Genomic DNA, 244,378 nt, shown 5'->3' on the forward strand with positions numbered 1-244,378 from the left:
TTGGAAAGCAAACATTTTTCCTATTTAATTTGCATTACACTATAGTTCAGATTTATATGGCAAATCAGTTTAATAAGGTGTAATTACATTCTTAACTATATCATCATGCATAATTGTGTGTATATTCTGTAAGACAACAGAAAATTACTATACACCCTTAAGGTATCTTGTGCTTGAGTGTCTCTCATTAACATCTGCAGGGGCAGCTGAACATGAGCCCTTCTGGAAAAAAAGGAGGCAGAGCCAAGAGCAGCAAAGTGGAGAAAACTCACAGCAAAAGCAGACTGCTGATGGAAGAATGCAGTAGTCAGCACGGTGTGCGATGGCACCAAACTGCACACCAGCATGTACCACCTCGCTGAAACCAGTGGGTTATGCCATCTTGGGGTGCCAGTGCAAACCAGATTGGCAGCTACAGCCTCGGTTCTTCCATGGGTAGAACCTAATATGTCAAATGTTCTACAAAAAGGAGGTCTTTGGGGCAGAGAGTGAGTACGAATGCACCCAACCACTTCTTGCAAGTCCTAATTCAAGGTACACATCTACCTCTCTTTTCCACTTGTCCTCTACAAGTGAGCTCAGTCCCTGCCCCAAGGACACCTGAGGATGCCGAGGATGGTGCAAATTCTCTGGGACACCATTTCAGCTAATCACAGTGGAAGGACATAGGTGCAGCTCATTTGCACAAACTCCCATAAAGACAGTACTACCAGCTCCTCTCTGGCAGGTGTCTCTCCTGTTCACTCCAGATGTTTATCTCAAACAGAAATATCGCTGATAATGCAGAAGTCAGGTCTGAGATATTTCAAGAGAGAGTGCAGCACGTCATGACTGACAAACTATAAAACCAGCACAGTTAAATGGATAATTGCTTTTTTTCAATTCCCTTTTTAACATTTCCTTGTTTTCAAATTTAGGCACAGGTAAATTAATTTTTCATTGTGGATTAATTTGAAAAATAGGAATAATTTATCAGAAAGAGATTTATTAGACTCTAATATAAGATGATCATAGCAGCAAAATTTCATATCCAAAGATCAGTTAAAAAAATATGATAATCACTTTGCCATGAGCAAAGTGCCATTTGATTTGAAAGTGTGAGTTGTCTAAGAGACATGACTGTAACTTGAAGACGTCAGTGAACCCTCAGAAATAAAATATAGGGTACCAGAGGCTAAAGACATAATGATGTTCAAACTTTTCCTATGACTGACTGGAATGACAATGAAGGCTGTACTGGCCATCACACAATGCCTTTACTAAGAAGCAAATACTGCACAACAAAAGCTGAAATTTTAGGGAAGGTGAGTTTAAATTAGCACACTAACTTCACCAAATCACACAAATTGACATCATTCAAGAATCACACCTCAGTTTTCTCTGATGTCTCCAGAGGAAATCAACATTAATTTTGACAACAATGGTAATTTGATGAAGAATAAAGAAAAGCTGAAGTCCAAAGATGCAGAGAGGTTGTTTAGGGGCTTGAGCAACTCTTAACCTAAGATGGAAGTGTATGAAACATTTTCTTTTTTATTAAGCTAATGGTAGTATATGGAACACTAGTAAAGCCTACATCTGGCTGAAAGCATTAGGCAGTAAGAATATTCTCTGTTCCAGAGAAAGATATTTTTAAAAATTAAGTTAAATTGTGAACTATCAAGAAGCTGTTCTGTTCTGCCTTTTCTCAGCACACCAGCTATGCAGACTATGTTATTCTTCTGAGTTTGCAGCCATGCCTCGCCTGGTATTTTGCCTATAAGCCTTTTTCAGTCACGGACAGTTACATCACTTGTCCCCACATCACTGAGGGATGTGGAGGATAGGATCACCAAAGCCGCCCACCTTATCGTCACTGGCAGCCTTGATAGGAGTGCTTCAGCAAGGGTGATCCACAGCAGATCCACCTTCTGTGTCCCCGTGCATGACCGCTTTTGAAGCACTCCCCAACCCCTCCAGTGAACCTACGACCTAATACCGAAAGCCACCAACTATGACGTGCAAGGAAAAGAGCAGGCAAGATTGAAAGCAGAGACAGTGCAATCCATCCAACATCAGGGGATAATTAGGTGATGTTAGTGAATGCTGGTGGGAAAGGGCAGCACATCCTGCACTATGAGTAAAGGCAAAAAATACACTGTGGTCCCTGTCTGTCTTGGAGAATATACCTGCCCAACACTGAATATGGGGATTGGTTTAGTCTATAGATGCTCCAAGAGATTTTAATGGCATTTGAAGCACCAATATATCCCAAGAGCATGGATTAAGCCACAGCTAGAACCAGGGGATTTTTAATTCTCCCAACCCATCTTGCCTGTACACACTCCTGGGATGGAAATTCAGACTCCTGAGGAGCTAGAGGTGACTGATGACGTGGTGCCAGGACACATGCCATAGATTACTCTTATATAAGCATAAACTCTCACTGAACCCCTCAGAGGCATTTTTGCCCATGCCCACAACATCTGTAACTGTTGCAAAAGTAGCGACATGGGCTGACCCATAGCAAGTCCCCATCAAGCCCCCAGCACAGGCTGCAGCTCTTCTCTTGGTCTGTCACAGGTTGACTTCACCAGACAGCAACCAGGGCTCACAGTTCCTTTCTTCTTTTTTTTTTTTTTTCCAGGAATTCTGATGCTTTTAGGGAAGGTGAGATTTCTTTTCTTTGTGCTTTCCACTTAAGACAAATTCTTCTTCTTCTTTCTAATCTTCATAACAAAGATGTGTTTTCTGTTTCTCTTTCTCATGTTTTTCTTCATTCAGCAAAACATGATATTCTGAAGTTTTCTGGGCTGGAGAAGTAAAACTGCTTTTTGCCAGTGAATCAATTTCATTCTCCATCAAAATAAATTTCTCAGCTTCTTGACAGACAACAAAGCTACTTTGCACTACCCAGAACAAACTAGATTCAACAGTGGAGGTAAGCAAAAGCTATAAAATTAAATGCCATTAGGCATATTGCTTTTGTTCAATATGCTACCTATATGCTCACTGTGGTTTCCTGATGGACCCACAGGAAGGAGGCAGGGAGGCAGAAAGCAACTTTAAAGTTAATATTCCATTAATATGAATGTGAGCTGTTCACCACTGCAGTGCTCTCAGTGTGGGGATTTTGCACTGTAAGGCACAGGGTGCCTTCCAAGAGTGATTCTTTTTGTTCTCTTATAGACACTATACCTGGGATATTTGTGATGTAGTATATGAGAGACATGGGAAAACTGAGAACTAAAACTTTCCCATTGAAGATAATAGGGGTTTTGCCAAAAACTTCAATTCTGCCTGGAGAATCTAAAGGTAAATACTAATCTAGTAGTCAGAAAATCTGAATTAAGCTACTTAGTTTGCTCTTGTTTTCTGGCTTAATCCTAGTATGTCACTTAATGCTTTATTTTAAAGGCAGATTTTTTTCTCAGTAGTTTTTAAATAGCCCTGCCCCTTTGTTCAGGTCCATAAGAGAGAATCTGCAGTCTTCTGAAAATCCAGACACTAATCTCTGCCCTCTAGTCCTTCATCTTTCATAACTCTTCTGATTCCCACATTTTAAATGACCTGTCTCTTCAGATAACAGAACTTTTTTGTTCTTTGTCTCTGTTATGATGCGAGAACTATATTGAACATTTTTTCAGTGTCTCACCATACCAGGCCCAAGTTTTGACTTCTAGAGTAGAGAGCAATGCAAACAGTAAATAATGATAAAGATTATATTTGATTTTTGTGAAGCCAGTGAATACAGCAGCTTCCAATTACTCAGAGTACCTGCAGACATCAGTGTAACAACTGAAAATGAAAAAGCAATACCCAACATAAAGTCCTATGACAAAATAAGAGGTGATAACAGAGATACAGTCCAAGGAACTTCTCCAGAAACTAATGAAACAGACATGCATGTATCTGTACCTGTGTAGGTGTATTGTGCTTGAGTGGCAGGGTGCTGCTAGCGGGGAGGCTGCAGAGGTGGTTTCTGTGAGAAGATGACAGAAGCTTCCCCTGTGTCCGACAGAGCCAATGCCAGCCGGCTCCAAGACGGACCGGCTGTTGACAAAGGCCGAACCCATCACAGATGGTGGTGATAACATACTAAAGAAAGTGTAAAAAATGATGCACATCACTAGCTGGAGAGAGGAGTGAGACTGTGTGAGAGAAACAACTCTGCAGAAACCAAGGTCACTGAAGAAGGAGGGTGAGGAGGTGCTCCAGGTGCCGGAGCAGAGGCTCCCCTGCAGCCCATGGAGCAGACCATGGTGGGGCAGGCTGTGCCCCTGCAGCCCATGGAGGTCCATGGTGGAGCAGATCTCCACCTGCAGCCTGGGGAGGACCCCACACTGGAGCAGGTGGGTGTCCAAAGGGGGCTGTGACCCCTTGGGGAGCCCTGCACTGGAGCAGGCTCCTGGCGGGACCTGCGGACCCATGGAGAGAGAAGCCCATGCTGGAGCAGGTTTGCTGGCAGGTCTTGTGACCCTGTGGGGGGACCCACGCTGGAGCAGCCTGTTCCTGAAGGGCTGCACCCTGTAGAAGGGACCCACACTGGAGCAGTTCCTGAAGGACTGCAGCCCGTGGGAAGGACCCACGCTGGAGCAGTTCATGGAGAACTGTCTCCCATGAGAGGAACCTTCATGCTAGAGCAGGGGCAGAGCATGAGGAGTCCTCCCCCTGAGGAGGAAGGAGCAGCAGAGACAACGTGTGATGAACAGACCGCAACCCCCACTCCCCATTCCCCTGTGCCGCTTGGGGGGAGAAGGGAGAGAAATGGGAGTGAAGTTGAGCCCAGGAAGAAGGGAGGGGTGAGGGGTAGGTGCTTGAAGATTTATCCTTATTTCTCATTATCCTACTCTCTTACTAATTAGCATAAATTAAATTAGTTTCCGCAAGTCGAGTCTGTTTTTGCCTGTGATGGTAATTGGTGAGTGATCTCTCCCTGTCCTTATCTCGATCCATGAGCCTTGCATTGTATTTTCTCCCCTGTCCAGCTGATGAAAGGGAGCGATAGAGCAGTTTGGTGGGCACCTGGCGGCCAGCCAGGGTCAACCCATAGTAGTAGGAAAAAAAAGATAGACAATATAGAAATAGAAACAAAGAAAGAAGACAAAAGAAAAAGACAAGAAGAAAGCAACCAGAAAAAGTACAGTGAATTCAGGACTAAGAGAGAAAAAGCTCCTAGGGAAAATCTAGTTGAAACAACAGTTGGGACTTTAAGAAAAGGAAATGTTTTCTCTTGTTTCAGTCTTGAATATTCTGGGAAACAGCGGTATGAACACTCCTGGCTAAGAAATAAGGTTGAAGTGATTAAATATTTTCTTTCAGTAACAGTTCTACCTCCTCACCCATGGGACTCTGAACAATGAGCAAAAGGGACAAATAAAGGCATGAAAAATACATCACCAGCTTTAAGCATTTACCCTGTGCTGTCACTCTAACAAGAAGCTCTGTGGAAGCAAAGATTTTCTCATTTGTTTAAATGGCTTTCTGTTGGTTGCTAAATTTTCCCTTGAAGCTCTAGAAAAAAAATGACCTTTTCTTCGTTCCTAGAGGGGAAAATCTTATTAAGGGTTCATCTCCAAGGAGCAAGGCTTGCAAAAAAATTTTTATGAGTATATTCATTAGAATAATGACACAGAAAGAGCATAGTGTCCAGCTCTGTGATTAAAAACCAGCCACTGTAAACATAAACAAATGGAAGAACCCCAATAACCTAAACAAAACAAATGGACCCCCAAACCAGCTTTTCCCAGGGCTGTCTTAGGAGAGTGAGCAGTCAGATTTGGCAACTTCTAAAAAACAGTATAACAAAAGTAAGTCTTAAAATTAGGAATATCATTACAGAAGATAAAATCTGATTGACCTACAGGCAGCAAGGGCAGACCAGAGGTAATCAGCTTTTCAGATAGCCACAGTTATAGATTATTAATGTGGTGCCTGTAACAGTTCATAGAATTGTAGAACCACAGACTCACAGAATCATAGACTAGTTGTGTTTGGAAGGGACTTTTAAAGGTCATCTAGTCCAAGCCCCCTGCAATGAGCAGGGATTTCTTATGTATCTCCTGCTGTCTTAACTACCTAACAGGGGATACAGAGAAGACAGATCCAGACTTTTTAGAAGGTGCACAGCGATAAAACAAAACAACAAGTTGGAGTATGAGAAATTCCAGATAGATAACAGGAAAAAAAAGTTCCCGTGAGGATGGTCAGATGCTGGAACAGAGGCCCATACAGGCTGTGAAGTCTTTGTCCTTGGAGATATCTAAAACTCCACCTGGCAAGGTAATCTGCCTGAAGATTGTCCCTGCTTTGACAACTACAAAACCTCTGAAGGTCCCTTCCAATATATGTGACTCTATAGATGAGTAGGATTTCAGAGGATGAGATCCAAGCACAGGACAGGAGTTGCAGTAACCCTTCAAGTACCCAGCCAGCTACTAAAATACCAACACTGCTGAGGGAGTGCTGGTATTTTGTTCAACAATTCACACCTACATAAGGATCATGGGAGGCTCAGGGTTGGATGGATTATGACCAGCTAGTTCAGCTAAGTGTAATCATCCCTCCTACTCTCTGTACACCACGTTGCTTTCTTCTATCAGCCTCTCAGCACTTGTCAGCCACTTAGCTGTTCACATATTCGCAGGGCCTGTCTAAAAGCACCTTTTCTTTGACTACAGCGTTTAACCGCTACTGCAGTGTAAATGTCACCATTCTGAATGCTACCCGAAGTACTACCCACTGCTGAGCCTCCTGCTGCTTTTGTCCTCTGCTTCAGGCTCTGGACCAATTCCTTCCTTAAAACTGCTTTTGAAAGGTTCAGGTTGAGAGCACTATTCATTTAACTACTGACCAGGTTCATACCTTCAAAAGCACTGCTGCAGAGTGCAGAAACTCACTAATTTTCCTTGACAAAATGCCTCACAGTTTTTAATATCACTCAAGGAAAATATTGTCTTGGCTCTTTTTCTCCTCTCTCCCCAGTGATTCAGCCAGACAAATATGTAGCTAGATGTGTGAAAAGCCATTCTGTAAATAAAATAATTTAAGCAAATTGAAACCTGTTTCTTTGGTTTTGTACAAGTCCTGTGCCAATGGTCTGGGATCGGTTGAATTTAATCCTGGAGTAAGCTTGCATGAATAAAAACAACCCTTATTTTGTAACCAGAGTGATAGAATCAGTTGACCATAAACATGAACAATGCTGCTATGTCCCTTGTACAGCCCTACCCATCTGGACATTAGGACTGGAAACAGAGGGTCTAGTCTCTAGGTAACCATTAATGTTAAACAATAGTAGTGAAGGTGATTTATAACAGAAATAGCATTACCTAATAGTTGCAGGTACATTTATAGTACCTGTCTATTGTGTAAATTAACTGAAGCAGAGAGTCTTGCATCTCCATACAAAGCGGTTAGTTCTTGATAGGGGCTGGAAGTCGCCTAGAATCGGTCAAGACAACCCCACTGTGTGGATGGGAGCCAGAAGAGAACTGAGTTTGTGCAGAAACTGTGATGAAGAGGATGAGCCTTCATCTTGGACCCCCGACGACCACCACTAGGAGGCACTGCGCAAGCGCAGCTGGGAAGAGTATGTGAAAAAGACTTCTTGGAACTGATTTTAATATGAAAGGCATAGATTATGCAACCTAATGAATATGTATATTTTGATCTATATAAACTACACGGAAAAAGTATGAGGTATGCACGTTCGGTGGAATTATCCCCCGTGCATCCAGCGCTGCAATAAAGAATGCCTGCCTTTTAACACTGCATTGGTGTTACGAGGTTTTATTCCCGGATTTTCGGTGACAATTTGCTGTCTGAGATGCTGCCATGAACTCTGTGGAAGAATGGTACCCTTGAATGTGCAACATGAGCTGACATGCAGCATGTATCATCAACAGAGAAGCTTTCAGAGGAAGATGTACAGGAGCTGGAAGGATGCAACCATGTGTGCAAAACATTCAAGAATTGAATTGATTGCCTCAAAATTAATTGGGACAGAGAAAGGAGATAACAGGCTAGCAACTGAACACGCCTTGGAGGATACAAATTTCACAAAAAGGTTGGAGTACAGTGCAAGATAATTGATAACAGTGAGACAACCTGTTCCACTGGACTGCAGAATTGAAAGAGCTGAAGGAGGGTCTGAAAACTTAATGCAATGAGTTCTTGATAGCTCAGAAAGACTCATAATGAAAGAAAAGAGCCAGCAACTAGTTTTAGTCAAAAAATCAGATTCTTGTGATCATCTTCACATTGAAAAAACCCTTGTTCACAAATATTGCCACCATGGCTCTAAGTCAGAGCTGTATGTGGAAGGGTGAGAAGGATTTTGGAAGCCTTTTTTGACATCTCTTTTCAGGGCATGATTGACTCATGATTGGTGTCACACCCAGTGTGACTTGGCTCCAGCCAAAATGAGCAAAAAAAAAAACCTCTGATAATTTGCTTTAAGTTTTTCCTTCCCTTATCCCCCTGTGAAGCAGCATAAAGTAACACAACCTAATAACTAAGCAAAGGTACCACCTCCCTGTTTCAGAGTGTGTATGGGCTGATGTAATGGATGTAATTGTAACTCTTGTTCCCCTCCAGCAGAAGGATCTTGGAGGGTCGATTTAGAGTTGATATAAGGAAAAAATTTTTTACAACAAGGGTGGTGAAACACTGGAACTGATAGCCCAGAGAAGTAGTGAAGGCCCCATCCCTGGAAACATTCAAGGCCAGGTAGGACGGGGCTCTGAGCAACCTCGTCTTGTTGAAGATGTCCCTGCTCACTGCAGGAGGATTGGGCTAGATGACTTCCAAAAGTCCCTTCTGACCCAAACTATTCTATGATTCTATGATCTTCCAGTGAATGGTTTCCTATCCGCTTGTATCACCTACAGGGGAAATAAAGTTTGGAACTAGACCCAGCTTCTGCCTGACAGACTGCAACGCCATCTCCTCCAAGAGAAGGAGGTCCTCCTGGTGAAGAGGGGACTTAACCTAAGGTGAGAAAGCAGGTTTAGAATAATTCAAACCTTCAGGAAAGGAGACAGTCACTGTTTCTGGAGGCTGCTTCTCTCCCAACAGATATATAAAAGTACCAGACTTTTTAGCATGAATCAATGGCCTCTGCATTGGGTGGCTAGAGAACCTTGTACTGCTGCCTGTTCATTAGCAGTGCAGAAGCGAAAAGCCCTCTCATCAGTGATTGCAGACTTTTCAATAGAGGGAAAAACAGTTTATGTGCTTTAAAGTTGCCTATTCCTGAAGCATTTCTCATTACAAAAAGGCTGCAGAGCAAATTACAATTCTGTTAATTTTTTTTTCACCCTGTGAGCAGAAAATGAAATGATTCTGTTAATGCACTAACGTGCAAAGCAATGTGAGATATGATCTGGGACAAAACCAATGCCACCTAAAAAATCTGTGAAACTCTGATGAGGAAATTGGATGGACTAGTAAAAAAAAAGTAATTTGGTTCAGATATTAGAGCTAAGGTGATGTGATTTTTATTTCTCTTTTCTTTCTCCTCTTTCTCCCTCCAGGGAACAGTTTATTCATCATAAAATGGGGTTTTGCCAGGACCAGGTGTTATTAAGTAAAAATCCCTCATGTCTGGGTAAGTGTTTTACTCACTAAGTTATTACACAAAAAGTTGGTAGTGCAAATGCTACTGACTTTCCTGAAAGGAAAGAAATGGTGTTCTACACACATTTGAAAGGACGATAGTTGCCTAGACCCAGAGACATTACAGGACTCATTCAGTCTCGCTGAGATACAGTGATACATTCAAGAAACCAAATAATCAGGGTGTAAGTGGGATTGCAAGCACACTTTTCTCCTCTGCATTGCACCTCCCTCAGCCGTGTGACTTCATTCCGGGGTCAGAGAGGCTCAGAGGTGTGGGAACACTCCAGACCAGCCTATGCAGATCTGGCTCAGACAAGACACCCAAGGTCATAGAGAAAGCCAGATTCCTCATCTGTAAGAAGCACTTCAGAAGTACCAAACCAGACTTGTTAAGATGCTAAGAAGCAGGAGTCACTTTCAGCCTCTTTCAGATCCACAACTGTTTGAAACGAAGTTCTCATGTCTCCTTGTCTTCCTCCCTTCACCAGAGCCACATTAGGGATGTTTGCAGTGCTACAGTCACCAGAATTAAGGATCCATTTAAACTCTGTGCTAGGAACCTAGTGCCTAAAGTCTTTAATAGTCTAAGCTCTTTAATAGTATACATGCAAGAGAAGCCACCAACTTTGGTAGCAACTTCTTGGAAGGCAGGTTTAAAAACCTACCTTTCTACCAGGGCAGGGAACACTTCAGTGTAGTAGGGCATGGGCTATGATACTTTCATTTTAGGGTATTATAGGCTGGTTTTCCTGTGAGTCTTGCCTCTTTTCCAGGTGAAAATGATGCTTGCCATTGGTGCTTGGGCACAGCCTGGCTCTCAGAATGACCAGGATTCACCAACTCTTGCAGAAGTTTGCAGTGACTCTGGGACAGGACTCAGGTTTCTGTCATATTTTAAATTAAGGTGTTAGGAGATGCAAATAGCAGCATCATGCCTTCTGCTGGCTATGCAAGAATCGGTGACCGTTAACACTACTGATTGCACAAGATGGTTTAAAAAAGTCTGTCAACTGCCCCCTTTTCCTAAAACTCTAATTGCTGCGGTCCCCTCACTGCTGCCACTTTGAAAGCAGTCAGCAGCCTGTTAACACAGATATAAGCTGCAGAAAACGTGCTGAAAATATCACTTACTTTTTAACAGCACAGTACTCCTTACCCAAACAGATATTTTCATTTATATGTTCAACAGTTTCTGCTATCTGTCTGTAGTTTCTGTATTTGAAGTCAGGCAATAAATTACAAACATACCTTCAGATACATAATGCATTGCCCACCCAATACGATCTGACAGAGACTCTCCAGATGTAGTTTGATGGCTGCCTGCAGTTATGCCTATTGGTTTTGTCCACCCTTAGAAAAGCAAAGTGATATGGACAGCTAACCTAGGAAAGACACAAGCCAGCAAGTCCACAGGCACACAGTGTCATGAAAACCCAGAGCAAAGTAGGGTGCAGATCAGATGAGAGTTCATCTTGTGCTGTGCTGAAGACAGCAAACCCTAGTTCTCAGCCACACGACACCAGTTTATCTGTCCCATGTGATCTAAGTCAGGGTTTTCTTGACCCAGGCTTCCCCACAATACCAGCTTCAAGGTCAACATGGACCAAGTGGTGGGGTCTGCTTGCAGCCTTTGCCTTGCTGACACACTTTGGAAACGGCCAAGGGGCTTTCCAATCTACTGCTGTCAGAGGTCCGTCTCCCTCCAGCAGATCTATCTCCAGATTTACAGAAGAGAACAGGGAACAGAAGCCAACACCCTGATCTCATAAAAGAATTACAGAAAAGCAGAATGGGAAGAAAGCAACTCCCTCTTCCTCAACATTTGCTAAAGAAATTGGACTGTTTCTCACCTAAATGTTTCCCAAAGTCCTCTATGAAGTGCCAGCAGTCCTATGAGCCCAAGAGAAGTCAGTCAAACAGAGCTCTGCACTTAACGGAAAAGCCATTTTGACTGAAAAAGTGTATTTCCATTAAAAAAAAAATCTATTACAGAAAATGATTGTAGTCCTCATCTTTGGACACATAAGTAAAAAGGAAAGAAAGAATGTAAGTCAGTCATCATTTGTTTACAGATGCAGCATCCTCAGAGGTCTAATTGTGCTTTAATGATAACAAATAAATATTAGGCAATGGCTTATTTACACTGCCTCGCAGAAGGTAGCAGTGACTAACAATCCTTTAACAAAATGTCACACAGAGCTTCTCCTTCAAAGCATGTCAGCACCTGCTGAAGTCAGGGCAGTGAAGTTTATCTTGCCTAAATAAAAAAAGGTCAAAGTCAAAGTCTTGCAGAGATGAGCTGGGAGCTCCTGCAGTAGTAGGAGCCAGCAAGGATGCTTCCATGAAACACTCAAAGGAAATAAGGGGTGTTTCTCTATGAAGGTGACACGGCCAACAGCCCAGATAAAGTGTCTCTACATGAACGCACGCAGCATGGGAAACAAACAGAAAGAGCTGGAGGCTACTGTGCTGCTAGAAAGTTACGATCTGATTGCCCTTACTGAAACTTGGTGGGATGAATCCCATGACTGGAGTGTGGCTATCGACAGCTACAGGCTGTTCAGAAGGGACAGGTGGGGAATGACAGGTGGAGGCATAGACCTCTACATCAAGAAATCAATACAGTATGAAGAGCTGTCCCTGAAGAATAGTCATGAGCAGGTCAAAAGCCTATGGGGAAGAATCAGAGACAGAGGCAACAGAGGCAACCTGATTGTGAGTGTTTACTGCAGGCTGCCTGATCAAGGGGAGCCTACTGAAAAAGCCTTCTTCTTCCAGCTCCAGGAGGCTTCATGCTCTTAGTCTCTCGTCCTGCTGGGGGACTTCAACCACCCCGACATCTGCTGGAAAGGTAGCAGGGCGAGCTGTAGGCAATCCAGGAGATTCCTAGAACGCATTGAAGATAACTTCTTAAACCAGGTAATTGACACCGCTACCCGAGGGGATGCAAGACTGGACCTGATGCTCACCAGTGCAAGTGAACTCATCAGTGACATCAAGACTGGAGGCAGCCTGGGCTGCAGTGGTCATGCACTGGTGGAGTTCACAGACCTGAGAGACATGGGAAAGGCGAGAAGTATCGTCAGGACCCTCAATTTTAGGAAAGGCAACTTCCAGATCTTCAAGGAGTTAGTCAGTAGGACCCCCTGGGAAACGGTCCTCAGGGACAGGGGGGCAGAACAGAGGTGGCAGATCCTTAAGGACAATTCCATAGAATCACAGAATCATAGAATCATAGAATCATAGAATCATAGAATCATAGAATCATAGAATCATAGGTTGGAAAAGACTTCTAAGATCATCGAATCCAACCATCAACCCAAAACCACCATGCCCACTAAACCATATCCCAAAGTACCACATCTACATGTTTTTCAAACACCTCCAGGGATGAAGACTCAACCACTTCCCTGGGCAGCCTGTTCCAATGCCTGAGCACTCTCTCAGTAGAGAAATTTTTCCTAATATCCATTCTAAACCTCCCCTGATGCAACTTGAGGCCATTGCCTCTCGTCCTATCGCTGGTTACTTGGGAGAAGAGACCAACACCTGCCTCACTACAACCTCCTTTCAGGTAGTTGTAAAGAGCAACAAGGTCCCCCCTCAGCCTCCTCTTGTCCAGAGTAAACAGTCCCAGCTCCCTCACACGCTCCTTATAAGACTTGTTCCAGCCTTCACTCTGCCCTGCTCTGGACATGCTCCAGCAACTCAGTGTCCTTCTTGTAGTGAGGGGCCCAAAACTGAACACAATACTCGAGGCACGGCCTCACCAGTGCCGAGTGTAGGGGCACCATCACCTCTCTGCTCCTGCTGGGCACACTATTCCTGATACAACACAGGATGCCGTTGGCCTTCTTGGCCACCTGGGCACACTGCTGGCTCATGTTCAGCTGGCCGTCGACCGATACCCCAAGGTCCTTTTCCGCCGGGCAGCTTCCCAGCCATTCCTCCCCAAGCCTGTAGCGTTGCATGTCCAGATCGGTCCAGATCCCTCTGCAGAGCCTTCCTACCATCGAGCAGATTGACACTCCCGCCCAGCTTGGTGTCATCTGCAAACTTACTGAGGGAGCACTCAATCCCTTCATCCAGGTCATTGATAAAGATTTTAAACAAGACCAGACCCAAAACTGAGCCCTGGGGAACACCACTCGTGACCATCCACCAGCTGGATTTAACTCCATTCACCACCATTCTCTGCGCTCAGCCTTTCAGACAGTTCTTTATCCAGCAAAGAGTACACCATCCAAACCATGGGCATCTAGTTTCTCCAGGAGGATGCTGTGGGGAACCGTGTCAAAGGGCTTAATAAAGTCCAGGTAGACAACATGCACAGTCTTTCCGTCATCCACTAGGTGGGTCACCTGGGGATAGAAGGAGATCAGGTTGGTCAAGCAGGACACGCCTTTCATGAACCCTTGCTGGCTGGGCCTGATCCCCTTGTTGTCCTTCACATGCCCGGTGAGCACACTCAAGATGAAATAAAATTTATATGTTATCTTGTGGAAGATTATGGAGCGGTTCATCTTTCCAGAAAGTGCAGGAGCTCTCAGTCCCCAGGTGTAAGAAGTCAGGCAAGGAAGGGAAGAGACCAGCATGGCTGAATCGAGACCTGCTGCTCAAACTAAAGAGCAAAAGGGAACTGCACAGGCAGTGGAAGTGAGGACAGGCATCTTGGGAAGAGTCCAGGGATGATGTCCGGTTGTGTAGGGGTGAGGTCGAGGGTGCAGCTGGAGCTGAATTTGACAAGGAATGCTAAGAATACCAACAAGGGCTTCTACAGGTATGTCAACCACAAAAGCAAGGTTAAAGAAAGCATACCCCCCCGATGAACAAGAATGACGACCTCCTGTCAACAGATGAGGAGAAGGATGAGGTACTCAGCAACATTTTTGCCACAGTTTTCACTGGCAATCTCTCTCCTCACCCCTCCCCAGGCAATGGACTGCAAGATGGGGACCAGAGGGGCAAAGCCCCTGCCACTGTAAGGGAAGACCAGGTTCGGGACCACCTGAGGAACCTGAACATACATAAGTCTATGGGACCTGATGAGATCCATCCACCAGAGTCCTGAGATCCATCCCAGGGTCTTAAGGGAATTGGCTGATGTCATTGCCAAGCCACGTTCCATGATATGTATCACGGAGATATGTATGATATGTATCACTCTATGATTCTATGATTCTATGATATTTGAAAGGTCATGGAAGTCAGGCAAAGTCCTTGGTGATTGAAAGAAGGGAAACATTGCACCCATTTTTAAAAAGGGTAGGAAGGAAGACCCTGGGAACCACCAAACTGTCAGCCTCACCTCTGTGCCTGGGAAGATCATGGAACAGATCCTCCTAGAAGCTATGCTAAGGCACACGGAGGACAGGGAGGTGACTGGAGACAGCCAGTATGGTTTCACCGAGGGCAAGTCCTGCCTGACCAAACTAGTGGCCTTCTGTGATGGCATGACTGCATCAGTGGACAAGGGAAGAGCTATGGATGTGATCTATCTGGACTTCTGTAAAGACTCTGACACAGTCCTTCATAATATCCTGCTCTCTAAATTGGAGAGATATGGATTTGACGGGTGGACTGTTTGGTGGATAAAGAATTGGTTGGAAGTTCGCAGCCAAAGGGTAGTGGTCAATGGCTCAATGTCCAAATGGGTTCCAGTCACGAGTTGTCCCTCAGGGGTCCACACTGGGACTGGTGCTGTTTGACATTGTCATCAATGACCTAGACAGCGAGATCAAGTGCACCCTCAACAAGTATGCAGGTGATGCCAAGCTGAGTGGTGCAGCTGACACAGCAGAAGGATGGGATGCCATGTAGAGGGACCTGGACAAGCTCGAGAAGTGGGCCTGTGTGAACGTCACGAGGTTCAACCAGGGCAAGTACAAGGTCCTGCACCTGGGTCAGGGCAACCCCCGCTATCAATACAGGCTGGGGGATGAAGGGCTTGAGATCAGCCCTGCCAAGAAGGACTTGGGGGTGCTGGTGGATGAAAAGCTGGACATGAGCCACCAATGTGTGCTCATAGCCCAGAAGGCTAACCGTATTCTGGGCTGCATCAAGAGAAGCGTGGCCAGCAGGTCAAGGGAGGTGATTCTGCCACTCTCATCTGCTCTCTCTCTGGAGTCCTGCATTCAGCTCTGGAGCACCCAGCACAAGAACAACATGGAGCTGTTGGAGCGGGTCCAGAGGAGGCCACAAAAATGATCCGAGGGCTGGAGCACCTTGTTTAGTTTCTCTCCCTGTTAAATGAATAGCGATTCAACTGAAGAACCATCCTCAAAAATAGCTTTTCAGTCTTCAGCGTCCTACATATCAGCCCTAAACACAACTAATTAAAGTCCATCTGGCATCCTAATTGTTCCTTACATCTTATCTAATGCTTGCAAAGCAACTGCAAGGCTTTGTAAAACTTGGAAATATGTTTCATCTCCAATGGGGTTAAAAAAAATTACTGGTTTTCTGTATGCTGTACAGAATGCAGGACAAGATTGTTCCCAGCTAATTAAAGCTTGGGATTTGGACGCGGGGACTCTGGGGAGCTCTCCACCCCACGCACTGGAGAAGATCCCCAAGCTAATTTCAGAAAGGTGCACAAATGAGTCAGCAGAGCTCTACTGCTTCTGGGACAAAGGCATATGCGGTGCTCTGCCATGGAGGTGTGGGAGCCCACTCAGTGGCAGCTCAGCTCTCTCTAACCAGTGAGATGCACTGCGTGCTGTATAACACAGCCCTAAGCTGCGGCCTCTGTGCCGCTGTGATAAGAGCAGAGAGCTTCATACGTTTCCTGCAGCTGGATGTCTGTCAAACACTGGCTTAAGTATTTTCTAAAATGTTTAAACAATATCTCAAGAGGTTTTTTTAGGTCATTGCTAAAGAGGATCTAGGGCCTCATTATCATCTGTGCATTTACGTACTTGGAGCCCGACACAGAAAAGCACTGAAGTGCTTGCATTCCGCACTGAGCATCTGACAAAACACTCCCTCAGCAACTTACTTCTCCTGCTGCTGGCTACCGCCTCCTTCAGCTCATTTTCAGTGTATGGACATGCAAAAACTGAGATAAATACTGAGAACCTTCAGCTCATATAAGCCCAAGCTCCCACCCCAGACCAGAAATGCTGTTTAGACCTCTTACCCAGGGGACTCTCTCCTTGTGGACATTCTCCAAGCACACCTACTCAGCTAATCCCACCCCCCCTCATCCAAAACCCTCCAGGAGAGATCTCTTCATTTCATGCAACTGCCCAGTAGCAGGGCAGTGAGCTGGCAAGAGCAAGGCTTGCTCATGTATCTCCTACCTGATTTTTAACACAGCCCTTGAGCCACCCTTCACCTCACTACCCATGCAATCTACGTTGAGAGTACTTTGAGGTCAGACCCTGAGTGCTTGCTGCTGTTGCTAGTCTGCTTCATCTAGAACTCTGGTGTTTGGCCACAGCCCTGGCAGAACACATGCAAGTTAGGTATGAGGAAGAATATTTTTATGGTGAGGGTGGTGAAACACTGGCACATGTTGTGCAGAGAGGTGGTAGATGCCCTAATCCTGGAAACATTCAAGGTCGGGTTGGATGGGGCTCTGGGCAACCTGATCTAGTTGAGGATGTCCCTGCTCATTGCAGGGAGGTTGGACTAGATGACCTCTTAAGGTCCCTTCCAACCCAAACAATTCACTCTATAATTCTATGAACACAGCCTGCAAATCACCAGGTACCAGAACAGCAAGCTGTTTGCCACTGGTGTAAGAAATAGCACGATTAGAGGGGAGGGAAGCAAGAAAAACCACTTCCATGGTCATCAGCATCTGCCTATTGCCTTATTTGTTCAGCATTGCCCAAGCTTTAACTGGAATCCTATTGCTCCAGGACACTGGGAGTTTGAACAGTAAAAAAACCCTCAGTCACTGACCCAAAGCATTGAGATACTTCCTTTAACCCTTGACAAAACATAGACAGGTACCTAAATTGAAGGAGACAGTCTTAAAAATCTGTGTCAAATTTTAACCAACGCATTTCCTTAGAAGCTGTAAGTTCCCACTGACAGCCTTGAATCCCTCACAAAGCATGGCAGTATTGCAGAATACCTTGTGTTAAAAAATATGATGAAGAGAAGCCTTCTGTAATACCATAGCATAAAGACTTGAACACTGCTGGAAGCAGGACTAGTGGATTTCAGCCTTCTTTGGCCTCAAAAGGCTCAGGCTATCTTCTTCTGCCTTCCAGTGGGACTCATAAAAGCTTCCAGGCAAGTCCGCAGCTGTGGGTTATTCTTCTCCTTGGAAGAGTCACTGCATCCTAGTTCAACAATGCCTAGGCCACCCCTGACATATAACTGTCCAAATCCAACTGTGCCTAGGTTACCCCTGACATTGTCTGAAGATTTTCTAAAATATTTCAACAAATTTTTTCGATTATGCCAACTAAATGAAGCCAGTATTTCCCCATATAACTTGTGCTGATGTTTCAGTCCCCTTATGGTTAGAAATCTTTCCCTAATATTTCACCTCATTTTATTCCACTGCACATTGAACCAATTCTTTCTTACTTTGTCCCACAGTGGGCATGGAAAACAAGTGACCATTGCCTTCCTTATAACAAACTTAATTGCATGTCATTGTCACGTCTTGTCTTTTCTGGAATCAGCAGGGCAAACTGCTCAGCCTTCACTTCTGCTTTCCACACTCGTCATTATTGTTATCACTTTCCTACTGACTTTTGGTTATGATTATGTTTCTTTCTATGCACATCAGTACATTAAAAACATGATGTCAGACGAGACCACAATGCCTGAGGCCAGACCAGCCTGGGTAAAAATAAGAAAAAGAAAAGACTGATCAGTTGAAGGCGTTATATATGGTGTCCAAGGAGAGCACATGCCTCCTCTGAAAACTGTCCCATCTGCTACTCACATTAAGCTGTGTCCCGCTGCCCCCAGATCCTTTTCTTCTGCTTTAGGGCTTCACTGCTTTTCCAATTCTTTTCTGTGTGTTTTAATTCCTATTTGTGCATGTACTTCCTTGAATATTCTCTTTTATAATTTAATTTTGTAACTTTGATTTCAGACCATTTTTCTAATTAAAAGCCCTGGGAATACTAGCCCTGTTCCCAACAGTGCCTACAGCCATTCCTGGGCAAATGTCATCTGCAAATTCAAATTATCTCCTTACGCCATTGCAAAAGGTGATTAAAATTATGAATGTATTTCTGTTTCTTGCTGGACTTAGAATCGTAGAATCATAGGTTGGAAAAGACCTCTAAGATCATCAAGTCCAGCCATCCACCCAGCACCACCATGCCTACTAAACCATACCCCAAAGTACCACATCTACACGTTTTTCAATCACCTCCAGGGATGAAGACTCAACCACTTCCCTGGGCAGCCTGTTCCAATGTCTGACCACTCTCTCAGTAGAGAAATTTTTCCTAATATGTAATCTAAACCTCCCCTGATGCAACTTGTGGCCATTGCCTTGTGTCCTATTGTTGGTTACTTGGGAGAAGAGACCCAACACCTGCCTCACTACAGCCTCCTTCCAGTTAGTTGTAGAGAGCAATAAGGCTTCCCCTCAGCCTCCTCTTCTCCAGAGTAATCAACCCCAGTTCCGTCAGCCGATCCTCATAAGACTTGTTCTCCAGACCCCTCACCAGCCTCATTGCCCTTCCTTGGACACGCTCCAGCAACTCAGTGTCTTTCTTGTAGTGAGGGACCCAAAATTGAACACAGTGCTCCAGGTGTGGCCTCACCAGTGCCCAGTACAGGGGCACGATCACCTCCCTACTCCTGCTGGTCACACTGTTCCTGATCCAAGCCAGGATGCCGTTGGCCTTCTTGGCCACCCGGGCACACTGCTGGCTCATGTTCAGCCGGCTGTCAACCAACACCCCAAGGTCCTTTTCTGCCGGGCAGCTTCCCAGCCATTCCTCCCCAAGCCTGTAGTGTTGCATGGGGCTGTTGTGACCCAAGTGCAGGACCTGGCACTTGGCCTTGTTGAACCTCATACAGTTGGCCTCGGCTCATTGATCCAACCTGTCCAGATCCCTCTGCAGAGCCTTCCTACCTTCAAGCAGATCAACATTCTCACCCAACTTGCTGTCATCTGCAAACTTACTGAAATAAGGCTGACTGGGTCATTATTGCCCAGATCCTCTTTTATTTTTCATTTTTTTAAAGACTAGAGGTATGTTTACCTTTCTCCAGTCCTCATCTGTCCTCCATAACATCTCAAAGGTAATCAGTAAAGGTTCTCAGATTGTTTCAACAATCAGCAAACAACAGATTTTACCCAATCAATTTGTCTAGCGTATTATACAGATAAATTTAGTATGTGTAACCTGTCTCATTACAATTGGTCCTGCTCTTTTGCTGGTTTGGGCTCTGTTCTGAACTTCACTTTGTTGATGCTGTATTAAAGATTTAGTTGCAATTCATTCTTTTCCTGAAAAGTGAAGCAAACAAGGTCTTGAACATTTCAACCTCCATTGTGTTTTTTCACATTTGTGTCACCGATTTAAATCTAGTGAGCCTCTTCAGCAATCACCCCTGCTTTTGACCCCTCCTGTCAGTCTTATTTCTAATTTGCCTTATTTGGTTAAAGACTTTAAGGGAAAGTGATGACTGAATCACAGCAACAGCAGCATCAGCTATTTATTATAAGGTGCCATTTGATATTCAATCTCTCATCGCCAATCAGGCACTGTATTTGTGTTTGTATCCTCACTGGAGCTAAGGTCATTTGTCAACACCTCCATCCAGGGCCAGGGGTAAAGCGTACCTCGGCAATCGCTTTACAACAGGTCTTTAAAGTATGGAGAGATGAATGGATGGAGAGACAGATTTAAAAATTCTGTCTTTTGGTCTGCAAGTGAGTTCAGTATCCCATTGGAAGAAGCTGCTTAACGTTAAAGTAATAGCTTCACATATTTCAGCGTTTCACAGCAAAATGTTGCGGTGTCACCAGTGCTAATATATTGCTGAGATGTTCGGATTCCCCAAAAGACACACATGATGTAAAAAGCTGCGACAAATGGTAAAAGTACTGCATACCCTTTTCAAGGAAAAAATGGGCTGCTTTCTCTCCTCAGGGAAATGGTTGCCCAGAGTGAGAAGTCATTGCTCATCAGAAATAAATAATTTAGAAATTTTCTCTATATATAGCTTTTGTTAAATTTATTTATAAAGATCAGAAATGTTTCCAGCACATCAATAGGCTACAATTAAGAATGAAGAATTAAGAATTAAGAATTAAGATAGTATCAGAGAGAAGATAAATTATGTAGCCGAAGTAGCATTCTGTATTCAGTCTGCGAGCCACAACCTGGGTTCTTCTGAAAATTATTCAGAGCAATAAATAAAAGTAATTTTGCTTGCAGCACCTGCTGCTGTACTTTGGAGGGAGAATCTGCATATTCCAGCAGCAGATGGCACTTCCACAGCTTCATAGTTTCTTGGTGAACCTTTGACCTTTCTGAAGATGTTTCAATAACCTAATTAAGTCTGAAGGAGAAGAAAGCTAAGGCTTATGAAGGAGTTTAATCTCTATAACTCAGTCTGACATTTACAGTCCTGCTGTTGTTCTTATTTTCAATAATAAGGTAGAAATCTTTTGCCATCCAGCGTCATTTTTGCTTCCAAGGACTTCACAGGAGCACCATTACCAGTGCTCATTTGCTGCAAAGGACCTGAATTACAAGCGTGCTGGAGCTACTCTTCTTTCTCACCCATGTAATGTATGTTCTTGAGTGCTGATCTATCTGGTATGGTTCCACAAGCCATTGTTGGCTTTTCTCGGAGTGCTGCTTCCTCTGCCAGACTAGTCCTCTCCTCCAGAGAGAAAAAATTCAGCTGGTTTTGAAGATAGTCATCTTCAAGTCAGTGAAAACAGTCTAAACCAGGAATGTAGCACCTCTTTCCTTCCCCTACTTGCCAAATAAGAGAAAACAAGTGGGAAAAGACTTTTGGAGGGCATCTCCTTATATCCTAAAACATGAGGGCTAAGATAGGCGAGTTGAATTCTTCATGTCCCGTGCCTTTATCTTCCCTTACATGCTGTAAAATGGGCCTTGGCATCTTGCTCAAACCTGATAGTTCTTTTCAGATAGCCAAAGTTAGGTGGGGTGAATGCCAAACAAGTGCCAGCAATCACCAAAGTAAATAGCAGTCTTTCCGTTGACTTCTGCTAACAACTGATTGGCCAAACCTTGCAAGAATTTGATGTTTTCTGAAGAAAGTTTATGAGCAGTGGTAAGAACTGTGGCAGTAGTTAGGATAAGTCATGTACCACTGGAGCTGGTCAGTCCCTTGCAGGAATGGCTCTGCACAAGGGTGCAGCAATAACAGGGGAAGGCAACTGTTGACTTGCTCTTCTGACTTGATTGTTCTTCCACTTTTTTCTCTTAGTACAAGTCTTGGAATCATAAATTTAAATGTATTTGTTTCTTCATTTTTACACCAAATAATTAAAAATTCCTTTCTGACGCATCATTGAAGGCATTCAGTCTAAGGCATACACGTGATAAAATTATATCACTCTAGGCGTTTGACTATTGTGTAAAAAGCTTTTCACTGCAAGTTGTGTGTACTTCCCGGCCCTCCCTCTCTCCCACCAGCATGGGTTAAAAGGGAAAAGTCATGGGGATAGTACTCCCCTCTGAGCTGCTGGAGCACACAAGTTCATTCAGTTAGTCCAGCTAATGTACAGCATTTTTTTAAACTGGCTACAAGATGAGCTCTGCTCTCTGTCAGAACCGAGGGTCTAGAAATTCTCATTGACATTTCTCAGTTTTGTAGAGTGAAAAGTAGAATTGCTCTTGCCTAATTTTGTGCATATAGTTACAATTTTATGCACTCTTCTTTACTGCATGGAAGGAAACAGGCACCTCCACAGGGCTGTCTTTCCCATGTCATGTTTTGCTTTCTGAGGTGCCTGTGTCTCTCCACTGACGACAAAGGGAGACTCGTGATTTATTTTTAGAGGATTGCCATTAAATGAGCTGAAATTAGCCCATATGTGGCTTCCCTGTTCCCTTTACAACAGCTTCACATTGTCAGACTTTACTGAACATATCTCAACTAACTTGTCCTGGTGACAATTCCAGTCTGCTGCACCTCCATGCTCCATGGAACATCCCTTGCCTGTCCCAAACTGAGGAGAAAGCTGACAACGTATGTGCCATGTCAACTGGTGTGCCTTCTCAGGCTGCTCCTACTCCATGGCCAACAATCCCACTGCAAAGCAGGACTGATCTTTACCTTGCAAAGGGCACACACATGGAATCTACTTTTACTAACGTTGGATTAAAGGAAAGGGCATATCTGAGATCCTGCTCAAGTTATGAGAAACTAAATGTCTGATCTTACATTTTTCACAAATTGAACATTACATTTCATAAGGGAAAAATCAGGATGAGTTGATCAGAGAACAGTTAGCACCAGAGTCTTATTAATAGTAACTACAGTACAAAAGCAGCAGTTTCCAGCTCTTACACAGCATTACAATTTATTGATGTAGATAAAGAGAAATTATTCATGAGACAATGGAAAAAAAGATGTAGGAGGGTGAATCACGTTGGAAGAATAGGAAAAAATGAAAGTGAGGGCAAAGTTTCTTGAGCATGCTGTGTCATCACCAATGAAAATCACTTTAATTTGCTGTATCAGTGGAATACTATTAACTCCTGCTTGGTTGGATAAAACGCACAGTGGAGGAGGGAACATCTCCATCAAACTGAATGACAGTAATTTTTGGAGAAAGAGAATGGCTCTCCTTAATTATTTTCCAGAAGGGAACTCACTGACATCTTTGCATCTAATTCTGATTTGCAGCCAATTAACATGCAGTTGCACAACTGGAGCCAAACTCCTCTTGCCGTTAGCACTACACAGCCCAGCTGCCAAAGACTGCAAATAAGTGAACACAGGGAAAGCGTAAATTCTCTGGAGAACACAATTAGAAACTTTTAGTGAACACATAGTTTATTTGTTAGTATTGTAGTTAATGATATGTATTTTCCTTTTTTCTCCCAAAGTCTTATGATTACGTTATCCATATTACTGTTGCTTTGAAACGGGAATAAGTAATGCTCTAGAAAAAGCTCTACTTCAGGGATACCAGCCTTTGCTAAATAAGATTTAACTAATCTAGGATTCCTGATTTATAAGAGGGGGTTTGGTTGTGTACATTACACACGACTGACTGTCACACTGGGTTTTTATGCAGGCTTAGAGCTGAAAGAAACCTGCCTGGGTCACCCAGTCTTACCTTCATCTTTTCAGGATTACGTCCTCCCTCTCTCTAGGGAGACAATCTATTCTGCATGCAGAGATTACAAAACGTATTTATTCATGTCAAAGCCAGTGGAAAAAAATAAAAGTTTAACATTGTGTCATAGCAGCCAAAGTTAAGGGCTGAACTCAGACAGGAAAAGTGATGCTACGCACAGGCACACTCCAGTTTTCATGTGCTGTTTCTTTCCCCTTCGGGCTGCTGGTGTATCTGCCTCTGCCTGCTGCTCTGCACCAGAGAGGACAGTGACCTGGGCTCTCCGTGCTCCTTCAGATTGACTCATCTGCTGTTCTTTACTGAAACCTTTCCTAGCACCTGATCTGAATCAATATACAAAACTGGGTGGCACATTGCAAAATCTACAATGATCCTGTGAAATCTTTCAGGATTTATTTCTCATTTGTACTATTGTGGGGCACAAAGTAGTCATGTGGCATAACTCAAAAAAAAAATCCCCAAATTGTCCAGTTTTCTCAGTACTATATGGATCTGGGCTATGTAACCCATGTCTATGCCGAAATTCAGGTATGTAAATCTCAGAGGATGCCCCAGGCATATTTCCCTTTACACCAGGCTGGGTCTCCAAGAGCAGTGCTGAGAGCAGCACCCAGGCTGAGCGTTCCCACCATAAGGCGAGGTCCAGGTTCCCACTTCTTGTTTCCCCTCCTGATCCTTGCTGCTCAGTGCAGTATTTTCACAGCAGATCACTTTTTCACTTCATTGTGACAATCTGAAGGACATCCAAACTTCTTTGTACCAATATTGGGAGTGGAGTTTAATGGGAAAAATATTTCTGACAAATCCTCCACACTCTCCAGTTGAGAACTTGTGCCCTTTGTTCATCCCCACCATTTATGTTACAGAGCTCAGTACAGAGCAGGTCACTCCAACTAACCGACGTGTTTCAAAGTGATCCATTTCTTTTTGTTAGTCTCTGCTCACCCTCTGCTCCTCCTGTCGCTAGAGCTGTCGCAGTGCCGCATCCCAGGGTGCAGTCTGGGAAAGAGATGAAATCTTTGTTGTGTCACAGGAAAACATGCTGCCCTGGAGAAAGCTGGTCTCAATTTAGGCTCAAGTCTGTGACTTGGGAGATCCTGCCACAAACTGCCCCTTGAATGCATCATACATCTCGTTGTATTTCACATCTTCTGACGGGTCTGGGGAGATTTGCCGAGATGTTAGTACTCAAGTACACAGTACTTCTTTCAGGATAACACCTAAGATATTTTATGCACAAGTACTTTTGCAATAACAAGAAGAAAACACTTCTGTCTGAACCTTGATTTCACATGAAAATATAGATCTTAGTGGGTCTCAAGTAGATCAATGCATCGTGTACATATAGATACAACAGAGATAAAACACTTTGCATCAGCTGAGCATAAGGTCCACAGAGCCTTTGGCTTACAGGATGTGAGCTTATGCACGATGCTGCAAGTGTGTCCGAAAAAGAGGCCTAGAGCTCCGTTTTGGTATGGGGAAAGGTGTAGGCAATACAGGGAGGAATGGGTCTGATTGGCTGATCTTGCTTCTCCCTGCTACAATGAAAATCACACTTGAGACAGAGACATACCAAAACATGAGGAGAGAAGGGAAATTATTAATTATTATAGTTAAAAGAAATTACTTGGTCACAAGCCTCTAGGTAATACAGAATTACCATTTATTAGCTAATGAGAAATTACACCTATACAACATCTGAATGAGAATGCAGACCACTGAAAGAAATTCTTCAAGAAAAGATGCCAGAACAACTTAGGAAATGGACATCACTGGACCACATTGCTGCCAAAAGAGCAGCTCTGCTCAGAAACCGCCAGAACTGGGTTTACAGCAGCCCAAACTCATCCCAGCTCCAATCGTGGGAGGTGCTGTGTGTGTCTAATGGTGCTTTTCCAGAGGCAAGGCAGGGCTTTCTTGGTTGTTTTTTTTCCACTAACTAGCAATTATTCCAAGATCTAGCTAAATCTAAGTTTATTAAAGAGCTGTATTCAGGTCCAACAGGATGAGAGGTCCCAAATCTGTGTTATTTCTCAAAGATTTTAAGTCAAAACTCATTGCAGACACAGGGGCACTCCACTGTGCAAAGGTAGCCTAACCAGTTTCTGTCTGCATCAGAGAATGACACTGGTGTAAGAGCCAGGCCACATCAAGCAGGGAAATTAGGAGCCCTTTGCAAAACATCCCTCTAAGCAATTATTACTTTTTTGAAGAATTTGAGGATGCTTTGAATGTAAGAGAGAAAATTCTGAAAGTAATGAAGTTAAAATTTTAAGGGCCAAAAAGAAGGAAAACAAAAAGGAAGAAATCAAAGAAATAAGGAGGAAGAAGGGAGGAAAGCTTACAACAGCCTTTAAGGGGATTTTATGAGAACGCTGGTCTCTCACAGAACAGTACAGGGCAGCTTGGGGTGTGTGCATGTGTGTTTATTAATTCCAAAAGACAGAGGAAATGTATAAACTTGAGAGTGGCTGCACATGGTCTTCTGTTCTAGCTGGCTACAAAAGGTCTCCATCTTCGGTCTACTGTTCATCTAACCCTAACACTGACCATAGATTTAATAGCAGAATGAAATATTCATCCCAGGCTGCTCAGCTCACATACACAAGGAGTGGAGCAAAGGCAGCCATGCTGGGTGATTTCTCACTTTTATTTCACTTTCTTTTTTTGCAAGTGATTCAGGAGAAGATTGTAAAAGGATCAAATGTATTTACTGTTACAAATAATGTACTCATTTCTGGTAAAGTATTTCATCCCTCCAGAAGGCACTCTGCAGTTTTGGGGGTGATTGTTTTGTGTTTCCCCTTCAGAACTTGGTGTGCACAAGGGGACACTTTGTTTCTTCGTTCCTGTATTCAGCTCACAGATCATGAACACATTCAGAGATGACAGCTCAGAATTCCTGCAGGAAAGAGCTCATATTTAAAATTCCCTTATGCAAATATTAATTTTATTAAGATCTGTCAAAAAAAAAGGAGCACTGAGAGCAAATGGGAAAGATTCACAATTGATTAGTATCTTAAACTATCATTTGAGCTGGGACTTTATTTTTAAAAAGTTCCTGCTCCGCAATTATCTGAGGAGCATGAACAGCCTGCTAAAAGTTCTACATCTTATCCTATATGTCTTTAATAGAGTGCCGGGTCTTTTGAGATACTGCCTTTTAATCCCTGGATACTTACCTTTCCCTACAAATTCAAAAGAAACTCCAGTACTCCCTAAATTTTTATTTTCCCAATGGATTTTCCCAAAACACTGAAACTTGCTACTTTATGCCTCAAGTATACTCAAGAGCTTCTCCAGTCTGGCAGAGAGATGACCTCTGCTTCAGTAGCAGCTCTACAGCCGACCTCCTTGCAAATGTAAGCAAAATATTTCCACTTTTTGTCACTCTAGTTCCATTCTTTGTGTTTTCTGTGTATTTTAGCAGCTAGATTTGGAGGGCAGGGACCAGTCTTTCATTGCCTAACTTCTCACAACAGTTAGGGGAGCCCTGACTCATGGACTATGTCAGCCCCAAACTGCCCCAAACCACCTCACATTGACTTTTTAATGTTCAGTAGATTTTGTTTCCATAGTTTGGGTTTCTCCCTTTCCTCCTCCTCCACAATACGTCCCTAGTTTTACTTCTGCTCTCACTCCCATCTCCAACATCTCTGTCTTTGCCCAACTCCTCTCAGGGTAGGACATTCAACTGCATTAACACACCTTCTTCTTTTCCTTCTGCATCATTACTGAAGAAATTACTTAACAACAGAAATTACAAAGAGCTTTGGCTTACCACCTCGCTCTGCCAAAAACGTTACCTTTAGTCCTAACCTTATACATCCTTCATTTCATTTTCAGTCCCAGGAGAGCTCATATTCAGGCTTCTCTGAATTCTTTCCAAGTGTGAGTTTTTCCAGAGACTGTATTTCATGCTCACTGCTTAATGAAAAGATGTGCTATAATCCAGTAGCATAATAAACTAGATCAATTGCTTTTCTTTCAATAACCGTCTCAGCAGTTCTATGAAAAAAAATCTGGCAAGATTTATTCTTTATAAACATACTCATTTTTTCCCTCATGCTTCTGAAGATCAAATCTTATTCTGTTAGGCTGGCATACCTCCATAAAAGCATATAACATTATGCCAACTTTGCATTAGGCATTTTATCGAAGTTTCTTGCTCTTCTTTCTAGCCAAGAACTGGATACTGACCTTAATCAGTATTTTCCAAAAGAACTTATTGACTTTTTCTTGGTTTGGAGTTTGGCTACTCATTTTGAGAAATCTTGGATCTCTTTTGTAAGTACACTGACACCTTTATCTGTTAGACACACAGAAGTACTAGCAAATTTTAAAAAATGCAAACTTTCTTCCTCTCACACTGTCCGTGAAATACAAATACAGCTTCGCTATCTTGCAGGCATATTACGAGTCAAAATATGTTACTGTATCTTAGGATCTCAGATACTGGGCTAGTGAAACACAACAGGTAGACAGCTCTATAGACATAATCTAATTCTTCCTCCCTTCCCTTCCTCTACTGAAAATTATTACACTTCAGCTGTGGTTATATTACTTGTGCTAACACATAAAATATAATTTTCCATCTTTCTGTGCTTTGTACTTCACAGACCCAGTATGGGTTTTTGAACCAGAGGAGACTGCTGAAATCAGCAACATGAGAAAGATTGGGTTTATGCAACACAAACCTGACTCGAAACACAGCCTATACTTCTGTGCCATGTAGACCATGTAGGAGGGCAAAATATACACTGTAATAGCTGTGACTTTTAGCTTATACTCATGAGGATAAGAAGCTAATATTATATCTGGTGCTTTTTCTTCCATTTTAACCAGCCATCATGGGTCTTCTGAATCCTCCTCCTCAAATTGTGAATGGCACTTAGACTCAAAAAAAGTCTTACAAAAGTCTTCCAAACTTGAATCAAATCCAGATGAGAGCTGTTTCAGTAAATGAAAGTATACTTGCTTTCATGCAAGACACGTCTTTTGGGAGCTGCACTTTAATCTCAGAACAAAAGCTCTATTCTTTATCCAATTTTGCATAATTACTTCAAAAGGTGGCTGGACATATGACCATTTTATAAGCTAAATCAACTTATAAACTGCTAAAACATAGAGTTAAAAAAAAAAATTTTGTCTCTAAAAATACTTATGCCACAAGGTTTACATCTATGAGTTGATACTTCTGGCCATCAAGTCACTATGTGGAATATACCTTATTTCCACTTCTCATTTGAAAAATACCCCTAATTCTCAGAAAACCAGTCAGTTAGCATGAAGACTGCTCCATAACAAGCTAACCATAAGTCTTGGAGACCTGCTGGTCTCTGGCCTTCTCATCAAGGGGAACATTTCAAAGGTGTTCCAGCACTTTGAGCTGCAAACATCACCACTCCTGAAGAAAAGCTTTCTGGACTTTACACCAACCAGCAGGAGAAAGACCATCAATGCTCTGTTCTGCCTGTGTGAAACTAGTGGCATAAACCAATTATTTTTACTTTGCATCTACAGCCCAGAGGGTTCTTTGTCAGCTTTCTCCACATTTCTCTGCTGGTTTTGTGGCAATAAGATCAAAGGCCCCCTTGAAGGGACTTTATCAACACAAATAGTCCTTTTATTTTCAAAACCAAGTTGGAAACAATGCAGCACCATATACACCTGCACTTTTAGCCTTTTTTTGTTCTCTGCAAATACTTTTTTCAATTTCATAGCCTATCTATTCCCTCTCTTTCCATATGAAAGACTATATATGCAAACAGATTCTGGAGTGAGGCCCAAGAACAATAAAAAACACAAAGTAAACTAACTTCATCCACCTCATTCCACCAGTTATCAAAGCTGGTGCTGACTATGTAAACAGGTTCGCCCATGAAGAACAAATCTAATGAAGCCTGATATCACACAGATCTGTGTTTAACAATGCTTGAAGCCTCTTGATTCCTTGCCTCCTTTAGCAAAACTTCCCATCCATCTCCTAGAAACTGATAGGGCAAAAGTTGGTGCAAGCTGTGGTTGCTTCCAAGATCTGGGAGCGCTGCCGCTGGGCCAGCACACTCGGCAGGCAAGCGCGACAGTCAGAGCAGACAACAGTCACACAGGGTTCATTTGAATGCCCTTCCCAGTCACAGTATTGACAAAACTTTCCAGAGTATCTTAGGCAAAATTTTCAAGGTGATTGATAACTATGCCCTCTGCCACACTGGTGAACTGGCCAGACTGTGATGAGGTCAGTAAAAGGTGATAGGACAGGCAAAGATGCACATACACAACTTTATAATTCATTGCCTTGGCACATCAGGCTACAAATCTCAAATTTTCCAGAAGATAATGTCACCAGGGTGAAAATAGTGCAGTCCATATGCAATCATCTACTTCACAGAGAGAGAACGGAAACTTGACATACTTATCTATCAAAGAGAAAAGTCAGCAAAAATTCAGGTGTGATTGTTTCACGCCTCCTTGAGGAATGGATGCAAAGGATTCCCTCTGTGATAGATTAATGCTGTAACAGGGCACAAAGATTATAGACTGAAGCTAGGACTGTAAGGCTGGAAATAAAATGCAGTTATTAAGTGAGGGAAAGCTTAAGACCAGAAATTGGTGTGGCAATCAGAGTCGATGCAATGCTAAGAAGGCAAAGTCTCTATCATAGCTTTAAAACAATATTAAGTACTATTAATTACAAAGATACCTCATATTCCACCCCAAAGACAACTGCAGGAATTATTGGATATTCAAGACCTTCTGTGTTATGCTTAACAGTTCATTTTGACTATCATAAGGCTATATTTTGGCCTTAGCATCTAGAAATATACAAACCAGAAATACATAGTACTTCCCTCAAGAAGCTGATATCCACAAGGGATTCAATGCCATCGCGTGTGTCCATGCCAACACTCAGGGCTTAAAATGGGGCCAGCACAATGCTGAGTCACCCTAGTTTGACCTTGCAGTGGTTCAAAATCACCTGCAGTGGCCACAGTCTAACGATTTCCACCAGAGAGGGTAAATACCCTCTTATTTCTCCTACCAGGGGACCTCAGGCACAAGGGATGTAGGGAAATCACCCAAAGTCACCCAGTACATCAGTAGTGGAGTTGAGGGCTGAACCACACCCTCAGGACTTCTTCTCTGGTATCTTGTTGCTGGAAAGCCTTTAAGCCTTCTGTCCCTGATGTGAGACCGCTAAACAACATAGTGTGTTGATACAGTCTGGGTCCATGCAGCAATGCAGCCTGGTTTCTGGCAGCAATATTGTCCAGCAACACTGCCGCAGGGCTGCCTCTCGCTGGCATCTTCACAGGCACAGCAAGTGTCTCCCGGCCTGGAACCTTCATCCAGACCATTCAGAGCTGCTCACTGCCTTGTCAACCTGAAAATGTCACAGCTAGGGATCAATAACAGACCTGATGCTATGCAAAATTTTCATCAATGAACTCGAAGTAAATACAAAATCGCTGCAGATAATTTTTGTAAAGCTGATGCCGGAAAAACAGCAGAGTGGAAAACAGTAACAGAGACAGGGCATCATTCAGAGCAAGCTGGTGTTGAGGAAGTGATTTCATTGAAATAAGTGCAAATTTCTGTTTCTGGGAAAAAGAAATGCAATAGTTATGCAGTGAGCAGAAACAGTAAAATCTGTAAGGGTTATACTGGATAGGCAGTTCAATGTGAGCACACGCTGCAGACCTGTCTTGAAAGACTACAAAAATAAAAGATCACAAAAGGTTATTCATCAGCGAAACACTTAAATGTTCAACCTGTTTTCAAAGATAATCAATAAGTTATCTCATTCAAATGCTGGAATACCTTTATGGGAGAAAACACAGTGTTCCAAGTCCTGAATGGGGCTTTAATCTGGTGGGGAAGAAAAAAAAATATTTAAAAGCTGCCTGGAAGCGTAAAGGAAACAAATATAAATTAGAAACCACAAACAGAATTCTAGCAGTGAGGGAGACTAAAATCTTCAGCAAAATACCAGAGGACGTGTTGGATTTTCAGCCTCTTGCTGTTCTCGCGGAATGACCTGATGCCTTTCTGTTTAAGGGCGGAGGTTTCTGGATGTCAAGTAACCATCTGCAATGCACCAGGCTCAGGTTTGGTGATCTCCTGACACCTTTTTCGTCGTTAAGCTCTATGCAGATGTGAATATTGTTGCCTTTACACTTTCACAGCTGCCTCTTTTCTCGTTTCAGTCTCCAGCCAGATTGAGAAGGAATCCAACACTTCTTGCCTAGCCTTAGTAAAAGCAGTCCATGTTTTATTAATACATATCCATTTCTGCTCCAACAGTTGAATTATCCAGTAATGGACAAAATCAGAGGTCTTAGTGCCCTATTTGTACTGCTGGGCTATGTATCTTTTCAGATTTTTTGCAAATGCCACTTAAACTCTATGAAGTATGAAGTGAAACCAGCAAAGTAGAAGTGCATCTTGCAAAATATATTCTGCAGATTTTTTCTTATACTGCCTGGGAGCCTTTTCAGCAGCATTTCATTATCCCAAACTGCAGTTTTTCTTGTAGATATTTATTGTGTCTCTGTATGTATTAAAAGTTGAATAAAACCTGATTTAATAGAAAAGTTAAAAAAAATGCTCAGATCTGCGAGTGTATTTTGTGATCCTGTGGGAAATTCACGAGGAAAGAGGGGGCAAGAAGCTTCAGCTCAAAAGAGAAATGTATTCCCCAATGAACAGCTCAATCAGAATCTGCTTAATCAGGATCTTAATCAGGATCTGCTGACAGAAAGAGGTATTGGGCTGGATAAGGGCTTCCAAACTTCCAACTTCCAGATATTTACAACTAAACTAGGCAAAGCAGGGGTAGATATAATTTCAAGCAACAGTTAACTGCTGGCAGGGATGAGCTAGATGCCTTATGTATCTTCTGTTTCTGTTTTCAAACTACAATTGGATACACATCAATAAGCTCATCAAACTCATCCTGAGCATGGAGTTTCCATCCCAACCCTGGGCAAACCTGCCAAAGGCACGAGCCAGCGGAGCTGCTGCTGTAGGAGGGAGAGGGAAAACAGCACAACACTTCCAGAAGAGCCTGCAGTGGGAGGTGTGATGGAGGATCACATCAATAGTCTGTTTGGTGAAAACAGGGAAAGAGCAGACCAGAGCAGGAGGAAAATCCAGCATCTCAGGAGCAGAGCTGTGCCGATCTTGTTGGAGACACTGGACTGTGTAGGGTCATAGGCTCACCTCCAGTATTCTCCACAGCTGGGGCAGGAAAAAACTTCTCAAAAGGCTCTCAAAGTTTCTCCAAAGTGATAAGCAGAATCCAGAAAAATGACCGAGCTAAACAGAAAAGATATCTCCATAGTGAAGAAAGGTGAGTTTTTGCCAAAACAAAATTCACTGACATGCTGTGCCCCAAAACAGCCTGTGTTCTTACTGTGTAAGTATTGAGCCCTAAAAATAAGATTTAATACATGTTTAGGCTTTGCATTTGGTCTGAGACAGGAGGAAACGCTGTGTACATGGAGAAAACAGAAGAACTCCAGGTGTCTGGAGAGCACACAGCACAGATGAAGGACAGCATAGCAGCCACACCATCAGGCTTCTGTACCCAAGCCTGATATTCACCTGCATGATCCATGCACAGTGACTGCACTTCTTGGGTACCCTGTTTCTTCCACCACCATTTACTTGTCCTCTATTTGTTTTCCGAGCAGGAAAATGAAATACAGAAAATAAAAGGGGCCTCAGTGTGTAATGGGAGCTGCCTGTCTGCTAAGGAATTTGCAACAGCCTGTCTAGAGACTCAGCCGAAAACGCCGCAGTTCTGAAGCAGCCCTGTCCCAAAGAGCTGCAGGGAAACACAAAGGTGTTGGTTTCTCGCCAGGAGCAGCCTCTGGAAAGCCAGCCTTTGAGAACGCAGAGAGTGCATTTACATAGCTATTACTCATGGACAGCTGCAAAATAAATGAAAATTAAACTCACCACTAGGTAATAAATTTACCTTTCTCGAAATTGATAGCTTAGGAGTCTATACATATTTATGAGAAAGGAGGACAAAAAGTAGAAAAAAAAGCCAGGTAAAACTCAGAAATTGTTCCTTCGGAGTATTGAATAACAGGCATTACAACTGACTAACTATGAAATTTAGTCTTTTCTATCTTTAGATATTATCTTTCAGTTCCAGAGTCTTCTCTCCATGTCTCCCCAGAACAGAAAGCTCAGGAAATTAGAAATTACAAAGTCTAGAAAATTTTTTAGTCTTCCAGCATTTGGCCAGTACTTCAGGATATGGAGTGTCCTGCAGTACGCTGCAGGAGAACTTTCTTGGTTTAAGATGTTTTGAAGCACACATGCTCTAAAGAAAGTACCTAACTATGCATGTACCCATAGCTAGCAAGAAGTAGATATCTTGTTCCGTTAGCTTCGCTCACTGCAACAAAACAAGGATAAAAGTTCTGAGACCCTTAGCTGGGGTTACAAAAAGCAACAAAGCCAGTGGAAAGGGATGGTTGAGACAAGCAAACATTAGGTGATGGTTCCTCAAGATGATCTGGCAGAAAGATTTGTTTCTTAAAGTGTGTATTATTTGCACCCGCCATGTGTTCTGTGGATCAGCAGGAAGCAAGAGGAAAGGCCAGGCCAGGCTCTGCGGGTGTCTGTGCAACGCATGCCAAGGGCTGTGCTTGGAGCCCCTTGTGCTGTGTTGCACTGGTTTTGCAGTACAAGTCTAAGCGTTCTTAGATATTTCAAAACTGTTGTTCAACCAACAGCTCCTCACACGGCTGCAGAGCAGTAATTATTCATGAACTAAGCAAATGAAGAGTGCAGCTACACTTACAGATCAGGTATTCGAAGAAGCATAGAAGCTTTAGATGCACATTACCCTTTGCTAGTTATAAAGCCCTCATACCGGTAACGACAATGTGACCCCCCATCACTAACAGCTTAGGAAAAATCTTACCAAAAGTTTCTATGACGTTCTAACTTTCTGTGGGGGGAAAAAAGGAAGATACAAATAAACGCTAGGGAGGTATTTTGTAACACACAGCAATGATGTCTGTTCATTACACGGGTGACGCAAACAGAGAATGATGTTGCCTGCCAAAGTATGATGGAGGTAATCGAACACGGGATGACGATACCCCCGTAACTGCTCAGGCACTATTTTACAGGGGAGAACCTATTGTGTGGGGAAGGCAAAAGCTAATAAATACCTGTAGCTTGCAGCAAACATTGCCTGAAGTGAGCCATCCATATACACATTTATGTATGCAGAGCACTTAATACCTGCCATAATTAGCTCATGGACAGTCCCTTCCTAATTATAACTGTGTCAGTGTGAGCCAAGATTTTCATAAGTAGCTAGGAGACCTGGGGATCTCACTTGTGTGCCTGACTCCAGATAATGCAAAAAAAGAGCCTTTCTTTTAGACAGTTCTCAGTAATTGCCCCTCTAGGTTTGATGTTTTGATAGGAATTCATTGTGTTATTGCTCTTGAAGTGTCTTCCTTCAGCAACAAAGGAGAAAGGAAATAAGAAGAAAAGAAAGGTATTATTTATTCTCACCTGCTTAATTGCCACGGTAAACCAAATCCTTGCTGCAGCTGATAACAAATCAGAGTTATTCCCTCAAAGCATAGCACACTGGACATCTATACTGCAGAGGTGCTTTCAAAACAACTCACAGTGACCTGAAGCTGTTTATAAGTGAGAACACTGAGGGCTTTGGAGGACGTACGCTCTTGAGGGAAATGGATTTATTTGCGGTATTGGCCTATCGAGCCTAGCACCTTGTCTCTGTGCTAGTAAGAGCTTTGCTTTACTTGCTGTTTGATTTCACAATACCATGACGGCTTGATATCTTTTTATCTTTTGATTCATATGTTTTTATTGAACATTACTACTTCTCTTGCCTTACCATCTCAACTAACTCTAATGCAACATGGAGCGGGAGAGGCAACCTATACAGTCCCAACCAAAAAAAAAAAAGAAAATTTCTCTTACAAATACTGAGAGATGTGACAGTAAAGGCTGAAATACAGCTGTCAACAACCACTGCAAAACCAGAAGCTGCAGAGTTTGAAGGGAAAGTCCCTAGGCAAGTCAGAGCCTGGTTTGCTGCCACAGGGTAGTTCACCTCACCGCAGCACAAACTGCAAACTTCTTCGTCTAAGCCCCAAAAGAAATAAACTGCTCTGGGAAAACACCATTATCTCAACAGAATTTTCTGGCATTGTCATGTCTGTAAGGGATCATTTCTCTTTGCGCTGAACGATGTGACTGTGGTGGGAACACTGTGATGCCAGCCTGGCCTCCGGCAGTCCCGAGATTCAGAACCCTGTTCTATACCAAAAATTAAGCGCATCATCATTCAGGACATTGAGAAGGGTCACCCTGGTATATTTTCATTAAGAAATGTAGCACAACATTTTAACATAGGTTCCATACTATGGACAAAATATCTCCAAGGTGGAGGCCCAGGACCATAATTAAAATGTTTGACAAGCTTCTTACAAACTGCAGCATTGCCTCCTAAACAAGAAAGTGCCAACATTTACAGGACAAAATCATAGAAGCTGTAAACAGCAACCGGCACTGCATGCGATAGTGCATGGCGAGGCATGCTACAGAAATAAAATGTAACATGGCAGAAACGCATTTGTAGAGAGGGAAGATAATCAGCTGAGCTGGCTGGAACTGATGGAAACAGCAGCTGTGTGCTGAACAGAGAGGTTGGGAAGTCTCAGGAAGAACAAGACCTTGACTGTCTGACACAGATTTTTGTGATAAAAGCAAGATCCAGCATACCTATATAGTCTGAGTCTGCAAAAAATAGGTGGGGAAGATGGGGAGTCCAGAACCAGCTTGTAAAGGCCTCAGGGATGAGTTGGGGCCACTGCTTGTTGCTGTGGGATTTTCTCAGCAGCGGATCAGGTCTAGCGAGGTACAATGTCCATGGGTTGTCCCCACACACTTGGGCTACATCCTGAAAGGCTTTCCAGCTTCCAGTCTGGATCTTCATCTCAGCTTTTTCAGCTACATTTCAGCTGAGACGTGGTCCATGCTGTTCCTGCTCTCCTCCTGCCTTCCCAGCCCAAACGGGGGATTTTCCAGGAGAGAGGCACGGCACACTCTGGCCAGGTCTTTGACCGGGGTGACTGGAGAATCAGACCCCAGTACACCTATAGATATTTGAGATACAGCCTGAGTGCCCCGGCGAACAACCTTTGGGGATTACCTGACGGAGCACAATGAAGCAAGCCTTCCTCTGATGTGCAGTGCCACAGTCACGAGAGCACTGGTATTTTATGATTTTATCAAGGGTGCGCCTGAGAGGCTGCTCTCACGGAGTCCTCATCTGAAGAGCTCCAGGGTTTCTAAGCCAAACGTTCTCTTAGTGTCTCAGGTTATTTCAGGGCATGCCAGATCATCTTTTCTGTCCAGTGCCTTGAGCAACTTTGTAGGTCTTTGGTAGGACATTTAGTGCCTGTGTTGAAGGCAAAAATAGCTTAAAATGTGAATGCTAAGAGGCAGCAGATAATTAGATGTATATGTGTGCTGGGGGATAAATGTCCAAAACTGAGCTTTTGAACTCTGAAGTAGAAGGCTGCTTCCTGCAATTGGTATGGGCTGGTTGTTAAATTTTGGTAGCACCTGGACTAAACAAAAGTGGCAAATACTGAATCCTTCATTTAATAAAGAAATCTGAGACAGAACCACCAGGCAGGAGGTTGATCATGTACTATGCTTCTGCGCATAGGCTGTTCAGATGGTGAAAACTAGGGAGTAGAGGTGGAAAAGAAGGCTTCCTGAAAAGTGGTCTTGGAAAGAAGAGGACCAGGGAAATTGTGGATGCACCATCATTAGAAGTGTTCAAGGTCAGGTTGGATGGAGCTTTGAGCAACCTGATCTAGTGAAAGATGTCCCTGACGATCTAGACAATCTTTAAAGGTCCCTTTCAACCCAAACCATTTCATGATTTAATGATACTGTGAAGCAGAAGGTGAAGATCCTGGCAGGAGAAAGAATCCTGGAAGTGGGGAAGATCCTGGAGATGGAGGAGATACATGGAGACAAATGCTGGGGGATGCCCAGAAACCCCAGTCGGTAATGCCCAGGACTGGTAACTGTGAGCACCGACTAACATGACCTTGTGCCTGACCTTCCTGCTGGGAGGGGAAGTCAGGACCTGACGAACATAGCACTGGGGGGGAGCAAGAGAACGAACATCAGAGTAGGGTAAAAGCCCTCATCTCGCTGGCAAATAAAACCCCATAACATGTCCACTATGAGCTGTCGCTCACAACCATTGTGCTTGTGGGCAGCAGGCACATGGTCTCAAGGTCAGTTGAGTCTTTCAAGCCAGTGGGTACTTCCCCAGGGATTGATTGTGCCCGCAACCACCACAACTGTGTTCAGAAAGCAGCCAGTTCCACCAGCTGGCCGGGGACTACTGTGCTGCTCTTGCACATGATCTTTGCAACACCATTGCTAGTGTGATCTTAGGCACTGCACAACAGAAAGGGTACACGCGACTCAGGAAGCCTGCCAAGGAATATTCCTGCTTCTCATCTAAAGTAACAACCACCACAAATGTACCTTGTTTCATTTCCGAGACAACTTCACGGAAGACCTGCATGGTTAAACAAGGAGCTTCTAGCGGAGATCAGGCAGAAGAGAAAGGTCCATGGAATGTGGAAAGAGGGGCAGGCCACTTGGGAAGAGTACAGAAACGTGGTGAGAGCATGCAGGGATGCGACGAGGAAGGCCAAGGCTCACCTGGAATTGAAGCTGGCAAGGGATGTCAAAAACAACAAGACGGGCTTCTTCAACTACATCAGCAGCAAAAGGAAGGCTAGGGACAACGTGGGGCCACTGCTGAATGAGGCGGGTGTCCTGGTGACGGAGGATGCGGAGAAGGCAGACCTACTGAATGACTTCTTTTCTTCAGTCTTCAGTGCTAAGACTGGCCCTCAGGAATCCCAGACCCCGGAGGTAAGAGAAGAAGCCTACAAAGAGGACGACTTTCCCTTGGTCGAGGAGGACTGTGTGAGGGATCGCTTAAGTGATCTGGATGTCCACAAATCCATGGGCCTCGATGGAATGCACCCACAAGTGCTGAGGGAGCTGGAGGATGTCATTGCTGAGCCACTCTCCATCATCTTTGAGAGGTCCTGGAGGACAGGAGAGGTGCCCGAGGACTGGAGAAAGGCCAATGTCACTCCAATCTTCAAAAAGGGCAAGAAGGAGGACCCAGGGAACTACAGGCCGGTCAGCCTCACCTCCATCCCGGGAAAGGTGATGGAGCAGCTTATCCTGGAGGCCATCATCAAGCAAATGGAAGAAAAGAAGGTTATCAGGAGTAGTCAGCATGGATTCACTAAGGGGAAATCATGCCTGACCAATCTGATAGCTTTCTACGATGACATGACTGGCTGGGTAGACGAAGGGAGAGCCGTGGATGTTGTCTACCTTGACTTCAGCAAGGCTTTCGACACAGTCTCCCATGATATCCTCCTAGGGAAGCTGAGGAAGTGTGGGCTGGATGAGTGGTCGGTGAAGTGGATTGAGAACTGGCTGAATGGCAGAGCTCAGAGGGTTGTCATCAGCGGCGCTGAGTCTAGTTGGAGGCTGGTAACAAGTGGTGTCCCCCAGGGGTCAGTACTGGGCCCAGTCTTGTTTAACTTCTTCATCAATGACCTGGATGAAGAGTTAGAATGTACCCTCAGCAAGTTTGCTGACGACACCAAACCGGGAGGTGTGGTAGATACACCAGAAGGCTGTGCTGCCATTCAGCGTGACCTGGATAGGCTGGAAAGCTGGGCAGAGAGGAACCTGATGAGGTTCAACAAAGGCAAATGCAGGGTCCTGCACCTGGGGAGGAACAACCTCATGCACCAGTACAGGCTTGGGGTGGACCTGCTGGAGAGCAGCTCTGCGGAGAGGGACCTGGGCGTCCTGGTGGACGACAGGTTAACCATGAGCCAGCAGTGTGCCCTGGCTGACAAGAAAGCCAATAGGATCCTGGGGTGCATCAAGAAGAGTGTGGCCAGCAGGACGAGGGAGGTTGTCCTTCCCCTCTACACTGCCCTGGTGAGGCCCCATCTGGAGTACTGTGTCCAGTTCTGGGCTCCCCACTTCAAGAAAGATGAAGAGCCACTGGAGAGAGTCCAGTGGAGGGCTACGAGGATGATGAGGGGACTCAAACATCTCCCCTACGAGGAGAGGTTGAGGGAACTGGGCTTGTTCAGCCTGAAGAAGAGAAGGCTGCAAGGGGACCTTATAAATGCTTACAAATATCTGAAGGGTGGGTGTCAGGAGGATGGAGCCAAGCTCTTTTCAGTGGTTCCCAGTGACAGGACAAGGGGCAATGGGCACAAACTGAGGCACAGGAAGTTCCGTCTGAACATGAGGAAGAACTTCTTCCCTCTGAGGGTGACGGAGCACTGGAATAGGCTGCCCAGGGAGGTTGTGGAGTCTCCTTCTCTGGAGATATTCAAGACCCGCCTGGACAAGGTCCTGTGCAGCCTGCTGTAGGTGACCCTGCTTCGGCAGGAGGGTTGGACTAGATGATCCCACAGAGGTCCCTTCCAACCCCTACTATTCTGTGATTCTGTGATTCTGTGAACGCGGGCACACTTCTTTATTGACACCACTGCCTGCTGAGTCCGTAAACTCCCCTCTGACTCCCATCTTTCAAAATCAGCTGTGCCAACAGCATTCAACAAAACAAGCAGAAATTTGAGACTCTGGAATATAGATATGCATTTATGATATACAGGTGTTTTGAATGAACAAAGCAGAGCACAAATAACAGCCCACAGCATGATGACAAGTAGCATGACTTACTCGAAAATTGAGAGCTGGGGACAGAGCAAGCCTTGCGTTCTGAGCCAGGAAAGATCCCTGGTTGCAAGACATAGCAGTGACTTGCAAGAAAATTGCTTACACAGGAAGAGAACAGGTAATTTTAATAAATGTATATGAAATATATTTATTTATATATAAAAAATAAGAATCTTTCACCCCAGCTGACACAAGTTCAGCATTTATAATAGCAATATAGAACAAATCGCAGATGGATGTCTAGGTGCTCTCATCCATCTCAAATGGCACCAGTTCCTGCATTTAACCAACTTATCTGTGCCCCAGATTCTTTCTAAAAGTTCATACTGAGATTTTCTGAGACCATGACTCAGGTACCTAACCACAGCTGCCTACTGCTGTTTCAAATGCTCTTCAGTATATAGGACATACGTAATTACAGAAGAGGACAACATGACGCAGGATCTACAGGAAGCCCAAGCCTTTTCTGGGCAACAGCAAGTGAATGTCATGCAGGATATCCCACAGTGACTAAAATGACAAGATGTGCTGATGTGTGAGCAACATATCCTATGCCTGAATATTCTACTACGTCTTAAGTCCAGTCCGACAACCGTTCACTGTTCTGTCTATATGAATCAAGCTCTTTGCAAGATCAGGGATTGAAACTGGAGAAGAATGAAAATTATTCAATGATCTTACTTGTTTCTGATTGCTGCTTCATTCACATGCAACCAATTCTCTCACAGAGGCTTTTGATATCTTGGAAATTAATTTCCCTGCCATATGCTACAATTTGTAAGTAGTCATTATCAGCCTAATAAATATGAGTGTTTGAAAAATTCTTGCATTCATTTTGTGTTTTACACTTGTGAAATAGCAGTTTTGTCTCGCAGACATCCAAGGTATACAGAATAATCTAAAATGTGAAGTGTTGGCTATAACGTGCGTTTCTGTCTAATGCTTTAGAAATTACTTCTTCTCCACATATTAGAGGAGAATAACTGAATTTAGTGTTCCCAATAACTAGCCACCTAGGGCCAATTTTTAAAATAAACAAACAGATTTAAAGGCCTCACAAAATTTAGGAACTGAAAACTCAGGTTAAAAGGACCTGGACTTTCAGGAGTAGGAGCACTCCTGGAAGTCAGCTTGTAAAAGTACACGTCCCTAACAGCTACGTCCAAGAGGGAATTTGGCCTTATGTGCGATTTCACTCATCTTTTAGGGAGATATGGACTCAAATTCTTGACTCCCAGGAGACTGAAATCCACCTTTCCCGTCCAAGTGCTGTTGTTAGAGGACTTTCAGACCATTCTAGGTTTCTTATAAAACAGTTTTTTGGTGGATGACTCTCAAGGACATCTGTATACTACTTCTGTCTAAACTGTATTTAAACAGGCAACTCTGTAATGGGTTGGGTGTTTCTGGAGGCCTCGCTGAGCACACCTTCAAAGGGCTTTGTATTAAAATGGGGAATACAAGAACATTTGTAAAATTGGTATCCGATAATTGGCGAGTACATGAAGACTTATGCTGCCACTGTTGTTTCCAACTAGTAATTTTTCAAATTTAGATAGAAAGTACAGAACTTTCATATCAATTTCTTCCATATCTAATTATCCAACATTCCATATGTAAACATAAGGCCAAGTCCATAACAAGTATGTAAGGGTTTGTCCAATTTAAAAAAGTCAGGCTTTTTCTTTCCAGTTTTCCAAAACGGAACTGGAATTTCAGTGGGAATTCCTGGCTGCCCTTGTACATTTAGAAATTAACTAACTCATTTACTAAAGCACCTCTAAAACAATGCAGCAGCCTAAATTCAAGTGTGCCCTCATGAAAAATCTTGGAGTGGAGGTGGGATTTTTCAGGAATGCCTATCTGACTTTGACGTGAGATTTATTATCAATTAAAAGTCAGCTCTTGAGCATGTCTGACAGTCTGAAGTCACTCGCTTGCCACTGCTTGGATAACTTCAACAGAAAAACACAGGTCATATTGGCATTAAGACAGCTCTTTCTTCTAGTGATGCAGCAGTGGTGACAGGCAGGATAACAAGGACAACAGTGAGTTAGCAGGATAACATTCTGTAGTCTTTATTGATACAGAAGATTTAAGTTACAGAACACTAGGCAAACTCACCTTCTTACTTGCCCAATATTTGAGGATGAACAGGTACAGACAAAAAAATGATCCAGTTACTTATAGTGCAGCTAATAATTACATTAAAACTATTAACAGTATTATGTTGTAAAATATAAGTGCATGTACAGTATATAAATACAATAGCTTTCTGCCCCTTGTCAGGAACATAAGCCAATCTCATACATACTTCTGTTTAACTTAGCTTGTGCTAAAGTACATTTCAATCTTCAATATATATTAATGTAAACCATATCTATTAAATCTCTCAGTTTCACTCCCTGCGTCTTAACTTGCAATTTATAATACAGTACTTTAAAAGCTGAATGAACATTCTTCTTATTCAGAAGAAGTTTCCATCAGAATTTCCTATCTTTTAAGTCTTTGGTCATGTTTCACAGGAACACTCTTATTATTCAGACTTCGTAGGTTTTTTTTACGTGACATTTTAGTCTCATCCAAAGCAACACACTCTGATTCCTGACTCTTTTCTATTTGAAAGAGCAGGCCACACAAATGCACTGTATGAGTGTTAAAATGACAAAAATCCTACACTGTAGGAAAAAAATCGACATTGTGCAAAATATATTAATGAACATTTTAAAGATTTAAAAGATACAATATTGTTAGACTTAGCAACACTGGCCCACTGCATAAACACGCTACTTCACACCTGCTCAGTCAGCGGCAACACAGCGGTCTGACAATCTGCTCCTTGACAGGCTGTTCCCGGTCAGACATGGCAGTAAGATGCGTAAGGGTTTGTCTCTGGGCCAGGTTATCCAAACGTTGGTGGCTAAGCTTAGATTCCTCAAACCTATTAAGTTTCTAAACAGGTCTCCTAACTTTCAAAAAGATATGCTGTGCTCATCGGGGTACCGAGGCCACCTATTTAGGTTCTAGGTACCCAGCTCAGCAAATCTGCATTGATAGTACTATGTCAGTGTTCACTGGCACTGGCCAAAAATCACCACCAAACCCTGAACTGGTCAAGTCCCTCTGCACCCTGGCAGAAGCACCTTCTCCAAGTTGCTCACTGGGACACAATCGATGCAGAACAGATGATACAAATGGACTTGACAGTCCTTTATTCTCCTAACACACATGGGCAGAAAGATTCAAAACTAACAGGAAAAAAATCTTTAATTTAAATCCTATCAGTCTTACTAAAAATGTTTCATGTAGAAGTCTTTAATGTCAAGTAAAATATGCTGCACAGAAATACATTCTACCAGCGTGCAGTGTGAGGTTTAGGTAAACAATAGATTCATTATGAAATGATGGAAACACCTAGATTCAATGTCTTCCAAAAAAGCTTAAAGGCTAAAAAACCTTTAAGAGGAACAGCTGCAGATACCTTTTGCCTCTCTGCTAACGACCTGTGTTTGCTCCTCTGTGGCACTTTCACATGAAAGGTTAATTCTATAGTATCGTCCCCGCAGAGCCTCTCTCCTTTAACATGTCCACCAAGTAATTCACTTTGTCCATGCTAAAATGAGAATAAGAGCACCGCTCAGAACTATTGCTTGAACAAATCCATGCAGTTTGACCTACACGCTATAAGCAAAACCTATCAGAAATGCCCTCATCAACACGGAGATAAAGGTGCTTAAATACAGTCACCATACGGTAGATGACTGGGGAAATATTCTGAAGAGAAAATATTAATATAGACATATCTAGCACAATATTATTTTAGGATATGTAATGTCAAATGGTACATTACCAAATGGTAGACTTCTGAGGAATATACTGAAGACAAGCAAAATATTACTTGTCTATGAATACAGTAAAGAAGTTTTGGCATACTATATTTCTTGGGGGAATGTTATAATTAAAAATATCCCTTAAAAAAGGAGTTTATCCATAACAGGAATGAGTACGATAAATGCAGTTTTATATATATATATATATATATATATGTATATTGTACAAAATATAGAGTGCTTTTAGAAAACAAGACCAAAAACATAGCTTTAGCATTTGGACTGAAAATCATCTATGAAGTGTGAGCCAGAAAGCCAAATATGAACACTGAAAATCAGAGGTCTGGCTGTGGACTCAGTGTGCAGGCTTGCTGAACAAAACTAATTTCTACTCAATTATCAACTTATCAACTTGTTCTTTTTTTTCTTTCAAAATGGACAAAAGAAGCAAAAATCAGTAAAGGGCATGTTAGGTCCTATTTAAGGCAGAAGATAAGAATGCAAAAATAATTATTGTATGTTCCAGGAAAAATACAGATAAGCAGTCTACATAATTCTAGCAACAGGTGAAAAAAAATACAGTATTTCATACATTTGTGTAGTTGAAATTAAGGATAATGAAATAGTGTAAAAAATGGATCAGGACAGCAGTTACCAAAATGTACAAAAATAAACTTCTTATCATTTGTGGTGTTGAATGGCTTTGCATCATTAAAGAAAGTAATATTGCTCTGATAAACAACATCCTGTAACTTCCCATTCAAAACTCAAAGGGGATATATAATTACTTTCTAAAAAAAATCATATTTTCACATGTATACCCTATGTCTCATATAAACTGTACGTCTCTAAACAGTACCAGTAGTTGAAAGCAAGTCCTGAGATCACCCCCTTCTTCAGACAACCTGCAGGCAGGCGGTGCCCCGTAGAGAGAACGGGCTGCAAACCGGACATCCCTGGTGCCCCCAGCTCGCAGCACTGGGGAATCACAAGTTCTTTCACAAATAACCCACAGCTTATACGTGTGAAAGCAAGGCACAAGCTCCGCTCTAGAAAGCAGTGTCTCGTCCTTTCCTCTCTCATACAGAAATTAACATCATGAATTTTTAAGCTGCTCTGGATAGTCTGACCTCTGTGGCTCTCCTGAGCATCGCAGTTGCCATTTCCTTGGAGCAGGGGGTCTGGCCATGCTGAACAGCTCATGGGACAGGAACACATAGTAACAGATCATGTAAGATGGCAAGAACGCTAACTAGCTACCTTTTGGTCTAATAAAAGATCCAGCCTTTACCTCTAAACCTACCTTACAGTATTGTCCATTCTTCAGCTTAAATGGTTGGCATGGAAAAAAAAAAAAAACCCTTTAAGCTTACTGTTGCGTGACTCACCACCAGCAGTGGTCTGCTGTACTAACCAGGGAGGGCTTGGTCCTTCCTACTGCTTGAAAAACTCCCCCTGAAGCCAATGTGAAAAGACTGAACAAGAGCCACAGTCACTCTGCCACAGTGCGCTCTGATTCCAGGCACACAGACTCCCAGGAACCAGAGCCAGGCAATGGCAACTACCCCAAAGCTTTTCCACAGCGAACATTCAAGTTCCCAGAATGGAAATGAAAGGGAAATGAAAAACACAGCTGCTCTTTCCTAAAATCATAGTGTCTCTGGTGTCTGGGGTGCAACCCACCCCATCAAGAGATAGCCAAGAGAAGGTCTATGCACCACTGAGCTTCCACTCCAACCCTTACAACGGAGCTGGACTGAAAACAGTGGAGCCTAGATACAATGAACGGACTGACTTCTAGCTTTTCTGAAGAGGAAGGCATCTTGACTTCCTTATAAAAGTTCTTTTTTTCTTGCAAATGACCTAAAATTGTATTTCTTATATTCACGTACATATTTCAAATCCTGACATCAGTTCAGTTTTCCACTAGATAAGCAGCAGTAGAGAGCGAAGGGGTTAATTCAGGTTAGCAGATGGGAAGATGAAGGGAAGAACAAACAACAGAGTGAGAAAGGGTTGCATGCTATTTTTCAAAAATTCATTTGGAAATGGAATTTCTCCCACACATACGTCTGCCATCCATCTAGGATTTCTTCTTCAGGAACAAAATAGTTCACAGTGCCTGGTTATTACTTTAAACCAACCACCAAGTTTGTAGCATTTAAATCCACAGAGATGCTCTCTGTTGCATTAGCGAGAACTGTGGATGCAGGATAAATGATTTCTTCAACTGTCACGTATGTCCCCGTTAAAAATCCAACAACTCCAATGACAGCTATAAAAATGTCTTTAAATACCATCCATAAACTTAAGTTTTCCCTGTAGAAAGTGAGGATTTCAACCAGAGGCGGCAGAATCAGTGCCAGTGTGCTGCTGCTGACAGCTCCGACAAAAGAAATCACCAGGTCTAGGCGAGGGATCAAAATTGCTACAGCACCTGAAACACAAGAGTAACAGTGGCTTCAGACTCAGCATCCTCACAAATAACAGAACTGAGACAAACACATAACCCAGTGGTTCACGTTTCTTAGAAAGTTCACTACAATTCACTACTTCTCCAGCTACAAGTGGTGTAGGACATATAGATCAATGCGTGTATTTGCAAAGATACATCTTTATGTTCATGTGAGATACTCGGTTTCAATTCTGAATTTCTGCACAAGTTGGCAGAGCTTCAAGTTAAAGTTTTCTTGTACTTGGAGGGTAAATAAATTTTGCCCTGAAAATCATAAAGAAATGAGAAATATGAAATTGTATGGAGACGTTTCACTTTTTTGGTCGTTGTTGGGTTTTTAAAGATGAAAGAATAAAGTTCAGGAAGAGCAGGGGAAGTGGCTGTTGCACGCTGCCCAGGAGACCGTGGGCAAAAATATATTACTACTAATTATTATATGTTACTAATGATCTAAAAGTGACATAAATGAACCAAACTCACCAGCCACTTGACAGTCTCACAATCATTTAAGTCACTTTTACCTACAAACTTACCTCTTGAAACATCCTGACCTATACAACTGCATTCAGTTTGTAAAATGCCACTCTAATAGTTACCCAGTTAACTAAACAAGAACTTAGTTCTGCCAAGAGACAAGTCTGAACATAAGGCCCACTAAGCACGGCATGACTGGTCTCACCTTCTGAAACCATACCAAACATAGAAACAGAATCCATCACGTTGGACCAGAATTGTTTCTGGTTTTAATCCCTTTGGCCGGCAAGCTTTGGCAAGGTACCCTTGTATTACAGAATCACAGAATGGTAGGAGCTGGAAGGGACCTCTGTTGGTCATCTAGTCCAAACCCCCTGCCAAAGCAGGGTCACCTACAGCAGGCTGCACAGGACCTTGTCCAGGCAGACAGAGAAGGAGACTCCACAACCTCCCTGGGCAGTCTGATCCAGTGCTCTGTCACCCTCAGAGGGAAGTTCTTCCTCATGTTCAGATGCAACTTCCTATGCTTCAGTTTGTGCCCATTGCCCTTTGTCCTGTCACTGGGAACCACTGAAAAGAGTCTGCCCCCGTCCTCCTGACACCCACCCTTCAGATATTTATAGGCATTTATAAGGTCCCCTCTCAGCCTTCTCTTCTTCAGGCTGAACAAGCCCAGCTCCCTCACCCTTTCCTCGTAGGACAGATGTTCCAGTCCCCTCATCATCTTTGTTGCCCTCCACTGGACTCTTTCCAGTAGCTCCTCATCTTTCTTGAACTGGGGAGCCCAGAACTGGACACAGTACTCCAGATGGGGCCTCACCAGGGCAGTGTAGAGGGGAAGGACAACCTCCCTCGACCTGCTGGCCACACTCCTCCTAATGCACCCCAGGATCGCATTGGACTTCTTGGCAGCCAGGGCACACTGCTGGCTCATGGTCAACCTGTTGTCCACCAGGACACCCAGGTCCCTCTCCACAGAGCTCCTCTCCAGCAGGTCCGCCCCAAGCCTGTACTGGTGCATGGGGTTGTTCCTCCCCAGGGGCAGGACCCTGCATTTGCCTTTGTTGAACCTCATCAGGTTCCTCTCTGCCCAACTCTCCAGCCTGTCCAGGTGCAGTGCAGTTCTACGGAGGTAAGAGAGGCACCGTCTGGCCAAAGGAAGCTTGGGCAGAGACAGAGGTGTCCTTCAGGAAACCTCAGGAACACCTTGACACTCAAAAATAGACAGGACAAGTTTCTTTTCCCACTGTTATGACAGACCTACTCAATGTTAAAAAACCTGTTTCTTCCATTGTATGAATACAACATTTAAAGACTGGAAATGCCAAATGTTTATGTATTATGTAGGACAAAGCTGAATGAAATGAGAAAGGAATTAAGCCAAAGTTAATAAAAGCCACAAAGTACCCACCTCTATAATTTCTGCAGCCAGAATCCCATTAAACCCATAAACGTAGGCACTGGGAGTGCTCAAATAATACAGGATGAGCACGGAGAGCAGACTGACTGGCAAGCACGCTCAATGCTTGCACAGCAACACACAGTTATTGAAAAATGAAGCTAAAGTATATTTGCAATGACTGGTAAAACTCTCAGCTAATGAATATATTAAATGTGTTCTTCTGAAGTAAAAGAGAGGGCTGCACATTTATTATCTTGCCAGTTTAATAGATGTAGTGGGTGTATTCATTAAATATAGATTTTCAACTTCTGTAATACAACTCTTTTGATTCTACATGTGTCCAGAATTTAGAAGGTACTCATTAATTTATAGTTCACAGTTTCATTTGAAACATTCTGCTTTATTACATATAATGAGAATATTTTTCATATTTTTTTAATTAGAAAAAATAAAACTACAGTTTATAATTGCTTCAGGTTACAGAAAACCAAAATGCTGCATGTTGGTTTGGATCTCATCAAATGTTTGTCTGGCTCATACGAATCTGTGTGAATCTGGATATTGCTGTGGGACAAAGTTTGGAAGCGTGTTTCAAGGTTTTAATTAGTGTCTCATTCTCTAACAACCCAAGAGAAATATAATTCATGTTTATTACCTACCAAAGAATGTCCTCAAGAGTTAAGAAAGGGGTCTAGTTTCCAAGAGAAGTAAGCAAGAGGCATTCCTACAGGCAGGGACTCTGATTTTCCCAGCCATGTATAGGCTTTACAAACACAACATCAAGAAGAAAATCTGAACCTTTATCAACAGTAATGAAACTTTCCGGTTTGGAAGCTCCGTAAATCTCAGCTGAAGAAATAAGTCCTACAATTTTAATATGACACTTATTTTTTGGCCAACTGTTAAAACTGTCTCCAGGCTCAAATAAAAGAGCAAGGGCCATACGAACACAGAATCCCACAGAGATAACAAGAGACAGCATCATATGGCTTCTACCTTGAACTCTGCAGTCTAAGATCAAAAACTACTAATAATGGATTCTCCAGCATCTCTCAGCTAGGTAGTCACCCATTTGTGTCAGCTGGGGCTTTTTTAGGGGGAAAAATACTGTATTTCTGTTTTCTTAAGGGACATATCACCCCAGTGGAAAGATAACCTTAATTTTATTCTGTTTATTTTATAATGCTGCTTCTTTTATAGCTTTTTCTCCTTGTTATGGGATCAGGACATTATCAGCCAAACTTGTTCGCTTCAATGAGATCGCTGGGGAAAAAAAAAAAGTTTTGCCATCTTTACTACTAGCCAACCTAAGTGCATTATAACTGCAGATGAAGTCCAACGTGTGATTACTCTATTCCAATATTTCCTCTAGTAATCAAATATTGAGCTACTTTATTTCTGTCAAAAAGCAATGCATATGCCATGCTAAATCCTTGAGCAAGATGGGCACTGCCATAACTAGGATCTACGGATCTAAGTAAACATTGAAATGTAAATTTGGTCCTGTCCACACACAGATCAAAAGCAAAACATATTATGACTTCATCAGATTTTATAGTAGGACTTAATCTATTCATAAGCATCTTACATAAAGCCAAAAAGCAATTTTGAAATTTAGAGGGCTAATAAAACTGATAATTTCTACTAAATTTTCCTGTAGCCCAATAATAAAGCTGTTTAATATTTCTTTACTAAAATAAAAAGAAATTACTTTCGAGATATTACCAGATTTTATATTTTATTTAAGTATTCAAACATAATTCTGACAAATAACAGGTCAGCAGTATTTATACATGAGCATCTGAAGAAAAGTAATACACACCTTACAAGATCAGTAGTACGGCCCAAGCAAAATGTCATAAAAGCAGGTTTTACAAATATACATGGTCAAAAAGACTGAGGGCTTCTTAAGCATAAGAATCACAGAACACACAGAATGGTAGGGGTTGGAAAGGACCTCTGTGGGTCATCTAGTCCAACCCCCCTGCCGAAGCAAGGTCACCTACAGCAGGCTGCAGAGGACCTCATCCAGGCAGGTTTTGATTATCTCCAGAGAAGGAGACTCCACAACCCCTGTGGGCAGCCTGTTCCAGGGTTCTGACACCCTCATAGGGAAGAAGTTCTTCCTCATGTTCAGATGGAACTTCCTGTGCTTCAGTTTGTGCCTGTTGCCCCTTGTCCTGTCGCTGGGAACCACTGAAAAGAGTCTGGCCCCATTCTCCCGTCACCCACCCTTCAGTTTATAAGATCCCATCTCAGTCTTCTCTTCTTCAACCTAAACAAACCCAGCTCCCTCAGCCTTTCCTTGTAGGAGAGATATTCCAGTCACCTCATCATCCTCGTAGCCCTCCACTGGACTCTCTCCAGTAGCTCTCCATCTTTCTTGAAGTGGGGAGCCCAGAACTGGACAGAGTACTCCAGATGGGGCCTCACCAGGGCAGACTAGAGGGGGAGGAGAACCTCCCTCAACCTGCTGGCCACACTCCTCTTGATGCACCCCAGGATCCCACTGGCCTTCTTGGCAACCAGGGCACACTGCTGGTTCATGGTCAACCTGTTGTCCACCAGGACACCCAGGTCCCTCTCCACAGAGCTCCTCTCCAGCAGGTCCGCCCCAAGCCTGTACTGATGCATGGGGTTGTTCTTCCCCAGGTGCAGGACCCTGCACTTGCCCTTTTTGAACTTCATCAGGTTCCTCTCTGCCCAACTTTCCAGCCTATCCAGGTCACGCTGAATGGCAGCACAGCCTTCTGGTGTATCCACCACTCCTCCCAGGTTCATATCGTCAGTAAACTTTCTGAGGGTACACTCTAACTCTTCATCCAGGGCATTGATGAAGAATTTGAACAAGACTGGTCCAAGTACTGACCCCTTGGGGACACCACTAGTTACCGGTCTCCAACTAGACTCAGCACTGCTGACAAGAACCCTCTGAGTTCTGCCATTCAGCCAGTTCTCAATCCACCTCACTGACCACTCATCCAGCCCACAATTCCTGAGCTTCCCTAGGAGGATGTTATGGGAGACTGTGTCGAAAGCCTTGCTGACGTCGAGGTAGACAACATCCACTGCTCTCCCCCCATGTATTCAGCAGCCATGCCATCACAGAAGGCTATCAGATTGTTCAACATGATTTCCCCTTGGTGAATCCATGCTGACTACTCCTGATAACCTTCTTTTCCTCCACTTGCTTAGAGATGACATCCAGAATGAGCTGTTCCATCACCTTTCCAGGGACGGAGGTGAGGCTGACTGGCCTGTAGTTCCCTAGGTCCTCCTTCTTGCCCTTTGTGGAGACTGGAGTAACATTGTCTTTCCTCCAGTCCTCAGGCACTTCTCCTGTTCTCCAGGACCTTTCTCAGTCCAATGTTGGATATTATTATGGAGTGGTAACTTCACAGAACAGAAGAGAAAAATAATTGTCTCAAGCGATAGTACAACCAGTTTTCTTCAAAGGCAGTGACAGTGCTGAAGAGGTCCCTGTTCTGCAGGAACCACTTTTCCAGGACCTAAGCATAAGACTGGAGCACTGATGTATTAAAGTTGGGTGTCTGACATACATACGACTTCCCAAAAGCACAAAAAAAAAAAAAAAATTGTATTTTTAACAGACAGACGCCTACAATACAGCAAAGAAAGAGTCCCAGCCAGGAATAAAAAAATGCCTAAAATTAAACCATTTCCAAAGAATTCTTTTATGCTTTTAAATACCAGCTCAATCTCAAAACCAAAACTAAACAGAAAAAGGAACAAAGCAGAAGATAAATTGCAGTTATACTACAAGGTGACAAGTTCTACTTTCACACTGGAGAGAAAAAGAGATATAGCTTGCAGCAGAACAACCACATGCATCTTGCGGCTTGGCTTTATTCCCTTTGGAATGAAAAACTCTTTCATCATTATCTTCTTGCAACATACAGTATGCAGAGACAGAAAATACTTCACATCATTTGCCCTCACTCTACAACTCACTGTTTATGATTGCTCTGCCCTATGTTAGTAGGAAAGACTATACTCATACAGGAGAAGATGGTTTAAATATCCTTACCATTCACAGTGAGAGGCAATCCAGGACACTGCCCTGACACGCAGCAGAGTCCTAATAACCTGTTCTGGGACTGGGCAGACCCAAGCCTTCCCCAGAGCCCTCCACATCAGTTTCTCAAAGACGTGTAAGTAAATTCATTTTCCATAGCAATTTGCATCAGAGATTTCAAAGCTGTTTACAAAAGGTTTTATATTTATATTCTTCTTATTCCTTATGCAGAAAGAAGCATAAGGAAAGGCATCAGACCAAACAGTGACGTAACAGAGGCATCAAGTCCACAGGGGTTTTTACCAGATTATCTAAAATACCTACACCCAAGATAGGAATGGCACATACCACTGGTACAACAGCCCCTCTCCAGTACAATGTTCCCTCCATGCTCCACTACCAAAATTTCTCCCCCCTAGTTGCCTGTCCTTTATACAACCCCAAAATTCAGATAGTGTAATTCGTTCAGACTTCAGTTTCCAGGATCTGCACCCATTTTAAGCAAAATTCGGTGTCACAACAACCTTACGCAGAGGAGGCTGCACGAGCAGGTACATACTTCCAGGGACAGAGCAGCAGTGACACAGCTGTGAGGCAATTCTTCCCCCTGCTCACTCCTCAGGACCACGCAGAGCGACTTGCTCACTCCCTCACAGTCAAATGTCGGAGCGGTAATTAACAAACTGCTTGGCCTCTCCACCCTGTTCTGTCTAGCCCTCATCAGATCTTCACAATTAATGTCTTTTGACTAAGCACCCCTCTTGGATGGCAACATATAAAGCAAACCAGGCAGCAAGACATTAAGGAAGCTCCTCATGCTGCAGGTTGCATGGAACTGCAACACCAACTGATCTCCTCAAAACCAGCAAGCACAGGTGCTTGGCAGAGCACACACTGGATTATGTGCAAATGTATTTCATCATTTAATTAACTACAATCCATGGGCTCACACACCACATCTGGTTAGACCTTTACATTTGAAACATTGTAGTTATTCATATGTCTCTGCAGTAAATTTATTTGAGTTTTGCTACCAATACTTTATCATACAAATCTTTTTAGACATACTCCAGTGAATAAGGTAAAGAACTGCTATATGTAGCTAGATTAACAAATTATTGTAAAGCATGCAGCAAAACTCATTAACAATGAGCTCTAAATGGATGATCCTATACCATCACACTACTGACACTGTTCCCACTGCCAATCACTCTCCTTCAGACATCTGATTCCATGCATCCATCAGAAATGAGTCTGCAATTAAACTTCTGTCTCTTTGTCTCAGTCTCTTAAAATAAATTGTGACTCTGAGACAGCTGAAGGGCTCCCAACAGCACAAGCAAAAATTAATGTTTGCTTAACCAAGGACAAGATTGTTTTTCGCTACGGGGAGCAGAGGTGAAGAAAAGAGTTGAGAGCAGCAGCTAAGCCTTGAAGAGCCAGCCATGCTGCTCCCGATGCTGCTGGAAAGTCGTATTTCCCTCCGTTTGCCACCATCGCTCCATACTCACCCATCTGTTGCCTTTGTTGGCGTGGCGACCTGGTTCAGGAACGGCACGGCGACCAACCCCAGGCCGCTCGGGCCATCAGCTCGCAGACACCAATGTGGTGGACAGCAAATGGCGTTTATTGATGGGTAGCACAGTATTATATAGCTTAGGTTTACAGCGTCACTTCCGTCTGCTTACACCTTGGGCTAAACGCTACTGGTTATCAGGAGAGGAGGGGGGGGGGCCTACCTTTCCGTACAGCACGACATCTTCCGACCGCCAGGCCCTAAATATCCACACCCATCTTCTTCTTGGATGCACCATGTACAACAAGCTACGCTACAGGAAACGTGGCAAGGATCCATGGCTACTTTGCCATCTCGTGCCAAAAGCAAGACACAGGCAACAAAAAGCTAAAAACATTTTATATAAAAAAAGTTTGTCTTGTCTTCACCTTTGAAGATAAAAATTTCACTACATACCTTTTGATTACTACACAAAGTGAGCCAAAAATAATGTAATTAAGATTAAATTGAACATATCTAGCTTTAACCTTAAGCTAATATACTTGGCTCCATAAATACTAAACATGTACATATGAAGGAGAAACACTGCCAAAGACACCTTTAGGAATATTTCAAAGTACTTGTATTTATCAGACAGGTTTCTTGTCATAGTTCATAATCAAATTTCACACTTCTTTATTAAATATTATTAAAGGAATAGCTGATTAAGATGACAAAAAATATATGTTACTGTAGAAGCCTTTTGTCAGAACAGAATCCGTCAGGATACCATAAATCATAGTAGTTGTGTCAGAAAAATTAACTTCTCTAATTACCATCTAAGGACTAAAAAATTTATTAAATAACAGATTGTTAGCGCTCCCTCCTCCCCCAAGTATTAAATAAATTACAGAACAAGGAGATTCTGTTCTGGATAACTGTAATAAAACTTCTGAGCTAAGAGTCTCTAACCTGTGTTTTGGGGTGTTGCATGTGCTGCAGCTTCCCTTAGCAGGAATACATTAACTTGCACATTTCCAAACAAGATGACTTATCAGGAGACCAGCTTGCCTAAGGAGGGAACTGATGACTCTAAAAAGACAGCATATAGAAGATGGAAGCAGGGACAAGCTACAAGGGAGAAATTTAGAAACATCATATGGGTATGTCTGGATGGTCTCAGAAAAGCCAAAACTCAGCTGAAGCCAAGACATTCAAGGGACACCACGAGCAATAAGAAGAGCTTTTACAACCACCTTGGTAATAAAAGGCTGGAGAAGGAGAGTGTGAGCCTGCTGCTGAACAGGGTGTGGGATTTCATGACAATACACACAGGTAAGGCTGAGGTACTCCGTGTTGCCTTTGCCTCAGCTGGGCTCCAAGCCCCTGTGTGATCAGTGAAAGAGCTCAACGAGAAGAACTATCATCAGTGGATGAGGATGGAGTCAGGGATTACTTGAGAGAATTCAAACCATAAAGGTATACAGGACACTATGGGTTGCATCCAAGAACATTGAACAGAACTGGCCAATGTTCTTCTAACACCACTCTCTACTGTCTTTGGAAGGTCATGGAAATTGGGGGAGAACCCTAGTGACTGGGAAAAAGTAAATGTCATCAAGAAAGGTCAAAAGAATAACCCAGGGAAATACAGGCAAGTCAGCTTCACTTTGGTCCCTCGAAAAATTATGGAGAAAGTCATCTTGAAGCACTTTTCTGGTCACATGAAGGAGTAAAAGGTGACTGGGAACAGAAAATGTATTTCTCTAGTGTAAATCATGCCTGACCAGCCTGATTGCCTTCACTGGTACAATGACTGGATTTACAAATGAGAGGAGAGCAGATGTCATTTACATCAACTTCAGAAAGGTCTTTGACACTGTCTCCCACAATATTCTTGCATCTGGATGGAGGGAAACCAGATGGGTAAAAAATTCATTGGAGAAAAGAATAGTGGTTAATGGGTCGTACTCTGCCCGGAGGTTGGTAAAAATCCTACAGCTAGTAGGGAAAGTAAAAGCTTCCTGTAACTGATAAAAACACGAAATGATCACTTAAGATGACATGAATGATGTTCTTTAAGCCTAGAAAAGGATAACACGCTCACCACAATACTAATTTCTCACAAAAATGTCCCTCTAGCACAAAGTAGCAGTGCTGAAAGTGGGCTGACATCATATTTAAGTCCAAATTCATTTAAATCACTGCTTTTTAATCATGATTCAAAGCTGGATTAAAACTTGTATTTTGATAGTGACACTTCACAGGGTTTTTTTTTTAAGTAAAATGGCTTAAAGAGATATTCATTCTTGCTTATTTGTAACTTCAGATGACAGGTCATATTATTTAAATAATAGCAGTGCAAAGTATCTGACAAACTAAATACTTTAGCCCCCAGAGAAATGTTAGCCACTTTCAAATGGGAAGCCACACTCTGATTTCCACAACGTTAAAAATTTTCATGAAAAGCAAATACTTGGATGCTCATGTAGTTTTTAAAGTATCTGAATTGGCCTGCTTATTTTGGGCTGAAAATGCAGAGGATTGTGGTATGACCAGCAGCTACTGCATATGGCACATACTGTATTATTACTGACAGGCTAATTACCTTGTGAATTTGCTGCAACATATCAAAAGTAAATTAAAAAATAATGCCCATAAAAAGACAACAATCATACTGCACTGGCATGACCAATGCATTTCCAAAACAATGATGCTTTGCAACAGCTGGTGTCACAGGCACGAGTTAGTTAAAGCCTGCCGTGTTGATTGATGACATGGAAAAAACAAGCTGCCAAGTGCCTTGGCTTCCCGGAGAGAATCACGTGCAGTAGCTAGTTGAAGTTCAGCTCCCTGTGTTGACAGGCTTAGGCAGATTAAGTACTGAATTACGGCCTGAAGTCCAAATCCATCAAAAAATGCAGTCATCTGCAGATGTTTTTGATCTTAATTTGTTGGCATTTCACCTCGCAAAGCAAAGTTTGGCAAGAGCAGCTTGCCTCATTATGTAGGAAAACTCGACTGCCAAATGCACAGTTGCCTACCGCTCAGCATGGGGAAATCCAGGCGCAGCGTGTGCCTGAAGCACCGTCCTCTCCCAGCAGCAAGGCAGCCATGCTTGCCGCAGGCTGGGGCTTACTGCATGGCTCACTCGTTGCCAGCTATCTGGAAACACAGAATCACAGAATGGTAGGGGTTGGAAGGGACCTCTGTGGGTCATTCAGTCCAGCCCCCCTGCCAAAGCAGGGTCACCTACAGCAGGCTGCACAGGACCTCGTCCAGGTGGGTCTTGAATATCTCCAGAGAAGGAGAACCCACAACCTCCCTGGGCAGCCTGTTCCAGTGCTCCGTCACCCTCAGAAGGAAGAAGTTCTTCCTCACGTTCAGGCGGAACTTCCTGTGCTTCAGTTTGTGTCCATTGCCCCTTGTCCTGTTGCTGGGCACCACTGAAAAGAGTCTGGCCCCATCCTCCTGACATCCACCCTTCAGATATTTATAAGCATTTCTAAAGTCCCCTCTCAGCCTTCTCTTCTTCAGGCTGAACAAGCCCAGCTCCCTCAGCCTTTCCTCATAGGAGAGATGGTCCAGACCCCTAACCAGCCTTGTAGCCCTTCGCTGGACTCTCTCCAGTAGCTCCTCAAAAACACCCCCTGTACGCTATATGTATGTCCCAGAGAAGGGGTGACCCCCCCTTAGTATTCTTTCTTCATTTTTTGTGACTCCAGTAAACCAATACCCAACACAATTATGTGACCGCTTATCATAAGCCTGTACCGCTATATACTATCCTTTAGCTATAATTTTTGAAGTGCTCACCATTCCCTTTTCAATTTGATGGGAGAGGGAAAATAGTAACTCATGCTTACAGCGGTGACACAGGAACAGCGGGACTTGGGTTTGGTGCTCTCCGCAAGGAGCTGAGGTTTAAATCCCACTTTGAGTGTCCCAGACATTGAGTTGATAGTTGTCACATACAAAATTACCTTTCAACTCTTTTTTTTTTTCCTAAACATAACACTGTTAATTAAATCACCCAAAGAAGTTTGTCAGAAATCTAGTTCTACTCCTGAGTCCTAAGACTATTCAAGCCATATCTTTTTGTTTTTAAAGATCCCTAAACTGCTGATTCACTGAAGTTTTGTCAGAGGAATTCTCAGATATTCTGTAGGGATTTTAAAATCCAGCTCCATTTTGACATTTCTAAAGGAAAGAAAACATTTTAAAGCCTGTGTGTGTTATCACACACAAATGATCTAGCTGTCAAAGTCTCATTATGACTTCTGAGAAAGGAGTTATCAGAAATAAACATGTTTTCTACTGTTCCCAAGTTTAGCAAACTTAAGGTTACGTTTCAGATCAGCTTTTTACTTAAGAATGAAGCAGTTCAGTTTCCTGTCCTATAACAGTCAACATAAAACAGCAGGCAGTCTTCACAGCAAGAAATTTTCTGTTAAAAACAGTACTCGTCAGGGCCAGGGATCTGACGGATCAGCACAGGACGTGATCACAGGATGCAGGTTGCTCAGAAACGGCAACGCACCAAACACACACCGATCTGAGAAGGAAAGACAGCAAAGAAGCAGAAAGCATCTGGATGGACTACAGACTAGAAAATTAACATTTTTGAAGTCTATCAGGAGACAAGCAGTGCAGCTGGTCTAAAGAAATGGTCAATGAAAGTGATTTTCAACACTGTACAAGTACCAGCAGAAGACGATCTCTCAAACAGCTTACAAATCGCCCACGGTTGTAACGTCTGAGATTGTACCTCCTGTAATTTTGTATCTCTTTCCATAAGCAAAGGGAAGGCACTGTATCCTTCGAAATTAAGCTTTTAATCTGTGCATAGGAAACCTGTTGTCAGCGTGTTTCACTCACACTGGTCTGTTTGGTAGCTTTAGGCATATCACTTCCCCTCCCCATGCCTCGGTTTCTGTATCTGCAAGGTGGCAACACTGCGTTCCTTCGTAAGGCACTTTGACAGTGATAAATAAAAACAAGACGAAAATAACAAACTGTAGTATCATTGCAGTACCTGTTGGAGATTTAATAATTATGCTGGAACTCTGATATCAAAGATCATTACTCTTAACTGTCCATGTGCCTGCATGATAAATGGTAAATAAGGAACTGAGCTGGTGTTACGTGATCAGACACCTTTTTTCGGCTATCCTCAAATGCTTTGCCTTCTGTTTTAGGGATGGTTTTCTTCCTGTACCAAACTCTCTATTGTCCTTTTAGTGGACAGTGAAATGATTCTATGTAAATACGCTTTATAAAGCAGTATGGACTCCCACAAGCTAAAAGGCAGTAATAAATACCAAGCACTAGATCTGACTGTACTATAACGCCATTTTTTAATTAGCAGGCATTACAACCACCGCTGTCAATGTCCTTGAAAGTTTCAGTTACCCAAAGTAAAAATGGTGCCTGCTGGTAGAGTTCCAAATAAAGATTCAGAAACCTGGCAAGTCAAGCAAGTACACTTCCAGTTATAGCTCATCCGAGATGAGAGTGAAGCATGGTGCTGATGTCTATCCTACAGCTCTTTAGATAATCATTACCTAACTTTCCACAGGAAAAAAACTCAACAACTTTTTTTTTCCCAACAGTTACTGTTAATATTTAAACTCAATCTCCCTTTCGTTCTCAAAAAAAAGTGTCTAAAAAAGGGAATATTTCAGATAAAAGTCACTAAATAAACTTTAAAATAGGCATTAGGTTTTTACTTGCCAGCATAATTAAACAATAAACAGTTAAAGACAATGGGACTGTCTTTTTCATGATATAAAATACTCTGTTACCCCGAAGTTCAATGTCAACATAAAAGGATGTGTGAAAGGAGACACAGAACATAGGCATTGACTTCAGTTTAGCTATTTCAGCACGGGCTCGTATTAGATACGGCTTTCAGAGAACACTCTCCCTTGAACTCTCAAGAAAAAATACTGCAGGAGGAAAGGTTTTATGAGAAAACCCCATCCCCCTGAAGAACATTAGCCAATTCTGGAAGTCCATGAAAACCACCATGCTTCTCTTTTCAACTAGCACTATCCACATGGTGGTGACACCATGGGACAGCATCACTCTGGGAACACCTGGTCAGCTGGGACAAAGGCCCAAAGAAGGAGCTGGTCTTCTGCTGCACACATTTACATGTGCTGTCCCAGTAAATAACCTAGCACCTAAAATCTCACTTCCTGAGACCCTTGGGATCCTGAATTTCCATAATCTCCGTATTTATACCCCTTTCAGACCCTGAAATAAAGATCTGTTTTGATGGTGCTTGGTATTTTTCCTGTAGTGCTGAGTCTCAGAAAAGTCAAGCTTGTCAGCCCATTCCCCAGGACAGGGCCAAGCATCAGGCCAGACAACAGTCTGGGAAGTAAGTATCACCTGCCCTCTTTTCAAACCTGTGTCAGAGAAAATATGGAATAGAAAGGGCACAGGATCAAAACCATTCCCCAGCTGAGTCTCCTGATGTCCTAGACTACATGCTAGTAATTGAAATTTCACTGACAGATGCAACGCAAATGAAATTACACTACATATCCATTTACACACATTGTAAGTGTATAGGCCTCCACTTTATCACCTAAAACTTAAGAGAGTCCCTTACAGAACTGAATACCATCCTTAGAAAGAAGGTACCCTACCTCCATAGGTGAGCTACCTCTGTGGCCAAGTACCCTCACCACTGGAAGTCTGCGCATTCCAATATTCTAATACGAACTTGTGTGATGTCAGCCTTCAGAGAAGTAACCTTTGCTATCTGTTTTTGATGATTAAACCTCTACCCACTATCAGAAGTCACTTAACTATTTCTTGGGTATAGATAATAAGCTGAACTTTGTAATCCTCCTTCAATCAAGCATATTTTCTATCAAGCACATTTTCCATGATATTTTTTGGTTTTTTATTGTTATTGTTATTAATATACAATACTTTTTTATTGTTATTAATATACGATACTTCTCTGTCTAAAAACCATTAGTACGATGTCGGTTCCTCAGACACAACATGGTACTTTGAGCTCAGGTTCGACTAGTTAATTACCTTACTATTCCTCCTTTCTTCTCAGAATGTCATCTTCCCAAAGCTGTATAAAACAGTATTCAAAATGCCTGTGTGCTATAAATTCTTCCTTATTTGTGTGTTGCTCTTTGAATTGTCTGTAGGTTCTATCAGCTTTAAGTCTAATTTTCAGATGATGGGCAGAAGCACCAACTAGTGTCACATCTAGCACTGATTCCACCAGATACCCTCTGAAAATAGTCTGAGTTCTGTATCTGGCCTCAATGACAGCTTCTTTATGAGATATCCAATTACCACTATTTAATTCATTTTAAATGGTTACTTTACAGTGATAAATTACCATAACTTTGTGTGATGAAAATCTAAATTTACACGTCTCTATAAATTATTATAAATTTGGTAATCCCACAGAAACAAAAAAAATCAGATTTATTTGGCAAGATCAATTTTATGAAAAAACTCTTTTGATTGCCAGCAATCCTATATTCATCTTTTTCTTATGGGAGACCTCTCAAATAGTATGTCTGTTTTGCATGACTGTTAACACTTGTCACTTCGTAATAGCAATAAATAAATTTCATTGTCGCATCATTGCTAAGATTTATTTTACTTCTGATAAGCCCAAAATTAGCCATCTTAATTAGATCAACTAATAAAGCCAACAAAAAAATCATCAGAGTATGTAACACCATTTCCATACTTTTATACAAATATTTGCATTAATTAAAATGTTATTGGAATATTCTTGTGGAAATTACTATGTACATCTGTTCTCTACGGTCTTCCTATTATTAAAAATAGCATAAACTGACACAAAAAAAGTGAATTATGGTATGTTTGAAATTCATCAAACCTCTAACTTTTTATTGTCAAAAAAATTGGTGCAATGACTGCATCATTAGCTCTGGATCACACTACATTTAGAATGTATTATTCAAATTTAGAGTACTTTTGTTAATCAAAATTCACCTTGTGGGGTAAGTGTAGGAAAGATCTTACACTGTTTGTTGTTCCCAAGACACTGCACTGGATGTTGGAGCACAGTTTACTACCAGCCTAAACAGAGGCAGCAGTTTACTCCTTGCCAAGAGCGTTACAAATATTGATTCAAAGACGTAATTATAACCATGGAGTTAGAATATTGATCAACCCACTGTCAGTATAAGAATCAATTTAGAAAACAAGTGAATTATTAAGAACACAAAACTGCCACAAGTTTTGTCAATTAGAAGAGATGATACTGTTGTTTATAGATCAGATGGGGAACAACTTCCTCTCCTTAGTTTTCCTCAAAAGAAAAAGCCATGAAAGAAAAAAGGAACTATGAAAATACTCACAGGAGAGGGGTAAAATATCAGACTGTATCAGAATGGACTAATAGGATTTTCCAACATAAGTAAAAGGACAAAAAGTTATAGTAGATAGTGGATTTAAGTAGAAAGGGCTTATGGTAAGGTAGATCAGTATTGGCTGTTGCTTTTCAGGACAAACAAAAACTGACAGTTGGATCAATCTTGAATGTAAACAGTACATCACAGAAAATCATATTTTATAGGTTGGGCATGGCTGAACACCACAGAGCACTGTGGAGGACTGTTAACATGGTCAGAAATCACAGCAGCTCAAAACTGTGCTCTCAGTCCCACCAGCGAATATCCATACCTCAGTGGTATTTGTGTAAATGAAAGTTTAGTGCCCCCATGGACTGAATTACCCAGTAATTTTATTAGGTAATTATACTTAACTATCTAAATATTTTATTTATCCATTTTATAGAATGTATTTTATATAATTTGCATAAATTCTATAATACTGGTTATAGTTAATTATAAACATCATACTTAATATCATTTACTGCATGAAAAGTAAAAGGGTATAGTAAAAAAAATATAAAATGTACTCAGTTGTACTGAATGTGGACAGATTAGGCACACATTCAGGACTGGATTGCTCTTCCAGACCTGATGTCAGTGAGGTCTGTGAAATCCTCTCCCAAAGACCTTGAAGGATCTATTACAAATCAAACGAAGAACAGTTTCTGTACTAAGGAATGCTCATATTTTATCCCTCCCTTTTGTTATCACAAGATCTCTTACACATTCTCCAGATAAGTGATTCTTTCTGGATGAGACAAAGCACTCAAGAACAGAAGTGTAAAAAAGCAAGCCCTTCAACGAGGAGGAAGAGTAAGCACCAAGGCCTTATGCATCCCTTAGCAAGTACACCCACAGGGGCAGGTCACGCAGCCACTCACAGGCAGCTGCCTCCTCAGAGTGAGCTGCACTATTTCTGTAAGGCAGGGAAAGGAAAACCACATAAAAAGAAAATAAAACAGCAATGTGAAAAGTCAACACTGCAAGGATGTAATTCATTTAAATATGCTACACGTTTTTTCTTAATTTTGCTCTGACATTTTCAGGCTGTGTGGCTTTACCACGAGAAGCGAGCTTTGAAGTCCTAACCTGCAGCAGGCTGGTGAAGTCATTATAACGAAATCATAGAGGACTTCATTCTCATACAGTTCCACCTGTATCTCAAGACTTAAAGCTACCTTTGCTGCCCACTAAGCATGGTAAGGGTAGAGGAAACAAAACAACATAAAATTTTAAAAATTGCTGATTTTGACCAACGGCAGTTCAGGAGACATAAGAAGCTGCTAGCAGCCAGCAATTCCTCCCGATCCTTTATAACACAAGAAAGGCATTTGAGAGCCTGTGGTGAGGATCAGCTTATCAAGCCACTAATCATGAATAGCACTAAGACATCATTAATATTTTAGCTTTTGTGCTTATTTGAAGAACTAGCAAAGAAAATGCCTCGAGTGACTAATTGCAGCTATGAAGCAATTTTTAAAGAAACAATTTAAAACTAAGCAATGTTTCACTTTTATCGAAAAGAAAAAGAAGCACTAGGATGCTGGTATACAAACTGTCAGAAAAGTTATACTTTCATGGCCCTGAGTATTTTCATAACTGCTAATTCTTCTCAATGTACAGTGAAAAAATCTCAAATATTTTCAAGAAACGCTTTTGCTACCTTTATCCTTTGCAAACTTCAAAACGCTTACCTGCAATCTGCCTACCATTTCTAGCATCTTGCAAGAAAAACTCTTCACATTTGGCTCTCTGCACAACGATCTATCTATGCATGAGGAAAAATGGGTTTTCTCATCTATAAATTAGGAAACGATTTTGAAACTAAAGGGCTTTTCTGATTAGAAGTCTGCATTCAGGACCTCCTGCTGGTGGCAACCCAATCTTAGCAGCAGATGTCCTGGTGGGGCTCAATTCAAGAGACCTGTAATCAATTTCTGATTTTTTTTTTCACTCAGTGTATATTAAATATAGTATTTCACTATTCAAATTTTAAACGATCTCTCACGCTAACCTGCTGTACAGATGGGTACGAGCAGTTTTCACCCATTTTTACATGAGCTCACACAAGGCTGCAATCCATCGTTGACTGCATTTCCCCTGCCTTCCCTGGGAAAGCAGAGTTTGCTCTCTACCAAGCAGTGCTGCTAAAGGAACGCGATCACTTTGACTGCTTGTCGCTCCTAAATTTGGATAAGATCTTACCTAAATGCCCTTTGTCGGTTGAGTGACACCCAGAGTGCCGCCCACACGTAACGCACAGAAGCGTGTGTCAGCTCTCCAGTGAACTCTCTGCATGGACAGTGCCCGTGGCAGGGAATTCACTGCACCACAGTTTGCCTCTACTAGAAACAGCTGAGTATCTTGCTGGTCTACTGTTAAATCAGAAAAATAATTACCACTACAAAATTAAACCAAAATGTCAACAATTTGTAAATCAAAACCGTACCCAGATATGTTTAGCTGAGTCATTTCCTTCTTGCCCAGCAGTCATTTTTTTCCACGTGCTTCATTTGTGGCTAAGACATTAAAACATGTGCACATCCCTGCTCGGAACATTCTCCTGATCCGTTAGCGGTGCTAGTTAGACCATTTTCTTCTACAAGCTTATTGTGAGGACAGCATATCCAAGAGAAACAAAATCCCACAGACCACAGCTGGGTTATGGTTCTCTTTTCGTCCTGTCTCCTCGTTTGAGTTAGAAAGCAATACTCCAAAGGGGAAATGGCCTCTGCATGTAAGTTGCAAAGACTGATAACAACATCTCGATGTATTTTGCTCCATATTTTACACACATTCCTGAAGGGAAACAAACAATTTCAATGATCTTGACAATAATCTTCTGTTTCCTTTCCTCACAGAATTACTTTGCTCCCCGGCTGTATTCATTCCCTTGCTTAGCAGCATGCCTGATAGGTCTCTCTTACAGCATGTGTCTGAAAACAACTTGGAATTGTATCTACATGACTTTCAAAAGCATATTAAATAACATCATAAGTCTTCTCATTAAATACTTCATAGACTTCATTGTCAATCAGTCAGAGGCATTTATTTGAGCAAATACTTTGCTGGTTTTGCAGATTTTTTTTTTGTACTTACTTTTTCCCCAAAGTTGAACTACTCCTAGCTAAAATATTTATTTTTACTGAGCTAGCTCCTCAGCAGGAGACGAAAGTATTCAGCATCTTCCAATTTACTTAGCCTGCATGTCTCTACTGGCTACGTAAATGTCCTGTCTGCAAAAAGGAAAATTAATGAAGGGATTCACTGGCTATGCCACCCTTCTTCCAAGCCAGAGCCACAGGGAAGACCACTTGACCACACACTCACATTGCTCCAGGATGACTGGATAGCACTGAAGATACAGACACAACTTTGTACGAAAGGGAAAATAATTTGTGATAAATCCCAGTGGAATGAGGGAGAAGTAAGAAAGCTGGGTTTCCGTTTCCTTACGCCATGTTCAAAGGGGATTCTGCAATAAATACAGATCAATTCAGCAGCACAACGGCGAGACAGAGTAAAGATGTACGAGATAAACCAGCCCAAGGCAGAATTCTTATGCCTAAAATTCCTGGGACTTTACCAAGCAACTTCTTCAGACTTCATTTTCTCCTATGCAGAGAAATATAAATAAACAAACAGAAACATCAGAAACGTATGTTGTCTATAACAAGACAGCTTAAAAAAGTAGACTTACTTCATTCAGTGTTCTAAAACAGAGAAGTTATCCTGTGGGTAACAGACTCATTTGCTCTTTTGCTGTATACTGGCTTCCAGAAAGAGACAGGCACATTTGGTGAAAATCTGTTTTCAATTATAAAAGTAAATAAGTTTTTAAGAATTTCTGAAATGTAAGCTGTAACCTACCACAGAAAGGACAATGAAACAGCAGTACACTGAGAATTAGTAACAAGGCAAAACCAAACCAAACCTGAAGAGCAGCTTCAGCCATGACAAAAGCAATCATTTCAGCTGGCTGCTCAAACACTAAGAGAAAGATTACTAAAAGATTACTACGTAAGGTGAGAGCCCACTGGGAGTCCTGCGTCCAGCTCTGGAGTCCTCAGCACACAAAAGACATGAACCTGTTGGAGCAGGTCCAGGGAAGGCCACAAAAATGATCCAAGGGCTGGAACACCTCTCCTGTGATATGAGGAAAGGCTGAGAGAGTTGGGACTGTTCAGCCTGGAGAAGAGAAGGCTTCAGGGAGACCTTATAGCAGCCTTTCAGTACCTGAAGAGGCCTACCAGAAAGCTGGAGAGGGACTTTTAACAAGGGCATGTAGTGATAGGACAAGGGGTAATGGCTTCAAGATGAAAGGGTAGATTTAGATTAGATAAAAGGAAGAAATTCTTCACCATGAGGGTGGTGAGGCCCTGGCACAGGTTGCCCAGAGAAGCTGGGGCTGTCCCCTCCCTGGCAGTGTTCAAGGCCAGGTTGGATGGGGCTTTGAGCAACCTGGTCTGGTGGAAGGTGTCCCTGCCCATGGCGGGGGGTTGGAACGAGATGATCTTTAAAATTCCCTTCCAACCCAAACCATTCTATGATTCTAAGTTATACTACAACTGATATTTTTATCTTCAGAAAATAGTTCTCTTTTTCTTTTATTGGCTCTTTCTTCCATTATTATGGTGATTTTATCCTTCCTCATGCTAGTTTAATTTTCTTCAAATATTAGCCCTTAAAAACCTTCTTCAAAACCTCTCCATTGGAAAACTGAAGTCTTTTGTTTTCAACTTTAACTGCCGTACTAAAACGAGTTCAGCACCACTTCCTCGGGAGCTACGTGCTGTAGCTCTGCTAAACACCACAAAAAAAGGTTTTGCCCCAGAATGGCTTTAACCTCTGCTACAATGTTTAAGATGTTTTCTCTAATTAATGACAACTTATTGTTGTACAATTACCAACTTGTAACTCTGGTAGACTTAAAAAAACCCAAACAAAATCCCAAAAGAACACAAACCAAGAGATTCTGTACAGTTTTCCCCACTTGGTCTTTAGAAAACCCAAAACTTTCTAGAAAAGCACAAGTATTGAACACTAAGACCCCCCCCTTCTTCTTTAACTAGAAGAGAAGCCTCAGCACTGGAATGCTGGCACAAGCGACAGAACATTTCGTGGTGCAGGAGAGCAGCAACCATGAGAAGTACCTACAAAGCTGAGCAAGCAATCTGCGAGCAAGCCCCAGTAACACTATGGCAAAAGGGTTACTACACTCATTGGAGATACAGACAAAATTGTCAGTCAGGACAGAAAAAATACATTATTTCTGAACACAACATAACTAAAACTAGGAAAGGGGGAAGTGTGCACAAAAGATTAAATCTGGTATAAGCAAAACCAACAGCAAGAAGCCAAGGCCAGATATATCTGGAAAATAGTTTACAGTACAATATTTCCATCTTATCTTCAGTTCAAGACTGCATGTTAGTCTAAGAAATATAGTGGAGTGTAACACAGATTGCTAAATCTGGAAAAAAAGCCCCCACAATTCATCAGCCAGTGTTACTGATGAATTCAAACTAACATTTTCTTCTGGTGTAATGTCGAGGGACAATGCAAAGAAGTCACTGATATCAAGGGATGAAAATAAGTCAGAACTTGAGGTTTTAAGAGAAAAAGATCAGTATCTACCATGAATAAAGAAAATCAGATAAAATATCACAGAAATAAAATTTCATCTTTTTTAAGCCATTAACTTTTTACTTTCCTGAGTTATGAGTTCTCATATCTGCAGCCAGATATTTCCTAAAATAAAGGAAACTTTGTGGTAAAAGCAGTATTTTTTATTAGACTAGTTGATGCAGTTGGAGAAAGTAGTAAAGTCTGTAGGATCAGAATCCCTCTGCCAAGGGACAAATGAAGACAAAGTCCAATTTGGAACTCCAGCTACATAACTGAGAAATGGAAAACCTTTAAAGAATTTATTCCTAGAAGCTTCAGTTTATTTTTCTACATAACTAAAAGCATTAAAGTTTGAGTCTCCCCCTTATCTTACACCAGCGAGTTCAGCTAAACAGATCATGCTAGAACTTCTGTTGCAACAGTAGCATGTTTATGCTTTTTTCCTGGCCCAATTAAGGAGTTCAGCAACTCCGAAGGACAATATGCTGATGATCATTCAGAAGAGATGTTTCTATTCTTCATCACCGAGATGAAGGGTGGCTTTCACCCACACAGCATTTCAGAAGGAATCATAGGAGGTTCTTACTCAGCTCCTCTACAAGTTAGTAGATGGTTGAAGAAGTGATTATTGTAGCTCTGCAGAAACACTGCAGTCCTATCAAATTTGTCCACAAGCTGTGACCTAATGGCCCAGGCTTCAATGAAAGGACTAAGGGTGCAATGGGCACAAACTGAAGCACAGGAAGTTCCACCTGAACATGAGGAAGAACTTCTTCCCTCTGAGGGTGACGGAGCACTGGAACAGGCTGCCCAGGGTTGTGGAGTCTCCTTCTCTGGAGATATTCAAGACCCGCCTTGACAAGGTCCTCTGCAGCCTACTGTAGGTGACCCTGCTTCAGCAGGAGGGTTGGACTAGAATACCCACAGAGGTCCCTTCCAACCCCTACCATTCTGTGATTCTGTGGGCACACAATTACTCAAAAGCTGTGTCATAGTCAGACTTTAAAGTTTCTTAATAGAAAGGACTGGGGTCCCAAGCAGGAATCTTAAAAGAAATCCACATTAGCTACTTATTCAAAGCGATTTGGCATCTTATTCTTAGTTGTCACACTGCAAACATAATTACAACTTTTCAACAGAAATTGTAGATAAAATATACCTATTGTTACAGACTCAATCATCAGTACCTTAATCTTTAAATAGGATACAAAAGTTGCACTAGGATTCTAACATAGCAGCCTAATTTCCAAAGAGAGATACATCCACTCAAGGTACAGGTGGGCAACATATCTTTGCAGGCTGCTATAAAAAACAAAAAATAAAAGAAATGCATTACTGCAAGGTGCAAACTAGCACTGTGGACAAAGTTTTCTATATAAAGCACAATTTCTGCCTGTAATTTAAAAATATATGAAGCAACATACAATTAGGGAATGGAACAAAACTCACTGTCAAAGACATTCTGATAAACAGAGCTTAAGACTCTTAATTATGTCTTACGGGCTGTATTATTCCATCTAGAATCCATTCTACGATGTCAAAATGAAGTAAGTAAATTCCAGCTTTTCTTACAATCTTATGACTGAATTTACTAAATAAAATAAAAAACAATTTTTATTCTAACTTTCCCCTTGCGGGTGGTTAATAAATTACATTTTAAAAACATCTTTAACAAGTCAGCTTAAATTTTCAAAAGAAAATTTAAGGTAATGCGATGAAAACACATGGATTAATTTCCTCCCTAGGTAATATGCAATCAAAAGAAGCAGAAGGAGAAGGCATCTGAGGAGGGGTTGCAGAGGCAGCAAGATGATGCACCCAGAGAGCCTGTCAAGAGCACTGTGTCACGCAGTTCTATTGCAGTTTAAATGCCTTTCTGCGCGCATTTTCACAATGCTGGTAAAGAGAAAGCTATTTCACTTTTTGATGTGAATAGACACGACTTTTACTACTGGCAGATTTGTCACTCTGAGTTCAATGTACCGAGTGTCACAGTTATGAAGCAGCATTAGTCTGAGTAGCTCAAAAACAACAGTGCAGCGACTGACTCGGGTTCTTGCTTTTCTGGAAGCCCTGACTAAGCCGTAGAGAAAGAAATGGAGATGGAAAGAGGCGAAACAGAAGAGAAAGTAATGACTCTCAAGGAAAGAAAATATCAGAGTGATAATTAAGGCAATAATAAGGTAAAACTGTGATGATCAATATTTCGATATGTGTAACACCACTATGGCAGGAGTTCACTGTGCTAAATCCCCTATAAAAACACTATCAATTTTATTTCATACAGCTCTATTTCTTTCCAGAAAAGCTTTCATGCCTTCAGGAGAACGAGGATGTCACTTTTGACTTCAGCACAATTTTCTTGTGTACAGACAGCAACAGAGAAATATTGAAAGACTGCAAGAAAGAGGCAATTTGATTTTTAATCCTATCACAGAATAAAATTGATGCAGAATCGTGATAATTTTTGCACATCAGGACAAAAACAGCCTACTTCAACGCTAAAGGTTTTTATGTTTTGTTAAACTTGTATTATAGTGTCAGAAATAAAAAGGTAGTCTACTCTACATTATCATTCAACTGCCCATAAAATTGTACACTAAAAATGAAACCTCTCAGAACTGACGCTGAAAAGGATCCAAAACAATTTAATTTCCTCGTTCAAGAAAACGAAAATCAATTTCAAGAACATCTTTTCCTGTCTAATACTATAGTTTAAAATGGCATAAAATAGAAACTTCTGAAATTTAGTGGTGTTGCTGGAGACCCATACTTTTACAAAATATCTACTGCAGTTAAGTACAGAGGAGCAGCCTGCAATGCCTGACAAGCTGTAATCAACATCGCAGCACCGCTTAGTTCTGTCTTAACTATTCAATGTGTGATGTAGCAGCTGCAGAATTGTGACAATCAAACACTACCCAAATAAGTACACTTTATTTAAGTGCTGGCACAGTAACACTTTGTAAAAATAGTACAGTAGGACTTGGAAGTTCTGGCCATTACTCAAGCTTCTACCAGATTAAAGACAGAAAAAAAAAAAATTACCACTATCAATGTAAAGCTCAAGAAGTTTATTTGATTTTCTTCTAAACTTTAATTCAATATTTAGCTATCAGCTTGAGAATTACCTTAGGGATGAGACTTACCCTGCTTCTTCTGCTCCTTCGTTGACTACATGGAATTTCAACCCAAGTAACTATCCAGCTTGCACCCTAAAAGAAGTCTGCCTGAGCACCATTGCCAATGTACTTAAGTACACCCACATCCAACAGAAATTTGCTTCTGCACATTAAAGGATGAAATAAAATCTTTTTCTTTTCTCAACAGGTACATATTCAGAAGTCCTACAAGCATTGTAACTGTTTTTATTAAATACTTTCACCTACGTTAAATGAATAAATAAAAATAATGCAAACAAATATAAAGGCCACGGCCCTCCATAATCACTTATCTATGTTATATTTTATGGATGTTCTGGAATTAAATAAATATTTATGGTACTGGATATTAAATACTCTAAATTTTAATAAGCTTCATGTTACCTCACCACATTCTTGTACAGACTGGACTATTTCTGGCTGACCTCACTCAGTTCTGCTAACAAAAACAAGCAAAATATGGGATGAAATCCAAAGCAACATAGTATGACCTTAGAACACACAGCACTTTGCATTGATAGCTGTTTGAATGGATAATTTAAATTAAAAAAATTTACATACCACGGACTTTTGAACAAATCAGAGTAAAATTCCTGCTTCACAGTTGGCCCAGACATATACTGAACTGCAGAAAGACTAACTGAAATCAATGCAAAACGACTTCATCCTACATATCTGCTGTGGCCAAGTTTTCAAACTCAGGTCCTCAAAAATAGTCGTATTAAATCTCCCCAATATCGTACCTCTACACTCTGGTATCTAAATAAGCAGATTGCTTTCCTCACAGCCCGATCACCTGCAGTTGTGTAAAACTAATGAAGTAAATCTTACTGGTACACTACACAAAAATATCAGCTGTTTAAACCTGAACATCAGAGTGTTTTCATACAGTCACAGCTAAATACCCCTTACGCACCTCATCAAATCATAATTTGCTTCCTACAGTGGAACTGAAATTTAAAATGGCTTACATGTATTAGCACAAGGATAATTGAAGACAAGTCTCTGAGTGACAGTATTTAACCTAAGTGTCAGACACAGAGCAGTGTGACTTCAAGAATAAAAATAAATTCTCGGGGATTTGGAATACCCTAGGATAGCAATAAAAAAGCATCAGGAAAACCCTGTCTCATAAGCATCTAAACTTTTTCAAATGTAAATGCTTTTCGTACTTAAAATTTTTAGATCTGGACTACTAACAGAGATAAAATTTCATTTTATATTTTCCCAGTTCTACAGAGTTGAACTTTTGGCTGCCAAGAAGCGAACAGGTCCATGAAGAAACTTTAACCTTTTATTCAGCATTAATGAAGTCAACACTTGAATGCTAAAGTAGAGATGGTGAATATTGGAACAATACAGTTTATTAACATGCAGATCAGAAGGAAAAACAGGTGACGGGAACAATATGAAAACTGATCTGACTAGTCTGTACCAGAAGAAAAGAAAATGTAGAAATACAATTAGATTTTGTGGAGGATGGCGTTTCAAAAATTCAACGACTAGATGCCAGACAAAACTGGACAGGAAGTGAAAAATAAAGCTTGACAAACCTATTTATTTTGGTTCACAAGCCTTTTCTTAAAAGAATATTGCATTTTACTCCAACAGACTTTCATGCCTTTGATTTGGGTTAAGGTATCAACCTCATTCAATGAAACATTTTTCAGTAAATGTGAAATACTCTTTCAGCAGACAAAAATCCTACCTATGTTAGCTGTACCAGCAACAGATGAACAGACCCTAAACTGCAGAAGTTCAAAATAAAGCAAGGAGTATTTTCTGCATTGCATTCCATTAGGCATGATAATTCTGCAACTGACCCACGGAAATCCTGACAGTTCATCAAACAAAATTAAGACCTGAAGCCCAGAAAAAATGGCAAATTGTGCTTAGAAACAAACTTTCAGACTGAGAAATGCTATCCATGATGCCACAATCCTCTTCTCTGCATCACGATTGTCTGCTTGCCTCCAGAAAGAAAGTCAGGACTACTGCTAACTGCAGCCAGGGACTGCCACTTCATAAAGCCAGTTTCCTTTCTCCTTTTTTATTTTCTTAATCTAGTCATCACAAACAGCAGTCAATGCACTACATGTCCTCTTAAGGTCCATCAAGATAATACCATAGTTGTATTTCATTTCTAAGGGCCACAGGTAAATTATCTTCTGAACTTAATTACATACATTGGAGAGCTGCTCCCACCAAACCCTGCCCCCGCCAACAAACTTTGTCCCACACAATTTCAAAGTGATCAGCACCAGCAACGCATAAAAATCCTTCACAGGTCAACCAGATATTTGAAATAGGTTTTAACTTCCATGAGTGGATAGAGAACTGGCTGAATGGCAGAACTCAGAGGGTTGTCATCAGGGGCGCTGAGTCTAGTTGGAGGCTGGTGACAAGTGGTGTCCCTCAGGGGTCAGTACTGGGCCCAGTCTTGTTTAACTTCTTCATCAACGACCTGGATGAAGAGTTAGAATGTACCCTCAGCAAGTTTGCTGACGACACCAAACTGGGAGGTGTGGTAGATACACCGGAAGGCTGTGCTGCCATTCAGCGTGACCTGGATAGGCTGGAGAGCTAGGCAGAGAGGAACCTGATGAGGTTCAACAAGGGCAAGTGCAGGGTCCTGCACCTGGGGAGGAACAACCTCATGCACCAGTACAGGCTTGGGGTGGACCTGCTGGAGAGCAGCTCTGCGGAGAGGGACCTGGGTGTCCTGGTGGACGACAGGTTAACCATGAGCCAGCAGTGTGCCCTGGCTGCCAAGAAGGCCAATGGGATCCTGGGGTGCATCAAGAAGAGTGTGGCCAGCAGGACAAGGGAGGTTCTCCTTCCCCTCTACACTACCCTGGTGAGGCCTCATCTGGAGTACTGTGTCCAGTTCTGGGCTCCCCAGTTCAAGAAGGATGAAGAGCTACTGGAGAGAGTCCAGCGGAGGGCTACAAGGATGGTGAGGGGACTGGAGCATCTCCACTACGAGGAGAGGTTGAGGGAACTGGGCTTGTTCAGCCTGAAGAAGAGAAGGCTGCGAGGGGACCTTATAAATGCCTACAAATATCTGAAGGGTGGGTGTCAGGAGGATGGGGCCAAGCTCTTTTCAGTGGTGCCCAGTGACAGGACAAGGGGTAATGGGCACAAACTGACACAGGAAGTTCCGTCTGAACATGAGGAGGAACTTCTTCTCTCTGAGGGTGACGGAGCACTGGAACAGGCTGCCCAGGGAGGTTGTGGAGTCTCCTTCTCTGGAGATATTCAAGACCCGCCTGGACAAGGTCCTGTGCAGCCTGCTGTAGGTGACCCTGCTTCGGCGGGGGGGTTGGACTAGATGACCCACAGAGGTCCCTTCCAACCCCTACTATTCTGTGATTCTGTGATTCTGTGAGTACCTTGAGAAGCCAATGCTGAGGGCAACCAGGGATTCTCTGCTGGTCCGAGTGTAAGAGGAAGGAAGTTTCTACCACATTTTCCAGTGTAAATGGAAGCCTCCTGAAGAACTCAATTTAGGTCAATGCAGTGATAATTAACATGCAACTGATACACATCTGTTCCCTCACAATGTCACAATTCTGTTTTGTTTTTTTTCCTCAATAGGAATGTGCTGGATATGAAGCATACTGATCTATTTCTACTCATCACCATCTCCCACAAAAGCAAACCAAGAAGCATCTCTGTTTTCAGAAGCATTTCTATTGGCAAGGACTAATTTAGATACACATCACAAGTGTCTCTTTCACCCCTTTATTTGCTCCTTTCAACTACCAACTCATGGAATCAGTTTTCTTTGCTGTTAGAGGAGCAGGAGAAGGTATGAAAGTTATTTTGGTTTGAATTTTTTCTTTTTTTGTGCAGAAAACTTGGCCGTGATTTCTTCAAGGTCACAGGTGTCCTCCTTTATCGGATAAAGTAGCTATGTTTAAGCATCATGACTGATTAAGAAATTCCTGGGGAAGATTTTCAGCTTTACTTACTGGTTTATGCCTGAACTCCAGAAATGCAGCAATGATGCCATGGCTTTAAGGTACACAATATTTTTCCTGGTACAGTCATTTCTAACGAGTGCAATGAAACAGCTCACAAATACTCTTCAATGAGAAATGTGTTTTCCAACTTGTGCATGGCATAGGTGATGCCAATGAAAATTTTCATGACTCTGAGAAAGAAAAATCACAATACTATGAAAATATTAAAACACTTTTTAGGCAATAACTTTCTGAAGAAATGCGAAGTGTCTACTTCTCTCAACAGTTACATAAAATTGCTGAGAAACTCTCCCCCGAGAACTCTGCTCCCCTTGATAACCCATTCTGCTGCTGAACCTCGCAGTACAGCTCTGCTCCAGCACACCACTAGACATCTCGTCTCTCTTCTTCCCCCTCTTCTTTGGGTTCTTAAAAATTGAACAATGAGATATAATCAGAATTTTTGTGGTAAGTTTTGTTTTCCTACCTTCCAAATAACTTGCTGCAAGTTATTTTAATTCCTTGGCTGAAACAAATTGTTCCCTCTGCAGAGAGTTCACATATCACACTTTTTTGTCCTTTCCTCTAGATAAATTTGCAGTATATAATTCACATGTATTTTCATTATATCATTACTGTATTTAATCCTAGTATTCTTGTCAGATACATCTATGAATGTGGATGCAAAACAAATGGTTTAGCACAGCATGACATTTTAGAGCAATTTTGTGGTAATTGAGCAATCAACATCATTATGTATTTCAACTATTTTCTGAGGGCAGTCTAACCTGCAAGACCAATAGTATTTTACGAACGCTTTATCTACCATAAGAGTGATGATTACCTAGCTAATGTTTGCAAGGCACTCTACAGCATGATGCACGTATGTGAAGCACTAGTATTGATTTTCCACATTGGAAAAGCCTTTGGAAAATAATTGCATCACACCAGTGCAGAAATAATCACAGAGAACTCTGTGATCTGTGACTGAGGCATTCCAACACATGCCACCTTAGCAAGACGAACTATTCTCTTGTTGTGTTTTTGTCAGGATCATCTGACAAAACCCAGTAATTTTAAAACTAATTATAATGGGAGCACTTTATTAAAAAAGAGAAAATAGCAGAATTGAGTCTTCATGTAATGAAAAGTGGACAACAGTAAGCTCTGGTTACACTACGAAACAAGCTTAAGATGAAAGGAAAGAAGCTTTCACATGCCTGATAATACATTCCTGTACCAAGTTTAACTGGGCTGAATTTGGAAGATTGAATCGGCCTCAAAAATACATACTATCTGCCTCATCATGAGATATTTCAAAAACATGAGACACGCTTATACAGACAAAACAACCTTGGGAATGTTTCAGATGTATTTTTAAAATGAACTATTTTTCTCTCTGCAGTCATGTATTTCACTTTACTAATTATTAGCTGTTTCTCAAACTTTTTGCTGCAGCCACTACTTTGCATGAGTACACACAAGAGACCACAGCCCTCGAAGCAGAAACGAGCCCCTCTCTGATCTGAAGCTGCATTCATCCCCTTCAAAGGAAGCTGACAGCACTGATGCTCCTCATTTTAGCCTGAGAGGTGTCTAGTGTTGAGCTGAATGAGCCTGGTCTTGTGATTTAAACTGGATAGGGTAGATCTGTGTGACTGAAAAAAATAAACTAAAGTGTTTTGCAGTTCTGAAAAGACACCCAAAACAGCAGATTTTGAAAAGTTCTCAAGTCTGAAATTTTGAGTCTTCCCTGACTGATAACAGGCACCTCATCAGGAAGTTGTAACCTTTTCGGAAGTAAAAAGATTCCCAGTTCACTCTTGCAACACCAGTCCCATTGCCTGCATAAACAAGAACTAACGGATTCAGCTCTAGGACATATTTTTGCCTATCCAGGACTCAAGGCAACAGGAGCCAGCAGTTAAAGGAAAAAAAGAAATGCTGTGGGAAGGGGAAAGCCTTACCCTCCTCAACAGGATGGGAGTAACAGCAAGAGCAGCCTAGAGCAGAGCAGGACACTGGAGCTCCAGGTCCTGTGTAATGGACAAGAACATACAGACAGCATATACCCACCCCTCACTGCTAGGAACTACTCAGAAACTCCAAGTATATGTAAAACATGATAGACTTGAGTCCAACAGCTGCAACCAGTCCGTAAGAGCTAAGTCCTCTTCTCACCTCTGCTGTTCAGTGCATCTATTGATTTTAAAAACATTTCCAAATGACTACAAAGCTGAAGGATTACATCTACCTTGTTGGCTAAGGGTGGATGCTTGAATTTTGCTGAATAACCTCACATTAATAACAACAAAAAAAAAGAATAAAGAAAGACATTTTCTCCTTCCTCTCTGCAGATACCAGGAACTAAGCTATGAAATCCATATTCAAATATTTGCTGGATGTCAGAAATGCCCGTCACCACCACACCACAACGACCACATTTCTTCATTTACATTTGTTAGGTGGCTCAGCACTGCAGAAAATCAGGTAACTGTCTAGATATAGGCTGTATTAACTGTAGGCTTTCATCCCTTAAAACTAAACTTATAACAATATAACTTATAGATATACACATCTTATAAACCTAGACAATAAATACAGAAATACAAAAGAGAATTTATAATTTAGACAGATTCTACCATGTTAAATGCTTACTGTTTGGCTGGCCATAAGCATCAAAACTTTTTATATTTCTATGATAATTTCACCATTATAATGGAAAAAGAGTTTCAGGAACTGGCTACCTCACGTCCCAGACCTTTCTCAGTAATCAAAGTGTCATTTCTAAGGGCTCATACGTTGACTTATATATCCACCATTCCACTGGGTTGTGGCTCATAGTCTTACATAGGAAATACTGAGATTTAAAAATATACTCCTTTTTCAGCTAAGTCTCATGTTTATCCTTTTGACCTTATCTTCTTAGGCGTTTTCTTTAAATGTCTCAGAGTGTTAGGCTGAATTCTCAAAGTGCTAAAGTAGTTTTGAGAACAAGTAGTACCGGAATCTAAAGAAAATTTGCTCTTAAAACACTTAAATGCATTTCAAAACTGTACTTTTAGATCCAAAGGCTGTTCATCTGCATAGCTCACAAACGTGCTGTTGCGCGTTTGGCAAATGGCCACAAAGATGGCTAAGGGACTGGAGCATTTTTCACGACAGGAGAGGCTGAGAGAGCTGAGAGCAGGGATGTTTAGCCTGGAGAAGAGATGTCGCAGGGGATCTTGTCAATGTGTACAGATACCTGATGGGAGGAAGCAAAGAATATGGAGCGGAGTCTTCACAGTGCTGCTGAGTGACAAGACGAGAGGCAGCACGCACAAACCGAAATACAAGAATTTCTTTTTGAACACGAGGAAAAACACCTTCACTGCGAGGGTGGTCAAACACCTGAACAGGTCACCCAGAGAGACTGTGCAGTCTCTGTCCCTGGAGGTATTCAAAGCCCACCTGGACACGGCCCGGAGCAGCCTGTCCTTGCTGGCCCCACTCCGAGCAGGGGATCAGGGCTGACAATCTCCACTGCTGCCTTCCTACCTTCACTGTCCTGCGATTCCAGATTTGCTTTCATGTTTAGGAAGACTAGTTTGTTGTCTATTCGTATAATGGAACTGCTTATATACAGGTGCTACATCTCTCAGTTTTTCCAGATTTTTCCTTTTATTTTTTTTCTCTTGTTGGAAATAATGTCTGGAAAGGGGCATGAAATAACATACACGCTGTATACACATATATATGAACACTTGGAAGATCAGTATTTTCAGAAGCAAAAAAACAGTATCAGCTTAGAATAAAAATAATCTGGCTGTATGAAGTACATAGAGTTGCACGGACACATCAGAAGAACGCAAGTGATTTAAATGGTAATACTGAAAACAAAGGAAGACACAAGGTTAGCTTCATCAAGTCGAAACTCAAGAGCACAAGAAGTACTTGCATTAACTCAGTAATACAAGCATTTACCTTTTTCAGTGCGACATTATAGCTAATGAAGGCTTAATGGAGTGCATGTTTTTGCTAGTCTGATTTTTGTACACTTCTAAACTGAAAGGAATTTACCATATTGGAATCGTGACTTTTACACTACATTAGATGAATTCAAAAACTTCTGTGGTTGTAACACATGTGCAATTCTGAAAGGCAGGCACTGTGAATACCAGCATTATTATTTTATACTACAGTAGACACCTTGTGTCTGATTATCTCAATACAGCGATTCTTTGTAAATGACCTAAGTGTTCTTTTGTCTCTAGAGCCTGAACCATTCAGCTAGCAACAGGGGAAAGGGAGATCAACTGCACTGTAAGAACATCCAGCAAAGCCAGAGTATTTGTAATGAGTCATGTGCATGCTAAATGGCACTAATTCTCTAGAACTCCAAAGTACTTAACAATTAGGGTATCTCTTCAGAGCACCTGGACAAATAAGTAGGTGGCAAGAACGTAAGATGGTAACAGAGGAATATCTAATTCTCCCAGTATGTATATGCATCGCCAGCTCAGTAGCCATCCCCTACAGAGCAGATATGGCACAATGAAGACAGTATAAGTACCGTGTTTTACATCTCCACTGGACAAAAACATACACGCTAACATTGCTACTTCACGGAGCAAAGATGTTATTGATGTAGAAGAGGGAAAACAGAAATAACTGTTTGTCCACATTAAAAAAAAAATTAAAATGAGATTTAACACTTATGAAGCCTCAAAACTAACATTTGGTTTCCAGCAGTGGAATGTAAAGTTCAGTTCTTCCATGAATATGTCATATTCCAACAGAATACTGTAATATGAGAACATGGGAGAACATTTTACAAGTCAGGAAATGACAAAGTGAAGGTTTCTCATCCAGGCAAAGAGACGATTCTGTTGCTACAAGAAGATGGTACAGAACTGTGTGGAGAATAAACAGAAGTATTTAGCCTTTAACATCTCCGACACATTTAAAGTAACTTTTTTCAACAGTTTTGCATGCAATTAGTTAGCACCCATAATGATATTTTAAAATATAATATAATTAAACATGTAAGCCATTAAATATGATATTTCTACTACCAGAAAATGTCCATAGGCTTTGTACACACCTAACTTGTGTGTGCAAGGTCTCTGGACCTGTATTAGTCTGAGCTGATTTTAGCCTATTTTAACTGTGAGAGCAATTCTCCAGCCACCAAACAGTCAAATTGACTTTTGCCTAACTTGTTCTAGCTTAGTTCTGTGAATACAACATATGTCACCAATCTAGCAAACTCATGTACCTACTGAGTAACCCTACCTTGTGTATAACAATTTCACACTTTGTATAGCTTTTCTGTAATAACTCGTTTGGACTATGAGTGTTAGTATCACTGTAACTGGACTAGTAACAACTGCACTGTATTTTAATTATACTCATAAAATATTACTTAGACTTAATTAATAAATCCTTGCCTCTGTGTATAATGTGTTCTGTCTTAGCCCATAATAAAACTTTGAATGCCAAAAAGAATGAAATTTCAGAATAAGTTCTGAGACTGGAGCCAACCATATGTATCATTATGTGCTCTGATACTGTATCACAATAAAGAAGGTATTACTGATGACAGAACTTCAGTCTTAATACACCGTATGTTGGTTTTACAATGTTAAACCACTGACAGTTTCAGACTTCAGATACTTCAATTCAGATTAAAGCATTCTGCCATTTGCACTAGTCTACGTCCACACTTGTAGCTGTTAAATATTCTTCTTTCTGACAAACCTTCCCCCACGCACTATGACTCTTGTACCTTCATAACAACAAATATCTTTCTCTTCTCTACAACGAGGATTCATCTTTTCCTATTCCTCCCCAGGAAACTGCTACAGTTCCCAGATTTATTCACCCATCTTATGCCTCAGGATCTATAAAAAACACACATGCAGGCTCAGTCCCAAACCCCTCATTCAGCTCATTGCCTTGGGATCAGGCCAATAGCTAGGAAGATTAAACTTTGCTAAACAACTAATTAAAATTTTAATTTATTTCTTTTAAGGTTTTTTACTATCTATTGATAAGCATCAGCATTTATAGAAGAGAAAAACCCTACAATTACATTATAGTTCTCAGCTTTCTCATACACAAAGATGACTGGAATGAGATGGAAACTGAAAGATAGTTGCAATTCAATCTGTAAGACATAATTACTATTTGATTATACAGCATTTCAGTATAAATACAGGGTAATTAAACAAGACTTAATTCCAACGTTGCAGCAACTCTGCCACTGCCAGCACTGCGCAGAGTACCCTGGTCCTGGCTGTTTTTCCTGCCTTCACTTCTGTAGTGTGAAGGCACTGTCGTTAAAAGAACTGTGTATTTTATACTGAAATATACTTTTTTCAGACAATTGATCTTCTTACCATTTCAAAAAATATTCTCACGTGTCCTGGACTGTAGTAGTACCTGACCACTACTAGACAAACTTCAGGAGAGAGCACAGCCCTGCACTGAAAAGCCGCAGATGCAGACAGTACTGTTGAGGACCACACGGCTGGGAGTCAATGGAGACTTGTGCCCTGGTCCAGGTGCTCCTCATGTATTCTTTTTACAGGTTGGGAGTCATTCACCAGAAGTATATGGAATGTTTTTTGTACAACACTACTACAGCGCTTGACATTTCAGAATAAAAGCTGAAAACCACCATAGATACCTACCCTTTGAACAACCTGGAATGGATGGGACTTACCGGCTCTGATAGCATAAGGCCTGAAACGAATGCACAAAACCGTAGAAAGTTGGAAGATTAAAAAAAAAAAAATTAAGAAAAAAAAATTAATTGGACTAATGTCTGCATTACACACATTGCAAAGAAATTCTAGTACATGAAATCTAATCACATTCCCAACACATTCACGAGCAGTGAAAAAATCAATTCAAATGCCTATTACAAGGAAAAGCATTGCTTAGTTTTGAATCCTCTGCTGCCTCTTAGAAGGATTAAGAAGCTACTGCCTGTATCTGTAAAACAAGTTATTTGAAAAGAGCAACTGATCACAGAGGTTTAACCATCACTTTACGCCTCTTTAGAACGTTTATTTCACACTTAAGGAAAGTGCAGAGCCTGAAGCCTACACTTTTAAATGAGATATCCAATTGCACAATGTAAGGTCCAAATTTGTTTGTCCTCAAAAGCTTTAAGTACAACATTGAAGTAGAGTGTGCAATTTGTCTCTTAATTTCCAAATAAACATAGCAGATAATGCAATTAAATTTTGGAATGCAGAAGCACAAAAAAAAATAGTAATTTTCGTTCAGAACAACAAAATATTTGAACTTGTAAAGAAAGAAGCTAAATCCAACTGAGATAATTAGTTCATGCATTGACCATCTTAGCACATAAAATACTAACACTTATATTAAGCTGCTTTAGTATACACACAGATGGAGAGACAAGTTGATTACAAGGGAAGAGCATTCACTGGGATCAGAAAGCAACATCTCTGGCAGCATCAGCACATCCCTACTCCTGGAGGTAACAGGTCTCCAGGAAAAAATGAAGGTACCATCTTTCTCCTGCCATTCAGCTCTTTGGCCCCACTTCTCTGTGCATAGTCTTTCCTTGTAACATGTTCCTTCCCTGCCTGGGCTCCAGAAACTCCCAAATCCCCAACGGACTGCTTTAAGCTTTGCCATCATCTCTTCTCTCTGAGTTGGAGGTCAGGCAAATACATCCCCTCCTCTGCAGCTCTCTGCAGTGCTGCTGCAGTCGATACCGGCACCCACTCTTAGAGAGCAAATAAAATTACCAGCATTTCTTCAGAATTTTGCTCCTTTGCATTATGGTTTGCTCCATCACAGCTCTATACTGATTATGAAGGTTGTGATCAAAACCAAAGGTTAATCTTCTGAAAAGGCTATGGAATTATGAAATTAAAGGAACTAAAATTATATACTCAATTCCTCAGTTTCGTTATTTAAAAAAGCTTTTGTGTGGTAAGAAGCTCAATTCTAAATTACAAGCTGTAGCAAACTACTTCCTTGAATGTTCTAGATCAATTTAAGGTCAAACTGATTTACATTTTAAGTAACTAACTGGTTTTTCACTTTAAACAATCCATAAGATTCTGGTGCAACCTTAGATTTCAAACAGCCTCTAAACAGACTAATGCAAAAATACCCCAATACAAGACTAAATCAACCCAAAAGGACTTCTGTCAAAATGGAGAAAACTAAAAGAGAATTAAGCTTAGCTTTGTAAACTCACAGGTACTAAAGACGGAAGAAAGAACTGTTTAGACACAGAAGCTGAAAGTGATGTCTGTTTTTATAAATTCTCATGCTCTCAGAATACCTTCTTACTACCAATGATCCAGCCCCAATGTTTTTGCAAGCAAATCACCTATAAATATTAAAACAGTGTCTCTCCTTCAAAATTGTTTTTTCCACACTTTGCTATTTTAACACTCTTTATGGTGGAATTTTTTAGAAAACATTGAATTTTTATATTAGGAAACTGAAATTAGATAACCACTTACGTGGAACTCCAATTTTCCATGGCTCCACACACACGAAAGAAATGAAGGAAGATTTTAAACTCTTGTGCTGTGTAGGAATTTCAAACAAATGAACTTCGTGACCAGAAAAAGAAAGGCAGAGGAAGCAAAAATTTGATAAATGAAAGACGTCTTGAAAGGACATACAAGCACAATCTTTTCCAAGCCATCCCAATACATTCAAGTAGGCAGCGAAAATACTTAATAGCCTGGGCAACACCAGAGATCACAGCACGAGTTCCAAGGAGAGGACAACAAAAGTGCAACACTTGCTCTTTTGAAAGAGTTGTTTTCACACAGAGAAGAACAGTAATAGTAAAAATCTTCCTTTTCTTTTCCTGTAGCCCAGTGAATTGCATGAAAGTACAGATTATACTTTCGTAACGTTAAGTGTACCTATGCAGGAGTTACTCTTTCATAGTCAAAGATGACGTAAGTGATTCTTGAAGCAATTATTGACATCTCACGTGCATTATCCAACTCTCTAAAATATGCTGACTAAACTCTATCCTTCTTTGGTTGTATTGTCAGCCACCGGTTTCTGTAAAGTCTCTTCAAAGCCCTCAAACTTCGGAGCTACTTGGAGCGCATACACACGAAACAGCATCGGGACTTTCAATGACACCTGATTCTCCCAAGGAATCACCACCACCGAGGGACACGTTTCTCACGAGCCTGTCTGCGCACAAGTAGAGATTTCTGGTTCTGCTAATTTTTTTAAAGCAAATTTTACAATTTTACTTTAACCTCCTACACCACCTTGGCAGCAGCTCTGTCACTAGCCACTGGCCTGCCACTGAGCTGCCCTCTGAACTGCAAAGGCTGAGGAAGCAGAACATACCCTTCTCAACCCACTTTCCTGAAAGTACTTTTTGCATCACCTGCATACACAACAGCTGGAAATTTCTCAATAAACCGACTCTGTTAACAGTACACAGAGAAATGCCAGCCTTTGATGAACAACTTGTTTGTTTTCTATTGAGACCAAAGGTCTTTATTGACCTGGATACCTATGTTGTTCTCTGTGCATAAAGCATACAGTCCATTCATGCACAGATCACCATTGATAGTGGCACATGCTTTGCCCTTCTTCACACTTTCCAGCTTAACATACCCACCAACTCTGGCCGCATCTTTCAAAAGGTACAAATCCCCAATTATTAATATACAGTATTAACTCCTTTGTGCCATCATTTTATCATTTACAAATTTTTCTTTAACTTACAGTATCCAACTTTTCCAGTACCCACTGTCCAATATCCACTAATGTTGTACCATTTTTAAGTACAATGAATTTGTGAAAGGAGAGAGGTACCATAAACAGCCTTTGGTTGAAGAAAGGAAAAGCTATGGGTATTCCTTTAGATGACAATGATGAAAACGAACTTACATGCTGGGTTTCTTCATTACTCCAAATACGTGCCAGATGTCTTTGCTCCCTATTATCTAACTTTATATTTTTTATACATATATTTATAAAAATATATGCACCATCCAAATTCTTCAGTATCAGATAAAAACATTGTTATTGGTACTTCAGCAAGCAGTTTTGCTGAAATTTATTAGCATAAATAGTATAGATACTCTAAGGAGGTAACGGAAAAGTGCTCTGAAGGTAGGAGGAAGACATTTACTGGAAGAAAAATGCATAAACGTCCTTGATATTTTTGTGCATGAAATGCTGCTACGCAAGCATACCACCAGTCAGGGGAAAAGGTTAACTATAAGTTTAGCTATTATGTGTGATTTTGATATCAGCCACTATTTTGGTGATTTACAGTCTTAGTCCATACACTATAGACTACAGCATAAGAAATACTCACCTACTCTCTACTGTTGTGAGGGACTCAATGAGCCTGGCTTTATACACGAGTGGTTAGAGTCTGCTTCATTTATTTTTTCCCTCACTAATGTTTTGTGGTCTGCATGAGAAATATATAGATGTGTACCTGAATATATGCAACAAAACAAACTATTACATAATGTATTTTGCAATTTATTTCACTGTGACACTACTAGAGAAAATTATTTCGATTCTCAGCTTGTGGGATAACTTCACAGTTGCACATAAACCAGCAGGCAGCTTTATGGAAATGCTAACCCTTTTCAAAATCTCCTGTTTCAGAATAGCAAATGTTAATGATATCCTAAATACAAACTCCTTCTCCAGTTTTCTTTGAAGCATCAAAGAGATTCAGCATGTCTAATATTTGCTAACACAACACAGAAAATTAGCCTGAGATGAACTATGCAGAATATAACCTATAACCACACCAGTTTTCTAGGACTTTGCATTCGCAAAGTGTAGCTATTCCAAGTGGCACGGCTGAAGAAATATCTTACAAAATTTAGCCATAACTTCTCTCTGTTCCCTTTTATTTAAGAAAGGACCTTCAAACACCAAATAGAAACATTAACATGCCTGCATGCCTAAGGATATAATTTGTTATTATGTTCCATATCCTGGCAAGGAAGATGGACAATACTCAGCATCATGAATTGATCTGAACTTGCTCCACGAATGCTGCTAGGTTCATGGTTTTTTAGAGTCAAGTTGCAACACCAAGAACCACAGGACCCAAGATCCTTTTGAGAAAACCTATCACGCTCTTTTTTGATTATACACAGCCCTTTGCTACAAAGAACTTGGAGACCGACCACCTTTAGTGAATTTAAAATGCTACCCTCCACTGGGTACCAAATGAGTAATAATGTATTCTTGCTTTATTTTGCTATCAAGCACTTCGTTCATATGTAATCATAGCAATTATTTCTATTGTGCTCACCCCCTGTAATTCTATGTTATATAGAATGACAGTTATTTGAGCTAAAACAATTGCTCACAATAATTTGTATGTTTATTTTTATTGTGATTATTGTCATTCCAGCCCTCTCATTGCAAGAGTAGAGCACTCGGTTATGCACATAGAGGCCATTAAATATCTAAGCTGTTCTTTTCCTTGGGGTTCAACAACCTACTAAAGAAAAACAAAAAAAACACCCACTATGCAAAAAATGAAAAAGTAAATGTAAATAATAAGTTATCTGCTTATCCCTCTGATAATTGCCAATAAAAATTGTAATAGCAACATGAAAAAATAGCTATGTTCATTATTTCTGCATTGAACTATCAGATGTTTTTTGCCAAGGAACGGCTTTTAAAGATAGATATATTTACCAGCATGTATTAATAAGAAACTGAATCCCACAGAGCTGAACCCTGCCTGAAGTCAGAAAACACCTGCTTTTTTACATCTGCTCGCTCTCTCACCCCGGTAGACCCTTGTCAAAATGCAGAGATCAGAGCTGTACCAATACTTCAAACCGTGGGAAGCCAAGTTTTGTACAGCAGCAAAATGATGCCCTGTGTCCTCTGACAGTTTCATTGGCCTTTTTGTTGCCAGCAGATACTGAGCTGATGGTTCCAGAAACCTCTGGACAACGGCTCCAAGATCCCTTCCCAAGCTTTAACAGGTACTTCTAAGCCAAGCACTATTGTAAGCACAATTTAAATCACTTTCCCCTTGATGTGTTACCTAACAATTTACCTAAAATGTATTTCATCTGCCAGCTATTTGCAAGCTTCTCATCTTTGCAAGCTCATTCAAGAGCTCCTCACCATTGGCATGGCGTTCTACTACCCACAAGGTCTGATTATCATCTCCATCCTCACTAGACCCTTTTTTTTTTTTTTTTTTTTTTTTAAATACACCAAAATTACATTGATAGCCTGCCAGCCCTATGGCACAAGGGCTGTTTGTAATATTAGTTTACATACAGTTTTGCATTTTAGTACTAAGTTCCTTCAGGACTCTCAGGTGAATACAGTTAATAGAGAAAAATAGGAACATAGAAAGAAGCTACTTCACCTCGTGCCATAGAGGAAATCTACACAAATATCAAACAGTAGAACTGAACACTTCTCACCTAAATCTGGGTGCCTACAGACAAGCTAGTTGTGTAGATACGATTATATTAGGTTAAGATCTAGTAAAATAAATTAAATCATAATTGCAAATCAAATTTTGGGTCTAATTCACCTAACCAAATATTAAATTCTTCTTCAGAAAGCAAGACATCACACCCTTACACTCCACTGATCACATGGACTAAAACTTATTTCACGGTAGAAGGAGCCGACGCAACCAATTTATATGTAAACACATGTAGAGATACGCAAGACAAATTCCATTCCTAGATACATAATCTTGCAGTAGCTAAAACTGGTTAAGAAGACTTCTGTGCTTTATGACTGAATTTATTTATGACAACTTTATGCTTTATGACTGACTTACAGATATTGATACTTAAAACCATGAAGGATTTCTGTCACTAAAAGCATGAAAGTACATGTTAAGTCTAATGAGGCTCAAGAGGACCCAACTAGACCATGACACACCACCTTGTGAGTTTAAGCTCGTTCTTAATACATACGAGAACAAGTATTGCACGTATGCATCAGATAAGCTGTACGTGAGAATCTGGATACCAAACACAACAAAAGCACTTTCAGGGAAAGGAGGGGAGAAGTGCAGAGCACTTGCAGATGCACCTGATGGCAACAAAATCTATGTTGAACCCACATGAAGAGCTGTACTACATTACATAATGCCAAGCATTCTAAAAAAACATATTCCAAATTTTTCAATTGAGAACTTGTAACAAAAGAACACAGCTGACCTTAGTTTTTCCATCTTAACTCTCACCTTTCAGTTTACCTGTAGAAATTCTGAAAATATATTTGTGCTTATAATGCATTTAAAAACTAGGGAAAAGAATCATAGAATCATAGGTTGCAAAAGACCTCTAAGATCATCAAGTCCAACCATCCACCCAACACCACCATGCCTAATAAACCATGTCCTGAAGTGCCACATCTACACATTTTTTGAACACCTCCAGGGATGGGGACTCCACCACCTCCCTGGGCAGCCTGGTCCAATGTCTGACCACTATTTCAGTAAAGAAATTTTTCCTGATACCCAATCTAAATCTCCCCTGACACAACTTGAGGCCATTGCCTCTTGTCCTATTGCTAGTTACCTGGGAGAGGAGACCAACACCCGCTTCATTACACCCTCCTTTCAGGTAGTTGTAGAGAGCAATAAGGTGCCCCCTCAGCCTCCTCTTCTCCAGACTGAACAGTCCGAGCTCCCTCAGCCGCTCCTCGTAAGACTTGTTCTCTAGACCCTCCACCAGCCTCGTTGGCCGTCACTGGACACGCTCCAGAAAGGCCTTGGAAATTATTCAACATCCTGACAAGATTTGAAGGGTAAGTGGATAATGATCTGCAGTTCGTTAATAAAGCACCATCTATACTATGCCCTAAATGAGGGAAATATTCTGTAGAAAATCTACAGTCTCAAAATTCCAAGCACGATAACTACGGTTGAGTCTTACAGGACATCAGAAGTAGCTATGATAAATAGAGTATCTATGTAGAATCAGAGATGACTGAGGCTACTCCTGCAAAAGAAATAAAATATTAACCCAGATCCCCCTACCAGAAAGACGATGGAAGTCTGTCACAGTGCATGGCTTTCACTAACTCACTCACTAAAACCTAAAGGAGACAGCTTGAGTTGAAAGACATAGAAACAAGCAGTACATTATCTTCTCCAGATTCTGTGAATATTAAATGCGTCATAAACAAAAGGAACAAAATTGGAGTAAACAAATACTATTTTTTAAAACACAATAGTGTTATTCTTCCCTAATATCTCAAACAATTGAGCTGTACAATAGGCCTTTATGAAAGAAATTATTATTTAAATATATTAGAAGTCAGAGCAGAGATGCCATATCTAATTTACATTTTCCTGGGGAAGCATCAAGCCTGTTTGGAGCATCTGACAGGACAAAAGAGACTTGATGTGCATGTTAAACAACAGTACAGCAGAGCTACAATCAGGCCAAATTAGAGTTACCAGTAAGTCTGACTGACAAAATAAAATTTCCTGAAAGTAATAACACATCTGAACTCGGTACTAATTGTCTTTTGTCCTACAAATAAGTAACCATACAGGATTTTCTTCAGTATTTGTCACCAACAGATGTTCAACAGGAATGGTTTGCATCATTGAGTAATTAAGACATGTTCACAACTGGATTATTTGAGAATATAACTGCAATGTTACATGCATAAGGAAGTGGTTTATTCTCTGCTGAGACCATGGTGAGTTACATGCACAGTTCTCACCCACATTTGCAGGAGATACACCTCAGCTTGGTGTTCCTGAAAAACAGGACTGTTCTGGGCTAACGATACAATTTAATCACTGTATGTAGAATCAATAAGCTAGCTAAGCAGCTCTATGAGACTTAAAAATAAAATACTGATATTCAAAGAATTATTTAGATTAAAAAATGTGGTTTTAATTTCTTTAATATTTTATCGTATAGTGAAACTTGGGATGAATAAGCCAAAATGCCGAGGTTTTGAGTTTTCAAATTCTGTGCATGATTTAACTTTCCATGACATGAGTGAATGTCCAATAGATGTAATTCTCACAATTAGTGATCACTGTTCCTATAGTGCCATAGATCTGCACACATTTCACATTCAGAGCAACAAAATGGAGTATTAGCTTGAGAAAAGATGAAATGCCACATAGAAAAGTGATCCAAAGATCAGACCTGGAATTCAATATCCAAGTTTAGTCATTCTTGGCACAAGACAGACTTTTATATGAACTGGCGCAAGATCTCGGGAGGGCCACCAAGGTGGCTGAGGGGCTGGAGCAGCAGCCCTCTGAGGAGGGACCAGCTGGAGCAGCTACCCGATGAGGATTTCCTAACTGGAAACTGCGGCATTCAAAAAGAAATAATTCCATTTTATGCCTTATTTTGACAAAAACATAAAAATAAAAACTGATCCCTGAACTACTCCTTAGTGATCAGCTGGTGATCGTATCTTCCTTGCTAATTACTGAACAGCTCTCTCCAACGAAAGTCAGTTCTTAAACCTCAGCCATCTGACACTTCTATCCTGAAACAGGGGAAAAAATGTTTACTGTCAGAGCTGCCAATCACAGCAGGAAATGGGAAACAAAAGAAAGCCACCCTGACACTTGAGGAACGGGGCACAGGATCTAGCCCCCGGACTCCTAGTCTAGAACGACAGACTTTGCTTTCCCGTCTTGGGAACCGCAGCAGCTACCCAGGTGAACGTGAGTCTGATACCAAAGAGTACACCAACTAGAAATTAATTACAGCCTGCTTGCATTATCATGTTGAACAAAAAATGTGGTAAGAAAGGATCCTTAAATCTAGCAGACAAAAGATAGGCAAGCACAGTAGCTAAAAGTTGAAGATAAATGCAACACAGAAAAAGGAAAATTTTTAAATACAGAAACAAAACAGCAAGGGTAGTAAGTCACTAGATTCATCTTCATAATCATATGGATATGCCTGACACTTTAAGCCTTTTTCTCCACTTCGAAGCAGACACAACCGGAGTTACATGGGATGGCAGCTCCTTCCAGCAATTAAAAAAAGCTACGGAGGCATTTCTAAAACACTGCCTCGTGGAAAGGTGCCCGGCAAGACCCAAAACACAAAGGGTTCTGGTCTCCTTTCTTCTACTGAACAAACGTTAACGTTGCCAAGCAATTCAGTTTCTCACAATACCACAATCAGATTGTTGTACCCTCAGGAGGCAGGTTAATTTATCACCACTCCACAGTTTATTTGGCACAAAGCTGAATAAGAATTATCGAGCTGAACAGAGCCGCAAAAATGAATTATTTTCATTTTTATCCATGATAATTTAACCTTTCCTTAACCTTGGCTAGCTGCCTTGCAATTTCTTTCTAGTTCATTAAACATTATTTCGGATTGAATTTGTTAAAAAATTATAAAAAATTACTTCATTGTACAGACAGGGCTTTAATTTAAGCAATGATATCCAAATTCATTAACCTGTTTTCTGAAAAGTGGCAAATCTACAATATATGCTTCTGCAATCAAAACTCATTCAGGTCTCTGAGGTGCATATTAATTCTACTGGACATTTCCACAAAATATGTAACTTCTAGATGGAAACCTTGAAACAAGATTAAAATTTTAAATCAAACTCCACATACATTTAGACTGTATCCTTTTACATTTAACCAAATACTAAATTCTTTCAGCCAAGTCTAACATGAGGAGGAACTTCTTCCCTCTGAGGGTGACGGAGCACTGGAACAGGCTGCCCAGGGAGGTTGTGGAGTCTCCTTCTCTGGAGATATTCAAGACCCGCCTGGACGGGGTCCTGTGCGGCCTGCTGTAGGTGACCCTGCTTCGGCAGGGGCGTTGGACTAGATGACCCACAGAGGTCCCTTCCAACCCCTACTATTCTGTGATTCTGTGAAGTCTAGACGTCTAAGCACCTGGTCTTAAAATTAAATTCTTACCATATTCTCAGTGGTGCACTTTGCAGCAACTATTTGCAATCATTTTGCCTCCATATTCCAGTAAGAAATATTGCCTGTAACTATCAGATAGGGATAATTAAAGGAAACATAAACCACGTAATTGCAGCTCTCTTAGCCAAACCACTTAAGAGTTCAGATCTGGAATACATTGTGCCAAGCCGATTACTTGTCATGTAATAATATCGCCTCTTTCCATGCATTTATACTAATAACTACCCGTCTCCTTCTCTGATGTTACAGACTAATTGTTTCAGACAATTAAAGCATAAAACAAAGGGAAAGGCATATAAATAAAGCTGAAAAAATAAAATAATATTTATTATTTATTGAAAAAGTTACAAAACAAGAGGTTTCTGGATACTGGATAAACAGTGGACCAAGACAGAACAAAAGCTTGAGTGGCTTTTCCAACAAATAGTAAAAATGGAGATAGAGGTCTGAAAGGTCAAGGAGGATGCCATTAGCAAGACCATGGGCAGGTACCAGTAGAGTGAAAAAGCAGTACTTCACAGAAACAGAGCTGAACTGTGCAGAACAAAAATGTGGCATCTGATCTTCATCCAGCAAAGACAGAGGGATCTAGCAAAGGCTACAAAGGAAGAAGCCTGACAAGAAGACAGGAATTCTGCTCACCCAGAGGAAGACAAGCAGCACTGGGAGCCAGGGAAGAGCACATCAGAGCTGGCAGTGTGAGACCACGATACAAGAGAACTGGATTTATGCTTAACAAAGAAGGCAGTCTGACTTTTTGCGATATATCAAAAATCATGTCAATAGTAAACGAGGGACTGAAAGCTGCCAATGGGAGAACATCTCAATACCTACCACATCCCATATGGTAAAGCATACATACGCTAGTTAAGCTATTGCAGAGTATGACTTGTTGACAATCATTCTGTGTATGGTTATATTATATATTATAATATGCATGTTTCTACACATATTTAAGAAAAAATCATAGCATGTAACTGTTAAAAATATGCCTAGTAACTCCCAGCCGCATAAGCCGCACTCCTACTAGAAGGCCTGTCAACAGATTGTAGAGATAGAAGAGCAACCCAAAAGGTAATGACTAGCTCTGTATATTTAGCCAGCACTCCTGATCTGCCACACTCACAAAAGTGTTACAAACGCAAAAAGATGCACAGAGATTCCCAGTTTTCCCTGTTCTCAGAAATGGCAGCCTCCAATAAGTGGCTCAGATGCAGTATTTCTCTGTTACTGAGGCACAAGCTAACTCTGTGCAGACACCACGATTCAGAATTCAGTATAATCAATCACACAAATAACACTTATCTCCCCTCTCTCCCACGCTTCTTCCCCCCACCGCAGGCATGAGCCAGATTCTGAAGTCAAATCCACCATTCCAGGGTCTTTGGATACAGCAAGTTATTCAACCCTATGAAACGTTTTCCCTTTTTAAGATATTTTTGTTCAACTATAATTTTCTCATTGATTTATTTGATATTGGAATGCATCCATTTCATAGAAAGATTTGCACAGGAGGCATGTTGGGGTTGATGTAGCTTGAGAGTTAGCATGACTAGGCCGCTTAAGCAAAACAGCATAACTGAACAGGCCGCTGGAAAAGACAGCTAAGAATAACAATTGAGAAAGTTCTGATAGTGCACATGGTGTGGGTTAGCAAAAACAAGATGTGTTCAAGGACGTGGAGGCGGTCTGTTGCTATTGGCGTTAGTGCATAGTTACCAATCATAAGGGAATGTGGGGCATATGAACAGCATGTGATTTATGTCTGTAGCCTTATCCGAATAAGCGTAATCGCGTGTACAGATATGGAAAATGTACATAACCACGCAAGCGGAATAATAAAGGGAACCAACTGTACATTGCATCAATGTGTGTGAGAGTCGTTCCTGTCCTTGCACGGATGCTGAAACTTGGCAGAGGCAGTGTTAGGACTTTTTGTTGTTGAGTCTAATAACACGGTGCAGCATGCTTACAGCAACTTTCAACAGGCTTCCTGAAAGCAACGCATAGACATTCCTCCTTAACTTGTAAAGTAGGGGCTGAGTTTTCCATATATGCACGAATAGCCCAAAATAAAATGTACTATCTCAGTATTCTCCTCGAAGGAGATTCTGCTACTCTTGCCACTCAGCTTTCTCCTGGAAATTGCCTCCCTCGATTTCTCTTCCACCTCTCCCTGCTGCCCTCCCAACAGGCATTATACTTTACCAGTAGTCCAGAGTTGAGCATTCAGGCTGAACATCTAATGCTGAACAGAACACACAATATTAAATTCTACCCATCTTTCCAGCAGTGGAAACACCTGGTTCTGCAGCCTACACTTAGACAGTTTTATCAAAAATTTGTATTAATTCAAACATTATTCATAACAGCAGCCTTCTTTCAGAAGTGGCTGAAAAGTTTGAATTTAGGTTAACTTTGAGCCCAAGGTTGGACTAGATGACTTTCAAGGGTCCCTTCCAAACTTAGACCCTTCTATTATTTTACAATTTTGCAAGCTGCTGGTGGGGGGTACATTGATGGAACAATCGTATACACCTAATTCCTCCGGAAACCTGACTTGGAACCAACTAGTCTTCAGTAGCAGAAATTGTTTCAAACTACCCAGTCAATGTTTGTAGCTAAATCACCTTATTGGATTAGACACATCTACCATGAAAACCTTCAATTCATTTTTATTAAACTGTTTCACAGAGTGAAGGCAATAAGCTACAATATATATAACACATTAGAGCTGGAGCAAGTGATTCTACAGGAAAAAATTGCTTAGCATTTTTTCTGTCCTGGATTCTTCTTTACAATACAAAACAGCCTTGGCATTTGGTACACCCTTCTATTTTTCCCTTATTTTTATTAGCTACTAATATGCCTAAACATAATACCTTGTACTTTAAGTAGAATGCAACTGGCAAGAAGTCTGTTCATTATCTTGGCATGTCATTCACATTTACAAGATTACAAAAATCTGAGTTTAAGAAAAAAAGAATAGGAAACTTAAATGTTACTTTAAAAAGAACTTATGAAACCAAACTAAATAAAAGCATAAAAAATTTTAAAAATAATACATCAACCGTCTTTTAAGAACGTTCCTCAAAAAATGTTTCCTCTCCTATGCCCAGAACAGATGAATGTCCTTTCTGGCATGTCAAACTAAATACTAAACTCATATCGGAAATGTATAGTTTCTAAAAGGCCACTACACAATTATATGAAAGAAACCAGTTGGCATCAACAAAATTCTTAAAAAGATACTGTGAAATTAAATGTCTCCAAATTTCTTTCAAATATTCAGCTAGGTACTACGAACAAATATTTAATGTAACCATAGTAATCATAATACAATTTCTTACATTTTCAGACCATAGCATGGTCATCTTAAAGATTTTTTTTTTAATCCAGAAGGAGAACATTTATACAAGCACACAAATTTATGTATTAACTGTACTGCAGTGGTCCAATAATGCACATGTGCACCACACCACTGAAAAGGCAGTAGAATTCTGGAATAATTCAAGAAAAAAAATAAGTATAGCACACTAATTCAACTTTCATTTCAAACAGGTATGGGATTACATGCAGTAAGTAACGTTTATTTCATATGGAATTTTTACCTGTAAGGAATTATCTTTCCTTAAAAACTACATATCCATACTGAATCAGATGGAAGAGGTTCTTCAAATCCAGTTCCCTCCTATATCTATACTTTCCTTGTCCTTGAAAGTCTGTAATTTATTAATTACCTGGCCAGAGTCTGTTGAGTTTAGAACACACCAGAGAAAAGCAAGACAGAACTACTGCACAAATCATAACAAATTTTAAACCACTTCAGATCTGCATAATAAATGTGTATACTCTACTTAACTTGGCTTAGACCAATCACATCATTGTTTCCACAGTAACAAGCTTCAAAGGAAATTAAATATATAGGCAAGCAATTAAAGGAACTGTGACACACACACACTGTTCAAGATAATGAGAGGTTTTAACTCAACAGTCATATCAGTGGTCTTGGTAGTCCTGGATAATTGATTCTGAATGTCAAAGGTCTCACAATGCCCGAGAGCTACAGCCAACACGGTAATGTGAGCATTTCCCTGACCTGCTTCACACCATACAATCACAGAACATGCATTATAAAGTATCCTAGCACTTGTGAGCAGACAGAGGACACCTCTGTCCTGAAAGCTAACTTAACTTTTCAACTCAAACTGTAGAAATATCAGTTTGCCATCTTGTATCGACTACCTTTAGGAACCATGCTCTAGAAAAACAACTACACAGCCATGCTACTCATCCCAATCGAACTAATTTTGTTTCTGTAAGACTCATTACTTTTACAGAACTGGTCTAAAATGAGGCAAAGCACCAGGATGAAAATAAGAGAGTATCTGCTAAGGGAATTTTAAAATTGACTTGCTCCAAGAGAACACAGAAATAGAATGAAACATTATGTACTTTTTTATTGTTGTATCCCAAACTGCTGCCTCTTCCCTTTTTTTTCCTTCTGTGGGACATAGTAACAGAACACATCCCCTGTGGTTAGCAATGCCATTATCTGCAATTATGGAACATACTAGATGCCATCTTCAGCATGACAAACATCTTCTGAAGAGTGAGTGAAAAAAAAAAAAAAAAATTTCCAAAAGAACAATTTTAGTCTTACTGTGACTTCTTATTGGCAACAGCAGAGAACAACCATGACACCCCACCCATCAGGGAAGATGAGTAAACACACATAGGATCTTTCCTTGACCAGTCAGGACTGTGGTGACCAGAAGTCATCACACATCGATGCTGCTCTAATCTGGAAATTCTACATATTTCTTCGCTAGAAAACTCTGTAATATTAAACAGCAGGTTTTAGCACAGCACAGACACACTTCTGATGTCCTTTTCATTTACGCCCTCTTACTAGAGATTGTCGGAAACACTCCCCCAAAAATCAGCCAAAATAGTACAGAAATTAAGGCAGCTCAAACTTAATGCACAGAATCCAGGCACCCAGTATACCTTCTGCACTCAGTCGTCTTGTCCAAACTGCCCTCTGAGAACATAGAGTATCAGTAGGTAGGACGTTCAGCTGAAACACCGTGGAATATATGAAACTTCAAGAGTAGCCTTCTGAAGTTTTCAAGCTTAAAATTAGAAAAGATTGCCTGGTATTGTATGATTACCAGTTATATATGCTTTGTTTTACCACAGAAACGCCTTGCTAATGAGTTACCAATTTATAGGGCAGTAACATGATTCAAGACACTATACCAAGAAAGCGAACCCCCCCAATGAACGAGAATGGCAGCCTCGTATCAACAGATGAGGAGAAGGCTGAGGTACTCAACAGAATTTTTGCCTCAGTCTTCCCTGGCAACCTCTCTCCTCACCCGTCCCCAGTTGATGGACTGCAAAGCCCCTCCCCCTGTAATGGAAGACCAGGTTTGGGACCACCTGAGGAACCTGAACATACATAAGTCTATGGGACCTGATAAGATGCACCCCAGACTCCTGAGGGAATTGGCTGATGTCATTGCCAAGCCACTCTCTATCACATTTGAAAAGTCATCGCAGCCAGGTGAAGTCCCTGGTGACTGGAAGAAGGGAAACATTATGCCCATTTTTAAAAAGGGTAAGAAGGAAGACCCTGGGAACGACCGACCTGTCAGCCTCACCTCTGTGCCTGGGAAGATCATGGAACAGATCCTCCTAGAAGCTATGCTAAGGCACACGGAGGACAGGGAGGTGATTTGAGACAGCCAGTATGGCTTCACCAAGGGCAAGTCCTGCCTCACCAACCTAGTGGCCTTCTATGATGGAGTGACTACCTCTGTGGACAAGGGAAGAGCTATGGATGTGATCTATCTGGAGGTCTGTGAAGCCTTCAACACAGTCCCTCACAACACACTTCTCTCTAAAGTGGAGAAATACGGATTTGATGGGTGGACTGCTCAGTGGATAAGGAACTGGTTGGATGGTTGCAGTCAAAGGGTAGTGGTCAATGGCTCAATGTCCAAATGGACACCGGTGACAAGTGGTGTCCCTCACGGGTCCGTACTGGGACCAGTGCTGTTTAACATTGTCATCAATGACCTAGACAGCGAGATCAAGTGCACCCTCAACAAGTATGCAGATGACACCAAGCTGAGTAGTGCAGTTCACACACCAGAAGGATGGGATGCCATCCAGAGGGACCTGGACAAGCTGGAGAAGTGTGCCTGTGTGAACCTCATGAGGTTCAACAAGGCCAAGTGCAAGGTCCTGCACCTGGGTCGGGCAACCTCCAATATCAATACAGGCTGTGGGATGAGAGGATTGAGAGCAGCCCTGCTGAGAAGGACTTGGGGGTACTGGTGGATGAAAACTTGGGCATGAGCCACCAATGTGCGCTCGAAGCCCAGAAGGTCAACCATATCCTGGGCTGCATCAAGAGAAGTGTGATTCTGCCCCTCTACTCCACTCTGGTGAGATCCTACCTGGAGTACTGCATCCAGCTCTGGAGCCCTCAGCACAGGACAGACATGGAGCTGTTGGAGTGGGGCCAGAGGAAGCCACAAAGATGATCCTAGGGCTGGAGCACCTCTCCTACGAAGAAAGGCTGGGAGACCTGGGGCAGCCCGGAGAAGAGAAGAGTCCGGGGAGACCTTACAGCAGCCTTCCTGTACCTGAAGTCAGCCTACCAGAAAGCTGAAGTGAGACTTTCTACAAGGTCCTGTTGTGATAGGACAAGGGGTAATGGTTTTAAATGAAAAGAGGGCAGATTTAGACTAGATCTAAGGAAGAATTTTTTTACAATGAGAGTGGTGAAACACTGGCACTTGTTGCCCAGAGAGATGGTGGGTACCCCATCCCTTGAAAATTCAAGGCCAAGTTGGACGGGGCTCTGAGCAACCTGGTCTAGTTGAAGATGTCCCTGCTCACTTCAGGGGTGTTGGGCTAGATGACCTCTAAAGGTCCCTTCCAACCCAAAGCATTCTATGATTCTACGATTTTTTACTGAAGGAAGAACTATAGTCTATATAACCTTACCAGAAAAGCCCATGTGAAATAAAAACATAATTTAAATTCTGTGTCGTCTTCTTCGCAGTTTTGTTTTGCTGTGTTACAGAACAGCTTTGATGAATGAGCAATTACTGCACGTCAAAACACAATACATTCCATCACTTGCTGAACTGAAAAATACACAAAACAGTTAAACACAGATCACGGGGGCTTGTGCTGATTAGTGAATCCAATCTGCTCTTTTCTGATTGAATGCCAGAGCCAGCATGAGGAATAATATGGCACTACATGCCAGAGACAGAAAATCAGGGAGAAGAGCAGAGAAGATATCCTACATTTGTAAGCAGTAAACTGTTAAAATTTGACTCATGTATCATAAAATGGTACTGTAAAGATATTCCTCTTCCTCCCTCTCTCTCTTACACTCTTGAATACATCTCTTCTGGCTGTGCCAGGACAAAGGTCTGGGGGCCACAGTGCAAGTGAGGTGTAGGAAAAGTTCCTGGTTTAAAAAAAAAAAAAAAAAAGTGAAGAAAAGGGGAGGTGGGAGGAGGAAAAAGGTAGAGGAAGAAAAAAAAGTTTACAGGATGCAGCAAGAAAGAACAAACTCATGAATCCTTGAACATGACTTTAAAAATGTAACGATTAAAAAGTGAATGGGATATCACTTGTGCTACAGCTCCCTTAAGACTTCCCGTAGGTGTAAACCAATGTTGCTCATTATCACTACATCTACACTGTGGGACCTTATCAAGGGAAAAAGTACAGATAAATATTCAATAATATTCAACTCAGATCAACCAAGTAAGCATAGCATGGCATCCTATTACTTTTAGTATACCCATTAACACAATATACCTTTTCAACTCTGTGTTGTTGCATACCAAAAGGGAGGAAGGCAGGCATATGCCAGTCTCCTGAAAATAACGGGGACATTTTTAACAATGTCAAGCACCATTATCTATTTCCTCTTAACTGGGCACTAGGAAAAAGCAGTGGTTTTCCATCAGCCTTTTCCTTTACTTCCCCCCTCAGAATTTTTGGATCTTATGGAAATTTCAAGTCTATGAACCATTGGACAGATGTGAAATGCACAATGATGCAATGCAAAAATAGCTGCTCCACTCAATAAGTATGACAGAAAATCACTGACTTGTGTCTGATATTTAAGAAGGTACCCCATAAACGACCTTTTCTTCTAAACCAGTTCATGCATAGAAATATAATGGGCCAAAATAAGAGACATACAAAATCATGAACATATTACAAACAAAGTTCACTTTCCATTAGCTAAAGAATATATGTATTTTTGTTATTTTGACAAAGAATCTTCATATCACCATTTCATTCTATTTGTAAGCATACAGATGGAAAATACAAAGTGGAACAAAACCAAAAGTAAGCTTGATTAGTTTTTAAATTGTTAGAAAGGGACAATGGGATTGAACTGCAGGCAACTGAGGGTGATACTCAGCATCACTGCTCAGTCTTCCCAAGAAAGATTCATCAAACCAAATGTTAGATGTATTTCTCACCTATACCCCATTAACAGCCCGAAGAAGGAAAGAAGCACGTCTCTGGCCCATTGCAACTCATCCAGGAGCAAATATATAAAGTGGATTGGACTAATTGTGCCCTTCCAAGTACGTGTTTCTCTCCCTTGCTTACAAGGAGTTACCAAAGGACGACCACTGCAGGGGCAGAGGTCCAGAGACCAGACTTACGCACGTTAAGCTAGATGACTCTTAATCCATGTAGCACTTCGCATCGTACTCCATACATCTTATTTGCATCTTATCACCTAAAACCTTCAGAGCACAGACTGCCACTTAGGTTTACACTGTGAATGGCATTATGGATCTTCAACTTGTACTTCACAGGGTTGCTGTAGCATAAGTAACTAAAAATAGCTAAAATTAACAAGCATAGCCTGGTAATTCTTATTCACGGTGTTTGTTGAATGCATGAGTTAGCAAGGAATCGCTAAACTGTTCAAACAGACTATAATTCTCATCTTTCTTCACATTAATAACATCTGAACTACAAAAACATATTTAGTCTTCGTTTTGACAATACTTTTAAAACACTTTTCACCAGAGTTCTCTTGTTAATGTAATTAAAGAAGTTGTCCTATGCATTTTGACACCCAGATATACATAGATATAGAATACCCAAATATATAATATTATATATTATAATATATAATTTCAGTATTATATGTTGGCATCCGAATTTGCTGCACTATTTCTATTACCTTACTCCCTTTCATTCCACTACTTGACCATCTCATAATAAATACATGTATCTGGCTTTGGAACCCTTCTAAATACTAAGTACTACATCCAGGAAGATCAGATGACTTCTTCAAGTAACAGAGAATGTCACAGCCTAAAACTAAGCTCATCATTCCTGAACAGCAGCGGGATAACTGCGCACATGTGTTACTCCTCCTTATCAAGCTTAGAAGTGTATCAAGAAATTTGCTATGCTACAATTTCTTTTAGGAGAAAAAAAAAAGTTAAACTTCCCACCTTCTTTCCAAAGGCTCAAGTAATACATTTAGAAAAAATCGGATTCATGAATTTTTTTTACAGCTAAACTGTCACTGAAAATTGGTAAGATTGATATTCAGGAGATACTGGATATGGAATAAGCAAAAAGACAGCACTGTGGTATTGGATAGGAAAACTCTGTGCAGGATTTTATAGGTTAAAATTACATTGATATTGAAACCTGTCAGATGGAAACTGTTATAAACCACAGAGAATAAAGGTCATCTCATTTAAAATCAAACAGCTACAAGATAAACTTGCACACGTAAGAGTATGGTCCCACGCAACACTGCCTTCCCTGCAGTGCACAGACCAGGCTCCTAATTGACCGCTCATCCCAGTGCTGTCATTACTGGCCATCCGTCACCAGCTGCCCCGAGGAACCCAACCAGCATCACCGCCTGGCACAAAATCCATACAGCATTAGAGAAAAGGCAGCCTTATAAGTAGAAATAAGAAAAATAAACATCATCAAAATGCATATAAAAAAGTACCAAAAGCAAGATGGAATAGATTAAATTTTTAAATTTTGCAAAGGAGCCTGTAAAATGAACAATAATTTTTTTTTTTTTAAAAAGGCTCTGCTATAATCCAATTTTCAATTAAAATACCATAATGCTTTTCAACAAGAATTCCCGCAAAGTTGTAAAATGCATATTTAATGTGAACACGAAACTGTGGCAAGTAATAAGGTCTGTTTACTCAGAAATAATTACTGCACCGGAACAAGATCAACCATTTCAGACTACATGAATACATTGCTAGACTATTAGTTCTTAAATGTTGGGGTTTTTTAACAATAAAACAAATGTCTCAAAAAGAAAAATCAAGCAAACTTTATGACAAAGGCAATGCTGTTATTTTAAGTTATTTTTAAATTTTCTTATTACAAATCTTTCAAAGTTTTCACCTCAATGACAAAGTCCATACTTATCTGCCTGTCCCATACCTACAAAATATTTTGGAAAACAGCTGCACTTCAAAATCTGAGTTTATTCACAGTTCCTAATTAACACCTGAACAGAAGGAGGTCCAACCTACACAGCAGTAATTAAAAAAAAATAAATAAATAAAGCAGGACACGTTTTAACTTCTCAGGAATTTACTTTACAACCTTAACTTTCTTTATACAGTTTATAAAATTATATCATTTGCAAGTAATATCTTGTTTGGGTCCATATCAGAGTCACTGTTAAAGAAGATCTGATGTCAGCTGAAGCGATGCACCAAAAGGAAGAACTAAACCAGTTGGCTTCATAAGGCCTTGATGAATAATAACATTAGACCATTCTGCTGGACTCTACAGCTATTTCTGGAGCAGTGCTAGTTTTACAAAGAAAATCCCCAACTGATTATCTCATACAATTTATATTCACAAGTTAACGTCTCTAGAACAACCAGTAATAAGAAACACTTCTAGCACCATTCAAACAATCCATAACATTTAACCATTAATCATAATCCACAGGCATTTGGTATCCATATGTTAAAATCAGGTAGAAAAAAGTTTAATACCTGCACTGTGAGAAAGAACATTAGTTATTATATGTACATAAAGTGATGCCTACACCAACAGCAACTCATAAGATGTGCCATAAAACAGAAAGAAAGTATAATCTGGATATAACTCTGATATTAAGAAATCCATTCTTGCAAAGGTTGGAAGAACCTGGATTTCACATATCTATTTCTCATGCTTAAGCATATGCCCCAAAACCACCCAACAAGGCCTGCTCTCATCTCAGCTGAAAATCACAGCATAGGATCTTCTACTAGCAAACAAGAATTACGCTTGTCAGCCACCCGCATCAAAAAAAAAAAAAAAAAAAAAAATACAATATATATACACAACACAATATAATACAGTATAACATTTAATCCTAAAAGCATGTATTAAAACCTATATAGATCTTAAAATTCCTTCATGTTACTTCTACAGCTGCTCTAAATTAGTATTTTATTGGCACAATACCATTAAACAATATAAGATATCTGGTAAACATTATGTTATCTTGTGTCTCACTTGTTCAGCATCAAGAGTTGTTCTTTCCTACAACCAGGTACAGTTAAAATGGGAAAAGATTTAGACAAGCATAACTGATAAGTTCAACTGAATAATGCATTTATTCTCTTGGTAAAATTACACACTAAGCTCAGGCTAATTTTTTTAATGGAAAGCAGCTCACTAATAGCTCAGCTGGATCAGCCTTTCAATTAAATTTGTTTCATTTCAAGCTGACAATCAAAACAGCTGACAATTCAAGCGATATCTCCACACCCACATTCAAATGCAATATTTCTTAATTTTCATTTTAACAGGAGCACCATGGCTGCAGAAATACAGCCCTAAATTAAGCTATTAAAAAACCACCTATATTTCTTGTATGAATCAAAAATACTATTAACTCTCAATTCCAGTTTTCTCCATTATATTTGCTGATGCTCTTCAGCAGCTTTTACCAATTCATAAAAACAATTCTTTCACTACTATCTTAAAACTAGTAAATCAAATGCAACTTACTCTTTAAACACTACACAACTGCTCTTTTCTATTTTATTCCTTTACTTCTTTAGGGATTTAGTGGTACCATTCAGACGAAAATTATTTTCTCAATACTTGATCTTTTTTTTTCACATTCGTCCAACACCCCCAGCAAGCACAATTTAATTTTAGTGCCCTTCTGGCAGAAGACACGAGTAAGCCTTTGCTAGACAGTAAGCGAGAAATCCATACTTACATTACATTCTACTAGAAACTTGTATTTTTGCCCCATCCTGAATTTTTTAACCACAGTTTCCACTAAGAGGCATCAAAAGAAGTGAATATGTTTGATGTTATTTAGCATCAATATTGACTGATGCTTGGCAGTTGAAGCTGATGATCTCCAGATCTCCTCTCAATCTCTGTGTGTTCAGAATGTTTTGAAGCTGTTAACACAGGAGGATTAACTCTTCAGGCTCAACAAAACCTCTCTAAACTCTCTGCTTCCAGAATTACCATGATCTCAGTGCCAGGTAAGCAGGGAAAAGTAAAAAGCCTCTCATTATAATGGCAGCTTATTTCAAGCAATGTACTAAACAGGACCCAGTTGGGTGGAAAGTCTTTTTTCTTGTTCTCCCAGACAAACCAGTCCCTCCAAAGATAAAACTAAAACTTCTACTGATTTATGTGAAGATATTAACGAAGGTTCTAAAAATTCAGCCAGGATGGTCCGGTTCCTTCAGAAGCAAACTAAAAAGCTTCACACTCCAATGGTTAATCCCAGCGTGCAGTAGCCACAGCCCCATCAGATGACAGGCTGAGCTAAGGGCTGAACCACGGGCACGGTGCCCGACTTGTATGCAAGCAGATGCAGCAAACACAGATCCAAACTATTTTTGTGATGTCTTTTAAAGATATAAAACCAGGGTAAATACTTTGAACATTATAAAAATTCCATGTTGACAAATATTTCAAAGTACTGAAGTTATCTGACACTGAAATACCACAAACACTAAGTAAAATCTGTGAGAAAAATAAATGAAAAGCATTTACACTTCGAATAACAATGCATATGCAACAGGAACAGAACCCACTGAAATCACGACGATGTGGTTGTGCTACCTAGGCACGATCAGATAGATCTTCTGTCCTCTTCTGTCTTGCAGGGCGTGTCTCTAACCATTACGATGAGCTGACCTGACCCACCAAAGGACAAAGCTTCTGGATGCCTGGATGAACTTCCAGTGACGAACTTCCAAGCACGACCTGAGGGCAGCCAGTGAGTATCCACACAACGCTGCACCTCCATATCTGTTCTCAGCGCTTTCCAAGTCCTACAGTGGCTCTCGTCCCAGTCCTTCTGTTTGTATGTGTTCCTGATTTCTAACTTTGCCCCCCACAGTGACGTTCAATCCAGCTTTCAATCACATTTTTGCCTCACTAGCTACAAGGCTAGCTCCCACCTGCTTTCAACAACTACTAAACCCAGTCTCCAGTTCTCATCTAGACTTTCACCACAAGCCTAGCTCATCCCTCCAGTCAGTGCACAAGCTGCTCACCTGAGTTTGTAAAACGACTGTTTAGTGTGAAGATTTATGAAGTGTGATTAGCCAACTTGCCATACACAGTGAAATCCAAGCAAAGATGAAGAAATGTACATCTCTTGCAAATGAAATGAAGTGTTCAACATCACACGAAGCAGAAACTCCCCCTCTCCCTCTTCTTTCTTAAAATTCAAAAGTATTTGACTTGCAGTTTTACCCATCCAATACTAAGATGCTATTTTAACACTAAACTAAATTGGAAGAAGGGAGAAAAATATTAGGGAACAAGATCTGTCAAGTAATTTCCACTCACTGTTTCCTTGTTGAAAAAGTATAAGCAAGGGGCTATAACCAAGGTAAAGGCATGCTTTTGCCAGTCCAGCATTCTCCCAGCAAAAAAACTCCTTACTATTTGCTTTTACCTTGAATAACACCATGTCACAGTCCTGAAAAAGCTGCGCAGAACAAATGTGAAATTTCAGACATCTACCGTGAACATGGTTCTTCCATCTATTTGTAACTTTCTTTCCAATATGGTAAAAAACCAATCTTTTGAACAGCTTTAACTATCAACTCTGTCTAGAAGAAGAGTCCAGGTGACCTCACTGCTCCTCGGGAACAGCTCAGCGAGCAAAGTCTGACCTAACCCCAGAGCAGCCCCAAGCCCAGCCGTGCCCGTCCCCAGGGCCGGGTGTGCTCCTCCCCGGCCCCCAGCCTGAAGGCTGGCCTCAATGGCGATGTTAAGGGTCAAGTGTATTCTCTATAACCCACGTCAGACAAGGTCTCTTTGTGAAACACTAGCAGAGGAAGCAGAACTTGCATCTCTTAAAATGCGTAATATGAGGGTGACGGAGCACTGGAACAGGCCACCCAGGGAGGCTGTGGAGTCTCCTTCTCTGGAGATATTCAAGACCCGCCTGGACAAGGTCCTGTGCAGCCTGCTGTAGGTGACCCTGCTTCGGCGGGGGGGTTGGACTAGATGACCCACAGTGGTCCCTTCCAACCCCTACCATTCTGTGATTCTGTGATTCTGTAATATACTTGTGATCATCCTCCTGCAATGTTAACTGTCCAAAAGTGAGCAAGTAAATAATGAAGAACCGTAAGGCAGGCAGATGGTTTTTTGGACGCATGTTACATCTCCAGCCATTTGTCAAGTTCTTACTTAAAACAAACCTTACCAAACAAAACAAATAAAACCCACTCCCGGGTAGGCTTTTCCCCAGCAAAGTTGCTGATATATTGTAACTATAAAACAATGACCTCACTGATATTTATTTGAGAAATGTAAAAGCCCCAAAAAATTAGTAATAACTGATTTTCCAAGTCTTAATAAGCTAATTTGTTATTAGTAACACAGCTAAAGTTTCTGTTTTTAGAAAATTATTTTCAAGCAGGCAGAGTCCCTTTTATCAGTGTATGACCTCTGAATGGTCCAGACATTACAACATATTTTGTCACTGATACCAAAACTATTTTATTTTTAAAACTCAATTTAAAAGGTTTTGGATTTTTTCTTTCTAATAAAGAACCACTTTAGGAACCATGGTCTGCACTTCGTAAAAGCGAAGCACAGTTTAAATCAATTCTGTTTCATAACCAATGCTTCAACGAAAAATGACAAACAGAAGAGTGTAAGCATGGGAGCTTACACACACTGTTGCTGATGAAAAAGTATCATAGATACTGCATGCACAAAATTTGTAGAAACTACTAGAAAAAACCTGAAATGACAACTAAGATAAGCACAACCTATGACACAACAGCCTGGCAAATATCAAACATTCAAGAGCGAACTTTTAGTTTTACTTTTCTGTGCCTTGCAGCAAACAATTTAATACTCTCAAATATCCCAAGTAACACCCGTAACATTTCAGCAGGTCCATTTTAGAGATTCACATCACAGATTAGTTTCAATGGCACCGGCCAGGTCCAATTTTACTACACACATTTTTTTAAAACAAATAAAGATACAGCATTCACTTCACACTGAACCATTTTAAAGCATTTACTACCCCTTCTAAAAAGAAAGACCATTAGCTGCTGTTTTAAAATATAAAAAAAAAAATCTGAAAAAATTACAATGCACAATTGAATGAAAACAAAAAGAAGAAAGAACACATGTCAACATACTCTGGGAAAAAGGACCCAGCAGAATTCATGATGGATTAGCTTCTTCCTGTCCCAGTTCACCCAGCTGTAGCTCATTAGATCCAACAGGCAACTGCCCCGCTTTCAAGTCCCACTCACAAGGTACACCACCTCTGATTTGCTTCCATTTCTTTTTACCTTTTACAGACTCCTCTTCCAGATTTTAAAGCTAATTCTCCTTCTTTTCTACTTCCTTTTCTTGGAGATTGTTCCCCAGTTCTGCCTTCCCAGACTACCCAGCTCAATAACAAATTTGAGGGAAAAAAAACAAAAAACAAAAAACAAAAAACAAACAAAAAAAACAAAAAAAACAAAAAAAAAAAAAAACAACAACAAAAAACAAAAAACACCTAGGGCTGAGTATCATGGGATTCATTCATAATTTGCCAAACAGGCAGATGTGCTTTTAAATCTATTCACCACAGGCTCTTCTCATTAGAGACATCTCTGAAAGCATCTTTCACCCTTAAACTCTCGAAAACTTCAGCTGTAAACAACAGTTTGGATCTACAAGAACTTTAGCTTTTCAAATGTTTTGTGGTATCGTTACCAGGGCAGGTTGTAAGGGGCACACAAAGGGCAGTAGAGAATGAGTGGAACTTGAGGGCCTCATGACACCCAGATATGGTTAAGACTGGAGAGTTTAATGGGGTCCTGGAGAGACACTGAAAAGCATTTTGGAGCTTGAAGCATTTGATCTAGAAGTCTCTCAGGTATTACAACAGCTACTCATCTATCCTCAAAAATCTTTACCTGTTCACTATGCATCATGAATACAAGAAGCAGAACACATATATGGTGCTTTGGGAGATTTGCACTTCATTATTCAAGACTTATCACTTTTTTTTTTTAATTTCACATAGTAGATGTATTTTCAGAGTAGCAAGTGATTAGATCAACAGTATTGCCCTTTGCATACTGCAGGACTTAAATTGCACCAACATTAAACTCTCTTTCTCAATAGGCTTGACCTTAACAAGGTCTCACTGGATGTTGAAGTTCTCTTTGACAACAGACAATTATTAGCTGCTGCCCAGCACATTAGCCACTGGTGAGCACCCACCAAGAGAACAGAGCCAACAAACACTAAACTCTGCATTTTCATCAATATTTTCTCCCTAAAAATCAAGGTTCAACATTTTTGGCTTGTTTGGTGGTTTTGATTTTTTTAGAGCGAAACAGCTCATTTCAGTACAAACAATGGGGTCAAGAAGCCAGCTTTGTACTGGAAAAATTTTTATAATGTTTTTAAGAAAAGCCTCCTATGCTGATCAGCATTTTTGATGGGGGCAGCCGGGAACCTGAACTCCCTCCTCCATTCACGATTCTCAGGATTACCGATCCCAAGTTGAGACCATGATCAGAGCATTATCACCTAAAAGAAGCAGCCGTCCATGAACATTCTGACCAACCTTCAGGTTGCCAGCCTCTGGAAAAATACATAACAAACCATGTATTTAAATAAGCAGGCCCCAACAATGTGCAATAGCAAGCTCTTTTATGGATGTTCTGCACATACTTACATGTTGAGCAGACTAATAGTGCTCTCGCCACAAGCTCACTGAGTAACTTCCACCTCTGCTCCACTTTGGAGGTGACAGCTGGAATGAGAATCTCCGCAGGCACGTAGTACTGAATCGAATAGGTCACAAAAATCCCAAAGGAGTACAGAATTTTTACAGACTGATACAACCTGTTGAAAACATTTACACATATTCATGTAAATTAGAAACTCTTCATTAAAAAAATTATTTGCTAATGGCACTAAGGCTCTATATACAAAAAAATGTATTTCTTCACCCCAGTAAACAAGAAGATAACATTACCTGCTTGCAAGTTATAAATGCCTCTGAAATTGCAGAAACATACTACCAAAATACAGACCAAAAAAAAAATCAGTATCATGCAATCATAAATAAATAAGCTTAAAGAAGCACAGGTTAAACAGCACGCAGTTATCTGAGATAAGAAAATTCCAAATTCACATCAAATATAATCTGTACATTGCTAAACCTTTCACAGTGGCAGCAAACACTGGACATTTTAAAGATCAATGCCAACATCTTCCAGATCTCTGCATATTCACAAAGGGTTCCTAAAAAGATTTTTCACACTGGGAAGAGAGCATCTCAGAAAATTTTATTTACTAAAATTGGAAGGAGTACCTTCTAAGGCTAGAAAATATCCCCAACCAAATACACTTGTTGTCCACACTCTCCCCTTCAAAACCGCTAGGTACAGAACGCCATTAAATTACAGTACCATGTCACAGTATTTCATCAGGTTTATAGCAACACAAAGGAGTACCAAGTTCAACAGCTCCAAATTGTGCCAACCTTATGCCAGTGGTGGACTGGCAGGATGCATTACTATGAAAAAGAAATTGGAAAAAGAATGTATGCACGTGTAGAGCCGAGTTCATTCTGATGCAGGAGTACCTCTCCTTACACACAGGACTAGAGTTGTAACTAGACAAACATTTTAGGAATTTTTTTTTTTTTTTTAATTAAGTGACTGTATATTTTGCTGAGAAGTTACTTTAGGATGGTTTTAAATTCTGTGCCAGACAAAGACAAGCTGCTGTCCTGCACCACTCCAAGAATTCAGTTACACAAAAGGTAAAATTATCTCTGCACAGACCGCTAAAAGGCACAAGCTACATTTTAAGAGGGAAGAATTTCCATTCTCATTAATCTCTTTCCATTCTACTGTTACTTAACCCTGCATGCCACCAAAGTACAAAAACGTTCAGAAAATGCAACACAGTGGACAGTTTCTTTATAACAATAAAAAACTCGGCTACACTTAACCTCTTTCTGCCTAAATTGATTCAAAATACTCTTTACTACTCCAAAAATATTAACTGACTTCAGATCATTCCACTTTAATCTTTATGTACTTTTTTTTCAGATCTGTGCAGAACCAGAAAACCCTGTCTCGTGAGTAAAGGAAAAGATTATCAGCACTTATCAGAAAAAAAAGTCATACCAAATGTGAAGACAAAAAAAACAAAAAACACACACACAAGGAAAGAAGCTCACATCTGCCCTCATATAAACTACATCTCAGCAAGAAATATAATAAAAGCAGCGGTGAGGCTCAGGTATAAAATAAGGAAATCTTTCTTTTAAAAATGCCTGAATGGGTTGGTAGCCTAACTTCAGTACAATTTTGCATGGACTCGTGCATCTTGCATCCTTACACATGTTGGAAAATAACCCACATACTGGCACTGTCTTGCCAAATTTAAGATAACAAATACCTTCCCCCCGCCCCAAGATAGTCAAAGTTTTTTTAGATATCACGCTCATGCTGTTATTTCACTTAATATAGTGAAATCCGTTGCTATATGGTTCTAGCATTATTTTTTCCTTCGTGATCTCTCTGAACATTCTCCTACATCTCCAGCTTTCTGTAAACAAAATGTCTGCAGATCTACTCCACGAGAAGGTCTCAGAGAAATTAGTTGGAGAACATCTACCAAATTCTCAAAAAAAACTGGAGTAAATCATCTAAAAATCATGAAGTTTGGAGAGTCTTACCACTGTTACTTGTGGCTGAATAAACACATGACAAAGAATTATCCATGCCACCAACAGTTTTAAATGTAGATGCATTTTTAACCCATGCTGCATAAACTACAAGCATCTGCATAGGTTTCCTTACAGCCAACTGATACAAGTTACGAGTCTCTTGGTACGAGTTTCTTTCTAAGAATGCAACTAACAATACAAAGCTTTTCGGTAAGGTTTTGGTTCATTCGCCATGGGGTGTTGTGTGTTCGCAAATGAGAGAGGAAATATTCCTCATAAACAATCTGTGACAACAGCAGATGATGCCAAGCAGACCCAAGCACTGAATACCTTTTTTTTGCTTCAGTCCTCAACAAGAGGTTCAACTACAACCAGAAAGCAAAGGCAACTTGCAACAGTAAGAAAAAACAGCGGCCAGAGTAGGGAAAGAACAAACTGGACCCTTGTCTCTGTATCTCTTTAAGCCTGGCAGGGGTCACTCCAAGCGTACTAAATTAGTTACGTGATTAGTAAATAAAATCCGGCCAGGACGGCTTCTGACCCCTCGTTGCACGGCCAAACGGCACAACATGACAAAATTTGCATCCATACAGCTCAGCTCTTTCCCACCTCAACCGGATCCCTCTACCCTCCTTCCTTCAACATTTTGAAGGAAGTGTTGAACATGCAGTCAGGAACGGTTTTGGTACACAGGAGCAGATCTGAGGAGAGGAATGGAGCTGATGAACTTGAATAGCCTTTTCAGCCTGGACTTACGTGCTTCTCATGTCGTAACTGTAAGCCAGTTCATTAAGTTTTCAATTTTTGATAATACTAAAAGACTGCTAACAAAAAAATTGGCTTTTTTATTAGCTGAAAAAAATATACAGAGGGAATTAAAAGCGTAAATATGTAGAAAAAATAAAATACCCTTTTATTAAAATATTTTTTGACTAACATGTCTTAAATTATTTGTATCAAAGGTTTGACCACCACTGTACCCAATTTAAGAAAGCCCCAATGGCATATTCAGAGGGACAGAAAAACTATTCCATCACTTTACATGGTGACACAATGGTGTGGCCAGTTTAGAAGCCACTGCTTTTGAGATACACTTCTTTTTGATTGTTGAGCAGCTTTCAGGAATTTAGAGGAAAAAATAGAGTCACTTTTCTATCAGCTTTGCATCACTATCCTTATTACTTAGAATAAAGATGGATTAGCTTAGATGGATTTTAGCCAGTTAACAAAAACCACAACTGACCAGCTACCCACAATTACCCTGTAATCCCCAGGCTTCAGACCACCCCAAACCTTTACACAAATAATTTTTACAAGACATTAAAAAACAAGCTTCAAACTTTTAAATACACAGTAGTTCAAAGTATGCATCTCCATTACACGATTGTTCTAGATTTACAAGGATTCAAACTTTTCAAATTAGGAAGCCATTTTTATCTAATGCAGGTGATTTTACTAGTAATTTAATATTATATTCCATTCAGATGAAGACAGCTCCTTAAGCTACTGCTTAAAAAAATTCTAAATCATTCATATGGGCTAAAAGAAGTTAACAAAACTCTGCCTCTTTTCAATTCTACATTTTAGATTTTGTTGTACCCGTTTTAAGAGAAAAAAATTAGAAACTAGTATAATAAAATCTGCATATCAATACAGCTACACCCAATAGCGTATTAATTACATTAAGCTTCCACTTGTACTGTGCAAAGTCGTGTTGAACTTTAACATGCTACAATATTTGTATGCTAGTTAACCTTTAGGATTCACAATAAGGCAACTGTTACACAGTCACTTATATCTTCATGAAGAACAGATGGTGGAAAGAACCTTCAGCCTCAAGAAGATGAGATGCCAGCCAAGGAGAAAGAAGAAATTTTTTACAATAAGGGTGGAGAGACACTGGAATAGGTTGTCCATAGAAGCTGTGGATGCCCCATCACTGGAAGTGTTCAAAGTCAGGTTGGACAGGGTTTTGAGCAACCTGATCTAGTGAAAGATGTCACTGTCCATGGCAGAGGGGTTTGGAATACCTGATCTTTAAAGGTCCTCTCCAACCCAAACCATTCTATGATTCTACGAGACCCCAACCAAGGACACTACAAGTACTAAAGCAGGATTTCAGTGGCAGGTTGACCAGGCTGGACGCCACATACCCACCAAAGCTGCTCTATCATTCCCCTCCTCAGCTGGACAGGGGAGAGGAAATATAGCAAAAGGTTCAGGGTCAAGGTAAGGACAGGGAGAGATCGCCAGTTATCAACTACTGTCATAAGCAAAATAGACTCAACTTGGGGAAATCAATTTAATTGATTACCAATCAAATCAGAGTAGGGTAAAGAGAAAATAAAAACTAAATCTTAAAACTACCTTCCCCCCATCCCTCCCTTCTTCCCAGGCTGAACTTCACTCATGATTTCTCTCCCTACTCCCCCCCTGAGCAGGGCAGGGGGACAGGGAATGGGGGTTGCGGTCAGTTCATCACACGTTGTCTCTGCTGCTCCTTCCTCCTCAGGGGGAGGACTCCTCACACTCTGGCCCAGCTCCAGCATGGGTTCCCTCCCATGGGAGACAGTTCTCTACAAACTTCTCCAGCGTGGGTCCCTTCCACAGGGTGCAGTCCTTCAGGAACAGGCTGCTCCAGTGTGAGTCCCCTGCGGGGTCACAAGACCTGTCTGCAAACCTGCTCCAGCATGGGCTCCTCTCCCCTTGGGTCCACATGTCCCGCCAGAAGCCTGTTCCAGCACAGGCTCCCCACAGGGTCACAGCCTCCTTCAGGCATCCCCCTGCTCCAGCGCAGGGTCCCTTCCATGGGCTGCAGGTGGAGATCTGCTCCACCATGGATCTCCATGGTCTGCAGGGGCACAGCCTGCCCCATGGGCTGCAGGGGAACCTCTGCTCTGGTGCCTGGAGCACCTCCTCTCACTCCTTTTTCACTGACCTTGGGGTCTGCAGAGTTGTTTCTCTCACATACATTCTCACTCCTCTCTCCAGATGCTGTTCTGCAGCAGTTTTTTCCCCTCTTCCTAACTGTTATCCCAGAGGCGCTACCACCGTCGCCGATGGGCTCGGCCTTGGCTAGCAGCAGGTCCATCTTGGAGCCGGCTAGCATTGGCTCTGTCGGACATGGGGGAAGCTTCCAGCAGCTGCTCACAGCAGCCATCCCTGTAGCCCCCTCCTACCAAAAGCTTGCCATGCAAACCCAGTACATTTTCTCATAATCTATATTTACAGATGTCACAGGACTTGGTTTGAACTGATGGTCATGTGACAATCATTATGCACTTTTTGACTGTAAATATGAGCTATTTCAGGCAAACGGTGTCACTCCTTGGTGTAGGTCAGGAGGCACCTAGTAGTAGGTAAACTACACTCTGTACCTGTGTGTCCTCTTTTCAGTCAGCAACGAACTGAGTAAAAACCTTTGTGTCACTAGGTACGCTGCATACTTCTGAGGATATGAAAAACTATTACTAAGATATTCCAAAAAGGTAAACATAACTGCATGTTGAAAAAAAAAATATTTAATGCAATAAAATACAATTCTTTGATTCCAGAAAGAAGCTGTTGCTAAAGCTCAGCAAAAACAAGCTGAAAACTGCTCTCTTTTCATAAAGTCAAATTTCAACATGTTCTCATTAATATATTATGCTGACTGACAACTCGTACTCCAGAACACAATCTAAACTAGAGCTGCAACAAGTGTCTTCAGCAAAAGCTCCAAGCTAGCAGAATATTTTTAAGAATATGAGCCGTCCTCCATGTAAATTAAACTTAAGGACTTAACTGGTCTAGGGCCTGTGTAAGCCTTCTGGTCAATTCATCTGCAAGTACATCAAATAAAACTCAAAGTAGTAGAAATTTCATCTTCTTTATCAGGAAAGGCCTATTTTTAAGACCGGGATTGTCCAGCTGAAATTAAACACCTAAGCCAAGTCTCAGTGCTTGGCTACATTCCAGGCTCTTTCGCATGACCGCTTTCTTATAAAAAGTCATCCGCTCCTCGCGTTTCTCTAGTTCAGTCCAGCCACTTACTGGCTTTTTATGTGAGGACTGAGTAACAAAATATTGTCATATCGTTCACTGGAAATTTGTTTTGCTAGCACAGTTACTTGCACTCATTTGCTCGCCCGTACTGTATCAGGCAGACCCGCAGTACTGCTCAGCAATAGCATCGCACATCATAACCCATGGGTGTACCAATGAGCTGCTGCTTCTAACTTTGTTTGGTGCTCTGGGGTAGTATCCAGAGTAAGAAGAAAACAGATGACACTTGTTATTTCCACGTATGTGCCCTGAGTAGCTCTGAGGATATTAAACCTATAATGCCAATTCTCTGCCTTACAGAGCACCAGTTTCCATATCTTTTATCTTTATTTGCATTAGGGTCTGTAAAGCCATCAGGATAAGTATGATCTTATCACCACATCTGCACTGTAGCCAAGAGCTATTTGAAAACTCTTATTTCAACAGCGCTGTTAGACAGCAGGGTTGCAGAATAAAGCAGAATAAAGTTCATCCTGTTGCTTGCATGAGCACAACAACAAGCAACAGAGTCAGTGAGCAACTTTACCTTATATTCCACATTCCTCTCCCTCCTCCTCTTCTAAGAGCACTTCTCTTAGATCTGGGTTTATCTATGCTCTACCATTTAAAACCAACTTTTCACTAATCATATCCACAATGAGCAATACCATGTAATACTACAAACAGAAATATTTTCCCTTTCAGATGCATCATACAGACAGAATGGATAAAGTAATGTTTGAAGACTTCTATTTTTTTAATGTATATGTATGTCCAATGAAAAGCCACAATTAAAAATATATCATGAGCAATACGCCTCAAAAAACCAGAACGACAGGAAAAGATAAGGCAACACCCCATGAAACAGGCAAAATAAGGAGGCCCACATCTCAGTTTCTGTAATCGCAAATCTCAGTTTCTGTAACAGCAGTACAAAAAAATTCTAGCAACAAAAAAAAAATTTGTCCTTCAAGATGTATTTTGGTATCATTTCATGTATTTATCATTGGAAGCAGTCAGGCAATTAAACAAAATTCCTGAAGAATATTAAAAATGCATACCTCACACTGACTTCAAGGAATGAAAATGGAAAAAAGAGGGTGAAAAAGCAACACTTGAAAATTAAGAACACTCTTTAAATGTGTTTTACTCTTTTTCAAAGAGGAAAAAAAGGAGTCAGCATTCAGTTCAGCAACGCAGTTTTTGTTTCACATAATTTCAGATTTCAATACTTCAATATGCTGCCACAACAGACACTGAACAACAAGCAGCTGTAAGCATATAACATGTAAGACATTACTTGAACAGAATGAAAACATTAAAATACTTCTCAGCTTTTACACTTGTGTACTGCAGATATACCTAATTTTAGGTCCATCAGACATAAAGGTACTAAAAAAATTAAGTTATATTTAAATTAGTAGTTACAATATATATCCATGCATAGACAGATACAGAACTAACAATGCACCAGCTCAAACAGTCTTCTGTGTTTCTGCAGCACATGACATGTGGAGCTCTCATAGCATTAAAACAAAAGCTAAATAAAAATTATAACATCCCTGAGACATTGGCAAGCACAAGCTTCACTTTTCTGACAGGAAGCCATTATTATGCATTATCCACGGACTTGCATCTGAAGTACAAATCTTTTCAGCTTTGATGTCTTCTATTCCAGTTGCTTACCTGCTAAACTCTGTGATTCCACTAAAAAAGGCCACTGTATTACCAGCATACCAAAGGTAAAACCAGTTGGTTCGAGAACTGCAATATAGTTTGTTGCAAACCGCATATTCCCACTTTCAATACACCTGGAATTAGCTCCTGTTAGAGATGGAATAGTTTACTACAAAGATCATTGATCTGTTTCCATATGCAAGGAATTCCCGGCCAGGACCATAGCTCAACTGTTGAAGGCACAGAGATAGTATATACTGTATACTTTTTTAAAAGAGTTTGAGCACCTATCAGTTACAAGTATGACAGCACGGAGGCATGGAACAACCTCTGCAACGTTTTTGCCTTCTAGATTACTGGGTTTAAGTCACATTATGCACTTACCATACATCTTGTGGCAGGTTTAAAGTTATGCTGCCTTTGATTTCATCCCCAAAGCGCAGATACCCTAGAGAGGCCAGTGAGATATACAAGGTCATGACTATTCCCATGCCAATGTTCAGCGCCTGTGGGAAACGCGTGGTGTCCTTCATTCTGTTTTCCAATGGGAGTACCTGGAAATAGAGGGAGAATCGATTACATTTTATGCCCTCACAGTAAAACTACTTTTCTCCCCCGCTTTCAAAGCCATTTTCCAAAATTTAGGTGATTTTATTGATCAATAAGATTACAACAATGTTTTACAGCCTGGAAGATCACAATGTTTTCAAAGCCATTTTCCAAAATTTAGGTGATTTTATTAATCAATAAGATTACTTTACAACAATGTTTTACAGCCTGGAAGATGACAATGTTTGATGCACCCAATAGAACTGTTCATTTACTCAAAAGCACCTATCTTGGTTGGAAAAGAGCATCTGTGTGGAAATACAAAGCAATATTTATAGGTTAGAAAAACTGACAGGAGAAACTTACAGTGCCCAGATGAAAATACACAGGCAATGTGAATAACACACTCTTTTTTGTAACAGAATTGTTCAGAATCCAAGGGTAATTCTCCTGTTTTTACTACACATGTCTGCATTGTTAGTCTCCATCATCGGCAAACCTACCATGCACGTGGCTGACACACAAGCTCATGCTCAGCAGTCAGCCTCAGCTCTCCCCAAGCAGAGGGAAGCTTGAATCCATGACTATCAGAATGCATACCCACACTCTTTTTCATTTTGCTGACAGATAGGGCCAGGCACACTAAGCACCACTTTTCCAAAAGGTAGTGTAGGTGCTTCGAGCCTGAACTACAGCCAAGCAAGCTTGCCGGGCTTGCCATCACTTCAGAGTTAAGATACAGGCATTACAACCATTACTGCATGCCGTTTGCTGGAGAGATTGCCTTTTACATGTACTATACAGTCCACAGAAAAAAAAAAATAAATACTTAGTAAGTTCCAACTTAAGTTTTCACCCACCGACAAAATTTTCACGCAAGGCAAGAAATCCAAGGAACAAGTCCCCATGCTGCTCTTCCCATTTTGAATTTCATCAGCATAGCAGAACCTTTAATGCCTTCATTAAGGTACTTACTGAAGGTATATGAATGCTTCTAGACAAGCCTACTTTCTCCAAGCCTTTCAGAAGAACTGTACACTCATCTCAGATACTCCATATGGAATATACTAAAAGATTAAAACTCCAAATGTTGTATGCCTACATATAAACAAAATGTCTAAGCACCTGTAATGAAGATAGGTAACAAAGAGCTAGTCAGTATAGTCAGTGGAATGAAGACTGTAGTTCAGCCTATCTTTCCGTAGACATGCAGGTTTTATTTGATTAGCAGCATGTCACTGTAATTAAACAAGTCTGTCATCTGTTTAACACATGTCAAATCTAATACAGACAAAACAGTCCCAGTGCAAAAGGGCTGCCCTGTAAAATCTACTGTCCGTCACACAAAATTGCTTTTTAAATGACTATTTACTGTTTTCAATTTAACCAATGTTAGTTATGAAAAAAGCAGATTTCATCCACTAATTAACAAACAAATTGGTATATTTGAATTGCTGCCGTATTATTTTCTATAAGGCAAACATTCCTTTCCTCCTGGTCACCCACTGCTATTCACATCCCGACATATCTCTGAGTGTGACCACTGCCAATCCATCCCACATTGTTGTATTTCTCCTACACTAAAGATCCTGAAGAAGTCATTTTATACTTGGGAACAAGAACTCTAAAAAGATGCACATTTGGAGGCATTTCCAAATTTTCGTTCATCTTCAATTAAAATATGTTATACATCTTAACTGAGGGTCTTCTTTATATAATTCAGAGCCTCCACTGTTGATGTTTTTCCTCCAGAAAGCAATCTCAGCTTGCACTGTAACTTAATCTGGGGGATAAGGCAAAATTTAAACCAGGAAGAGTTTCAAAACTTAAATCAACTTTTAAATGACAGTATTGAGCAGCAGGAAAAATATAAAAGGAGACATGTGGCTAAAAGTATTTCTTTACTGTCACACACAAAAAATATGTTCATTACTCTAAATGAATTAAGCTTCTTTGCCTGTACAGTACCTATCAAGTCATCTTTCTGTATTTCACATCAAAAACTGCAAGGTAGGACAGATGGCACTTCCGAATCCTTCATCCTCAGTTGCAATTAGATTGTTTTAACATACCTCCGAAGGATGCAAATTACAGGCAATTTTTCCCTTCATCTGAGTTTTCCTATTCTTGACTTCCTACAACCAGATAGCATTTGGGCCTGGACCAGTAACAAAAATGCTCATTCAGCATGTATCTGTTAATTCTCTGGTGATTATAAATGGAATATATTATCTACATAAGTTCTACAGCTTCTGGGAACCTTAACAAGCATAAATTGTTACTTGCCCAGCTTACAGACATCAGGAGTCTCTTAATAACTGGTCCAGAGATGTGAGTTCTAGAGTCTCTCGCATTTATCTCGTACATTCCTGGCAGGAGGAGGGCAATGAACTCGGACATACATGCCAGCCATGAAAATAATCTCGTGTTTTTCCACCACGACCCCTGGCAGGAAAGGGATACTTGAGACTGCCTGCCCCTCTGAAGGAGAGCAAAAGCAATCCGTGGGAGACTACTAATGGAGGGAAAAAAATTCCTGTGGTTTCACAGTCAGAGGGAGCTCAAGTCAAAGACCATGGGACTGATCATTACGATGCCTTCTTTCAGACACAAAAAAAAGCCCTCCATGTTATTCATAAAAATGCAGAAGACTAAGAAACTTCCTACTTCTTGGCTACAACTTCAACTGAAATAGGAAAACATTACATATGTATGACAAACAGCAACTATGGCCATTCTGAAAGATGTTAAAAGAAAATATATGTTTAGATGACGGCACCAGATTTTAATAAATGACTATTATTAGTAATGACAATTTACACCCACACAACGCTTTATATCAAATGCAGAACGGCTTCCACTCCCTGTCCAGAGAGCAGCGCAGGGGGAAGGAGCACGCAGCACCCGGCAGCATTCAGGTGAGCGAGCTGCAGTCCGGAACCAAAAGACAGCACAGCAGATCTCCTGCTGAGCAGTGCAGGGACTCAGGTCCAGCCTCTTCTTTTTTATAAAGAGAACAGCTCATTGCTGGGACAGGCTACCAAGAGAGATCATAGAGCCTCCATTCTCAGATACTTCCATAGCTCAGCTAGATAGGGTCCTGAAGAAACTGATCCAAGTGAAGGCAAACCCTTTTTTGAACAGTAGTATGGGCTTGACCACCCCCAGAGCTTTCTTCCAACTTAATTCTTCTGTGGTTCTGTGCATGCCTATTGTTACCTCCAGCAAGATGCTCTCATTTCTCACAGCTATTATTATGACAAATTCAATCTAGACATCAATATGTGAATTGAAGTAATGTGAAATCAATAGAATAAAGAGCAGGTACCATTTACAATTCCCCACAGGCAACCTACAACTATTGTTCTATTCTATTCTTAACAGCTGTTTATATTTTTTTATTTGTTTTTTAATCCTTTCACATTTAAACAAACTTCTTTTCACAGGCAGACGTGATTGTCATACAGTTGTCTGTCTGAAACTTAGCTCATAAAGGAAAACAAAGGACTAGTGACACATACTATGTTCAACGTGCTTGATTCCAGAAGAAGCATTCAAATATTTTTTTTTTAAATTTCTACTTGTACTCTAATTTTTTATCTTTTGCATTTAAACCCAGTCAGTCTGAAGTCCCACGTTTCTTCAAGAAAACAAAGACCTAATTAAAAAAATTAAAAAGCAATTTTAAAAGATTACAGAAAACTTCTCTTAAGCATACTAACTTCTGCTTTTTAACTATCCATTAAATCAAGTTTACTCATTAAACTCAATGATGTCACCATGCACACAAATGAGTAGGTCAAAATAAAACATGCTACTTCTAAACGTGTGTTCCTGCATCATCAACCTCATTTTAACACTACAACCTTCATTTATACTGAATTTAAGGAAAAGATACACAAAAAGAAATACAGGACAATAGTATCATTAGCCAAAGACACATTAGCACACCTAGACCTCGAAGAATGCAGCACACTCCAAGCTAACAAGCGGCTCTATTGATTGAAGTGGGGAATGCTGCTGAGTTACCAACCAACACAGTTTTCCATGCTTTTAGTCAGCGTTTATTTTTGCAGCTATAAGAAATTACATTTAACCTTCCCAGGTTCAGGTGCTCTCTTTGGGCAGAAGCAGGCATTTCAAGCCAGTTGTTGTCACTGCAGGAGATGCTTCCCTTGGCAGAACTGATCCCCAAAGAAATTATGCAAAGAACTTGAGCCAAGTTTTATACAGTATCCCGTATCGTCTGTTCCAGACAAGTTGAAAAGTTCTATACCTCGCAGGATTAACACGAAGCCAAGTAACAACCAGTTACACCTACATTACACAAACTCCCTGCTCCCTAAGCTGTTAAAATCCACCAGGATCTGAAACATCCGTGAAGTGTTCATAGTGAGACAGAGGCTGACGGCAGGTACGGCATGAGCCAGTGCTTGTTCTGACACTGTGTCACTGTTGGGCAGCTACTGGACAGATCTTCATTCTAAATTTCTTTCCAGTCCCCCTATACTCCCAATTGCAATGACTTCAGAAAACCTAACATTTTAACAGAATGCAAAAGAGATAAGGTTCTTTTCACAAATGCTTTTTAGTTCTGGTTTTATTCCTTCCTTTTTGGAACGCTGGTGCTGAACATGCTTTCATGTCCTTTTTTCTGGAGCCAGAAATTAATTTCACTCAATTTTTTTCAATTATTGTCTTAAAATGCTAGCACTCTACCTAGATGATTGCATAGCTTTGAAAGAAGAAAACCATGCCTCTGATTCTCTCTCTCTGTCTGATACTCACATCATAATATCTGCTCTCAAAAGAGATGGTGCATCAATTCAGTATCTCGCCCTAAGGCTTCAATGTCGCTCTGTGCTTGTTCAAACAACCATTTCTGCTACAACAGGCAGTGTCATTAATCTAGTCCAACACCCCCCACACTCTTCAGACCTATAACCTATCACCACATACACAACCACTGCACAACATACAGACAGGGTCAGGGAAAACACTGGGGAATAGTCTTCTCTCCTAAGTAAGGTCACTTGGGGCAGAATGCTGGAGGCATGAGAACCATGAGATCCATGGGATAAGTTTCAGAGTTTCGAAGATTTTTTTTTTTAGTGGGTCTCTCCTGCTTCCAATTCCCATACTCTCCTTCCTTCAGGCTCTTTCTCCTCCAGTTCATGCTAGTCCCCCATCATAGTCCTAAACACCTATGAAATGAGATCTTTTAAACAAAACTGATCCTTTTCATAATTTCTCATTTTCCATCATTTTTCTCCCTCCTCTACTGAACAAATTCTCCATGTTTTTCTCTGTCACCTGCTTCACAGAGATCTTCCTACATGTTTTTGAGACACTGGCACATGCCGCTACGACTATCTCCTTGAAACTTAATACTCGCTTTCTTTAGTAACTACCAATCTTTGGTTTCCTAATTTACAAAGCAAGCATAATCCATCTTCCTTTCATCCATCAAATAAACTGAAAAGTACCCATAATTTACTGGCAAAGCAGCATAATCAAACCGTTGAAACGACCTGGCTACCCTACCACCATCCATCACGCAAAGTACCTTCCCTTTCATTTCAAGCTGCATGCAGCAGGAATAAACATCCCCCAGCAATACCACGGTCTCCTCTTCCTTGCCTTGAACATCCTGCTACACTTCATCTTCCTACAACTAAGCTGCTAATTCTAATCAGAAATCTCTACTGTATGTTTTATATTCCTGGATGAAAAAAAAAAAACCCACACCACAAGAGAATCACAGAATCACAGAATGGTAGGGTTTGGAAGGGACCTCTGTGGGTCATCTAGTCCAACCCTCCTGCTGAAGCAGGGTCACCTACAGCAGGCATTCAGCCTGTAGATTATCAGATAAACTGATTTAATTGTCATGGCCACTAAAAATCAATCTTGTAGTGGGTAACTTAGTAGCAGACATGCTTAATGTTTAAATACATATAGTCATCTTTCCCTTTTTCAGGAAATGCCACTAAAATAGCAAGAATGAAGCAATCCTCCACCCCTTACGCTTTTAAAAGAAGGATTTCAGGTAGAAGAGACAGCTATACAGATGTTTTGATTAGTTTAAGGTACAGATAACTCAAGGATTTTGGAAAACTAAACTAAATATATTTATCAATATTTAATCAGGAAAAAAAAAATCTATCAATAATCACGTCCTTCTGCAACAAAATAAAGCTCTGTGTATTCAAAGCAAAAAAGCTGAGGAAGCTGATGTCGAAGGTATTTGAGGTATGTAAACACAAATTCTGCTACCTAACACCCACAGACAGAAGGCTGAATCCTCAGTAAAGCAACACAGGCCAGGCCTGGCCCATTCCCTCTTGTCTGCAGATGGTACCAATGAACTCATTTATTCACTGACAGGCGGATCTACAACCCTACAGCGTATTGGGCAACTGGCAGCTGAAACAGCATGGTTTTTCCAAGTAAAACAATGACCATAACATATGTCTATTACTTTGCTATGTTTTGCTTGCCTGTCCTTGCCCATTTCCTCTTTCTCTACAGAGAAAGTCTTCTGCAATATTTTGAGCAACAAGGTTTTATTCCATCTCTTTCAGATACATTTTTAAAGGTCACTCTCTTGAGGAAGGTACAGAACATCACTACTTTGCAACAAGTCAATAAACAATCTAATTTTCCTTAACAGATTCCTCGTGACAGCAGATGAAAGGGTGGCTACTATTACCCAAGGAGAGATGCAAGCCAAATAGTGACTGTACATCAATTTTTATCGCAAAATTTTTATACAAAATAAATAAATCCCGAAGCCAAGTTCTCATTACAGAAGACTACCTTCTGAAATTTGCTGAGCAATTCCAATCACTCCAAAAACCAATCTTCTCACATTCCTACCTGTTTCACCAGGAAAATGAATTACTCATATCCACAAGAAAAACCCATCTATTGCCCAATTCTGATGGCTTTGATGCTTGAAGGAATTATATAAATCCTACTTGCCTTGCCATCTGAACCTGGCGTTTTCTCCAGAGGTTCTTTTTTCCTTTTTACTTTTTTATGCTTAAGAGCTTATTTATCACTCCATTCTGACATTTATTTAATCTTTAGCTTGCTCTGAAATTTAACAGAAGCTATGAAAGTTTGTGTGTTATCATGTCTTATCTGACTTTATTCGTGAATGAAATCTAAAATACTTCCCTACCATGCAAACTGAAAAGTAAAAAGCAGCATCGCAGTTCTGACACTAACATTTTAAAATATTTGACCTGTCACGGAAGTGTTATACGCCAAGAGAAAATTATGTTCCTAATTAATCAGACAGTTCCAGCCACACTCTTCAGTTTTACTTCCCCCCTCTGCCCCACTGCATTTGGAACTGTAGCCTACAGGTTGACCAGTACTATATTCTAACATATCGTCTATAACTTACGCTACTCCCAACATTTCTAGAAAATAAGTGATAAAAGACAATATGAGTTAGAAACACAACAAGTGTTGCTGGAGAGTACATTTCACTGCAGTAACACATAAAGGTATAGTACATGCCCAAGTATTTCTGGACTCTTTCTGGTTCATGAGTTACAAATTACTTTTCCCAAAGATGCAACGACACTTCAACCTTTATGCCAGGCAAGGATCAAACACACATCAAATTTAAATCACCTTACACTAAGTGATAACAATCACAAAGCTCTCACTTATCCATATCTGCTTCTTTGTAGGCAGGAGCCAAACAGTTTATTAACTTTAATCTGTTTCAATGCAAATGATTTAAATTACAAAAAGAAAAAAGTCTTCCCAAAAGGTCTTTTGACTTTTCTCCAAAATACTCTTCCACCCATATGTTGCTTTTGCTTCTAAAGTGACACAGGACAAAGTATACTGCGTTCAGCTCTGGAGCCCTCAGCACAAGAAGGACATGGAACTGTTGGAGCGGGTCCAAAGGAGGGCTACAAAAATGATCCGAGGGCTGGAGCACCTCTCCTATGAGGACAGGCTGAGAGAGTTGGGCTTGTTCAGCCTGGAGAAGAGAAGGCTGCGGGGAGACCTGATTGCAGCATTTCAGGACTTAAAGGGAGCCTATAGGAAAGATGGGGACAATCTTTTTAGTAGAGACAGCAGTGACAGGACGAGGGGTAATGGTTTTAAACTAAAACAGGGTAGGTTTAGGCTGGATATAAGGAAGAAATTCTTTACAATGAGGGTGGTGAAACACTGGAATGGGTTGCCCAGAGAGGTAGTGGACGCCCCATCCCTGGAAACATTCAAGACCAGGTTGGACAGGGCTCTGAGCAACCTGATCGAGTTAGCGGTGTCCCTGCTCGCTGTGGAGGGGTTGGACTAGATGATCTCTAGGGGTCCCTTCCGACCCAAAACTTTCTATGATTCTATGATTGCAAGGTCCCACATGGGACTGAGCAAACCGCATGACTGCAGAAGTGAAAAAATAAATTACAATGTTTTCTGTCCAGGATTCATGAGTATCACAGGAAAGAAACAGCATTAAGGATCTTATAAAGTCTTACAATACTGAATACAGAAATTTGTCTACCCTGGGATAAGGAACATTGAAAACAGCCATGCTCCTGGCTTGAGATAGTTAAAAACTGACAGGATCCCAATATAGAAAGCTGAGCAATAGAAAGGTTTTGCAATTCCCATCTCACACTTTAACATGACGGTCATAAAAACAAATAACAATCCTATTCCAAAAAAAACAATCCATCCAAAATAGAAGAGAGGGAAGACATTGACGGTTGTATTGGCTTTTCTCAGAACAGAAAGTTTCATACACTTGTATTTGACATGAGAGCACAGCACCTTGACAGCTGCACTACTCATCGCTTTTTCTGTGAAGCACTCAGACAGCTCGAGTACAAGACAAGTTGAAGACTGCACGACAAAGGCAAGATAAAGAATACACAACATAGCACTTCCTACTACAATCTTCTTATTTCAATGCCTTCGCCATTACAACATTTTTCCTTTCCACCTCTCCCATTTCCTTTAGGATTTTTTTTTCTGCTGCTCTTGACAAATCAATCTGATTTTTAAGCCACAATGTTTATTAGGGAGCCACACTGACATTTGCAGAAGTGTTCAACCGTGGATGATTACAGCTCTTTCAAACGCGGGAGAACATGTATTCACAAAAATTTTTTTGTTTAGGAACACTATTCTTCAGTGAACATTTAAACTCAGTAATCTTCTTGAAAGTCCTTTGACAAAATCATAGGTCTATCAACACCTAGTATTTTGAGTCATACAATAAAATCAGTTGTTTTTTTTTAAACTGTTGTCTCCATCATGCTTGATCCTATAAATGCAAATTATTCTATGACTTGCAGTAGATTTAATTTACAAAATAAACACATTGGCAAAATATTTAAGAGAAACTAGAACTTCAATCTTATTTACTCTTATAAATTCTATTGGATTTGCATGGCAAGGTTTTGGTAGTGGGGGGGGCTGCAGGGATGACTTCTGTAAGAAGCTGCTGGATTATGTCTGATACAGCCAATGCCAGCTGGCTCCAAGATGGACCCGCCACTGGGCAAAGCCAAGCCCATCACCAATGGTAGTGATGCCTCTGGAATAACATGGTTAAAAAGGGAGAAAAAGCTCCTGTGGAACTGCAGCGTGAAATATCAGTGAGAATGTGAGAGAAACAACTCTGTAGACACCAAGGTCAATGAAGAAGGAACGGGAAGAGGTGCTCCAAGTGCCGGAGCAGAGGTTCCCCTGCAGCCCGTGGAGCAGACCATGGTGAGGAAGGCTGTGCCCCTGCAGCCCATGGAGGTCCATGGTGGAGCAGATCTCCACCTGCAGCCTGGGGAGGACCCCATACCGGAGCAGGCGGATGCCCGCAAGAAGCTGTGACCCTGTGGAGAGCCCACGCTGGAGCAGGCTCCCGCCAGGACCTGTGGCCCTGTGGAGAAAGGAGCCCATGCCAGAGCAGGTTTGCTGGCAGGCCTTGTGACCCCATGGGGGACAAGCGCTGGAGCAGCCTGTTCCTGAAGGACTGTGCCCTGTGGAAGCGACCCATGCTGGAGCAGCTCATGAAAAACTGCACCCCATGGACGGGACCCATGTTGGAGACGTTTGCAGAGGACTTTCTCCCGTGGGAGGGACCCCACGCTGGAGCAGGGGCAGAGCATGAGGAGTCCTACCCCTGAGGAGGAAGGAGTGGCAGAGACAACGTGTGATGAACTGACCGCAACCCCCACTCCCCATCCCCCTGTGCCGCTTGGGGGATGAGGTGGAGAAATCGGGAGTGAAGTTGAGCCCAGGAAGAAGAAGAGTGGGTGGAAGGTGTTTTAGGATTTAGTTTTTATTTCTCGTTACCCTACTCTGATTTGATTGGTAATCAATTAAATTAATTGCCCGAGTCAAATCTGTTTTGCCCGTGATGGTAACTGTTGAGTGATCTCTCCCTGTCCTTATCTCAACCCACAAGCCTTTCGTTAGATTTTCCCTCCCCTGTCCAGCTGAGGAAGGGGATGATGGAGAGGCCTTGGGGGGCACCTGGTGTCTGGCCAGGGTCAGCCCACCACATACACACACACGAACACCCACTGCAATGCTACCTTCATCAATGCAAAGGCTGTTCAGAGAGTGGGGAAAAAAACGGTTACAGATGGTAAAGTTAAGACACTGCCAATTAAACAAAAGAAATGATAATCTGAACTAAGGATGCAAGCATTTATTCTTGTTACCTGTTCTCTGCAGGAAAACTTACTAACATTTTTTGCATCTTCACAGCTATATTCAAAAGGTTTGTCGTACAATGAAGACTCGTATTTAAATATTACTTCGACAACTGCATACACTGCAGATACCTACTCACTCAGAACATATTGGAAAGGAGGAAGAAGTCTTACCTGAGACCATTGAAAGTAAGTGCAAAATAGCAGCACCTTCGAAGGATTACAGGAAGATGGGACATGGGGAACAAAAAAATCTGACACCAAAAAAGCAAAATAAACTGCATAAAATATGTCTACCTGAAATTACTTAACTATGCTGCTCAATTATACATACAAATAATGTAAGAAGTATGGGTCTCACTCTTGTCTCTACTGCACATATACTTCAGACAGACAATTTATCCGTCTAAGACAGTGTCACATCTAAACAGAAGAATTAGCTTTTGTGCCTCACCGAAGCCATGTGCATCAGACCCCAAAACCCCCCTGCCACAAGCTGGCAAAGCAGAACACACGGCAGCTCAGAATCCTGTCACTCTGTCTCTTTTCCCATTTCTCCAAAGCCACCGAATCACGTAAAGATTAAGAAATGCTTCAGGTGAGCAAGGAGTAAACTTATACGCCTTTATTCTCCTATCTGTGTAAATGCACATCTATCTTAGGTTTGCTAAGGAAAAAGAAACATCTCAGTGTTGCATGCACCAGGTATGGGGTGCTGCCTGAAAGAAAGTTACACTCAGGAGTCTTCTGTTTGTGCTAGTAAGACTTGTCATAAATACAGTAAGTATTAAAGTTAGAATATGCACAAACAAATAGTTCTCCAGGGTAAACCAACTAAACTAAAGTAGATCCTTGCTGTTTTGAGATGACAGGAAAGCTCTAAGATAAAGAGGCTCCTAAATAACACTACTTAGACAAGCTTGACTTGCTGGTTTGCAGAGAACAAACAAGCTCTAAGATAGAGAGACTCCTAAATAATGTTATTCGGACAGCTCGGCCTTGGGAGGGCAGACGCACCAAGCTACAGAGATAAAGAGGCACCAAGAGGGCAACGAGACCAGAGCAAAAGAACCTGGAAGGACACGGTACACCTGATCTTAGAACTGAGTTTGCATAGAAACAAAGGTCCACCAGTGGACACAGTGATGAGGAGTACAAGCCTTCACCTGAAGACTCCCAAAGACCACTCGAGGACACTAACAGACATGCATGAAAGACATTAACATAATTAGTTCTCAGAAAAGTCATGAATATGCTAAACATTTCTCGGAAATATAATGAATATGTATATTGTGGTTGTATTTAACCTGAAACGACATGGTGTTTGGGGCACACATTTGGAGGAGAGATCCCCCGTGTGCCCGGCACCGTAATAAAGAATACCTGCTTAATAGCCCTCTGACTACTGAGTCTTCAACTCCGGCTATTCACAGCATCACTACGGATGCCCTGAGCAGATTTAGATGATGTCACGTTACCTCCTAAATGGCAGTTTCTGACAAATCCAATCTGGTCTTAAAGACAACAGAAGAGTGCTATTGGGTTTCATTAACTGTTTTGAAGTATAATACTAATTTGGCAAAAGAATTCTTGACAATGAGAGGCTTTTATCTCAAAGCCACAGGCCTAACAAGCTCATCTGCATCACTTTCAAATTCCAAATAACATAAATAATCATAATCCACTTAGTTTTCTCTTTTTTACATCTCCCTTAATTGATTAGCTGCTGCCTAATGTGATTCCAGAGCCTGCCTTTTGGTATACAAATACCATTCTACCTTCTACTGCAAAGCTGTCCTATCCAAGTTCAAAAGCAGTTTGAATAGACATCTTCAAGTAATAGGCTAAAATATCAGAAGACTTATTTTCCAAACCTGAAATTAATGTTGGACAGTAACATTTTGTCTTTGCTAGACTAATCAGTCTGCAGCACTCAACAGGGAAAAAAAAATAAACTCAATTGCACAAACTGTACTTAACTTTAAAACATTATGAATCTATGTCATCCTCCTTCCCCCTGAAGCTTATATTAAAATAACACTTCCACATTTGGATATGGTTTTTATACCTCAAGAGAGAAAGTCAACCAGACTGTCACCACAAAATATTCATTAAGTGTAATTGCTATTATATAAGCATAACATTATGCAAAGCTATTACCTGCACATGGTAATGCTACAGACATATTCAAGCCTGAAGGGTTTGGGTTTACACTCTTCTGAAAAGTACATTCAAGAGTTTTAACTACGTTTTGGGCACACTCAGGAGCAGAGTCTGAAGTTACTTTTTAATTCAATAACAAAAATCTCACATTCCTTATAAAAACAGACCTATTCACCTTTGGAACATGAAAGAGGCTCTCGAACACAGTTCTTACAAAATCATGTTACACATTCTGTGAAAGACACACTCACTCCATCATATCACCTGCAGCTCCTGTATTCAAGCAGTCGTGTTGGTACTATTCTCTCTTCTGTGTGGCCTGAACACCAGCCCTGTGATTTGCCAGGCAGCATCATCTGGCACAGGGCACCCACAGCCAGAGAGAAGCTAAAGCACAGAGGGGAAGAAGCAGCTGCAGAATCTCGCATCCCTAGCAGAACCCTGTACTCTAAAAAGTCCATAGAGGGCTGAATATAGTTTCTCTAGCTCCTAATCAACACATTGCCCTCTGAACAGAAATCTTCACTTTAAAGATTAAAACAAAACCAAATATCTAAAATGATCTGTTGTATCCACTTGAGTACCGCATTTCTGTTGCTTCCACTGTTTCATAAACGGTATCGATGCCACTACTCAATACAATCTCCACAAGGTCACCCTGATGATCTTCAAATCTTGACTTATAAGTGTTGAAATTCCCAGTCTGACTCTCAACACCATGAATGATAACCACCAGATTGACAGTACTAAGCCCTCAGTTCCTGTTTGTTAACTCACTATTAAGGGATCACTGGGTACCCCTGCTGCCAGCTCCTCCCGTCAGCACACAGCGATCACTACCACCTGGCTGCCAAGGCATTCACAATTCGCAGCAGGTACCTTCTATCCATCAGCAGTGACCTCTTTTCTACAGACAACTCAAACAGCGAGCAAAGAAATGAAGAGTATAAGCAACAGACTGCAGCACTTGTTAATCCCGTTACATGTATCGCTCAGAGTTTAGCATGCATTAGCATTGATCAGCCCTTTGATGGCACCAACCTTACTTCTGCTGTAGTACTTGTAGCAACAAATGAACAACTCACCTGGAGTTAGCAAAACGACAAAATTCTTCAAATCTGCCATCAAATAAGAGTTTAGACTGAGCTTGCAGACAGATATGAACAGCTTATTTCATCACATTCATACCATCAATTCATCATATTAATAATTTTAGGTTTAATGAAAATATCTCAAAATTATCATATAACACCGGCTGATGAAATGTTTAACTAGCTCTCAGTATTACACAAGTGCTCATTTCTAGGCACTGACTATGTTCATTTGAGATTCTATATTTCAATTATAAACAGGATTCTCTTTCTCCTTTGAGCTACAGCAGACACAATTCAGTAAAATTAAGGTTCTTTAAGTCTATTTATCTAGGTATCAACTATAGCCGAAGTAACAATACTCCAAATTACTTCCATGCTGCTGCAGAGACAGCTAATCAGTCCTTAACTAATGACAGATTTTAAGCAAAACTCATGTTCCTATACTCACCATCTAAAACAGAAATATGCTCTCTCAGGATCAAGAAGAAAATCCCACTAGGAACCTGCTGAATCACTGCACCTCCCTGAATCATATTCCCCATAGCGAACAGGACTTCAGATTCCTCTAATTAGTCTCAATAATTTTAACAGAATTAAAGTATGACTGTAGTTCTTCACTAAGTGATGACAAGTGCTAAACTAAAAAAAAAAAAAGAAAAAATCATTATATAAGAAGCTTTTTGGAACCTTCAGATGGAAAAAAATCCATTACATTAGCTTACATCTCAGTGAAAGGATTTTAAACTAACCTGTTTCACTTCACATTGGCAAGAGGTCACAAACACATACACAGATAAATCACAGTTCAGTCTATGATGGTAATTTACTGAGCTGTAATAACTAGTTATCAATTAAATCAATCACCAAGAACTGTATTAAATATTAAGTATGTAAAATGAAAATGTCTGTCACTTTGCTTCACCCATCTTTTTTATTTCATGCTTCAACAACTTTGTTCAGTTCTGCTTATGCAAATCCATAAAATAATTTTTTTTCTTCAAATCTTCTCTATGGCACATCCAACTACAGTGTAAGAAGGCATGGCAAACATTCTGCATGCTCAAAATATCCCTGAGAAGCAGAGACATATTAGTACCATTCTGCATATAAGGAAGAAACACTAAGCTCTAGATTTTCACTTTTACATTAATTTTAACTTTTAAAGGTAGCCACGTTATTTAAATGATCGTGTGTAACAGACACACATATGAAGCATATCAAACCATAATGAATATGAACATTTAATTAGTTTGTAAACACCAGTAACAAAGTGAAAAAAGCAAAAATGGACTCAGAATTTGCTTTGAAGAGTAAGTAAAATACGATCAAGTAAGAAAATGAGACAGCCAATACAGAAATACATGCAAGAACTTTACAATGCTAAGATCCAATAATATCAAGCAGTATTTTTATGTTTTAAAGGTACAATCTGACTGCAGCCTACATTTACAGGCTCTTGAATAAAAGAAGGAACAAAAGTCTGGACTTCTTAAAGATGCCACTAGTAACAACTAGGGATTAAGTCAAGCACAACCCTCTGGGCAGTTTACATCGGAAGTCAACATTACTACTGCTTATGTAAATTTACGGAGCTGTCCAATGTGGGATATAATATGCCAGAGAATAATTAACATAAATCAATTCCCTACCTATAATTCAATAAACTAGCACTTCCAAATGGCAAGCCTCCCACACTTTCCCGAGGCTCACAGGCCTCTCATTTGGGATTTCCTGGCTACAAATGCACATCTGAGTGCTCTGCAGTACGTGAGCAACAAACGCAATACAACTGGGTTATGTATCAGACCTGCTCACAGGACTTGCATTTACCCACCTGCAGGAAGTGCAGCCTGTCCCACACAATTTAAGGGAAACCAGCTTAGTACAGCCCAATCCGTCTGGTTCCCTGAGCACGGGTTTTTGCCCAAGAACTGTAGGCATCAAACAATCCCAGACAAACAGCCGATTTCGTGTGACGGAGCTTCCAGAGGACAAAAGGAAAGCTGTCCAGCTACACTCAGCCACATGGCAGCTAAACCTCTGCATCAGTCAGTTCACAGCTTGACAAACAATGGATAATAGTTTGAGAAAAAGAGATGCACAGTCACTAGATCCACATATCCTGTGAGTGAAAACATGCTTTTGTAGGGTAACAGGAGTTAAAGCTTTTGCTATTCAGCTCTTCTGGTAGTGATAATATAGCAGCAGGGTGAAACACTCTGGTTTATTGCACTGCTGACAGATCCAGAAAAGAAAAAAGATTTGAAAACTCTCCTGTCTTACGTCAATGACAATCATTTCAGATTAATTACATGCTGGTTTGGGGTTGGTTTGGTTGAGGTTTTTTTGGAGGGTGGAGGTGTTGTTTGTTTGGTTTTTCATTTTTACACATATGGTAACACTTGCTGAAGTATGTAATTACATTAGTAACAAACAAAGTGTATATAGTAGTCTCCCAACAGTTTAAAGACACTATGACCTACCATTTCCAGAAGCCTCTTTGGATATTTTTTAAAATAAGCTGTGTGGAACAAAAGTGCTAACTATCTTGCAAACTTTGCTTGTGTGAGATGCAACCAGAAAGCCCTTAGAAACAGTAATAAGTGAATAAGAGCTTAAAAAAGATCCACTTTTAAAACCCAAATTTGCAGAGTGATAAATCTATTTAATTGATATCTTTCAGGAAACAATGAGGAACTGAGGTTCACTGTCAGAAGTCCATGAATCAAAAAAATATTATGAAACATCTCTCCTTTTTCTTATCATCTCTATCTCTGTCATCACATCTACAGACAAGTTTGAAGCAAGAAGAATAATACATTTCTAACAAATCACTTTGTCCTCTATGATCCCAAAGGAAAAGAAGGATGCTGAATACGTTTCTGTTTTTACACACTCATCACCTAAAACTGAGCTGCTGAATCATTATAATTATAGTGTCATCATATTATTAGTATTATATTAATATATAGCATATTATGATACTAGATATTATTACACTATTTTTCTCAATCAATGTGGAACTAGAGGCATTCTTCTAATCTGGGAAGGTGCTAAGTGTCCAAGTAGCAACCGGTATTCACCAAATTCTCCTTTGATGGGGATGTTGCTTCCTTAACTTTTGCCTTATTTGACAAATTAACCCTTTTCTTATCAACATGGAAGATTAGTGCCTCAACAAAAACAACTAAATAACAACAGGAGTAAAGCTGCCTGTATCCCATCGTCTAGCACAGAATCAGGTCCTTCAAAGACTCAGTAAAAAGCACTTACCACACCGATTCCTTCAAAAGCAAATACTGCAGTCCCAAAAAACAGTGGGTATTTCTTCCAGCCAACCACAGGAGGCAGTTTTCGAGGATCTACTATATCCTGAAGAAAACAAAGCGAAACAGTGCTATGTAAAGCGCATTAGCTGTTCCTACAATTTTGATTGATGTCTATAGGAAAGAAAACTCAGTACATGTTGACAGTGGTGATACGCTGCCCTTTACAACACCTGGTTTTCCTCCCAAACTTCGTCCTTTATAAACATTCATAGCCACCTTCCCAACCACACACAGACGCCTGCAGATACATTTATTCTAGGTTCACATTACTGACACTAGAAATTTTCACATTTAAAGTATCACACTGGTGTATATGAGTAAGCATCAATTAAAACAAAAGGGAAAGCTCACATCTCAAGCTTAATCTTTGGCAAACTTCTCAGAGTATTGCATTTTCTAATCTGCTTTCATGCTGCACAGACATTCTTCACAACCATAAAAGATAGTAAAAGAAAATCTTCTAAATACAAGTCGAGCTTCTGCAGATGAATTAATTATTCTCTATCTCCCTCAGTCTCTTCTCTGTAACTTCTCCTGCCTCCTCGCCTAGCCAATACCTCTCCCTGGAGTTTCTGCCTTCCTCCCCATCCTCTGCTTCCCGCTCATCTCGCAACACACATGTGAAAGCTTTCGCAAACAATAGTGGTGCTCACCACTTCTCTACACCATGTGTGCAACAGCGTCTATCACCACTTTTCAAAAACCATAAGAGAGAAAAATGTAGAGGTTTCTACATGTGATTGTTTTCTCACTTCAATTTGTTCCATTATGAAATCCCTCCAAATATGAAAAACAGCAGCAACTCAGAAAACGCAGTAACTATTCAACATCTCAGGAGATGGAAGTCTGCAATATGTATTCTTAAAGGGTAAGCTTTAAATTTTTCCCAATTGTACCGGAGAAACACTAGCAATAAACATTGCAATTGAAACTGTTCTTCTGTTGCAACGAGAAGACTGACCGCAGATTAAAACCTTGCAAGTTCTGTGTGCAACCAATAAAAATTCACATATTCTTCCACTAAGGGAAGTCATTACAATACATATTTTTATTAAGTGCAGCAATATTATACTTTCTTTCAAAAGTAATGTAAAAATGTTTAAAGCATGTCTCCAGTACTAATGCACCTCCTCAAATTAAGATGCCCCAACTAAATACAAGATAATTTTGCCCTTCAGAAATTGTCAGTCAGTATGTGTCTATCAGAGGCCAGCTGCCACATGTAACAAACACAACTTGCCACACTGAAAAAAGAGATAATAAACTTCTTTATACTCACTCTAACAATATACTGGTAAATGATCACCAGGCTGACAGCCATGGACAGATTGGCAAGCAATGAAAGCAAGGACAGGCTCTTAAGGTCACGAATAAAGACGAGGAGGATCATGAATGGCAGGAAACACAGCATGTATATTCGTAAATCAGTACTCCTTTTCTCCAAAGAACTGCTGGTGGCACTGACATTTATGGGAGCAATTTTGTTTTCCAAGAATCCTTCATGGACCTGCAGAAAAAAAAAAACAAAGCTTGTTAAATAGTGGTAGCACTGAGCATACGATCACATTGCTGTTTTTCCCTATGGGGAAAACTGTCCCTCTGCTTTACCTGCTGGGTGGCAGGTGATTTGAGATCCCTGTACTCTCAGAGCAGAGGGGAAGACAAGTTCATCCTTAAGACAAATGATGAAATCAAGACCTAAAAGACCTGAAAGCATCTTTACCCCCCCATTGACTAAAGAGGAAATCCACACGAGCAGTTTAGATCAGAGTCCTTTCAGAAAGTGAGAGTTTGGTAAAATGAACACAAGCGAGATGGATCTAGGCCTAAATGTGTGAGTTTGAATTTTCCTAAGGAAAAGTTAGATGATCAACTGCTGTTGTACCCAAGTTCAGAGCCTAATAACCCTGTGCCTTTGCCACGCACATCATAGCAGCATACATACAAAAATAATGTTAGAATATGAACCTGCCTTTCTTTTAATTCAAGTTATTTCATTTGTCTCTCTTCACTCTTTTATTAATCAACATTAACTCAACTTTAAAAATTATGAGAGTCCTGTATCCATCAAATTGATAACAATTAATGCCTATAGATAAACAGTAGTACACAATGTGAACACGTATTAGGGTTTTTTGATATAACATTACAATAGCTGTTTATGATGCAATTCAGAAGACCAAGTTCGGAACTTATTCACAACTTATATTTCTTCTCTTGGAAAAATGTTAATGTGGCCATAACTGCCAAAATCTGTTTTGTGGAAATACATCCTGTGCTACGTGCACACCATGATCAAAATATCAAGAGCTGGTGTTATTCTGCTTGCTGCAAAATAGTAACAGCTCCTTATAAGGCCTTTTCCCTAGGAGCGTATCCTTTCCTCTTCCCTTCCATTGCATTCACCAGCTTACAAATCAGCACAATTGTGCTTAATCTGTTCATGCTGCAGCAAGCCTTCGGCCTGATGACTACAAAAAGATACCTAGACAGTGGAAAAAAAAAAAATAAGTTCCTTATAGCATAATGAGACTTAAACAAAAATGGGAAATCAATCTAAAACGAAACAACCGAAGACAATGCTCTGACTCCTAAGTACTGTCAGACAACAAACTGCTATAGCCAGTCTTAAAACTTAACATAGAACCGAAATCAGAGGAAGACTGTGTAACCCTACAACCGCAGGAAGTGTGCAAGTGTAGCAAATCTTAAATATTATTATCCTTATCACATAGTTCATAGGCATGGTCCCAAGGCTGATTCATTTATGGGCAATTCTTTCAATGTGGCTTGTTCTTTAAAATGTCAGTTTTTATCTGTGCAGGTGAAATAATAAGATCATAGATTCTGCCTCAAAAACCCAAACATGTTAAGCTGTCACAGTCAGAGGGGCAAGTATTACCATTACAATGTAAGTTTTTATGTAGCCACGGCAGTCCTAAGCAAACACCACAATTACCATTACTACATGGCATCTACTACATGTAACTCAGGGCCATTAATTTTTTACTCTTAGGAAGTGGACGGAGTGGAGAAAAGAAGATAGGCTGGAGATACGGTAGGCAATCAAGGGGTCACTGGCACTATGAGACTTTCATGAGGCAGAGGGAGTTAGCCGATAATGTAAAACCAAGTGTACGCAAGCCAAGTCTTTCAACTGGCAAGTCTGCCAAAACTCCGACTTTGTAAGTCTAAGGGAAAAAGAAAAAAGTTACACAATTCACTTTATTTCCATTGTTTCAAATAATCCACAAACTCAGGAAGACAGAAACAACTTAAAATTCTTTTCTTTGTAACAAAAAGTGCTATACACATTTTTTCATTATGAAAAAGGGAAAGATAAAGATACAATTCTGCAACCACCTGTTTTCCAGAAATCTCGCTTTGAATGACAACAGAGGACACCAGTCTTTATGGAAACACTGACAGTTTCCACCTTGCGAGAAGCTTAAGTGTCACTTACAAGATGTTTAGCATCTACTAGCTTTCATTAAGATAACATTTTTAGAAAGCTACAAAGAAGAGCTAAATACATTTAGAACTGAAATCCAGTGAATTCACGCAGCTACAATAACTCTGTTTCGCCAAGCAGTATGTCAAACACTTCACCAAACCACTTCCCGAATGCCACATGAAGTAAAGCTCTCTGTAGAAGTTTCCTGCATTCCGACCGCATTTAAAATAGGAACACAGAACAAGCACTTTAACAGCCTTTCATTTTAACAACAGTCTCGTCTGTTTACTTGCTTGAATGCATTCGCAGGTAGCCAGAGGTGCTCTGCACATAAGGACACATAAGAGGGTTTTCTAAGAATTACCGTATGATTTGAGCATGTAAGTCCCGCTGAAAACCTCAACTGCAACAAATATTTGTCTTCATGTGCCTTCAATTTATATAAATGTTTGCAAGCCCAAGTCGCTATTTTTTAAAAAGTAAATTATTCCTATAAAAATAACTGCAGGCAGGCTACAGTTCAGGTTCTAAAATACATTTTTAAAATACCACCGTATAAACTAGCTTCTACTCATATCACTTCAAGCATTCAACCACTTCAGTTTTCTCTTAAGACATTCTATTCTTATACACAAACCTCAATGAAATGTTCCTAAAATCATAAGTATTTGAGGTTTTGTCTATTAACACCACCAAATGCCAACTAGACATTCAACCAGAGTTTACTGGCTACTATGGCTGGAAAATGTAGTATGCTATATTTTATATAATTCTATTCAAGACTAGGTCTGCTGTGATCAGCTACCCTGATGATAGGCTTGAGATCAGACAAAATCTCTGTATTGTGTTAGGTAGGTGTGGCCAGACAAAATAACCTTTGTAATTATCTGCCTTTTCACAAAAATATGAGGAAAGCACAGAACACGCTACAGCTACACACGAACTCTCCACAACCGTCATCAGCCGAATGAATATTGATGCTGAATCAGCAAAACACTGCCAAGTAAAATTATCAGACTGTGACTCCCCAACCCTAGCTTCCCACCTCCCACTTGCACGTTTCAGATATGAGTTTTATTCCTAAACAAACCACAGCGCTGTAGTCTGCTTTACAACACTGTAAGCATGTACCCCTTCTGAAGCCCTGCACTCTTCCCTGCCCCAGCATTCACCAGAGGAAGGAAACAGAGGTCAAACGGATTCTCAAGAGAGTCATGACTTGCAGAAGCCTGCATCAGATCCTGTCCCTTGAAATCCAGTTTACAGAAAAAGTCAGGAGCATCAAAGACATTCTAGCTGGGAGAAAAAAAAAAGAAAGAAAAAAGATGAAATTCTGAACTTGCTCAGCACAGATTAATATTTTTGAGTAAGCCAGATTTGCAATCACAGCTGTCTTAGTCCAAGCTACGAAAAGCACCCACTTCTTGTATGTTTTTAACCCAAAAGCTGCAGTTCTAGGGGTGGAATAAATGTCAGTTCCACAAAATTCACAGAGCCTTCCTGCTGCCCCCTTACTCTCTTCCACACCATTTGAGTCACTTTGCCTTGAAAGTCTCCTATCTACTACACAAAACATTGTATTCTCAAGAGTCTTCTCCATCACCTCATCCACAAATGGAGGTTTGGATTCACTGAAACATAGAATAATTTAGGTTCGACAGGACCTCAGGAGGTCTATAGTCCAATCACTTGCTCACAGCTCCATCAGCTATGGGGTCAAACCAGATTGTTCCTCTCCCCACTCTCCAGTCATGTCTTGAAAACTTCTAATGATGGAGACTGCACAACCTCTCTGGGCAAAAGGCTCCAGTGCTTGACTGTCTTGAAGTTTGTCTTCGCCTCAGGTCAGAAACTCCTGTGTTATTTTACGACCACTATCTCTTGTCCTCCCACTTGACCTCAGTAAAGAGCTTGATTCCATTTTCTCGAAAACCTCTTTGCAGTCAAGGGGGGCTGCTGCTAGGCCCTCCAAAAGCCAGTTCTTCTCCAAGCTGAACAAGCCCAGTTTCCCCAGCCCTCACAGGGAAGTGCTTCAGCCCTCCGACACTGCTTAAGTCGGCAGTACTGTCTGGGTGAGGAGAAGGTTTCTGAAATTTACTCTCCACTGGCTATTACTTGTGTGCAGCAAAACGTGAAGCCCATGACCTCAACATTAATATTTCAATTTATTAAAAAAAAAAATTCTGAAAGTTTCAGTTCAGCTGTTGACTGTCAAGCTGTTTTCATTACGTCCATTATACATGGGGTTTTGCATTACTAAAATACTTTGGGGGTGAATTTTAAGCACACATACACACACATGTATATATCATGTAACTGATACTATGGACATAGTTATACTGATATAAAAGCATAGGAGGAAAGTTAATTCCCTTTTGTGGATATATATACACCTTTAAATCAACCGCATATCAGTAACACAGCTTTAACAACGTCGGTCAGGGCAGGACCGCTGATGGGTTTAGGCAAGGCCACAGGAAACATCCATACCGCAGAAGTGGGTTTTGAACATGACAGAGTAGTTATTCTGTACACTGGCTCAGATGAGGCACACCAGACAAGATCCAGCAAAGGTTCATCTTGTGGGAGAGCTAAACAAACAGGCAAGAGCGACTGACAGGTGGAAGCAAGATGAGTCAGAAAGTAAAAATGCAAAAATTATAAAAAGTAAAGATCACTATTCTCCCTCTTGAAGTGCAGCAATTGGCTGTGGGAGATTTGACAGTAAAGAGCAGCAGAGGAAAACTCTAATGAAGATGAGATTGCACTGATTTGTTCAGGATTGGCTAACACTACTGTCACTTTGAAAGTGTTTTACTAGATTTAAAAAAAAATTAATCAGATAACACTTAAAACTGTTCTACCAAGTAACAAAATATAAAGCAGCAGGAGGACTCCTTTTTTTTAAACTTTTTCTCATATCCTGTTTAGCTCAGTGCAAGAAGTTTACCACTGATTGTGTTAGGACAGACTATGACTCACTATCTGTCTAACCTAGTCTCCTAAATACTAGAATTAATATAATCTCAGATTCCTATTCTGGACAACAATCACTTTCAATCTCCTGCTGCTCACTGCTAGTGCATCAGTGCACATGGCAGTCATGCTGGGCCAAGAACAGCAGACGTTACATCTAACTGGTTTTTTCCTAAATAAAGCAACACAATCTGAAATATCGCTGGAATATCAGCCAACTTAGACAAACGTTTTCACTTATCCATCCAATGGATCTGTTCTTGAAAAAGGCACACATACATATTCTTTTGTACATGTCACAAGGCCCGGTGAACATTACTCATCTTCCAGTCTGAACACACGTTATCTGCATTTTGCTCTGTTCTTATCATGACTGCACCTGGGCGTTCAACAAACATCTCCCTAAACCACAGGAGGAAATTCCATGTTTTTTGAAAGAAAGTACACAGCCACTGAAGTCACTAGGCATAGTGGCTACAAAGGCTAACGATGCCTCCAGTCACAAGGTGACTTCACCAGAAGTCACTGCAGCTATTCAAACATTAACCTACATGACAGTGTGATGTCTGAAACAGCTTTCTTTACAGGCGTGCTTCCACTAACGTCTCATTTACATAGCCCAAGCACAGCAACCACCAACTTCATCTGCATCCAGGAAGATCAAACACTTGAACAAATCTGGTTATCATATTCCTTATGTCAGGCACTCAGAAAATGACTAATGCACAGCTAGTGACTGCGGAAAACGCAGTTCACCTGATGAACACACTTCTTATTAAAAGTATCTCAGAAGCAAGAAATAACTCCGTTTCCTCATTCTCTTCAACCGAGACCACTGTTTCCTTGCCCATATGCCAAAATCCACTCTTACTGGCATACAGTCTATGGACCTGTCAACATCCAGTGGGATGAAAAAGTAGTCTTTGAACTCACTAGTCCCTCCTAATTCCTTCCTTATTCAGCTCAGAGCAACAGCCAAAAAATCACAGAAGGCCAGATCTTGCACAAACCACACTGATGCGTTATCAGACAGAAAAAGACTGTATTGTAATCCTGTAATTTCACATGAACACACCAAATAATCGATTCTCAGTTCATTTAGTTCTGGTATTCCATTATTACTCAGTACTCAACTTTGCAACATTTTTAACACTTCTAGTTTTACATCTAAGTGCAACTTCCTAAGTCTTGGGAGGTTTTCTCCTTTTTACAAAAACCGGAAAAAAAATCAAAATTCTATTATGTAGCACTCCACTGATGGGCCATCTTCAAAGTGCTAAAGATGTAATAAAGTGTTCCCACACAGCAAGAATATGTTTTCATTTTTTAGCTTTATCAGTAAACAATGAGCAAACAACACTTTTCCCGAGTACTCAGCAAATATTCACAAGCAAGTTGATAAATGCCAAGACTCTTGACTTTAGGTCTTCTGTTGCTCAAGCAGGAAAAGCAAAGTTACTATGGCATGAAAGGAGACCATGCTCTTTTGAGCACAGATTCTTTTTCCTACCCCAGTGTGTTCCTGCTCCAGTCTTGCCACAGTCAGCCCTCTAGCTCTTCGTTCCAGTTTCACCATTCTTCTCCAACTCTAGACACCTTCACCAATAAGCCTCTTATTGCATCCTGCCAGAGTTAGCCAGAACTCTCTCCACCAACCCAAGTTTCTTTGGTGCCCCAGGAAAACATTACTCAGGAAAACCTTAATTTGAAATTCAACATAACTGGAAATAGGGTCTTGTGGCACACAGCATCTGGAAAACTCTAACATAATCCGGCCAACATTGGCAGAATCCCACAGACATTAATCAGAAAAGATTCAGCATCAGAAGCTATAGTGTATATGCATTAGTGAGAAGGGTATATCATACATTTTGCAGAATTCAAAAGATGAAATAAGTATTTAGACTCACATGCACCACTGTGTGTCTAACTAAATGTTCACCTCAAAGCAATGTGGACTGATGAATAGCCAATTCATGTGCCAGAACCATCCTAAAATGCTTTGTTACCTTTTTGTTCTGTAAAATAGTAAATAAGGTAAGGAAGAGACTACTAAGTTTGGTTTGGTTCTAGTTTTAACTGGGAATATCAAAGAAAAGATCTCAGTGGAGGTTCCCACTGGTTCCAGAAGGCTGTTAGTTTGCAAACACACCAACACGCAAAACATAATGAAAGTTGGGAGCCTAATGCAGAGGCACTGGTCAAGGAGCGGTATGCGTAACTTTTTTACTGTGTTTTTCCTTTATCTTAGTTCTCCACCCCCCCATTCCCTCCGTTCACCTTCCTCATCGTTCCACCACCCCAAACTAATAATTAGAGATTTAAAGTAGTAACAATTTCTGTTCTTTGGTGCCCTCTACGGGACAGATCTCTGCAAGAGAAAGTTTGCAGAAAGAAACCACAGCCTTCTCCCTCCCAGAGGAAAGAGCACAGGGCAATGTAAACCAAATACCCTTGAAAGTGGAACTTCTGAGTTGCTGATGACTTTCATTCATTCACAGGGTACAAGTCGCGGGTCCCCGCAGCCACTGCTTTTGCAGACATTGATTTCCTGTAAGATCTTTCAACTCTTCTTCAAGAAAGACGTAACAAGTTTGCTGAAAAGGTCTATTTTTTTTTTCAGAATCTCCAAAAGCCCAGGTCAATAAGTGTTCAGTTTCATCTTTTGCTTAAGGTCACAATACACATATAACAACTTGTTGATCAGACATATATTTGATAGGAAAAATGTCAATTAAAACTCAAATTATAAAGGGTGCAATAAAAATCCACACTTCAGAAGGCCAGCAAAAGGACATCACATGTAAAAAAACATTTTTAGGTACTGAGATAGATTGTGACAGTGAGACTGTAGTTTTTGAGATTGTTTTTTTTTTTTCGTGCCCAAGATGCAAATTACAGAGCATCCAGCTTCCAAATACACAAACTCATCTCATCTTGACAGGATCTTCATCTGCAGAACTCAGAATAGTTGTTAAACACAATATAAATTCTCATCTCCAAGGGGAGGAAACTTGCTGTTTTCTATGTACTAACTGCCCAAGGGGACACTCTTCTTCCTAATTAAAGTAAGTTAAGCTATGCTACAACACCCTCGTTCTACCTTTGGCGTAGAATAAGAGTCCATATGGATGATTAACGCTCATTAACCTGCCATACCTTATTGCTCACCAACTTCACTAATTACAGAAGCACACGTTTGGATACAGGCTCAGATTCATCCTCATTAGCTTTAAGTCAAGTGACTAACCATGGTTTTACGAGCAGAAAACAACAGAGAACATTGGTGGAATCCCGGCATCTTAATAAGCCCATGGAGAAGAGAGCACCACAAGCTCAAGTGCCTGTGACTCCCGTCTGAGCAGCCAACCCACGCTGGCTGACCGCCCGGGGACTGCCTGGTCAGACAGACAAACTGTCAACTGCAACTGCCAAATGTGCCAGAGAAAGGGCCAGCAGACACCAGGGACCCCGTCAACAGAAAATTCTCCACTAATGAGAAAAGGAATCACAGAATGGCAGGGGCTGGAAGGGACCTCTGGGGATCATCCAGCCCAACCCTCCTGCCAAAACAGGGTCACCTACAGCAGGCTGCACAGGACCTCGTCCAGGTGACTTTTGAATATCTCCAGAGAAGGAGACTCCATAACCCCCTTGGGCACCCTGTTCCAGTGCTCCGTCACCCTCAGACTAAAGCAGTTCTTCCTCATGTTCAGACGGAACTTCCTATGCTTCAGTTTGTGCCCGTTGCCCCTTGTCCTGTCGCTGGGCACAAGAAGAGCTTAGAAGAACTGGAGAAAGAGACACAAACAACATGAACAAAAGCAGGAGTAGCTGTCATGATAGGCATGGTTTTGTTTGCTTTTGTCAGTGATGGATGGTTCTGAGGGAGAAAAGGGATAGCTGAGTTTTATTGAAAGGTCTGGGGGTTGCTTGGGAAGTGCATAGGCATTTGTGGTTGTGGGGATTCATTTGAAATTTTTAATTGACTTTTTCATAAAATTAATTGACTTTTTCATAATATGGCATGACGAAATATTTGACCTTTAGGCACCCTTAAATAAATCAGCTTGCACAAATGAATCACAGTGTTTTTCTAATAACTAATATCCAATCTATTTAAAAATCTGTAACATATTGAAATGTGTTTCCATATAATACTACACATTATATATGTAATACTATTTATAGTAAAATACAAGAAATGCTATATGAGCAGTGCTACTTTATATTTTCATTAATAACACAGATGATGTAGTAAGCAGGGTTTAAACATCTATTCCAGATGGAAAGTGAAAGAACATTGAAGAAGGATTAAAATTCAACCTTGAGAACTGTTAAAAACCAATCTGGTAAGGAAAAATAAAGGATTCTATAGGTAAGCAGAAACCATCTGTACAGAACCTGATGAGGTTCAACAAAGGCAAATGCAGGGTCCTGCACCTGGGGAGGAACAACCCCATGCACCAGTACAGGCTTGGGGCGGACCCGCTGGAGAGCAGCTCTGCAGAGAGGGACCTGGGTGTCCTGGTGGACGACAGGTTAACCATGAGCCAGCAGTGTGCCCTGGCTGCCAAGAAAGCCAATGGGATCCTGGGGTGCATCAAGAAGAGTATGGCCAGCAGGACGAGGGAGGTTCTCCTTCCCCTCTACACTGCCCTGGTGAGGCCTCATCTGGAGTACTCTGTCCAGTTCTGGGCTCCCCACTTCAAGAAAGATGAGGAGCTACTGGAGAGAGTCCAGCGGAGGGCTACAAGGATGATGAGGGGACTGAAACATCTCCCCTACAAGGAGAGGCTGAGGGAGCTGGGCTTGTTTAGCCTGAAGAAGAGAAGGCTGAGAGGGGACCTAATAGATGCTTATAAATATCTGAAGGGTGGGTATCAGGAGGATGCGGCCAAGCTCTTTTCAGTGGTGCCCAGTGACAGGACAAGGGGCAATGGGCACAAACTGAGGCACAGGAAGTTCCGTCTGAACATGAGGAAGAACTTCTTCCCTCTGAGGGTGACGGAGCCCTGGAACAGGCTGCCCAGGGAGGTTGTGGAGTCTCCTTCTCTGGAGATATTCAAGACCCGCCTGGACAAGGTCCTGTGCAGCCTGCTGTAGGTGACCCTGCTTCGGCAGGAGGGTTGGACTAGATGACCCACAGAGGTCCCTTCCAACCCCTACTATTCTGTGATTCTGTGATTCTGTGAAAGAAGAACCAGAAGAACTGCCTAGAACGCAGATCTGTAGTAAAGGATCGAGAGATCGCAGTGGATCACAAGTCATTCCTGACTTAGCAATGACATGCTCCTGCAAAACGACCATTATACTGAAGTGGCAAGTCTGGAACATGATCTGCAAGACCTGTGAAATAACCTTTCAGCTCTGTTGGTCACAAGCCAAACTTCAGCTAGAGTAGCATAACCAGGTTCAGGGATAAAACTTCGAAAAAAAGAGAGAGATGTGACCAACTGCAGAGCGTTCACAGAAAAGTAATAAGAATTATCAGATTCTATAATATTCAAAATACAAAAATATTCAAAAACATAAAAGGTACTCACAAATACAAAAGAATCAATTACTTATAGCTAGAACATGATATAAAGGACTTACAACACCATTAAGACATTTTAAGCTTCTACAAAGAAGCTGCCTAACAGATACAAAAGCAGTGGAACTGACTACTGAGGCAGGTGTGGAAACTTCAATGTCAGGCTTTTTTAAAAATACAAAACAGGATTGGTTTAGATACAACGGATTCTGTGGCAGATGAGATCATTCCAGAAAAGGGAAGAGACTAAACAAGAACCAAAGAAAGATTCCAGTGACATGAAAAGGGAAAAATATGCCCAGGAGGTCAAGGGAGAAAGAGGAAGTCAGCAGCTGGTCTGGCAAAAAAAAAAATAATTGAGCGACAACTGGCTCCTAGACCAGTTTCAGCCTTATTTTCTATCATTTCCACAATTAATTTTTAAATTCCACAAACAAATTAGAGGGCACTGAAGCCACAAACACTTGCAGCACAAGATCTGAATTTAGTTCACCTTGCACACTGCTCCTTTTTACTAAAAGCTCTTCTGGGGAAACCGCAGTAGAACCCATTCTGTGCATCTCTCAACTTCACATTTTACAAGTAGTTCAGTTGGTCTTTATAAGGATAGGAAATATAAGTGAGGAAAAAATAATCTAAAACCATAACTGTTTCAACACAGTAACATTACTCACTTGTTTCACATTTTCTGCCAAGAACACAACATAAACGCTACAAAATCCCAGCTGTGTTATCACCAGGAAAAAGTCAACAATATACCTGAGAAAGGAGAAAAAAAAAAAAAACCAAACACACATTATACTTAGGATCCAAACAACGAACCCATTTCTACCTAATACAGAATTACTACTCTTTTTACAGTAGTGAAAATACTAGATTCCAATGCCACATTAATCTCACAAGCACTGCAATGCAGGTTCCTCTCACAGTGAAACAGGGTGGGTTTACACGTTTGTTTTTTAAGGTAACATTGAGGAGGCATCATAGTTTCTCAGGAAAAAAAAAAAAAAGGGACTCATATTTTAAAGTGGCATAAAATGAAATTCAAAGACGTAACTGTGGTACAAATACAAACAACAGACATCTGCATTCAATGCAGATATAAATTCTGCTGGGGTCTGTTAGCCCCTGACAGAGCAGGCTGCAAACAGGACCAGAGATGAATGTCTCACACGGTCTAAGTTATGTAAGTTTTAGCAATTCAAGATAACAAACATTTTCACATCTTACTAAGTGGATCTGTATCAATGTATCCACATACACATTCAGATGCTGGATCTCAGTGAAAAAACACTCTGAACTATGGTTCAGACTGGTTTTGAATAATGTTATACACAACGTGGCCTGAAGACACGCTGTAATGAAACCCTCTGCCAGAGTCAGGCATACGGCAGAGACCTGCCTCAGAGAACGGATTTGCTGCGGCACAGCGTCTCTGGAAATCAAATTGCTTTTTCTGGCCTGTAACACTTTGGTGCATTACAGAATTGTCATTATATTTCACTACAAACCAATTTTCCCTCTAATTGAGCTCTACTCCATTGCTATGAAGTCATCACAATAGATCTCAAAAGACTAGCTCACCGATTTCTTATTCAAAACAAAGTAATAGCAAAAACACGTGATGCAAGACACTGCATCCTTGAAAACAACAAGACCCAAAAAAATCCTTCCTCGAGTGAGGCGAAAAAAACCACTTTAACGCTGGACAACATTTCTGACTTTTTGAGTTTCACTACTGTGTAGTCATACCATAAACTCCAAAACAGCTACACAGCAAGAAATGGCACAGAAAAAATAATGGTCTTTTAAAAAAGAGGGATAAAGTATTTAAGAGAGGCAACAAGCTATTAATATTTGTATGTCATTATTGCAAACTATAGTAAATATTTCTCCATTATTTGCATGTTATATTTAAACAGGAATCAAAGAATCGCTTTGCTTCCTTTCAGAATAAATATATTAAGTAATTCACATTTGCAGTGTCAAACTGCTTAAAGAGTGAATTCTGCAGAGAAATGTGTTTATGGTAAAAGAGCATGAAAATTTCAATTACGTTACTACATTCAACAGTACAGAATGCATTGCTGGTTATACCACATCTCTTCCTACATTACTAAACAGAATTCTTTTCTTCACAGCTCCTGTAGACCTGAAAACTGAAAGGCCGAACAGAGACACTCCCCAGTCCTCCCATGTCACCACTACCAGTCGGCTGCAGGAAATAACACTGCATAAAAATACCTCAAGTACAGAGAACACATTGTTAAAGCAAGTAACAACTTAGTAAAAAGGGAATCTCCTAATGACTCCCAAGTGTGGCCATTAATTTTTAATAATTAATTTATTAAATTAAAATCTAATGGAAACTTACCGTCCCCAAGAAGCTCGCTTCTGAAGAGCGGTCAGAGGCCCCACTTCCATAGCATAACTAACTGTATCGCTATAGCCCAGTGAGGATTTCTTCATCCTGAAATCGAAGAGTAAAGAAAGAACAGAGTTACTAGAAACTATGAGGGCCTAGATCCCAACCTTGAAAATGCAGGTGGCCTCCCAGGATTATAACAAGCAGTCACCTGTGGCACCATTCTGCGGCTGCTGAATTTCAAAGGTATGGTTAGGGCTGCTTTTCCCCAGGAAGGGCTATTCGGCACTCTACAAGCATGTGAACCACAGTGCTGCTTCTCCCTAACTCACCAGTACTAAATCAGTTTCTTACAGAACAACTTCCTTGATAAATTAGTCCAAAATTGGATTCTTATAATATCAGCTTAAGAAATTCATCTCAAATCTGAAAGTCACAAAGAACTTCAACAGGATTCAACAGATTTTCCTGGACAAGCAGTCAACCACAATTGGTTCAGTGATCCTAGTTTTACGTACATCTTCACAGGCCATTCAAAACTACAGAGAAAAAAGCGAAGAATTCAGGAATCACAGGATCCCTTCACAGTACAGTATCACATTAAACTGGTAAGATAGTTTTACCAGCTACAGGGACACGAGCAGTTTTGCGTTTTATTCAGTTCAAAAACTTCATTGCACTTTTTAAATATGAGACCCTCCCACTGCTTTAACACCTGACAGTAAGATAAAAATGTTTAATACAAGTCACCATTAATCAAAATACTCTATCAGTCATATTTGAATGATTGCTTCCACCCAGTATGGTACACCTCGCTTGGAGGAGTGTCTAGTGTTTATCTGCTCACTAGCATCATTTTAACAGATTCCTTCAGCTCTACAGCTTTGAAGAATCAAGTTGTCACAATCCAAAGAGACAGAGCTCGCATATAAGCATGAAAACCATTAACAGCAATTCTTAGTTTACTTTTTATTCCTATAAAGTACTTATAAACTGGCTGTTTATAAAGTGGACACTTTTCAATGCTATGATGATTCAGAAGCTACGAAGAAAGCTATGAAGATAAAGAAGGGCTAACAGACAGAAGCTAGGCAATCAAAACTGCATCAAGAAATATCTGATTATTTGCCAGCAAAGACAGGGAACAGGACACTGGGCAACACAAGTTAAACCAACTTTATTTTGTGTATGAGAAGAGAACAAATATTTTTTCAATGTATTAAAGCAGTGTTGGGCAAAGCATAGCTATCATTTATAGTCGCACGATAAGAATCTTGAGAGTCGTTTCTTTCAAGTACAAGATTCTGAACTGAAAAGAAGAAACTGCTACAGCATTCAGGATGTTCTGTAGGCCAAAAATCAGAAACAGAAAAGAAGAAAGAAAAAAAATAATACTCAAACTCAGCAACAGAATGAGTAGTTCCACATTTACCTCTGACATAGACAGTGGCTGCAACGTACCAAGATGTGCATACAATGAACAGATATCACTCCGATGAACACAAGGCTGACTGGTCCAACCTGGCATGGAAAAAAAAAGGAGCATATGGGAGATAAACAGAATTTTTCATTAAAATATGCTGGTGGAAAATCTTTACATGCAAAAATTTCACACTGTGGCACAGTAAAAATTTTATGCAACTGGATTTTTTTTTTTTCCCCCCTCTCAGCGGGATTTGCTGCTGATGCTTTATAGCATTCCTTACTTTTAGTTCACTACTTGACAGAAGGCCTCTCAGGGGCGATCAAGCCACAAATACCAAATGGGTGTGAACAACTTCACTCCTCTAACAGCTTCATTAAATATTTGTCAAAAAAAATTGTCAAGAGAAAAGAATGCATATACTATTTCCCTTATATTAGTAGACCTGATGTGCAGTGTAAAAAAAAAAAAAAAAACCACCACAATACTGACAACTTCTACTATTACAAGTTATAGATAATTTTCAAAAAAAATAATTTGCTTCAGAGTAGAAGAAGAGACGAGGAGAAGTCTGGACAAAGATAAGACAAACCCATAATAACAATTCCCCTGAGACACCACAGGAGTTTGAATGAATCAATATCTTTCTTTCTTTTCATGACAAAGTTTGTTTTCACCAGAAAAAGACTTTGGCTAAGTAAAATTACAATACATGCTATAAACTCTTGAGGGTGAAGTAGTAAATTCAAAGGAAAAAAAAAAAAAAAAAAAACCACCTCTCAAACTGCAGTTCTAACTTCACCAGACTAAAAAATAGAACACAACTCTGTTGAAGTTGGTAGTGACAAACAAAAAGTATCAAGATTTTTTTTTTTCAGGCTCAGACACATATCTGTAGATCTTTCAAGATAATTTTTGTTATCTATGGAAAATAATTGAATTCTTACCACAATGCCAGCATTTTTTATTGCAAGTGGAAGACCAAGAAGCCCAGTTCCAATGTTTCCCTTGAGGAGGTGCGTAAGTGTTTGTATAAACCTGATGATAAAAATATAAAAAGTCACATTAGAAAGACACTGAGATGTGGGGAGGGGGAGAACAAAAAGCAAAACCACTCTCTGTGTCATTTATTAATAAAGGGATAAACTGTGAGATTCAACTACGTCAAGGTGGTCAGGCTACTTTAAGGAAGGTCCAGCACATTCAAACAATGTTCTTATTCATCTTTAAATGTATGTTCTGTTTGAGAAAGCTCACAAGTCTGATCTTCAGTTCCTTCCTCCAGCTTGTGAAAGCTTATTTTCTGCGAAATTTTAATGGCCTTTTGCCTCAAAGTCAAAATTACCAAGTTTCATCAATACTATTTCAGAATCAGTAACATTCAAAACAATTACCAGCTGCAAATCACAAGTCTGACAGCCAAAGCTTTATCAAAAAGAAAGAAAAACCTTTACAAATTCTTCTAATTAAACTTTAGCAAATGGAATCTTTCCAAAGTCTTCTGAAGTTTCTTTAGGAAAAAATAAAATCAATCAAAACCTTCTTTAAACAGTGAAACAGTGCTTGGATTTTGAGTGACCCAGTCACTTTACAAATGGACTCCTTGGAATATTTTATGGCCAGCACATCGTTAGCTTCCAACGAGCAAAGAACCTACTCAAAATAGGTTGTTTTTTGGCAGAACTATGCAAAGTCCTGATGTATAATCAGAAAACCGCAGGTGTAAGAAAACACCTTAAGAGTTCACTAAACTACTCATGAGAAACAAGCCAGGGGCAACAAATTGTAAAAAGCTGATACTTAAGAGTAATACATACGTAATGCCTTCTCCATTCTCAAGCTGGTAATGCTTCTCAACTGACGGGAAATTATTTTCACGCTCTTCATCCGAGACACCATCCGAATTTTGTTCATCAATTAAAGGCTTCATTACTTCCATGTCTGTACAAGAGTTAACACTACATTAGCATTAGAAACAAACTTACAGTTTAGAAGTAAAATATGACTCCAACTTCTCATGCTGTGAGGTTTACTTGTCTTTCTAACTATAAAGCTGATTTAGGCAGATAGATACGCACAGCACAAGATTGCACAGAAAATTCTCTCTCTTTCGTAGGAATCATAGAATCATAGAAAGTTTTGGGTCGGAAGGGACCCCTAGAGGTCATCTAGTCCAACTCCCCCGCAGCAAGCAGGGACACCGCTAACTAGATCAGGTTGCTCAGAGCCCTGTCCAACCTGGTCTTGAATGTTTCCAGGGATGGGGCCTCCACTACCTCTCTGGGCAACCCGTTCCAGTGTTTCACCACCCTCATTGTAAAGAATTTCTTCCTTATATCGAGCTTAAACCTACCCTGTTTTAGTTTAAAACCATTACCCCTCGTCCTGTCAAGTTCAAGTGGCACATCATCTCATTATCATCACTATCATAGCCAAACACTACAGTTTTTCATCAAGAAAAACAACTTGATATCATCAAAATGTTGATGGTTTAGATCATTCTGCAAGCTAATACAACATAAAGCAAAACAGAAAAGTCATGCATTGTTACAAAAGGATGAGATTCATCCTACCCACCATTAGCTACTGCAAAACTAAAACTAAATATTTAGTTTACTCTCCTCAGCAGTGAGCAAGGGCACTCCCCAGAGTCATCACACCCTAAAACAGACAGGTAAGAGAGGTACCACAGAAGATGTCTCCAGTCACTGGCGAGACAATCAAGATAAAGGAGTTCGGCTGCATGCTTTGAAAGCTACAGTTTCCTGAACCTTTTAAAGTACCATAAACTGCCACTGCAGCCAACAAATGCAGTTGCACCACCCAGCTAAGTAACAGCACCAAGCTACAGCACGCAGACAGTGGTGAACAAAGTTGTCTTTCAGGCAAAACTAGCAGTTTATGCCACTTCAACATTGATTAAATTATAACCATTTTTAAATTATTACAGTTAAGCAAAACAAATCCTACCATGAGAAAAAGATTATTTATCTGACACATCCCTACCACAGTATCCATTCATAAAATGTGTTGAGTAAGTCTCAATTTCCATCATTTTCACCAAAAAAAAATCTCTGATTTTAATATTTTCTACTTTAAAAAAATTACTGAGTATTTCTCAGTGCACAAGGGCATGCCGTACTGAATTATCACATTATTTACAGAACTGTGAAAACACTGAAGAATATCACAAAAGACATTAGCTACATTAAAACATGATTCACTATTCAAGAAAAAAAATATTGCATAGTTTCAGTGAACATTAAATACCTTAACCATACTAAGCTTCTTTATTTTGTAAGAAAAATATAGACGCTAACTGAATACCTGTGAAATACATAACACTAGTGAGTTATGCAGACGCATTTAAAAGAAGGTATGGACAATCAACATCTTTAAAGTACATAGTGGTTTATGAACCTGCCAAATAAGAGTTTTATTTTGGGGAGTTATTATGGTCAACCTGAAAAAATTACTGGCTAATTTGCAAACAAGATACATAGACAAAACCAGACAGCAAATACAGAATGTATTGAAAATTACACATTCTATTGGGTTTGCATGACAAGATTTTGGTAGCGGGGGGGCTGCAGCCAATGCCAGCCTGCTCCAAGATGGATCTGCTGCTGGCCAAGGCCGAGCCCATCACCAACGGTAGTAGTGTCTCTGGGATAACATGGTTAAAAAGGGGGAAAAAGTTACTGTGCAACAGCAGCAACAGTCAGAAGAGAGAAATGAGACTGTGTGAGAGAAACAACTCTGCAGACACCAAGGTCAGTGAAGAAGGAGGGTGAGGAGGTGCTCCAGGTACCAGAGCAGAGGTTCCCCTGCAGCCCATGGAGCAGACCATGGTGGGGCAGGCTGTGCCCCTGCAGCCCATGGAGGTCCATGGTGGAGCAGATCTCCACCTGCAGCCTGGGGAGGACCCCACGCGGGAGCAGGGGGATGCCCGAAGGAAGTTGTGACCCTGTGGAGAGCCCGTGCTGGAGCAGGCTCCTGCCAGGACCTGTGGCCCTGTGGAGAGAGGAGCCCATGCCAGAGCAGGTTTGCTGGCAGGGCTTGTGACCCTGTGGGGGGACCCACGCTGGAGCAGCCTGTTCCTGAAGGACTGCACCCCGTGGAAGTGACCCACACTGGAGCAGCTCATGAAGAACTGCACCCTATGGGAAGCACCCACACTGGAGCAGTTCATGGAGGACTGTCTTCCATTAGAGGAACCCCACACCAAAGTAGGGGCAGAGTGTGAGGAGTCCTCCTTCTGAGGAGGAAAGAGTGGCAGAGACAACGTGTGCTGAACTGACCGTAACTCCCATTCCTGTCCCCCTGCGCCACTCAGGGGGAGGAGGGAGAGAAATCAGGAGTGAAGTTGGGCCTGGGAAGAAGGGACGGGTGGGGGGCAGGTGTTTTTAAGATTTAGTTTGTATTTTCTCATTATCCTTCTCTGATCTGATTTGCAATCAATTAAACTAATTTCCCCAAGTCGAGCCTGTTTTGCCCATGATGATAACTGGTGAGTGATCTCTCCCTGTCCTTACCTCGATCCACAAGCCTTTCATCATATCTTCTCTCCCCTGTCCATCTGAGGAGGGGGAATGATGGGCATGTGGCATACAGCCAGGATCAACCCACCACAGCCATTCAACAAATTATTAAGGTTTTTATGAAACCTTAAAGATGTCTAAGCCATCAGCAGGGCACTGACGCCAATCCTGAGCAAGAAGAACTTCTAAAGGAAAACTGTAAAACAGTTGTAATATATCTTATAAAGCAGAAGGCAGCTTATCGAGGTAGCTAAAACTGAAAGCATATAGCTCAAACTCTCCTGAAAACAGCAAAGGGTCATCTGAATTTGGTGTCAATGAAGTTGACAGCCAGCAATGAAAGCACTTGACAGAAACAAAGATGCCCACTGGAGAGCAAAATCAGAAGTCACAGACTCAACCAGAAAGTACGCTGTAAAGCAAATTTATACTCAGTGATATCCTAATTATGCAAGCCAAGACAGACTTAATCGTCTTTCACTACTTGGCATATAGTCTATGAATTCATCAAAAGAAGGGTCTGCAAAGAAGTTCCTTCCCTCTACTCCCGCAGCACTGTGCTGATGAGTTCTTGAGGATGTCACAGCCATCCCCTCTCAGCTCTGAGTCACCGCTGGGCTAAGTCGATACTCACAAAGACCTGCACCCTCTAGTGCTGGGGTAAAGTCTGTCCCCTCGGGAGTCCGAGGAAGCAAAGTGCCAATGCCGGAAGTTTCAACCTGTGGGCAACCGACTAGGCTCATTTTCATTTTTTAAAATATTGAGTCTAAACTAAAAATATACAGTGTTTTCACAAGGAGTAAGCCAAGCTACAAGTATGCAAAGTCTGTGATCACATGAGATTCAACAACATATTAAAGAAACCATCATGAAGTTACTTTTCCATTTTTGACTCCATCCTATTTTGTAGGATACTGTCTGTAGTGCTAAACAATAATGACAACATGCAGCAAGTAAGGTTCCTATTTAGCAACATGAGGGCACCAGCACGATTCTTAAGACCAACAGCACCGGTGAGTATCAGCAACTGCTCAGTCAAGGGAGAAAAGTGAGTTTCTCTTCCTCCATCCCAGCCTGATACTGAAATGTTTGATCTATACATACATCCACACTGTTTACCATGCAACCAGATCACACTCAGAAGACTCTGAATTTTACAAACATCCCATTTTACTTTTCTCCCAGCTTCCTGACCCTTCCTCTGATCACAAAGGTAGTCCTTTCAGGATTTAGACACACTCAAGCACTTCCCTCATTTTTTAAGTAACAAAAATTTTACCAAAACAAGCTCTTTTTCCCCTTCAAAAGTTCATCCACCCACGCCTAAAGCCATCTAGTCATCTAGGGGTTATTGTTATCACCATTCCAGCTCCGATAATTACTCAACTTATTGTCATGTCTAGGAGTGCTAAGCAGCTCACTGCTCTGCAGAAACGCCAAGAAAACAGCCTCCACCCTCAAGAGTTTATAATCTAATCACCCCCATTTCACCTGCTGTGTTGTTTTCTGAAGTTTTTTTTAAACCATTCGCCATTTTTACCTTTTTCTGTAAAGCAGTTTTGTAGCTTACTGTGTCAGAACAGGCTGTCCTTAATCAAAATTGCTTTTGAGTGTTTTTTATGGTTTATTCTGTCATCTGCATAAATATCAGTCCTGATTATTTCAGCACATTGCACAAATGCATACAAAACTTTGCACAAATAAGCCCAAAGCAAAATACACATATTTCCGATAACCGGTAGATTTAATTCACACTAGAAACATCTTAAAACTAACAAACAAAAAATTAAAGCACTACAGAACAAGATTTCAGTATCAAAACCTTTAACAACAAGAAATATTAAAGATATTTAGAGAGCTTTCAAAGATGTTCAAGTACAAGTTGATTTTTCCTAGTTATCAGTATTCCATCAGACACCATCAAAGAAGTTACCTGCTTCTTCGACAAAGAACAGCACAATCAGACTGGCTAAATGCACTGAACTTTTCTTGGTTGTACTCTGGCAGGAAAATAAAACAGCAGTTATTTAGAAACTAACACATAGCATCTAGGTAAATTCCAGATAACATCATTAAAAAAAAAAAAAAAAAAAAAAAAAGAGGTTTCTTCCCTGTGTACACCAGAGATACACAATTCAGTTCTTATCTTCCAGTCTACGATTACAAAGTAAATAGAACAAAAATGTTTACCATAATCTTACTAGACTCTTGACCAAAGTGACCTGAACATGTATCTGCTCACCCTCACAGAGCATAATTTAATCTGGAACTTGCCTTCCTTGCTTTTAGAATCTCAACTTCATCATCCATTGTCACTGCAGCCAAGGCTGCCATCCATCTTCTTCTATACTCATGAGTAGCAGAACCAGCAACACATTTTCTCTAGTTGGCTCACTAAGCACTTGCATGAAAAAAATCATCCTACAAGCACTCCAGAAAAGTCCTCAATTCCTTGGGCCTTGTCACATTGTCTCCCTAGGAGGCATTAGGTGGTAAAAGTCTCTCAGGAGAACGAGGACCTGTGAACAGAAGGCTTCTTCCAGTTGTTTAAAGAATCATAGAATGGTAAGGGTTGGAAGGTGTCACCGAAAATCCAGGAATAAAACCTCGTAACACCAATGCAGTGTTAAAAGGCAGGCATTCTTTATTGCAGCGCTGGATGCACGGGGGATAATTCCACCGAACGTGCATACCTCATACTTTTTCCATGCAGTTTATATAGATCAAAATATACATATTTATGAGGTTACATAACTTATTCCTTTCATATTAAAATCAGTTCCAAGAAGTCATTTCCATATACTCCTCCCAGCTGCACTTGCGCAGTGCCTCTTAGTGGTGGTCGTTGGGGGTCCCAAGATGAAGGCTCATCCTCTTCATCACAGTGTTTGTTGATTGACTTTTGTTTCTGCACAAACTCAGTTCTCTTCTGGCACACAGCAGGGTCGTCTTGACCGGTTCTAGGCGACTTCTAGCCCCTATCAAAAACTAACCCCTTTGTACGGAGATGCAAGACTCTCTGCTTCAGTTAATTTACACAATAGATAGGTACTATAATGCTATTTCTATTAAAAATCCCCTTCACTACTATTGTTTAACATTAATGGTTACCTAAAGACTAGACCCTCTGTTCCCAGACCTAATGTCCAGGTGGGTAGGGCTGTACCAGGAACACAGCAGCACTGTTTATGTTTATGGTCAACTGATTTTATCACCCTGGTTACAAAGGGACCTTAAAGACCATCTGGTTCCAACCCCAAAAAGGCTTCATCCATCTCTTCTCCCTGACTTGGTGGTCTGTAACAGACACTCACCTTTCCATTTCTCAGGCTGGCCTTACCTCTGATCTCAAGCCATAAGCTCATGTGTCACACACAGCTGTCAACTGATTACGACAAAAAAGCAAAGCATTCTTGTATGTAAGAATCAATGGAACAGAAGGGAGATATATGCAGGTCAGACAATACATACTGTGTGACTAATTTATTTAAATTCACTGTATTTGTCATGGAAGACCAAGAAGAACAGGATGACAGTAACCCATGAAATGGAGGAGATGCTGTCCTTCCATCATTCAAAGAGAAGACAGCCTCTTCACCTCCCAGAATGAATGCCTGACCATTATCTCTTTTCTTCATCTTTTCCTTGTTTGACTTATGTCCTGATCTTTGTTTGGGAGCAAGCTGATTGCAGGGATGAAAACACAAGCATTCTAAGAGAGGCAGGATGAAAGCTCACACTAAAAGTTTTACACTAGCAACCCACTCCAAAAAGCCAGCCGCTCCTCCAGTTTTCTGAGCCTGTTCCTTCACACCACACATACTGTCCTTGAACGTTTAAATTCTTCAGTACCTTCATTCATCATGACTTCCAATACATTAATTCTTGTGGGGAAAAAAATCCTGTGTTATCTGAAATATCAGTAACCACTGTGCTTTTCAGGGACACTTCCTGGAGGAACAGCAGGACACTTGGGTAGTAGATTACTACTATGCCTGCTACTGATAATGGTAAACTTGAGTTTTAAGGAGATGTCTACATGAGCATGATGCAGCTTTTAAGAAGTACCTTTCACACAGAATTTTCACCATGCAATTTACTCCCTGAGGTTGCAACCAATCATGCGACCCACTATACTGACACAAAAGAAACATAACCAGCTTCCCCACCAAAAGAGGTTATGCACAAAGTTTTTTAGTTCATACCCATAGTCAATACAAACCTTTACAGATCATCTAGTTCCAACCCCCCTGCCATGGGCAGGGACACCTTCCATTACACCAGGTTGCTCAAAACCCCATCCAACCTGACACTGAACACTTCCAGGGAGAGGCAGCCACAGCTTCTCTGGGCAACCTGTGCCAGTGCCTCACCACCCTCAGCCTAAAACACTTCCTCCTTATGTCCATTCTAAATCTACTCTTTTGGTTTAAAATCCTTCTCTCGTCACTACAGGCACTGCTAAGCAGTGTCTCTCCATCTTTCTTGTAGGCCCCTTCAGATACTGGAAGGCTGCAATAAGGTCTCCCTGTAGCCTTCTCTTCTCCAGGCTGAACAGCCCCAACTCACTCAGCCTTTCCTCATGGGAGAGGTGCTCCAGCCCTTTGATCATTTTTGTGGCATCCTCTGGCCCAGCTCCAACAGCTCCATGTCTGTCCTGTGCTGAGGGCTCCAGAGCTGCACACAGGACTTGAGGTGGGGTCTCACGAATACTGAGCAGAGGAAGATCACATAGGTGGCAATTTTATACCATTTCCTAAGCTAACAGCAGTATCGTAATAGTCCTTTTTTAAAATTTGTATGAGGAGAGATTTCCTGGAATGCAGTGAGTACAGTTCCCCACCATAAGCAAAAACTACTGCTATGCAGGAGTCCCACACACTAACCTTCACTGGTCTTGAATTTTTGCGATGGAATGTTTTGTCCTCATGCTATTTCTTGAGCTTTCACTTAAATGAATTCCCACATAAATGATCTTCAGCACACACAGCTTTTACAACATGTTCTTCTTTTCCATCTTCATTCTCTGCTGGATCCACTAAATTACCTCCATATCAAAATAACACACAAATACTTTGAGTTCGATTGTTTTCACCTTTGTGCATTTGCCTCCACAACACTACCTTTCTTCTCAGCCTCACAACCACTCATTTTTTCGCATACAGTATAAAATCTTCTTTGTAACTTCTCCTCAAGGCTTTTGGTATATGCTGTTCTGCACTTGTACCTTTCTCCAGACAGTTTGCCATTTCAAGATTCATGTAGAAGATTCAGGAAGACCCATAAAACTGCCAAAAATGACAGTGGAGCTCTCTGAACTACAACAGAGCACATACAATTGAAAAAAACAGCTGTCAGCATGTGCCCTTGGCACATTTTCTTATTCCAAGTTTAGACTGCTTCAAGCACAGTTGTGCTCCTTCTTCACTGCAAGGTCTTCCACACTATGCAACCATCTTAACCCAAAAGGAAGGCATCAGTGAAATTAATATAGCCTCCACTTTCTAACTTAAGCCACTTAGGTAAAGTACCAGACCATTTTTTCAGGGGAAAATGGCATCTAAATACATTTATCATGGTGGTTTGAATATTTATTTCCAAGTGCTGGGGAGGTATAAGCTACATATTTCTTAGTATCTGTTTTCCTGCACCATTCTATTATTTTATTAGTGTCAGTTATGCAATAGAACATCCCAATTTCATATTCAGCTGCCTTCCCAGTGGAAAGTCGTGAGCTACCACTGATAACAACAGAAAAGCGATGCAGCATAAAAAATATCTACTTTGAAAACCACATTAAAGTTCTATTTACAAAGTGGCTTGATGTACAAAGCAACAAATTTCATATAAAACCTGAGTCCCAAGAGCATGGAACCTCCTATTTGAAAGGAGCAGCCGCTATTCTGCAGTCACTACACGCAAGAACTGAAAGCCTTCTGCATACATACCACTTTCTGCTACGTACTACAGTTACCTACATTCTGCTTTCAGTACACGTCATGCTAACCTGTTCAGCATCACTGGTCTACAGGTTGAAATGAATGAAGACTTGAATGTCAATAAAAGTTAATAGGATGGCAGGGTCTTAGGCATTTCTTTAAATGTGCTTCTTTCAAACACACAGCTAAGCAGCAGAAGCCAGGCAACATTCATTATATGAATCATTCATTATGAATATGAAATTTCCTTATACAAAAAAAGTAGCACCAGCTGTTCCAGACAGAAAGGAAGATTTCACCTTACTTAAACACTGAAAATGGGTCTATTTGACCACAGAGAAAGAAGGTGATTTTCCCCAAATGTCCACTAAAAAACTTTTTAAAGCTGCATTCAGTTAAAACAAACATCTACATGTCTCTTCACTTTTAACAGATACAACCTTTGCCAACCTTCACTGCACAGTATTTGCATTTTGTAACTGATTTTACTGCTATTCGTTTACCACACTGTTGTACTTCTAAAACTTGTAAAACACTGATTAAATTGCTAATCCTTAAAAGAAAAGAAAGTTCATCTAATGCATCTCAAAAATATAACCAGGTCTTCTAAAGCTCCAAGACCACAGCTTTTCTCTGAGGTGGTAGCGGGTCACAACAGCAGCAAAATCGCACACAACTAGAGCACAGTAGGAGGCTTAATTAATGATCTTCTCTGCCTGGCCTTTTTTACCACATCAGGAACATTTATTTAACTCAGTTATTATGCAGACATTTATTTGTCTAAGCATATGCCTGGAAACAAAGAAATTCTTTACAAAAAAAAATATTCAAAGCAGCAAATTTGAACTTAATAAAGGCAAAAATAAAGAAAAACATTACTATTTTTAGATACACTATCTCATACAACACAAATTAAAGTTATCTGTCCTTTATGTGTATAGGTCATAGTAAATCTTGAGAAATTTTGTGTACTGCTACAGACTCAAATTTCTTCCCTCTAAAATATATTTGCAGGTCAGCAGAGTAAAACAGCAGAAAAACAAGACTTTTGAAGAAATTCCATCCAGAGTGAAAGAATCTGATTTTAGGCCAAGCACTCAGTAGAACACTGTGCTTGTAAGACTCCACAGAACAATAACTCTTTAAAATCTACATCCATTTATGTACATTTTTTGTCTTGTGGGACCGTAACCATGATAACAGTACCTTGAAATCTCTTCAGCCATCCTTTTGCATACCAGTTCTGGGCAACAGATACCAGGGGAACTGGGATAGATTAGGTTGACTATGTACCCAGGTTCTCAGAAATAGCTGAAAATAGACCTCAGAATATCCGCTCCCTATCTGCACACTCCGGCTGGAAGTTCGCTAATCCCATTCTAACACAACAGCTCACACGAGAACAAATTCTGCTACAAGAGTTTTAAAACACAGGTAACAGCCATCAGCACCAACTCCTATTAGGATAACTACACTTACAACTGATTCCCCTGAAATACTGCATTATATAAAACACTCCAACAATGCCATCTGGTCACTATCGTAGCCATACAAATGCTCTTGAATTGCCTCTTTTCCCCATCATTCCTCCTTTATCCCATGATTAGTGTATAGTTTTGGCCTAAAATATGTGAATCTATTAACAGTAATGGTATTGTGGCATAATGAAAGCTTTGGATCACGCAACTTTCTAAGCACTGATTTTCACTTGACAGTAGATCTCTACTCTTGGAATACTCTGGCTGTGTCTCTACTGCACAGTCCATACTCACACTGACATCCAGATTTGTGTAACATCCAAATTTAATGGATCCAAACTTGTGGTCTAGAGTAAGGCACAAGGCAAGAAAGCTTGAGCTTTCTCTGCCCAATAAAGCAGATACATACTAACAAAGCAGAAGAGCAACTGCTTTGCATACTTGGACATAGCCTGAGCTTAAATATTCTGGAAAGTCCACAGTCACTGCCAGAAAATCGGCATGGAACACACACATTAATTTTGCTTTCTTCCTAGAAAAGTCTAATATGTGCAATGTAAACATGATCTCAAACGCCAGCTACTAAAGCAGCATATGCATGCCACACCCGAGTCAGAGTTGAAGCTGGCTGCCTGCTGTCTCACAAAGCATGTGGTGCAGAGCACACCTCAGCCCACCTCAGGTCCATGCTCCACCAAGCTGTCCAGACTGCATCCAAACCCCGTGTGCTATTAACGATCCAATCCAGTGCTCAGTCACAGGACTCAATGAAAATTTTGCAACATCTTTATTCAGCACAAGTAAGAATGACAAAATTCACTTCTACGCACCCTTTTGTTTTTACTTAACCAAAGTACCAGTCAATTTTCAGCCCTGTCTTTCCTTCAGCTAATATGAATTTCTTTTCTCCTCATCCCGCCACATAAAATCCTTTCAGATCAAATGCTGTCTTCAGATTGCCTTTAACAGTTATTTAAACATTTGTCATTGCTTCTGCTTTCTTCTGTGAACACCCATGTAAGCAGTATGCCAAAATGCCCTGCAAGTACTGCTACTATCAAGCAAGGCAACGCAAAGTGCATTTCAACTTTTCCCAGAATTACCACTGCAATGTTAAACTGATTCCTTAAACCACTGGAGAGAGAAATCACTGATTCAGCACAACTACACGCCACACTATAATCATGCATAAATGTCAACACTGTATCCTCAAAGACCTCCAAAGAATTTCAATCACTAATCAACCACTAGTTACACGGTGAGATTAAATCTGTAGTGTTTAAATTGTTATGACCAGTATTTCCAGTTTTGTACCTTACAACGTATTTTTCTGTCTCACAGAAATTGCCAGCATCTTGCCAACACTTATAGACATACTGCCAAAGGAACCTTTGAACTGTTACTAAATGTACGTAATTCTAAAGCTTTTATAGCATGCTCAAGTAATCCTTTGGTTCAAAAGCTCTGCAAAGAAATTATTTTTCACCGAAAACTTCAGTTAATTTTTCTATACTGCTCAAGCAATTAACACATCCAGAACTACCTGAATCTCATCGCACCACAACAGATAGAACTAATCACCATCATTTTAATTTTATGTGTGAGACAGACGCAAAAGGATGAAGCAGTTTTCCAGGGTTGCACAGCAAGTTGAAGGCAAAGGAGATACTAAAAAAAAAATTCAAATACAATCTCCCATTGTTCCTTCCGAGGTCACCTCACATGCAAACTCCTATTCAAAACCCCTTTTCGAAATCCAGTTTAGCAATATGATCTGTTTTTTTACCGTGAGGGTTTTAGAGTCAGTGTCATTGAACAGAAAGAACTGGATTTGACATAAAAGCATAAAAAGAATTGGGGGACAGGATATAGCTTATCATTGTTCACGTCAGCTGGTTTTACTCATTTACGGGTTTATGCTAATATTTTCTCACAGGCTATAGAACACCATATTCTTGATCCAGAGGGCATGCCCAGAGCCTCTGCCACCTAACCAGGCCTGTGGCTGCTCTTACGGGACAACATTAGTGATGGAGTCTCTGAAGGGCACAGCGTTTCTGAACCAGCGCTCCCAAGAAAACACTCATTACAAAGAAAACATTGTCACTAATTATTTTCAGAATCTGCAACTGGCTCAGCAAGCAGCTCGCTGTATAACTCTCAGTTACTCCCTTGACCGCAAAAAGAAATACCTGTTTCTCCACTCCGACAACTTCAGCCTATAAATAACCTTTCGAGCAGCAGCAGAAAGCATCAAACTGTAAAGCACAGCACTGGCCACGAAGCGTGCGTGAATCTGGCAGGATCTGCCACGTGGCTCAGTCACATGCTTCCACAAGCACTGAAGAAATTATGGGGCAACACGAACTGACTATGAATGGGAGTGCTAGGGGCATGCTGGTCCAGACTGATAAATCTCTGTCTAGTTCAAGGGGGAGCGAACAGATAATCCTGTTCAACCACACACAAGTCAGCTCCCTTTTTAGTTTCCACTACCGAACTCCTACTGAATACAAGACACAGCACAAACCAACCCCCTCAAATACAAAACATATTTTCAAGAACGAAAATTTAAAAGGGAAACTCATCTGGTTTAAAAATTCTTATTAAATACTAGTAATTACATTTTCCAGAATTGTAGAAGTTAGCATTAGCTAACTAGCTAGGTTTTCAAGAACTTTAAAGCTATGCTTGGTGTGGTTATCTGAATCATTCTATTTTTCTTTGGAAAATATATCTTTGTGTCATTTATTTCTCTCCATTACAGACTGTAACTTAATAAAGTAATTTATTCTCCTTTATGGTAGAATTTATTAATCTTGAGAATGGTTATTTCTAAACAAACGTTGAAAGTCAATAATGCCACTCAGTAAGCAGGAAGAACTGTTTGATTTTGCATCGTAACTGTCAAATCCAGAAGGCTAATAAAACAAGACACTTGAATTACTAAACCAAAGCATACACAGGTCTCCACAGTTTATTACATGCTTTCAGCAGAGCACTTTCGCATCAATGCACAACAGATCATTTATTTAGAAAGACGTTCGTCTTAAACAATACACTGTCATGTCTAGACCAAGTTACACATTTCTACATGAGTAACACACTTTCAAATGGTGACACACCAGCAAGACTTAAATTTTATTAAGTCTTCAACAGGATCAAACCATGTAAAAAAACTTCTGAAACCTTATCAAGTGTTGATCTACTTTTTTAAACAGTTAATCCCATAAAAAAGTGGTGTTAAGGGTTCTGACAGAGGAGCTCTGTCAGATTTGTGAACCTTTGGGGGAAAAAAAAAAAAAACTAAAATTTCTTTCTGCCACTTTCATAGAGTCACAGAATCATAGGTTGGAAAAGCCCTCTAAGATCATCGAGTCCAATCATCTACCCAACAACACGATGCCTACTAAACCATGTCCTGAAGTGCCACATCTACACGATTTTTAAACACCTTCAGGGATGGGGACTCCACCACCTCCTTGGGCAGCCTGGCCCAATGCCTTATCACTTTCCTCGGGAGGTGGCAATCTCTTGTTGCAAGATGGGACCAGCCGCTGGGACAATAAAATCTGAGGCACGTCTCCTGCTTCCTGTCACTGTCACTGGGCCAGGTGAATTCTTCAGATTCCAGTGCAACACAGCTCTGAAACAAGACTTTTGGTCTGCTCACTCCAGCCCAGAATCAGCTACATTTTATAACTAACCCTGCTAGGGGTCATCGCCTGTCCATCTATGCATACACAAATTAAGAGGTGAACATATACATGTCCTCATATGCTCAGATTCCAAGGTCCGAAATCTGCAGTAAGAATCACAGAATGTTCGGGGTTGGAAGGGACCTCTGTGGATCATCTAGCCCAACCCTCCTGCCAAAGCAGGGTCACCTACAGTAGGCTGCACAGGACCTTGTCCAGGCGGGTCTTGAATATCTCCAGAGAAGGAGACTCCAAAACCTTCCTGGGCAGCCTGTTCCAGGGCTCTGTCACCCTCAGAGGGAAGAAGTTCTTCCTCATGTTCAGACGAAACTTCCTGTGCCTCAGTTTGTGCCCATTGCCCCTTGTCCTGTCGCTGGGCACCACTGAAAAGAGTCTGGCCCCATCCTCCTGATACCCACCCTTGAGATATTTATAAGCATCTATTAGGTCCTCTCTCAGACTTCTCTTCTTCAGGCTCAACAAGCCCAGCTCCCTCAGCCTCTCCTCGTAGGGGAGATGCTCCAGTCCCCTCACCGTCCTCGTAGCCCTCCGCTGGACTCTCTCCAGTAGCTCCTCATCTTTCTTGAAGTGGGGAGCCCAGAACTGGACACAGTACTCCAGATGAGGCCTCACCAGGGCAGTGTAGAGGGGAAGGAGAACCTCCCTCGTCCTGCTGGCCACACTCCTCCTAATGCACCCCAGGATCCCATTGGCCTTCTTGGCAGCCAGGGCACACTGCTGGCTCATGGTCAACCTGTCGTCCACCAGGACACCCAGGTCCCTCTCCACAGAGCTGCTCTCCAGCAGGTCCGCCCCAAGCCTGTACTGATGCATGGGGTTGTTCCTCCCCAGGTGCAGAACCCTGCACTTGCCCTTGTTGAACTTCATCAGGTTTCTCTCTGCCCAACTCTCCAGCCTGTCCAGGTGCAGTGCAGTTAATACACCGACACACACAGACAACAAACCCCACAACCTCTCACTGCAGCTGAAAGCGTCACCTAACGAGGCAAAGAGAAAGTATTTCCCAAGCTCCTAAGCCAGGCTGTGACTTCCCGTGAAGCCAACACCCAGCCAGGTGAGACCGACGCCCTCAGGGAGCTGCCCCGCGTTCCCGCCCAGTGGGGCCGCGGCCTGCCCTCCGTCCGCCGACCCCGCTCCGCTCCCCCCGGCCCCTCCCGGCCCCCGGTGCCACCGGGCCGGCTCCGGGGCCCTAAGCCCTCGCCACCCGCCCCCCCAGCCCCGGCGCACCGGGCCGCCGCCTGACGCGGAGGAGAGGCAGGACGGGGCCCACCCCTCCTCCGGGTAGGATGGTTCATCCCGCCCGCCCCGATGCGCTGAGCGCTGCAGCGCATCCCCCGTGGGCCGAACCACTCCGCCTCGACGGGAGGGGGGTGGAAGTTGGCCGGCCGCTCCTCACGCTTACCCACTCCCGGCTCCCCGCCCCGCGGCAAGCCGCCATCCCGCTGCCCTTCGGCCGCTCCCGCCGCTGGGCCGCCCGGCACGCCTCACCCAGCTCCTCCTTGCCGGCGCCGTCCATCTCCCCGGCAGCCCTCCGCTCGCCCTTCCGCCGATGTGGAGCCGGCCAGCGCGGCGAGGCGCTTGCGCATGCGCCGCGCCCGACGCGTGGCACCCGGCGGGAACAAACCATAGATACGGACGGAAAGACGGGACGTGCGTGGGGCAGGGCGGGTGTCGGTCCTCCGGGCGGCGCGGCCTGCTCGCCTCTGCCCCGCGCCCCGGGGCGGCAGCAGCCCGGTGCTGGGTGCCCGGCTGAGCGTCCCTCTGCAACACCCGAGCCCGGTCACACGCCTGAGCGGGGCCTGTCGCTGCGGGGCGGGGGCGCGGGCGCGTAGAGCCGTAATCAGTAAACGACGGAAAACAGGGGTGGGGGTCAAGAGCTGGCGGTGCTTGGCGGCTCGGCTTGTCAGGGGGTTGCAGCTTGGCCTCCTGGAAGCCAGTCGGTTTATAGAATCATAGAAAGTTTTGGGTCGGAAGGGACCCCTAGAGGTCATCTAGTCCGACCCCCACGCAGCGAGCAGGGACACCGCTAACTAGATCAGGTTGCTCAGAGCCCTGTCCAACCTGGTCTTGAATGTTTCCAGGGATGGGGCCTCCACTACCTCTCTGGGCAACCCGTTCCAGTGTTTCACCACCCTCATTGTAAAGAATTTCTTCCTTATATCCAGCCTAAACCTACCCTGTTTTAGTTTAAAACCATTACCCCTCGTCCTGTCACTGCTGTCTCTGCTAAAAAGATTGTCCCCATCTTTCCTATAGGCTCCCTTTAAGTCCTGAAATGCTGCAATCAGGTCTCCCCGCAGCCTTCTCTTCTCCAGGCTGAACAAGCCCAACTCAAGCTGGAATTATTTTCCCTATGTGAAACAAGAAATGGTGCAAAAGGACATTTGTGAGAATCATAGTTAATGACGGGTGAATCTCTGGAACAAGAAAAGTGTTACTAATGTGAAGTGTTATCTGTTACCATTTTCTCACCCCACCTGGAGTCCTGTGTCCAGCTCTGGAGCCCTCAGCACAGGACAGACATGGAGCTGTTGGAGTGGGACCAGAGGAGGCCAGAAAAGTGATCAAAGGGCTGGAGAACCTCTGCTGTGAGGAAAGGCTGGGAGAGCTGGGGCTGTTCAGCCTGGAGAAGAGAAGGCTGCAGGGAGACCTTATAGCAGCTTTCCAGTACCTGAAGGGGCCTACAAGAAAGCTGGAGAGGGACTTTTTGCAAGGGCATGGAGTGACAGGACAAGGGGTAATGGCTTCAAACTGACAGAGGGTAGATTTAGACTGGGTATAAGGAAGTAATTTTTTACGATGAGGGTGGTGAAACACTGGCACAGGTTGCCCAGAGAGGTGGTCAATGCTCTGTCCCTGGAAACATTCAAGGCCGGTTTGGATGGGGCTCTGAGCAGCCTGATCTAGTTGAATACATCCCTGTTCACTGCAGGGGGGGTGGACTGTAAAGGTCTCTGCCAACCCAGACTATTCTGTGATGCTATGATCAGATTAGCCTCTTCCTGAAGCTGACGTCCCACTTTTTGTGTATTCCACAGGAACACTGCATCTTCTCTGCACGCTCTTGTAGGTAAGAATACTATCTCTTAAGAGCTTCACCAGTAAGCAAAATAAACATCAGGGAAATGCAGATAGTGAAACAATGGGAAGCAGCATGGATTTAGAAATCCTCTGCTTAAAGGTAAATGTTTTCTCCATATTAAAAGAAAGTAGTATTTCCTGTAATTTTTTTTTCCATCTGTGGAAATCAAATGTATCAAGGTGCTAAAACAGATTTCAACCATACTCTATAATCAAAGCTATAGTCAGAGCTCCAGGTCACTCTGATGCAATGTTCAGAATCCTTATGCTCTAAACCTTTCCTCTGAAATGAAACATTTTAGACTTGTACAAGAAAAGCTTCTATAATTCCATGAACTTTTATTTTCATGGTTTGAAGACCCTAATATAGGGCTGTTGGGCAGGGCAGAGGGGGAGAGACAGAACGATACAAGTGAAGAGGTGTTTTCCTATCTTAAAGAAAGACATAATGCTCAGAAGGATTTTCAACTGAAGTTACTACTGTCTAGCCTGAAAGGATTACCCTTCGATAGAACCTGCTCCCAGAAAGCTTAGTCTGCTGTGAATTTTGAACACTTGGAGACTCATCTTCCACTAACCCAACACCCACCATTTAATCCATCTTTCAAGCTAGTTGCTCTCAGAATAACCCATCGGTATTTTTTCATCAAAACTTTAAATGTTCTGCCTGTATCTATGGCTGGTCGGTTTCCTAAAAAAAAGTTTTTTTGCATTGAGAATGTGTGATAAAATAATTTGGTTTTTTTCTGCACAGGAGGAATGCAAGAATCTTCTGAAGCCTCTCAGAAGCTTCAGTCATCTTCAGACACGCATCATTAATTCATGTATCTACAATGAAGAAGTTCTAGTGGGGAAGACATTCTTTTTCACTTGTCAAATTTATGTTTCTTTCCAGGCACCAGGCTTCTCCAGACTTTCATTAAAAAAGCGAGCCATGTCAGTGAGCTATTACTTGACTTCCTCGAATTTATTTTGGAAAAGGATTCTCAGTAGGCAATCTGTGACTGCAGGTTATTGATTTAAGGAACTGACTCACTAATTACAATGTTTGTGTCAAGCCTTTATACAGTGTATATGTATTTTCTTTATATTCATGGATATTTTGTATTCTCCATTGTTTCTAACAATGCCAAAATTTGTCAAAAAAAAATGTATCAGATCATTAATGTAACATTCAAAATGTGTATTTAGTGAAGAGTGTTCATTCCTTCTACCTTGTCGTTGCATCTCAGGACTTGGCTCACAGTAAATCCCACATAGACATTGAAGAGATGTTAAGGACATAATACGTCTTTATTTCTCATCCTAGCTAATGGAAAACAGGTTTTTTCTACTATTTGCCACTGTTTGCATCAAAGTTCCTTCTTCTGAGAGGAGGTTTGTTATGCGTTGAGGGAAATTTTTCTAATACGCTCCAAAAATTATATCAAGTATCTGAGTGACCAGTGGTGATCAATGAGTATTCAAAAAACACAGGAGATACTATAATGTGATGGATATTCGTGATTTTGTAATATGCATTTTGTTCCTCCTTAGTAGGAATGAAAGCATTTGCTTTAATGCAAACATCTGGTTAAATTCCAGTCATCCATCCATCAATGCAAAATTGCTTCATGGTGTGAATATTGCAGTCACCCAATGCTTATTTTCCCTAGGCTTCATATTCTGAATAGCATATACACCTTTCCTTTTAGAAACCACGGATTCAACTCATGTTGCTTTTGTTGGTTCGGAACAAGGCCAGATGGAGTACAATACCCAGCTTCTTCCTTTTTTTTTTTTTTTTTTGATTAAAAGCTAACCCTGAAATCTTTAAGGGCCATTTTAAGGAAAGGTTTTTGTCTACTTAATGCTCCTAATTAGAACAGCTGCTCTGCTAGGTCTGTCTAAATCCAAGTGTAGTCTTTGGCTAAATTTCCACACTTTTTTAGGGAAAAAGAATACAAGAACAGAGTAAATATACAGATATACTGTTTTGATATACAATCCCTCCACAAAGATGTCAGCTAGCTTTAGTTTGGGACTGCTCAAGTCTCAACAGACTTTTCTTCTGATAAACCTTAGTTTTGTAGTGTAAAAATAGTTATTGCATGTACCTTCTCCAAGTCATTCTGGGTTTTACAGATCACTGTCATACTTTCTCCTGTCCCTTTTCCAGGTTGAAGAGTCCTGGTCTATTTAATCTCCCCTCACAGAGAAGCCATTCCATGCTTTTCATCATTTCTGTCCCCTTCCTCTGTGTTTTCTGGATCTCGTATGTGCATTGACATATGAGGACACCAGAACTGCAGACATACAAGGACACTAAAAACCCTTTTGCCTACATCTGACTGTTTTTTACTTCTGCTTATTATAACAGTTCATATTTTAACTTTTACTCAGGTACTTAAGTTGCAAGGTGATTTCTTAGCATGATGTTTTAATGAGCCATTGGTAAGCCTCAATTATGTTGCCATCTGTCTGTCTGTAGACTATAATCCTGTCTGATTGGCAAACGATTGGCATTCCTCCAAGATTTATATCACTGCTTTATATCTAAGAGCACATTTTGAAATCACCTTGAATATGAATACGGCATCCGCATTTCATTAGATTCTGGAGAGCATATTGCTCATCTGTGTATCAGGAAGCAATAGCTCCTGTCATTTCATCACTGCCGTGAAAACATGTGTGTATCTCTAGCTCTTTCCAATTCTTTAGTCACAAGTGTGAGCTGCCTTTCACATAAATTCCTTACAATCAGTGTGCTGGTCTGGAGTGGCCCATTTCCAAGGATTCCTGTTTTTGCTGTTTCTTGGTACAAATATCAAGCACTGAACATCCTAAACTGTTGTTAAACAGTCAGCATCTTAATGGCCAACATCTTAAAAAAAAAAGCAGTTGATAGACTAGGAGACTTAAGTTTTTAGAAAGACTTAGTTTGATGTGTATTGAATCAGGGATTGTTTTGTATCATCTTCTTGCTATGAAGTTTCATGCTATGCCTGGAACAGCCTGCTTTTCTTTGCCAGGACACCTCTTTTGGAAAGAGGTCTAGAGCTTGATTTTCCATTGCATTTCATAGAATCACAGAATTCTGGAGGTTGGAAGGGACCTCTGGAGGTCACCTGGGACGAACGGCCTGCTCAGTCAGGGCCACCAGGACCTGTCCAGGCAGCTTTTGGATATCTCCACAAAGGGAGACTCCGCGACCTCTCTGGACAGTCTGTGCCAGTGGTCAGCCACCCTCACAGAAGAAAAGTGTTTCCTGATGTTCAGAGGGAACCTGCTGTGTTTCAGGTTGTGGCTGTCACCTCCGGTCCTGGCACTGAACACCACCTGGCTCCATGCTCTTTGCAGCCTCCCTGAGCCTTCTGTCCTCCAGGCTGAACGGTTCCAGCTCTCAACCTTACCTCACGGGAGAGATGCTCCAGTCGCTTCGTCATCCTTGTAGCCCTTTGTTGGAGTCTCTCCAGTATGCCCATGTCTCTCTTGTACTGGCTAATGTTCAACCTGGTGTCCACCAGGACCCCCAGGTCTTTTTTTCACAAGCTTCTTTCTAGCTGGGTGGCTGCCAGCACGTACTTGTGCCTGGGGTTGTTCATGATGTGTGTGGCTGAATATGTCAGTCATGTTGTCGATGTCACCGATTAAGAACACAGATCATAGAAGGACCGTTGTGTTCAACAGCTGTGCTTCAAACTCCAAAACTGCTGTTCACAAGTTTGATTGCTACAGCTGTCATGAACACAGAAATGTTAGATGGTCCCCACCGGAATCTGTAAAACATAGCTGTTGAGTAACAGAATGTAAAAAGCCTGGTGTGTGTTGACTGTCTGTAAGCTTTGATGAAGAATAAATACATTACAGAATAAGGTGCAGCTGTCAAAAGTGCTGTTGATGGTTCATTCTGCAAATAGAAATTACCAGCACAGTTCAAATATCAGAAACGTTTGAGAAAGCCGCCAGGGTTTCTCTCAGAATGAATCATCAAAAAATTTTTTCTGTCACTTAATGAAAATAAAAGATCTATATTTGCATATAGATCTGTATATCCTGGGACTTATCAGTCAAGTTTTGCCAACATCAAGTTTCACTTTTGTTATGTAATTTGGTGGGCTGCCAGTGTCAACTTTCTTTCAGTACAGTTCAAAGTTGAAGCACAGCATCCCTTCAGTAAGTAGGTCACTTGGGAGGATAGCGCAAGTGTTCAGATACTTGTGAATCTTTGCCAGTTCTTATACCATGTATCTTAAAATATTTGAATAAAACCAGATGCAGTGCATGACACATTTACCAAGTTGCACTAAAGGAGGTCATAACTTCACCAGTGATACAATCTGAAAAACAGTGCTTGAATTCTGAGGGTGTCCTAGAAATACAACACTCCATTTACTCTGAGCATCCGCATGGACCTACCTATATGCCTGTGGAATTAGCTAGATGTCTAAAGTTCTGCACGTGATCAGGGACACCTCAGGTTTTGACATCTGTCTCCAACTTATGGTGTTCTATCTTGTACTAGAGTATTCAGGAATAAAGGAGGACCAGGGATGTTTTACTTTATGGCCCTGTTCTGGACCTCTAACCAGATTTCTCCAAGATTCTGCCAGCTCCCAAAGAGCACTGTGGACAGGAACGCACAAAGTCTGTCTGCCTCCATTTCCACAGTCCCCCAACGCTATTCCAGCAGGCTTTGCACTTTCAAACAGCCCTCATGCATTATTTCCAGGGCATTTAGTATACACACAAGAACTGAAAATAGATGACAGAAGAAAGGAAAAGAATTTATGGTGGTGTAAGACAAATTCCTCCTGTTTTAAAAGGGAATTCTATCATTCACAGTGTTCACAGCTAGATATAATACATCAGCCCAGGTCTCTTTTCATGCCCGTGGCTGTGGTATCACAGAAATACATGGCCCACCAGGAGAGCCCTAAGGTGGCTGTCAGCCACCCTCCCACTCCTATGATTCACGGCAACTTTGGAAACTCATACGGCCTGTGGCATAAAGCGTTACTCCCAGTCTGCTCTAATTTAAGAAAATCTCCAGAGAACTACAGCTCAGAGGAACTGAAAATTCACATCTCAGCATACATTGCAGGGACTCCTTTTATGCACCTTGGGAGGATTCTCCCTCCACCAGCTGCAAAGCTTTCACAACCCTTGTATTCCTGTGAAGTACTGTTCAAAGAGGAGTGTGAAGGGGAGGAGGGTTATCTACCTTAATGAGCTTCCTAAAGCAAAAATAGTTGTAGGACACCATAAAACTATAGCCAGTTAGTGATTAAAAGATGATACTGAAAATATTTTTTAAAGCTGCAGGAAATGTTAGTTGTAGGAATTAAAAAATAGCTGCAAAGATCATTTCCATTTAATTCTCAGGAAGAACTGAATCCAAGCAAACAACAAAAAAGAGCACATCCTGGAAAGATCCAGAAAGTACTAGATGTTAGGAAATCTGTGATGTCAGACATTTGAGCACTGGAGTAAGTACATCTGTAAGATTTTTCCAGATTGAGTTTATTATTCTGAAATTCCCAATTGCTCTACATGTGCAAGTACCTGCAATAGTAATGATTTGTTCAGTGAACATGGTAATCCATCTCTTTCTCATCTGCTGTTAGCTTTATTTAATATTCTATGAAAACTAAAAAGTGTACCATTTGGCATTTAGAAATTCAGGTCAGCCACTCATATTCAGGAAGCCTTTAGAAGCTTGTCCTTCCATCCACGGAAGCCATCCTATTAAACTGTAAAAATCACATTCACTGTCTTTATAGCCAAACCCAATGTGAGTAATTCAGAAAATAATTCATGGCCTGCTTCTGCCTGCATAATATACTCAAGCTGTGAGCAAGCAATAGTCCATCTGGACCGCGGCACTGGAGCTGTGGTGCTCGAGAACAGCCACCATTTCTGCCCCTGCATGCAGACACCTGCCCGTCGGATCTGTGTGAGTACAGATCCGGGCTCTGCTCCTTTTTCAAGCTGTTTTGCTTCACACGTTGGAGGTAGCGCTGAGCCCACTGTGGTGGGTTGACCCTGGCTGGACGCCCAGTGCCCACCAAGCTGCTCTATCACTCCCCCTCCTCAGCCAGACAGGGGAGAGAAAATACGATGAAAAGCTCATGGGTCGAGATAAGGACAGGGAGAGATCACTCACCAATTACCATCGCAGACAAAACAGGCTCAACTTGGGGAAAATAATTTAATTTATTGCCATTAAACAGCAGGATAATGAGAAATGAGAATAAATCTAAAAACCACCTTCCCCTAACCCCTCCCTTCTTCCCGGGCTCAACTTCACTCCTGACTCCTCTACTTGCTCCCCCTGCATAGTTAAGAAGGGGAAAAAAGCTGCTGTGCAACAGCACCTGGAAGAGAGGAGTGAGGCTGTGTGAGAGAAACAACTCTGCAGACCCCAAGCTCAGTGCAGAAGGAGTGGGAAGAAGTGCTCCAGGTGCCGGAGCAGAGGTTCCCTGCAACCCGTGGAGCAGACCATGGTGAGGCAGGCTGTGCCCCTGCAGCCCATGGAGGTCCACGGTGGAGCAGATCTCCACCTGCAGCCCGTGGAACGGACCCCACACCGGAGCAGGTGGATGCCTGAAGGAAGCTGTGACCCCATGGGGAGCCTGTGCTGGAGCAGGCTTCTGCTAGGACCTGCAGACCCTTAGAAAGAGGAGCCCACGCTGGAGCAGGTTTGCTGGCAGGCCTTGTGACCCCATGGGGGACCCACACTGGAGCAGCCTGTTGCTGAAGGAGGGGGAATGGTAGAGCAGCTTGGTGGGCACCTGGTGAACAGCCAAGGTGAACCCACCACAGTGGAGGAGGGATAAGGGGAAAGGAGAGCAGCAGAAAATTCTGACACTTTCCATTTTATAGACAGCCCCTTCAATTCATGGAATGTCAGTGTCACAAATGAGCAGCAATCATTTCAGCTCTCAGCATAAAGACAATGAAATGGTGCTTCCATTCACACAGAAGTAGTGCCACACTGTAATTAGGAATAAATCTTACTGCATTCTGACAAAAACATTTTTCTCCCTAAAGATCTAAGTCTTTGTGGACTGCAATGTTTGCTTTTCAATTGTCAGTTGAATAAAACTGTGTATCCCAAACACCATAAATAAAGCATTTAGCAGAACAAAAGGATGTACTAACAACTGTTGTCATCTTCTGGAGTACTTACCTTGAATGTCATTTACTCTGTCAATACAGTGAACACCTCCTCTTCTACACAGAAGTTCATTCTGTTCTTTACTTCACAAAGAAATTTTCAAAATAATGGGCATATCCATCTTTTACAAGTGCTGTATATTTAGACTGAGGTGAATAATAATAATTCATATTCATTTAACGCTGAATATTATGCTTAGCTCTGGACTTCTGACAATAGAATGGAAACCTGATTCATGTAGTACCAGTACCCATTTACAGTTACAGTCCTGTATGTAACATAAAAAGAAATTACACTACTATCTTCATCCCTTTTTTTCTTTAAACTAACCCCTTTCATCATTCCTTCCTCTTCTTTTCTCAGCTTAGGGTCTGAGATATGCCTGATGTCAGAAACAAAAGAGCAAAGTCTTTAAAAGTTATACAAAGGTGAGACTACAAAGAGGGACTGGAGTGAGAGAGCTGCTTCTTGGTGGAAGCCACTGCTGCTCCCAGTAAGGTCACTGCCTCTGTCAGTTTGTGTTGAAGATTGCATACAGTCTGGAAATAAGAAATAAGTATTTGTGGAAATCCACCAGTTTACATCACCATTTTGTGTTCTAAATAGGAAGATTTTCATGGAGAGTTTTAAATCTGCTATTGATTAGCAAGGGGCAATCATGACTTTAAAATCTGAAAGGTGATAGCCTGGTGCACGTGTGCCAGTCCTGGTTTGTGGGTGGGCTACATGCCCCATTACATAGCCATTTGGACTCTGTATGTACCAGTAAGCTTATTAGATGGTGGGTACAACCACTGTTCCATGATTATCTATATTAAATTCTAACAAAAAATCTGACACGATTCTGAGCTGAGCTTGCACTTTTCCAGGCACAGCTTGCACGTGGGCAATTCCCAACAAGGAGATTGGAAGTGGCTATCCTATTTTGGAGGGTGATGGACTTGAGATGGGATGTGTTCTGTTAGTTCTGTTTGTTAGCTTTTATTATCTCGTGCTCCAAAAAAAGTTAATCCCTGCCCTGTATTGATTATTAGGATAGGTTTTGTTCGCTGGTGTAGATGCGTTGAAGAGGGAGTCAGCAAGCAGATGGTTCCTGAAGGAGCCAAGAAGTTGCAGAGTCTCCTTTGTAGCTGGGACAAGAGCAAGGCATGGGCAAGGTGGAGAGAGGAAGGAGGTGCTTGCTGTGTAACGAAATGTTGTCAAACATGCCAGGAGTTACAGGTTAACCATCCGTCATGGTTTAAAGCAGGGTGTCAATAAACTGAGTGACAGACGCTGTCTGTTAACCCCCGCCCTCCCAGCAGAGGAAGGGAAAAGGAGGAAAAGGGAGAGACACTTACAAATTGAATAAAAAAAGTCTTACTAAGAACACTAATAATACTATTAATATTAATAATAAGAGAAATAATGTAAAATATACAAAATCGATACTGAGTTTCCCAGAGTTGGGTGCCGGGTGCTGGTGTCCCACCAGCAGCTGCCGGGCAGCACCGGGAAGTCCTGGACTGGCCTCGGCAGTAGACAGGAACTGGACTTAGGGATGCACGGATCGGAATCTGGATCAGGATCGCAGGCAGGACAAGGAGCAGGGTCCTCTTCAGAAGGCGGACATGGATGAAGAGAGCGAGACCCTCATGTTCCTCCAGCTTTAAACTGAGTATGACGTGCATGGCATGGACTACTGCCTTGGTCAGTATCGGGTCACCTGTCCTGTTTGCCCCTCCCCGCGAGTTGGACCCTTTCCAACTCCTCACTTGCGGGACCTAAGAGATCTGTTGGTGACCTTGGCTGCTATAGTGATAATTATAAACAGGGGCCTTTTTCTGCATTTCTTTCCTACTGTTAGCTCAGTATATGGGGACCTTATAAATGCCTATAAATATCTTAAGGGTGGGTGTCAGGAGGAGGCCAGACTCTTTTCAGTGGTGCCCAGTGACAGGACAAGGGGCAACGGGCACAAATTGAAGCACAGGAAGTTCCGTCTGAACATGAGGAAGAACTTCTTCCCTCTGAGGGTGACGGAGCACTGGAACAGGCTGCCCAGGGAGGCTGTGGAGTCTCCCTCTCTGGAGATATTCAAGACCCGCCTGGACAAGGTCCTGTGCAGCCTGCTGTAGGTGACCCTGCTTCGGCAGGGGGGTTGGACTAGATGACCCGCAGAGGTCCCTTCCAACCCCGAACATTCTATGATTCTATGATTCTATGATAACCATAAACATTAGGTGTTACCAGCTTTGGAGTGTCCGTAAAATATGCAGCCAGCTTCAGAAAAATGCAGTTACTTAGAAGAACTGAGCTGTAAAGGAGGATTCACTAAAAGAAAATCAGTTCTGCTTTAACCAAAACCAGGACACCATCTCTGGTGCAGCCAATGGACACAGAAACGGAGATCAGAATCTCTTGAGTCCAATTCTCCCTGACACTCCCAGTAAAATTGTCTGTAATGCCTTTTCTCAGTCATAGCTTGCTGCTTAGCACCAGACTTAGTGGTAGCCAGACCAGTGATAACCACCAGTAAAAACAGGACATAGTTATTTTTACCTTGGCCTGTTCAGACAAATTGAGATGGTATGAAAAGAAAAACACTCGCTGCTGACATTTTCCAGCTGCTGGTTCCGGTAGCACAACAGTGGGAGGCTTTAAGGAAAGCAGGGATGTGGTATCTGCTCAGTTCATCCAACCTGGGTCAACTTGCCCTATGTACGCTACAGCACTATAATTACTAGCAGTTCAATAGTATTTCACAAATGAAAGTGTTGTGTAAATTGTTGCCCTATTCAGCATAACGCTTTTGCTCTTAAAGGATGATCCAGGCCAAGGAAGCAGCCTGGGGCTCCTTGAAGGAAGGCTGTCACTTCTTGGGGAACAGGAAGGGGGGCGGAGAGAAACAAATGAGCCAGGTCCATTTGTATGTGTGTGTTCGAGGTATGCAGTAGTTTGCCACATTTTAGCCAGAAGTAAGATTTTGCTAATGAAAGGCTGTTAATGTAGCAGAGAGGCAGAAGCAGAAGGCTGGACTCAGAATTTATCCTGGACGAATCTTCCCTTCACTGTATAATAAAGCTGGTTTAAGAACCTAGAGGGAGAGAAGAAAGCTATCTTCATGCCTAGTCAAAGAGTACGTGGGTTTTAAATGCTATTTAGTCCTCCACGAAGATTTTAGAACTCTGTACTGAGGACACAGAAGGCTTTTCAGCATGGGTTAATGCCCTGTGTTAGCAGCACAGTGGGTCCTGTAACAAAGGTGGCTGCCTCACCCTTCCTAGGTATCACACAGGTGCTGCAGAGGACATCAGCTCCTTTGCAACATCTCCATACACCGTTAATCAAGCTCTGACCTCTACAGCTTTATTACAGGTCGGAGCGCCAGGGTCAGACCAGGTAATTATTCTTTTTGAGGGGTTCTGACACACCTGTCTGAATCCGGGCAGCAGCAGATAATGAACAGCAATGAACAGCAGGGTTGCAGTGGTTAGCCCAGGGATGCTAACCCTGACTGTTAGCAAAGGACTGCACCTAGGCAATCATTGAAGTAGCTGGAATGGAAAAGGGACTAGACTGTACACATCAGGGGATGGAACTTTGGAAGCCCAGGTTTGTTTCAGGTCTGCCAGAATATGCTTGTGCTTCTCCAGAGTACAATCCACCTCCCCCCATGTGTTGTATTTAAAGCATAATTCCAGCAACAGGTATTCAAGATCTATTAATTACTGATCTTTTCAGTTTGACTAGATTAAGTACCTTCTCAGACAGGGAAAAGTGCTATAAAAGGCTTGTTTCTTTGATAAATAATCAGCTTTATGGTAGTTTTGGTGAACCAAATGGGTACAGAAGTTAAAAGCATCAGTAAGACTCATGCCAATGAGAATATTAGAATATTAAATGATATGAAGGTCTGAGTCAAGAGATTCAAGCATGCTTCATCTCATGGTAAACATAATTAAAACTTCTTAAAGGAAAGATAGTTAAAATATGGATGAAGTTTTAATTTTAACAACGTGACTTAAAGCCTTTCTCTTTTGTAAAAGAGAGGGGTTTTTTGGGAAAATATCCACATTTGGCTGTCATGTAGATAGTCCTTCATAGGGAGAAGCTGAAAGACAATTTCACTGAGATGGTCTGAAGTTGTTAATGTTGCTGTTCTGTTTTCTTGAGAACAAAGCAAGACAAATTTTCAAAAGGAGAATGAAGAGAGCATCAAGAATGGAAAATACAGTGTCAGGGAGCCACAGGAGCAAGGTGCGGGGTGAGAACGGGTGAGGCAGAAGCCGCGGGTAGTGGCGAGGAACAGGACAGCATCCCCCCCGACATGGCACTGTCCCACAGCACCCGGCCAGAAGAGCAGAGCAGGGCCAGCAAGTCAGCAAAGCAAGTCAGAGGTCAGGGTCAGCACAAAGCAAGGGCAAGGGCCTGAGCCCGAGCCGAGGGGCAGAGGTCCCTGATGAGGCCACGTCAAAGCTGGCCTTGAGCACAGGCAGCCAGACTCCAGTAAGGACCTTGATATACAGGGTTTCAGTGTTCTCATTTGTGCCTTTTTTACTGAAAAATACATATGTTAATACAATTCAATTAGCTGCTCCATGCCCAGGCAAACGCTTCCAGCAGAGTTACTGAACACACTTTCTTAGCTGAAGGAGAAAAAAAGATAGAAAAAGGTAAGATAAGAATAAAAGGTAGAAAAAAGAGAAGAGAGGGAAAAACAGGCAAAAAAACCTACAGGTCAAATATCAAGACATTGCCAAAGCTAGCAAAGGTAGGGCTGGGGGATCCCCCGGGTCCCTCTGTCTGTCACAGTGAAGTTACCATTAACTCCCAAGCTGGGGATGTGAAAGCCCACTTGTACTGCGGTGGACTTCAAGGTCCTACTGGGATGTTATAGAAGTCATTTGTCAGAGGTGTCAAACTATACATCTTTCTGTCTGTGTCCCTATATGAAAATCTTCAGCAGAGGGTTTTGTGTTAGACTGCCTTTTTTCTTATTTTATTCATCAGTTACTCTGAATTTCTTACATGACCAGCTTAGTCCACCAGTTACTCAACCAAAACTCTTTTTGGCTGAGATCAGTATGTCTTTTTGTTTCAAATTATTACATTTCTTTATCTTTTTAGTTTGGTCAGTTTTTACAAATAGTTTCAAGCAACAGGCTGGACCAAATTACTGTTACCCTGGCTAAAGTTAAATGTAAGGAGCCACACAAAACAAAAAAAAATCAGTTTTTTTCTTATTAAAAAATGTATCCATGAATTGCTCAAAGACATTTTTCTATTGTAAAGTATTATGATAGCACAGTCTGTAGGATTAACCTCCACTGGGGAAGAAGGGAAGTTCCATTATATGCCTTTTAAATAGGAGAAAAAAAAGCCGAGGAAGAACTGAAACACCGAAGAAAAAAGCAGCTTGCCTAAAGCTACACAGAAAGTCTGTAACATTGTAAGGACTTGAATTCCACCCTCTTAACACACAGGCTAATACCACTCCTGCTGCAGAAAATCCTTTGGCAGGTGCATTTTTAATAGACCTCACATCGATGAGATAATGTGAAAGATGTGCCTTTCCATCAGCGCTGCAGATGAAAGTGGAGAATTTCGTACGGCAAAGCCATTTAGAGGCAGAGAATTAACGCAGTTATTTTTAAAATATCCCTCTCCCTCAACAATTCATCACCACCAGCACCAATTCATAAAGAACCTTTTCCAGTTCAGTGAATAACCTGCTTGTGTACAAGTGGTCCCAGAGGTATTAGTGTGCAGCTCTGGTGTGGCGTGTCACAGCTGGTGGTGGCAGCTGAGGGCTCCCTAAACGCATCCCTGGCACTGGTGCTCCCAGTTCCTAGCCAGCTCTTGCCTCCCATCTAGTGGCTGTATCCATGCGCCAAGTATTTTACTCCGATTTTTTAAAAATGAACGTACTGAACAAGAACCTTGTTCGTAGTAGAATAATGTAAGGCAACAGCCCACGTTCTCAGAATTTTCTAAAGAAGTTTGCCATGTGTCGGTAAACCCAATTACTCAGATATTGTTTGTTCCTTCAAAAGTTTTCACAGGAGCTTCAGAGTCAGGAGATCAAAACAAAAAATCTGAATGTGGAGTTCTTATATTACTTCCATGATTCTGAGCCCTGTAAAGAAGCCATGTTCACAAATCTTTCACTGCCACCGTTAAAACAGAAAGCTTACTTTTCACCTCAAAGTGCAGGGTGAAAATCTTGTGTGTAAGAAAACTCCTTCCAGTACAATGGCCTGCAAGGAAAAAACTAAGAGATTGAAAGAACAACAATAAAATCCCAAGAGTGAGCACAGACTCTCGACCTCACATCCTGCAGCCACCATAGAACCATGGGCCAGCCCAGGCTGGAAGGGACCTCCAGAGATTGCCTGGCCCAGCTTTTTGTGGGAAGGGGAGCCATGGTGAGGTACCTAGCGCCCTGTCCAGTCGCATTCTGAAAACCTCCAACGAACAAGGAATTCCCTCTCTCCGGCTCCGAGCCAACCTCCTTCTGTTTGGCACAAGCCGTCTCCCGAGGAGGCAGAATCTGTAGCTGCAGCATCTGAACGATGAACCCCAGTGGCTGCGGTCAGGCTCCAGTGTGGATCCCACCACTGGAGCTGGGGCAAGGACGTAGCGAGGAGGATGCCGAATGGCCAAGCCAGGCTCCTCGCTGCTGCCGAAAGGCAACTGGATGTTCACAGGGAGGGCTGCAGCTAGGGATAGCACCCAGCAGCTGGGAGAAACTGCTGTGTGTGGAAAGGAGAGGGCAAAGCAGAGATGCTGCCAGGGGATAACAGGGTGCAGCGGGGGGGGGAGAGGGGGTCTGGGTAACTGGGGGGGTTGTTCTGGCTGCCTTGGTTCAGCTGGGTTCTCATCCACCTGGGATAACTATCCAAACGAACATAACTTGTATCAGACACCTATAAATATTAATCATTCGCCCTGTTGAGGAGTATAGCAGGCAGAATACAAAGCAGGGAGTTATCCCCTTTGAGAATACACTGACATGTAGAGCTAATCGATAGGTATTTCTAGTTCTCAAATAGGAAATATCTCCTTTTGGGTTTATTGCAATGTAGGGCCTATCTATTCCTGAATTATATTCAGCATCTAAGCATGGCTCAGAATTTGTATAATCTGAGATACTTTGTATTACCAGCATGTGCTCCTATTAGCAATAACAGTAAATTAAGCAATGCCAGGGCACAGTCTTAGACACAAGCAAATGATTGTTTATACTCTTTAATTGTTAGGATAGAGCCTGGGGTATTTTTACGCTGAATGTTTCCTAAATAACTCCCAGGCATAATTTAGGACTTGGCACAGGCCATGCACCATTCTCAGTTAAAAGGTCGCTCTATTTTGGAGGGGAAAAGAGTTTGAAAGTCGCCCTCCGTGCCAGAGAAGGCATTTAGCGGGGGACTACAGGCATTGCCTTTGGCTACATCCCTGCTGCTGGGAAATAAAAGCGGCAGGCTGAAAGTTTAAATAACGTCCTCCCACATATATAAGCTCTAGAGTTTGTTGGGCTTCTGTAAACGGTTTCTCTTCATCATGGGTTGCAGAAATCAGATTTTTTCTTTTTTTTGCTGAAGCAAGCAGCTTGTAGAGTCCAAAAATGCTACCAGCATTTGGAGCAGTTGTGTATGAAAATCCTCCTCTCTCCTGAGAATGTAAGGAAATAATAAAATTTAAATGTAGATTTAATGTCTTATTTGTCTCGCTATTATAAAGGACAAGAAATCAGTGTGGATTATAAAGGACAAGAATCAAGCTGGCAGTGTGTATTCTTCAGTAAGGAACAGTGTTGTCGATCTTTATGGAGTAGTGGTACAGGGAGGTATTTCCTTTATAAGGCAAACAGTTCAGTTCAATTTAGTGAATTTAGTTCCAGACAGATCTAAGTAATAAATCTCAGCACGTGCCAAACATTTTTATCCAGTCCTTCTATAGAAAAATAACTGAAATAGCAAAGGTTGTATGCCTAATAAAGACCATACATAGAGAAAAACATGCTTTGCCTGGAGAATTACAGTGACTAGTGTATCATAGGTGTATAAGGAATTAATAATTATAAATGAACACACAAAAAAGTTCAAAATTTGTAGTCCTCTAATTACTTGCCATTAAATGGACCAAGTATCCTGATTTTAAAAGTACTATATGAAGTACAGTCAGCCTGAAAAGAAACAAAAATACTGAAAAGAAAGTACTGAAAATGATATGCTAAAATTTCTAAAACTCCATAAGAAGTTACCTAGTTACATTTTATTCCAAAATCAGCCATTATATTTTTTCACTTTGCAAATCTTGCTTGATCTATTTCTGCTTTGAAAGTTAAATGGCAGCTTTGCAAATGGATAAAAATGACCCTTAGTCTCTTTTACAACCCTTAGTCTCTTTTACATCTAACAAGACCTAAAGGAGCTTCACCGTAAGGAGTCTCATCCAAAGACCATCAAAGATAATGGGAACTTCCTATAACTTCAGTAAGTTTACTGTCAGGCCCTAAATACCAGCAGATCCAAGAAACTAGAGTACTAATATGAATGTATCACTTAATTAATGAAGATTCTTATTTGAGCTCAACAATTTTTATAAATAGCTGTATGAGTAAATATATGCAGAACTAGTATTTTGAGTCAGTTAATTTAGCAATAATTTCCTGCTTTGAAACTAAGGAGATCCCATTGGGATAAATATTATCATAGCTGATCCAAAGCAGAAGAGTAATCAAGCAAGTTTGGGAAAATAACATACTATCGTGATAAATGCCAGCCAGATTTGTTTAGTAAATGATACTCCAGGCAGAGTCCCTAAACTAAACACCCTAGAGCCCAAAGATCCTTGAGTCTAGTTTCCACTAATGAATGATGTATGTGCAAATCTGTAATCTCTGTAGTAGTCAAAGGCCAGATCTAGGTCTCAGGAGAAGATGTTCACAGAATCACAGAATATCTTGAGTTGGAAGGCATGCATATGGATCATTGACTCCAACTCCCTGCTCCCTGTAGGATTACCTAAAGCTGAATCACATGACTAAGAGCATCGTCTAGACATTCCTTGGACTCTGACAGGCTTGGTGCCTCAACCACTTCCCTGGGGAGTCTGTTCCAGTGACCAACTACCCTCTCAGTGAAGAACCTTTTCCTAGTGCCCAGTCTGAACTTCCCCTGTCGCAGCTTCATTCCATTTCCTTGTGTCCTATGGCTGGCCACCAGAGAGGAGATCAGCACCACCGCCTCCGCTGCCCTCCATGAGGAAACTGTAGACTGCAGTGAGGTCACTCCTTAGTTAAGAGGTCACTCCTCAACCTTCTCTTCTCCAAGCTGAACAAACCAAGTTACCTCAGCCACTCATCATCAGTCTTGTCCTCGAGACCTTTCACCATCTTGATTGCCCTCCTCTGGACACCCTCTATTAGTTTGATGTCCTTGTATTGAGGTGCCCAAAACTGCACACAGTACTTGAGCTGAGGCCACACCAGTGCAGCATAGAGTGGGACAACCACCTCCCTTGAACAGCTAGCTGTGCTGTGCTGTGTTGTTTGAAAAGAAATTGAAAAGCATGTCAAAAATTGCTGTGGTATACTTTTCTTCTTTCCACTGAAATCGCCTGTTCTTCTAGAAACTGAGTTCATCTAGACACCATGCTATGGTGGTGGCCGTGGTGTGACTGGTGCTGTGCTTGAGACAGAGTTTGACACACTACTAGCAGTAAAGCCCAGCAGTCCCTTTATCTCTGGTAGCAGTTTTGTGTTGAGATTGATTTGAAAATAAATAAGATCCTTGCAGATTTCAACAAATTAAGAGTCTTTAGTGTGATGTCTGCACAAGGATAGCATACTGCTATCAAACACATTGTCACATGTCAAGCCCATTGAGTTTATACCCAAACCATAGAACCTCTCACCTGTTGAAGCCTGTCTAAATGGTATGTGATTTTCTAGTGATGATAGTGGTTTTGTGCTGATGTGTACTGAAGTGCAAATGCAGATAAGCAATGCTGTTTCCACTGAGAAGGAAGAAATGTATCGCTACGTTATACTCTACTAACCTTTATAACTACCTCTAAGCAATTAGCTCCAAAGACTTTTTAACTCCTTTTATCTCTATAAAGGTATTCTGTCCTTTGTCTTTGTCTTGGTTGCATTCTTGATTAATTCACATTACATTCATGGGAATCACTGGCGGTGGTGACACAGGAGACTACTGTTTTTGTGGCATAAACAGTGAGATGCTCATAGGTCTGTTGAGGGGAGTTTGGGAAGCGGATAGACTTTCATGTTTTTAGGCTCCACTTTGAATAAGTAAGCAAAAAAAATAAACAAGCCACCATTAGATAATAAAGCTAGAGATTAGCAGACTGACAAGAAAGCAAAAATCTTGGAAACCTCTAGAAGCTGAGACTTGGTGACATTTCAAGTGATCCAGAATTTGGGTAATATAGTAAAAATATATTCCTTATAGGAACACGGTTTCCAGAACTGATTGTTATGTGAACTCAGAATCATTAACTGCTGTTTTCTGCTCAGAACCTGAGCATCAGGTATTTTTCATATTTTTGCAGCATTATGCAGGAAAACGGATCTCTGTCCCTGAGCGCTGGCCCAACATCTTCACAGCCTGAAGTAAAGCTCTGGAAATCAAGTTGAAGTGAGCTCAAGATTTCTACATGGACACCAGATATGTTAAAGCACAAGCCTATGTAAGCAAGCCCTTGAGAAGGAAAAGCCATAAAACACCGTTCTGACTTCTGCTGCAGAAAAATTATTGAATCCTCTGTAGAGCTGAACCAGCTACCTTTGCTGTGCTGTAGAGATTTAGACTTTATCCGTAGCAGATAGGACTTTGCATCAAACACAGCTCTCATCTGTGCTGCTTGCAGTTACGTTGTGGCAAACGTAGGGTTGATAAGCAGTGTGTGAAGAATTATGTACATGCCTATCTTGGTGCCTTTCTTCTGCTTGAAGAAGCCTACTTCAGGTATACACATACTCTGCAAAGAACGTCTATGTATAGGAACTGTACACCTCTGTGTCTTGAGCTGCTCCATCTCAAACTTAGGACAGTCAGACCAGCAGATACGGGTAGGCAAGTAACAGTAATAATTAGCTGTATCCCTTCTAAAATATTCTCTCCCATCATACAGAAAGATCCCTCGGCAACTTCCATACACATCTATCCAGATCACTTTAAGCAATCCTGAAAAAAAACCACATTTTCAGGCCTTGCCTGGTCTTGGAATTAGTTTCCATTCAGCAATGAGTTGTCAGTAATAGATATAAATATGTTGGTAGTTACAGCCACTCTTGGGCTTGTAAGACTTGGTTCATTTACCATTTAATAAACAATACAAATGTCTTTATTGCAGTGCTTTGCTGGCCATAAAATGTAGGGGTCACTTCTAAACAGACAGAAAAAAGCTTAAATATTCTTAGATAGAGAGCACGTGCCTAAGACACTGGTTAGATGCAGCAGGGCGGGATGGTAACAGCACATGTTTTAAAACCAATAGCACTTCCAAAGCATGTGCTTGGATACTTTTCTAAAAGAAAATTAGTTGGAGGTTGCAATGGCATTTGCGTAAGTGAATGACATTTGCTTAACTAAACATGTTTGCATTTATTTAAAGATGTATTTTGTGGTTACTAATTGCTTGTATGAATGTTCAGCCATGGTTAGGCCAGTTGGTTTTAATCCCTGCGGGATGAAGACATAACCAAACAATAAATAGGTCTGTTTGGTCTTAGCTGCGGTGGCTGCTTTGTAATATTCTGCTCCTTGAGGAATGCATAGTTAAGGAATAGTCCTAATTAAATACTGTAATGGCTCCCATTATAGGAATTAAACTGTGCAAATTAGAGCAAAATGGCAAACGTCTCATGTGGAGGAAAACAGCTGCTAACAGTGTTGCTCTGTGGTGCCGTTCGGTGCCCGCAGTAAGGGGATTGCTAAGGGCCCAACTCCATCATCAGTCGGCCAGCATGATTGCAATGGTATCATAAGCATCAAGGGAAGTTTATCTCGAAGTGCTAATGGGATGCAGGTGGTGAACCCTAGCAAAACTGTTCCCAAGTCAATAAAAGACGTTCCTTTTATTCCCCTGATTAAATTTTTTTTTTACAGACTAGAGGACAGGGGACTCAACAGGACATTTGGGCTGCTTGCAGTCATGGGATGGACTTCTCATTTAATGCCATTTGCAAACTCATTGCGTTTGATCATTAGCTATGAGCTTTCTTCTCCTGCTGATTCCTCCTGCAATTCCTCCTCCACTCTGCTAGGTGGGAAGAGTCAAAGAAATTGAAAATCTACAGCTGAGACTATATTTCTTTGATTAGCATTTTACTGAATGCAGAGTACAGGTAAATCAGCCTTGCCACTCCTGAAACACAAAACTCATGAAACAGCGGGCAGGCACCTAACACTCAGCAACAGCCCCCAGGCGATGCACAGGCGCTTGAAAGCCCGAGTCTACTTTTAATTCAAAATAACTCCTCCGCAAACGTGAAGACAGTGCATTTAGCATGCAGCGTGGGAAGAATTTTTCCTGACTCTGATTTCCAGGGATGTTTTATTCTGCTTTAATTCCAGTAATTGCACATTTTTTTTCTCAGATACTCACAGCAATGTTCAGATCTCCCTGCGTGCCTTTCACGTGCACAGATACACTGGGCAAGAATTTATACAGACTATTTCCTGTCTTCAAATTCTACCTGCAAAGTGCTTCTGAGTGGCTCGTATTTGGAACACAGAAACTATCGATCTAGTATTTATGGCTATCAAGAAATGCAAATTCATCTCATCACTGAGCATTCATGTAGTACCTGTCTCCCATCTAATCTGTAAAGAGAAATCTAATTTATCCTAACTTTGTGCCTTTTTCATTGTCACTGGAACAGATCATTAAACAGAAAAACGGCTAAAGACTAATTTTCAGCAGAAAGCTTCTCAGTTATGCAACATCTTAACACTTATAGTGCCTCCTCAGTTTACTTAGCTCTTCTGGAGTCACGTGTGCTCCTCATGGTCGGCTTCTGTTCCCAGATGGTGCTCTGGCCAACCCAGCCCATGCAGGGCTCCCTAGCCGCTCCCCTGCTGCGGCACAGGCAGAGGAGGGAGCGGGATCCAGGAGTGCCTTGGGGATGGACAGGGCTTGCTGCAGCAGGCACAGCACTCCCTGCTGCAAAGACTTCTTCCCACTGAATGCTTTCCCAGTGGAAAGCCTTTCACTGGGAGAAGATGTTTAGTCATTTAATTGTTAGGGTCAGTTTTTTCTGTGATTTCAGTTCATTTACATTTTTCATGTCCTCAGATCCAAAGTCAGCTTCGCTAAAAATAATAGTCTTCAGCTGACTGGGAAAAGCAACTGGGGGATGGGGTTTTGAGCAACTTCATCTAGTGGAAGGTGTCCCTGCTGATGGCAGGTCTGTTGGAACTAGATGATCTTTAAAGGTCCCTTCCAATCCAAATCATTCTATGACTTATGTCATGTTATAACTTCTAGTTCAAAACAGTTTTTTTCATCAGTTATCTTTAAAATTTGAGTTTGTAGACAGTATGTGCCGTGAGAGATTTTGTATGGTACATAAGAGGTGTGTATGTGTGTGTTTGCACATGTGTGTGCACCTGGTCCCATCTTGAGCTCTCTAATCTAAGGCCGTCACAGATGTCACCAGTATCTCTCCACTGTGATGGAAGAGGTCCTGTACTGCCTTTCTCCACAGAGCTCATCCCCCTCATCCCAGGGGGGAGCCTCTTCTGCCTTTCCAACCTGCTATGAAGAAAAGAACTTCTTCAGGAACTGTAAGCCTGGAAAATCTGGAGAAATATTTCCCTGGTGGGGAAATCACACGCTTCCTAGAGATGGAAGATAAAATATTCTGTTCTACACTCAACAGCAGGAACCATCATTCCAAATTAAATGGGCCAAATAAATCCTGAGCTTATGACAGTTTATGTTATTTAATGCTCTGTGAACTGGTCTTCCACCAACAGATCCACAGTAGATAGGTCACAATAACCTGGTTTCTTGCCTCTGTACTGTGACTTAGCCTGGAGCTGAAGGGGCACAGGGGACAAGTCAGAGAGCACTTACGGCAGAGGAGTCAAGCTGTGGCGTGTTCAGTTCTGAGTATTATGTTTGAAAACTTATAAATTGCAAGTAGTCCAAATACTCCTTAGAAGTTTGGTGAGAAGCTATTTGGACAGAAATTATTTTTAAAATACAATCTTCGAAACTCACATGGAATGGAAAGCAAGTTCTCATATGGCTTTTGCATGTTAGTTCTGTTTGGTTCTTGCCTCCTTTCTGGAAAGCAATGCATTTAGTACAACACTGGACACATAATCTTTTGTCTCTCTGTGCCCAGGAAGAATATAGTTTTCACTGACTATATTTTAATTTCTGTTTATTTGCACAAATTATTTTCCCTCATGTGATAAACCATATTATTTTGCTGCACAGCCCTAAACCTGAAACCATTTCAATGGAGTTCCCCTGGGGACAGAGGAATGGAGCGTTAGGATCACTAATTATGTTTCTAAATATATCTCATGGTAGCCTAACAGGCCATAAAGAATTCTGGTATCTATAAGGAAAAGCTGGACAAAAATAAAAACTTATTGACAAAAGCCAACACATGGCTAATACAGATGAATAGTGGAAATCTGCCAATAGTGGCAATGTCATTTTCTTCTCAGCTATTCTTGGGGGAAATGCTCAAATTATTTCTCTAATTGACCACCTTCAGAAAAAAAAAAAGAAAAAAAAACCTTTTCCTGTCAACTATTTATTGACTGTATTCAGAATGGGATATAAAGAAATTATATTGATGTAGGTTAGCCTGGAGGGTTTAAATAACACAGCTGGGAAGTCTGATGCCCAGAAAGCAGAGCTCCTTTCACATGGCGTGAGCTGGTAGAGCCAAAGCCAAGAGGAGAGCCCAAGTGCCGATGACGGATTCTGCATATGTTAGAGAAGGGCTGCTGGAGACCTCCTGGAGTTAATCTGTAGGGTTAGCACGTGCTCCTTGCCAGAACATACAACATGGCCCACAGCCTTATGTAGTAAAGCATCGGGTTAGCATCAAAGTGAATATATCCAGACAGGGAATGTTTGTGAATCTGTCTTTTGTCTTCTACAGAGGACAAGGCACTGACTTCGTTGTACATCATATATGCGCATGCACATGGGAATCATCCATCCTCATCCTTCCTACTGCTTTGTTACTGACTATAGTCCAAATAACTCAGCCAAGCCAACGGCTTGACTGCCAGCCAAGGACGTGTGAACAGATAAACCTGTGAGGTAGAGAAGTGTGTGGTGGGCTGTACTGCTCCTTTCTGAGAAAAGAAAGAATCCTGGTGGCCAGATCTTTCAGCTCAAGAGTTTTGCAGGAGAAGCTCAAGGAAGTTTGGGAAGTGGTTTTGGGTAGCATACAGAATAGCTTCTCTGTCCCTTCCAGAGATGGTTTTTTACCCTTAAATATTCTTTTTTCTCTTTCTTTGTCCTCACTTTAAGAGAGCACAAGACAGATGTAATAGGGTAACCTTTCCCCAGAGATGAGTTACAATAACTGAAATAATACTGACGACCAGGTGAAGTTTCTTAGCGCTTTGGTAGTAGATTTTGAAGTCTACTGGTTCAGTCTCAAAAACATAATTCAGTGCCATAAGAGGTACCTGAGCCAGTTCTGAACGAGCCAGCTGAGGTACCAAAGGCTGTTTAACAGCAGGCAGAGAAAGAGGAGCAGAGAAAGAAAGCACTGCAATGTGCAAGCTAAAAGGGAAAAAGGCTGGAGAAGCCTGGCCAGCAGCCAGCACCCCTCGTAAGCTGTCCATAAAGTGTCTCTTTGCACGAGTTGAATTGATTGGTGAGAGTTTCATTTGTGCATGTGTATACTGGTGAGCTGCTATGTGGGAAGATATTGGGGTGTAAATCCCCATTCTGAAGGAGTAATTTGCCACACTACTGGTCTGAACAGAAGCCAAGCAGCAACCTGGATTGTAAACCAGGATACTTACAGCTTATGCAAGGCATCAAAAAAAACTTCAAAAGAAACAAGGTGATGATTGCAGAGGTGGATGAACAATGGTAGGCAGACTTTGTGGATATGCAAGTTTTCTAAACACAGTGAGGGTGTTCATGATGATGACAGATATGCTGTCCAAGCGTGCCTCAGCTGTTGATCTAAAAGGCAAATCAGGTTCTGAAATACCTGGAGATTTTAAAACAATGTTTAACAAGAGGCAAATGCCTCAGAAATTACAAACTGATCATAGAAAAAAATTGTTAAAACAGCCTTTAAGCAAACTGTAAAAGCTGTATAATGTTCCCATAGCTAGCTGGCCTGTGCTGCTAGATGACCACCCCAGCACATACACGATCCATCACTCCCAATACTATGTAAGAAACATCTGCTATCATAACTGTCAACAGAAGATGGTCCTATGTGACCATTTCTCCTTCTGCAGGAAGAGTTTATGCTATTTACATGTGTCTTATCTATGTAGAGTTTGGTCAATTCTGCAGCAGGAACCACCTGAAGGAGTTTCTGAGACGGTCAGACCCTCCACGTAAGATATAGTCAACATATGAAATAAAACACACAATTCGTGCCTACGGATTGATCTAGACAAAGCAGGAGATGCTGTGGGGAGTCACCAGGGCTGTTTGAAATTCCCACCTGGAGAGCTCTTGTGGTAATTAGTGAAGTTCTTGGTTGTGCCGGTGGCCAGGAGTTCAGTCTCCAGTGGGTCCAGCTGGGATGCTCCTGTGCCATCCAGGGAATGAAGGGCATCAGTGTAGCCAGTGTGTACCCAGCTGCACTGCAGTTTTTAACCACAGGACAAAGTCAACTTTTATCCTTGTATCTCCCTTATGGTATAAATTCTGTAGCTCTCATCACGATACTGGAACACAATTTTCTGTACTGACAGTAAGACAGAGTGGTGGAGAGGCAGCATCCCTCTTGGGTACGGCAGTCACTGTGAGAGTCCTCTCGCAGTCCCATCCCTGGGGATGCCACAAGCCCTCTCCTGCCTGGCTGAGCTGGGGCAGCACTGGCTCTTCATTTCTTGGTAGCCATGAGCAGCCTGGACTTCCATCTAGCCCAACAGGCTGCTGCTCCCAGGCGCCGACAGCTGAAGGATGAGCCTGCCTGGCGCATGGTGCTGGACATAGTCATCTCTGACTGTGTGCTGGAGGCTGTAAGCAGAAGCAGGAGAGGCCAGTGTGATGCCCCCAACACTCCTGGGGCAGAAAAGCTGTCAACCCCTCCATGCACCCACTGGGCATGTCCAGCTCCTGGCTCTATTCTGGAGGACCTGGAATCCCCTGTGATGCCAGAGAGGAACCCAAGGACAAGGGAGTGACCAGGGACATTGACTTACCCTGCTTCTTCTGCCTGCTCCCTGCCTCAAGCTGGTGTTGCATTGGCTGTGCCTCTGGTGGAGATCTGTGAAGGCACCACCTTCCTCCTATGCTGCTCCTCTGCAGATGAAGGAGGGGAAGATCAGGAGCCGTAACCAGGATCCTGGATGTTCGTGCCACTCTGGACCCCCAAGTTTGTGAAACCTGCATCCTGGAGAGATGGGTGAGGAAACCAGGAGGGATCACAGTCAAAACTGTGATCAGTTCCCCACCTCTCCATGAAGGGAGTTCAGTTTCTCATGGCAGAACCAAAGTCCTGTCAGCAGAAGTCCCTTGCTCATCAACGTTGGCATCAGCTCTTTTGTTCAGAACCTTTGAACATCACAGCTCCTTTTAGCACACATCCTCCTACACCGTAGATGACTGCCGGCAGTCATGTTAGCCTGTGTAGCTGTGAAATGTCAGGTAGTTGTTCAGCCACAACGCTCGCAGTGTTATGGCTTCCCACAGCCCCCTTCACTCGCTGCTGGCTCATAGTCCTCTCATCATCAGCATGGTGCCAGAGACCTCAAAATGGCACTGCAAACATTTCTGCAAGCAGATAAATAATCCCCAAATTTATGTCATGAGCTAGAAAGAGGTGCAAGAGATCGTCATGAGCAAAGAATGGATTTCACTGAGGAAAAGCACCAATATGGCTGTCCTGGTCAGCTTTAGACTTGTTAGAAAGACAAAAATTGAATATGTTGGAACAAATCTAAGAATAGTCCAGCCTTACCTAAGGTTAACCATGCCACATATATGCCAAAAAGAAATAAAACCACCTAATATTCATCAAATAGTATTTGTGTAATTAATCACCGTATCATGTTGAAAACCCATCTATAATAATGAAGGGCATAAATAACATATTCCCTCAGGAATAAACACTAATAGATTATTCTTGTCAAACATTCAAAAATTCTTAGAACACAGCAAATTTAACTCTGAATCAGAGACTTCTGGGTTATTTCAGACATTGGTTTTGCTTATCTGAATACTTTTGGCAAATTTTCTGTATTAGTACATTTGTCATTTAGAAGTATATTTTCCAGTAAATTGATTGAAAAATATTTGTATGTAATTTAGCATCATAAAAGTGAAAGTATCCCTTTATAGTAACACAGAATTGTCCAGTTGGAAGATGGTCCTGGGGTTCTCCTAACTTGTTCTTACGGACTTTGAGGGAAGGCAGTTTGCCAGCCCAGTATATTCCAATGCTTCACCATCCTGACCATTAAAATGTTTCTTTTTATCTTCAGTCTGAATCCTCCATGCTCAAATGCAAGTTTATTGCTCCTTGTCCTAGCAACCATTCCCTTATTTTTAACACAAATACATATATATTATGTATTTGTAGGTATATAGTACATACTATATATGTGCTATACACTATATGTTCTATTAAATATAAGATATACTATATAATACATAATATATACTATCTACTGCATGCATGTAGTATATGTGCTATATACAACATGCTGTATATGTACAATATATGAGCTATATACTATATGCTATATTATATATAGTATGTACTATGTAGCACATAATATATATTATCAACTTTATGTATCTTATCTTGCTATTTGCACCTATCATGGCAACAAACAGGTATGAGGCATCTAAGAGCAGCTGAAAATCCAAATAGTTATTTGTGTTTTCAGGCATGTAAGAATCCTTTAAAATATGTTTTTGGATTTAGGATTCTGAACATGTTAAGCCTGTTTGTTGGAAGCAGGTATCAATGATTTGACAGTGCCTAATGAGGGGACATTTCTTACTCAGAGACTGGATTTTGGCAGGTCATTTGAAGTGCTGGTATTTGGGCCAGGCAGACAACAAAGAGCATTCCTGAGTTAAGGTGACACTATCCATTGGAGTTTTAAAAATTGAAGTACTTTTGTACAGTGGCAAGATTTTATTCTTCAAGTCTTTTTTCTTTAAAATTGGTAGCCTGTTTATTCTCCTAATTACCTTGACAAATAATCTGGTTTTCTGTTATAAATCTGATACTAGCTTTGAAACAGAGTTATTTTGCAGGTTTGTGGTGAAAGGCATTAGCTGTGGAATTGGCAATGTGAAAGGAAATAGATGAAGTAATATTTTTCTGTGCAAATTTGCCTGGACCAGGCAAAACTTACTGGACTAAGTACTTAGTGGAAGATAAATGCAACAGAGATAGCTGCAATATTTCCAGATGAAAATGTGTTGTCAAGTTAGTACTAAGAATAATAGTAGAGACTCATCTGATATATAATGACTGTGTCTTTCTAATTATCACAATTCTCTTTCCCTCATTTATTATCCTAACAAAACCGTTGAAGAAACTTAATTTTACTGGAACCAATACAATTAGAAATATCAATTTCAATCTGAACTAAAGTCACCCAATTAGTTATATAATTAATGGCAATTTTAAAATCCGTTCCCATTAGAATATGGTGGGACCTGACTCTCAGAGGATCAATAAGCATTTTCTGGTTTTCAGTAACCAGTGTCTGGAACAACAAAAGGCAGAGGAAATAGATACCGATGTGATTTGAGGACTGGAGGTTTGGAGTTCCCCTGAAACATGTATTTGGATGGCAGAGTCGTCAGCCTGGTTACATACACCCAACTGGTGTATTCAAAGCTTTGTATCTTATGTCATCTTGCACAAGACCAGACTTTCAAAATAACTTATCTTCCATTTAGGCCATGCCGAGTTTCAGCATCCGTGAAAGGACGGGAACAATTCTCACACGCATTGGTAAGCTGCACAGTCGGATCCTTTATTCGCCCACTTCTGCGGTTATGTACATTTTCCATATCTGTACACGCGATTACGCTTATATCGGATAGGCTACAGGCATAAACTACATTCAATACATACAGGCATTCAACTACATCAGCAGCAAAAGGAAGGCTAGGGACAACGTGGGGCCGCTGCTGAATGAGGCGGGTGTCCTGGTGACGGAGGATGCGGAGAAGGCAGAGCTACTGAATGCCTTCTTTGCTTCAGTCTTCAGTGCTAAGACTGGCCCTCAGGAATCCCAGGCCCCGGAGGTAAGAGAAGAAGCCTACAAAGAGCACGACTTTCCCTTGGTCGAGGAGGACTGTGTGAGGGATCGCTTAAGCGATCTGGATGTCCACAAATCCATGGGCCCCGATGGAATGCACCCACGAGTGCTGAGGGAGCTGGCGGATGTCATTGCTGAGCCACTCTCCATCATCTTTGAGAGGTCCTGGAGGACAGGAGAGGTGCCCGAGGACTGGAGAAAGGCCAATGTCACTCCAATCTTCAAAAAGGGCAAGAAGGAGGACCCAGGGAACTACAGGCCGGTCAGCCTCACCTCCATCCCAGGAAAGGTGATGGAGCAGCTTATCCTGGAGGCCATCATCAAGCAAGTGGAAGAAAAGAAGGTTATCAGGTGTAGTCAGCATGGATTCACCAAGGGGAAATCATGCCTGACCAGTCTGATAGCTTTCTACGATGACATGACTGGCTGGGTAGACGAAGGGAGAGCTGTGGATGTTATCTACCTTGACTTCAGCAAGGCTTTCGACACAGTCTCCCATGATATCCTCCTGGGGAAGCTGAGGAAGTGTGGGCTGGATGAGTGGTCGGTGAAGTGGATAGAGAACTGGCTGAATGGCAGAACTCAGAGGGTTGTCATCAGCGGCGCTGAGTCTAGTTGGAGGCTGGTGACAAGTGGTGTCCCTCAGGGGTCAGTACTGGGCCCAGTCTTGTTTAACTTCTTCATCAACGACCTGGATGAAGAGTTGGAATGTACCCTCAGCAAGTTTGCTGACGACACCAAACTGGGAGGTGTGGTAGATACACCAGAAGGCTGTGCTGCCATTCAGCGTGACCTGGATAGGCTGGAGAGCTGGGCAGAGAGGAACCTGATGAGGTTCAACAAGGGCAAGTGCAGGGTCCTGCACCTGGGGAGGAACAACCTCATGCACCAGTACAGGCTTGGGGTGGACCTGCTGGAGTGCAGCTCTGCGGAGAGGGACCTGGGTGTCCTGGTGGACGACAGGTTAACTATGAGCCAGCAGTGTGCCCTGGCTGCCAAGAAGGCCAATGGGATCCTGGGGTGCATCAAGAAGAGTGTGGCCAGCAGGACAAGGGAGGTTCTCCTTCCCCTCTACACTGCCCTGGTGAGGCCTCATCTGGAGTACTGTGTCCAGTTCTGGGCTCCCCAGTTCAAGAAGGATGAAGAGCTACTGGAGAGAGTCCAGCGGAGGGCTACGAGGATGGTGAGGGGACTGGAGCATCTCCCCTACGAGGAGAGGTTGAGGGAACTGGGCTTGTTCAGCCTGAAAAAGAGAAGGCTGCGAGGGGACCTTATAAATGCCTACAAATATCTGAAGGGTGGGTGTCAGGAGGATGGGGCCAAGCTCTTTTCAGTGGTGCCCAGTGACAGGACAAGGGGCAATGGGCACAAACTGAGGCACAGGAAGTTCCGTCTGAACATGAGGAGGAACTTCTTCTCTCTGAGGGTGACGGAGCACTGGAACAGGCTGCCCAGGGAGGTTGTGGAGTCTCCTTCTCTGGAGATATTCAAGACCCGCCTGGACAAGGTCCTGTGCAGCCTGCTGTAGGTGACCCTGCTTCGGCGGGGGGGTTGGACTAGATGACCTACAGAGGTCCCTTCCAACCCCTACTATTCTGTGATTCTGTGATTCTGTGATTCTGTGATAAATCACACGCTGTTCACACGCCCCACATTCCCTTATAATTGGTAACTATGCACTAACGCCAATAGCAACAGACTGGCTCCACGTCCTTGAACACATCTTTTTTTTGCTAATCCACACCATGTGCACTATCAGAACTTTCTCAATGGCTATTCTTAGCTGCCTTTTCCAGCAGCCTTTTAAATCATGCTGTTTTGCTTAAGCGGCCTAGTCGTGCTAATTCTCAAGCTACATCAACCCCAACAAGGCCCAAAATGCATGGTCAGATATTTTTGGGTGCATTTCAAGTGCTGAGGGTTTTTGAAGCCTTCTTTTCATGCCTTTCATGGAGCTTGAAGGTTTCAAAGACATGGCTCTGATTATGGAGCTAATTCTGGTCTGCCAAAAACACTTGGAAAAATCCCAGCTAGTGCTCTGCAAGGCCATAACCAAGTGTGATCTGGAGAAGAGCTCGCTCCCAGGACTGCTCCCAACACAAGGTATGGGTGAGACTACATCAGTTTTTGCCTGGTTCCTCCAGTGCTGTTGCAGAAAGGCCAAACACCTCCCAAGTGCCCTCATGCCACGTGTTATGCATGGCAACATGTACTTGCAGGTTCATGCTATGAAGACAACACACCAGTAAGCTCAGAATCAGCTCTTACAACATTACAGACATCCCAAAATGTGAATACATAGAGGAGTAACCTCATTGAAGGGTTACGGGGGCACCAAAAGGCATCCAGGGGACACCCGTGCCCAAGCATAGGGCAGTGTGGGTGCAGATGAGCAACTTGTCTTCAGCCATGTAGACTTGGCCTGGGGGTCAAGGATCACACCCATTTAATCATATAAATGTGACCTCACCATACAGGCTGGATGGTAATGAGATATAGGTCTCAGGACTTCAGTCCTCTTCACAGCCTGAGGACACATTTGAGGTGCACTCTCTACTTAGTACCAAAACTTGGAGAAAACCTGCAGGAGCGAGATCTACAGCAATTAAATAGTAAAACATGGTAAAACTACGAAGTTAAGGTTGCATCTTCAGTTTTGGAGTTTTGTACAGTTTAACTACTTTTGTTTTCAAACTTACTCCTTGTTTAGACGGTGAAGCTCTCTAAAGCAAAGAGAATTATTTTAGTTATGTTTGGAGAGCGGCAGCCTGACCGAGCTGTAAGCCCAGAAGTAGTGCTACGTAATATAAATAAAACATTTATAGTAGCGCCCTTTCTTTTTACTGATTTAACATATCATTCATGAATAAAAGTTTCAGTAGAAAGCTAGGTAGCAACCACCTCTCATTTTGCTTTTGGTGGAGTTTAGAGGGTCAGATTCTGTGCCAATGCTACAGAATGCTACTGAAGTAACTGGACCGGTACTAATTTACACCAGCTGCTGCTTTGGTCCATTTGTAAAAGTACAGCAATTTGTTAGAGACATCCATGGTCGATAGTACAGGTCTTTTATGAGCTAGCCCAGCTGGTACTATTTCTTCCTTGTGATTTCTTATTTTAGGTCAATACAGTAACTACCATTAAGCAATCTTTAATTTTAGGCTTTTACGCCCCATTATATTACTTTTAAATTGTCAGCCAGGTGATATGACAGGTAACATGATGGACACATCTGGCACCAATTAAGACTTAAAAGCTAATAATCGTCTAAAAATATATGATTGGAATTACCTGAGAATAATTTTATCAGAGCATCTTTAGACATGTGTAGGTCTTTTATTCTAGCGGTAAATGATCTTACCCTATGGCTGTCTTGCTCTCCACAAGTGCAGCGGGAGGTCAGAAGGATATTCCAGCTTTGAAAGTGGCAGAGACTGGCAGAGGGATCCTTGTTCTTTAACTCAAAGAAGGACAGAGATCCCTTCTCAGCCGTGTTTGTTGCACATTGATTGGAGACACGTTACATCACTCCCGCGTGAAAAAATCTAGAACTTGGAGCAGGTAGAAAGGAGACTGAGAGATGCACAGTCAGACTTTCAGCTTTTACATCTAGCAGACTGAAAAAATTTAGTTCTGAACAGAAAATCCAGACAATGAGGATAGGACAAGTAATTGCGAAGGAAGCCAAGTTTAACTGTGCTGCAAAACCTTTGTGACAGTGTAAATGGCCTCAGTTAAACAACTCCTGACTTAAAATGACATGTGAGATCTAGATATTCTTGGAAATACATTATTTATGTTTGATGTTTGGTTTCCAAACATATATTTGTTGAATTAATCAGCAGTTTGATTTCACCCCCCCATAGTCTCTTCTCTGTTTTTTTTAACTCATCGGAAGGTGGAGAATGAGAAGATTTTGATGTGCTGACCAAAAGATTCAGTGGAATAAAGCTACCTGAAAGGAGGTTGTAGTGAGGAGGGTGTTGGTCTCTTCTCCCAGGTAACTAGCGATAGGACGAGAGGCAATGGCCTCAAGTTGTGTCAGGGGAGGTTTGGATTATATATCAGGAAGAATTTCTTTGCTGAAAGAGTGGTCAGGCATTGGAACAAGCTGCCCAGGGAGGTGGTGGAGTCACCATCCCCGGAGGTGTTTGAAAAACATGTGGATGTGGCACTTCAGGACATGGTTTAGCAGGAATGGTGCTGTTGGGTGGATGGTTGGACTTGATGATCTTAGAGGTCTTTTCCAACCTGTGATTCTATGAAAACTTCCAAGGAAGTTTTCATCATTTTTTCTGCTTCTCTCCTTTTCTGTAACTTTATCTTTCTGTACTTGGAAGAATTTAATTTCCCTCTTGCCAAGCTCTTTTGTGTTTTTTTTTTTCAATTTAAAAAGTGCAAAAAATGAAACTAAAAACTGTTAAGATTGTTCATTCTAGTACATCTAGTGACAAAAGAGAAGAGGAGAAAGAAAATAGTATCCAAACTACAAAAACTTCTAAAATATTTTGTTTCTAAAAGTTGAAAGAAAAAGAAATTGTTTGTTTCATTTTAAATATCATTAGACATGTGAATGAGGAGAGATAAAGTGTCCTCAGTTGAAGGAATCCAACTGAGAAATTAAGGCTGATACAGAAGAAAGAAATTAGGCTGATATAGAGATTCTTTTTCTTTTATTTTCTTTTTTTCTGACCAGAATAATTTCTATATTTCTCTTGCTCCTGTTACCCTGTACAGGGCTTTACATGAGCAGAAGATAGTCTCTACGTTGTTTAATTGGACCTTCATTATTTAATCTACCTAGAAATGATTCAAAGTGTTGAGCATAAAAGCTGTATAATAGAAGAATAAAAGAAATTTTGTCTCCGAAACTTCCTAGCTGTAGCTATGTTTCTCATATCTGTCACTATAAAGCAATTTTAAAAACTTGTCACCCTTATAAGCTGAAATTGGTAGATAATTAATATCTCCCACATAGCAATAAGTAAGTGATAAAATTAAGAGTTTAGGCTACTTAGGCTACTCCTAAAAAGAAAACAGAAGTAATTCTTTCTAGAAAAAAAGTCTGCAGCAGGAGATTTCTATGCGTGTGTGTATGTGTATGAAGAAGACCCTAGTCTGACAAGAAAATTACATACTTGTCAAAGAAAGACTTAAAAATAATAGTGCTTGCCTTGCTGGGTTGGTCTGAATGGCTGATTGCCAAGTGTAATGTTTTGAAAGATATGAAATATGTAATTTTGTAAGACAGTAGGGCCTAGATCCTGCCCACCTCTGAGAAAACTGCCTAACCAAAGCCCTGGGATAAGAACTAGCCGTTGCCATTATTCAGAATAACCCTCAGTTTGCATTGTTCTGTTGCAGCGGTCGCTCCCTGAGCTACTAGCGATACAGGGGCTGGATTTTGCTATGTGTTAGGCAGTGGTGTTTCTGTTGCTGTCTGCACCACCCATTTACAGATCACACTGAGCAGCCGAGGAGGCAGAAAGTCTATTGGCATTTTGTTCTAGAGCTGTCCTAAGCAGCAAAGCTCAGAGCCCGCATCTGACTGGCAGTTTACGATTGCATCTTTTCATACGCTCTTTAGTACTCCTAACTCCCCAAGAGCAGTTCCTTCAAACCCATTCTAATCAAGTGACTAAACCGCACAAAACACTAGAGGTGGATTACAAATTTTTATGGGGATTTATACAGATGTTAGGTGGCGTGTGGAGTAGTAAGCATCAGGGCATATCTTGTTTGTGGGGGTGGTTGCAACGAGTTGTAAGAGCAGCTCTGCTTACTCACCGAACAATACCTGGGTGTCTTTATTTCTGCATGTGGTGCAAGGAGACAAGAGAAGATGCTGACAAGCTGTGCCAAAGTGCTGCCATTCCCCGCTCCCATGCAGCTTTATACGTCTCCGTGGGCAAGGCTGTGTCGTTCCCCGGGGAATACCTGGGACACCTCCTGCCAAACCAGAGGCAGAGTGGGAAACAAAATGCAGGTGGCCGAGTCCTGACTGCACACCCCAAAATAAGCTGCTCCTCTGTATCTGAAACTCATTTCCCAGGTAAAATGTCCCACTTGTGGCACTCGGCATTATTTGCTTCAGAACACAAGGTGAAAAAATCTGTCTCCAAAAGATTACTTAGCATTAGCAAGGGGTCTCTGTGAGCAGAATTCATCCTGTCTCCAGTGGAGGAACCCCCATCCATGTGGATTCATGAAAAACTCCCATCAAGAGTCCTTGCCTTTGCCTTGTCCCAGGCTAACTCAGCTTGGCAGGATTTGCGCTCCCAGTGTCGTTCAGCTTTAGCATTAGGTGAAGCAAGCAGCAAGGAAAGAGAGATTGTAACGACACTGCAGAAATCACAGCAAGATCTGATCTAAAACCTTGTGTACACCTCCACACAGGACAAGAAGGATAAATTCAGCTGAAACAAGTGCTTTGGAGGATGGTTATTTCAGTCAGAGGAAAAGAAAACCTGTTTTGGGAGGAAAGCTCAGAGCTGGGCTTCCTTAGTCCAAGAAAGCAAGAGCCGAGACTTAGCTGGCTTCGAAGATAAACAGAGAGCAGAAGCAATATTTAAGGTAAAGAAAGAACATGTAGGTGTACCTGGTTATGAGTAAGTTTTAGATTGCAAGAATGTTTTTAAATTCTGACTGAGGTTGGAAAAATCTTCAAAGAGGATTAGTAAGGGAAGGGAAGGAAAACAAGTTTGAAGCTTTGCCAGTAACAAGAAGATGATGTATGATGGCTTTTCGTACAATGAGAACCTGGACCCACTGACCCAGAAAAGCCTTTCACAGTTCCTGAACTTCTTTATTTCTCTGTTGAATTTAAAAAACCTCTCCAAATCTCTTGATATATTTTCACAAATATCAAAAACATAAAGAACCATATGAGGTTCCAAAGATCTGAGCATTTAATGGGGAAGAAAGCTGCTTGCTTGTTGAGGTTTTTTTAATATTAGATTTCTGTATCTATTAGAAAAGTAGCATCTAACCCAAATGCCTTTGCAGATCACTGTCCAATTCATGCCACAATTTCAAATCTTTGTGAGTAAGAGTAATTGAAATCTGTGCATGCCACTGGCTGTTGCCCTATAAATAATATCAAAGATCAAAGAGATGTCTAAATGAAGATACGGAAGGGTCTAATTAAATTAAAGATTACAATACTATATAAGGAGAAATAATTATGTTTCAAGCAGACTATACTAAGTGACAAAAGGAAATTTTATCATTCTTTTGATCTGAATAACAATCAAGCAGTACCTCTGAAAACTAAATGCCTTAATGCATAATTAAACATGCAGCAACAGATTAATATTCACCAAGAAGCAATAAATATTCAGTTGAAAGCAACACTTTCATACAGCCAGCAGCATTAAATAATTTGTACAAAACATACTAATCTAGACAATAGAGCAAAGGAGAAAAAAGTGCCTTTTCTGGTTGTTACCCTTTGGAACATGCCACCAACTTTCCCTTAGATGGGATCTTGTCTCGCTGACAACACTGTTGTGTGTTTGTCAGAAAACTCCGTTGCTGTACAACCAGGAGAGCTGCCCGATGAACCCTGTATTTTGCGATCTCGTACTAACACTGAATGTTGCCTCATGAGAAGTTTCACAGAAATTGTTACCAAGAAAGTTCAGACTTTAAACACTAATCTGGATCAAAGTTGCCTGCAAAGGAGGGCTGTAAACATTACTGCATGTGTAATAAATGGCCTAATAAATGGTTATTTCAGCCAATATAGATTTTTTTTGTGACTCCAGTAGGTGAACAGCTTGTCCGCGACCACAGGTTATAGACACTTTAGATGTGCCTGTGCTTGATTTACAACTGTAATATATTTGCAATGATTAATAATGTATTAACCCTTTAATAAAACCTCCATGAACAGAATCTATAGACCTAGGCAAGTTTAAAACTGTGACGTTCCTGGCTGTGATAGCTGTGTCAGAGGCTCGTAACATAGTTCCCAGATTCCCCAAAGACTAAAATAAATCATGATTAGTGGAATTTTAAAAAAGTGTCAGGCACTGCAGTCACAGAATAGTTTTAGGCCAAAACCCAGTGCATGTCAATGTAGATGATGGACAGATTTTCTCACACAGACACCACTGGTCATAACCCTGGCTCAAAGCAGTGAATAAATGTTTCAGAGTTAACGCTGACTCGTGCAACAGATACCTGTAGAGTGCAGAAGTTACTAAAGGACAAATATATGCTTCAGTAAATTAAAAAAGAAAAAAGTAGAGAAACATCTTTGGAAGCAGTAATTTTAAAAAGCTTCAGGGAAAGAAAGTGCGCATCATTCTCTGTGCCTCAGCCCAGGGCCTCTGGAAGTTCCCTTGACCACTGCCCCACCCCATGTCCCATAAGCTCTCAAAGTCTCCGTGAAGTTAGTCCTGCGGAGAACTTGAAACAGGAAGAAACCCAAACAAAAGGAGAAGCTGGAATGAGTTGTCCACTCTATAGGGTCTTACTTCATTTCCCTGAGCCTTTCTCATGAAAAACAGATGAAGAACCTGAAAGTACGTTACTCACAGTCTTGAATGTCCTGTTAACTCCTTCTGTGCCCCCTGCAGAATATGAAGCACCAGATTTCCAGTCCAAAGACCTGCAATAAATAGAGGTAAGACTGGACAGGGCATTATATGCCCATCTGTTTACCTCTTTAATTCTTCTAAGAAATTCCTTTTTATTATGGTTTTATTTTTCTATGGTTTATGTCCTTTTGAAGGGACACAAGATGGTGGAGTGGCATATTGTATCTAGCTTCCCAAAGAGCAAACATTTTCAGAAATTGACTTGTCAGGGAAAGGGTAGATGGGCTTTCTGGGAACTTCTGAGTTCCTCCATCAGAATTTTTCTGCCCTGCTTTCCAAGCACCAGGCTGAACGTGCCAGCTGTGATTCCACCAGGATCCATGAAACAGAGATGTCCAAAGCAGCTGACATTTTGGCTCTTTCCTTCAGTTTACAGAGTGCATATCTTTACAATAAGGAATGAGTCAGCCCTTTTAAAAACTGTTATTTATCCTGGCAGGAAAATGAAGAGCAACTAATTAGCAATAGCAAATATTTCCAAGAAGATGAGAATATTTTTTAAGTCTCATTTTTATACTGATGAAGTATCACATCTCTGATGTGACTTTAAATATAGATATACTATTTCTGTTAACATAATCTTGGAACAAAGGCGAAAATGAGAAGAGCAGCCTTTGTTCCAGACCTTGCAATATGCCAGAAAAGTTCAACTAACACCACAGTAAATGATGCGGCTCTCAGGAGACATGTGGGTCCTGAGCTGGAGATAGAGCTGAGAGAAGTTCAGGCTCCTCTAGTTTACACCAAATAGTGCTTTCCCCCAAAGGCTGACCAGGCTCTTAGGAAACAGCAGCAAATATAGACCTAATTAAAACACTGACTTGCCTACAGAGCAGTTGATTATCTTGCAGAAAATATTCTTTCTGTAACTAGATGTCCTTTCTGTGTTTCTCTGCATATTCTCTGAAATTCTTCTCTTTTACTTTCTTCTGTGGACACTTGCCTGAAAACAACTGTAAAGCCAACACCAAAAACTGGCTCAGTCTCAGAAATTATAAACTTGGGGCTGCGTTCTGTATACCACAGCACCCAGAAATTCAGAACTATTTATACCGAAAAAAGGCAAAACAAACCTGAAATATTTCCCGTAACCATTTAATATTTTTAAGAACATGGACTTGACTTAGATTAAATCTGGTGTCATATGTCATTTCTGTGGTGGACATTTCATCTCTTGCAAAAAACACTGTATTTGTGCCTCTCAGTTTGGAAAACAGGCAGGAGGACTCCAGTGCTTGTCAGAGCCAGTCTTATCGCCATTACATTCACAATCCAAAATCTACGGAACATTCTTCTTAAAGGCCAGCTTTTTGTTGGCTTCCCTTCCATTCCCCCATCAATAATAAACAGAAAACTGCTCACAGAGCTTCCTGTGCCCCGTTGCTGTGGGCTCTGCTGCCATCAAGTGGAAACCAGCACCAACACTGAGGACCCATCTCATAAACCCGGGGGTGCCGGTGTATGAACGCCCTGGTGTCACCCAGAGGCCCTGGGGATGGACAGCCCATGGCAGGGCACAGCCAGCAGCCACCCTTAATTGCAGATGGTGAGGCTGACTCCTTCAAAACACTGTGCTGAGGACTGGGCAACTGGTGAGTAGTCGTGCAAGTCCATTCCTTGTGAGAAATGAGCGTCACTCATCCTCATCAAAGTGTTTGGGTCAGCAGGATCGTGCCTTATACATGTACATGTATCTAAATCCACCTAGAGATGGAGGTGTTCCTCCAGAGTGTCAGGCAGCAGGGGGCGAGGGCAGGCAAGATGGCGGCTGAGGGTGAAGGTGAGGGCAGTGCCCTTCCCAACGTGGTGATGTCCCACAGCGCCCAGCCAGAAGAGCAGAGCAGGGACAGGGACAGGGACAGGGAGTGGGGCCGGCCACAGCCCAGGGATGGCCAGACCAGCCGGCAGCGATGGGCAGGTCTCAGTCGGGCAGGAGTGAAATTGACATTTCCCACCAGCCTGAGCAAACAGCACAAGTGTAGGCTGGTCCCAGTGATGCCTTCCTGTGAGCACTGCTGAAGCTGCGCTGCTTTGCAGCAAAGTGTGTGCAAGCACTCGGACCAGCACAAGATGTGCTCCCCTTTGCATCCTCTCCCTCTGGGCACACATGCTTCTCGTACATCTTTTTGGTGTAGAGAGTGACTTCTCTGTTTGTACCATTCACAGCACATGGAGACTTACCTGGCTGGCTTCTGTGGGCTACAACATTTAGAGCTATGTTCACCCTACAAATGTAAATTAATGATACCCATAAATTTAAAATTTCCCCTCACTAGAGTGATTGCAATGAAACTAAAGTAGATCCTTGCTGTTTTGAGAAGATGGGAAAGCTATAAGATAAAGAGGCTCCTAAACAATGCTACTTAGACAAGCTTGACTTGCTATTGGGGGGGGGGGGTGTCGAAAAGCTCTAAGATAGACTCCTAAATAATGTTATTGAGACAGCTCGACCTTGGGAGGGCAGATGCACCAAGCTACAGAAATAAAGAGGCACCAAGAGGGCAACAAGACCAGAGCAAAACAATCTGGAAGGACACGGTACACCTGATCTTAGAACTGAGTTTGAGCGGAAACAAAGGTCCACCAGTGGACACAGTGATGAAGAGTACAAGCCTTCATCTGAAGACCCCCGATGACCACTCAGGGACACTAACAGACATGCATGAAAGATTAACATATGCTAATTAGTTCTCAGAAAAGTTGTGAATATGCTAAGCATTTCTCAGAAATATAATGAATATGTATATTGTGATTGTATTTAACCTGAAATGACAGGGTGTTTGGCGCACATATTTGGAGGAGAGATCCCCCGTGTGCCCGGCACCGTAATAAAGAATACCTGCTTAATAGCCTCCTGACTACTGAGTCTTCAACTCCGGCTCTTCACGGCATCATTAGAAAATATGCTAAATAAACAAAACAGTACAATAATTTCTGGCTTGTAGATTTTGGTGCCAGTATGTATTGCATATAGCCACTACTGAGGAAGGGACATGTTTTCAAAGACTGAAAATGGTGTCGAAGTCTTTTCTAGACATCATCTGATGAGTGCAAGGAGAGCAGGAAATGGCAGGCATTTAACTGCTTCTCAGGCAGCAGCTACCCCATTTCCCCTTGACATCAGGCACAAGGGTGGCCAACGCTCCGGCACGTCTCACCGTCACTGACAGTGACCATCCAAGCACTCTTAAAACACAAGACCATGGTTCAGCTGTTATCTCTCATAACGATAATTCTGGAGGACAGCCCGTACCTCTGACAGTAGGTTTTTCCTGGGAGGCAAAGGCAGTTTCTAGGAGTTTTTTCCTAAGCCATTTTATGGAAACCATGTCTGCAGACCAAACTACAATTCCAGAAGTTTGGGATTGATGTTGCCTGCTGAGAGACAGTTTGTTTTCTGTTTAGCGTAGGCAATTTATATTGCAAAAGCTTAACTTTATTAGGAATGAGACTACGTATCAGCTTTTCTGCTTCATGTTTACCCAGGACTCAATCGTCAAGGATTCAGTCTGGCATACAGATACGTTTCAGCAAAATATTAATCCATGCCAGTGTTGATATGATGCATGGCAATAGTGCTGTGATCCTTTGACACATTTAATGCTGGATTTGTAGGAAATGTTCAACACTGAGAGAACTGAACCCTTACACTTCTGTAAAATGTGTATAAGGCACAAAACTGTCACAAAGTTCTGCTTTTTATCCCAGGCTACTGTATCACGTCTTTCATACACTGATCAGGTTCCATCCTAAACATACGATTTTCTATTCCCTTTAGTCTCCATAAATTTTCTTCTCAGATAGTTAAAAAATTTATAATTTCCTAACTAAATTCTTTCACTGGAGGTGGTTTGGGAATTTTTGTCAATTTTGTCTTTCAGTTTAAATCATCTTCACTTAGTGAATATGTTCTCCTTTCCCTGGCATGTCTGTCCTGATGTATTTATATGGAGCAGCTATATTTCTTGCTAACCTTTGGTTTGGGAGGTCAAACAAGCCAAAGTCTTTCCAGATCTTTCTGCACTAGTAGTATCCAATCAACGCGTACTTGCCCTCTGTTGCACAAATGTGTAAGGCCAAGTAAAAGAATAGCAATTAAAAATAAGGACCAAAAATATTGGGAGAAAGGGGAAGCCACTCAGAGCCCTGTATATAGGGATAGGAACATGACAGATGTCTCTGTTCCACAGCTGTACTGGAAAAACACAGCAGTAATGTGGTCTGAATCGAAATAAAAAATTTCTGTTTAAATGTTTCCACAAAGTAAACTGGGATGAATAGTTTTGATTTAAGTGGAAATCTCTAATTCAGTCCTAAATAAAGTGTTTGATTTGGTTGTCTTTTGGATTATTTGGTCTTTCTGTAGGCCTTGTGCTCCACTTTTCTTGAGTTCTTGTTCAGAAAAGAGGTCTTTTCTAGATGCTATTTAAGAATTCAAAACTCTGGGTTTCATATAGACAATGTCAAAACAAACATTTCAGCAATACAGAGTACTTTGTACTGAAAATGTCAAAATGAAATGTTTTGACATTTTCACAACTTATCCTCCTGTTTTGCAGTCTTTATTTATCAGATTCGACGTGACCTCACTGTTTGCTTAACTGAAGTGTCCAATTTTGGCAAAACAAAAGAAAATTGTCCATATCTGCCTACTGGATCTGCCTCATCTTACTCTTCATCCTGGGAAAAAAGGTATTTGATAGCATTATCAACAAAATTATGAGTAAAATGGAGATGGTGAACATGATTCAGTTGTTATCTGCTTCTCCCAGTACAAAAGCTGAGAAATATCAAATGTAGGTAGCAGATGGCAGGATTAAGAAACAAAAAAAGAAGACATTAGTTTCACTGTAGAATTCCTTTGTACAGAATATTATGGGAATTAAAAAGTTTACGTGGGCTAGAGGGATAAATTTATGAAGAAACCTCGGAGGATGACTAAAAACATGGACATCACCTCTGGCTCAGGAAGTCCCCAAGCTGCAAACTGTTGAAGGCTAGAAGAATGATTTGGCGAATGATTGTCGTGTGCTTTCTCTGCTCCCTGCAGATGTACTTCTGGAAATGTTCTGAGGAAGGCTACTGAGCTAGACAGACCTTTGATCTGACCCACTCGTCTGTTCTGAAGCACGTTAGTGCAAATAACGCAAAGAAACAGAATTAATGAAAGAACCAAGCTTGGCTGCTCTGCCTGTTGAGCACAGCTGTGTTACAATGGACAAACCCTATTAAAATGTCACATTTGATGTCTGTGATGTTCTTCTGAGTTACTACTGAAAAGTGAGCCGCTGCCCTTCTGCGAGCTTTAACAACCCAGACATTATCTGTTTTATTTCCCTATTGGCAAGCTTGTGATAGCTTGTCCTATCAAACTGTTTACTGTACCTTACTAGTCTATTTTATTTCTTCGTCTTTTATATAGGGATTCAGATCTGTTGAGAACAGCAGTGTCAATAAACAAGCAGAAGGCAACCAGCTACAATCTTAAAGCAAAAGAAGAGAAGTGGAGAGGGGAAAAAACAACATGACTTCATTTAAACATCAACTCAATAGCTTTAAGCCCATCAAACACCAATACTTTACATTTCCCTTCATTCTGCATAAACATTTAGCACAGCATGGGGGTGAAGCTGCCTCTCAAACCCGGCTCTCCTCACTCAATGCTGATTTCATTGCATCCTTTACAGAGTGGGCTGGCGGAATTATTCTGCTTTCTCTTCCAAAATGAGCAGAGAGACAATTAAACTGATTAAACTTTTCTTGAAGCCTCAGTCCTTTAGCTGGGTTCTTAAGCACCATGGTGACAGCTGTTGGTCTCCCTTGAATACATAGCCTTGAAAAAGTACTTGAAAATCTGCTGTGTGATGTGTGAGCACCGTGTGGAAATCACTGTCACAGGAGTCGAAGAGCCAGCGCACAGAGCAATGCACAGAGTCAGGCTAAGGAGGGGAAATCCCCGTTTTTGTAACACCTATAACGGCCTTTTCATTGACTATTACTCAAAAGAGTAACTATTTTTGCCACTTTCAGAAGTATATTGTCTTCCCAAATAAAAAGATGATAATGCTGTAATAAGTATAAAAGTGAAAGAGGTTCTCAAGCCTTCGTTCATGGATCACTTGCTAGAAGTTTGCAGAGGTAAAAAAATACAGTTGATACCTTCTTCTGATTCCCAGATGCATTAAAAACTGCAAACATTCAATATTGTCAGAATATTAGTTTCTTTGTCAGCAGCTGCTGATTTTGGTGCTGGAACGGTGCAATACTGTAATTGGGAGTTTATTGTCCATGATGGTAAAGGGGGTGGCAGAGTTCACAGGAGATTACACGAATCACACACCAAAAAGCAGGGTAAGGTTGCAAAAGAAACATTATACAGTGACTCATTGCTTAAGAACTATGTTAATTAAATGTTAATTAGGGCCTGAAGTGTCATATTGAGAGCTACTGAGCTCACTTAAATTTGTGGCCCAAATTACAGCTACAAAACACTTGGAAATGTGCCCAGTGAAACACAAAAGACACTGCTGAAGTACCTGGGCGTAGTTCTTCAACTCTGTGCATGCTACTGCACGAAGGGAGGGAAAATGAGGAACAAAAATCAGGCTGGGGAAAAATGGTGGAGAATGACATGCAGCCATAGGCATTTATGCCACAGGAAGATACTGTTAGAGGAGTAGTGAGAGGCGAGTAGGTGTGGAGAAAGGCCACTGTTAGCAGGGAAGGCACCAGGGAAGGGGGCAGCCAAGAGAAAGGGTGGGCTCGGGATGAAGGAAACCCACCACTGCCCTGCACTGCAGTAGTCTGCCCTTGCCTCTAATCTAGTGCTCCCATGCAGTGCCAGGCACTTAGACTGGGCTCTCCCCAGTAAGGCTGGGATGCGCTTTCATCCTAAAGAAGAGGTCTAAAATAAGTCAGGTGTTGGAGTGGTAACTGGGAAGCCAATCCTTGTGTTTTACTCAAAAGCGGAGGGTGATGGTGATACAGCCGTGGCTTCTAGGTGGGTGTTCAGAAAGTCCCACCTGGGTCCCTTGTTTCGCCAGGTGAAGGTCCCTTGTTTCATCTCTGTTCCTCAGTTCTCATGCTGTAAAATGAGAATATCTCCCCTCCATCCTAAAGAATTTTGTAACAGTAAATGAATGCCTGGATGTTCTGAAATGACTGGATGAAATGAAGCGATATCAAAAGCCACATGGAAAATCTCAAAAGGAAATTATTAATTTTTGTTTTCAGAACAGGGTTTTAAAGTTTTACAGCAATAAGGAATGGGAGTTATTCACTGAATGAGGGAAAAGCTGCTAATGAAAAAGGTCCTGCAGAGAAAGAAAAAGTATTAGATAATGCATGTGATAATTAAAAACTATGTAATAATGCAACTGGACGAGAAGTCTGATGTAGGATTGTGCAGTCTTTCATTTTTTAGTGCTAGTCTTGCAATTTTAAGAGCATTCATTTACTTCTGACTGGGTAACACACATCAGAGATCTCAGATCACTAAATGATAGAGCATTCACTCCTTAATTGATCTAAAATATGCACTAGGTCTTTGCATACGGTAAGATGCACTTTTCTGAAAGTACCTATTTTAAAGGTACTATCAAATATGTTGGAGATTTGAATGTCAGTAAGCGTATCAGGCATTGAAATTACTGGGTGCTTCACTGTCGTTTTGTGTACCAGGTAGCTCACAAGTACAACAGTAGGGTTGATGGATCCATCTAGGTTTTTCTTCCGTGTATACATACGTATACAAGCAGACACACACACACGTGCCTGCACTTGTACACACATGCACTCACCCCTACCTCTCTCACTGAAACTTTCCCTTTGCCCAAGTGTCTCTCACTGCAGGTACTTTAGAGTTTCAAAAGAACCTCATTTATGTTCTCCTGTGCCATATTTCACTTTAAAAATGTTTTCCTTTGCCACTTCCCCCCAGTTTGGTGGCCTCTGAAAATTTGACAAGAGGGCATGCTCTGTCACCTTCTCCAGATTGTTGGTAAAGATCCTAATCGGGAAAGTACCAGGACAGACCCATGCAGTGTCCCGCTTGTTAATGGCCTCCAAGGTAGAGTGTGACCGCTTAAATGTGACCCTTCAAGCCCAATCACGCAACCAGTTTTTTTACCCATTTAATTTTACCCCCATCCAGATTGTAGTACCCTAACTTGAATCATGCTTGTTTTATTCATTTTCCTGTGCACAGTCCTATGTAACTAATATCAAAAGTCTTGTGTTACAGAGGAGCATACATGTGTATACAGGAATTTCTGTTCTCCTTGGAGACTAAGTAAGCTGCATCCTAAAAAATGTCCTTACAATAACAGTATGTAGTCTTATGAATGCTATGATTGTGAGAATGCTGCGAGAGAAAAAAATCCAGGTTCACATGGCACAGGAACATAAGAGGATGACAGTCATTAGCAGAGATGTTGAAAGAAAAGAACATGACTTAAAAAAAGACAGCGAATGCTAATTCTCTGGTGCCCATCATTATTTCAGGGAAACTGGACTCTTTCCAAAGCCAGGCACTTTGTGCATTGCTATGCAGCAATGAAAGACCCATTTGGGGTCAGCAGTAACTGTGAAATAACCAAACAGCAAAGGAGTCCCTCATTACTCAGCTTGACTGGAGACAGAAGAATATTTGATGATCACTTTTATATTCTGTCTCTGAAGGTGACCACAATTAAGCTAAGCTAAAATGATGATGGCTAATGGGATGCCACTGAGATTCAAACATTATGTAGAGTCCCATGGTATGTGAAGTCAGAGCCAGTAACACATTGCTGAGATCTAATTAAAAACAATAACGGAAATTTAATGAACATTGTGTTAGTGCAATGGGAGAAATTTGTATTTAAAAAATTGTCCTAACAAGAGAAGATGGAACATTTGTGAGAGCTGAAAAAAAGCCCAGCTGGCCAAAGGATTAAAAGGTCAAATATATTTCACTATTCCTTTTAGTTTCCTGTAGGAATTCTAAACAGAAGGATCTCTGAGAGACTTGATGCAAGAAAAATAGCCTTAGCAGTACCTGAAACTATAGTGGGCAATGGTATTTCAATGGCATTCATTGTAGCTTGAAAGAAGAAATTGCTCACTTCTCTGGGTGAAACGTATTAACCTCTAACAGGCAGTGAGTCAATAAAAATGACTTAAGACTTCTTTCTGGCCTTAAACTCTGTGAATCTCTGAATCTCAGATGACACCTGTGCAGAGCCAACTGCTTGTCATTCATACCATGATGTTCTTTACTTTTCCAGAAGTATTAAAAGGACAATGTTCTTCTTCTCTATAAGCCCACTTGCACAGCTTAAAAGAGTTTGTAATCATATGCCGGAGACTTTGTGAGTTGTTTCTACCCTCTGGATGACCTACTTGGAAGCCATGAACTTGGGATGTGTGCACAGAATTGCAGCTATGCTGCTACCAGTGCCTGATAAAAGTGGGAATACGACTAGGCCCTGGTTCTTTTGTTCTTACGAAATCCTTCTTTCCAAACTACGGATTTCACATAAATCCTGTTGCTCTCACAGCTCTGTCAGGACATAAACAGCAACAGCAATTGCAGAATGTGAGGCCTGGTTTTACCCCCGTCACAAGACACAGAAGGCAGCAAGGGTATCTTCACATGAAACAGCTCTTTAATCACAAACTTTTGAGCACGTACTCACATGAAAAGATCTTCCATGAGGCAGGGAGCAAAATGTGAGTGCCTCTTAGGGAGGATGTAGGAGAAGGAATGGTTTTCCAAAAGCCAAGACGGATGGGAAGGGTGTCAGGCAGAGAGAGGGGAGGTTGTTGGGAAGCCCTCTCTCAGTGCTCAGGCATCGATGTTAGGGAGAGCACCCCCGGTCTCTCCCTGGCTGCAGAAATTGTCTGCTTTTCTGGAGGGTCAGAAGAGGTTTACTGCCCTGCTGCAGCCCTCGTCAGAGGAGTTTGCAAATTGTGCGATGCCAAGGGCTTTCCATTTGCACCTCTGCTGCTCTTCCCTCACAACGCTGTGGTCTGCAGGTCACTTTTGTGCGGCTCTGCGCCTTCAGACCGCGAGGGTGCTGGGACAGAGTTTTGTACCCCTCTACCCAAAGTGCTATCATCCTCCCAGCTTTGCACTCCCAGCTCTGGACCACAGCCGTGGCTGTTGCATTGGATTTCTCATGAGAAGCAATCGTCACCGATGTGTGAACCCTTTTTGGCTTTCTCTCTTTCTGCACACTTTGGTTTGTGGCTTTTAGTGTATAACATTGTTAGGGAACATGAAGTGCCTGGTAGCTGCCAGCAGCAGATAGCAGTGTTTTAGGTAGCCAGCAAGCATTGCCCAGTAATATACTTGCAAAACACTGAGGAGCCAGTTAGCATGGGCAATGCCCGTGCAATCAAGACGTGCTCTGAGCAACATGATTAGTGTAATGAGGAAGGGTGACTAATAAAGAGGTGGAGCGCATCAGGGTGAAACCATATAGTTACATAGGAAGAATATTTGGGGGAATCACTGGCTGCACTGGAGAGAATGTCTGACAAGTGCCCACCATCAGCACCACCACCACTGCTTCACCTCCTGGCTAACTACTGTGGAAAATTTCCTTTTCTCTTTCCCTTTCCCTTTCTCCATTCTCATATCCTTTTCCGTCTTCCCCCTCCCTTTTTCTTTTCCCATTTTCTTTTCCCTTTCCCTTTTCTCTTTTCTCCTTTCTCCTTTCTTAAATTTGTGGATTTTTTAGTCTTACCATGAAAATGTCCATTCCCACCAGAGCTCATGTCCCTTGGTTCTTTGTATCATCAGTTATATCCAGATACAGTCCCTGTAAAACATCCATGTGGATGCTGTTGGATAAAACAGCTGGGTAATCAGTCACTTCAGTGCTTTATTGCTGGTGCTTAGGGTGCCTAGGGTTTCCACTTTTAGGTTTATAATGATTTCCTCTGAATGAATGCCTAAACGAGCCTAAAAGGTCTTGCTGCTTCTTCACTGTTCTTTTTGCATTTAAAAAACTCTCATCCACAAAATGCTGTATCTTTCTAATTTCTCTTTATAATTGCCCTGACCAGCCTTGCCTGAGGCCTCCACTCACCCCTTCCAGCTCCTCCAGGAACTGCCAACCCTGGCTGTTCCCTGACAATATGTTCTTAAACTTCTCATACCTTTGAGATCAGAATAATGGGCCTGTAGTTAAACAGCATTTTTAACCATCCTTAAATAACATCACTGCAGTTTCATGCTTTCCCTGACTTGAGATCTGTGTTGGAAGTACTGCTGTTAGACCAATTGCTTTGTGTATTCTCAAGTCACTTTACAGAGAAATCTGTAATGGAGATGACACTCTTTCCCTGACCTGAACTCATCAAACTCTCTGACTTTTTTGTGTGCATCTCAGTTCTGGTAAATTTTTATTTCTACATTCTTAATCACAGAGCTGTCCTGCCTTTGCTGGTATGTTCAACATCATCATCTTTACTAATAACTAAGAAGCACACGACAATCAACGCTTCATCAGAAAACTTCCTTCTGTAGATCCTCATTCACTCAGGTTGTTAGGTACATGCCGGACTTAAAGGCCAGTGGGAAAACTTGCATGTTTAAACACTTCACTCTCTGTTGGACACTTGCACCCAGCTGCCAAGCTTGCTGTCACAAGATTAGTGACATTCTGCACTTCAGCTCACATAATGTAGTCTTCAGGCATCTCAAGGAGCTGACACAGGTGGCAAGAGACACTTTCCAAGGCTAAATATTGGAGCTTGCATTTTAATACAGTACATTATTACAGGCAAATATTCTCATCTAGCAGCCATGCACCATATGGTTATCTAGATCCAAGCAGATTGCTAACCGCAGACTGCCTTAATGCAAATAAATCGTGGCATTCTCTTAATATATTGGAGACTGCATCTGTTATGCTGCACCTGTCACTACTGCAGCAACAGAATGATTTATGGTTCTCAACTTCAGCTCGTTACAAAGTGGCACATGGATAGACACACGTGCCACCATCAGTTTTGGGGACAGATGGAAAAGTTACAGTGTCATAAACCTGAGACATGAGTTCCTGATAATATCAAAGCTCTCTGATTGACACACCTAGAAACTGGTTACTCATCAACATCTGCCTGTTTCTTTGGTAACTGGAGCAGTGCTTAACATCTGCTGGTTTAACCTGTCATATATGACACAAGGTTCATTTTAAACATTTGTCCACACAGGAAAAATGAATATCAGTACATAGCTTTAGAGTACAAACACAAAAATAACTTCTCTAATTATTTGTTGTTTGCAACTCAATTTAAAGGTTGAAGGAATTGATCGCGTGTGTATATATGTATATACACATATATATATATATATCACTTAGAGAGAAAACAGACCTACTGCTTGTTCAGGAACCAGTAATGAAATATATTCATAACTTGGTGAATAAAAAATGACTGCAATCTTGTTTCCAAAGTGCTCTTTCTTAAAGATAAGATGAATTTCACCTAACCTTACCAATCTAATATAAGCATGTAGGTCTCTTGTGGGCCTGTGGACAATGAAGGACAATTCCTCCCATCTTAAAAACAGATGTTAAAGATAACTGCTTCTTCAGTAAGTGCGGAAGACATTCTTTGTAGTATGTGCCAAAATTTCACCACATAAAAGAAGATCAACCCCAAGACTTTGCTAAATGTTAAGGTTAGGAATTAGCATGTCTTGCTCACTAAATTATTAATTCATCTGTTTGCCCTAATTTTTTTCACAAGCTTCTATCTACCAGCTGATTGCACTATCATATATTACCAAGAAACTATTATTGGTGTGGTTTTTTTGAAGTGTTTAAAGATAACTGCAAATAATTTCAATTACAGACTGTTTGAACACCGTGAAAATAATTAAAGTAGCTTGAAATATTACCAAACATCTTGAAGAAATGTATTTGGAAGAGTCTTGGTTTTTCCTATTCTTCCATTTTGGCTTTCAGAATTGCCACACTGTATGCTTGGAGAGCAGCAGAACATGGTTTTCTGCATTATCACATAAGTGTAACACCTCAGACCGCAAGCTATGATGGACCAGAGATGCATTTCTGTGTAGTCTTTCTTCTCTTTCATGACCAGATTGGAGCAACTGAATTTCTAGTGCCTAATAATTTTATATATCACTACAGGCAGACTATTTTTGACTGTGCTTTTCATTCATACCAAGAATCTGTAAATGTCATCTGATCTCATCACAAATTTTCTGTAACAAATTGTTGTACCGGAGTCGTTCATTCACATTACTTTTTCGATGGTTACTCGCCTGGTTTCACACCAGCTTGCCTGCTTCCTCAGCAGCCACCAGGAGACCTGAAAAAAACTTCATATTCCTCAGCTTTTGAGCTCTGTGACTACGGAGGATTAAACATGACAGCTAAATTCACTCTTTCTTCAGAAAATTGCTGGCTGACTAATGAAAGCGCATGCGCTTGAGTAGTTACCACTACATGCAGGTTCTTAAGAGCTTCATCCCATCCCAAACAAGAAAGCCTGTTGGACCTCCAACTCAAAAGCTGTCAGGCTCTTTCACAGGCCACCAAGCAGGACACTGTGAAACAAGAGGCCTCTAGGTCCCTGGGGTGTACCTGCAGCTAAATATTGAGGAATTTTGGCTCTATTCAGATTTCTGGGGTATTAATTTCTCATCCCAGTTCTCAAAACTATTTTTCACGGACACAGAATTTGCTTTTTCAGCAAGCTGTGAACTAGGCACCTTGCGCTAACAGATGTTACTACCCATCTCCACAGACATCTCACAGCTCACTAGAGTTTTTATATTTGTTCAATGCCATGCTACAAGATTTTCAGGGTTTTCAGATGTGTAAAATTGCAGCTAGGGTACTCAACAGGATTTTCAAAAGGCCTATAGATGTCTAATTCCACCACTTTCAAATGTGCTTTTGCATTCTGTATATTGATAACAAGCATTTGTGAAGTTGTTATTATTGCCTCTGTGGCAAACACTCTGCAACAGAGAACAATATTCCAAGGAGTTTTTTATAGTCTCTATATATTACGAGAATTATTGATGTTCTGAGATTGTGCTTTAGAGCCTAGAAGGTATTTAAAATGCAACATTATTGTCAAATTGTTAGCAAATTATCACTGTTTTCTAAAAAATTAATGTGTGGATTTCCACGCATTAATAAAAACTGGTTTTTGAAAGCACACATAAATAGACTTTAGGATATCGGGCCAAATTCTGCCTGGACATAAACACAGTAAAATCTCAGTATTTGACTGAGAATTCATAGATTGCAAATCAGGACAGGTTTTGGCCAGTGCTGAGCAACAGAAATGTACCAGCCTTGGAGGAGCTATAAGTCACAAATTCAATTTTTCTATTAAAATTGAGATGGATTAGACAATCTGCAATTCTCAGTCAACAGCTTCACCCATATGAGAAACAAAAAATACTATGCCAACCTTATGCTTTCAAGTGAAAATACATCATCAATGTTATTAGTTATTTAAGGATGGATCCAAAGCCTGTGGAAGTCTGCCACTTATTTTAATAGATTTTGGAACAAGTCTTTCAGAATCATAAACAGATTAATAGTAAATAGAAAACACTGCAAAAAGCAATCTCAATCATCCTTCATTGGTTTATATCGTCTACAGTTGGAAAACTACCCTATAGAATTTATAAATGTATTTCTGATGTGTGAAACTGCATGTGCAGGTGAATCTGCATACAGAAATAAGCATTCTTCATGTTTTAGCTTTTCTTTTCTCCATTTTATATGTAGGCTGTTACAACTTGAAACACAGCAGCCTGAAGGGAAGTAGGAAAGCTGGTAAAAATTCTGAATGAAATAGAATAGTCAAAATCATTCTGTCTGAAACTTTAGGAGAAAAAGCAAAAGGATGTGGGTGAAGGTGAGGCTCCATCCAGGGGGTTGCCTAGAACGAGTCAGACAGCCCCACGTATTACAACTGCCTCAACTAAGAAAAAAAGGAGGGTCATTGTCATAGGTGATTCCCTTCTGAGGGGAACAGAGGGCCCGATCTGCCGACTGGACCCATCCCACAGGGAAGTCTGCTGCCTCTCTGGGGCCCGGGTTAGGGATGTTGCTAAGGAACTCCCTGGTCTGGTGCGGCCTTCTGATTACTACCCCCTCTTGGTAATGCAGGTTGGCGGGGACGAGATCGCAGAAAGAAGTCCCAAGGCCACCAAAAGGGACTTCAGGGCGCTGGGGTGACTGGTTGAGGGATCAGGGGCGCAGGTGGTGTTTTCCTCCATCCCATCAGTGGCAGGGGACAGCACTGAAAGGGGCAGGAAAACTCACCTGGTTAACAGGTGGCTCAGGGGCTGGTGCCATCAGTCAAATTTTGACTTCTTTGGTCACGGGGAGGTGTACACAGCACCGGGCCTGCTGGCGACAGGTGGAACTCAGCTGTCTCAAAAGGGAAAAAGAATTCTTGGCCACGAGCTGGCGGGGCTCATTGAGAGGGCTTTAAACTAGGTTCGAAGGGGGAAGGGGATACTGCCCAGCTCACTAGCGATGAGCCCAGGCTTGGCGTGCCAAGGCCAGGGGTGAGATTGACAGCCCAGCTCAAGTGTGTCTACACCAATGCACGTAGCATGGGCCATAAACAGGAGGAGCTGCAAGCCATTATACAGCAGGATGGCTACGACTTGGTCGCCATCACAGAAACGTGGTGGGACAACTCGCATGACTGGCATGCTGTCATGGATGGCTACAGACTCTTTAGGAAAGACAGCCCAACAAGGAGAGGTGGGGGAGTTGCTCTATATGTGAGGGAGCAACTGGAATGCATTGAGCTTGGCCTGGGGGCAAATGAGGAACAAGTTGAAAGCTTGTGGGTTAGAATTAAAGGACAGGCTCATAAGGGTGACATTACGGTGGGTGTGTACTACAGGCCACCTGACCAGGAGGAGGAGGTTGATGAGGCCTTCTACAGGCAGCTGCAAGCAGCCTCACAGTCACAGGCCCTGGTTCTCATGGGGGACTTCAACCACCCTGACATCAGTTGGGAAGACCATACAGCTAGGCAGGCGCAATCCAGGAGGTTCCTACAGAGCATCGATGATAACTTTCTGATGCAAGTGGTGGAGGAACCAACAAGGAAAGGCACGCTGCTGGACCTCGTGTTAACAAACAAGGAGGGACTGGTGGAGGATGTGAAGGTCGGAGGTAGACTCGGCTGCAGTGACCATGAAATGGTGGAGCTCAGGATCCTGCGTGGAGGAAGCAGGGCGATAAGCAGGATCAAAACCTTGGACCTCAGGAGGGCTGACTTTGCCCTCTTCAAGGAGCTACTCGGAGGAATCCCGTGGGCCAGGGCAGGGCTCTCGAAGGCAGGGGGGTCCATGAGTGCTGGTCGCTCTTTAAACGACACTTCTTCCATGCACAGGAGCAATGCATCCCCCTGAGAAAGAAATCGAGCAAAGGAGGTAGGAGACCTGCATGGTTAAACAAGGAGCTTCTAGCGGAGATCAGGCAGAAGAGAAAGGTCCATGGAATGTGGAAAGAGGGGCAGGCCACTTGGGAAGAGTACAGAAACGTGGTGAGAGCATGCAGGGATGCGACGAGGAAGGCCAAGGCCCACCTGGAATTGAAGATGGCAAGGGATGTCAAAAACAACAAGAAGGGCTTCTTCAACTACATCAGCAGCAAAAGGAAGGCTAGGGACAATGTGGGGCCGCTGCTGAATGAGGCGGGTGTCCTGGTGACGGAGGATGTGGAGAAGGCAGACCTACTGAATGCCTTCTTTGCTTCAGTCTTCAGTGCTAAGACTGGCCCTCAGGAATCCCAGGCCCTGGAGGTAAGAGAAGAAGCCTACAGAGAGGATGACTTTCCCTTGGTCGAGGAGGACTGTGTGAGGGATCGCTTAAGCGATCTGGACGTCCACAAATCCATGGGCCCCGATGGAATGCACCCACGAGTGCTGAGAGAGCTGGCGGATGTCATTGCTGAGCCACTCTCCATCATCTTTGAGAGGTCCTGGAGGACAGGAGAGGTGCCCGAGGACTGGAGAAAGGCTAATGTCACTCCAATCTTCAAAAAGGGCAAGAAGGAGGACCCAGGGAACTACAGGCCGGTCAGCCTCACCTCCATCCCAGGAAAGGTGATGGAGCAGCTTATCCTGGAGGCCATCATCAAGCAAGTGGAAGAAAAGAAGGTTATCAGGAGTAGTCAACATGGATTCACCAAGGGAAATCATGCCTGACCAATCTAATAGCTTTGTACAATGACATGACTGGCTGGGTAGACGAAGGGAGAGCCGTGGATGTTGTCTACCTTGACTTCAGCAAGGCTTTCGATACAGTCTCCCATGATATCCTCCTAGGGAAGCTGAGGAAGTGTGGGCTGGATGAGTGGTCGGTGAAGTGGATAGAGAACTGGCTGAATGGCAGAACTCAGAGGGTTGTCATCAGCGGCGCTGAGTCTAGTTGGAGGCTGGTAACTGGTGGTGTCCCCCAGGGGTCAGTACTGGGCCCAGTCTTGTTTAACTTCTTCATCAGCGACCTGGATGAAGAGTTAGAATGTACCCTCAGCAAGTTTGCTGATGACACCAAACTGGGAGGTGTGGTAGACACACCGGAAGGCTGTGCTGCCATTCAGCGTGACCTGGATAGGCTGGAAATTTGGGCAGAGAGGAACCTGATGAGGTTCAACAAAGGCAAATGCAGGGTCCTGCACCTCGGGAGGAACAACCCCATGCACCAGTACAGGCTTGGGGTGGACCTGCTGGAGAGCAGCTCTGTGGAGAGGGACCTGGGTGTCCTGGTGGACGACAGGTTAACCATGAGCCAGCAGTGTGCCCTGGCTGCCAAGAAAGCCAATGGGATCCTGGGGTGCATCAAGAAGAGTGTGGCCAGCAGGACAAGGGAGGTTCTCCTTCCCCTCTACACTGCCCTGGTGAGGCCTCATCTGGAGTACTGTGTCCAGTTCTGTGCTCCCCAGTTCAAGAAAGATGAAGAGCTACTGGAGAGAGTCCAGCAGAGGGCTACAAGGATGATGAGGGGACTGGAACATCTCCCCTACGAGGAGAAGCTGAGGGAGCTGGGCTTGTTCAGCCTGAAGAAGAGAAGGCTGAGAGGGGACGTAATAAATGCTTACAAATATCTGAAGGGTGGTTGTCAGGAGGATGGGGCCAAGCTCTTTTCAGTGGTGCCCAGTGACGGGACAAGGGGCAATGGGCACAAACTGAGGCACAGGAAGTTCCGTCTGAACATGAGGAAGAACTTCTTCCCTCTGAGGGTGACGGAGCCCTGGAACAGGCTGCCCAGGGAGGTTGTGGAGTCTCCTTCTCTGGAGATCTTCAAGACCCGCCTGGACAAGGTCCTGTGCAGCCTGCTGTAGGTGACTCTGCTTTGGCAGGAGGGTTGGACTAGATGACCCACAGAGGTCCCTTCCAACCCCTACTATTCTGTGATTCTGTAATTCTGTAATTTTTAGTGGAGTTTAAAATGTTTCTGTAGATTTCCAACATTTATAAACAAATAGATTTATTTAACAAATCAATGGCTGTCAGATTGATATTCTTTAGGAAAATGACTAATGTTACCAATTTTCTAAATTTAATCATAAATTTTGTGATATTTAGTGCTTTTCTTGTCATTCCAGATTCCTTGAATACAGTAATAACATAGTAATTCCAGGCTTCATCAGAAGCCAAATGAAGTTTCTAATGCCTAGAGCTAAAGAAAAAGCAGCATGCCAAGGGACAAGAACCAAGTAGCTAACAAAAGGACCAATTAAATCTGTAGGGGTTTTTATCCCAAATCATAGTTATTGGAAGTATTAGGATTTCGCAGCGCTTGACTACTGTTGAGGACACAAAAAGGCTATGCTTGCATCACTTGGGGTCTTATTACATTCTCATTATATCATTATATGATTATATTCTCATTTATGTTATGTTAATCAATGCAGTTTTGGCTTTGAAAGTAGCATTTGGGTTGTGAGACAATTTTTCTTGTTACTGGCAGTCCCTTTATCCCCCTCCTGAGATACACATTGGTCTCAAAAAAGACTGGAACCCCAGGCAGTACCCCCGAAGGAGTCAATTTAGCAGAATCACTCGAAAAGAGAGCAGGAGCAATGGTAAGAGATTCAGAAAATATGGCCTGCCTTAAGAAGTTGAAGGGATCAGCATTGTTCAACCTAAATGAGAGAAAAGAGAGCATGCTTGTATGCTTTTATATAAAGCATTGCCAAAAAGTGGAAAGGACAACTCATTCTGCATTCCTGTGATGGACAGGATGAGAAGTCACAGGATTAAGCTGCAGGAAGGATCATTTAGGTTGGATATTAGTAAATGTAATTTGATAAGCTTTTATAATAGCCCGTTGACCTGTCCCTCACAGTCCCTACCACTCAATGCATGTTCGGGAAAAAAGGGGATTTGTACAGAGGATATTCTTTATATTACTGGTAACAGAAAAAAAATATGGCATTCAACTGTAAATCTGAATAACTATCTAGATTCTTTGGTTTGTGGAAAGTGAAAAGACCAAGAAGGCAGAAAAGTAGAAATTAAGCGGTGACTTACAGCTGCTATTTCCATACCCTTCAACTGTACATTTTATCGTAATGAATCCATAGCGGAGAATTTCCCACATCCTAAAGGAATTATCCCATCGTTCCCATTCAATTAAAAAGAAAATTAATCAGTCACTTTTTGAACCACACTAATCCAGTCCCTTTTAAGACCTTAAGATCTAATTTACGCACTCAATCATAAGTTTCACCTAACCAGTTGCACTACAAGACTTTGATGTAAAGGCCAACCACCAAAATTATAAATAAACTTCTGCCAATTGCAAATCCCCTTTTCAATCCAACCTAGAAAAATTATGTAGTTAGATTTATTTACTTCTTTTACCTGGAGATGCTTGAGAAACTTTAATGATCCTCACAACAATCCAACAAGGTAGCAAAGTAGTAATGCGCTGATTTAAACCACAAGAAAATAGAATGACAAAGACTAAGTCACTTTCTTGAGATCTTGCAGAAAATAAGTGGCTGTCATTAGAGCAGATTAAATAATTCTTCTTTTCTAGTCACTAGACAACACTTCCTTTCTAACAGTGATAACATCATGAGTGTTTATTTATGGTAGAATTGCAGAATTGTGCTGAAGTAATTCTACTACATTGCTGTAACTTATGGAAATAAAAAGAGAATCTAGTCCGTCAAGTGTGGCATTTCTAGTTCAGTTGCCATGTGCCCTTTGTCTCAATTTTAACACACAGATCTGGTGTTTCATAATAGCATCAGACTGATCAGATTGAGTTTCTGGAGCATCCAATGCACTGCAGCTGAAGGTGGAATTCCTCACTAGGGAGAGCCAGGCTCAACGGAAGCGGTAAAAGGTCAGATGCAAGATATTGTGCTTTCTAAACTGCGTGTGGAAGTGATATTATTTGTGCAGTACCACAATAGTACTATTTGACAAGGTAACAATACAGAAGCCTCGTTGTGCTAATGCCATCTTTCAATTATGTAATTACTTCATTAAAGGAGGTCCCTGATACTTTAATTAAAATGAAGGAATAGAAAGGATTTTAAAATTATTTAACCACTGTCCACCTGCATATATTTGGAAAAATAACAATGGATAATCCACAGGTTGAGTAGAAAACTCATTACAGCAAAGAGTCTTTTCAGAGACAGTGATTTGCAAGTGTGACTTCTTTGGCTGTCTCATTAGACTCCACACCAAAGACAAAAACCTTGCTGAATGGTTTTATTCATGTGCTCAGTTACTACCTGGGAAGTTACACTGTCAGTCTCAACACACAAAGCTTTCTGAATGACAGGGCAAAAAATAAACAGCGGGATTATTTTGTTTTCTCAAAAGAGTTTTCAGAGTTGCTCTCGGATAGATTTCTAGAAATGAAACCCTATCAGCCACAATTTCATTTTGGTGAATTCTGGTGAATTCCAGTGAATCAGTCTTTGCTAAGTTTACATTTCGAATCATAGAATAGTTTGGGTTGGAAGGGACCTTTAACGGTCATCTAGCGCAAACCCTCTGCAGTGAGCAGGGACATCTTGCACTGGATCTGGTTGCTCAGAGCCCCATCCAACCTGACCTTGAATGTTCCCAGGGATGGGGCCTCCACTACCTCTCTGGGAAACCTGTGCCAGGGTTTCACACTCAGTGTAAAAAATTTCTTCTTTATATCTAGTCTAAATCTACTATCCTTCAGTTTAAAACCATTACCACTTGTCCTATCGCAACAGGCCCTGATAAAAAGCCTGCCTTCATCTTTCTTATAAGCCCCCTTTAAACACTGAAAGGCTGCAATAAGGTCTCCCTGCAGCCTTCTCTTCTCCAGGCTGAACAGCCCCAACTCTCTCAGCCTTTCCTCATAGCAGAGGTATTCCATCCATCTGACCATTTTTGTGCCCTCCTCTGGACCCTCTCCAACAGGTCCATGTCTTTCCTGTGCTGAGGGCTCCATTGCTGGATGCAGGACTCCAGGTGGGGTCTGACCAGAGCGGAGTAGAGGGGCAGAATCCCCTCCCTCGACCTGCTGACCACGCTGCTTTTGATGCAGCCTAGGATATGGTTGACCTTCTGGTCTGCGAGCGCACGTTGCCGGGTCATGTGGAGTTTCCCATCAAGCAACACACCCAAGTCCTTCTCCTCAGCGCTACTCTGAATCCATTCTTTGCCCAGCCTGTATTTGTGCTTGGGATTGCCCCGACCCAGATGCAGGACCTTGCAGTTGGCCTTGCTGAACTTCATGAGGTTCGCACAGGCACACTTCTTGAGCTTGTCCAGGTCCCTCTGGATGGCATCCCATTCCTCAGGTGTGTCAACCACACCACACAGCTTGGTGTCATCTGCAAACTTGCTGAGGGTGCAATCAATCCCACTGTCTATGCCACTGATGAAGATATTGAACAGTACTGGTCCCAGTACAGACCCCTGAAGAACTCATCACTGATCTCCATGTGGACATTGAGCTGTTGACCACTACCCTCTGGAGGTGACCATCCAACAAATTCCTCAGCCACCGAACTTTCCACCCATCAAATCCATATCTCCCCAATTTAGAGAGAAGGACGTTGTGGGGGACTGTGTGAAAGGCCTTACGGAAGTCCAGATAGACATCTGTAGCTCTTCCCTTGTCCACTGATGCAGTCACACCATCACAGAAGGCCACTAGGTTGGTCAGGCAGGACTTGTCCTTGGTGAAGCCATGCTAGCTGTCTCAAATCACCTCCCTGTCCTCCATGTGGCTTATATGTCTTGCTGACACTGAATCATTATGCTTCATCCTATGTACAAAGCCTTTCAGATACCTGCAGATGAGAACAGTTCTACAGCAGATGGGAACAGACCCTGGTTTCTCAAATGAATGCTTTTTGCCCACCGAGCAGAATACATGCGGTAGGTTTTGTCCACCTCTGCTTTGCCTCTGCTGACATTAGTGAATGTGCAAAATAGTTGTATAAAGCTTTATTATTAGATCAGCGTCTGTCATTGAGTGCGCACCTGGGCATCTCTGCACTGCTTCTCAGAGGTCACAGAATCACAGAATCACAGAATGGTAGGGGTTGGAAGGGACCTCTGTGGGTCATCTAGTCCAACCCCCCTGCCGAAGCAGGGTCACCTACAGCAGGCTGCACAGGACCTTGTCCAGGCAGGATTAGAATATCTCCAGAGAAGGAGACTCCACAACCTCCCTGGGCAACCTGTTCCAGTGCTCCGTCACCCTCAAAGGGAAGAAATTCTTCCTCATGTTCAGACGGAACTTCCTGTGCTTCAGTTTGTACCGTTGCTCCTTGTCAAGATAGTTAAGCAAATAGGTCTCAAATGTCTTAAACTTGCTTCAGTGAAAAGTTTTCAACAGAAAACCATCATTATTAAATTGGATCCATATATTTCTTTGCAAAAGAAAATGTAATAAAACAAACATGAGAAGTGAGTTAGCACTATGATATTTTTCAAAAAGCGTATATTTTTAAGCACATCATGGTGTTTGTTATTTCATTTCTGAATTCGTCACAACCTCTTTTTGATATCAAGGTGCCCACTGTTGTGACAGACTCTAATATCTAATAGCTATTTAACATCTCTGTGCACTCTGGTTTCCTGTACCTTTTCACAGTAGGAGCTATGTATTCTCTCTGCCCCAAGGGCACTAACTAGTCTGTAGTTCTTTTTTTCTTTTATTTTGCTTACTTTTTGTAGAAAGCCAATATGATTAACATCTCCCTGGAAAATGTCAGGCAGCATTTACTCCACTCTAAGTCAGCTATACCAGTTCCCTTCTAAATTTATGAAACAAACCAGTCCTATTACTACCAGCACTATTATTATTCAGTAGTTGTACTGCAGGAACACCGCAGTGCCTCAGCTTCACCCTGTTAGGCATTCCACTAACACATAACAAATAATTGCCCCTGTTCACAAGAAAAAAAAAAGAGAAAACAATGGACATGACAAGTAAATGACAGGAAGTTCAAACTAATCATAGGAAATATTTTATGCCAAATTTATTACAGAGGGGAAAACAGAGAAAATGAATGTAATTCTGGTAACAGGTAGGTGGGCTACTCTGTATATGCAATTACAAACAAGATGCTGTCTTCTCCAAAACATGAACACGTCAGTCTGGAAAAGGTAGTGCAAAGGAAGAGTGTGAATCCTCTTTCTCTTCTGCAGGCAGAAGGGCTTATAGCAAAGCAAACACAAAGCCTTCAACACATTTGTAGACTCCTTCTACCCTATATTGTGATTTTAATTACCAGGTGTCCATGCACTCCCAGTTCTTCATAATCATCTTGGTATTTGGATACTGTGATCTCCTCAAGGGCATGAACAATTCCTTGAATCCCTAAAAGTCCCTGTTGTAATAGAACTTCATAGGCTTTACTGTTTTCAGGAATTCACATTTCTTTTCATATCCAATATCATCTGCCCTCTGGTGCATTCCCAATTCGTCTCTGAATTGTGAGTAAGATCATAATGTTTGACGGGCAGCAATATGCTGAAAACTAATATTCTGAAAAGAGACCTCAAATGGCACTCTATGGATGCACCTTTTATTGTCTCCTTGGTGCCTCTAATGCAAGCTGTTTACTTTGTCATATTTGAAAGACCACACTGTTATTTGTCCTGAAACTTGCTGCAGATTGATTTGATAATCATGCCAAGTTCTTTCTATTTCTGATGTCTTCAATCCTAATAATTCTACTCGTTTATCAGTCGTGGTAAAGGAATGGAATGCCTCCAGCTGTGCAGCACTCATAGAAGTACGAGTGAAAGAACTTTATCAATGTTATGTGTCCAGAAAGGGCTATGAAACGCTCAGCATGGTTCCTATGTGTTGTATTTCTGAATTCACACAACTGTAACCATTCTATTTTGTCCACTTTTCTGACTTCTGCTGTACTTTCAGAGTAGTCTTTGACACAGATGCATTCAGCCTGCTGAGGACACAATGCTCTAATGTTTACGTTGAAAAGCAGATAATCAGAAACAGAAAAATTAGTTTCAGTCCTTTGTTAATTATAAACTTATATTTTGCTTTTAAGAAATTAAAGTGAAGACTCAAAATTATGTGATCTAGATATCTACCTGCAACATAAGTGATTTTTCTGCTGAAATTGTCACAAATGTAAATAAAAAGAGTCAATGTTCCTCTGGAAAAACTCAGCTTCTGGTTACCATTTGCATCCACTTTCAAACCTCGCAGCTCCTTGATGAATTACTCTTTATATTGCATTGGACACATTCTGAACCAGTGTGACTCATTTTCCTGTGCTGGAGATCCTGGTGTATCTCAAGACAAGAGCTGCTAATCTCAGAGGCAATCTACAGTGAATCTGGAAAAGGAAATCAGATTGCCATGCAACAAACTGAACATGAGGTTTGGATAAACTCTGAGGAGAGCCTGGAAGAACAAATAGTAAAAAGAACTTGATTGAAGAGTGCAGTTGACCTGAAGGAAGCTGTGCAAAAACGAGCCACTAACTGGAGTTTTTATTCATGGAATTTGATGTCACAAGGACATAATTATTTTTTAAGTTTATCATAATAGAAGATAGTTGGTTCAACACATGACAAAATAACGCAGCTAGCAAGGTAGCAAATACAATTCTGTAATTTGTCTACTTTTATGTGGGTACTACATCTTACATACCTATGTGGCAAGACAATTTCTACTCTGCAGCTGTGGTAAAATCTACAGCAAATTCCTATTTTGTCTTTGTAGCTTCAATTCAACAAAACTAAAAAAATGAAAGAAGTGTAAGTAAAACATGGATGCATAATTGTCCTATTTTATCTACTCATCAAATATGGGTAATGATTTTTTTCTCTATACCCTTTAAGTCTGTATGTTCATAAACATGGAAACTGGATGCAAGTTTTACGATATTCTTCTTTGTATAGTGATTAGTATGCATTTCATCATATACATACATCCATTTTTCCTTCAGTCCTACTTCGGTGCTGAACGCAGAATGAGATGTCCTGATACACTGTTCAGTCCACTATAAACCACAGCAAACAAAGCACTTGGCTATTTTGATGCTTTTAGGACTTAGTGAAACTAAAAAGTAAATACATACTAAAGTTTTGCACTTGAGCTTGGATGTTTCAGAGGAAAGGGAGAAAAGAGGAGCTACCATAGGCAGTAAAAGGCAGCTGTCATGTTCAAGTACAATGTCATATAGGATGAGGATCCCCACAGCCCCGGGCTCCTTTGAGGGAATTCTCTTTCTTTACAAGTTCAGTCTGTAACTACTAATGCTACAAATGCCCTGCTTCCATCCTCCGTGTTGTAGTCTGTTCATACTCTCTCCTACTGCAAAGAGGGAATACCCGGTAATCTGCTTCTTGAACAGCACCAAAAACAAAATATTCAAACCCTTTGATATCTTAGTTTCTTTGATCACAGCTGGGTGGCAATATAGGCCAGAGAGACTAATGACTTGTAATGAAAAAATATTCCTCACACATTCAAACTTACTTATTCATAATCTCTCTGCTTTCTCCAAGTAACGTGAAGAAATCCAGGCAGCCTTTTTAGAAAAAATGTTTATACAAAACTGGATGAAACAGGAGCTAAAACCAGCGGGCACCAGGTAACCATGACAGGAATTAGCTGTGATTTTCTTTCAAGCCTTTGTCAAACCCATCTGTTTAGATTGCACTGTACCATTAGACTGTCTCTTGTTTCTGTGGGTATACTTACATTCCAGACTCTGCAATCCAATGATGAGAAGGTTTTTGGAAGTCATTTAGTCTTTAAGTCATGTAAAGTATATGAAGACAGGCAACAAGGATCAGAATGCAAGACTCCATTCCTCCCATCAAAGTATGTCCTCTTCTCACCAGTCTGCAGAATCCAAGTTTTATTTTTTTCCTCTGGTCTCATTACTCTTGAATTCTTCTACACACAGTAGCTTGAATCACAGAATCACAGAATGGTAGGGGTTGGAAGGGACCTCTGTGGGTCATCTAGTCCAACCCTCCTGCCTAAGCAGGGTCACCTACAGCAGGCTGCACAGGACCTTGTCCAGGCGGGTCTTGAATATCTCCAGAGAAGGAGACTCCACAACCTCCCTGGGCAGCCTGTTCCAGTGCTCCGTCACCCTCAGAGGGAAGAAGTTCTTCCTCATGTTCAGACGGAACTTCCTGTGCCTCAGTTTGTGCCCATTGCCCCTTGTCCTCTTGCTGGGCACTACTGAAAAGAGCTTGGCCCCATCCTCCTGACACCCACCCTTCAGATATTTGTAAGTATATATTAGGTCCCCTCTCAGCCTTCTCTTCTTCAGGCTGAACAAGCCCAGCTCCCTCAGCCTCTCCTCGTAGGGGAGATGTTCCAGTCCCCTCACCATCCTTGTAGCCCTCCGCTGGACTCTCTCCAGTAGCTCTTCATCTTTCTTGAACTGGGGAGCACAGAACTGGACACAGTACTCCAGATGGGGCCTCACCAGGGCAGTGTAGAGGGGGAGGAGAACCTCCCTCGACCTGTTGGCCACACTCTTCTTGATGCACCCCAGGATCCCATTGGCTTTCTTGGCAGCCAGGGCACACTGCTGGCTCATGGTTAACCTGTTGTCTACCAGGACACCCAGGTCCCTCTCCGCAGAGCTGCTCTCCAGCAGGTCCGCCCCAAGCCTGTACTGATGCATGGGGTTGTTCCTCCCGAGGTGCAGGACCCTGCATTTGCCTTTGTTGAACCTCATCAGATTCCTCTCTGCCCAACTTGATAAAGCTCCAACAAAAGTGGTAAAAAGTACACCCTACCAGAGATCCTCTAGACCTTGGAAGGGTAAGATCAGTTTTGCACATCTGTTTTTTGCTAAAATTCTCTAACCATAACGTTGTGGTGTGAGAAGTGTCTCACACCATTACTTTCAAAGTCCAACATTTGGCTCTCTGATTCCTGAAAGACATAGGAATCAGACATAAAACAGACGTACGCACACTCTGGTGAAGCCAGGTTCCAGCTCAGATACAGCTCTGCATCTTGTGGTTCCTATTGCTTTCTCCAGTCGGGCTCTGCAACAAGATATGTAAAGTCAGAAGACTGTCAGTGCAATGTAAAGGAGCAGTGTTAGAGAATATTTATGTTAATACTTCTGGCAGTGAAGACAGCAAAATAATAGCAACATGAAATAAACTGTGATAATTTAAAAATACTTCTAAAATCCTCTAATCTTTATTATAATCATTATATCAGTCAGTCTTTTTGTACATAGAAGTTCTTCATCAGAAATAGGAGACAATAAACTATAACCAAAAGCTTCAAAACATTGTAAAAATGTGGCAGTCATTGAACACAAAGATGTGACAATGGGCCATATCTCATGGGGTATGGCCCTGGAGGGATGAGGGGTCCAGCAGAGCTGGTTGATGTTCAAGGATCACCACCTCCAAGTTCAAGAAAGATCCACCCCAACAAGTTGGAAATCAAGCAAAGGTGGCAGAAGGCCTGCACAGGTGAGGAAGGAGCTCCTAACTGAACTCAGACATAAAAAGAAGTGTACAAGAGGTGGAAGCAGAGGTGGGTTAGGGAAGCCAAGGCCAACTTGGAGCTGAATCTGGTGAGGGATGTGAAAGGCAACAAGAAAGGTTTCTACAAGTACATTAACAGCAAAAGGAAAACTAGGGAAAATGCAGCCACAGCTGAATGATCATGGGAACTGTTGACAAATGACATGGGAAAGGATGAGGTTCTCAATGTATTCTTTGCCTTAGTCTTTACTGGTAAGCCTGGCCTTCAGGAATCCCTGGCCTCTGAGACCAGAAGGAAAGTTTGAGACCGGAGGGAAGACTTACCTTCAGAGGAGGAGGACCATGTGAGGGATCACTTAAACTAACTGGACATCCAGAAGCCCATAGCACCTGATGGGTTGCACCCACAAGTGGTGAGGGGGCTGGCTTGATGTCACTACAAGGCCACTCATCTCTGAAAGGGTATGGCAGCTGGGAGAGGTTCCTGAAGACTGTAAGAGAGCAAATGTCACTCCTATCTTCAAGAAGAGCAAGGAGAAAGATCCAGAGAACTATAGGTGACTCAGGCTCACCTCAGTCCCTGGGAACGTGATGGAGAAAATAATCCTGGAAAACATTTCCAAACACATGAAGGACAAGAAAGTGACTAAGACTAGTCAGCATGAATTTACTGAAGGGAAATCAAGCTTAGCCAACCTTACAGCCATCTACAATGAGGTGACTAGCTTGGTGGATGAGATGAGGGGAGTGGATGTTGCTTAGCTCAACTTTAGTAAGTCTTTCAACACTGTCTCCCGTAACATCCTTATTGACAAGCTGACAAAATACAGGTGAGATAAGTGGACAGCAAGGTAGATTGAAAACTGGCTGAACAGCCAGATCCAGAGGGTTGTGATCAACTGCAAAAAGTCCACTTGGAAGCAAGTCACTAGTGGTGTGCTCCAGAAGTTGATACTGGGGGCCTACAGTTTTTAGTGTCTTCATTAATGACCTAGATGATGCAACAGTGTGCACCTTCAACAAGTTCACAAATAATACAAAACTGGGAAGAGTGGCTGATAGAGCAGATTGGTGTGCTGTCATTGAGATGAACCAGGACAGGTTGAAGAGATCAGATCAGAGTAACCTCACGAAGTTAAAAAGAGGGAAATGCAAAGTCCTGCCCCTGGGGAGGAATAATGCCAAACACCAGGACATGCTGGGGGCTGATATTGACTGAAAAGCAGCTTAGCAGACAAGGACCTGGGGGTCCTGGTGGACAACAATGCTGACCAAGAGCCAGCAAATGTGCTGCCATGGCAAAAAAGGCCAGCAGCTTCCTGGGCTGCATTAGGAAGAGTGCTGCCAGCAGGCTGAGGGTCTGCTCAGCACTGGTGAGGCCACATCTGGACCACTGAGTCCAGTGCTCCCCAGAACAAGACAGATATGAACTTACTGGATTGAGTCCAGAGCAGGGTCACAGACACAAGTAAGGCACTGGAGCTTGTTTCATACCAGGAAGGGCTGAGAAAGATGGGACTCTTCAGCCTGGAAAAGAGATGGCTCGGGGAAATCTCATCAATCTGTATAAATACCTGTTGGGAGGGAATGAAGAAGAGGCAGACAGACTCTTCTCAGTAGTGCCCACTGAGAGGACAAGAGATAATGGGCACATATTAAAAACCATGAAATTCCATCTGCTCTCGCTCACCCTGCTTGAGCAGGGGGATTGGACTTAATGATCTAAAAAGATCCTTTCCAGCCTAAATGATTCTGTGATTCTATGACAAAAGAGCAATGAAAAATCAACTAATTTGCCAAAAGTGGCTGTGTTAATGAATTAAGACATAGTGAGACATGCTTAATGCCTCATTCTTGGGAAATAAAAGTGCAATTTGGTCTTACAGAAAACCTAGCATTGCAAAAGACTGAAATAAAAGCACAATGTTTCTACAGAAACACTATGTAGCTCTAGAAGCCAAAATTCTCTGTAGAATTATGAGTATCAGTCATCTTGAATCACATTAGAACATCTTATTGTGAGGAAAGATAACAGATTGCTAAATCAAAGGAAATACAAATTCTGCTCTCTTTCAAAAGCCTTGCTTTCTCATTTAAGAAAGCCTTAAGAAAATTCAAAGCTTACAGAAAGTATTATTATTGAAGTGAAAGCTATCTAATGGTAACTGCCAAATGAAGGTGGTCAGGTTGAATGGTCTACTAAAAAAAATATACATTTTTAATATATATCACATCTCCTGTGATGTTTGTCACAGATAAGCAAAGTAAAAAAAATTCTGAATTTTGAACTGGAAAGTCCATGCCTTCTGATTCCGTTTTCTCTGTTTCCTAATGTAATGTTTTAGAGCAGGGATCTCTGTATAATGTCTGATAAATGAGGCTTCAGATCCTGTACGTATCCTGTAGGAGTCACTATAATGCAAATAAATAAATATGGAGGGAACAAGGTGAAAAAGAGATAGAAAAAAGAAATAATAGAAATAAAATTTATGTAAGTTAATCACATACTTTCTAGGTCAAAATTAATTTCAGGAAAAAATTTCTAAAAAATATTACACATCTAAGACAATTCATAACTTACTGTACAGAGGATAGACAGCTATCTTTTCTCTTTATAACACCCTTGCCTCAAGGAAAGGGTGTCATAAAGCACAGTCAGTCTTTCTGGATGGAAAAGGAAACGGAATGAAAGGCTGGTGCACAAGCAGGGGAGCCATGGCATGCTGGAACATCCAGGTAAACCATGAGCTGTGGAGGCCATAAATCAGAAGGACAAAGTGATCTTTTTATCGCATTTCCAAAGGAGCAAAAATCAGTTGGTTCCATTTGCAGGGGGCAAGCAGGAAAAAAAAGGTAGCGTTTGGGTCCCTAAAGACTGATGCCTGGTAACACAGTAGACACCACAACGTAACTGAGATGTCTGCTACCAAATATAAAACATAAAGGAAAATAATCGGGGGCAGAGTAACATATCCAGATGATAAAGAAATCATCTAGTGGCACATACTATTGCATTACTGGTAGTTACAGAGCTTCAAAAAATAACATAAAGCTTCTTAGATTTCAGTAAGCAGGGCAGTCACAGAGGAATAATCATCTGAGAAAGCAGCATATACACACATTAATTTTCTGCAAAAAGTAAAAGCTAATCCACAATACAATAATGAGAATGACTGTTCCAGATGTTAGAAAAATACTCACGTGGTATATGGATTCTTGAAAAAGAACCTATGGAGTAGGACAGAATTATCAAAGCCACTGTTTATTGGTATGACTGCAACCTTGGCAAAAGATCTGCCAATAATACAACAGAAAGTGACTTAGCATCTCTACCAGCAAAGTTATTATTGAAAATTCACAAGTAAGACATACACAGAGCAATGAACTGTAGAACTCTCTGATGGGTTTGTTTCAATATTTTCTTTAATTAGAAGCCTTCCAAAATTATAAAATAAGAATAAAACCATCAGCTTCCAAAGTGAAGTATAATGGATAAAAAAGCTGCAAGTTATTTTATTAGAAGAGTGCATGCCTCGGACTGAACAAAAAATTTCAGCAGACAGACCTCGCTGTGCCACTCACAAATGTCTGTATGGTATTCTAGAAACACTGATGTCTGAATATGGTCCATGCCATCCAAAGCAACCAATACCAAGTTTGCCAAACACTGTACATCTTAGTAGCAACACTTTCTGAAAGAATCAGGAAAGAGTGTGAAAATGATAGAATGCAAAAATACCCGAAAAAGTCACACAACCCTAACTGCAGTACTGTCTTCTTAATCAGAATTAGTTGTGTGTAATGCCTCTGAAAAATTACTCCAAAGTGGGGAAACTTTCTCCTTCATTGTAAGCTGTTTAGAAACACCCCAGTATAAAGTCTTAGATCTCAAAAGGAAAAGCGTAGAAATAAATTGTCAATAATCATCTGGCTTCGGGGTCCTCTGAGACATTACAGTCCTCCACAGTTAAATAAAATAAAAAATAATTGAATAATTTCATCTTAGAAATGTCACAGTGTTACTTTTCAAGCTGGGATTAAGTACTTACTGCTTCCTGTTCCTCTGCATTCAAAACTGTGTTGAAAATACCAAAGAGCCAGTCAAGGAATCAAAATTCTATTAAATCATATTTTTCACTTCCCAAGACGTTTTGACAAGCTTCCTACATCGTTTCATTAGCAGCTTCATTTTTAAAGAAAGGAACATCACATTAAGCAGTAGGACTATATATTCAAACTGCCTGTGTAATATTTGCTGCTATTCTAATTACTTTAGATGGTGGAAAGTATCACATTGATGTGAAAAGTGTTTCCGGAGTTTAAGATTCAGTTCACTTAAATTTAGAGATATAATTTGCAGTTTTCTATGTCAACTAGGCATCCTAACTTCCCTTCACAGTTATTGGACAGAAATAGGGACTCTGAAGGCAAGTTTCATCAACCTGATTTTAGATATATACGTTAGGAAGAGATTAGTTGGGCCTGGAAATGCTTGTCTCTTCTCATGGACTGTCAAGGGACAGAAAGTCAGAAACTTCAGCTGTAGACAATGACTATGTAGACCTTTATGGACTTAAAACTTTGATTAACTTTATTTGACCTAGAATAATAGAGAAGAAGCATTATTTTTAACCATGTTTTGAGGAATCTGTTTCATACCTAAATGACATCTAGGTATTTATCTTAATTGTAGTTAGAAAGGTATAGGTACCTTAAACACACATATGCACCAAATATATTTTTATGCAATACATATATTACAAAATTGATATAACGTAAGTGAAAAAAATTGTACGTACTTTGCCTGTATTCTTCTTTATTTATTGTGGGTTCAAAAAGACAGTGGAAAATCACAGAATTAACAGCAAGCCTATTGTCACTGCAATCTCTTTTTTTCCTCCTCTGTCTGTTCTTGGTCTTCTCAAATTACAACATTTCTATGGAAAGAATCTCTTACCAGAAGCTTCCTTAACTGAGGGCTAAGCCAGCTTAAATAACTTCCCCTTTGTTGCACATCAGGAACACAAAAATGTGAAATTACTATGAACCAGCTGCTAGACAGTAACTTGTTGAAACGTCTGGACCACAGCTTGGCACCCAGAACCCTCTGCTATAGAAAAGATATGTAATGAAATAAAAGTAATGCAACTGAACTTGTGTGAAATAAAAAATACTGACACGATTGGCTCCAAAGAACTACACAATAGCTTTAAAATTTATGCTTGGCCTGTGTAAGTTAAACAGCTACAAAATTAATTTTTCATGTACCTCATTGCAAGGTATTATTGAAGTACAAAGGATGATAAGGCCTGGAAAAAACCCTTAGTAGCAACAGGCAATCTGTCCTTACTGAAGCTAATAGTACAGGGGTTATATGTGCAAAATGAAAGACAACAAAAAGGGAGGTGTAACAGGGAACTGCTTAATAAGGAAATAATGTGTTATCAATTGACCAGTGATTCCTTTAGGCATTTTTTCAAATACAGTTGAGTAAAATTCTCTTCTTCATTCAAAGATTTCACCTTAGGCTGCTTCACTTTGTGTTACACCAGCTATGCACACTATACCTTAAACAAACTATACGTATACCAAACATATACCAACAGTAACTGGCTTTCCAGACAGTGAGAAGGATGCAGATTTGTAAACCTGAGTACACACTAAAAGTGATGGAAGATATCTCCAAATCCACCATTTGTACAACAACACATGTGAAGTTTTATAACTATGAAAAATAACCTACTAGACCCTGGAAAGATGCAGGAGGCAGAAACAGAACGGCTCGCAGATTTGGCTTCATGTGGCAGTAACAGATGACTAGCCATGTGGCTTGGGAGCACTCTTAAAAAAGAGTAACATTCACTTCCCAAAACTGAAGGAAAGGAGAGCAATGTTGTGAATCTTTTCAGAAAGCACACTGTAAATTTGCAAATATGGTTACTCTCTATGCATTGATAAAGAATTCAATATCTCAAAAGAACACAAGCTTTTTTGCCCAAGGTTTGAAAAAATGCAAGGCGAACACAAAAACATCTTTATCAGCATGTCAGTTGATGCTTTGATCTGTGGAATTTTTCCAGCAGAAAACTCTAGGGGAAAAACCCTTTACACTCTATAACAAGAACCATCAAAGCAGCTTAATCTTAAATGGCCAAACTGGCTGCTTTTTGAAACAGAGATGCTAAACTGCAACAAAGACCTAAATACAATGTTTCTACACAAATAAACTATTATACAAATAAAGAAACTGAAAAGCATATTAAAAACCTAATTTCCAGATGTGGTAATGCTTAAAGGCCACATAACAATTTCCAATATCCCACTGATTCTGTTAATCCGAATGCAATCCCTCTGATTTCAATATGCCTCTAACAGTCATTTTGTAAAATGATCAATGCAATGTGTTGAACCTCACTGGAAAACAGGATGAGAAGGCAGAATGCCTTTTCATTGCAGCCTATTAACAGAAACGTTAGTTTGGCTTAGATTTATCTTCCTCTATCAGGCAAGATGAAATTTTATTAAACTACTTTTGCTGAAGTGAGTAAGAAGAACAATCTGTAATGTATATGAATAATTAATGTCGTGGCCACAGAGTTACTGAATCCCAGCCAAGAGAATTATTGGATGTAATGGGAGGACTTGCTAACCAAGCTAGGACTCTGTTTCCTAAATATTGCATGTACAATAAATAGGAAATGGTCATTGTGGCAACAGCCAGAGTTAAAGGATAGATGAGCAAATGAGAATATAATTAATATTATAACAATTTTCCATATCTGGAAATTAATCCAAATGGCTGGCTGAAAAGCACATGAAGCCTATGACAAAGTTCAGAGCTGAGTCCAGAACTCATCAGTTCTCAGAGCCACCCTCTTTCTCTATTTGTTAAAAGTTATAACTGTATAGATTTGGCCTTTGTAGTTTCTTTTTTTGCCATAACCATATATAAGAAGTCATAAAATCCACACAAAGCGACTGCTTTCAAGCATCCTCTGATACTTTAGGTGATCAGTTCTCCTACTGAATAGTTCCATTGACATAAGCGCACAGTTTTGGCATGAAGCATGAAATGCTTCAGGAAATTGCTGAAATGTAGGTGTGGCTGACCGCATCTCACCAGTCTATACATTAGGTACGAAGAGGAATTTTTTGGGTGGGAGAAGTGAAAGCAAGTAAAAGAAAATTTTGAACAAAGACCCAGAATATACTTACACCAGTGAGCTCTATCTGCCTGTTGAAGAAAATCTCTAGAAGAGTGCCACTGTTTCAGTCAATAAAATCTAGCCTGGATATAAAGATCATTAGAATTGGCCTTTAAAGATCATTATGGCCTTGAGAGAAATAGGTAATGCAGATGGTTCTTTATAATACTATGAATCAAGAGGAGAAAGCTATTTTTAGTCAGCAATTTTATACTTGGTTTTTCAATTTAAACTACTGGGAATGTGGAGAGCTGGAAATATTGCTTTAATATCTCCCCAGCTGTGGACTTTTTCTGATAAGATGGAAAATACTAATATCACCTTATATGTATGCAGCTGCCTTTGTCCCAGAGGATCCTAGGGCATCGACAAGCTATTCATAAAGAAGAGTATATTCACTCAATCATAGATTGCAGCAATCAGATATTAGTCAGGAATACAAAACCAGTTAGCACAAGAGAGTGAACAAGGACATTTTGGAACCTGATCTCATATGCAAACGCCTGTGCTTACAGCATATGATTCTATGACAACCCTTTAAAGTCAATAACTTAATTATTCTACATCTGGATTTGAAAAGTAAGTGGCACCAGAAAGGGAACAAAAATGGAGCCTTTCCTGAGACGGTAGAGGAAGCAGAGTATAGCATTTCTAGTCAAAGGTAATTTTTTATCTGGATGTTACTAAACAAGAATGTGCAAGATAGCTGTGAAGGATTGATATGAAAGATTTTAAAGAGATGGAACTGGAATTGTTTTAATGTAGAGGAAGAATATTCAGGATTGTGAAAGGATCACTACAGAACAATTCCATGGTGGTTCTCATGTTACTAAATAATCACGTTATTTAGCTATTTAGAAAACAATTAAGCCCTTACTGAACCAAGAGCTTCTCTGCAGACCTATGTCCACAGTGCATCCGGATTTAATGCAATGCTATGAGAGTAGCTAATGAAGTTCTGCAAATAAAACAATATTCACCATTCAAGCCTTCTCCTTCATACCTGTTGCAAAAGTTTCAAAGGAGGATTGATTTGCCATTTCATAATTGTTCAGCCCTCTGAAGGGGGACTGAACCTGTAACCCTTCCCTGCTCCAGCAGCAATGGAGCCATGAAGGCAGTGTGCTTGCATGCACTACGGACTCAATGATAACCCAGGTACACCATAAAATCGGGCGAAAAAGCATAAAAATTGCATTACGGGTATAATTTATCTTTTGAATGCTCCTTTGCCCAGCACCAGCCCCAAATATACAAAAGTGGTTTTGGTCCGTACTGGCAGAATCTCATTCCTCTTCACTTTACGGCAAACTACGGCTCTCCGAACTCCCTTCACGTGTGTGCTCTGTATCTACCCTGCCTGCACCACTGCTGCTCCCTTTGCCCTTATTCTTTCACCTACCTAGTCCTTCCTCAGCCTTTCTCAGCTCTTCCCTTAGTCCCGGTGTTTTCCACACACCACGCTGATGTCTGTGAGGGCTGCTACAGGACCATCTTCTTTCTCAAGTCTTGTGTTTTGGACTGGAAGAAGGAAGCAGAAAATAAATCCCTTTGCTCAAAGGCCAGAGGCAGAAATAAAACAAGGGCTGACTTCTCTCTTAATTTCTTGTTGCAATTTTACAGTAACAGTGTCAGCTTCTAAAGTGTGCACTCAAGACAAAAACAGATCTAATTGCTGTTTCCGAAGAAGGACAATGGAAAAGGTGACTAATCAGAGGCTGAAGTTGTTGAAATTCGGCAGTGATGCTCCTTCTCATGCTATTGAAAAACTATCTCAAACCCTGGCCAGCTATTCAAGAGAAAAACATAAAATTTGACAATATCCAGGTAAAATCGGCCTTTGATACCAGTAGCATCAGAAATCCATTCCCTGGACATACTCTGTCTTTGCTGTTGGTATCTTCATTTCTTTGCCTGAAGGCCTGGTCAAGGTCAGGTTGGAAACAGCAAGGGGCAGAAGGTGGTAGATTTGAATGTAGGAAAAACACAGCCCTCGGCCCAAGAGGGTTCAGCCAAGTTCGGCCAGGGAGGTCAGAAAAAGAAGCTGCTTTGAGGAGAACTCTTAACAACCCAGAAATGTCCAGCAGTAACTTGGCCAAGTAACCCCAGCTATGAAAGGGCAGAGGCCAGTCAGCTGTAGTATTTGTCTTGCCGCACCTACTGGGTTGGGAGATGGGATCCCCCAAGAGCCATGCCCCTCCAGGAATCTTTTGCCCTTGCCAGTCAATCACCCAGTACTGGTTGAAGATTCAGACTGTGCATTTGTGTCTGTGTGTGTTGTCTGCATACAGGTGTGTGTGTCTGTGTCTTTCCCTCTGCGTCCTGCACATTTTTCCCCTCTAACTTTATCAGCTACTCTCCATAAAAACTAAATTGACTGTGGCTTATATCTGACCAGTTACTCTTTTGGATAACAGCACAAAGCTTACGATATACTAATTAGTGATGCCTGAGATGAAGTTGTAATGTGGTCTTACAAGGTGGTGGTGTCCAGGTTGGGAGGGAAGGTTGAGGATTAAGAGTCCATCCTCAGAACATGTCTGGTTCCTCTGCTGAAGAGTGGGAGAGCACTCCAATCCTTATTTTCAGCTTTTAGAAAATGTAGAGCATTTCTATTAGCTCAAATTCTGTAGGAAAGCCTTGCTTGCTTTTGCTTTTTCCAGCCAGCTAAAGTAAAATTTCCGTTGCTGCTGTTGCTGTTACGTGTCTGAATGCAGCTGGCCGTGCAAGGAGCACTCATACTAACTGTAGTTTCATCACTGCAAACTGCCAACCGTTTAGGAGAACTTGGTTTTCAAGTGGGTACAGTATTCGCTCAGCCCAAACTCAGCCTTGGGCATGTAAACAATCAAGAGTCTGCAGAAGGCAAAGAAAGTAAGCAAATGTTATGTTACTGTTATTTGCACTCTAAAGAAAACGATGACTCTCAGGGTCAGAAGGTTTCGATGTTGGATTATTAAAAGGCAGTTTTCTGCTTCTAGAGAAGAGAGTGACATAGTCAGTGTCATATCTGCCTGCCTCTGAGTCCCTAACCTGACTGACCAAATACCCCTTCACAGTCAAGGCAAATGGGAGCTCAACTTTACCAGACAAGCCAAATAGCTCAGGCCTCGTAATGAACTTCTGTAGAAGGCAGCATAGCAATACATTTTAATTGTTCTACCGCTGCACCCCAATACTAATTCTAAA

General features: G+C 41.4%; 1 protein-coding gene across 4 annotated transcripts; it reads right to left on the reverse strand.

Annotated features, from left to right (window-relative positions):
- Nucleotides 1-44,737: 44,737 nt before the first annotated feature.
- On the reverse strand, nucleotides 44,738-168,258 carry SLC36A4 (solute carrier family 36 member 4). 4 transcript variants are annotated; one of them, XM_075417302.1, is made up of 11 exons: nucleotides 168,187-168,258; nucleotides 152,839-152,962; nucleotides 151,969-152,059; nucleotides 151,031-151,119; nucleotides 149,608-149,703; nucleotides 147,908-147,992; nucleotides 136,547-136,774; nucleotides 135,212-135,310; nucleotides 117,826-117,995; nucleotides 109,732-109,901; nucleotides 44,738-46,975 (listed from the first exon to the last, which is right to left on the reverse strand). In XM_075417302.1, exons 1-11 carry the CDS (start codon nucleotides 168,212-168,214, stop codon nucleotides 46,668-46,670), a joined length of 1,488 nt encoding a protein of 495 aa, XP_075273417.1. In that variant the 5' UTR covers nucleotides 168,215-168,258; the 3' UTR covers nucleotides 44,738-46,667. The 4 variants fall into 4 exon arrangements, with proteins under 4 accessions (XP_075273417.1, XP_075273425.1, XP_075273438.1 ...); XM_075417310.1 differs by having other exon boundaries at nucleotides 168,101-168,222; XM_075417318.1 differs by lacking the exon at nucleotides 44,738-46,975 and adding an exon at nucleotides 107,555-109,637.
- Between the last annotated feature and the right edge of the window lie 76,120 nt (nucleotides 168,259-244,378).

This window comes from Opisthocomus hoazin, chromosome 1 (genome assembly GCF_030867145.1).
Source record: "Opisthocomus hoazin isolate bOpiHoa1 chromosome 1, bOpiHoa1.hap1, whole genome shotgun sequence".
In the NCBI taxonomy this organism is placed as follows: domain Eukaryota; kingdom Metazoa; phylum Chordata; class Aves; order Opisthocomiformes; family Opisthocomidae; genus Opisthocomus; species Opisthocomus hoazin.

Coding starts and splice junctions, on each gene's coding strand:
- SLC36A4 (XM_075417302.1), bottom strand. CDS start 168,214: ATGGACGGCGCCGGCAAGGAGGAGCTGG. Junction 152,963..168,186: donor CGCCGGCAAGGAGGAGCTGG/GTGAGGCGTGCC, acceptor ACTCTTGTACAG/ACATGGAAGTAATGAAGCCT. Junction 46,976..109,731: donor ACTATTAGTCTGCTCAACAT/GTAAGTATGTGC, acceptor CTTGTGTTTCAG/GTGCTGTAGCAATTTTGATC.